General features: G+C 38.3%; 1 protein-coding gene across 5 annotated transcripts; it reads left to right on the top strand.

The window, feature by feature from the left end:
• Positions 1–62,808: 62,808 nt before the first annotated feature.
• On the top strand, positions 62,809–172,483 carry GPBP1 (GC-rich promoter binding protein 1). Of its 5 annotated transcripts, none has more exons than XM_072605581.1 (12): positions 62,809–62,903; positions 103,235–103,354; positions 127,643–127,678; positions 143,493–143,616; positions 143,792–144,015; positions 148,182–148,248; positions 151,833–152,017; positions 153,308–153,448; positions 161,587–161,751; positions 163,668–163,855; positions 169,323–169,425; positions 171,988–172,483. In XM_072605581.1, the coding sequence occupies exons 2-12, from the start codon at positions 103,292–103,294 to the stop codon at positions 172,144–172,146; spliced, it is 1,455 nt and encodes a 484-aa protein (XP_072461682.1). In that variant the 5' UTR covers positions 62,809–62,903; positions 103,235–103,291; the 3' UTR covers positions 172,147–172,483. The 5 variants fall into 5 exon arrangements, with proteins under 5 accessions (XP_072461682.1, XP_072461684.1, XP_072461681.1 ...); XM_072605580.1 differs by lacking the exon at positions 62,809–62,903 and adding an exon at positions 63,348–63,461; XM_072605583.1 differs by lacking the exon at positions 127,643–127,678.
• Positions 172,484–288,358: the final 115,875 nt, after the last annotated feature.

Genomic DNA, 288,358 nt, shown 5'->3' with positions numbered 1-288,358 from the left:
TGTTTGACTTTGTCATCTCTGACATTGTCTCTTTTAGCGTCAAATCCTGTGCTCCTATGGAATAAAATACTATGTGAAAGAAAAAGGAAAAGTATAAAAACCTGGAATAAAGGAAGAAAAAAACAAATAGGAGAAAGAAAAACTGTATTTAAGAAAAAAGGAGAATAGAATGTATGAATTTCACTTGGAATATTATTAAATTCTCTGTTCTTACTCAAGTGGAAATACCAAAGAACCATCAAAATTCCAAATGATGTTTGCTCATTTTTGGACAGAAAATGTGTGGTCCTACTGGGGATATTCTAAAGGTAAAATAGTTCTGATTAGGCAGTCTGAAGGGAAAAATAATGAATGTGTAAAAATGGAATCCTTCTAATTGTTAGATGCCATAATGGGAACTTGGAACATACAAATACACACACACACACACACACACACACACACTTATAAACTTCTTTAAAAAATTAGAACCTAACATTATATAGATACTGATTTGTGTTATGCTCCTTTTAACTCTCTGCATTTTTCATTTTCTACATAAATGTTTCTAAATTTTTTCATTTTAATTCATAAAATTAGTAGTAGCATAAAGAATCCAGTCTCATAAACCCTATTATCTTTTCCTCTGGGTTTGTAGACTGCTAAAGTTTTTTTTTGTAAATTCATTTATCTGCCTAATTTATGAATGAAGGTTAGTTGTTCATTTTTTCATCTACTTAATATCAGAGTGCTGCCAGTGTATTAATGCTTCCTGACTCTGGGAGAACATGTAATTAAAATTTTGGATCTTGCCATGAGGAAGCAATGACCAGAATAGTGACTAGGAACCACAATGCCTGGTTAACTCTACTCTTAATAATATCATGACCTTGGAAGACTCATTCAATACTTTATTTATTTAGGTTCTTCTTAAATTGGAGAGCTTAGATGGATAAGCCCTAGTGAATAGGGGAGGCAGAGTAGGTAACTACCTGTCTCCTCCAGTTTCAGGGGTACCGAATGGTGTCCTTGAACAAATATTGCCCTCACCAAATTTTTTGGAAATAAAATTCAATCTGATTATAGAAGAGGAGGGAAGAAGCATTTATGTAACATCTACTATGAGGCAGATGATGTGCTCAGTTTTTCCAAATATTATCTCATTTGATCCTCACAACAACCGTATGAGGCAAGTGCTGTTATAAATCCCATTTTACAGTTGAGAAAACTAAGGCACACAGATTAAGTGCATAGAGTCACACTACTAGGAGGAATCTGAGTCTGGATTTGAATTCAGGTCCTTCCTAATTCCAGTCCCTATACTCTGTACACTGTACCACCAGCTGCTACTGATTAGGTTAAATTATTATATTATCTGAGAGTTAATTGGCACAGTGGATAAAATGCTAGGCCTGAAGTCAGGAAGATGTGATTTAAATCTGGCCTCAGACACCTACTAGCTGTGTGACTCTGGATTAGTCACTTAACCCTGTTTGCCTCAGTTTCCTCATTTATAAAAAGAGTTAGAGAAGGAAATGGCAAACCACTACAGTATCTTTGCCAAGAAAATCCCAAATAAGTCACAAGAAGTCAGATATGACAATAATAACAACAACAAATTGTATTACCTGGGAAAGGTGAAATGTTAGCCAGTCCAATTTATTATTGGAGATTAGCTAATATGATTAAGTTGTTACCATCCATTATGATATATCAGAGAGTGGGGTCTTGAGGAAAATGGCGAAAGAATCTAGACAGCATAATGGAATCAAAAGGTTGGAAGGCATTTCAGAGGTCCTATAACCTAACCCCTATCCATCTTATTAATGCCATTTATAACAATCCCAACAAGAAGTGTCATTTAGTCAGTAAGCATATTAAGGGCTTGCTATATGCCAGGCACCGTGCTAAGTGCTAACGATACAAAGACAAAAAAGTGAAACAATTTCTGCCCTCAAGCTTCTTACATTCTAATGGGAAGTCAACAGATGCGTTGGTTGTTTTTCAGTTGTGTTCAACTCTTCATGATCCCATTTGGGTTTGTTTGTTTGTTTTTGGCAAGGATACTCAAGTGGGTTGCCATTTCCTTCTCCAGTTTGTTTTATAGGTGGGGAAACTGAGGCAAACAGGGTTAAGTAATTTGCCCAGGGTCACATAATTAAGAAGTGTCTGAGGTCAGCTTTGAACTCACAAAGATAAATCGTCAGTCTGCCTCCAAGCCTAGCACGCTATCCGCTGTGTCACCTAACTGTCAACAACAGGTAGATGTAGAAGTATATATAAAAGGAATACAGAGTGTTTAAGGAAGGAAGGGGGATAGTAGCCAGGGGTAATCAAGAAAGGCCTCCTACAGAAGATGGCATTTGAGCAGAGTCTTGAAGGTAGCCAGGAAAGGTATGAGGTGGAGGTGAGGAGGGAGTGCATCCCAGGCAGCCAGGGACAGCTAGTAGAAAGGCACAGAGGCTCGATTGAATACTGTACATGTGCAGAACACTATAAGCCAGTATGACTATGGGGAGGGCAGTAATGTCTAGGAAGACTGGAAAAATAGAAAGGAGTCAGACTTCACTTGAACATTCCCAGAACTCAGGAAACTCACTGCCACCTGAGGCAGGCCATTCCACTTTTTGACAGTTCTAATTGTAAGAAATATTTCTCTCCTTTGAGATGAAATTTACCTTCTATAGATTTGCATTGCTCCCATTTCTTCCTTCTGCAGCAAAGCCAAACAAGTTAGTCCCTCTTCTTCGTGACAGCCTTCCAAATACTCAAAGATGACCATCATGTACTCCTTAAATATTCTCTTCTCCAGGAAAAATATTCCTGGTTCCTTTGGCTCATCTTCATATGACATAGTGTCCAGTCTCCTCACCATACTGATGGCCATCCTCTGGGTGTGTTACAGTTTGTCAGTCTCCTGGAAATGTGTTGCCCAGAACTAAACATAATCCTCCCAATGTGGAATGTTCAAGACAAAATACCAAGGGGATTTCAGCCTCCCTTTTTGCAGATATACTTCAAGGTAGAAATGGAGGAGGACAAGGTGGAAAAGTCTGAAGAGTCAGGAGCAGACCCAAGAGAGAAGTGAACATGTACGTGCATTTCCTCAAGTGGTGGTCCCAGTTCATAACAGCATTAGAGTGGGATCTGGAAGAGATCTTAAAGATCTCTGGTCTGCCACGCTTATTTTGCCAATGAAACTGAGGCCCATAAAGGTTAAGAAACTTTCCCAAAGTCATGAAAGTTACTATTGTTGTTTGTTTTTAAAGACCAATGATATCACATTGAATGATGTCTTGATGTGCCAAAAGCTGGATTTAAGTGAGGCAGAGTCATCAGCCTCACTGTCTCTTCCAGTAGCAAGACAACAGTCAGGATGACTGACGATGGCCCAGGCTGCAGGCACCTTGGCACCTTCAATATCTTACCTAACTCTAAGTACTCCACAGAGCCTACTTCAGCTGCTTCATGGTCACTGAAAGAAATTATTCTCATCTGCCCATTCCTCTGGGAAAAGTCTTTACTTGCTTGGGGTAGGCATCCCCCTAACTCAATAATGGGCTTAAAACCAGTTGGCTATCCTCAGTCTGGTTTAGCCCATCTCCCAAGGCTATTTACTGAGAAGTGGCCACTGCCCATGCTACAGCTTCTTGGAGCCACAGGTGAGAGCTGGGTGACAGTTAGACATCAGAGGTGGGTGAAGAGGCCTAAAACAGGGCTCAACAAACCACCTTGTTGGAAGTGCTGGTCCTCCCAGAATACTCCATACTTAAGGATGCCCTCCCCTCCACAAGTAGTAAGCAGCATGATTAGAATTTGAACTCAAATCCTTCATGGTCAAGTCATTCATTTCCGTAATACCACACTGACCCGATTCAATTCAGTTTTATCTAATTAAATTCAGAATTTATTAAGTTCTTAATCTTTACACTATTGTTACCTAATTCAACAGTATATTGTCTTCTACTCTGAATTCCTGTCATCATTCCTGCCTTGCCAGATCTGAGCCCTAGATTACTTTCACTATCTACCTCCTCTACTCCTCCTCATATACTTTTGAATGGTTGTCATGGAAAGTCACACAACCATGTTATCTAGGTCCACAGCAAACGTGTGTTACCTAATTTCAATCTGGTCCCCACTGAAACAAAACCATCCTTACTGTCTCCTGTACTTACCATGGTAGCTTTTCTATACCTTTTCTTCACTTCCTAATCTTCCCATGCCACATCTCCTCCACACCCACTATCAAGCCTTGCCTCATATTTTGCTAAGAAAATAGAAGTCATTTTCCAATGAGTAGCTAACTTATTTTTCTCTACTCTATACCTCAGTACTCTTGGCATTATTCCCCATTGAGAGGTCAGGGAAGGCAGGTATATCATCTGAATTTGGCTTTGAAGGAAAGAAAGGAGAATCACAGAATCTCTAAATCAGAAAAAAATTGAGATCATCTAGTCTAAATCACCAATAAACTAAGACTCAGGGTGGTGGGACAGGGTCCATCACATATATAAAGGTAATGATCTGGGAAAGCAAAGAATAAGAATAGGTGATAGAAAGAAGTTCCATTTTGCTAGAATATAAACATCAGAAAGGCAGTTAGACAGAAAAAGTAAGTTAGAGAAAAATTGGGGCAGGTCTTAACTAATTTTCAGGATTAGAAATGTATACTTATAATATATTATATACTAATACTTATAATTCTATACAGTTCAATACATAGTGGGGAGTCACTGAAGGTTTTTGATCAGAGTACTTTGTTAGTGGAAGTACTAGCATAGTTTTACTTCTCCAACAGTATTTTGGCTGCTAGGCAGTAGGGGAGGTTTGGAGGGACTGAAGCTTAGTCAGGACTGTCAGATAGTCAAGGGGCTTTCAGTGGTGGAGAAGGCCAATGAATGGTTAGCTACAGAATCAAAATTTATTAGAAGGGAAATTGAAGCCAGAACAAAACTGAAAGACTGAGAAAATAAACTGAAACTGAAATACTTTGGCAGCATGAGATGATGGAACTCATTGGGAAAGACCCCGATGCTGGGAAAGATTGAAGGTAAAAAGAAAAAGGGGACAGCAGAGGATGAGATGGCTAGATAGCATGGAAACAGTGAAAATGAACTTGGACAGACTTTGAGAGATAGTGGAGGATAGAAGAGCCCTGGTGTGTCATGAAGAGTCTGAAGCAACTGAATGACTGAAGGACAAAAATCTTCCAGGGTTACTATGACTGAACAACAAAAAGGGCCCAAGGTTGAATAGGCAAGGGAAGGAAGGCATTAAGGGAGTAGGAGGGGTTAAAAGAGGAGAGATTATTATTACAAGAGAGGGGAAATTCAGAGTTCCGGATTCTGAAACAGTTTTGAGTAATAGTGAGGGACCTGATATAGACTGGAGATAAAGATTATAGGAATTGAGAACTTGGAGGAACTGTGAAACTAGAATGCTAGATGGGATATCAAAGCCTCAAGGGGAAATGTCATTGGAAAGGCTGACTATGGCTCAGAGGGCAAAGTCATAGAATAAAATGGAAGAGGTCTGAGGGTATCATGACAAGAATCAGGAGACATTGACTGTATATAATATGGTCAATCTATGTTTTCAGTGTTAAGGATTATTAAGGGGTCCTCTGAACTTGTCTTTTTGAGTTGCCATATTTTCCAGAAACACCAGACCCAGAGAATGCAGGAGGTCCTGAATGCATCAAAGATGAAGCCCCTTCCCCTTTCAGCTGACATAGTTTGCTATTTGTACCCCAAGCTGGACTCCCTGTGTGTCCTTGGGAGTCTAGACAAGTACCAGCTAGATTGTGCCAGGCTGGGTAAATGTTTGTGCAGCTGGGGTCCTTTGCAGACAAGTGGACCCTCCTATCTTCGTAGTCTTATCATTTCCCAAGGGAAAAGAATGAGGCTTTTGGATTACCTAGTTCCTCCCCTTCAGGAGGGGTTTTGTCCTTTTTCCTACTTTTACTCATCTGTTCCCTCCCATGCCACTCTTCTTCCTATTTTCTCCTCCTCCTTTTGTGGTACCGTCTTAAATATGCAAACCTGTGTAAGGACTATGAACTCTTGGAATTCCATATGCATGTTCATTTCTCTTGTAATAAACCTGCTTTTCATATAAGGCTCTTGACATTGTGATTGCCTGTTGACAAATGGTGGCAGCGGGAAGGTAAAGTTATTAAGTGATAGTGAGAGAGTAAGATTCTGAAAGTAGTAGCTATGGGGAGACAAATGGGCTGGCTGACTAGACCTCCAGCCTGAGTGAGAAGGAGGTGATAGGGCAGAGGAGAAAAAGGTACATTCAACATGAAGCCTGTGGTCAGAGGAAAAAAAGATAGATTTCTGGTGTTTAGAAAAGGTTGGAGACTTGGAAGAGGAAGAGATCAAGGATGAAGGGAAGTGTATTAAAAATAAGATACTGGTTGCAAAGGACATAGTGAGAAAGGGTAAAGGAGGAGATAAGGAAAGGGTAGGTAAGGCTAGGTGAATAAGAATGAGAAGATAGCAGCAAAATGGGGCTCACACCCAGGTTTAGGGGGATGACATGATAGATTTTTTTTTACATACCACATCATGTTTGTAGGCAAATATACCCAGATACGAAGTTTTATTTTTATCCCTCTCAAAAAAAATTAGATTCAGCTCACTAATCCAGCCTTTAGACTTCCACTTCTGGCATCCAATATATAAGCTGTCCCTAAAAGCTTTCTGTCACCTGCATATTAGATTAGTTTGCTACTCAGCCCTCTATACAAGTAATTGATCAAAATTGTTTTTAATAAAAGAAGAATGTGGAAAGAGCACTCCATTCGAGACCTCATTTCAGATCTACACGAATCGATAAATCACCATCCTTGCATGCCATTACTTATCTATCTCTGGATCCACCATTGTTACCAAAACGAGGGAAGTAGGGCAGTTGAGCTGTGAAAGCAGGAAGACAGCAGTTGCTGCCAATTACACTAAGAATCCCATCCTAAGATTGCTTGAAGGTAAGGGTAAGAATATCCTAAAAAGTTGGACTGGTGTTCCTAAACTGGCTTAATACAGACTGCAGCAGATCTTGTTGGATTGAAGAAAGGTGGGCAAAGGAGTCTTTTGGGATCCTGGAACAGAGCAGTATAGCTCTTGGGGTCCAGCAAGGGCTCCTGGATGGCTTCTTCTACATAGTTGGGTGGCTCTCTGCCCTGGGTCTCTGAAGAAATCTTGTATATCAGCCAGGCTATGCTTCAAGTTACCTGAGGGGACATGCTAGTACCAGATTTGGAGTCAATATTCTTCAGAGTTAAATTCCAATTAAAATCCTGCCTGTCCTCTTCATGGAGGTGAAAAGTCCACAATTGTTGCACGTTGTACATGTTTTCAGACTTTTTCAATGTATTGATCAATTGTGTTTATTCTTCTTCATCTTTTTCTTTAAAAAATGCTATTTGTTATATACAATGGCTCTCTGGAATAGGGTGGTAGAGGAATATTGGGAGAAACTATGATGATATAAAAACAAAAGATCAATAAAAACTTATTTTTTTAAAATTCTGACTGTCACTGTGTGACCTTGGGCAAATCACTTTATCTCTCTAGACCTCTTTTTCCTTATCTGTGGAATAAGGAAGCTAGACTAGATGGTTTTCAGGTTTCCTTTCAGCTCTAAATCTATGATCCCACAAGAAAACACCAAAGGATATGGGCAATAACTCTGAAACAAGGCCAATGACTGCCATGTTCTTGACATTTTCTGACTCCTTATTGTCTTTGGTGTGCTTATGTCAGAAATCATGGGACCCTGATTCTACATTCATGGCGCTTCTCTGATGTACCAGTCATAAAACCCTATCAAAACAAGAAATGAGTTTAGTTTGACTTGACTTGTTTGTGATAATGCCATGATGCTAAGAATATATACGCATATACATACATGCATACAGGTACATGTTGTATATTATGTTATGTAAAACATAGTAATATTGTATATAACATAGTAATATTGTACTATTTATAGTACAGTAGTGTAGTAATATTGTAATATAGTTATATGTATAGTATATACATGGTAATATATAGTATATATTATATTATATATAACATACATTATAATTTGTATTATATTATACATAATATGTATTATATTATAGCATATAATATATAGTAATATAATTGTAATATTGTAATATAGTACTGTAATATAATAATATTATAGCATAAGATTGTATATGTAATGTAGCAACATTATATATAATATATTAAAACACATATATTTACAGATGGATCTTTTATTCCTATAAATAATTTCCATCAGTTATAGTAATGCTAGAGAAGCTAAGTGATATAGTGCCTAGAGTGCTAGGCCTGGAGTCAGGAAGACCTGAGTTCAAATCCAGCTTCAGATACTTACTAGCTTTGTGACCCTGGACAAGTCACTTAACCCTGTCTGTTTCCTCATCTATGAAATGAGCCAGAGAAGGAAATGGTATCTTTGCCAAGAAAATCCCAAATAGGGTTACAAAGAGTCAGACACGACTAAAATGACTGAACTGTAGCAATGGAGTAATATTCATCATGGGATCACTGGGTCAGGGGCTATAAAAAGCTTTATAGATATAATGCCTTTATCTAGCAACCAGGCTGTCATTTGTTGTTAGGGGGAAGTGAATCAAAGCTCTCCAGCTTTTCAGTATTCTTTAAACAACCCAATGCTTGTAGTTTACGTAGAAGAATACAGCATCACGTGAAGAGTTGAAAGCAACTTCCTCAGTACAATTCACTCCATTTCCTTTTCTTTTTAAGAAAGCAGATCCTTTTTCAGAAAAAGCCTGGAAAGACTTACATGAACTGATGCTGAGGGAAATGAACAGAACCAGAAGAACATCGTATACAGTAACAGCAACATTGTTTGATGACTTAGCTCTTTGCAGCAATACAATGATCTAAGACAATTCCAAAAGTGTCATGATGGAAACATTATCACACCCAGAGAGAACTGTGGAGTTTGAATGCAGATCGAAGCACACTGCTTTCTCTCTCTCTCTTTTTTCTTTCTTGTGGCTTTTCCCTTTTGTTCTGATTCTTCTTTTACAACATGACTAATGTGGAAATGTATTTAATATAATTCTACATGCGTAGCCTGTATCAGATTATATACCATCGTGGGGGGAGGAAGGAGGGAAAGGAAGGGGAAAAATTTGGAACTGAAAATCTTATAAAAGTGAATGTTGAAAACTAAAAATAAATAATTTTTTAAAAAAAAAAAAGGAAAGAAAGTAGATCCCTGGGAATATCTGCCTCAGCCTATGATTATGATAAGAACAAAGAACTAGAAAGGCTTTCTAATCAGAAGTCAAATAAGAGTTGAACTGAGGGACTCAGATGAGACAGTAGAGGAGAGGGCAGTTTTAAAAAGCAGATAATCTTAGTGGAAGCATCTGACACCTGTGAGAAGCCTTATAGACATATCAAAAACTGTTAGTCTTAATATTCAAGATCCGTTTGCTTCATTCTCCAATTGGTCTCTTCTGGGCAAGGGTCTAGATCAACGACATCAAACTCAAACTGAAACAGATCACTGCAGGCTGCATACTGACTTAGAAAACCACAAATTAACACATTTGTTATATTGTTATATTGTATTTTTATTGATTTTGTTAAACATTTCTCAATGATGTTATAATCTGGCTACACTGGGGAGTGTTACAGGCTCTCCAGGAGGTACAGTCCTAGTCACTCTGGTCTACTGACTGTTATGTTTAACAAGCAGCTTTCTAGGGGAGGGGAGAAATGTGTGGATGACACACTTTTAAATTTAATCTGCATTATTGACATTTTCTCCATCTCTTTCTTAAGTCTAGAAAATCAACAAAATGACAATATAAGCCCTGGTGGGCTCCAGCACACCATTGAGTCTACCTCATCAAAACTTAGAAGTCCAAAACCCCAAAAAGTGGGTACATTTTGGACATCTCTAGCCCTGCTTTTTGTCCATTGCAAGTGTGTACTCTCCAGGAAAGGGAGATATGTACTCATCCTTTTGGGTGTGTCAGCATCATCAGAAACCACTTTGCTAGTTTTTTGCTTCCAGAATTATCATCACCCTAGGTTCTGGGGGGCGGGGAGGAAGTATTTTAAGAAAATAAGTGGGCAAATTTTGTGCACAAATTACATTCATATAGGTAGGTTTGCTGTACTACCTTATGTGATGTTAAGCCATCAATCTTACAAGGATAAATCAGAGACAAACAGGAAGAACACAGTCACTGCTGCACTGGAAGGATATTATTCGTGTTTTGTTGTAAGGTGGGTGTTCTCCTGTCCCTGTGGATGGTCTTTTGCTCTCTTGGACTGTCCTCAGCTAAAGAATCCCTTCACACCCATACTGCACTCCAGTTTGCCTGTCTCAAGGGACATAATAACTTTGGGATTGGTCAGGCACACCCAGGACATTGAAAGCTGGCTGAATGGCTTCCCTGGGCCACTGTGTAGCTGAATTTTTATAGTTGGACCATGGTTGCTGCAGCAACACCCAATTGGTTTTGTCAACATTGTGGTTTACCCATTTGTTGGCACGGCGCATCCTGTTTTTGTAAAATAACCTTTTTAGGGTAACAGCAGTAAGTCAATTGAGCTGACTCTAACCCGTAGTCCCTGAGTAATCAAGTGGCTGGGAGGGGGAAGGTTGGAAGGCTGTGTGCATTTGTATGGGTGGAATTCTCCCATTGGCTAAATTAAATATTTAAATGATTCAAGTTCCCCAGCAATATAGTATGTATTTGGTGGGCACTGAGTGTATTGCAAACCCATAGCTTAACTATCCGTTACAGAGGTGTAATAGTTGCTAGTTCCAGAGTTGCTAATAAATTTCTTTCTTTTTTATTATTAGAGTTATTAGAGTTTGAATACTTTATTGCATGGTTTACTAATACTTTGAGGGTGGGGGAATGGGAGCCATCTTCATAGATTTTGTAATATGTGGTATGAGATGTGGAGCTAAATCCATTTTTAAAAATCCTGCTGCTTTGCTATTTACCCAAGTGGCTTTTTTTATTGAATAATGAATCCATAAGATTGTAAAATTTAGAGTTACAATGGATATGGGGTTTTATCTAGTCCCAACTCCCTCATTTTATAGATGAAGAAACTGATGTGTAAGTCAAAGTCAAAGGAAGAGTAGTAAATTTCTGAGGGACTTCTATTCTGATTCCAAATCTAGCACTTCTTTGGCTATCTCCCCAAGATATCTCTCATATCTAGATAATAATAATTGCTAACATTTATATAACATCTACCATGTGCCTGGCATTGTGCTAAGAGCTTTATAATTATTATCTTCTTTGGTCCTCATAACCACTCTGGCAGATTTTGTGGTTACTATTGTTCAGTCATGTCGGACTCTTTGTGACCCCATGGACCATGGCACACTAGGCCCTTCTATCATCTACTCTCTCTGGAAGTCTGAGCAAGCTCATGTTCATTGCTTCCATAACACTATCTATCCATCTCATCCTCTGCTGTCCCCTTCTCCCTTTGACTTCAATCTTTCCCAACATCAGGGTCTTTTCCAATGAGTACCATCTTCTCATTATGTGATCAAAGTTCTGAAGTTTCAGCTTGAGTATTTGACCTTTCAATGAAATGCCTAAATTAATTTCATTAAGTACTGACTGATTTGATCTCCATGCTGTCCAAGGAACTCTCAAAAGTGCCTTCCAGCACCACAATTTGAAAATATCAATTCTGCAGGCACTTAGTTTTTTTTTTTTTTTATTGTCCAACTCTCACAGACATATATTGCCACTGGAAAAACACTAGCTTTGACTCTAGAGACCTTGGCAAGGTGACATCTCTGCTTTTTACTGTGCTGTGGCTTGTCACAGCTTTCCTTCCAAGGAGCAAGCATCTTTTAATTTCATAGCTATATTCTCCATCTGCAGTGATCTTTAAACCCAGGAGTATAAAATCAAACACTGTTTCCATTTCTTCTCCCTCTGTTTGCCAAGTCGCCAAAATCTTAGTTTTTTTTGATGTTAAACTTCTAGCTAGTTCTCTACCCTCATCAAGAGACTTCTTAATTTTTCCTCACTTTCTGTCATCAGAGTGCCATCATCTGCATATTTTTGATACTTCTCCTGGCATCCTTAATTCTGGCTTTTGACTCATCCAACCTGGCATTTCACATAATGTGCTCAGCATATAAGTTAAATAAATAAGGTGATAATATACAGCCTTGTACTCCTTTTCCAATCTTAAACCAACCATTTGTTCCATGTTCAATTGTAACTGTTGCTTCTTGGCCTGCCTCCAGCTTCCTCGGGAGACAAGAAGTTGATCTGGTACTCCTGTCTCTTTGAGGACTTGGAATACTTTGTTGAAAAATCCACATGGCCGAAGGTTTTATTGCAGTCAATGAAGCCAAAGTAGATGTTTTTCTAGAATTTCCTTGCTCTTTTCAGTGAATCCAGTGAATGTTGGATATTTGGTCTTTGGTTCCTTCTTCTCTTCTGGTGATTCTTGATTCACATTGCTGAAGCCTAGCTTACACAATCTTAAGCATAAAACCTTATTGTAGTTATTCAGTTGTTTCAGTCTGATTCTTCATGATCCCATTTGGGGTTTTCTTGGCAAAGATACTGGAGTGGTTTGCCATTTTCTTCTCCAGCTCATTTTACAGATGAGGCACTAAGGCAAATTCTATAAAGTGACTTGCCCTGGATCACACAGCTACTAAGTGTCTGAGTCTCAGGATGATGAGTCCTACAGATTCCAGGCTTGGGTGCTCTGTCTGTTGTGCCACCTAGCTACCCTAAAGCATTACTTTGCTGGCATGTGAAGTGAGTGCAATTGTTTGGTAATTTGGACATCCTTTGGCATTGCCTTCTTTAGGATTGGGACATAAACTGATCTTTATCAATCTAGTGGCCATTGTTGGCTATTGAGTGCACTACTTAAATTTCATCATCTGTTAGGGTTTTAATTCTGTCACCTCCTCTAGCCTTATCATTAACAATACTTCCAAAGGCACACTTGACTTCATTCTCCAAGGTGTGTCTCTAGATCAGTAACCACACCATCATAGTGATCAGTGATATTAGGATCTATCTTGTATAGTTCTTCTATATATTCTTGCCCCCTCTTCTGCTTCTAAATCTCTGCCATTTTCTTCACCACGATATCTCTAATTTTCTTATCAAGATCCCTTGTCTTTCGCATTCTATTGTTTTCTTCAATTTTTTTGCATTGCTTATTTTAGAAAACCTTCTTATTTCTCCTTGATGTTCTCTGGAATTCTGCATTCAGTTGGGTATAGCTTTCTCTTTCTCCTTTACCTTTCATTTTTCTTTTTTCTCAGCTATCTGTAAAGCCCCATCAGGTAGCCATTCTTCTTTCTTGTTTTTTTTCCTTGGGAATTTTTTTAAAATAAATTAAAATTTCCCCCCAGTTACATGTTACAACAATTTTTAAAAACATTTTGTTCTTTAGTTTTTAGTTCCAGATTCTATCCCTCCCTCCATTCTTTCGCTCCCTGAGACAGCAAGCAATCAGATATAGCTATGTTATAGATGTGCAATCACATGAAACATTTCCATATTAGTCATTTTGTATAAGAAGACTCAAATAAAAGAAAAAGAATGAAAGAAAGTGAAAATAATATGCTTCATTCTGTCTTCAAACAGTATCTGTTCTTTCTCTGGAGGTAGATAGTGTGATACATTATTAATCCTTTGTGATTATCTTAGATCATTGTATTGCTGATAATACCCAAGAAATTCACAATTCTTCATCAAACAATATTGTTGTTACTGTGTATAACATTCATCTGGTTCTGTTCAATTCATTCTGCATCAGTCATGTAAATATTTTCAGGTTTTTCTGCTTCTCATTTCTTATAGTATGATAATATTCCATTACAATCGAACCATAGCTTATCTAGTCATTCCTCAATTGACAGGCATCCTTTGATTTCCAATTCTTAGCCATCACAAAAAGAACTGCTTTAAATAGTTTTGTACAAATAGGTTCTTTTCCCTTTTCATGGCTGTCTTTAGGATACAGATCTAATAGAGGTATTACTATGCAGAGCTTCATAGACCTTTGGGCATAGTTTCAAATTGCTCTCCAGAATGACTAGATCAGACAACTCCACCAACAGTGCATTAGTGTTTGCAATGCTTTTTGCTGCTGCCCACTGTATGATACTGTGAACCTCTGTCCATTGGCCTTCAGGCACTCCCAGATCTAATCCCTTAAACCCATTCTTCACTTTCACTCCATATTCATAAGGGACATTATTTAGGTCATACCTATCTACACAATATGATCTACATGATCTGATGATTTTCCCAACTTTCGTCAGTTTAAGCCTGAATTTTACAATAAGAAGCTTATGATCTTAGCCATAGTAAGCTCCAAGTCTTGTTTCAACTGACAGTATAGAACTTCTCTACTTTTGGTTGCAAAGTGTATAAGCAATATGATTTCAATATTGATCATCTGGTGATGTCCATATGTAAAGTCACCTTTGGGGTTGTTGAAAAACAGTGTTTGCTATGACGCCCAATTTACCTTGACAAAACTCTTTTAGTCTCTACCCTACTTCATTTTGTATCCCAAGCCCAAACCTGCCTGCTATTTCAATTACCTTTTGATTTCTTGCCTTAGCATTCCATTCCCCTATGAAGAAGGTGACATCTCTTTTTGATGCTATTTCTAGAAGATGTTGTAAGTCTTCATAAAATTCATCAACTTTGGTCTCTTTGGTGTCAGTGGTTGGAGCATAGATTTGTATCACCGTGAGATAAACAATTTGCCTCAGATTCAAACAGATACCATTCTGTCGTTTTTGAGATTATACCCCAGTAGTGCTTTTGTCACTCTCTTATTGACTATCAGGGCTATTCAATTTCTTCTAAGGGATTCTTGCCCACAGTAGAGATAATGATTACCTGAATTAAATTCACTTATTCACATCCATTTAAGTTTACTGACACCCAAGATGTCAGTGCTTAATCTTTCTATCTCCTGTTTGACCAAATCCAGCTTACTTTGGTTCATCGATCTTATATCCCAAGTTCCTATGCAGCATTGATCTTTACAGAATTAGACTGGTTTTTTTTTTCATCACCACTGCTGAGCTCCCTCTCAGCTAGGGTCCAGCTACTTCATTCTTTCTGGAGCTACTTATAGTTGTTCTCCACTCTTCCCCAGTAACATTTTGGACACCTTCTGACATGAGGGGCTCCTCTTCAAGTGTCATGCCTTTTATCATTTTAATACTATCCATGAGACCTTCTTGGCAAAGATACTGGGGTGGTTTGTCATTTCCTTCTCCAGTGGATGACCTTTGGTCAGAACTCTCCACTATGACCTGTCCTTCTTAGGTAACCCTGTACAGCATAGCTCTTAGCTTCACTATGACAAAGCAGTGTTTCAAGAGGTATCTGGGCAATAAGTGCTATTATTATCCTCATTTTACAGATATAGAAACTGAGGCCAAAAGAGGTTAAGTAACTTGCCCAGGGTCATAGAGCTAGTTAGTGAGTGAGCTTGGATTTGAACTTGGGTCTTCCTGACTCCAGGCTTGGTGCTTCAACTACTGCACCACCTAGCTGCCCTAGATACTAATCTATTGTATTTTTTCTTCATTTCATGAGAGTCCTACACAAGTATCAATATCCTTGGTGAAGATATGAGAAAGAAACAGATATTTTCAAAAATATTTGTATAGCAGAACACAGATTAACAAGTACATAATTGACTTGAAAATGCAGAAAATACAATATCTGACTGTGTGGTTTGTTGTTTACCAAAAAGCACTTGATTTAACAGAGTAAAACCCACTCTTGTAGTCTCTCATTTAACAAGGAAACTTTTTCACTTGGGTTAAGATCATATGTAGAGAGGGTCTGGAATGTAATCAGAGGCTTCAAGCCCATTTCTATAAGATTTTCCTCATTGGTGGAGATTGATTAATGAATATTTGATGAAGGCATCTTATGTTAGTCTTTCTGTGTACTCCATTTCCTTGGTCTTCTACCTCTATAAGGTAAAATTAAGGGTAAAATTAAGCAATGATTAATAATTGTTATTGTTAATATAATGATATTATTATATTAATAATTATTATCATTAAAATTTACATGGTACCTACTATGTGCCAGGCACTCTGCAAAAACACTTTATAAATATTATTTCATTTTATCTACATATAATAATATGCCTTAATAAATATTAAGAGGAGTTATCTGGGGAGTCTGATTATTTTGGAAAATTTTCCAGTCACCTTGATAAAATTATAAGGCCTGAGTCTTTGTTTCCAAGCTTCTGAGATGCACCTCCCCATGGAGAGTGTGGATGTACCCACTGGGAATGAACCCTAATCAAAAGAACTGTCCCTATCTACAATTTATAAAAATCAGCTGAAACACTGACTTGCTCTCCCTTTTGAACTTCCTTTTTGCCTTTCTGTCTCAATTCAGAAGGTAGACCATATTGGGGAGTAGAACAGACCTGTGGGGGAGTTGGGCACAGAAAAGGGTCATATTCAGATGCATCGTGTCCCCTACCTCCAGGAATTTGGATTGACTGTCAAAGTGAGAGTTTTATGTGCTTACCCAGGAACTGAGAGGATCATAGCATCACAGATTTAGAGTAGGAAGGGACCTTCTACTCTATCCAATACAACTCCCTCATTTTGCAGATGAGGAAACTAAGGTCCATCATACCATTAGAGATCCTGAGAATAGATTTTCCTGCCTCCAGAAATAGTAGCAGTCAGTGCATAACCATCAAAAGCACATGGAAGAGGTAGATGTGTGCATTCCCATGTTGCCCTAGAGGAGTCCCAACCCTGGAAGTTGCATCCTGCTTAATTCTATGTTCAGGAGTTTTCATGTTCAAAAGTTTAAGGAATTAACCTTCTGGAGAGAGAAGAGTTTTCTCTGGCACCATGTACCCTTGAAGAAAGAACAGGATCCACAACATAGTACTTGAATAATGTTCTACTTGGTTCAGCTGGTGATTTATTTGGGAAATATAGAGTCAATAAGGAGGGACTTAATTGTAGAGCAGAGCCAAAGTGTGTCTGTCTTCTTCTAGGACTCTAAACCATACAATGATACTATGGGTCCAGCAAGAATTGGATAGGACCCCAAAGGAGAACCAGAGATCCACCAGAATATCAGACAGTGGTTCCAATGTCAAGTCAACAAATGTTTATTTACCACTCACTATGTGCCGGTCACTGTGCCAAGCTCTGCGGATATTAATACAAACAAAAATACAATCTCCACCCACAGGGAACTTATTTGTGAGCTGAAAAAGTGGTTGCTGGAGGGGTGAGGTAGGAAAAGAGAAGGAAACTGAGTCATAGTGGTAATACATTGGAGAATGAACTATGGCTAGTCTAATCCTTCCTCAAAAGAGATTCAGAGAACTCACCAACAGGAGAAGGGGCTTAAGGGGTGGAGGAAGAGGACAACTGAAGCATGGTGGAAAACTTCAGAGAGAAAAATATAGATAACTTGGGTATTTCCTCACAATGCAAGTTCTGGGAAAAACTGACCAACTGGAGAAGGGGGCTGCAAGGCAGAGGAATGACAATGTGGAGCTCAATTCCTTTCCAGTAGAATCTTATAGGCTACTCAAAATGACTTGGCCCAAGTGGCAAACATGTATTGTCCATACATAGTATGTTTAGATGTGACTCTAAAGGAGGAATGAATAAATAGATATCTCTGAAGTCTCCTCCTCCCACATTTCTCCAAGGGAGAATTTGGATATTCCCAGAAAGGGAAGACAGGTTGAGGAAGCAGGGAAAAAACATTTATATAGAACTATGTGCCAGGCACTGTGCTAAGTGCTTCACAAATCTTAACTCATTTGATCTTCAAAACAACTCTGTAAGAAAGGTGCTGTGTTATTGTCACTTTATAGTTAAGGAAACTGAGGCAAATAAAATTTAAATCCAGGGTTAAACAGTCTGAGTTAAGAGTTAAAATGTCTGACACCAGATCTGAATACAGCAGGCCTTCTTAGAAGGCCTAGGTTAAGCCCACCAGGGATGGACAGGTGTTCAGCAAAGACTAGTACCTCTGGTGTGAGGGCTGCTGAGCTCTTTTCAGGACTGTGCATCCACCTTTGGTGTCTACCTGATTCACCCAAGTTTCACTTGTAACTCTAAGAAGCTGTAGCATGCACAGTGGCCACATCCTGGTAAAACCATCTCAGCAAATGGGCTAAACCAGTCTGAGGGTAACCAAAGGGTCTCACAGCTTTCAGTGAGTTAGGAGGGGTATCTACCCCAAGTATATGAAGATTTCCCCTCGTGGAACCTGTGGATGAGAACAGTTTATTCTGCCTAGGTTTGTTAGTAGTAAATGTTGATGATTTTCATGGGTTTATCTTATAGCCCACACTTTGCTAAAGTTATATATTTTGATTAATTTTTGGTTCTCCCTCTTTTTTTTTAGTTAATTCATTGTGCACTTTTTATTCAGGGTCTTTATCGCCCACTAATACCCCAATCCATATTGTCTGGTTTCCCTTCCCACTGCTACAGAAAAGACTCTCTCTAAATAAATTCTTACTTACAAATCCACTTGTCCTCATGCCTTTTGACCTTTTCATAGCAGACTAGAGACCATTCTCTCTTTCCTTGATCATTTCTCCATCCTTATCTTGAGTGACACTGTTCTCTCCTGGCTCTCCTCCTAGCGTCTTCTCTGTCTCTTATCATTCACGTTCTTATTCCATCTCCCTAACCATTAGTTTTCCCTAAATCTTTGTCCTGGACAATTTTCAATTCTCAGTTCAAGATAATTTTGTAAAGAAGCCACTCAGAGGAAGGCACTATGCTTGGGACTCCCAGCTCACCCTGATGTCTGTCCATAAAGTGAATAAGTCACTTGAGTTAGGCTCCTGCCTTTGGACCCTATACTTCTGATCAACGATAGGGAAGTTTGAAGGACACAGGTAAGTCACTGACATTATCTGTTGCAAAAGTGAGGATGGTGTAGGTAGGGGTGGGGAACCCTTGATCTTGAGGCCACATGTGGCCCTCTAGTGTTCCCCACTCCTGGTGTAGAGGATGTTCTGCCTATCTCACTGAAAACAGGTAGTTCTCTGACTCTCCTATGCTTTCTCTACCATGTCCCAGAAACCTCTTCACCCTAGAAACTCACTCCATCCCTAGGCTTCTTATAAGAAGTACACCCCCTCATCACCTTTCTCTCCAATTTCCTCTTCCTTTTATGTGTTGTCTTTTCTTATTAGAAGATAAACATCTTGAGGGCCGGACTTTCTTTCTGCTTGTATTTGTATGTCTATGGGCATCTCCCACTGTCTTGATCTATATCTGACCACTGGACCCAGATGGTTCAGGAGGAGAGAGTGAGGATGGTGACTTTGCAGGGCCCTGCTTCACTTAAATCCAATTTACTTGCAAGTCATGATATCTCCTTCCTGATGACATGGTCGTCTTCAAGAATAAAGAACAAAAAAAAAATTTGTATATCCCGCATTTAGCACAGTGTCAGGTACCTAGTAAATGCTTAACAAATGCTTTCTGACTTTATTGATTTGTAATCTAATGGAAGAGACGAGCATAAGGAAAAAATTCACAAAACTCTAAGTTGGCCTAGAACCTCAAGCTTTAAGTTTGAATTATGTTGTGAGAGTAGAGGGGGAAAAGGGTTCTTACTAAAATTATCTTTGTCTCATTTGCTCCCACCCAGGTTTCCCCAGGGTAACCTCAGACACATATCTAGGTCTGGTACAGATGTGAGTGAAAGGACCCTTAGCTTCCATGCAAGCACCCAGCTCACAATAGATTTCAGACAAAGAACAAGCTTTATTTTCCCTCGCATGGAATGTAGAACAGTATAAAGGACTCATAGCCATAAGCAGAGAGTATAATTCTCCCTTCCTTTTTACAGAGTACTATCCCCACCCCAGAAGCTTAGACTCTCTGTGTTTTGGACTTTCTACCAGAATGGAAACTCACTTGGATTTTCTAAAGTATTAACTTGTTAGCCTCTAGTAATTTCTCCAAGTCTCTTAGGGACTGCCATACTTAGAGTACTACCCTAAGGATTTGAGGCTTTCCTGAAAGGTATTTACCCCTTGGGTTTGCTTAAGGAAGAAACTCCTTTCCCAGTGGACCTACATTATTTGGATAGGTCAAGACAGGGTGAGAGAAGGGGAGGGGGAGATAGGCTTTCTTTAATTTCATACTCACTCCCTTATGGCTCCTACAGCTCCACGGCACATATGTGCTCCTCTTCTCTCCAGAAACCTGGATTCTGCCATCTCTTGGGTTTAATTAGGGTTAGAATTAGAAATGCTATCACCTCCAGGACTGATAGGTGATTCATCTGGAGACTATGATAATGCACAGGCTTCACCAAACAGGTGCCAACATATACTCTAAGGTCTCTGGTTTCTGTTCAATTCTCTCCGGATCTCTCTGATTCTGGCAGATATATCTGCCCCCTATTTATTGACCCAAGGTCCCCATTTGTGGTTCAGCTCTACTATGGGGCTAGTGAAATCATGCCCAGTCAATGTCAGAGAGATCTTATATCTCTCAAGAAGGCATAATCTAAGTTCTAAAAAAAAAAAAAGTCTCATCGTTAATGTCATCAAGTTGAACAAGCTCTCCTGTTTACATTTTTTTTTTTTACAAAAATATGACACAAGGTAGAAAATGGTAGAGATAAAGGAGAAGTGCTCTAAGAAAATTTTCATTCATTGTGCGTGGGAGGATGAGAGGGAGTAGTGTGGGGAGAGGGTACAGAGAGGGGGAGAATCATTGAAAGCTTCCTGGAGGAGGTGGCAATAAAGTTGGGAAGCTAGATAAGGACTTGGAAAGTTGACATTTCATGTATAAAGTGGAGAGAATGAAGGACAACAGATAACCATCTAGTATTATTGGAATGCCAGCTGAGGAAAGGTATTGATTGGTATGGAATAATTCTGGGCAGGGAGAGTATTGAGAACATAAAACCATGAAGAGAGGCATACAGATTGGGGTTGTGATTTCACTGGTATAAAGGATTCCTGGATGAGGAAATCTTCTCTACCAATGCAGGTAGGCACTTTCTCTGTAACACAGGGAGTTGCTCTGTCTCTCTCTGATTTTCCCAGGATCACCCAGACAGTATATGTCAGAGGCAGGACTTGAATCCAGGTCTTCCTAGTTCCAAAGCCAACTCTCTATCCATTATGCCGCTTGTTCTCTCTTGCATGGAAAAATGCAAAGCCAAAACAGGGGTGATGAACAGGGAGAACAGAGGAGAATCGAAGCCCAAATGGTCCCAATGAGGCTGAAGAGTGAGGTTGTTGTTGTGTTGTGTTCTATATTGTCCTTCATTCTTGAGGAGGACCTTGACATCAGGGAGATGATCATATGACTTACAGGTGACTTGGATTGGAGGGAGGGAGTGCTGTGCAAGGTCACCAGCCTCACTTTCTCCTCCTGAGCCATCTGGGTCCAGTGACCAGATATTCATCAGGATGACTGGAGACGGCCCCCGAGGTTGGGAGGAGAAAGGCAGGGGCAGAGGTATCATCAGAGAAATGAATTGCTGGGTTTAGGATAATGGAGGTGAAGCAACTGGGGATAATAGTGATATTGAATGTGTGGCTAACCCTATGGATGACTAATGTAGAATGGAGATGAAGGCTAAGACATTAGAAGGGGAATAAATGTTCATTTTGAAGGTGTCCAGAATGAAGTCAAGAGCTGAAGAGGAAGACTGTTAGTGAGGTACTTGTCAATACAGAAAGTAGGACAATAACCTAAAGGTAACTATCAATCAATCAACCTTCAAACATTAATTAAGCACCTACTGTGTGCCAGGAATATGTAAGGTGCTAGGAATACAAAGACAAAGTGAAATTAGTCCTTGTCTTCAAGGAGATTTCAGTCTAGCCAGGAAACACAATATAAATACACACACACATGTCCGTATGAATGTGTGTATGTATCTGGGGCAGCTAGGTAGTACAGTGGATAGAACACCAGTGCAAGAGTCCGGAGGACCTGAGTTCAAATCTCACCTCAGACACTTGACACTCACTAGCTGTGTGATGTTGGGCAAGTCACTTAACCCCAATTGCCTCATCCTGGGTCATCTCCAGTCATCCTGATGAATATCTGGTCACTGGATTCAGATGGCTCTGGAGGAGAAGTGAGGCTGGTGACCTGCACAGCCCTCCCTCACTCAAAACAAAGTCAAGTACAAGTCATTTCACTATTTCTCTGATGGTATGGTCTTCTTCGGCAACAAAGGATGAACACACACACTACATGTAACTATGAGGCAGCTAGGTGGCACAACCTTCTGGTGACAGATCATGCCCCACCTTCTTCTTGTCCCGGCTGTGCCTGGAGTACAAAATCACTACTCATCACACACCCTTCCTACAAATGTTTTTGCCCAAATGAAATTATGGTTTTGTTACTGAGTCATAGTGACAGTGTTGTGAGGGTCTGAAAGTTGCAGTGGTAAGCAAGCAGAATCCTAGGTCCTCCTGATGACCCCCTGTATCCAGAGCTACAGGAGAGTGACCACCCACTGGAGAGCGTAGCAAGGTAGGAAGTTTCAGGTTATGTCATTTGGAAGGATTATAAGAGAAAGATATCTAGGGTGATAGAAAGTTGATTAAAAGTAAACAGAATTTAAGGGAGCACAGTAGAAGGGGTGGGGAGAGAAAGGGCTAAAAGTAATCAAAGACAAAGATATAAGGAGAATTAGTGAGAGAAAAAACTTCGTAGGAAGGCTGTGGTTCTGAATGACAGGAAACAGAAGAGGAGATTGGAATTTTTCTGGCAGTAAAGCACAGGGAGAACCAAGTAGACAGAAGCCTAGAGGATAAATTGGACCCAAGATTCTAATTAGCATTTTGGCTGGATGTTTCCTTTGTCGACACTCAGCCACTGTGTATAGCTGGCATTTACATAGCTTTAAAGTGCTTTGCATTACTTTATTTGGCCCTTACAACAACTCTAAGAGACTAAACACTGCAAATATTATTCATCGAATCATTAGAGTTGGACAAGACCCCAGAAGCCACCAATTCAACCCTTTCAGTTTACAAATGGGGAAACTGAGACCAAGGGAGGTTATTTGATTTGTCCAAGGTCTCCAGGTAATTCCTGTCAGAAGCAGTATAAGAAGTTAGACCCTTTGACTCCAGAACCAAAGATCTTGCCACATGCCTCCATACAGATGAGGAAATACTTTCAGAGTGGTGATGTCACTCACCCATCATCACACAGCCAGGAAGATATCAAAGGCATGATTCTAACCCAAGACTGCTGATTCCAAGCCTAGCTCTCTTTCTATTTCTGTGTTCTATTTCTAGGCTGCTTAGGTGAACACAGTGAGGAGAGTCAAAAATTAAAGCCCTCTTTCTCTCTGTCTCTCTGTGTCTGTGTCTGTCTCTCAGTTTTTTCTCTGGGTAATCTTAGCTTCTTCATGGCTTCAATAAACAGATAACTCTCAAATCTGTATATTTGGTTGGAATCTTTCCCTTTAAATTTTTCCAATGCCCCCCCTAATCTGTATACTTAGATGTCCTACTGATGCCTTCACAAACAAATCAACAAGGAACTCATCAGCTTCCCTCATCAGCTTCCCTTTAAACCTGTCCTTACTCCAAACTTCCCTATTTCTATTGGCAGCTTGATGGCATAAGTAGATAGAGCAGTTGGCCTGGAGTCAAGAAGACCTGAGTCTAAATTCAGCCTCACACACTTACTACTTGTGTGACTGTGGGCAAGCCCCTTAGCCTCTGTCTGCCTCAGTTTCTTTATCTCTAAAATAAGGATGATATTAGCACCTGCCTTCCAGGACTGTTGTGAGGATCAACTGGGATAACCTTTTTACAATGCTTTGCAATCCTTAAAGTGCTATTCAAATGCTAATTCTTTTTATTATTACTGATGATGCAATTATCCTTATGGTACCCAGGCTGGAAACCTTAGATTTAGCTTTGTGGGGAGGGAGGGAGAAGAAGGAATCCACCTGTTGCCAACACCTGTTGATTCTGATTCCACAGTGCTTCTTGTATTTGTGTCCTTTCCAAAGCTGGAACAATCACTACCCTAATTCATGTCTTACTTGAATTGTTGGAGTTTCCTCTTACAAAGCTTTCCCTAACTCCAAGCTCTCCTCTTTCTATTTATTCCTTATACAAATGCTAAAATTGTTTTCTTACTGCAAGATCTAGCCATATCACTTCCTGCCTTAAGAAGCATCAGAAAATTCCTATATCCAAAAGGATAAAACAGCAGCTGTTCAGCAAGAGATTTATTAAGTGAGGTGTGTGGAGTGTTCAGGGAAGACTGACACATCTGATGTGAGGGCTTGCTGAGCCCTTTTCAGGTCTACAAATCCATCTTTAGTATCTACCTGGCACTCAGTTCTCACCCATGGCTCCAAGAAGCTATACCTGTACACAGCCTGTAAAACTGTCTCAGCAGATGGGCTAAAGCAGGTTGAGGGTAGCCAAAAGGATTTTTAATTTTTTTGAGGCAATTAGGGTTAAGTCATTTGCCCTGGGTCACACAGTTAGTAAGTCTCAAGTGTCTGAGGACACATTTGAACTCAAGTCCTCCAGACTCCAGGGCCAGTGCTGTCTCCACTGTGCCAGCTAGCTGCCCACCAATGGATTTTAAACCCATTGGTGAGTTGGCGAATGCCTACTCCAAGCAAGTAAAGACTTCTGACGGAATTTCTTCCAGTGGTCACAAAGGCAGCTGAAGCAGGTGTTGTGGATTAGAGGTAGGTAAGGCATTGAAGACGCTAAAGTCATCTACTGCATTCCAGTCCATTGTCAATGATCTTGACTTTCATCTTGACACTGGACTTCGATGACTCTGGAAGAGAGAATGAGGCCGATGACTTTGTGCACCTCTGCCTCACTCAAATCCAATTCACCCACAAGTCAAAACATTATCCCATTATATAATTAGTCCTCTCTGAAAATGAAAAGTTAACATTTATTAAATGCCTTTGATATGACTGAACTGTCCTAAGGGCTGAGGATACAAAGAAAGGCAAAAGGCAGAGTCCTTACTCTCCAGGAGCTCATGATCTAACAGGGGAGACAACATGGGGAAAAAACCTATATAAGAAATAAGGTATACACACAGGATAAATTGGAGATAATCTCAGAGGAAAGGCAGAGGCATTTAAAGAAGATCAAGAAAGACTTCCTGTAGAAGATGAGGTTTTAGCTGGGACTTGAAGGAAGTCAGGGAAGCCAGGAAATGGAGATGAGGAGGGAGAGCATTCCAGGCATAGGGGTAGCCAGTGAAGATGCCCTGAGTCTGGAGATGGGGTGTTTTGTGAGAAGAACAACAGAGAGACCAGTGTCACTGGATGGAAGAGTATGTGTAGGTGAGGTTGGGGGTGGAAGAGAAGGAAAGGTATTTCATAGATAACACATGGGAGGCACTGGAGATTTGGGACTCCAGCTTCTAACAGGCTTACTCTTGATCTGGTCAGACAAGTAGATAGTTTTGGATAGGGTTAATAATCAGCTTTATTCTAGTCTAGTCTTCTCAAATGGTTGCTGATAATGGGAGCACCAACTCCTATAGCATTCCCTAATGATCCTGTGTCAGTGGGGGTCAATGGAGACAGGCACAGCTTGTTCACTCCCCTAAATCCCCTCACAGCTCAACAAGGCGGCTGAGGCAGGTACATGCATTCCTCTATGCATTGGGTTTCCCTCTGGATTTCCCTCTGAATTCCCCATTCCGCAGCACCCACTTGCTTTCTAGGGCAGTAGACAAAGAAGGCATCTTGCCAACATTAAGTTCACAGGTTAACTTTAGCAATATCATCATTTTGCACAAGCATTAGTAAATGCCACATTATGTCACCCCCATATCTCACGGCACAGCCTCAGTAGTTCTGCCTATCACTGTGATTCTAAGAATTAGTATCTGGGATTCTTGGGGCTATTCTGTGAGTTATTATCTAGCACTTAGAAATTAGACATCGCCATGGTCATGGATCCTGAGAAACCAAATTCTAAAATGGATAACAAAATCCTCCTTACCTACAGAAGGTGTAAGGAGATTGAAGAGGTTGTGAAGGTTGTGAATAAAGATAAAGAATTTAATATTTGATCCTGAAGGCATAAGCTACTGAAGTTGACTGAAGGTGTTTGTGTGGGAGGGAGGTGTGGATAGAGGGGTGTGGAGAGTATGACATGATCAGACTTATGCTTTAGGATGAATTTGACAGCTGAGTGGAGACTGGATTGAGACTTGAAGCAGGGAGACCAACAGGCTATTTCAATGAGGCACTCATGAATTGGGCTCTGATTCTTTTTCCCATTACTCTATCCTTATGCACTCATCATTCCAGCCAGACCAGTTTAATAGCTGCTCCCTAATTTTCTTTGGCACCCTTCCACCTCTTCATTTCTAAGGCCAGTCCCCCAAGCCAAAAATACTCATCCTATGTATCTCTTCTGCCTTCCCCTGCCTTCCAAGGCCCAACTTGTCTACCATCTCTTCTGTAAATACTCCTATGATCATTCCTGTGTCTCCTCTTAAATTCTGATAGCCCTCTACCTGAACTGTTGCTGCCTTTGGAATGGTTACATTCTACCTTGCCCTGTACTTGTTTGGGTACATTTCCCAGCAGCCCTGTTAGACTGAAGAGGTATGGTACATTCAGAGTCAGAGGACCTGGGTTGAAATCTTGGATCAGCTTCTCTTTTTTCTTTAAAAAAATTTTTATTGATGTTTTCTGTTTCTTACATCACCATGGTATCCTATGTATCCTTTCCCTTCCCCTTCCCAAGCCTGGCTCTCCTTCTTAATACCAATGGTAACTTGGGCAAGAACTTAAACTCTGTGGGCCTCAGTTTCCCCCTCTGTAAATGAAAGATTTATACTAGATGATATCTAAGGTGCTGCCTAAAACTCTTCTACGGTGCTTAGATTGTAAGCTTCTAGCTTTTGAATGAGTCCAAGTTTTACAGAACAAATCCTTTTATTAAAGGGATTTGTTCTGTGAAGTTTGGATTCAGACAAAGGGCCACACTTGAGGACCTAGAAGGTCACATGTGGCCTCAAGGCCAAAGATTCCCCACCCTTGTACTACATAGGTAAGATCTGTGAAGCTTGTCATCCCGGGTCTCTTGTACACAGCCAGCAATTTATTTCCTTATCTATAACACGCATTAGACTAAATTATCTATAAGGTCTCTTCAGTTCTAGTATTCTAAGATTCAATATTTGCTGCATTGCCTTGAAAAAGAGTTGATCAGGGATGTCTTCCCTGTGGGCTACTAACTCCCCCTGCTGGTAAAGTCATCCCTAGGTGGTAAAATGGAATTCTGACAATTCACCAAGAGGTGCAGAATAATTAGTAAACTAATCGCTGAGGGAGGAGGCGGAGGAGAAGGGTTTGGTGGAAAATAAAGCTGAGCAGTTTATATTACTACACTAGGGCGTCTTTCTTTCCATCTGTTTTTGCTTTTGTCCTCTTACACCAAAGCTGTTTCCCTTCACACATTTTTCCTCTCCTTTCCCTTTCTCTTTCGAACCTGAAAATAGTTTCACTGAATTTAAACTCAGCAGGAGAAAAAAAAAAAACCTTCCTAGAATTCTCCTCACTTTTTCTTTCCAGCTTCTCCTCAGATGAACAGAACTTGTGATTTTGAAGAAGGGGAGAAACTGAATGAGATAAATAATTTCCTCCTGCATATTATCTCCAAAGGGCATTTGCTCTAACACAAACCGGGATAGGAGAGTGCAAAGTAAATTGGGTTTCTTCTCTGCACAGAGCTCTTTCAGATGTGGGAAGATTATGGGATCGAAACAGACATACCTTCTCAATAGATGGAGAGGGGTGGAGGGAAGGAGAGAATCTGGAACTGAAAATTTAAAAACAAAACACTAGTTGAATAATTGATTATGCATGTTCATCCTTCCCAGTGGTGGGTGGTGGGTGTGGTTTTTTGGGGCAATTGTGCCTTTGCTTTAAACTTAAAAAAGAAAAGAAAATTAAACAGGAGAATAAAAAAGAGAGAACATTTTCGACTTTATCTTGATAACTGTTCCAAGGAATCATTTCATTTAGACTAAACCATAGGCATGTGCAATCCATTTCAACAAGTTACTCAGGATATTTTACTTGTTTTTTAAACTGGTGAACATTTGTTAAATTATCATAAAGGACATTATTTTTACTTATCAAACGAAAAAAACCTAACACTTAAAGAAACTTGATAATTTCAACTTTGTATTCATACTGTTCCAAGCAACCATTTCATTTGGCCTAAACCATAGGCATGTGCAGCCCCGTTTCAACAAGTTACTCAGGATATTTTACTTGGTTTTTTTTTTTACTGGTGAACATTTGTTAAATTATCATATAAGACTTTTTTTACTCATTAAACTTAAAGAAGCTACAATTTAAAGAAACAACATTTTAATTAACAAAACTTTTTAACTGATGTGAGCTATGAAATTTTTGCTATAATGATGATGAAGTATATATGAAGATACAATTAATTTTCATGATCTTTATTTTTAACCAGATAATAAGCTAACCCAATTGCCCCAAACAAATTAAGCTTTCTTCATCTTCCTGTCCTAGAGAATACAGTGCTGATCATTTGGTGTTATAGATTGAAGACCCTCAATTATCTAGTTATAATTAACAAGCCAAGCCATATTTTGAGAGAGTAAACCTATAGATTGGTAGCTGATGTTTTCTTTAATTGCCTTCTGTGAGTATTACTAAGATGTGATATTTTGCTGTTTGCCTTTGTTATTTCCCCCCCTTCAGATAGCTTACATATTGATTCTTAATGCCTTTACAAATGTATCTCCTCTAACAAGGATCTCCTTTATATACACTTGGTCAGGGGTATGCTGGTAAATGTTTAACATCCAGCTCTCAAAAAAGACAATAAATACTTTAAAGTTTAACCCATATTAACATTTTCCCCATCACATTAAGCTGACAATCAACAAAACAGTAAACCCTGTTTCCAAGATGTAAATGCTTACACTGGAAATTTAACAGTCTTTCAATGTAAAAGTAAGTCTGAGCTAGCTCCAATATACCTCTGTACTTGGTCCAATCTGAAGACTTTTACCACTTGAGTCTCCTTAGTGTCATTTCTAACTCTCCCATCAGCACAACTAGGACTATAGTGTTATATTCTAAGTATGGTGATTCCACTGTAAAAAAAACCATTTACCCGATTAATTTCTGCAGATCTTTGCCATTTTTTTCTTTTGTTTTCACCTAATTTTCATTTCATTTCACTTAATCTCATTTGCATGATGTTAAATTGAATACCTTGCCAAGCTTCCTTTAAACTGGCATCCCTGCCCTGCCCCCACTCTGTTGCTCTTTGCTGTATGAGATAATACTCCTGGTAAGCATTCACCTTCTTTTGTAAAAGTTTTACAAATGAGTTCATATTCTAAACCAGTGTAACCTTTGACCATCACCTCTCTTCACTATAAGTCAGATGTTACCTAGCTAAGGCACTTTCTGGGCTCTTGTGGTCTGGTCCTGTGGCAATTGATTTACATTAGTTAATTGTATGTACAAAATAATTGTACTCGGTGTTAACTGAATTTTCTATTGTTTATTTCCCATTTTTTATTTTATTTTTTATTTCTTTTTTTTTCTTTTTGACACAGTTTATATCACATAAAACAATTCCAACTTTTGGTCAGGTGATACTTTTTTTAAAAGCATTTACCACAAACAAATTTTTTTTCAACATTAACCAACTGAGACACAAATAATAACTATGTATGTTAACTTCACAAGCCCTTGACCTAATTGTCTCTACACTATTACTAAGAATTAAAGGACCCAAACTTATTGCTCTTGGTCTAAAGTCCTAAGTCTAATAGCTTCATTTCACACTTAACCTCAGATGTTCCCCTAGCAACAATCTATAATTTAATGGATCTGGTATTAAGCTTACAAACTTTTTGACCATAGGAAATTGCCACTAAGAGTAGGGACATTGCAGGGAAACAACATCTCCCCAACTTCATGTCAATTCCAGGCAGGAGTATATTGTCAACTTGCATTCAGTCAGGTTTAAAGTCTGCCAGGTGTCAGTGGGGAAATTGAGTCAGCAGAATCCTACCTCAGCCCAGGCTGAACAGCCACTCTCCCACCCTTCCCATGAGATCACTTTTTGCAGTTCATACCAGCATCTCACAGGCTTATTGTCATCATGGATCAGAGGCTCAGACCACCTTTCTTGCTATCCATACCTGGAGTTAGACTCAGAAGGACAGTCACTTAATAGTCCCATAGCATCTTTAAATAGCAAGTTCCAGTAACCAGGTTTCAGATATGACTATAATTTCACATTGGCTAAGGAACATCTTCTGAGGCAAGTCTTAAGTGGCTTACATGCCTTTCTATACATGTTCTAGTTCCTGATTAAATAACAATCATAAAATCAAATTTCCCATTAAAACTAAACTTTTCCATCAATGCCAAATTTTAGTCAAGGTTACTTGCCTCTAGGAAACTTAGACTAAAATTCTTTCCCCCAGACTAAAGATGTCTCTGATTTAGTCTCAGTAATTAATTGAGTCAATTGTTTTAATACTAATTGCTTTTACATCACTTTGTAACATGTCCAATTTTTCTCCCCATCTCTCTCCTTCCCCACCCCCTAATGCCTTGCATTCTGATTACCCCTTCCCTCAATGTGCCCTCCCTTCTATCACACCCCACCCTTCCCTTATCCCCATCTTCTCTCTTTTCTTGTAGGGCAAGATAAATTTCTATACCCCATTACCTGTGTTTCTTATTTCCCAATTACATGCAATAATAATTCTCAACATTCATTTCTATTACTTTGAATTCCAACTTCTCTCCCTCCCTCTCTCCCTACCAATCTCCACTGTGAAGATAAGCAATTCAATACAGACTAAATATGTGTCATTTTGCAAAAGACTTCCATAATAATCATGTTGTGTAATATTAACTATATTGCCCTCTATTCTACTCTATCTCAACTTGTTTTTTTATCCCCTCATTTGACCCTGTCCCTTCCCAAAAGTGTTTATGTCTAGTTACTCCCTTCTCCCATTTGCCCTCCCTTCTATCATTCCCCTCACCCCACTTGTCATCTCCTCCCCTACTTTCCTGTAGTGTAAGATAGATTTTCATACCAAATTTAGTGAGCATGTTCTTCCTTCCTTAAGCCATATGTGGAGAGAGTAGCTTCACTTTTCCCCTCTCCTCTTCTCCCTTTTCTCCTCCACTGAACAAGATTTTTCTTATCTCTTTTATGAGTTATAGCCTGCCCTATTTCATTTCTGCCTTTCTCCTCCCAGTATTTTCCTCTCTCACCCCTCAATTTTTATTTTATTTTTGTTTTTTCTGTGGATATCATCTCTTCTGATTTAACACAACCTGTACTCTCTGTCTATATGTGTGTGTGTGTGTGTGTGTGTGTGTGTGTATTTACAATCCCTTCACCTACCCAAATACTGACAAAAGTCTCAAGAGTTACAAATATTTTCTTTCCATGTAGGAATGTAAACAGTTCAGCTTTAGAAAGTCTTTTATGATTTCTCTTTCCTGTTTACCTTTTCATGCTTCTCTTGATTGTTGTGTTTGAAAGTCAAATTTTTTCTTCAGTTCTGATCTTTTCATCATGAATGCTTGAAAGTCCTCTATATCAATGAATGACTATTTATTCCCTTGAAGTATTATATTCAGTTTTGCTGGGTAGGTGATTCTTGGTTTTAATCTCAGTTCCTTTGACTTCTGGAATATCCTATTCTAAGCCCTTCAATCCCTTAATGTTGAAGCTGCCAGATCCTGTGTTATCCTGATTGTATTTCCACAGTACTCAAATTGTTTCTTTCTAGTTGCTTGCAGTATTTTCTCCTTGACCTGGCAACTTTGAAATTTGGCCACAATATTCCTAGGAGTTTCTCTGTCCAGGTTTCTTTCAGGGAGGTGATCAGTGGATTCTTTGAATATTTATTTTGCCCTCTGGTTCTAGAATCTCAGGGCAGTTTTCCTTGATAATTTCATGGAAGATAATATCTAGGCTCTTTTTTTGGTCTTGACTTTCAAGTAGTCCCATAATTTTTTAATTGTCTCTCCTGGATCTATTTTCCAGTTCAGTTGTATTTCCAATGAGATGTTTCACATTATCTTCTATTTTTTCAAACTTTTGGTTTTGTTTTTTAACTGCTTGGTTTATGTCATAGTCATCAGCTTCCCTGAACTCAATTCTCTCTTTTAAAGAACTATTTTGTTCAGTGAGCTTTTGAACCTTCTCCTCCATTTGGCTAATTCTGCTTTTTAAAGCCTCCTTCTCCTCATTGGCTTTTTGAATCTGTTTTTCCAGTTGAGTTAGCCTATTTTTAAAGGTGTTATTTTCCTCAGCATTTTTTTGGTTCTCCTTTAGCAAGCTGCTAACTGGCTTTTTGAGCTCTTCTATTGCCTGAGCCCTATTTAAGTTCTCTTTGGAGGCCCTGGAGGCAGGGGCCTTGACTTCCTGTGACAGTATGCCTTGTTCTTCCTCATCTGAAAGGATAAGAGGAGACACCTGTTCACCAGGAAAGTAACCTTCTATGCTCCTATTTTTTCCCCTTTTTTGGGCATTTCCCAGCCAGTTACTTGACTTCTGAATCCTTTGTCAAGAGGATGGAACTATTGTCCCTTCTCTCCCCAGCATCATGTTCAAAGCTGAGATTGTACTCAGCTGCTCGATTCTCCCAGGGCTTTGGCTAGGGGCAGGGCTGTCACTGAGGGCTGAGGTTTAGATCAGCTGCTCCCTACCACCAGAGGCTTTAAGCTGAACTGCCTGGACAATGGACCCAGGTTGCTTCCTAGCCACCGTAGCTGCTTGCAATCTGCTGCTACTGTTGCTGCCATCAGGAACCTTGTTCCCCTCTCACCCTGCTGGGAAAGCCCTCCCACACTGACCTTTGGAGCTTTCTTTGTCACTTGTGGGTTGAGGTATCTGGGACCCTTCCTGCTGGGAACTCTGCCCTGGAGGTCTGTTCAGGTCCTGTTCCTCCCAGTGCCTTGTGGCCAGGACTGGGCTCTGTTCCACTCAGCGTCCCGAGAGATAGACCTTTCCTGTTGGCCTTCCAGGTTACCTGTGGCTGGAAACCTCTTTCACTCTGTCATTCTGTGGCTACTGATGCTCTAGAATTTGTTGAGAGTCATTTTTTACAGGTATTTTGTGGGCTGTGGGGGAAGCGCTAGAGTATATATGTCTTTCTACTCTGCCATCTTGGCTCCACCCTTCCCATTTTTTGTTTTCAATTACTTGTTTAAACAGTTGAGAATTGAGTTATTTCAGTTGCAGATCAAAATTTCCCCCTTCATTATCATGCTTTCAGTCTATATCATATTTAAACTACACTAGTGAAAAAAGAACTGGACTTGCAGTTAGGAAACCTGTGTTGAAATCATCCCTCCAACATTTACTGACTGTGTGGTCATGGATAAGTCATTTAAGCTCTCTAGGAATTATTTTCTTCATCTATAAAATAGGAATTACAGTATTTGACCACCTACTTCACAGGTGTGCAGTGCTTTGTAAATCTTAAAGTATCATATAATTGCTAGTTACTATTAATTCTCCTAATTATAATCTCATTCTCCTAATCTTATTTGATGAAACTCAGATAAAAAGGGTCCTAGGACAAATCACTATCCATTTATGTTTAATGAACTGTGGGCTGTTATTACAGAATAGCCTAGTATAGAAAAAAGTGCTATGTTAGCACTAAGCAGGGGTTTAACAAAACATATACAGGGCTCCCCTTCCAGCTTCTAGCTGGCCTCACCTATGTGACTTTGGCATTGAAGAACTTTGGTGCTTTGAGATAATGAGGCAATCTTGCTAGCAGGAAGAAGAAATGACTGAGTGGACCTATAAATAAGAAGTTGACTCCATTCCTGGTCTCTTGTTCCTTCAATCTTCCAGGTGACATTATGTAGCTCCGGGACTTCTCATAAGAGACAGGAAGAAGCATAAAGCTCTTCTCACCTTGTACTTCAGTTATCATTCAGTCAGGAATATGTGGCTGATAAAACTTCCATCCTGCCTAGGTTCTGATTTTGAGACTTGGGCTACCTCTTTTATATATCTTTTTTTCTTGATCTTAGAGAACAAATATTGCTAACAAAATGTATATGTTAGTTTTAGAGGCCATTTTTTGATTTTGAGAGATCTGGAGAGCTGCCTGCTTATTAAGAGTGACACTTTAGTAGTTATCTTTGGCATCCTGCTCTGACACTCTTGGATTAGATGACGGATGGTTGAGGACAAGCCCAGTTCCTGGCTTGAGTTTTCAAAAGACACGGACTTTGTAGGACACAGTGTAAAGCTGAAATGAAATGTAAAATGTTTAATCTGCAGTCTGCTACCAGCTGCTTCATCATCAATCTCCCCAAAGAGTATAATAGTAGTTAATACTGTCAACTTTATTTACTTTAGTTGTCTTTCTGCCCGTATATACTTGTGAGTCTTTTGTAGTTGGAAATGAATACCTATCTCATACTTGAGTGGGATAGACTTGGTGAAGACTCCTCAGATTGTGGTTTTCTCCCAAGGGTGAGGTGGGGCCTGGAGGCTCGGGGCTGCAGTGTTTTTGGGATAGAATAGTTCCATATAAGGTATAAAACTGTGTGGTGTACTGGGGTCTCAATGATTGGACAAAACTTGCATAATTCCTTGATGTCTTCATTTCAAAGGGATTGGTTAGATTTCGTGTCTAGAATGTAAGACCATATCCTCAGCTAATGAGGATAATGGTCAGTGGGAGGGAGGAGGGACTTGCGTTAGGGTTTATAAATCACTGTCCTGATTTTTGTCTTCGGCTTTCCTACTCCTACAGGTGAGCCCCGCTTCTCGAGAATCGAATAAATCACTTTTCTGTCATCACTTTGAGAGGCCTCTGAGTAATTGATTTATGTAGGGACCTGAGCCATCCCACACAGTTTGGGGGCACGTACCGGGATCTGTGACCTTTCTGAGAGACGGCTGACAGCTCAGTCCAAGGACTTGGGCGCCCGTGGGGAGATTTCCCCATTGTCCTTGGAAGGAGCTGCCGGGCCTCCCTCTCTGCAAGGTAACGACCTGAAGCAGAGGAACTCAGTGAAGACAGAAAAGAATAGAGATAAGGACTCCAAAGACTCCGAAGCTGTGAAGTGTGTAAAAATGCCAACCGGTTGGTGTTGAAGTTTGCAGTCAGGCAACTTGTACGCGTATACAACCCAGCGGTAAGCGCGGGGGGGGTCTGGGGGTCAATTCGTTGAGTCTTAGACTCGGGGAGAAGGTGACGACTCCCAACCAAATTAGTGGACTGCGGGACCCCAGGGTGAAGGGCCCCCCCAAAAACGTTTGCTGGGTGACTGTTGGTGACGGGCGACCCTCACCTGAGAGCTGGCAGGAGAAGCTAGCAAGGGAGCTAGCATAATTCGTTGAGTCTCAGACTCGGAGGTGTTGGCGACAACCCTCGACCAAAGGAGCCAGCAGGAGAAGCTAGCAAGGGAGCTAGCATAATTCGTTGAGTCTCAGACTCGGAGGTGTTGGCGACAACCCTCGACCAAAATGGGACAAAAGCAGTCCAAGAATATAGCTTCGGAGTGGAGTCAGGAGGAAATACCGGTAAATAGTCCCTTGGGAAACCGATTACAAAATTGGCATAAATTATCAAAATATAGGGGAAAGGACAAGAAAAAGATGATTAAGTATTGTTGTTTCATATGGGGTGAAAGAGACATCGGAGGAGGCACAATTTGGCCCAAATATGGTTCCTCCGAGGATTGGGTATGTCAAAAGCTAAATTTATATGTGAATGGAAAGGACCCTTTGAGTCCAGAGGAGGTTATTTATGCCAGTCTTTGGCTTCCGGGGGCCCAACTATATTTGTCTCAAACAAAGGCAAAGAGGGTGGGTAGGAAAGAACGGGAAACAGTCCCATCTCACCCCTGGGATCCTCTTCTTTCTCTCCCACCACCTTATGCCATAACCCCTCCTCAGGCGGCGGTGGCCCCCCCGTCAGCACCAGAATCACCAACTACTTCTGCACCTGAACCCAGCAGGGGTTTACCAATAGATTTAGAGACCCCCCCCAAACCAACACAGGGGGGCCTCAATAGAGAGTTGAGGCAGTTACAGAGAGACTTGGAGAACCTTCCACTCTCAAAAACCCCTGCTTCAGGGGCTAAAATGTATCCTCTCAGAGAAGTCCCAATGGGGCCAGAACAAATAGGATATGTCAGTGCTCCAGTAAATGGCACTGAGGTTAGAAATTTTAAGAAGGATCTGAAGTCACTTATGGAAGACCCTGCAGGGGTAGCAGAACAACTAGACCAGTTTCTGGGACCTAACCTTTATCCCTGGAGTGAGTTAATGCACATCATGAACATGCTATTTACACAGGAGGAAAAAGCTCTTATCCGACGGGCTGCCATGGTGGAGTGGGAGCGACGCCACCCCCCAGCTCCGGGGGTGGTACCAGCTGAGCAGAAATACCCCACCATGGACCCCGGTTGGGATAACAATAATCAGGTGCATAGACAGCACATGCAAGATCTGAGGGAATTAATCATTACAGGAATTAGGGATGCTGTGCCCAAACCACAGAATTTGGGGAAGGCCTTTGAGATTACACAAAAAAGGGAAGAGACCCCTTCGGAGTTTTTGGAAAGACTGAAGGAGGGGGTTAGGAAATTCTCGGGCCTAAATCCCCGAGATCCTGATATAGAGGCCACATTGAAGGTTCACTTTGTTATTAACTCGTGGCCAGATATTAGTAGAAAACTGCAGAAAATTGAAGGGTGGAACAGGAAACCACTTGGGGAGTTATTAGAAGAAGCCACTAAGGTCTTCGTGAGAAGGGAGGATGAGAAGCAAAAGAGAAAGGCAAAATTGTTTGTGCAATCAGTACAGAAAGCCACTGATGCAGTAAGGAAGCAACAGGAGGGTCAGAAGGAGTGGGATAGGAACCAGGACCTTGAAGGTATAAGACAGAGGGATTCTGGAGTGACCCAGCATGCAAGGCAGAGAGGGCCTCAGAGAGGGCCTCAGAGAGGGCCAATCTGCTGGGCATGTGGAGAGAAGGGGCATTTATCAAGAAATTGCCCTCGACAGAGAGATGAGCGGAGAGTTTACTCTCTCATGGAACTGGAAGACTAGGGGTGCCAAGGGCTCATTGAAAAAGCCCACCCGGAGCCTTTGGTAAATTTAAGGGTGGGGCCTCACAGAGAGGAAATGGTGTTTTTAGTGGATTCTGGGGCAGCTCGGACCTCAATTACTCGATTGCCCCAGGGAGTAGGGTTATCTAAGGAAGTCTTGATAATTTCAGGAGTTAAAGGAGAAAACTTTCCAGTCCCCATGACAAAGATAATTGAACTGGAATATCAGGGGACTAAGGTGCTGGGACAAGCACTTTTGGTCCCAGAAGCTGGGGTAAACCTTTTAGGAAGAGATTTGATAACAAAACTCTCAATTGGTCTTATTCCTCACGATACTTTAATTGTGCCAACTAAAATATATGAAATGAGGGAGGAGGAGGAGGAGCAAGTCGACCCTCAAGTATGGGCCAGCCCAACTAATCCCGGCAGATTGAACATCACACCACTCAGAATTCGTTTGAAAGATCCAAATTTAACAGTCAGGGTGAAGCAGTACCCGGTCTCGTTAGAAGGGAGAAGAGGGCTGAAGCCAGTGATAGAGGGACTCTTGGCAGCAGGCCTCATAGAGACTTGCATTTCCCCTTTTAATACTCCCATTCTCCCCGTAAAAAAAAAAAACGGGAAATACAGAATGGTACAGGACTTAAGAGAAATTAACAAAATTGTCTTATCATCTCACCCAGTGGTGCCAGACCCGTATACTATACTAGGGAGGATACCTGAGAACAGCTCATGGTTTAGTGTAATAGATTTGAAGGATGCTTTCTGGAGTTGCCCTTTAGATCAAGAGAGTAGAGATATTTTTGCCTTTGAATGGGAAGATCCGGATACAGGGAGAAAACAACAATATAGATGGTGTGTCCTACCCCAAGGATATACTGAATCTCCAAATTTATTTGGGCAAATTCTGGAAAGGGTTTTGGAAGGTTTTAACCCAGTGATGGGAGTCAGAATTCTTCAATATGTAGATGATTTGCTCATAGCTGGAGGAAAGCGTGAGATAGTTAGCTTAACAACTATAAGACTCTTGAACTATTTAGGGCTACAAGGGCTGAGGGTCTCACAAGACAAACTGCAATTTGTGGAGAGAGAGGTAAAGTACCTGGGTCACTTGATAAGTAAAGGGAAGAAGAAATTAGATCCCTCTCGGGTAGAGGGAATAATACAGACAGTCAAGCCAGAAAATAAAAGAGCACTTCGAAAATTTCTGGGCTTGGTGGGATATTGCAGAAATTGGATAGACTCATATGCAATCTTAACTAAACCCTTATATGGTCATCTTTTGGAAGGAAAGCCAGAGCATATACAATGGGACTCTGAGAGTGAGCAGAGTTTTGAACGTCTCAAGGACATCCTAATCTCAGCCCCAGTGTTAATGTTACCCTCAATAGAGAAGCCTTTCCATCTTTTTGTGAACATAGACAGAGGGGTGGCCTTGGGAGTCCTGGCACAAATAAGAGGAGGGCAGAGACACCCAGTGGCATTTTTATCAAAATTGTTAGATCCAGTAGCAAAAGGATGGCCAACTTGCATACAGGCTGTGGCAGCCACTGCCCTCCTAGTAGAAGAAAGTAGAAAAATCACTTTTGGAGGCTGTTTGATTGTGAGTGTACCTCATCAGGTGCGATCTATCTTAAATCAGAGAGCTGGGAGATGGCTGACAGATTCAAGAATTTTAAAGTATGAGGCCATATTATTAGAAAAGGATGATTTAATACTGTCCCAAGACCATAACCTTAATCCAGCTAGTTTTCTGTCAGCCTCACCCGAGGAGCCTGTAAATTTGGAACACTGCTGTTTGGATATAATTGATTATCAGACAAAAGTGCGGGAGGATTTACAAGAATCCCCTTTGTTTGAGGGAGTGAATTGGTTTATAGATGGGTCCTCCCGGGTGATAGAAGGAAAGAGACAGAATGGGTATGCCATAATAGATGGAGATAGAAGTTCTCTAGTACAAGCTAGTAGCTTACCTAAGACTTGGTCAGCACAAACTTGTGAACTGTATGCTTTGCATCAAGCTTTAAAATTATTAGAAGGGAAAGAGGGATCTATATATACGGACTCTAAGTATGTTTGGGGAGTAGCACATGTTTTTGGAAAAATTTGGGAAGAAAGAGGAATGGTAAATAGTAAGGGAAAGGAACTAGCTCATACCACCCTACTGATTAAAGTATTGAGTAGTTTACTGTTGCCCAAAGCAATTGCTATTGTGCATGTGAAAGGACATCAAATAGGGAACACCTTTGAGGCTAGAGGTAATCGCCTTGCTGATGAGGAAGCGAGGAAGGCTGGGGAAAAGGAACCTGGACAGACTGCAATGTTGGTATTAATTCCTGCTTTGCCTCCCAATCTCCCCTCCCCATCCTATACTCAGGAAGAGAAGAAAAAGGCTCAAAACTTGGGAGCCAAGGAGACAGAAGGAGGGCGCTGGTTTCTCCCGGATGGCCGTGAGGTACTGACCAAGACAGGGATGAGACGAGTCTTGCAATACCTACATCAAGGTAGTCATTGGGATGTCCAAAACCTGTGTGATGCTGTATTGACCAAGTTTGTGTCACCGGGCTTATACACACTGGCCAGACAATTGGTGGAGGGTTGTCTGATTTGTCGAAGGACGAATAAGACTGCTCAACGCCACCCCCCCAAAGGGGGCAGGCCCCCGGGATACAGACCCTTCCAAAGCATTCAGGTGGACTTCACCGAACTACCATCAGTGGGCAGTCTCAAATACCTGCTAGTCATAGTAGATCACCTGACCTCATGGGTAGAAGCCTTTCCCTTATCACGAGCTACTGCCTCCTCAGTTAGTAAGATAATATTGGAACAGATAATTCCACGGTATGGCATGGTGGAGAGGATAGATTCGGACCAAGGCACTCACTTTACTGCCAAGGTTTTGCAGTCATTAATAAAAGCACTGGAGATTACTTGGGAGTTTCACACTCCCTGGCATCCTCCTTCCTCAGGCAAAGTAGAAAGAATGAATCAGGAAATTAAGAAACAACTAACTAGACTAGCCTTAGAAACACAATTACCATGGACTAAATGCTTACCATTAGCTCTCTTAAGGATTAGAACAAAACCTCGCAGAGATGTAGGCCTATCTCCTTATGAGCTTCTATATGGGCATCCCTACCCGGGAATACAGGAAGGAAACTGGGATCCAATTGTTGATAACAAGGATAGATTTGTAAGGGAATATGTATTTGCTTTGATGAAACATTTGCATGAATTACGACTTAAGGGACTTATTGCTCAGACTCCCCCTCTAGGTTTTGTGGTGCACAAGTTTAACCCTGGCGACTGGGTCCTGATCCGGGTGTGGAAGGAGGAGAAGTTGACTCCGAGCTGGGAAGGTCCCTACCAGGTTCTCCTGACTTCAGACACAGCTGTAAGAACCCAGGAACGAGGTTGGACTCACCATACCAGGGTAAAAGGACCCGTGGATGCCCCGAAGGAGTGGATTGCAGATCCTGACCCATCAAATGAACTAAAGATCCATCTAAAATATAAGTGAACAGGGATAGTTAATGAGGCCTCTGTATAAATTCATTATAAGCTTTGTTATTTGGGGAACTATACTAGGATTACTATTGTTTGTTATTAACAGGATTCTCTGATTCAGCAATCGTCCTGAGGCAACTACCACAATATCTAAACAGGACTCTTTTATTAAGGCTGTGTGGACTCGACAAACCGTGAGAACAATGCAACCAAAGTGTAATACCCTGGGAATGTCCCTTTTAGGCATGATCCTGTTCCCACTGCTGGGACACCAGGCCCCAGTTATCAACCCCCCTCTTGAAAATAGTTTCCTGGCCCTAATTCAGACCATTGCGGACACCTTTGAGGTATCTGACTGTTGGATTTGTGGGGGACCTCAGCGCTTAAGCCAATGGCCATGGGTAGCAGTACCGCTGAGTCCAGTCTGGATCTTAAGTAATAGATCCGTAGTACATGATGGAACAAGATTCTGGACAAGCCAAGAGAAACACCAATGGTCTTTGTCCGAATCAGTTCCAGGTGAACATTGTTTAAACCAAACAGGACCTGAGTTGCAAGAGACATGGTTGGGAGAAAGTAATTGTAAATGGACATTCACACGAAGGCCAGAAACCCTGGCTCGTATTGATTGTGCCCAGTATGCAGATAGATGGGATCAGAACAGTATTACCTGTTCAGATGGTAGTGTGACTCCCTGTACCCATTCATTTTTCCCATCCTCTTCATACGAAGAGAGAACAAAAGGGGAATATCATGAAAGTTGTGGGTATAAGTTTTACAACCCCTCTGATCCCAGAAAACCATGTGAAGGGGGTCACGACCATGACAATTTGTGGAGTTGTATATATATGAATAGTACAAAGAATAACACAGAATATAAAGAATGGGTATGGAAGTGGGAGAATGGAACACATAGGATGATGTTTGATACTTTCTGGAGTGTAATCAATAGAACTGGGGAGAATTATCAACATTGTACATGGAGGAAGAAACAACAACTATGGAGGTGTAAGTCAGAAATCATGAAAGGGGGACCGTTAGGCCCGGATGATGTGAAATACTTTCCGGCTGTGGATTATAGAGTAAGACTGTTTCTAGAGGAAAATCCTGCTTTGAGAGGGCATTATTGGATATGTGGACAGACAGCCTATACTCACCTTCCGCTAAACTGGAGAGGTGTTTGTTACATTGGATTGGTGAGACCTAAATTCTTTTTCTTGCCTGAATCAGGGAAACAGCATCTAGGGGTTCCTCTATATGATGATCTAGCAAAAAGAAAGAGGAACATCGACACCTCCCTCACTCAGACTGGAAATGCAAATGGGTGGGGCGATACTTGGCCTCCTGAGAGGATAATCAGAGAATATGGGCCTGCAACTTGGGCCCAAGATGGAAGCTGGGGTTATAGAACCCCTATATATCTATTAAACAGACTAATCAGACTTCAAGCAGTAGTTGAAATTATAACCAATCAAACAGCAAAGGCTTTGGACTTACTGGCTGATCAAGCCACACAAACTAGGGAAGCAGTACTGCAACATAGATTAATCTTAGATTATTTACTTGCAGAAGAAGGAGGAGTTTGTGGGAAACTCAATTTATCTACATGTTGCTTAAAAATTGATGATAATGGAAGGATAGTGAAAGAGATCACCAAGAATATCAGGAAGGTTGCTCATGTTCCCATACAAACTTGGAGCTCCCCTTTCAATACATCCTGGTGGTCCTGGTTTGAGGGGAGCTGGTGGAAGAGGTTACTGTGGTTTGGCCTTATAGCAATTAGTGGTATTGTATTACTTCCTATTTGTTTACCTTGTCTGATTTCACTAATTACTAAAATAGTTAGAAATTCTTTACTAAAACTTGCTAGAGTAGAAGAAAGGACTGAAGGAGCCATTCGACTGATGGTATTAAAAAAGGAAGGTTGGGTACCTGTGGAGACAAGAGACATGAATGATCCTGATTGGGATGAGGAGATTAATAGACAGTGTGAGATTATGTTACAGAACTTTGGTTGAAACATCCGTGAGAAGTCTTCAGGCTGATAAAATAAGAGGAGGGATTGAGTGGGATAGACTTGGTGAAGACTCCTCAGATTGTGGTTTTCTCCCAAGGGTGAGGTGGGGCCTGGAGGCTCGGGGCTGCAGTGTTTTTGGGATAGAATAGTTCCATATAAGGTATAAAACTGTGTGGTGTACTGGGGTCTCAATGATTGGACAAAACTTGCGTAATTCCTTGATGTCTTCATTTCAAAGGGATTGGTTAGATTTCGTGTCTAGAATGTAAGACCATATCCTCAGCTAATGAGGATAATGGTCAGTGGGAGGGAGGAGGGACTTGCGTTAGGGTTTATAAATCACTGTCCTGATTTTTGTCTTCGGCTTTCCTACTCCTACAGGTGAGCCCCGCTTCTCGAGAATCGAATAAATCACTTTTCTGTCATCACTTTGAGAGGCCTCTGAGTAATTGATTTATGTAGGGACCTGAGCCATCCCACACATACTTGATTCATATTGTGCAACAAGTGCTTTTCTTCTCCCCCTTCGGAGAGACTTTAGACATGAGCCAAAACTAAAGCTTCATGTCAGTCTTCCCCAGGGCAATGGGATTAGAGCAGAAGATTTTGAATAGTTTGAGAAAAGAGACCCCAACCTCTCTTATTATTGGCCATACTTCCCTAGGACTTAACCCACTAGAGGCCACATGCATCAATCCAGAGTTGATGGGCCCCTTGTTGGAAAGGTAATGGGTAGAGTACTCTAGCTCTCTGGACCCCAGAAAGGTTCTTATTAGACCAGGAACAAACAGATCTGACGAGACCAGCCATGAGACCTTGAGTAAATCACCTATAAGATTATAGGATTTAGAAGTAGGAGATTATTCTAAACCTTCCATTTTAAAGATGAGAAAATTGAGGTCAAGAGAGGTTAAATGGTTTTTTCCCAAGGTCATACAGGTAGTAAAAGGACTGGAATCAAGTCCACTGACTCCAAGTCTACTGCTTTTCCTATTTTCCTATTGCATCCTGTTCCCCTTCCCTCAGGCCTAAGCTCTCTTCATATGTAAAATTAGGGTTTGTGCTTTGTGATCTATAAAATCCTTACAATTCTAAAATTCTCTGAAACTCTCCATCCTATTTTTTTAATACCACCAAAGACATTCAAAGAAGAAAATGTTAAAACCTCTGTGAGTTTTTCTACAAGAAATTTCTTCCTGGTATCTAGTCAAAATCATTCACATTACAGTATAAGGTCATTTTCCACTGTCAGAACTTTGAGTGCATTGCATAATAGCTGTTGGTGATGATTCTCTACCCCTCCATTAACATTTTGGGCCTTTCAAAATTATTTTTATAGAAATAGATGTTAGAAAGCAATTAGAAATTTCTTTTTTTTAATTAAATTATTTTATTTGTTTTCAGTGATCTACAATCACTTCCATATATCTTCGATTTTTTTTCCTCTCCTTCCCCCTACTTCTCCCCTCCCTCCCCACTCCCTCCCTCAGACAGCATACAATTTTATATAGGTTCTACACATACATTCCTATTAAATACATTTTTCACCTTAGTCATGTTGCATAGAAGAATTAAAATGAATGGGAGAAATCATAAAACAAAACAAAACATAATACAAAATAAAATAGTCTGCTTCATTCTGCAATGGAATTCCATAATTCTTTCTCTGGATGTGGAAGGCATTTTGCCTCAAGAGCCCATTGGGAATTTTTTAAGTCCTTGAAAGCAATTAGAAGTTTCTTAAAGGAAGAATTGTGTCTTATTTTATCTTTATATCCTCAGAGTTTAGCATGGTGCCCAGCCCCTAAAATGCCTTCTAATTCTGGATCTATGATCTTAGTCAGAAAGACTAACTTGTTAAAATAGGAAAGTATCAGATAGGTTCATTTCTTCCCAGCTCTTCTCTTCTATTATCATAGCAAATTAACGCCTCCTGAGTCAATCTCAGTTGAATCTCTCTTTATAGTGTCTAGTAGGGGTATGTTTGGTGCTGCTTACCCCAGGAGTCATTTTATATTTCTGACCCTGGTATAATGGGCATGGGAAATCTGTCAATAATCGAAACCAATATTTCACTGAAAGTTTTAATTTCTTCTCTGAGGAGTGAAAATACCAGGTTTAAGTGTCATTTCCAGGACTTTTTCCTAACTACTTTCTGACAGAAGGGCTAATAAAAAACAGCATATCTAGAAGCATGACAGCATGCGGAAAGAAAGAGAAGGAAATAACCTCTATCATTCCTCAACCAAATAATCCCTGAATAATCGAGAGTAGACTATAAAAGCTTTAACTAAAATAGTTTAACTACCTGTAATTTATTTGAAATAAAATTAGGTGGTATTATCACTGGAGCCTGCAATTCTTTAACTCAAAGAACGAACAGAATTATAGCTTTTCATTTTCTAATTATCTTTCATTTTTTAAAGCTTGTATCTAGCCCATATCAGACAATGAATCTCTCTTGACAATATGTAATTTTTCACAATTGGACCTGAGAAATGCCTTACTTTGTCAAGATCTAGAAGGCTTAAAATTTTTTCTTCTCATTTTCAATTCTCATGTAAAAATAAAACACTGGCAATATAAATTGGAATTTTTGTCTAACCCCATCATCAGGAATATAAAGGGATTCCATTGTATATGGCAAGCTTAGCATGATTCCTCGGATTTTAAGGTAACAAAATCATATGTGACCAAAATAGTCACATTTTCACTTTGGAAAAAAATCTGTGTGGACACTCTTAACAATGATAATATTTAATAATAGGTAATTTTTGTTGGTCAGCTTGGTGATTAGAATAATAGTCATTTTATTTTACCCTAAATCTTAGGGTTCTTAATTTGGAATCCCTAAACTTGGTTTTGTTGTTATTTTGATAACAGTATTTCAATATAGATTTCTTTGTAATCCTGTGTATTTTATTTTATACATATAAAAAAATTATTCTGAGAAGATGTTCATAGGTTTAACTAGACTGTCATTAGGTGCCATGGCACAAAAAAAGGTATGAACCTTTGTCAAAGGAGAACAGGAAAGGGGCTTCAGTGCTATACCTTCTGTGCTATTTTTTCATGGGAAAGTGGTTTCTGATCCTATCTGCTACCCAATTCAATACCTATTTATGGGTTTAAGTTTTCCACAGGTTTACTCACATTGGATTAGTCACCAGAATTGCACACCTACCTAACTGTACATGAATCGTCTTTGTGCTTCTTACTCAAACACATGTTAGTTTTTGTTTGCATTGGCAACCTCCCAATTTTATGTGCAAGCAAAAGTGGACTAGTTTTCCTAATTTGCCTTCTACCTCTCTATCTTTTCCCTCTGCATTTGGCTATGGGATGGGGAACATCATTACTATCATAATCTCAAATACCACTTAACTACCTTCTGGAACAAGTGATTAAATTTAAAACTCCATTTTACTTCAAGGGCACATAACTTAATCTGTGGTGAGTACTCTTCCCAGCAAAGCCTAGCTACGCAGAAGTAGACGTTCATATTGAGGATGCATAAATGAGAAATATTCCCAAAAATATACAGTTTTAAAGTTTTGTGCTTTGATTTGCTTGTGTTTATGGTGAATCATCTCTAGACATGGGGTGAAGCAAGGACAGATATCTACAGTTGTTCATATGGAGAAAAGAAAAGTTATAGAAATTATTTTACATTATCCTCCTCCTAATGATCTGCCTGGCACAGGTAGCAATGGGAGCCCATTTTGTTCCATTGCTGGTCTCCAGTGTCATTCCATGGCCCTATGCCCAGCAAACATGTGTAAAAGGTGTTTATGAATTCTTTTAAGCAGCATTCTACCAGATGTCACATACCAAAGGAGCCAGAGACATGCTCCTCTTTGTGCTTCTAGCTCAGTTACCCTTGGGGTAAGAATGGCTAGTGTGTTAGTAGTGGTTAGAGATCCAGGAGGGAGGAGCAAATTAAACACCCTAGGAATTTCCTTGCCACTCATCCCCTAGGCAGGCATCCTGGCACAGTGGAAGAATTGCTACCTTTGGAGTAAGATGACTTGGATTTGAGTCCCTTCTATGTTGTTTACCCATGTGACTTCAGGCAAGTTACCTGATCTCTCTGGGCCTCAATTTTCTCATCTGTACAATGAAGGGATGGCCCTTTCAGATGGCCCTTTCTAACTCTGACATTATGATCTCTTTAAGTGTCATCCATATCCATTTTCTAATCTCCCTCCTATTTTTTCTTCAGCTGGCTCTGGCACCTTTTATGGCAGAAGATTATTCATGTCCCTTAGAAACTTGAAAGAATCAAATCACTTCTTGGCTCAAAGAAATACGCAGGTCTGGCAGCTCTATTTGTATGAGTCAGTCCTTCTTCTACTATTGCATTCAACTGGTTCACCTCAAACAGGGATGAAGAAATAGATCAAATACCAAAGGGGTTGGGGATAGGAGCGGTTTTTGGGATTTCAAATTTGGGGTCCACTTCTGGGCCTTAAGATTTCAGAATGAGTTTAGTTCTAGTTAGTGTGGGAGCCTTTGAATTTTTTTGCCCTTAAAAGCAATATTCACATTTATGCTATGATCTTTCTTGAGTTTCTGTGGGAGATTATGTAGTCCCAGTGGATCTCCTTTCTTAGGAAACACATTTGTGTTATATAAATGTCCTCTGATGGTTAGAATTTCTGAACGAGTTAAGTGGGTATATATGTAGACGAGGAGGGATAGGGATAGTGGGAGTAGCGTAGAGAAGGGGGAGACTTTGCTAATGTGTCAGGGGATAAGATTGCCAGAGTTGGAATGAAAAAAAGGTTACCCATGCTGCCACTTCCCTGAATAGAATCATTATCACTAAGGCTACAAAATTATTGCATTCAGGACTTAAAGGTCTTTAGAAATCATCTATTTCAATCCTCCTCATTTTTTCAGATAAGGAATCTGAGGTCCAGAGAGGGAAAGGAACTTTCCTAGAATTACAAAGGCAATAGGTATCTAAACCAGAATTTAAACCCAGTGAATGTGAAAAGTCAGTGAAGACTTCTCAGGGACCTAAGTCTAAAGTAAAGCAGACATAATGCCTGAGTTTCAATTTATCAAAAATCATATGATATGGGGAAACTTGAAGTTGTGAAACTGTCTGTCATCCCTCTCCCCAATTTGGCTAACTCCCATTTCCCTATTTCTGAAATAGAGACTGTTAGCTCAGGCTGCTGAGTCCCATTTCCTTATTTCTGAAAACAAAGACTGTTCACTCAGGCTCTTGACCAAAAGGGTAAGGGGGGTGGGGTGGGTTTGTTGTTTTCTGCTATATAACCTTGCATCTGCTTCTGTAAAATGCTTCTCCTCCTCCAATCTGCTTGGAGGAGGATGAAGTCTGGTTCTTGCAAGAACCAAATAAATGACTTTCTGTTTGTACTTTGAGATGCCTCTGAGTAGTCAATTTGAGTAGGAGTCTCGCCATCCCACACAGTTCTTGGCGGCTTGGCCTGGGATTATATGACTTCCCAGAGAGACGGTCAGTGCTTTGGTTCAAGGGCAGGTGCCCACTGAGAGATTTTCTCCAATGGCCCTTGAAACTGAGCAGAGGAACTACCTCTCTGTGAAGTAATGACCCGAAGCAGAGGAACTCAGTAGAAACAGAATGTATAGGGACTCTGAAATTCTGAAGCTCTGAAGGAATTGAAACTCCAGTCAATGTTTGTGGTTGTCAGTCAGGTAACTTATGCACACATAATCCGCAGGTAAGCACTCATGGATCTGGGGTCAGTTTCAAGAGTCTTAGACTTGGGAAGACTGGTGAGGGCTTCTGACCAAATTAGTGAACTGCAGACCCGAGAGGAAAGGATCCTCTGAAAATACCACTGGTTGACTGTTGGTGGTGGGGTGACCCCCACCATGTTCTAGTTCAAGGAACAGACCAGTGAGTCTTAGATATGAGGTGTCTAGACTCAGAGGTGTCTGCATGGCAGCCTTCATGCAAAACGGGGAAGGAACAGTCTTTAGAACATGCTTCAGAACAGTCAGAGTATACTGGTAAATAATCTCTTGGGAAATAGATTACAAAATTGGAATGAGGTACCAAAATATAAAGGACAAGATAAAAAGAAAATGATTTAGTATTATTGTTTTGTATGAGGTGAAAAAGATACCGGAGGAGGCACAATCTGGCCAAAGCATGGATCCTCTGAGAATTGAGTAGTCTGGAGGAAGTCACCTACGTAGGATTATTTTGAGTTGATAAAGCAGAACAGAAGTCTTGTGGGGGACACCCTACAAGCTCCCCTAACCTCTTTAGGTCGGCACCTGAGAGGATGAGGAAAACAAAATTCAAAATTGGGTGAAAATGATTTGTTAAATGTTTTGTCTGTATGTGTTATGTATGAATGAAAGTCTGTATCTGTGGTTTGTGTCTCTTGTCTTCTCTGACACTTTGTGAGGCAGCCGGCTGGTAAGAGCAGGAAGGTTGAGGGGAGATTATCTCCCCCTCTCAGACTAAAAGAAAGGCAGGCTAACTATCATCTAATTCATTTCCTGTCTTACCCACAATGAGACACGAACTGGAAAGCCTTTCCATTTGTCTGTGAAAGCAGACAAGGCTAGAGGAGGGCAGAAAGTTTTCTTGCAAGTAGCAAAAGTGTTTGATTATAAAAGATGTTTATCATTAGTGATTACAAAATTTAGGTTTGATATGATTTCAAATTAAAATCTGTCCTGAAGGAATAATAAGCAGCATCTGAAAATAATTTTCCTATCAGGATTAGGTAGAAAATGACATTGTTATCTGGCATTTATGATTGTAAAGGGTATTTGTTAGGTGTAATATTAATTGAATGCAATTGCTATATGAATTGGGGTTTTAAAAAGGATATGAGAGAAATTTGATAAGTAAGTGATGAAAACACTGATGTTTGCTACTGTTGACCTGAAAACTTGGTTAAAGAAAGGCAACAGGCTGAATGCATACATTTTATGATTTAATTAATTAATTAATCAATTCCCTGTTAAAGAAAACGGTAACATAATGCATTATGGAGCCAGAAATGTTCTGGCTACCCAGTGCAGAAATCTTCTGGATTATATACATTTTGCCGTGAGAAAGGAACTCTCCTAATTGAGCAAATCATAAATTCAGTAAGACAGGACAATTAACAAAGTAATGTTGGTCAGGCCTTGGGATTCCAAGCTGGGTAAACATATGTCTCGGAAATCCCACCACTAGTAAGTGGCAGGCTTCCTGCCCTAAACAGATAACTGACATAGGAAAGGGTAAACAAAGTTCAATAGAAATTACGACCTAAGATGTCTATATTTTCTTTACCATTAATATGCCATAACATAGTATATGTGTATAAATATTAAGATATGGAAAACATCCCATTATTCAAGATAGTGTCTTAGGTTAAAGGTCTCTTAAGGAATGTAGAGTCAGCTTTGGCTGGCTTTGTTGACATAGGAGAGGCATTCTCTGAGTTTGCTTCAGAGAGAACAAAGAGATTATTCCAAAATTTTATATTAAACATTATCACTACATAATGGTAGAGTTAACTTATTTGCTTTAAGCTAGAAGGGGGATTCTAGTGCATAAAGTTATAGTTAAAGATGTGAAGGAACCAGGCAATCTGAGTAATGGGATTGAGAGATTTGAGAAGAGAGAAAGAAAAATCACTTAACTTGATTTAATATAGTAAATAGCTCAACAAATTTAAGATGACTTTATCTGATCAGGGTAATAAGAGTATGCCCACACTGTAAGGTTATTGTGCAATGTGATGTGGAGATGCATTTAGCTGAATGGGGAATGGTTCATTTAAAGTTTTAAGTAAACTTAAATAGTTTAAATTTTTAAGTAAATCTAAATGTTATTTTAGAAATTGTATTGTTAGTTAAAATTGTTTTTTGCTATGAATCAAGCATATTTTCAAAAGTACGTAAAAAGGAAGCTTATCGCCAAATGTGAAGAGGCCTTGGTTTTAGGTCTTGTAATTGTTGCCAAATAGGTTTATGAGGGTTTTGTGACAAATTGTAAACTGTTCTTAAAAGAAGAAAATTATTTGTTGTATGAATCTTTTATATAATTTTTGAAAGGCCTACCTACCACATTTATGTTTGTAAGCTAATCTGTTATAATAACTTCAGGTTTTATGGGGGGTTTGGAAGATAAGGGACAAGATAATGGAGACCAGGAAGTTTAAGACAAAAAGCCTCCTGGCCCCAACCCACCCCCTTCCTTTTGAAATCCTGTCATTACAGAAGGACTTCTTAAGATCTAATCTGAACTGGAGAGGCTCAGAGAGAGATGTTAACTTTCTATTGTAAAAGGAGAGGAGTTGGCCCCATCCCCACCCAGGGGCAGCTAAAATTTAGGAGAATCTAAAATGATCGCCCAAGTGGTGTGGCTCTTCACTTTGTTAAAGATATAAAACGTAAGCTGTATATGGAGCTCCTAAACCAGGAATTCATTTAGGTGATAATCTCTAGTGATTGACTTTTAGGACAAATTTAAAATTTAAGATGTGAGTCCTGGTAAAATTTTTGATTAGTGAAACCTATTATCTAAGGTACAAACCTCAGGGGACAGTTGTGTCCTCAGCCTAAGATGGAATCCTTCTGGCTCAGTTTCCCCATTGTTTTTCTTTGAAAAGGAACACTCCTTTTAATGTTTCCCACTTGGCTCTTTCTGAGTCTGGCTATAAGGTGGAGATGAAACCACAGTACAAATGTAATGTTGTTTAAAGTTGAATTGTATCTTATCCACAGAGGGACTGAGGAAGGAGCCCTGGGTGGCCTAAGTGGTCTAGGGATTCCCAGCATAGTCTTGATGGAAGCGGCCAGTAACCTGGAGATTTGGATTGATAGGATTAAGAGTGGGAAATAGATCAGAGATTTCAGCGTAGTAATAGAGTGGGCCCCTGGAGAGCCAATTCATGCGGGAAAAACCAAGGAGTTTTCAAGGTGAGGTTTTCCAGGACCTTTTTAGAGAAATGAGACTAAAACCCTTTGGGGATGATGGATAAAGGTCCCAACTTGGGAATAAAGTCTTTATCTGTTACAAAGACCAGTTGGGTAAATACTGTTGACTGAATTAATTACTGAGACCGAGACTAAATCAGAGACATCATTAGTTTGGGGAAAAGAATTCCAGTCCAAGTTTCTTAGAGGCAGGTAACCTCGGGTAAAATTTGGCATTGATGGAAAGATTAAATGTTTCTGTTTGATGTGAATTCATTTTATGAACATAAGTTGAAGTTAGTGTTTGAAATTTTCATATGTGTAGCTCATTCTTTTAGACTGAGCAGGGTTAGGAAGGGACAGAGTAGTTTGGGAAACAGATGTAAAGCTATTAGAGCAATAACCTAAGGCTTTAATGGTAAATTTGATTTTAGGATTATTATTTAATCAGGAACTAGAACATGTATGGAAAGGCATATAAGCCACCTAAGACTTGCTTTAGAAGATGTTCCTTAGCCAAAGTGAAATTATAGTCATATCTGAAACCTGGTTATTGGAACTTGTCATTTTTAGATGCTATGGGACTATTGACTGACTATTCTTCTGAGTCTAACTCCAGGTATGGATAGCAAGAAAGGTGGTCTGAGCCTCTGATCCATGATGCCAGGAGGCCTGTGAGGTGCTGGCATGAACTGCAAAAAGGTGATCTCATGGGAAAGGTGGGAGAGCAGCTGTTCAGTCTGGGCTGAGGTAGGATTCTCCTGACTCAATTTCCCCACTGACACCTGCAGACTTTATGCCTGGCTGAAGGCCAGTTGACAATCTGCTCCTGCCTGGAGTTGACATGAAGTTAGGGAGATGTTTCCCTGCAATGTCCCTACTCTTAGGAACAATCTCCTGTAATCAAAGGTTTTGTAAGCTTAGTACCAGATCTATTAAATTACAGATTGCTGATAGGAGAACATCTGAGGTTAAGTCTGAAATGAAGCTATTAGGATTAGGACTTTAGACCAACGACAATAAATTAGGGTTCCTTAATTCTTAGTAATAGTGTGGAGAAAATTAGGTCAAAGGTTTGTGAGGTTAGTATATATAGTCATTATTATTTTTGTCTTAGTTGGTTAATGTTAAAAGAAAAATGGTTTGTGATCTATATTGTAAATGCTTTAAAAGAAGCATCACATGATCAGAAGTTGGAATTGTTTTATGAAGTGATACATACTGTGTTAAAAATGACTATTTATTATATTTTTGTAAGTACTGGAGCCTGTTATTGACTCCTTTGTGAAATCTCTTCTTCCTGATGGGGGAATGTGAAATGTAAAAAATTGGGTTCTAATGTGAATTTCTTAAATAAGACAACTGGCCAAAGTTCCAGTATTGATTTTGTAAGAGCGATAAGTGTATAAAGCTTAGGAATGGTCATCTAAAATGTTATTAAGGTCAGTTTTGTAGGAGAGTGGACATCTGGATTTCTACAAGAAGATAAAGGAAAGAAGATGCAGAGATGCTGTACTGAAGATGGCCTGAAGGAGCACCTAGATCAGAAAACTGCAACAGATAATGTTCCTCCCCAGAACTCTGTATGAGATGGAACCCCTGAATGGATAATTCATTGATCTACCTTTGTATTTTGAATCTCGGTATCTGTACTTATAATAAGGGGACTGCCCCTTTGTAATTTGTCAGTGCTTTGGTCAATTTTACTCCCTCCCTATATTCATATAAAGGGGGATAGATGAAGGGAAGAATTCATGAGGGAAAGAATATGAGGAGGTATTTATTGATTGGATTTAGGTGTGGAAAAAGGAATTTTAAAGATTGCCCATGTTCCCATCCAGACTTGGTCTTCTCCTTTCAATACATTCTGGTGGTCATGGTTTGGGGATAGCTGGTGGAAACAAATACTGTGGTTTGTGGTCATTGCATTAAGCGGCATTATTCTTTTACCTGTCTGCCTGCCTTGCATGATGCAATTAATTACTAGAATAGTGCAGGATACTATATCACAAATGATTACTATTAAGACTAACATGATGAAGTGAATGAACAAGGGTGGATCCCTGTGAATGTGGAGGAAAGGGATAAGCTAGTGGACAAAGATAATTCCCTGGTTGAGCAAATTACCACAAATGGCGTGAGAAGTCTTCAAAGGAATAAAAAAAATAAAAGGAAGGATTTAATGTGATAAGTCAGGGACCTAAGTCTAAAGTAAAGCAGACATAATGCCTGATCATAAAAATCATAAGATATGGGGAAACTTGAAGTTGTGAAACCATCTGTCATCTCTTTCCCAAGTGTTGCTGAGTCCCATTTCCTTATTTCTGAAAATAATGACTGCTCACTCAGGTTCTTGACCAAAAGGGTAAGGGGTGTGTGTGTGTGTGTGTGTGTGTGTGTGTGTGTGTGTTGGGGTTTTCTGCTATATAACCTTGCATTTGCTTCTGTAAAATGTTTCTCCTCCTCCAGTCTGCTTGGAGGAGGGTGAAGTCTGGTTCTTGCAAGAACCGAATAAAGGACTTTCTGTTTGTACTTTGAGATGCTTCTGAGTAGTCAGTTTGAGTCGGGGTCTTGCCATCCCACACACCAGCCTGACTCCCAAATCTAGCATTCCTTTTACTATATTACAATTATTATTTTTAGGGGTGTGTGGGAGGAGAGTTTAGATTAATCTAATCTGACCATCTTACAAGTATATATTATTGTAGAGAAGGAAGTAGGCTATTCATGTAGAAAGAATAATTGATAGTTTGAGTTTTGCAATGGCATCTGTGAAATAATAGAAGACCTAGAAAAAGACTTCTGACTCATTGAGTATGTTCCTTAGAGAGGATTTATGTGTGGGTAGTGACCAAATACATTGGGTGTCCTATAATGTGGCAGACAGTCTGCATTCCCACGTGACTTGGTGACAGCAGTGAAAAAGAAAGACACATGGGCAGGCAAGAGAAGATAGGGCAATTTCATTTATTGATCTGAGAGTCAGGGTATTTAAAGACAGAAACTGCAAGTCTACATGACAATCTACTCATCCCCTGTTCTAGTAATTTGGCCAGCCTTATTGTCTTAAAGAATGTTAGCCTAGAGGGTTCTATTTTACATGTCCCTTGTGTTCTGTAGTCCTCTTGTTTATCTCACAGAGACAGCAACATGGTAGGGGGGGGGGGGGGGGCCTGAAGAGCCTGGAGAGCCATTCTTGATGATAATGAGCACAGTCTCAGAGAACAGGTTTCCCAAAGTTCTATCCTGAACTTGCCAACAGCACTCCATCCTAGCCCTCAACACCATAAGTCTTACTGAAGTTGTAATTCAAGTTTTAATAGCGTGAAACTGCACTAAGACTTCTGGGATACCCTGCATATTATAACTAACCCTCTAGCTCTGTAGTAATAGTTCTTAGGTATATGACTATATCTAGATTTCAGTGGAGAAAATTTATAAATGGACTTCAGCGAAAGACTGGATAACAGAATTTAGAGCTGGAAGTGATCTTAGAGGTCATCTAGTCAAACTCCTTATTTTACCAATGAGGAAACAGGTCTAGAAGAGTTGAGTGACTTGGGCCAAAGTTACATAAATAGTTTTAAAAATATAGCAAATCCTTGAAAAAGAAGACTGAATATTCCTATTCTATTAAAGAGGTAAGAAAACTTGGAATTGAGTTACAAAGACAGGGTTGGATAACAGATAACAAGTCAACCAGTTTGCTAAAGACTGCCTCAACATGGATTCAATCTTTCAGGTGTATTCAGGCCAGCTATATGTTACTACTCACTGACAAGTTAAAAATTAACATTACCTCTAGTTTCTACAGGGTAGCTAAGTGGAGTTGATAGAGTACCTGGTCTGGAGTCAGGAAGACTTGAGTTTAAATTCATCCTCAGACACTTAACTAGATGTTCTCCCTGGGGAATTTGATTTAACCTTGTTTGCCTCAGTTTCCTAATCTGTAAAATGAGCCAGAGAAGGAAATGGCAAACTACTCCAGTATCTTTGCCAGGAAAACCCCAATGGGGTCGCACAGAATTGGATACAATTGAAAAGACAACTTATTTCTACTGTATTGATTAAACAATGTAACTGATTTTTTGCTGTATTGATTTTATAATTGAATCTGCATCTGCCTAAAGCCACCTTTCTGTATCCTTGAGTTGAGCTCAGGAATTTAGCTTTCTTTCTGAGTTAGCTTAAAGTTAGTTCAAAAGAAAATTTCTCTCTCATGTAGGTAGCCCCTGGGATACTTCCTCGATATCTGTTTGTTAAGCCCTCCACATTACCATCCCCCAAAGAGAGGTAGTCTGTCCTAGCTTTAGGTAGTTAGGGAAGTTTTTATCTTTTCCAAGGAGACAGCAAGTCTGTTAGTTTTGATACCCAAGCAAAGACTAGGAGATGCAGATGGGTCCCCTAAAACAATGAACATTCCTTAACTGTTAGAGAGGGGTATGATTAGTCTCGCCTGAAAGCCAGCCCACCTTTCTTAGTATATCAAATCACAGACAAATCTAAACTCTCCTTCCACACACCCATAATAATGATAATTATAGGATAGTGAAAGGAACACTGGATCTGGGAGTCAGACTGGGTTTAAATTCTGGCTTAGATACTTATTGCCTTTGTAACTCTAGGAAAGTGCCTTCCCTTCTCTGGACCTTAGATTCCTTATCTGAAAAAAAAGAGGCCTAACAAGATGCCTTCTTTATTGTATGTCGGTAAAAACAGTCCTCTCTCTTGGGGTTGCTGGCTTTGTTGAGGTTGCAGTCTGACTCAATTTGTTACAACTCATTGTTAATGAATTGATCTTGCTGGGAGTCTGTACCTCAGTCTACTTTGTTACATTTCCTTGAGACAGATCTCACCACAATGCAGTCCTCTTTAAAAAACAAAAACAAAAAATAAGACTCTGCTGGTTTTTCCATAATTACATATATTTGCATAGGGTCTAAAACAAATCCTCCTGTTACTTCCTAGCTGCATCTCAAGGGCATGGTTAAGTTTGTATGACAAGATAATTTTTGGAGAAATAATAATAATAATGGTAGTTAGTATTTGCACTGTGATTTAAGGTTTGCGAAGCACTTTACAGATGTAATTTCATTTGATCATTTCAAATGTTTAAATACCAGTAATAACTAAAACTCTTTAGGTAAAAAACCTCTCCACACCCATTCTCCAAAGTCTTCTCTTATTATGCTTTCTTCCTTTGGCACAGGGCTACTATATGTATTCATTTTTGGTTTATTTTATAATTTAAAAATAATCTGAACTTAAGAAACATCAAAAACCAACCAAAACCCAAACAATCAAACACCCAAACCCAACCAAACCCATCCAAACCCATGAGCATTTTCATATGCAAAATAGAACATTAAAAAAATAGAATTGTATATGACACCATGAATTTCTATTTCATAGAGCTTCTTTCCATTTTAGGCATATAATGAATTCAACATATTATTCCCAACACTGTCTTGCTTGTCTGTGCTTTCTGGTGAATTTCCTTCTGTTCTCTTCTGTACATTTTATATAAATATTCCAGTTGGTCTCTTTTCTTTTTCCCCCTTTGGCATCACTGTTAACTCCTTTCCCCTAATTTAAAAAGGAGAAGAAAACTAGTGCAACAAATAAGCCTAGTTAAGTAAATCAAATATATATGGTGACTATCACGGATAATTTGTATCTGTGCATCACCTCTGTAGGTTAATACACTTCATTATCAGTCCTCTAGTGTTGTTTTGCTTTGATGAGAGTTTTAAAAGTCTTTTGAAGTTGTTTTCTTTGTAGCATTTTTATTGTATGTGGTCTGGTTCTGCGGTCTGTATTCTGAATCAGTTCATACTGGTCTTCCTGGGACTTTCTGAAACTGTCTCAAGTTGTTTCTTGCATTCCATTTCATTCATGTGCCATAATTTCTTCAGCCATTACCTAACTGATGAGCATTCCCTTAGTTTCCACTTCTTTGCTACAACAGAGAGTGCTTCAAAAAATATTTTGTACAAATGGGTCTTTTTCCTTTTTCTTTTATCTCTTTAGGATATTGCTGAGTCAAAGGATACGAAGACTTTACTAACCTTTTAGGCTATAGTTCCAAATTACTTTCCAGAATGTCTAGACCAATTAACAACTTCCCTAATAATTCATTAATATGCTTTTCCTCCAGGGGTGAGCTGGTAAATGTTCAAGAACTGGCTCTTAAAAACAAAATACTTACAGACAATCTGCATTACTGACATTTTATCTATCACTTTTTTAAGTCTAGACAAACAATAAAGCAACAAATTAAGCTCTGATTTGTAATCTGATTTCTGAAATATAAATGTTCACAACGAAAATCTGACAACCAACTCTTGAGTCAAGTCCAATTTTGCTGGGGGTCACATGGACTATTGTAATAGAAGGCTGGGTTTCTTGAAGTCCTCTAGAAAAAGGAGGAATTTTCCTAACTTTTGAAAAACTTGGAGATGAGCCCATTCTTCTTTTTCTGATGGTTTAAGTAAAAACTGAACTACATGGAGTATCCTGTTGGCCTCTGTGATTTCTGTTAATGGCCCCGTGATACTTCTAGTCTCACAGATTTGCCTCCTTGAGGTCATCTTCTATCTCTTACTTTTCCCTCATATCCAATCAGTTGCTAGTTTTTAAATTAATTCTACTTCCACAACAATTATTTGTTTCTTTCTCTCCACTCACAAAATCATCACACCTTGACTCAAGTCCTTGTAACATCTCTTTTGGGCTATTGCAGTATCCTCCAATTTGGTCTCCTCAACTCAAGTTTTTCTACTTCTTTGGCTGATTCTCCATAATGGCACCAAAGTGATGGTTCTGAACACCATCCTAAATCAGAGTTACTTCCATGCTTAATAAATGCCTGTGGTTCTCTAGTTCCTTTAGGATTAAGTGTGTATATATCCCTCTGTTTGACTTTCATAGTCTTTCACAGTCTGGCTCTAGCTCACTATTTCCATCTTATTATATATTAATAATGTATTAATATTATAATATAGTGATTGTGATATAATTATCATTATTATAAATTACTGGCTTTCCAGAGTCTTTGTTTTAGTCACACTGGTTTTCTTATTGTTTCTCACATATAATACCCTGTCTCTTGTCTGCATTGACTGTCTCCCACACTGAGAATGTTCCTTACTTCTTAGGAGTCCCTAGGTTTTTTCCAAGCTCAGCTCAATGCTACCTCCTACTCAGCCCTTTCCTGGCACAGCTGCTAGTATACTCCCATACCCCCCAAATTATGTTGTGTTTGTTTTGTATAGGATAAGGAAATAGACTTGGTGTAGGTAACTCCCAGGTGAGTGAACTCTCTACCAATGTAGACTGGTATTTATAGAATGGTGAGGGGACGTGCTGAGGGACTAGGACTTGAACCCAGGTTTTCCTGGCCCCCTAAAAACTCTCTTTCCAGTATCCTGTGCTGCCTCTGATTTTCTACATAATTGTTTGTGTACACATTGCTTGCCCAAGTTCTTTGAGAATAGGAATGATTTTATTTTTGCCTTTGTATTCTCAGAGCCAACCATAATTCTTGGCACATAGTAGCTGTTTAGTAAATGCTGTTTGATTGAGTGATGACTCTGACCCTTTTAGGAAGGGAAGGAAGCAAACATTTATTAAGTGCCTATTATGCTTAGGTGCTTTACAAATATTATCTCATTTGATACTCACAATGAATCAATGAACATTTATCAAGCACCTAGTAGGTGCCAGGCACTGTGCTAAGCAATAACTCTGGGAGGTAAGCGCTATTATTATCCCCATTTTTACAGTTAAGGAAACTGAGGCAGACTGCTGTTAAGAGATTCTCCCAGGATCACATTGCTAGTGTTTGAGGCTGAACTTGAACTTTGACTTTTCTGATTTTAGGCCCAGCAATTTATCCACCTGCCACCTAGTTGTATCTTCCTTTTCTGGAAAGACACAAGATCCCATGATGCCTGGAAAACTTGGGGAAGGGATATGATGCAAATAGAATCTGTGAGAGATTCTCCCACAACTGGCTCCGGATCTATATGGAACTTGGATTTATTTCTGGCTTGTTCATATGGTCATGATTGATAACGATGTAATGATTTTCCATAGCAAAAGTGTCTTTGTATTCTGTAGTTCACTATGGTAGAATTTTTACCTATACCTCAGCAGGCAGAGAAAATGGAACATTTTTAACTTTTAAAAATTATATCTTGAGTGAAAGCAATTTTTCTGCTCTGTTATAGGACAACAAAAGTTTCCCATCCTTTTTAAAACTGAGGACCCCCTTTCAATTAAAAAAAAAAACCCTATGCTGATGCCTATGAAATATCAGCTGTTGATTTCAGAAACACTTGCATTTTATTAATTACAACCTCTAAATACCCTGGAGAAATAGTAACGCCTATGTGCCCAGCACATTGGTTACTCTTGCCTATTGGCTGTCCCTTTTACGGCGCTAAGCGTCTCTCCCAATACAGTCCCGGGTACGATCCAGATTCACACCTCCCTGGCTCACGAGGGAGCGCACGCTGGGACTTTCCGCGCGCTCTGTCATGTGACACTCTTATGGATACATTTGTTGCGCCGAATTGGCCACATCGGCGTCTGCCTGGCACGCACGCCGCTGGGCGGCTTTGTTACTTTCCTCGGGCGCAGCGCGGACACCTCCAGAGCTCGGTGGCACAAACAGTACGTGTTACTCAGACATTCTTCGGGAGAAATATCTCTGCAGCGGAGTCCGGCCCCCTGGGGTACACGGCGGCATCCCCACCGATCGTACTGCTGCGGGAGCTGGGGGTGTGGGTTTGTGTAAGCGTTCGGATGCTACCCTGAACACCCCCCAGCTCCTAGGAAACGGCTCCGGAGGCTGGCCCACACCTCCTGCTTCCTCTGCGCGTGTGTGTAGGGGGCGGGGAGGCACACCGCAGTATAATTATCCCAAGTCCGGTCTGGACTCCCAGGGCTGTTCACTTAGCACGCCGCTGATCCCTTATGTACTAGCACCCCCCTTTACTACTACTACTACGACTACTACAATTAAGCACGACAGTGCCGCGAATCTGCACGTGGCAGCTTTACTACGTGCATTTTTTTTCACTCCAGCACCTTCGGAGCCCCAGAGATCCTCCCGTCTCCGGCCCCCAGTTGTGTGTACACACGACCATGTGATCGCTCATTTCCCCAAAGCGCCGCCAGACGACCGGAGTCGAATACGCGTGCGTGGCGGTGGCGAGGTAGAGGGGGCAGTGGCCGCCGCGCGTCTGCAAACCAACGACTGTTTTCTCTTGGCCCGGGGTTCGTTTTACCCAGCTCTCCTTCTCCGCCTCTTTATCCTCCCCTCCCCTTTCTCTCCCCAGTCTTCGGGCCGGGTGCGGGAGGAGGGGAGAGGAGGCAGTGGAGGGAGGAGGGGCTCCTTGGGGAGCGGCGGGGAATTCCCCCTTCCACGGAACGTTCCCGATTGTTCACCATCATCACGTCAGCAGCAGGGGGTAATCCCCGGCTCCAGCTGCTTCTGACGTCACGGCGCGGAGCCACCGCCCCCCGCGCGCCCCTGCCTCGGGGTCCGCCTTCTAAGCCCCGCCCCCGTCCGCCCCGCCTTCTTTCCACTTCCTCCAGTCACCCGCTGAGGAGGGCGGAGCCTCCCGGAGGCTTCGGCGTCGACGGTTGCTTAGGCCCGAACGTTCTCTTTCGAATCGGCTCTTCCCCGCTGCCCCGCCCACTTCGTTCCCTCCTTCGGCTCCTTCCACACCCTTTCTCCCACCTCCTCTTTCCTTCCTCGCCCCGCCCCCCCTCTTTTTCCCCCTTTGCCTTCGCAACCACACTCGTTTCCTCCCTACATCGCCACCTTTCGCGATCTCGCGAGACTTGGCGCAGAACATTGCGGATCGGGCCGGCGCCATTTTGGGACTGAGTCTGGCTGTGGGGGGAGGGAAAAGCGGCAAAAGGGGATTATTCAAAGTACCGAAAACCTCCTCCCGGGACCGAGCGCGGCGACACCCCCGGGCCAGGGGCACGTCCGGTGGGGCGGAAGGTAACGGCCTCCTTCCCGCTCCGCGCCGGGTCCCCTGGGAAGGAGGGGGGTGCCCGTCGGGGCTGGGGTTGCGTTGGGGGGGGGCCGGGAGCGGAGCTGGCGGCGGCGGCGGGCGGGGAGGTGCGAGGTTGTCTGCGGAGGGAGGGGGAGGAGGGGAGCCCGAGGGGGCGGGGGCGGTGGAGGGCCCTGGCGGGCCCGGCTCCCGGTCCGGTTGGGGTGGCCGTGGCTGCTCCGCCGCCGCCGCCGCCGCCGCCCGGGGGGTTGGGCTAGCTTTGGGCCGGAGGGGGGGTGGGTCCGACGGCCTCCCCATCCCCCTTGCCGCCCCCGGGCCCGCGCCCCCCTCCTCCTCTCGGCCCCGGGCCGCCACCGGCTCCCCCGGTCCCGCGGCGGGTCCCCGAGAGGGAGGCTGGGGGCACGGACTTCCCTTCCCCCCCTCTTTCCTGAGCTAATCCCGAGGAAGGAGAACTCGCAGCTCAGGCTCGGGAGGGGGAAGCTTCCTCTCTCCCCGCCCCCCTCCTTTAAGTCCCTTCTCCCCTTATCTCCCCTCGGTCTGAGGGCAGGAGCAGCCCCCCGCCCCCCTTTAAACGCTTCCGTGGAGGCTCGCTGTATCTGTGCCTCCTCCCGCGTGAAGCCCGCGGCATCCTCACCTGCGTCTGCCCGTGGGTCCGTGTCCCCGGGCGTGCGGACGGGGCAGCCCCGGGATGGCGAAGCTGGGGGAGACACCCCCGTGGAGTTGGGACGTGGGCGCCCGGGGTGCAGCGCTCGTCCCCCGCCCCTTGGCGTGAAGTTTTCTGTGGGTGAATCCGGTGCCCTCCGCCAGACCTTCCTGCGCCGAGGTGCTTCGGGTCCGGCCCCCCTCAGTCGTCCTGAAACTTTCACAGGTGACTTCGCGCGCTAAGGTGTAACAACTTCTGTTTCCTCTCCAGGTAATCTGTGTAAACCCCCGGATGTTTGGGGTGGCCATTGTTCGGAATTAGGATGCCTGGATGTTTTTGACCCAGAAGTTTACTAAGACCGGCAAGAAGCGGCTTGGCAGCGGATCGACCAGCGGACAGCTTCGCTGCCTCCCCGCAGGAGCGCGGGGACTTCGGCGTCCGGCTCGGAGCAGCTGTTGGAGGGTTAAAGTCGTTCACCTGGAAGATGGTGCTGATTGTTTTTAGTTAATGTTCTTGAGCCGGGACTGTAAGATATGTTTAATCTGCGTCAGGAATAGTGTAGACAGTTTGAAAACGCTGCTTAAACGTTGCTGGAGTTTCATGGCAGACACTTCTACCATTACTGTAAGTTTTAGGTTTGGGGAAGTCCACCCTTCTCGCTTTGCCGTGCACCGTCTGTTCTAGATGAAGAGATAATAGAATTCCCAAGTGTTCTCCTTTTATTGAAGTGTAAATATATTTTCTAAAATGTTGCCCTTAACCAGCAGCGGGGTGGTATTGAGATAGCTGTTGTCTCTCTGTACGTGCTGGTGCTTAGGAATGTTCTTCGCTTCGGATGTGAAACCTGCTTTTGGTTTTTTGGTTTTCGTGTTATAAAACTGGTATCTCATCCGAGTGGCTGCCTATGACGGTGACATGTACACCAGATCATAAAGAAGAAAGGTTTCAGAAGATTTTACAGTCTTAAATCCAAGGCTGATTCTGGAAATAGCCATATGAATGATTTAAAAGAAAAGGATGGGTAGCTGACTTGAAGTAGCTCTATGTCAAGTAGCCACAGGTCAGATACCTTCAAGGAACTTGGATATCATTTCAGAGGATACAAAGTAAAAAAACAAGCTGAAAAGAGTGAAGATTTCGGAGAGAAAACAAACACCTTCCTGTGCAGTCCTGTTGGATTTTGTAAGTATTTTGTGGTGTGTAAATCAGCATTCCTTTGAGTAAACTATGATGATTGTAAATTTTATCGTGTGGTGTTAGAAGGCTTTCAGTTTCTTGCATTTTTGTTTGTATTTCATTTCCAATACTGTTCTCTAATAACAAAACCACTGTATCTACTTACATCAAGATTCATTTCCCCACCCCAACCTCTGACACCTTCAAAGACTGAAGGAAATTTCTGTCAGGAGATACAGATTTATTAAGGGAACTTTTGAATTGTAAACGGTTTGGAATTCAATCTATGCGGTTAGTGTTTATCTTTTAGTTTCATGCAATGTTTTCCACCAGTCCACTTGTGAAACTTTCTTACTATCTAGTGTATTCTAAAAGAGGAGAAATTGGGTATATATCATACAGCTCAGATTTAGTTGTGTGTCAAAACATAAGTCTGAGTGTCTTGATCTTTCAATTAAGGTTAATTTTTAACAAGTTTTAGCTTAATGAATCTATTAATTTAAACATGAATTTTTTGCTTAGGGAGTTTTATACACACATGTATATGCACATATAAATAAAACTATTATATTTATTTTAGAGGGATAGTTCATATAGATTTCTCTGCATATTTAGCTTTAGAACAAATAACATTACCCTAGAAACTGAGGACCAGTTTCCTTCAAAAGCTTGTATTAACTTTTAGAAAAGATATATACAGTATCTATAAGTATATATAGAGTATATTATTTTCCTCAGAGAGTTTATGCTGACTTAACCTTTTAAACAATATTCTTCCTCCTTTTTAAAGTTGAAATTTAGTTGTAAAAAGAATAAACCCTTTGTCAGTAATTGGAGAAAATTCAGCAATACTTAAATTTTTTATGATTGAATAATGTGAACGAATGTGCCACACACTAAATTAGCATTTGCCCTTCATAGAATTAAATTGAATGATACCAGGAGCCTAGGGGCTTGACATTTCTTGGAGCTTTAAAGAATTCTAATGGACAGTTTTTTGTAATGATTTAGAATTTTCTTGCTTTAAGTCCACATTTTAATGGGCAGATTATCATGTCACTTAATTTTAATTTAGGTTTATTTCATTAAATTTCTTTCCTTCAAAAGGTAATTAGTTTTGAATACCATCAGTTAGTACTGCAGAATGTTAATTATGACATAGAAGATACCTATTCAGATAATTTTCCAAGTATTTGTCCTTAACCTTTATTTATTTTTGTTATTTTTTTCACTCCAACTGGATACCTTATTTTTTTTCAGGAAAATAGAATCCAGGAGAATTTGTGTTTCCGCTCCTCAGAAGTTAAAAAAAAGATTATTTTCCAATTTCTTGCATTCAGAATAGAAATCTTAATATTTTTTTCTTCAGATCTTTTTCAAAAAGTTTTATTACTATCTTTTTGTTTTTTTCATCAGTCATTTCTAGATATAACCTTTTCCCTCTATCCCATCATTGAGCCTTTCCTTGTAATATAGGAAATCACTTAAGCAAAACCAGAGTCCTTAGGACTTGAATCTACCTGTGTATGTAACAATCTACACTCAACAGTTTGCCACCTCCCAAAAAAAAGGAGGGTGATGCATGAGAAACTTGAATTTTCTTCCTTCCTCCTCTGCTATCATAGACTTAGGTAATGTATGTTTTCTTTCTGGAAATAATGTTGAACCTCATTTGGAAGTGTGATCTCCAGTTTTTCTTATTAGGTGGAGAGCGCGCTATCTTTTTCAAGCCAACAAATACCTGTTATTGTAAAGCAATAAGAACTAGATTTGTAGTGAGATATATTGCCTGTTGGATACTGCCACTTAGTTCTAGTCTTTATCATTAAACTTATGTCCACTCCAAATGATACTCTAAATGATTTTAGGTAGGAAATTTGATTTCTTCTGACATGTTTGGTTTTTTGGGGGGTAATTATTTCTGCTGCTTCCATTGTTCTTTGGATGCCTTCAAGCAAAGGCTGATGACCAACAAGAGTTGGGGGATAGTGTAAGGAGTGTTCTCAGACTGCTATAGGTTGGATTACATGGCTTTTGAGGTTTTGACTGAAATTTTGTGATGTTCTAACAGAATAGCCTCTTGGGAAGAGAACTAGGAAAGGGCAATTCTGGAAGACTGCAGTGGGGGGACGGGCAATGTTCAGTAGGGAAGGAGTATCCAACTTTTGGCTGATGGTGCTGGAAGGTCAAGAAAGAATTAGGACTAATTTAATCAAAGGGCATGGGACTTAGTAATGAAATAAGTCAGTGGTGTTCTTTGAGTTTAGGTAGAGTGGCAGAGTGGAAGCCAGATTACCACGAATGAGGAAGTGGAGGTAGCTAAGGTAAATTTTGCTTTGTAAGTTTAGCAATAAGTAAGGGAACAAAGATGATGAAAGTTTATGGAGATGGCAAAATGAACTCTTTTTTTAAAATGTGCATTCTAGAGAGATGTGAATGTTTGTAGACAATCTGAGAAGGAACTATAACAGAGAAGCAGAAACATACTGAGTTAGCCTTGTCAAAAAGGCCACCTTCACCTGGATGTTGAAACCAATTTAGTAGTAGAGTTAAGGAGACTCATTGGAAAGTTTCTATCAGCCAGAGGAATTTAAAACTGTTCCTCTTCGCATCCTCCCAAACATCTTCTAAGTTGAAGGCTTCAGTGATCTTTGGTCCTGAGCTGTTGTTTTTTAATTAATGCCATGAATGAAGGCATTGGTAATATATCTGTCAAATTTGTAGATTGGACATTTGGATGATAGAATTCAGAAATACCTCAACTGAGTAGAATAATGGGATGAATCTAGTAAGATGAAATTTAGAAAGTAATTCTAAATGTAGAATGGAGTGCCTAAGAGGATAGTGAATGTTCTTCCTCACCAGAGGGAGATCTTTAGTGGCTGCCTGGATTACTTGTTGGAAATAGTTTCCACTGGATTCCCCTACAGGTATGGTTTGGACTAGATGGCCTTAGTCCTTTTGTTTTTGTGGGAGTGGTTAGGATTGTTTTTGAGGTCAAAGTTTGTGCTTTTTTTTTTTTCCTCCCTGGATGGAAACTTCTGATGCAGAAACTTGTGCCACTTTGAATTGAGTCTGGGTCACTCGTATGGGTCATTGAGAGGTTCAGTTAACTGGCTCAAGGTTATTGAGCCAGTGTGTGTTAGAGGAAGACTTGAACCTAGGTTCTCAGATTCCTAGGTCATCCCTCTATTCACTGACCTTCCTGGAACTTTAATCCTTGAAGATTCTAGAATTTGAGCCAAATCCCTCCATTTAAATTTATCATGGTTAGTTATTTAAAAATTCTGTATGTGTGTGTACAGGCAATACTTTATTTGCTTCAGGATTAGAAACCTGAGGTTCCAGAAACACTTCAAGTAAGTTGCTGGTGGCCCACAAATACATACACCCTCTGACACTGCTGTTCTTTTTTCTCCACATTTCTTATTCTGTTCTTTTTCTTTGCCTGCAAGCCTAATGGCACTTCTTTTGATAATTGCTTATTGGATGGGCTGTTGACCCCTTTATTTACTCTGTGAGTCACTGATCTAGAGCTAAAAGGTGTCTTAGAGATCCGGGTAATTCTTTGCCCTCATTTTTGTTGTTCAGTCATTTCAATTATGCCTGACTCTTCCCAGACTCCATTTAGGGTTTTCTTGGCTAAGATACTGGAGTGGTTTGCAGTTTTCTTTCTTCATCTCACTTTGTAAATGAGGAAACTGAGGCAAACAGCGTTAAGTGGCTTGCCCAGGGCCACACACTAGTAAGTATCTGAGGCTGGATTTGAACTCAGTTTTCCTGACTCCAGGCTTGGGTGCTCTATCCACTGTGCCACCTAGCTGCCTTCATCTTGCCAAGTAAATAGAAGTGAAGTGACTTGTCCAAAGTCATCCAAGTACGTAAGCAGCAGAGCCAGGATTAAAACTCAGGTTTTGGGATTACAAATTCATTGTTCTTTTTATTGCCGTTACTGCCAAAACCAAAGGAAGAAGGAAAAAGGGAAACTTCATCCCTCATATTAATATTTGTTTGCAGCTGTTTTGGGAGGAGGGGCTAAAAGAAAAGAGGAAAATGAGGGGGGTTTTTGGAGGCTGTTTAATCTATTTTTTACTTTTCACAGATGGAGGGTTGAATATGTGGTTATTAGATTTATGTTTTTTTTTTATCCTGGGGAACTGAAGTAAAATTTAAGAAATTTTGTCTCTATAGGGTATAACATAAATTTGGGGCTGGTAGTAAAGGATAAAAGAATTTAAGGAGGTACACAGAAAGAAGGGTTTGAAAGTATGCAACTTAATAGAAAAAATAGGGGGGAAATGCAGTGGAATTAACATATTATCTGGTATCATAGTGCTTTTGACCACAACTAGTTTTTCTGCCTCAATTACACAGAGACATTAAGACTGTGTAAAAGGCACTATGCTAGGTACTAGGGATAGAGACAGAAAAAAAATTACTTAGTCCCTATCCTCAAAGATGCTTCCATTCTACTGGAGAGAGAGGGAGGAGAAGAAGAAAATGATGCACATAGATAAATATAGTAATACAAAATAGGAGAAAGGTGAGATCCAAACCAAGTATGATAGAAAATTATGAGAATGGGGAGAAGATTTTTCAGCAGCCTAGATTTGGAATCATAGGACCTGGGTTCAATACTGGCCTCCTTTGAAAGATTTGTACTAGATGAGCTTTAAGCTCCCTTCTAGATCTAGAGTTGGCCTAAAGCAGTTCTTAAATTTTTTTTTTTTTTTAAACATGTCACAGACCTTTCTGGCATTCTGGTGAAGTGAACCCTTTCTCATAATGTGTTTTGTTTTTTTTTTTTAAAGGCAGAGGGTTTACAAAGGAAATCAAAGGCAAGAGAAAATAAAAATTAATTTTTTACCCATCCAAGTTCACAGAACCCATGAAATTTATCCACAGACTAACTTATGTACCCCAGATTAAGAACTCCCAAGTGTAAAGGATCTCTCTGGTTAGTTTTAGCTTTAAATTTCCTTCCACTCCAGTTCTAGGGTTTTCTAGACTACTGCAGTAATAAATACCTAACAAGGTATTAAATAAAACCTTATGTATGCTTTGTGGGAAGGGCAGGTTAAACCTACCTTTTTGTTTACTTTATTAAGGCAGTGCTTCTCTAGTAGTCTGATTTTTTTTTTCCCTGCTCGGGAAGGTAATTCTGCTTCCCCATTAGTATATCACTACTAAGCTTTTGTTCTTTGCCTTTTCGACCATAATTTGCTAATAATTGTTTCATATATGGAATATGCATTCTAGATTCTTTGTCCCAAATCGTCTTTCTGTTCATAACAGCTTGGTTACTTTTGGTTTCTCTCCTTTAGTTTTCTGAATTTGTCTTCTCATCAGATTTTTCTTTGTTCAGGTTTCACTGTTTTAAAAAGACTTTAGAAACATAATCTTAGCAAAAGTATAAGTTTTTCTCAATCCCCCTTCAAATAATACTTTACCCTAGAGTGCATTTTCTTTGAAAAGCTCAATTAGAACATACTAGTCCAAGCAGATCTTTCCTCCTGTCTCCTTAGGAACTACACTGATAGCAAATGAATGAATTCTGTACTTTGAGACTATGCCATCCCCCACAGTGTTCACAAGTGCAGTGCTATAGAAATGTACTCTTTTAATGAATGACTATTTACAAAACGGATTAATTCATGGTCATGACCTTCTGTGAAGTGTTTATATGAGAAAAGTAAGACTATTAAAAATCTCCTTAAAGAAATTTGTTCTTTGCGATGAATTTGGAAAGGGCTGGCTCTAATTTATCCAGGAGTGAAATTGTTTTATTTTTTAACTATGACTTGTCCCTCTTGATATCATCAAATCATTGTAACTTCATTAGTGCGTACCAGTCATATGATTTGGTCAGCAATTTCTTACTTTTGTGAGCACCTCATTGAATGTGGCAACTCTCCTTTATGGAGAAGAGGCTCTGACTTTTGTAGAAGAATGTATCCTGAAGGTTTTTTTAATGCACAACAAATTCCCTGTTGGGTAGTAAATGTTACTCAAAGTGAGTTTTCTTGGCATGTCATTGCCAATATTTCTTGAGTTTTTCATAATTGATTCAGTAGTAGACTACAGCATGGTAACTATCCATAGAAATGGCTGCAAAGGAAGGAGAGAAGGGAAGGGAAATTTTATTTATTGATCATCTACTATGTATCAGGAATAGTGCTAAGCATTTTACAAACCTTTACCTCATTTGATTCCCTTAACTCTATTAAGTAGGTGTTCTTATAACTACTGTTATAACTACACTTGAGAAAATTGAGGCATAGAGAAGTTAAGTGACTTTCCTAGGCTTACATGGCTAGTAAGTAACTGAGGCCTGATTTGCATTCACACCTTCTGACTCCAGGCCCAGTGCTATATCCACACTGTTAACATAAACTTGTTTTCTTTTCCTTTTTAAATAATTAATGATTTTTTAGTTTTCAATATTAAGTTCTACAAGATTTTGAGTTCCACATTTTCTCCCCATATCTCCCCTCCCCCCACTCCAAGAAAGCATGCATTCTGATTACCGCTTCCCCCCATTTGCCCTCATTTCTATCATACCCCTCCCTTCTCTTATCCCCTTCCCCCTTACTTTCTTGTAGGGCAAGATAGATTTTTATACCCAATTGCCTGTATGTCTTATTGCCCAGTTGCATGTAAAAACAATTTTAAACATTTATTTTTAAATTTGTTTTAAAACTTTGAGTTCCAAATTCTCTCTCTTTCTCCCTCCCCACCCAACCCCATTGAGAAGTCAAGCAGTTGGATATAGGTTATACTTGTGTAGCCATGCAAAACACTTCCATAACAGTCATGTAAAAGACTATTTCCTTCCATCCTATCCTGCCCTACGTTTATTCTGTTCTCTTTTTTGACCCTGTCTTTCCTCAACATGTTTACTTCTGATTACCCCCTCCTCCCATTTGCCCTCCTTTCTATCATTCCCTCCCTTCCCCCCATGCTCCACTACTTTCCTTTAGGGTAAGATAGATTTTCATACCCAATTGAGTGTGCATGATATTCCCTCCTTAAGCCAAATCCCATGAGAGTAAGGGTCAACTCTTACTTCCCATCTCTTCCCCTCCATTGTAAAAGCTTTTTTCTTGCCTCTTTTATGTGAGATAATTTACCCCATTCTATTTTTTTCCTTCTCCCAATGTATTCCTCTCTCACCCCTTAATTTTATTTTTTAGGTGTATCATCCCTTCATATTCAACTCACCCTGTACCTTCTGTCTTTATATATAAACCCTCCAACTACCCTAATACTGAGAAAACTCTCAAGGGTTACAAATATTATCTTTTTCATGTAGGAATGTGAACAATTTAATTTTAGTAAGACCGCGTTATTGTGTCTTTTTCCTGTTTACATTTTTATGCTTCTCTTAAGTCTTGTATTTGAAAGTCAAATTTTCTATTCAGCTTTGGTCTTTTCATCAAGACTCTTTGAAAGTCCTCTATTTCATTGAATGTCTGTTTTTCCCCTGAAGGATTATACTCAATTTTGCTGGCTAGATGATTCTTGGTTTTAATTCTAGCTCCTTTGAGCTTGGGAATATTATATTCCAAACCCTCTGATCCCTTAATGTAGAAGCTGCTAAATCTTGTTAGTCTGATTATGTTTCCATAGGACATGAATTGTTTCTTTCTGGCTGCTTGTAATATTTTCTCTTTAACCTGAGAATTCTGGAATTTGGCTACAATATTCCTAGGAGTTTTCCTTTTGGGATCTCTTTCAGGAGGTGATCGGTAGATTTTTTTCAATTTTGTTTTACCCTCTGGTTCTAGAATATCATGGCAGTTTTCCTAGATAATTTCTTGAAAGATGGTGTCTAGCCCCCTTTTTTTGATCATGGCTTTCAGATAGTCCAGTAATTTTAAAATGATAACTCCTAGATCTATTTTCTAGGTCAAGTTGTTTTTCCAACAAGATATCTCATAATGTCTTCTATTTTTTCATTCTTTTGGTTCTGTTTCATAATTTCTTGATTTGTCATAGAGTCATGTGTGGGATGGCTCAGGTCCCTACATAAATCAATTACTCAGAGGCCTCTCAAAGTGATGACAGAAAAGTGATTTATTCGATTCTCGAGAAGCGGGGCTTACCTGTAGGAGTAGGAAAGCCGAAGACAAAGAACAGGACAGTGATTTATATAGACCCTAACGCAAGTCCCTCCTCCCCCCACTGACCATTATCCTCATTAGCTGAGAATATGGTCTTACATTCTAGACACGAAATCTAACCAATCCCTTTTGAAATGAAGACATCGAGGAATTATCTAAGTTTTGTCCAATCATTGAGACCCTAATACACTACACAGTTTTATATCCTTATATGGAACTATTCTATTCTAAAAATATTGTAACCTTGAGCCTTTAGGCCTTACCTCACCCCTGGGAGAAAAATTACAATCTGAGGAGTCTTCAATAAGTCTATCCCACTCAGTCATTAGCTTCCTTCTGCTCTATTCTAATTTTTAAGAAATTATTTTCCTGAGTGAACTTTTGGACCTCCTTCTCCATTTGGCCTATTCTGCTTTTTAAGGCATTCTCATCATTGGCTTTTTTGGATCTCTTGCCATTTGGGTTAGTCTATTTTTTAAGGTATTATTTTCTTCAGCATTTTTCCTCTTTAGCAAGTAGTTGACTCTTTTTTCATGATTTTCTTGCATTGCCCTCAATTCTCTTCCCAATTTTTACTCTATTTCTCTTGATTTTCAAAATCCTCCTTGAGTTCTTCCATGGCCTGAGACCAATTCATATTTTTCTTGGAGGCTTTGGATGTAGAAGCTTTGACTTTGTGGTCTTCTTCTGCTTGTATGTTTTGATTTTCTTTGTTACCAAAGTAAGGTTCTATAGTCTGAACTTTTTGGTACTTTTTGCTCATTTTCCCAGCCAAACACTTGACTTTCTAACACTTTATTAAGGTAGGACTCTGCTCCCAGTGTGTAGGGTGTCCTGTCCCAAACTTCAGGGGTTTTGTGCAACTGTTTTCAGAGATACTCCTAGGGGACCTATAAATTTTCACTTCTTCCAAGGTAGTATGATCAAAGGAAAAAAGTTTACTCTTCTTCTGGCCTGTGCTCTGGTCTGTAAGTGACCACGAGTATTCTTTTCTGCTTTGGAACTGTGAGGATTTCCTCTGCACTGCACCACAAGATCCACCACACTAGCGTTCCTCCTTAGCCCAGGACTACCACCCAGTACTGTGACCCAGATCCAAACACGGGCAAAGTAAGAGAATCCTGGCTCAATACTGGCAAAGAGATCCCTGTTATCTCCCTCTGATCAGCCTATTGATCCAGCACCTTGCCTGGGCACAGAGCTTCTGCTGCTGCTACTACTACTATTACTCCACCACCTCCTCTGTCACTGTGGGACTGGGGCTGGACCAACCACTCTACTCTTTTCACACAGGTTTGACAGGCATTTTCTTCTGACCTTCCAAGTTGTCCTCGATGTTTTGAGGTTGAGAAATCTGGAAACTGTCACAGCTGCCAATGATTCAGTCCCTTGAGTCCTGTCTGTGCTGGTGTGGTTCATGCTGGACTGTGCTCCATTCCTAGCCCAGCATGATAGATGCTTCCTGTCGACCTTCCAGGCTGTCTTGGGGTGGAAATTTGCTTCACTCCATCATTCTGTGGGTTCTGTAGCTCCAGAATTTGTATAGAGTCATTTTTTACAGGTATTTGGAGGGGTTTGGGGGAAAGCTGAAGCAAGTCCCTGCTTTTACTTTGCCATCTTGGCTCCACCCCCCCCCCCCCTTTTTTTTGTCAGGGTACAGAGGTTAAAAAGAGAGCTCTAACTAGGATTAGATGCTTTTTGTACTTCATGAAAAATTAAAGGGTCACAGCATTTACTCATTTACCAGTAGACAGGAAGAAAAGAATTGACAGGACCAAGTAGTTTTGCTTAACTTGGTAGGTGAATCATCTGTTTTTACATATATAATACATTTTAAAAGTTCTGTGGCTACTACAATTTGTCTGCTAACATTTTATCCACAGAACTACTAATCAGAAACTCTTTGATCTTCTGTCCAAGACACAGAAGAGTTTTATTGTTCTAATTTGTATTTTCCTTTCTATCTTAAGTTTTAAAAATTGAAGCACTTTGACTTTTTTTTTTGTTTTCCTAAAACTTTTAAATGGAAGATGATGAAATGTGAAGGGAACACTTTGACATGGTAATCTGAAGTAGGAAATGCTACAAAGCATCATCTTGACTTTAAAGTTCTTTGTGAACATTTATTATTCATGTGAAAGGTGATATCTGTAGTTTTTTTTTTTCATTTGCAAGATGTGGCATAGAAGCATAAAGGAATTTATGTACATACATACATATATATTTCCTATAGACATCAATGGTACTCAGTCTAGGACCCATGTTAAGTGATTTCTCTGAAACAGTATACTGCTGTTTTAATCCCTGAAAATGTGGTTTAGGTTACAGATTAGGAAAAAACCAGTAGCTCTTAAATCTGTATTTCTTAGAATCATGGCTTGAGACCTAAGACCTGGAAGTAACTTTATAGATCATCTGGTCCAGCCTCTTCATTTTACAGATTGTCATCCCCTCTCAGTTTCTTTTTGAGGATGAGAGGATTGTGGGAGACACAAAGGGAAGGCAAGGGTGAAAAAGAGGTGGCTGTTAGTTTTTCCTTGGTATGCTTCATTGGTTTAAAAGATTTTAATGACCAACATAGAGAAAACTGAGGTAAGTGGTATTAGTCTTTTTCTTCTCTTCTGCTTTTCATTTAATTTGAATGTCAGTAAATCTCCTGTTCAGATTTGTGGTCTATTGGAAAAAGTACTGGATTTGGAGTAGGAGGATCTAGATTGGAATTACTTGGCTCTGCTACTGCCTGTGATGTCTGGCAAGTCATTTCTTTTTGTTCTTCTAAAACTTCCTCATTTTTTGGGGGAGAGAGCAAGACCAAAAAGAAGTGATGCCCATAATCACAGCACCCCTGAGAGGAATTTATTATAAATTTTCTCCCCACCTGAGAAATGAGGAAAATGAGATGCAAAAGGATGACTTTACCTAAAGTCTCAGAGCTAGTAAGTAGAAGCACTAAGAATTATAAGACTTTTTAAGTAGTCTTTCCATCATGCCATGTCCCTTTTGTGTTCATTTCGCAAATAGTAGATAAGTATTTTTTTAGGTTTGGGATCCTTTAAAAGCCTTGAAAATTATGTTTTCCTGTATTAACTGAGCAAGAGATAAAAAATTCCACCATAATGAACTCCATACAGTTCTCCACCCAAACCAAATAAATATTTCTCTGCCTCTTCTAGACTCATGAGTCATCTTTTGTTTTGTTTTCTGGTGAAGAAGTTACAAGTGGGTTTTCCTAGGTGGTCTTAACTATATTGTAGAAATTCTTTATAGCATGGTTAGCCTGTAAAGGTAGATGGTAGTTCTCTCCCATAACCACCAGCCTTTTAAAGGGGTTCTCCTGTAGTTAGGCAATCTCAAACTATCTTTTCTCCAAGCCATAAATGTAGAATAGAAAAATTTTCTTAATGTCCTGTTAAGAGAGGGTCTTGAAAAATGTTTGAACCTATAAAAATTCTAGGTGTAAATCTCATTAAGAAGTGTCTTCCTATTATTAGCAGGCATTAAGCCCTTTAAAAGTAGCCTAAATAATGTATGTTCAGGGAAGGAAGTACAACATCAAGAATGTACTTTGAGGATAGGATGAGAAGTTTTATGTCTAAAGAATGGATTTTTGGTATTCATCTCTTTCTCCAGAAATGATTGTTACACAGATTTCACTGTGAACTTGAGATAAAACTGTTTTCTAAGAAGTGAAGTAAAATAAAGGCATTTTTCTTGGACTATGCAAGGAGTTGGTAATTACTCAAATACCAAAAAGATCTTGTTTAAAAAAAAGTCCCTGAAGTGTGAAATTTGAGATCAATCTTAAGGTGTGGTCCTAAGTGAATCAGATTGAGATGGCCCTTGGGAAATTGATTGACTACCTGCTGCCACAAACCTGCTTTTTTTCTCCTTTTTTGTTTTAAGCTTTGAATAATTCTTATCCAGTGTTCTTCCTTAACCATTTTTTCAAACATCTTCTGCTTTTACCACCTGTGTAACCTTGGGCTTGTCACTTCACTCCTCTGGCCCTGAGTTGGGGTACATATATTATGAAAAGAAACTTCCAGACTACCAAAGGGCTTCATGACACAAAAAAGGTTAAGAACCCTTGCTCTTGTCTGACACTCCAAATCCCAAAACAAAAGAACCTATCTGTCACTGAATATTCATGATCAAGATAAATATTAGACTGGCAAGGGAAGGAAATTAGCTCATGAATCAAGGTTATTTTTATATTGATATGGATGTTGTTTTTATGTTGGATATTTGTGGTTTTTATATTATATATGTAGCTTGAGGCTATTGCTTTTGACAACTACCCATACCTGTTTTCCATTTTTCATTTGTCACTTCCCAGCATTGGGGCAAAGTGAAGAGCGCTGAAGAGTTGTTCTGAACTTGCTCCAAGAGGAGGCTGAAATTTTTCCATTGAAAAATATCTTTAGTGTAATATAACTAAGTGCAAAAATTAGTTTGTTGCATAAAATGTTTTCTTTAGAGAATTTTTCCTCGTAATGAGACTCTGTTCTATCTCTATACTTTCTAAATGAAGGTCTATAGAGGAAAATGCAGATAACTTGCAAATTTATATATGTTTAGCCCTAATAATAGTTTTCCTGAATTCCAGTGCTGTATCAACTATTTGCTTACTGTACCTCTTCATATGAATGTGCATTGGTAACTGAAACTCACCATGTTCAAAAAAGCATTCTCCCTTCTCTGACCCTCCACATTTGACATTTCTCCAAACTCTTGACACCAGCATCCTTTTGCTCAAATTCCTAATGTTGAAATTAAGATTTTGTTTTGCTTTACCCATCATACTCAAGTTACTTCCCAAATCTTAAGAACTCTTTTATCTCCAAACATCTTTTTCATTCTCTCTATTCTTATGGCCATCATTGTAGCAGAGGCCTTAATCATTTAAAATATTTGTCAGTCACCCAAAATCTGTCTTCTCCCTTTCTCTTCTTTGCTACTCAGAACACAAGAAAAATAAAATTCATTATAAACATATATTGTCATTCAAAACAAACTTTCACATTGGTCACGTTAAAAAAAATTATCTTATTTTGTATTGTCCTTGATCTTAGCTCTCTGGCATCAGGCAGGTGGCATGTTTCATCATTAGTCCTTTGAAATCATGGTTCGTCATTACACTGATAAAGCAGCACAATGCAATTCCATCACGTTTATATACAATAACTTGTTCATCCATCCCCCAATTTATGGACATCTCCTTGGATTTCCCTTTCTTTGCCATCTCAGAACTAAAAATATTTTGTGCACCCTTAGCATTTACTTCGGTTAGGACTAATTCATCCCTCTTATTTCCTCTCCCCCCTTGTTTTCTTTTCCTCTTATTTCCCAGTTGAATGAAGTGTGTTTCTTTTTCTGACTGTGTGTGGGGGTAGTCTTCTTTGTGACTACTTCAGATAAGAGTGAGGTTCAAGTGTTAGCTGCTCCCCTCCATACCCTCTTTGTTGTAGAGTCTATTTACACATGACTATGTGAGATAATTTTATCTAACTTTCTTTTCCCTCCCCTCACTTTCAGTGTATTTTCTTCTTCCCTTGTCTTTCTATTCTTAAGATCACCAAGACATAATAGAATCACTCCTAGGCCTTGTCTAATTATACTGTATGACTTATGATGATAGGGTTCTCAGGAGACACGTGTCATCTTCCCATATTTGAATGTAAGCATTTTATCTTTGTTTAGTCCTTTATCATTGTTCATTTATGTTTACCTTTTTATGTATCTTTTAATTTCCGTTTTTGAACTTCTAAGTTTTGGTGCAACTGTGGTCTTTTCATTGCTTAGAAGTTCTCTTTACATTAAAGTTGCACTTTCCCCCCTGTAGCATTATACTTACTTTGCTTAGGTAAGTTATTCTTTGCTGTAAGCTCATGTCCTTTGCCTTCTGAAATATTGTATTCTAAATTCTCCACTCCTTTATGGTGGTGGTTGCTAAATCATGGGTGATCCTGATTGTAGCTCATCAATACTTAAATTCCCTCTTTGTGGATACTTGCAGTATTTTTAGTTTGACCTGAAAACTCTGGATTTTGGCCAGTTCCTGGGAGTTTTCATTTGGTGGTTTCTTCGCGGAAATGATCAGTGGGTTCTTTTTTGTCTACTTTACCCCTTGATTCTTAAAAGTTCTGGACAGTTTTCTTTGAACATTTCTTGAAATAGGATGCCTGTGGCCTTTTGGGGGTAATGACATTCAGATAGACCAATAATTCTTAATTTTTTTCCCTCTTTCTGTTTTCTAGGTCAGTCTTTTTTGCTGTGAGATATCTTACATTTTCTTACTTTTTTTCCAAGTCTTTTGACTTTGACTTTGTTTTAATATTTCTTGTTTCCTCATGGAATCATTTATTCCTATTCAGCCCATTTAAATTTTCAGGAGTTTGTTGCTTGAGTAAGTTTTTGTACCTCTTATAACAAGCTGTCAATTTCCTTTCAAATTCTTTCTTTGATAGCTCTCATTTCCAATTTTTTTCTCAAGTAGTATCATTCCATTTATAAAAAATTCTTTTGGACTTTTTTCTTTTAAAACTCTTACTTAATTTCTTCTAGGAATTTTGATTGAGTTTGTGCCCATACTATGTTTTTCTCTTAGACTTTGATGGGGTAGGTATTTTGAGATCATTCTCTTCAGGATTTGTGTGTTTAGCTAACTTGCCACTATAATAGCTCTGAGAAGTTTTAATCTTTTTTTTTTTTTTTTTTGCTTGCTTCTCAAGGCTTCTTCCTGACTTTGTACTTGAGGTTAGGGCTAGGCTCTGTGGTACTTTTGGAGGAATGTCTGGACTAGTCTTACTGCTTTCTTAGGTTATTGAGTGTTGCATTATTTCAGGATTTTAGGGACAGTGCCTGGAGTCTGAGCCACACTGCTACTGCTGAGTTTTTAACTTCTTTTCTCATTATACCACCCAGGACCTCCCTACCTGGGAGCACTGTGTCCTCTGCCAGGTCCCCTTTTCAGTTGACACTGTGTCTGAGACCTAAAATTGGATAATGGGCAACAAAGTTGCCATTTTGCACTTGTCTTTGATCCAGTATAGGTCTGGTATTTCCTGGAATTCATAGACTGAACTGGGCATTCCACCTACTACATGCATGTCTTTGTATAAGATCTCTCCTGTGCCTGGAATATTTTACTTCCTCATATTTACCTCTTAAAATCCTTAGCTTCCATGAAGGTTGTTTATGTGTCACTTCTGAAAAGCTTTTCTGATTCCTCTAGTTTCTGAAATTCTCATTTTATCATTGCCTTTTGTTTATGTATCTGCTTATGTGTTTTATCTCTCAGTAGAAAGTAAATTTCTTGAAGTCAGGGAATCTTTGTCACCTTTTTTTCCTGTCTGTATCCTTAGAGCTTAGAACCTTATCTTCAACATTATCATTTGCAAAACCGACCAGTATGTTAACCTATCAGACAATGCAATACTTTGCACTTGTAATCTCTGAATCTACAATAAAGGGGGAAAATGATGTGTCTGATGTGTCAAGACCAAAATTTATCATTAGCATTAATCAAAGATCACCTACACGCCTACCTTTCAGTTCTTTTTTCATTTAGGGTTTTGTGGTCATCCGCTAACTTATTTTGACTTCGTTCTGTATTGGTTCATATGGGTTATCTCATATGTCTCTGAATCTCCTCATTTCTTATGGTGCAGTATTACTGCATTATATTTTTATGTCACAGTTCACTTATTCCTTAATCTTAATTCCTTAATCCACTTTATTTATAGTTTTTTTTGCTGCCACAAGAAAGTGCTGCTGTGAATATTTTGGTATAATGAGACTTTTCTTTTTTGTTTTTGACCACCTGGGAGTATATGACCAGTAGTAGGATTTCTGAGTCAAAGGGTCTGAACAATTAAGTGACCCTTCTTGCCTAATTTCAAATTGTTTTCCTGTAGAGTTGGACAAATTCACAACTTTACCAACAGCATATTAATGTGCCTGTATTTTCATCTTTGACTGCCTCTGCCATTTTCCTGGAAGTGAAGTGAAACCTCAAATTTGCTTTAATTCTTATTTCTCTTAGTGACATGTAGAACATTTTTCATATGGTAGTTATTAGTGTGCAGTTCTTCCTTTGAAAATTGTATCCTTTGACCACTTATTTATTTACCATCATGTTTATGTCAATTTTCTACCTATCTTGCATTTCAGACTCTTTTCAGAGAGATTTTTTAGAGCTTCTTCCTTATCAACATCTTCTCTTATTGTAGCTGTATTGATTATTGCACAGTTTTTTCTTTAAATGTCTTGTAGTTGAAATGATGTGTTTCATCTTTTATAATACCCTCTCTCTAGCTTTGGTTTGGTTGGGAATTTTCCCTTATAGTTTTGAAAATTCCCTTTAGTTTCCTTAAAGTACACTTAACCACCTATAGTATCTGCAACTTGCTTTGTTTGGATGTGACAGTCAATACATTAATCTTTTGATCTTTTCACTTCATTTTTGGCATTTCTTACTGTTTTCAGATTGGAGAGAATTGGTTTTGGCATAAACTTTGTACTTGGCCATCCTCCTGGAAGTTAGATGACTCTCAATTATAGTTGGCATTTTCTTCCCTCAATTATGACAGGTCTGAACAGGTGTATCCTATTGGTGTGCTGGCATTCAGGATGGCTAGGTGGTGGAAAAGCTTGCCACCTCCAGTTCCATCCCATGCCCCTGACATAAGCACATAACTTGAGTTCCTTGACTGCTCACATTTAGGATGAGATGGGAGTCATTAACACCCTGTCTTTTGATCAGAAGGACCACCAGATATTAAAACCATCTGCCCTATCTCTACTTCCTGAAGTCCTTCTGACGTACTTTTGTAACTAGGGAGGTCTGGGTCTTGCTTTCTGGACCTCATATGCTCAGTAATTGTACTTTTCTTTTATGGCTTGTTTCCCCTAATTAGTGTGTGCTGTTGGAGAGTGGGGTCTGTAGTTTTTTCTGTTTGCTCTCAGCATGTAGTATGTCTTTAAATGCTTTTGAATAGATTCCTTATTCATTCTTAGCCTTGTAAAGAAATTTGTAATAGAATTTGTTCACAGCAAATCCTTTTCACTCATTAAAAAGTTTTATACTGTAGAGGCAGTAGGAAGTAAATGTAGTTGATTCATTGGGAGAGTCATACAGTGATATTTGTCTTTAAGGAAAATTGCTTCGACTTCAGTGTATAAGATGGGGATGGTAAGAGATTTGGGGGAGGGAGACCTTTGCAGTAATCTAGGTGAGAGGTTATAAGGGCTTGAACTAAGTTCATGGCAGTCTGAGTGGATGGATGGGGATGGTTTTGAGAGATACTGAAATGGCAACTGATTGGGTATGTGGATGAGGAGTTGAGGATAATGCTAAGATTATGATCCTGGGAGATTGGAAGGAGGGTGGAGCCTTTGACTGAAGTAGATTAATTTGAAAGAGGGGAGAGTTTAGGATGAAAAATATTGGACATAAAGAGTTAATATTTCTCTTGGATATCCAGTGTCAAGTATCCAATAGATAGTTGATAACACAGGATTGAAATCCAGGGGAGAGATTGGAGCTGGATGTATATTTAGATCTGGGGAGGCATTTGTTTAGAGATGAGAGATAAACATGGAAGCTCATGAGGTTATTGAGAGTATAGAAGGAGAAGATAAAGAGGACCTAGGTTTGAACTTTGGGAGAAGGAACTGTCAGACAGGAAGTGTCGTAGGAGAGAATAGTATTGCAAAAATTCACAAAGGAGAATGTATCCAGGATGAGAGAGTGATTAGCAGGGTTAAATGTAGCATATAGGTCGAGAAGGATGAGGGCTGAGAAAAGATCATTAGACTGGGCAAATAAAAGGTCGTTAGTAACTTGGGAGAAAGTAATTTAGTTGAGTTGATGAGGTTGGAAGACAGATTGCAAAAGAATGAGTGAAAAGAGGAGAGGAAGTAGGGGCATTGAATATATAGAGAGCTTTTTAAAGAGTTTGGTTGGGAAAGAGGAATCAGTAAACATTTATCAAGTACCTACTATGTGCCAGGCACTGTGCTAAGTGCTGGGGATAGAAAAAGAGGCAAAACAGTCCTGGCCCACAAGGAGTGAGGAAGAAAATAAGCAAATAAGTACAAACAAAATATATACAAGGTAGATAGGAAATAATTAAGAGAGGGAAGACCGAGTTAAGAGAGATTGGGAAAGGCTTCCTGTAGAAGATAGAATTTTGGTTGGGACTTAAAGGGAAGGGAGTCAGGGAAGTCAGTAGGTAGAGTTGAGGAGGCAGCATTCTAGGTGTGGGGGGACAATCAGAAAATGCAGAAAGATAAAGAGATATAAAATGATAGCTTGAAGGGATGGTAGGATTTATCAAAGGGTTTTGAGGAAGAGGAAAACTTGGGTGAATTTGATATAGTGAAGGAATCATTTGATAGGGGAAGGTTGAATATTCAAGGTGGTGGTGGGGGATGCTTGAAGATGCATTCTGTTGGAGAAGGACAAAGGAGATGAGGTCAAATGTGTATGTAGAAGTGGTATAAGAAAGAAGTGTTTCAAAGACTGGAAATGATCCCAAAGGTTTTGAGGTAAAGAGAGTGAGAGAAGAGTAACTCAAGTCAAATGGTCTCAGTTTTTATAGTCATATAAGAGGCCAAGGTATGCAGTTGCGAAAGGTAGGGGATGGAGAGATTGTCAGAGGCTTGAGAGGTAAGAGAAGGTTTAGAATACCTTGTGTGAAGAGTTAGGTTCAGAATCATCTGTGTAGGTAAAGGGTAAAATATTAGGTCATGTAAAAAAAGGTATAACAATATTTAGTAAGAAATGTTGAGCTAGCTAACCTGAGAAAGTGAATGAGACTGAGTTATTTTAATTTGTTATTGCCTGTCTTGTTTGCTGTGTTTTAGGAGGTACATGTTGGAGAATATTTAGAAAAAGAATCAGAAGTAATAGAGGGAAAGGATTAATGAGAAAGTTAAAGGACAAGTGTGTCCTGTAATAGACATTACGTACATAGTATAATAGCTTGGATATAGGGTTAGTAGAGATACAAAGACTAAGGCAATGCACTTACGCTCATAGGGCTTTCTGTTAAATGATATGTGAGATGTTAATTTACATGCCTCACTGAAAACAAAGTCAGGTGCAAGTCACGTCGTCATTTCTCTGATGTCATGGTCTTCGAAAATGAAGGAAGAATACAACAACAATAAGGAAAGTACGATAAGAGGCACAGAGTGATGCTCAGAATTAATATAACTTCCATTTTAGGGGAATAAGAAAGGAATCAGTAAAGAGATGGTACTGGACTGCTGTTTAAGAACAGTTGCCATTTGCTGATGTGTATTTTTTGTGTTATTTTTCATTGACTTCCTTTTATAAAATTGGAGATATTGTTCCCACAGAGAGAATAAACACTTGTCATGATGACAGAGCTATTATTAATACATTGCTTCCACTGTTACATCTGGATAGCTGGGAGTATGTCTTAAGTCTCTGTTTCAGAGTTGATAGTGTGTGGGTCAGAGACCACCGACTCAAATGAAAATCAGAGACTTTTCAAGGTAGAAGCAAAGCAGCAAGATTTCATTACGATCTCTCAAAAAAGGGCATCTCCTTTCTGATAAGTAATCAGGAGAGTGAGGCGCTTGCAGAAGGCAAGAACAAAGATTATATAGTCCTAACATGGAATTCCCCACACTCCTTGCTGGCCAAAACAACCATTGTGAAGCTAACACAACGCTCATAGCCTTATTTGGCCTGCAGTGTGCTGAGGTGGCACTCTAAGGCGGGGTTAAGTTTCAGGTTTCTTCAAGGTCACATAATTTCTGGGAGATAGAAACTTAGGCCTAACTGCCTACGAGAAGCCTATTGTCAAATACTGAGAAGTCTTCACTGATTCTTTCACTCAATAGAGACTCTTTAACATAGTTCTGATTATCTAGGTTTTGGCCCTGGAGACAGTGATTCCATGACAGTGGCCATAAACATTAATTTTTTTTTCATTCTGCCCTTGATGTTGAAGATTAAGAGACTGGATGATCTTGGTAATCTTGCCATAAAGAAATAGCAACTGAATTTGGTAATGGAAAGATTTAGGTGGGAGTTAGTAGATCTGGGGGCACTTGATGGCTTAGTGGACTTAGAGTTGGACCTGGAGTCAGAAAGACCTGAGTTCAAATCCAAACTCAGATACTGAGTTTCTGTGTGAACCTGAGCAAATCACTTAACCTCTGTTTGCCTTAATCCCCTGGAGAAGAAAATGGAGTGGTTTGCTACCATTCCAGTAATAATCCATAGGGCCACAAAGAGTTGGACATGACTGAACAACACAACAGTAGATCTGGGTTCTGTTCCTAGCTCTGCACTACCTGGCTGATTCATCCTGGATTTGACCTGTGTCTCAGTTCACATCCCTCGTCTCTAAAATGACAGGGTTGAATTGGGTAGTCTTTAAAATATAGTTTTTAATCTTTAGAATATAGTCTTTGTTAGGTGGTCTTGGAGATCATTTTTAAAATAGACTCTTTGATGGTTCTCCCCACTTCCTTTCCCCTCCAAAAAAGGACTGGTCAACATTCTGACCCTGAATCATGATGGATTTATATACATGTACCATCTAAATCTTTTGCCATAACTATCAATTTTAGTTGCTGAAAGGTATGGTCATAAAAAAGAAATCTAGCCTGTAAACCCCTGAGATATCTTGCTCGGTCTCATTGATTGGCCTGCAATAGGTCCCAGCTCAAGCCTCACTAAGTCATTGTTTAGATTCTGATTCAGTCTGAGTGAGTGTAAATAGCAGTTGTTTCTATTTTGGCCAGAAATCTTGAGGGTCTGAGACTGATGTTTTTCTTTTGGACTAGGTAAAAGAGTCCATTCTTTTGCATCTCATTTTTTATTATCTAGCCTTAATCACTGAGTGAGTGATGCCTCAAACAAACTGAGACCTGGGAAAGACCTTAGCTTAAAAAGGCCAACACTTCCCACTATGTCTGTGCCATCTTTAGTCACCCTGATCTATATCTTGCCACTGGACCCAGATGACTTAGGAGGAGAGAGTGAGGTTGCTTTGCCCTCCTTCACTTCAATTCACTTGCAAGTCATGACATCTTCCTGATGTTGTGGTCTTCTTCAAGAACGAAGGAACTTTAAGAATGAAACAAAAAGTTGCTGATAACCTGGAACTATCTCCTTTCCACCTAGGAGAATATAGATTGTATTACTGGACTGTTTCCTAGCAAGAAGTTCTGAATTTTTGTGTTGTATTGTATAGTCAAAAGGAGGAAAAAAAAAAAACATCTCAATTGGAAAAAAAAATTAACCTTACTATTATAAATGATACATACCCTTTTAATTTCCATTATGGCATTCAATTTATTTCGAACAGTAATTGCTCAAAGTGTTTCTCTAATACTGTAAAATAGCTAGTTATAATGTTCAAGAATAATCCTTATCTTTAAGAAATCATATGTTCAGTTGTTATGGGAGTTCACTCATGCAGACCACAACCCTGCTCTGTGACTCTAGCCTTTGTCCTATGTATCCTCTAGAGGGGGTACATCTGACTCATGTTACGAGTCTTCTGAGTGGATAGTAGTACAGCAATATGCTTTCCGTACATTTATTTTCTTGCTGTATGATCTACCCATTGCCTTTTCCAGTCATATTTCCGATATCTTTTACTCTTCTTGCACACATTTTGTTATTGATAATATACTGCCATCTCTGTTTTCTCCATCAGCATTGGGTCACCTGAAATTTCTTTCTCTAGAAACTGAGAATTCATCATTTATCACTATATGGTAGCATTAGAACATTATGCCTTTTTTTTTTTTTTTAACATTTCCCAAGCTTCTGGGCCCAATGTGTTCTCCATCTTTCATTCATGTCTAGATAGATGTGCTCTTAGACCAACTCTAGGCCCAAGATAATCTAGGATTTAGTCATTCTTCATACCCTTGACTTTCTCTATATGGATGTGTAGGTGAATTCTTTTTTAAAATTTACTTATAAACTTAGTATACATCTGTAGAATAGATCTTGCTTTTTAATTTTTTTAATTTCACTTTTCATAATTACTTTCAGGATTTGTTATATATTCACATTGATTTTTTTTTCCTGTTAAGTAGTTGAAGTTTATTATGTATTCTGTTCTTCTGCTTGTGTTTTTGTTTTATATTATTTCATAAGGATCTTTGCAGGTTTCTTTATATAGGAAAACCTTGGAGATATTGTGGATTCGGTTCCAGCTTACTCCAATAAAGCGAGACATGAATTATTTGGTTTCCTAGTGCACATAAAAGTTATGTTTCCACTGTACTGTAGTCAAAGTGTATTATGTCTAAAAAAAAAAAAGCCCAATGTGTATACCTTAATTAAAAAAATACTATATTACTAACAAAAAGTGCTAACCATCGTTTGAGCCTTCAGCAGGTCATAATCTTTCGGCTGATGGAAGGTCTTGTCTCAGTGTTGTTGATTGCTGTTGACTAATTAGGGTGGTGGTTGCTGAAGGTTGGGGTAGCAGTGGCAATTTCTTAAAATCAGACAGCAATGAAGTTTGCCTGAGTCTTAATTCTTAGAGGCCATTGTAGGATTATTAATTGGTCTAAATTCAGTATCAATGTGTTTCATGTATTGGGAAGGCCCAAGGAGGAGAATGACAGAGAGTTGGGGTTGGTGGAGCAATCAGAATGCGGCATTTAAGTTCACCTTCTTATATGGGTGTGGTTTGTGGTGCCCCAAAACAATGTCAGTAGTAACATCTGAGATCACTAATCACCATAACAGCAGCATAGTAACATCAGAGATCAGCGTAACAGATATAATATAGTGAAAAAGTTTGTAATCTTGTGAGAATTACCAAAATGTGACACAGAGACAAAATGTGAGTGCATGCTATTGGAAAAATGGTGCTGACAAACTCTTGATTTGTTAAAAAACAAAAAATGTGGTATCTGAGAAGTACAATAAAATGAAGCACAATAAATAAGGTATACCCTGTATTCCTTTTGTTTACATTAAATTTTATTATCCATTGCAATAATATACCAAAGTTTAATCATTTCCTTATTGTTGAACATTTAGGTTGCTTCCAGTTTTTTTAGGATTGCAAGTAATTCTATGAAGATTTTAAACAGATAGTTTTTTCTGTTTCTTTTTATGCTTTAAGGGTATATTGCTTACAGTAGAATTACTGGGTCAAAAGGAATGTTTTTTTTAAAATTTTTGTTGTGTATTGCCAGATTGTTTAGCAGACTTACAGTTTTACCAGCAACAGATTAGTGCTACCTATGCTTTCATAGCCTTACCATTACTGTTTCCTTGCTTTTTAAATTATTTTTGGCCCCAGAGTGCCCTTTGATATATTTACCTGTGTGTTTTCCAAAATAAATTTCATAATCATATTTGTCAAGTGCTGAACTCACTGAGTAATTGTGGATCTCATTTAGGAGACTCTCTAATGTTTTAGAATTTGATCGATTCAGCACAATGTTATCTACAAACAGGAATATCTGGAGTACTTCATCTGTTAGAGAATTCATCTTCAATTGGATTGTGTACTGGATATGTTCTCCATGACAGAGACAAACATATTTTAAGTTTCCTGATTTATAAACTCAGTTGTTTTTTGTTGATCAAGACTTTTGAAAGTTCACTTTTATGATTGTGAAGGAACTTTTTATGGTTTTAATAGGTATATACCTTGTTGGAAAAGACTCCATTTTGATTTACTAAAGTAAAATGCCTTTTTATGGTGAAACATGATGGAATCTTGTATTTGCTGTACATTTTAGTCATTTGATTTTGAAGATAGGATCTGTGTGTGTAGGTTATGTATAAAATAGTTTGCAAAAACTTTCTTCCTCTTTTCTCATATTTTTGTCCTTGATACACACCTGGATTTTTCTGTCTTTGATAAGAACTACTGACATGTGTATGCCTACTTTTATGTTTTCTTCTTTTTTTCAGCAGTAGGAAGGTATGATTGTTTTCTCCCACATCAATCTCTTTGTTTAGATATATTTAGTCTCTATTTCTCAGTGCTATCAAAATTGTGGTATTTCTATCATGTACCTTTTCTGTATATTTCTGATTTTAGTTTAACTTTTCCTAGTCTTTGTTTTTGGTGCCATTTTTTCCCCTCACATGACATTGGAAATTGGATGGAGGATAGATTTACAGAAGTAAGAAATGTGAGCCAGGGAGACTAATTAAGAGGCTATTTAAATAGGTGAGAGATGATGAAGGGCTGAACTATAAGGTGGCCCTGTGAGTGTGGAGAAAGGGATGGAAGGAAATAAGACATGTTGTGGAAGTCAGATGAATAGGATGTGGCAATTGATTGGATAGGAGGGGTAAGAAGAAAGTGAGGAGGCAGCCATGACAGTTTGGGAGCCTAAATGACTGAAAGGTTGGTAGTACATGTGAGAAAAATGTTTAGAAGAGGTGTGGATTTGGGGAGAAACAGAATTGGTTCTGTTTTGAACATTTAATTAGAGATGCTTATGGTACAACGTTGTTGGAATATCCACTCTAAGGTCTTTAGGGGTTGTAGAACTTGCTCCTGAGTCAGATTAGTTTCTTGATTGTTTAGATCCAAAATTGGAATGAAATGAGCACTCATTTCACGGTTAACAAAACTAAATGTTTACTTGGCCATAACAGGAACAAGAAATGGTCATCCAGGAAAAAGCATTGATTCAGTTGAGTGTTTCTTCCCTGCCTTGTTCATGCTGCTAAAGCTAGTGGACTGAAATGATAGGTTGGGACTGAGTGGGATAGACTTAGTGAAGACTCCTCAGATTGTAGTTTTTCTCCCAGGGGTGAGGTAAGGCCTAAAAGCTCAAGGTTACAATATTTTTAGAATAGAATAGTTCCATATAAGGATATAAAACTGTGTAGTGTATTAGGGTCTCAATGATTGGACAAAACTTACATAATTCCTCGATGTCTTCATTTCAAAAGGGATTGGTTAGATTTCGTGTCTAGAATGTAAGACCATATTCTCAGCTAATGAGGATAATGGTCAGTGGGGGGAGGAGGGACTTGCGTTAGGGTCTATATAAATCACTGTCCTTTTCTTTGTCTTCGGCTTTCCTACTCCTACAGGTGAGCCCCACTTCTCGAGAATTGAATAAATCTCTTTTCTGTCATCACTTTGAGAGGCCTCTGAGTAACTGATTAATGTAGGACCTGAGCCATCCCACACAGGGCTCTAATCACTCATACTGTTTTTTTTGTACCTAAGTGAACAAAAAACTTGCTTCATCAATCAAATCTCAACAGTCATGGAGGAGAAGCAACTGAGGTTTAGGATATTTCTCTTACCACAGCAATAGAGGCACATATCACAGAGAGTAGGGTCTGTAAAGCTTTCTCCATCTGAAAATCTGCTTTCTTAGAGAGGTAGGGGGCCCAAGATCATTTAACCAATATCATTGAAAAATCAGAGAAGAGAATCCAAGAACAGAAATACTCAAAAGCAAAATGGGCAAAGAATCGTTTTTTCCACTTTTAAACGGGAAGAGTATTTACAGCTGTGAGCTGTACAAAAGCAGGTCAGATTTGGCCCTCAGGCCACAGTTTGCTGATTCCCTCCTGGTTCTAGATGTTCAATGCTAAGATAAAAACTAGAAGGATGGGTGTTGAGGGAAAAAAGACATTGGATTTACTAATTAAGGAATCAGTCAGTAGCTTTTCAGAACCCATGGTCACTATCTGGACATATTGAGACACTGGTATCAGACTTTTGATGAAGAAGAATTTAATACTTTTTTATAAATTTCCATCAAAAAATGAGTAAAATTCTTAGATTGAACTGGAAGATGCCCAAGATAGAATATAGCCTTATCTTTTTATTATACAGTTGTGTTGACTCTTAAGGGAAGGGAATTTTCCTAATAAGTGAGTCATATGTGGAACAGCTCAGTTCCCCCCCAATGAAGCTAGATGAGTGAGATGTTACTCTTATTCCTGTTTCTTTACTGTTGTCTTGCTGATAATGAGAAAAGATGATAAGAAGTAGCATAGCATAGATGGAATGCTGGGTGACTCAGGAAGATTGGAATTGGAAGATTCTGCAAAGGAGGTAGCCTTGTTGTGTTTGGTAGTTAGGAATAGGAGCTTTGGGCTTAGCCTCATTTCTGCCACAAACTAGCTATATGACCATGGGCAAGTAATTTAATAGTTTGTGTTTAAATAGCTTTCCTTATAGATATCTTAGTGAAGTAACAAGGTGATAAAAATATTATTTCAGTTTTTACATGTGAGGCAACTTAAGAGTCAGAGAGTCTGTGACTTGTTTAGGATTGTACAGCTACTTAAGGCTGAAACCAGGATTCATCTATAAAATGAAGAGGTTGGATTAAATCTGTCTAATATAACCCAAATCTAACATTCTTAGCCTGTAAAATAGTTGGCACAAATACTCAACAGATATAGTCTTTAAACAGGACAAAGTGGCTCATAATGTAAAAATAAGTAAAAAAAAGCAAATCATAGCATTTTATTAGAATATTGTTGCAATGTGCTTATTTAAAATTAATCTTAAGAATGATTTAACAGTGGAGAAATAAATAACACTCGTTTGAATTTTAAGGAAGCAGTGGAAAACTTCCTTTGTGCTCAGTGTAGCTTAAAGATTGTTAACCAATAGTAGTTGTCTTTGAGTAGTTTTATGAAAATATAATTTTAATAAAATCCCACAAGCTATATTTATAGAGTAAATTTATAGAGTAAATAAAAACAGAACAAAACCTTCTGCCACATGAGTCATTGCTTACAACTGGTTCTAGGATTCATACATACTTTCAAAAGGTTAAACTAATTGAAAACACCGAGTCTTGTGTGAACATGATCAATAAATGTGTTAATCTTGAAATTAACATGTTGGTGTTAACGTCAGTTCTTATTTTACACTGTAACAACAACTCAGTATTTACTCATATGCATTATGATGCTAACTGGAAGTTTAATGCTCTCTCTCTCTCTCTCTATATATATATGTATGACCTTTTCTGTTTCTCTCCTTTCTCATTAAAAAAAGCTCCAACAACTTAGGACCTTAAACTTCAGAGGAATCATGTGTAAAATTAAAACGCTTCATAACTTTTAAATTTTTTTTTGACTGTATGATGGTCAGAAATAGAAAAGAGGGTGTGTGTGTTTATAGTAGCAAGGGAATTGTGTTAATGGATATAATGAAATGCTGTAGTGCTATAAGAAGATAAAGAACACAAAGAAGCAGAGGAAGGGCCTGTATGATCGTATGCAAAATGAAATAAGCAGAACCAAGAAAACAATAAGTACAATACCTACAATACTGTGAATGGAAAGAACAAGAATGACAACATATGGAAGCTCCTGTGCAATTACAGTGATAAAGTTTGGCTCTAGAGAAGCTACATGAGAATATGCTTCTTTCTCTTTTTTTTTTGCATAGGTGACTTCTCAAGAATTCACTGTCAAGTTGGTGTGAGTTTTAAATATTTCCAATGAGGTCAAAACTTGAGTTGAGAAAATTCTACTTTTCTTGGTCCTTCGAAAATCCTACTTTCTATATGAAAAGTCTTTCCTGATCCCCCTTAATGCCTGTGTCTTACCCTCAATATATTGTTTGCATATAGTTTCCCCCATTAGAATATGACCTTGAGAGCTGGGACATACAGATGCATATAGTTGAACGAAGTATATTCTCTCATTGATCATGACCAGTAATGTATGTCTGATTCTTCATTTTAAGTTCATCACTTCTCTTGTCATGCTGTGGGTAGTATATTTCACTTTGTTCTTAGAGTTGTAATTGTGTTGCATTGATCCTAAAATCTCCTAGGATTTTTCTTATAAATTGCCCTCCTGACTCTGCAAACTTCATTCTCTATCAATTCATAAAGGTATTCTGAAAATTGTAAATTTGATATTCATATAACACCACCCTTATTTAAGTGTTTTGGTTTTTTTTTTGTTTGCTACTTAAAGATCAGCTATAAATATTTTTGAGCAAAGGAGTTTTTTCCCCTCTTTGATTTCTTTGGGGTTTGTGCTTTGTACTGGTATCTCTGGGTCAAAGGGCATGCATAATTTCAGTGATGTGTGGAGTAAAATTCCAAATTACTTTCTAGAATGACTAAACCAACATTCAGTTCCACCTGCCTGTTCTTCCACAGTCTTGCCAACATTTTCCTCTTATCATTTTAGCTAATCTGTTGGGTTTCAAGTGGAATCTCCAAGAATTGTTAGTTTGCATTTCTCCATTCACAATTGTGATTTACAACATTTTCATGTTTGTTGATAACTTGGATTTCTTTCCTTTGAACACTACTTATTCATATGTTCATATTAATTTGGGAATGGTTTTTAGTCTGATAATTTAGGATCACTTCTTCATATGTTTTATAAATGAGATTTTAATCAGAAAAACTTACTGCAGTGGTTCTCCCCTCCCCCCAGTTGGATTTTTTTTTCTCTGATTTTAATAGCATTCATTTTGTTTGTGAAAACTTTTACTTCAAATATTCAGAATTGCCCATTTTATCTTCTGTGAACCTCTGTATTCCTTGTTTGGTTGTGAACTGTTCCCCTGTTCATAGATCTGAAAGGAAGTTCCTTCCTTGTTCCTCTAATTAGGTCATTTTATTTCTTTTTTCTAAGTCCTGTATCCATTTGGATGGCATTTATCTCGGTATTTGTTGTGAGATTCAGGTTTAAGCTGAATTTCTCTCAGACTTCTCACTAGTTTTCCCTGTAGTTGTCAAATGAGTGAGTCCTTACCCCAGTAATTGAGGACTTGGGATCTCAAGCATTTTGCTACTTACTATGTTTATTTGCTTCTGTGTGTTGTCTGTTTATACTATGTGCCACTGATAAGACTTTTCTCTATTTTTAATCAGTTTTATTGATGGTTGCTGCTTTATAATATAGATTGAGACCTGGTACTTCATAGATTCCTTTATTCTTTTTTTTATCTCCTTTAGTTCCTTCGAATTTTTGACATTTTGCCCTTCTGTGTGAATTTTTTTTTATTAAGGAACCCTTTGATAGCATGAGTGGTACAACATTGAATATGTAAATTAATTTGGATAGTATTGTAGTTTTTATTTTATTGACACCACCTACCCAACATTTGTTATGGGGATTTTCTTTTTTGTTGTGGAGGGGGGAGAGAAAATAAATGCTTATTAATTAGAAAAAAATAACAAAATTTAAAATATGAGGGATAATTAATTTTTCCAGTTAACTGTATTTTTGTAAAGATTTTTTTTTTGGTACTTGAATTCAGAGTTCTTGGGTATTTCTTGCGAGGTAGATTACCAAATGTTTCATATACAAGGTAGTTCCTCCAAATGGAAATTTTCTTTTGTATCTGAATGGTTTGTGTGGTTTGTTTTTTGGGGTGGTGGTAATGTACAGAAATGCTGATTTTTTTTTTTATATCTTGCAACTTTGCTGAATTTATTAATTTTCAATCAATTTTTCATTGACTCTGGGTTTCTTTTAAGTATTTTTACAGTAAAAAGTGAAAATTGTTTTCCTCTTTGCCTATGTTTATTCTCTATTTCTCTTTCTTGTCTTATTGCTGTATTTTGTATTTCTAGTACTGTTAAATGAAAATGGTGATAATGGACATCCTTATTTTATCCTGATCTGATTGAAAAGGCCCACTAACATTAACAAAAGGCCTGTTAAAAATCCATTGATATGATTATATTGTTTTTATTATTTGTATTTTATTATTTATTGTTCTTTGTATTAAACCAACCCTGTATTCTTTGTGTAAATCCAACCTGGATGTAGTATATAAATTTTCTAATATGTTGTAGCTTATTTACTCATTCTTTTTTACATTTATATCACGTGTTTTTATATCATTCATGTTACCTACTGTAATTCCCCACCACCCCTACAGAACTGTCCTTACAGTACACAATAAAAAAAGAGGCAGAAAAACGTCAGTAAAGCTAACAAACATCTCAAAAGTCTGATGTTATCTGTATTGTTGCACAGCATGTCCTTCCCCACCCCTGCCCTCAATTCTGCAAAGGAGTTCACTTCTATCTTTTGAGGTTAAGCTAGATTATAATTTTTTTTATAGTTGTATTGTATTGTTGCTTCTATTTACATTGTTGTAGTCCTTGTATATATTGCTTTTTTTCATTGGCTTCATTGGGAAGTCATTGGATTCCCTTGATTAGATGGTATGGACATTTTAGTCACCCCTTTCCCGTGATTTAAATCTGCTTCCCTGAATGGTTGGACAGTTTCACCAAAATGCATTAATGTAACCTGTTTTCCATAACTCCATCAACACTGGTTATTCCTGCGTTTTGAATATCAGTTTGCTGTTGCGTGTGTGTTTGTCCTTCATTGCCTAAGAAAACCATGCCATCAGAGAAATGATGAAATGACTTGCACTTGACTTTGTTTTTGACTGAGGGAGGGTCAGCAGCCTCACTTTTCCTCCAGAGCCATCTGAATCCGGTGACCAGATACTCATCAGGACGAGGCAAGTGGGGTTAAGTGACTTGCCCAAAGTCACACAGCTAGTGAGTGTCAAGTGTCTGAGGTGAGATTTGAACTCAGGTCCTCATGACTCCTGCACTGGTGCTCTATCCACTGCACCACCTAGCTGCCCCAAGAGATCGTGGAATGATTCTGGGTTCCTCTCTTTTTTCTACTTCTCTGTCTAATTATATGCATTGGCTACAAAAGATGTCTTGGAAAAGCAAATTTAATTAATATTAAGTTGAAGGAAACGCTTTTTCCCATGTTTGTCTTAGTGAAGGACAGGGATAAAGATTTTGAGATGGCCTGTGATTTCACTGGTATAGGCTACTCCTGAGTGATGTAGTCCCTCTACGATTTGGTACAGTTTGGGCATTTTAGTAAAAGAGAAAAGAAATATATTTGTTATAGTTTTCAGTGACACTTGATTTTAAAGTATGCAGAACATTCTTACTCTTACTCTTAGTATCTATTTTTTACAACTTTTAAGTTGTAGTTGCTACCATTTCAGTTATTTGTGCTAATAAATTTTTCTCTGAAGTTTTCAAATTCCTTAGAAGGTAGACACTTTTGCATGTGTGATATCTGGCTGCAACTGTCTCTAGTTTTTCTTCTAGTGTTTTACTTTCTAGAGAATTTCAGAAACAATTCTGAGATTTAAACATCAGTATTGTGGTAGATGGGGAAGCTAGGTGGCAGAGTGGGATAGAGTGCTGAGCCTGAAGTAAGGAAGCCTCATCCTCCTGAGTTCAAATTCATTCACTACTAGTTGTGTGACCCTGGGCAAGTAATTTAACTTTATTTGCCTCATTTTCCGCATCTGTAGAATGAACTGGAGAGGAAAATACCAAATCACTTTAGTATCTCTACAGAAAACTTCAATTGGGGTCATGAAGAGTCGAGTATGACTGAAAATGACAATGATATTGTACTAGAATGATTAACTAAAGCTTATTTATGATGCTTTTTCTATAATAATACTTGATGTTTTGGATAACATCTTGGTTCCTAAATTGAGTCAATGATTGTAGTAACACTGTTGGGGATGATGAAAATAATATTTATTGGACACTCTATTCCAGAATTGTCTAACAATTAAGTTTCATGATGTTTTCATTAGAAGGGGAAAAACTGTAATAAAGTTGAACAGTTTTTGTTTATTCATGACTTGTAATTGATAACATAGGTACATGTGTGATACTTTTATACTTTTGAATGATTTAGGATTGCTTTTTTAAAAAACTCCAAGGTTTCATTTTTATATGACTAGCATTAGAATACAAATTAATACATCACATATTTAGTAAGCACCAACTATATGCCAGGCACTGTAAATTTAGTCTTTACTCCTCTTAAAACTGGTGAAACTAAATTCTCCTTGAGTTTATGTTATTAGCAAATAGATGGGTTTAATTAAACATCACTATAAAGTTATTTAGGGTGTAGACCCGGTCTAGCACTAGTTGCACAACATAGTAATTTATACATTATAAATCTTATATGTTTAACTTTCTGGTGTCTAATACTGTTTTAGAAAGTTTTGCATTACTTAGCTGTGTTCCAGGTACTTAGATCTTTTGCTTTTTCAGTTGGATACGAAGTCTTTTGATAGTTTTAAAGACAAACCAATATTCACATTAAACCCAGTTGCCCCATTTTAGAGATGCATAGTATGGTGTCTTTATTCTGGTCATAATTAGTAAAGAATTTCAGCATTGGTTGCTTCTGGTATTCTTTTCTTTCTTCTCTCTTTCTTTTCTCTTTCTCTTTGCTCCTCCCTGTCTTCCCTCCCTCCCCCTTCCTCTTTCTTTCTTCCCTTCTCTCCTTGTCTTCCTGTCTTCCTATCGGCCACATATCATTTTACTCCTCAGGACTCCTGTTCTGTCATCTTTGAAATGATCAAGGGAGCAGGCTTGTTTTGCTTGGTCCTAGAAGGCTGATCGAGGATCAGAGAGTTAAAGTTTCAGAGAGAGGCAGATTTTAGCTTGATGGTAGATAGCATTCGTGTGTCAGTATTAGCTCAAGGCAAAGAACATTGGGGCCTTGCCTAAGAACGTTTGAGCCTCATTCTTCTGTTCTGGCCTGGTGACTTTTTTTGTCAGATCCTGTCATCCCAACTGTTAACTTTAACTCCCAGCTTTGTGTGTTATCTGCACGTTTTGACAGGTGTGCTCTTACTCTGAGTCACTGATTTAAAATGCCCTATTGATGTTCTTCTCTTGCTGAAGCCGAGTTTTCTCCACCATCCACCTCCTTTGCTGCTACTCAGAAATGACTGAATGAAGCAGAAGGAAGCCTCACAACCATAATGACTGGGTGGTTGTATCACGTTATCTAACCTCACATGTGCTCTTACTGCAACAAGGCAGTCTTTTTATTCTTTCTTAATTACCTTATTCCCCACAAAACTATTCCAGACTTGCTTTTCCTTCTCACTTCCCTTCTCTCTCAGCTGAGGATGTTGACTTTTACTTTGCTCAAAAAATTGAGACAATTGTATGTGAACTACATTTTCTTCCATTCTCATATCAGACTTTCTTTATATCATCTTCTACTCTCCTCCCCCATCTCTGGCAGAGGTGGCCTATTTAGTGAGTGGTGTGCCAAGTATTATAATTAAGTGGTAATTAGGCCAGCTCAGTCTTCTCCCTTCACATCATCTCTAGCATATTGTATCCTCAATCATGCCCACCCTCAACCCAAATCTTCTCTCATATCCTTGAAAATCTTGTACTAGACTCTATCATCCCCTCAGATAATCATCCTATATCCTCCATCCTTTGTCAGCCAAGCTTTTTGAAAAATTGTCTAAGCTTTTTGTGCCTCCACTTCCTTACTTCTTTCTCCCATTCTTTAAAATTGCTTTTGCAGAAACAGAGCCATATATTTCAAATAATATCAGTCATTGGAGTAATCACATTAAAGATTGCTACTTAAATGTGATTTCAATCCAATAAATTGATATTGAGCATTGGTTTTTATTTTCTGAAGAAAGATGACAGAAAATAAATTACCAACTTGTGTATGTTAATTCATGTTGTCCCTTCCACCTAAAATGCCTTTTCCATCTCTTTCAAAGCAGTCATGGTGTTTACTCTGACCATTCTAGCTAACTTGCATCGTTCTTTCCCCTTTTCTTCTGAAATACTTTAGCCCTTATAGTTTCTACTTTATAGTAAAATAATCTATTTTCTAAATCTTTCTTGCATTGTTTGCTTCTTTTTTCAGCTATGTTAATCTTATCTATTATTTATGGGATGCAGAAGTCCTTCTCCAGGGACTCATTGCTATCTGGAAGAGACTGTTCTTGAAGACAATCCCAGTAGAATGTTAGCTCTTTTAGGCTTTTATCATGATGGAAAGATTTGAATATGATAGATAAACAGGATTATTACTACTAGACTACTTGATTGTGAATTCTTTGACTATGTCAACCCATGAGGAAAAATACAAAATGGCCCCTAGTCTTGTGTGACTCCTTTCTACTTCTTCATTGAGGGTGTAAAGTTGGTATTTGAAAAGGGGGCAGAAAGTGATCATGATCACAGAGCTCTTAGATCATTTATAAATATTTAAATTGTGGTTACTTTAAATGTGAGACCCTTGTGCAGTGACCAACTGGACATATTATTTAGAAGGAACTGAATTGTATCAAACTTGACATTATTGTCTTAAAGTAATGAGACAGAAATTGGAGCTGGATGGAGGGATGATTTTTTTTTTTTTTTTAAGAATCTCCTTGAAAAGGCATTGAATTAGTTGGTGGAGTTGAACTTACTGTGTGGACAAAAAATGAATTTCATGGGTGAGTTCATATTTATGTGCTCATGATAAGTTTCACAACAAAGACTACCATGAAGTAATTGTAGCTTATGACCAACATGTGAGCAGGTTGAAGAGATAAAGAGAAATTTGATCAAAAAAAAAAACTTGATAAAGGTCCTCCAAATTGAATCACCATACACTATGATGCTTGGGAGGCTGAAGTGCAAGAATGGGAATACAGTAGGTGAAGATAGTGGAAAAAAATGATGAAAGAGGCCAAAAACTTATAGGCTCCATGTAAGCCTCATGATTATATATCATGTTTATTCTTAGAAAAAAGTATTGGAGAAAGTATTGGAGCATTGAATAAACTTGACAAAAAGTGAAATTAATTATATTTCAATGGACAGGATATAACTTGTTACGGATGAGGGAGCCATTCCTGAACACTGATTTGTTGAAGCCAAGATCAAAATTTAACAAAAGCCAGAAGAATAAAAATGAGAAAAAGATAGGGGGTGCAATTAAAACAGCACTAACTTGACTTATTTAAATAAGTTATTAATGCTGAAAAAATGGGGTATGTCTAGAGGAAAAGACATTGAAACATTTACAGTAATTTCATACAAAAGTTTTGCTGTTAGGTTATTTGCTCTTATGAAGAGACCAGAGTCTGTGTTTGCTTTTTTTTTTAATGATTTGTAAAATATTATGGAGAAGGTTGCTGGAAGATTATGACAATATTTCCTAAAATATTGGAAAACAGAGAAGAGCAGTATGAACTGATTAATCATCCAAGACAGCATATCTGGAATACTTGGATCTAATAGTTAATTCCCTCTGTACTAATAGAGGAAGGTAGGAATGGCATTGAGAAGAGCAAAGATGTGAAAGTAGCTGGACTAGAAAACCCAAGTAAACTCAGGAGAGAAAGTCTGTGCTAGAGTGACACATTTATGAGGGTATTGAGGGAGGGAATCAGAAAATATTTTAAGGAGGGGAAGATACCATAAATGTGGATAAAAATTTAATTGTCAGCTTGTATATTCCTACTTTCCCAGATATGTAAAACTTCTATGAGAATAATACCAACGTATAAAAGTTCCTTTTAAGGGTATTATTAAGATTTTTGTAAGTAACGTTCTGAAGTAGACAAAATTTTTCTATTGTGTGATTACTTAGAAGGTGTAGAGACTGTAAGAACCTACCATGTGCCTGTTGCTGATTATGAAGAATTTGGGAGTTCAGTTTCCTTTTAGTGATCTTTTAATTTACATTGTGGTAATCATTGTTTGTATTGTTTTACTTGTTTTTCTCTGTATCACTTTATATAAACTTAACGTGTTTCTCTGAATCTCACTTACTGTTTCTTAATGGCACAATAATTAGATTCATATGTCATAGTTTTTTCCCCCACCTGCTTCCCAATTATTTGACTTGGTTTCTAGTTCTTTGCTGACAGTCTTGCTTTAAATACTCTACAGTAAACCTTTTTTTTCCCCTTGTGTTTTTGACTTCTTGGAGTATATAGTAGTGGAAGTTGCTAGGTGAAAGAATTTGAACACTTTTTGCATAATTCCAAGTTGACATTCACAGCTCCAGCATTGTGTGTCATTGTGTTTCCCTTCATATAATTCCCTTCAACACTGACTATTCCCATTTTCCCCATCTTTGACAATTTCCTAAGTAGGAGAAGAAACTTCACAGTTGTTTTAAATTTGCATTTTTTCTGTATTATTGGTGATTTGGGCATGTTTTGATGTCATTTATATTTTGTGATTTTTCTTTTGAGAACTGACTATATCTTTGACCAGTTATCTGGGGGGAAAGGGATACAAATATTGCAGATGGTGAATTGGACACTGGATGGAATTGAGCAATCTACGGAATTACTGGAAATTGCATAGATCTTTCAGTTGATTCCCTAGACTAGAAATCAGGGCCTTATTTTTTTAACGTATTTTTTTTTTTTTAACATATTTTATGTTGTCATATGACTGTAAGGAGCACCCAAAAGACACTGGAAAAGTGTGAATTAGGTCTCAGCTCCTCAAAAGCAAGGGATTATTTATTCTTTTAGAAACTGAAGAGAGGAGGCTCTAATCAAAGAAATAGATAAATGATAAAGAAGTGTGGAGAGAGTGTGCTCCATTGGTATTGTTGTGATACAAAGAGAAGAGTAAGATCTCCAGGTCCTTCTGGGTGGTCCTTTTTATGGTGCATTTAGGGGAAACCACCATCAAAATAGAGAGTTGGCTGAGTTGTGATCTGCATTGTTGGGATAAATATCCTCTCACGTGAGATGGAGTTCATTTGACTTTTTGAATCTTGTCTCCATTACTGGTAAGCTTTTTGAGGGAAGGGATAATTTTTTTAATTTAAAAGTTTAATGATTTCTGAAGTGTGTATATTTAGATTTTTAAAAATAAGTTATGTAAGTTGATCACTATTATGTTCATGCAGTCCTTTTTAGAAGGATTTTGTTTTCTATAAAAAAGTTTTATTGTTGCCTCTTTTTGCATATTAATTCATTTTTAACCCTTTACTACCTTTCAGCCTCCAACTTGTTGTTATAATAAAGAAAAACATTTAAGCAGAGCTAAGTGAACATCTAGTGTTGTATCCCACCAAATTCCACATTTTCAGCCCTTTGCTTTTATACTGAGAAGAGGGAGATTTATTTCTCTATAAAATTCTGGCATTTTAAAGGAAGCAAATCAGTAAAGATTTATTAAGTGCTTCTTATGTGCCAGGCTGCACTGTGATAAGAGCTGGAGATAGAAAGATGCAGAAGAAGACACTCCCTTCTCTCCAGGAGCTCACAGTGTAATGGGAAGGCAACATGAAAACAAGTATATACAATTAGGCTATACACAAGACTATTTTGAAATAAGAGCAAGAGAGCACTCGAATTTAGGGGGATTGGGAAAGGCTTCCTATAGATATAGATTCTATAGGAACTTATGAGTGTATACACACACACACACACACACACACACACACACACACACACACGAACTTGAAGGAAACCAATAAGTCGAATATAGCATTCCACGTATGGAATAATCAGTGAAAATGCTCAGAATCTGCAGATGAGATGTCTTGCTTGAGAAATAGCAAGGAGGCCAGTGTCACTGGATTGTACTGTACATGAAAGGGAGTAAAATGTAGAAAGCTTGAAAAGATTTGTAGGGGGCAGGTTATGAGGGGCTTTGAATGACAAACAGGATTTTATATTTGATCTTGGAGATCATGTGGATCCCCAGAAGGTATTGAATAAGGAATTGAGATGGTTGGACCTGTGCTTTAGGAAGAATGTTTAGACAGCAGAGTAGAGGGGGTGGACTGAATTAAAGTGGGGAGAGACTTGTGGCAGGGAGACCAATCAGTAGGCTACTGCAATGATGTAGGGAGGGCCTGCACTTTTTGTGGAGGTACCAGTGTAAGAGGAGAGAAAGTGTTGTATGTGAGAGAAATTCTTATTGTTTGCTTGTCTCTATCACATTATGAGTACATTTGAGGGCAAGGTCTTTGGTCTTTCTTTGTATCCCCAGCACTTAGCATTAGCATAGTGCCTGCCACTAACTGATTAAAGAGCAGCTGTGGTAAGTGGAGTTAATTAGGGAGGTGTAAAAAGATTGTCTTGTAGCAGTGAGGGCCTCATTGGAGGTTGTGAAACATAAATTTGTAATGAACCCAGTCAGTATGGTTTCATGTTTTCTCCATCTATTTCTTAGCAGGGGTATAGGAATGAAGGCAGCTGATGGTGGAAATGATCAAGGTTGAGGCTTGGTAGGGCAAGATTGTTAGGGAAAGAGGGCAAGGAACCGGAGGACAGAATAGAGTTGAAGTTGTTTCCTAAGGAGTCAAGATGAGGAAAGGAGAAAACTGTGGGGTTGGAGAGATCTCTGTATATACAAAGAATAGCTTTTGGGGTTGTAAAGTTGAGAGTCTAAATGACAGTAGATTGTGATCAGATAAGATGGAAGTGGTGCATTTATAGGACAGAATCAAAGGTGTGGCTATTCCTGTGTGTAGCTGTGGAGAAGTAGGTTATATGAAATAAGTGATTTGCAGAACTGTGAAATTAAAGTGTAGGAGGGTCTGTCAATAGGCATTTAGAAGTCCTTTAGGATAACATAGGGAGTAACGCTGCCTGTGGTGCCTGCTGTGTTGGGTAGTTGTGAGATGCAGATTTGAACAATATACGTGTTGTGCAAACGTTAAAGTATTGCATAAACGTCATTTAAGGTCTATAGGAGGCAGTGAACGGATGGCAGACGTTGGCGTAAGGAAGGAGGGCCTAGGTTTGACTCTGTCCTGTCTGCCACCACCAGGCCCTTTCCTCTTTGCCCACTTTTGGCTCCTCTGTCAGACCTTCTGAGACATGTGGTGTGGAAGATAGGGGCAAGAAAGACTTGGAGTGGAGTTTTCTTCTACTCCCTTGCCTTCCTGTTTTGCCTTCCTCTTCCTACTCTTCTCTTTCCCCCCTCTCTCCCCCAGTTGCCTAGAGTTCACCTAATTGCCACTTGTTTACAATATTTGGATGGGAAGAAGGCAGTCTTTTACTAGGTTTCGTTCTGGTAAGACCAACAGACTTTATAATTTGCCTTATATCACTTCTTATGGTCTTCCATCCAGCTTCTATGTTCTGAAGACCTCCCTAAGGTAAAATGTCTCCGTTCTCCCTCCCCTCCTCCCCCAACTTGCTCCGGATTGTCTATTTGTCCTTCATCTGATGAAAATTTATTTCATTTTATTTTATTTTGTGTTATTGGAAGGGAACTTTTTGGAGAGTAAACTGTCCAGGTTGTTTTTCCTTTTTGTATGCCCAGCCCTGACTGAGTGCTTAGCACTTAATAAAGTGCTTGGTGTTCCTAGTACTTAGTAAAGTACTTAGTAAATACTTTTTCATTCATTCATTAAACTCGGGCAAGTCATTTAACCTTTGGGTAGCTCTCTTTACCTGAGTGGAATTGCTGATTTGCTTTTGTGGAAGGAGTTTCTGTATTTCCAGTTCCCCACACCAGTGAATTTAAGGACTCACTTCCCCAAAAGTAGGTTACTAAAGTTCATCACCAGTACTTCTCTATCTCTATCTCCCTAGAACACAGACATATATATTTAATCAGTTGTCCTGGGGAAAAAGTATATTTACTTTTAGAATAGTTTTTACTTTAAAAAAAAATCCATAATTTTCTTTAAACAGCAAACAGATTTTTGGGATAACCAATTAATATTGTCACTTGTTAATTCTGTAAATCCTGAGACTTTATATTACTCAATAAATATTTTGATGCTATTTCTGAAATACTTCCAAGAGGTACTTTAAGTATGACTTGGGTGTAAAGGAGATGTAAAAGTATAATTGCGACTAAAATCTATGAAGCTAAAGCATAATTTTTTCCTTTTCTAAATGGCAGGGGCTTGCCATGAGGTGTTGAAACCTTGTTTCACTGAGTCGGAGAGACTGGACCTAAATGGCGCAGCATGACTTTGCTCCAGCCTGGCTTAATTTTCCTACTCCACCATCATCAACAAAGGTATTCTTTCCTTTATCCCATCTGTAGGCATATATGTGTGTGTGTGTGTGTATATATGTATATAACGTATACATATATACACACACATACATATTTAAAAAAGATGACTGCCAGAAGGTTTAAACAGTCCTTTATGAGAAAATCTTAAGTATCATATCCAAATTGTTATAAATTTAATCTGTTGGTTTCTTTATTACAAAGTCAGCTTTTTAGCTGTCTTAAAATATTTAATCTTTGTAATCCAATTTCTTTTCCCCACTGATAACCAAAGTTATTAGATTTGTTTGTTTTGAAATACAAATTTTATATAAAAATCAGGTTATTCAGCTCTAGTAGGATATGTCTCTGCTAAAATATTTGAGCCAAAATCCAAATGCTTAAAATTCACAAGTTTGGATTTTAAACACCTTGATTGTAGGAACTATTTCAATTTTGTTTTTGTATCCCTAGTGCCTAGCACAGTGTGGCACATGGTAGACGCTTAAATGCTTATGTATTGATTGAATTACCCCTAGTCTTGATCATATATGGGTAGATTCTTAACATAGTCTTTAAAATTTAGTATAGATCTATGAAAGACAAATGACCAGTTTTGGGGAGTTAGGAAGATAAGGGAGGTCATTGGGAGCCACTGGAATTTATTGAGCAAAGATTAATGGTGACATGATCAAACCTATACTTCAGGAAGATGAATGAAAGCTGAATAGAGGGTGGAATGACATGGGAAGAAACTTGAGGCAGGGAGACCCACTAGCGGGCTATTGCAACAGTCCAACAGTGAGGTAATGGAGGCCCATACTAAGGTGGTGGTAATATCAGAGGGGAGAAGGAAACATATATTAGAGATATTACAGTGATAGAATTGATAGGATTTGGTAACAGTTGGGACATGAAGAGAGATTAAGAAGACCAGATCACACCTTGGTTGTAAGCCTAGTTGACTGGGAGGTTTGGTGGGAAGTTAGGTGGAGAGGGCAATTTGGAGGGGCATGGGTAATAACAGTTCAATTGAACTTAAGAAGTCTATGAGGCATCCTTAGAAGCTGATGAGATCATAAAGTAAACTAGTATAGAAGGAGAAAAGACTTATACAGTGTCTGAGGATGTAGAGAGGTCAAGAAAGATGAAGATTGAGAAAAATGTCATTAGAATCTAGCAATCAAGAAATCATTGGTCACTTTGGAGAGAAGAGTTTCAGTTTTTAGATCTTAACATCATTGCTTGAGAAATTTAAAAGGCCTGAAAGTCTGACTCCCATTACTAAAATTTGACATTGTCTCTATGTTCTAGACTGTGGAACAATTTTCACAATGTGATCATTTTGTAATCTCAAGAATCAAATCTAACTTAATAGGCTACCAGTCAAATGCGGGAGACCTGCAACCTTAAGGCTACATATGACCTTGAGGTCTTTGAGTATGGCCTTTTGACTGAGTCCAGGTTTTACAGGACAAAGTTTTTATTAAGGGGATTTGTTCTGTGAAGTTTGGATTTGGTAAATGGGCTGCACTAAAGGACTTAGGAGGCCACAGGTAACCTTAAGGCCACAAGTTCCCCTGAGAATAGTAGATACAAATATATTAGTCTGTGGGTGAGAGCATGGATAAATTATCTTTCTCTCATCCCCTTTAGTTTCAGTTTGGATATTTACTCTGGATTGAATCAGTCCTTCAGCCCTTCATCCGATCCATACATCCAGTCTATTCCTTTCAGTTATATAATAATTTAGGTATATAATAACTAATATAATAAAGTCTTGTCTAAAAAATTTGATAACAATAATTTTTTTCTTTTGACTGCTTCCCCTATACTAGATGTTTTATGTTTGTGTGGAAACTCTCAGTTTCACGTCATCATCTTGCCATTACATATTTTTGTAATTACCTCTATTTCTTGTTTGGTTAAGAATACATCTTCTATCCATTGTTGTGAAGAGTACTTATTCCGCTTATTTAAAACTTTTTTTTTTTTTTTGGATATTAAATATTCAGATGGGATTTCCATTTTGAATTTATTGTGGAGTATGGTGTTGCTCTAAGCCAGGGGTAGGGAACATGTGGCCTTCTAAGTCCTTGGGTACAGGGCTTTTAGAATGAGTTCTTTTGACTGACTTTATTAAAGGGATTTGTTCTGTGAAGTCTGGATTTGATCAAAGGGCTACACTTGAGGACCCAGAAGGCCACAGGTTCCCCACCCTTGAATTCTAAGCCTAGTTTGTGGCATATTTCTTTTCAGTTTTCTTTCTTAGTAGTTCTTATCCTAAGTAGCTTATTAATCACTGGGTTATTGAGTTTGGTCTCATTTTTATATCTCCATTGGCTAACCTATGCCAAATGTGACTTACAACTTTGGGAAACATACCTCTTCTTGAATACTGTATAGAGAGCTAATACTTTGTGTACTGATGACAAGGCCTGTCTTTTAATTTGTCTTAAGTGCAAAACTTTGTGTATGCATCCATAAGTTTTCATAAATAAGGATACACTAGGGTAGAGGGAGTGACTGGGAATGAGTAAGGTAACGGTGAAAGCTTGATAAGGGGAGTTTTGAGCCAATCTTTGAAAGAAAAGATATGACAAAAGCTAGAGAAGTGAATAGGAGATAATATTAAACAAGGGAAAGAAATAGATTTCAGACTAAATGAGCAGTAGATACAACTGATATCAAAATTCATTCAGTTTTTTGTAGCTCGCCATTTAGCTCAGACCTTGATTTTAGTAGTAGATGCCTGTACTGTTAGCTCATTATATATAACTTTCCTTTGCTGCATCATTTGCAGCTATTCTCCTGAGGAAAATATTGGTTTTAAAAGTGAACGTTTGTAGCAGCATGCAGTTTAGTCAGTAATCAATAAACATTTATTACATGCTACTATATACCAGGCACTGTGCCAACCTCTGGGGATGCAAATATGAAAAACGATAGTCCCCTACCTTTCAAGTGGCTTGCAATCTAAAGGGAGAAGACAATACACAAAAGAAAGCTGAAGGGGGGAGGGGAGGGAATGGACTCTGAAGGTACCCAATGTAAGATTGTGGTGGTGAAGAAAGAAAATTTCCAGAATAGTGGAAGTAGAGGTAGAGAAGTAGAGGAATGAGGAGATTTTCTGAACTGAGTTGCCTCCTTAAATGTTGGAGTTCGTGGCACAATGTGGTAAAGAAATAGAGAACTCAAAGCAGATGAGATCTTGCAGGATAATGAAGTATTCTCAGTAATTGGGATGGGGGGGGCAGGGGTGGGGATTGAGAGGGGGGGTGGTGTGGAAGTCACAGGAAGTCCCAAAGTAGGATAGCCAGGTGAGAAATGAGGAGCGTCATTGAAAGCCCTGCACGTTTCCCAGATGCAGTCCAGCTAATTTCTACTTTCTATACAACTTTGGTCTCTGAAATAATTACATATATTTCTTTAGAGAGAAAAGCACTAATACTAGATGCATTTAGTATGCTATTTAAATTGTCTAATTGTAGAAACTAACTATTAAATTGGGAATCTTTCAGATTTAGGTATGGGCTGTGAAGCACAAAAACAGATTCTTTCTCAAACCCAAACCTCAGTATGGCACCAAGATCAGAGTCATACTTTGACTCCTAATTTTCAGCTGTGTAACAGCTATAGATCTGATATAGTTGATTATCTTTTGAGAAATTATTTATTTATAATCCTTATCTTCTCAAGGTTTAAAATAGTCTGATCCTTTTTCTAGTTGCTTTTTGGCATGGAATAGGACTGACTTCTGGCTTTATCCTTAGTTAATCACACAACCACCCAGATTTTTATAACTGCTTAAGACCAGAATAGATTACATCAAGGCCATTGTCTACAGGTAAAATTTCCTGATAAGAATTCTATCTTTAGCAGCCTTCATTGTTAAATTTAGTGTTTTATTTTCCGCCAATTACATGTTAAAAACAATTTTCTACATTAGTTTTTAAAATTGAGTTCTAAATTCTCTCCCACTCTTCCCACATCTCTCATTGAGAAGGCAAGAAATTTGATATAGGTTATATACATGTGTAGTCATGCAAAACATTTCCATATTAGTCATATTATAAAAGAAAACATAGACCAAAATAAAAATCCAAGAAAAATTAAGAAAGTAAAAAGGGTGTGCTTAGATCTGTATTCAAATTTTATTAATTCTTTCTCTGGAGATGGATAGCATTTTTCATCATAAGTTCTTATGAGTTCTTATGAGTTGCAAGTACCACCTTCTCATGTAAGAATGTAAACAGCTTAACCTTATTGAGTCCCTTGTGATTTCCCTTTCCTGTTTACCTTTTCTTTCTTTTTTTTTTTTTTTAATTAAATTTTTAATTTTGGTTTACAAATTTTCTCCCCTTTTTCCCCCCTCCCCCCCCCCAGACCCAAGTTTTCTAATTGCCCCTGTGACCTATCTGCTCTCTCCTCTATCCTCCCTCCCTGCCCTTGTCTCCGTCTTCTCTTTTGTCCTGTAGGGCCGGATAGCTTTCTTGACCCTTTAACCTGTGTTTCTTGTTACCCAGTGGTAAGAACATTACATTTGATCCTAACACTTTGAGTTCCAACTTCTTTAGCTCCCTCCCTCTCTACCCCTTCCCCTTGGAAGACAGGCAGTTCAATATAGGCCATATCTGTTTAGTTTTGCAAATGATTTCCATACTAGTTGAGTTGTATAAGACTAACTATATTTCCCTCCATCCTGTCCTGTCCCCCATTACTTCTATTTTCTTATGGTCCTTTCCCTCCCCGTGAGTGTCAACCTCGTATTGCATTCTCCTCCCCATGCCCTCCCCTCTATCCTCCCCCCCTTCCTGCTTGTGCCCCTGTCCCCCACTCTCCTGTATTATGAGATAGGTTTTCCTATCAGAATGAGTGTGCATTATATTCTTTCCTTTAGTGGAATGTGATGAGAGTAGATCTCATGTTTTTCTCTTGCCTCCCCTCTTTATCCCACCACTAATAAGTCTTTTGCTTGCCTCTTTTATGAGAGATAATTTGCCCCATATAACTTCTCCCTTTCTCCTCCCAATATTTCTCTCTCACTGCTTGATTTCATTTTTTTTTTTTTAGTGTATGATCCCATCCTCTTCAATTCACTCTGTGCACTCTGTCTCTATGTATGTGTACGTGTGTGCATGTGTGTGTGTGTGTACTCCTACCCAGTGCTCAGATACTGAAATGTTTCAAGAGTTATAAATATTGTCTTTCCATGTAGGAATGTAAACAGTTCAACTTTAGTAAGTCCCTTATGATTTCTCTCCGCTGTTCGCCTTCCTATGGTTCTCTTCATTCTTGTGTTAGAAAGTCAAATTTTCTTTCCAGCTCTGGTCTTTTCATCAGGAAAATTTGAAAGTCTTCTATTTCATTGAAGGACCATTTTTTCTCCTGAAGTATTATACTCAGTTTTGCTGGGTAGGTGATTCTTGGCTTCAGTCCTAGTTCCTTTGACCTCTGGAATATCCTATTCCATTCCCTTCTATCCCTCAATGTAGAAGGTGCCAGATCCTGTACTATCCTGATTTTATTTCCACAATACTTGAATTGTTTCTTTCTAGCTGCTTGCAATATCTTCTCCTTCACCTGGGAACTCTGGAATTTGGCCACAATGCTCCTAGGAGTTTCTCTTTTTGGATCTCTTTCATGCGGTGTTCTGCGGATTCCTTGAATATTTATTTTGCCTTCTGGTTCTAGAATCTCAGGGCAGTTTTCCTTGATAATTTCGTGGAGGATGATGTCTAGGCTCTTCTTTTGATCATGGTTTTCAGGTAGACCCAGAATTTTTACATTGTCTCTCCTGATTCTATTTTCCAGGTCAGTTGCTTTTCCAATAAGATATTTCACATTATCTTCCATTTTTTCGAATCTGCGCGGTATGTTCTGAGATATCTGTCTTTCTCGAAAAGTCCTTAGCGTCCATCTGTACCATTCCAGATTTGAAAGATCTATTTTCTTCAGTGAGCTTTTGAATCTCCTTTTCCATTTGGTTAATTCTGCTTTTGACAACATTCTTCTCCTCATTGGCCTCTTGCACCTCCCTTGCCAGCTGAGTTAGGCTAGTTCTCAAGGTGCCAATTTCTTCAAGATTTTTTTGGTTCTCCTTTAGCAGGGAGCTGATCTGCTTTTCATGATTCTCCCTCATCCCTCTCATTTCCCTTCCCAGTCTTTCCTCCACCTCTCTAACTTGATTTTCAAAATTCCTCTTGAGCTCTTCCATGGCCCGAGCCCATTGGGTGGGCTGGGACACAGAATCCTCGATTTCTGTGTCTTTGCCTGATGGCAAGCCTTGTTCCTCCCCATCAGAAAGGAGGGGAGGAAGTGTTTTTTTCTCTCCGATAAAGTACCCTTCAATAGTTTTATTTCTTTTCCCTTTTCTTGGCATTCTCCCCCACCAGTGGCCTGACCTCTGAATGTTCTCCTCACACCCACCTCGCCTCCTGGTCCTCCCAGCCAGAGTTTGGGGACTGAGATTCAAATGCTGCTTCCGCCTTAGGGTTTTTGGCGCGGGCAGGGCTGCTATTCAGTGTGAGAATTAAGTCCAGGTGGTCAGGGGCAGGGCTGCCTCTCTGGCTCAGTTCCCTGGGGGGGGGGGGGGGGGGTTATGCACAGACCTTCCACAATGGATCCAGGCTCCCGCTGGTTTGGGGAGCCCCCGTCCGCAGCCGCCTCTCGGGGCCCGAGCCTTGGGGGCACCCCACTCCCCTCTCGACCCGCCAAAGAGACTCACCCACCCCCGTCAGTCACCTGTTGGTGGGGGGGCTTGTGCCGCCGCTGAAGAGCCCGCCTCCGGAGCCCTCCCAGATCCATGTCTCTCGGAGCCGCGTCTGCAGCGCGACGGACCTTTTGCGAGAGGTTTGCAGGTCCCTCTGTGGGTGGGGGGACCCGCGTGGCCGCTGGATCTCTTTCCCATGGTGTCGCTGCCGCGGCAGGGCTGCTCTCCTCTTCCCGCCCCGGCGCCCAGTCCGCAGCACGAAGGACCCCCCGCGAGAGGTCCGCAGGTCTCTCCGGAACAGAAATCTCCCTCCCTCCAATATTCCGTGGTCTCTGGGTGCAGAATTCGCCCTGGGTTGGTCCCCTCTGCCGTTCTGTGGTTTGTGGGTTCGGAGCTATGTGTATGTGCGTCTTTCTACTTCGCCATCTTGGCTCTGCCCCCCCTCCTGTTTACCTTTTCATGCTTTTCTTGAATCCTGTATTTGGAAGTCAGATTTTTTTATTCAGCTCTGGTCTTTTCATCAAGAATGCTGGAAAGTCTTCTATTACATTGAATATCCATTCTTCTCTGAAGGATTTTTTATGGGTAGGTGATTCTTGATTGTAATGCCAGCTCCTTTGCCCTCCAGAATATCATATTTCCAAGCCCACTTATCCTTTAATATAGAAGTTTCTAAATCTTGTGTTATCCTGGGTGGCTCCACCATACTTGAATTGTTTCTTTCTGGCTGCTTGCTGTATATTCCCCTTGATCAGGGAGATGTGCAATTTGACTATAATGTTCCTGGGAGTTTTCATTTTGGGATTGATTTCAGAATCAGATGGATTCTTTAAATTTCTGTTTCACCCTCTGGTTTTAGAATAATATCAGGGCAGTTTTTCTTGATAATTTCTTGAAAGATGATGTCGAGACTCTTCATAATTATGACTTCCAGGTAGTCCAATAATTTTAAAATTATCTCTTCTGGATCTTATTTCCAGGTCAGTTGCTTTTCTAATGAGATATTTCACATTGTCTTTTTATTTTTTCATTCTTTTAGTTTTTATTGTTCTTGCTATCTCAGAGTCATTAGCTTCCATTTGCTTAGTTCAGATTTTTAAGGAATTATTTTCTTCATTGAGGTTTTTTTTTTTAAACCTCCTTTTCCATTTGGCCAATTCTATTTTTAAGGAGTTCATTTCTTCAGTGAATTTTTGTACTTTTTCCATTTGGCCAATTCTGTTTTTCAAGGCATTTTTTTCCTTATTGAATTTTTGTATCTCTTTTCCCATTTGTTTTTTAAGATGTTATTTCCTTCAGTATTTTTTTGTGCCCATTAGCAAGTTGTTTACTCATTTTTCATGACTTTCTTGCATCATCCTAATTTCTCTTCCCAAATTTTCTTCTATCTACCTCTCTTACTTGATTTTTAAAATCCTTTTTGAGCTCTTTCATGACCTGAGAACGATTCATATTGTTCTTTGAGGCTTTTGATATAGGAGTTTTGACTTTATTGTCTTTTTCTGAGTGTTTTGATCTTCTTCGTCACTTTAGTAACTTTCTATAGTCACAATTTTTTTCTGTTGTTTGCTCATTTTTCTAGTCTGTTTCTTGACTTTTAACTGTTTGCCAAAATGGAGCTCTGCCTCCAGGGTGGAAGGTGCACTGTTCCAAAGTGGAAGGATTTTGTGCAGCTGTTTTCAGAGCTAGTTCTGGGGATCTGTTAAGTTTTCAGTTCTTCCAAGGTAGTATGGTCTAATGAGAAGTATGTTTACCACTCTTCTAGCCTGTGCTTTGGTCTGTGAGAGACCACAAGCACTCTTTTCTTAGCACTCTTTTCTTCCCTGGAATTGTGATGAGGGTCCTCCTCCCCTGTGGCCACAAGCTCTGCTGTACTAGTGTTCCTCCTCACCCTGGGCCTGCCACCCATGGCTGTGACCTGATGTATCACATTGGCAGTATTCACAGCACCTGAGGGTAACTATGAATATGCTGGCATAGTTCTGAATTACAAAGTATAACAGACTCTCCATATAGATGGCAGAAGAAAAACATTTATTCAGACCACCAGAAAGCCAAATCTGTCATAGTAACCAAGAAGTCAGTACACATTATCACTGCAGGGGACAAAGCCATTGCCAAGCCTTTCCTTCCCACAAGCAAGTACTTATGAACCTAGTTCTGCCTACCTGCATCCTTTCTCCTCTGCTTCTAACTTCTTTTACCAACTTCGTTCTAGTTCTGTTCTACCCTTCCTGTTCCACCCATTCAGCAAGCTCCTCCCACCACATGTGACTTAGGCTTCCATGTAATTTAAGCAGTTCACATGGGCCTATTAATGAATGGGAAAGATCTTCCCATTTAAATTACTGTTACATTTGGCTCCAAGATCTTTGTATTCATTATGTAGGTCAGTGGGGCAACTAGTATCAACAGAGTTGTAACAGGAATAACAGAAAATAGCATATAAAATGATAACTTAGGCAATTGGTGTCAGCAGAACAACAATATAACGGACCACACAATAAGCACATAAAACAACATCTTAGGATGGGAACTAAGTACCCTACCATTTCTCCTTTGAATGAATGGGGCCTAAAATCTTGGGGTAAGGGGTAAAGGTTTCTTCTTCTGTAGCTACTTCCTGCTGAGATTGGACATAGAGCTGTTCCTGCTTCAAGGGTCCCAATCAAGAAGTCAGTTCTTTAGCTAGCATCTGGAGCTGGGTCGATGCCCGGTTCAGGGGTGACACATCATACTTGTGACCAGGGTGACTTCCAGCTCAAGCAACCAGGCATTTGCAGGTGAAGGGTACCAAGCCCATAGGAAACAAATCTAGCAAACAAGTTTAACAGACAAAAAGGCAAAAAAAAGCAAGGAGACAGTAAACAGGAGCAGGGTGGGTAGGGTTAGCTGTCCTTCTGGAGTTCATTCACTGTAGAATATAGAAGTTAAGGGTACGATTTGGTAATCTTCTTCTGAATTAACAATGGTTACAGTATTATCTTTCCCATGTGCTATAATTTCTGCAGCTCTTGGAACATCATCTGGCTTTGGTTTTACCCATATTTTAGTTCCCAATTTTATTCTATCAGTAGAACACAACTCTTCAGTTCTGCTAGTTATTTTGAAAGGAGGGTCAGTTTTCACAAGGGGTATTGTTTCACAAGGAATAATAATCACTTGAACTATTCTATCAGTTCCTCACCTAAATTTTGGAATGTTGCAGTAATATCTCCTTGATATTAGTAATCTGTCACTCCAGGCAATAGATGTATTCCTTGAGCTGATAATCCTGATTTAGGTAATACCCATCCAAAATGATTTTTAGGGATTCTCATACATATTCCAGTAGAGATTTTTCTTATTTCTTTTCTATTCAACCTAAAGTCCTCTAAACAATATAAATTATATCCTGCCAAAACAGGTGTCTCTGGGTGCGGAGCTGGGACACCTGGCCTCATAGTCCAATACTCAATATTTGGGAACTTACGTGTTTGTTGTTTTCTAATTTGTAGATTTGGGGGTCGTCATTCTGACTACAAGTGTACTTCCTCCCAAGGTCCATTATCCAAATTAGGTCAAGCAGTGAACAAATTATCTTTCCAATGTTGATAAGAATTATTAGAATTTAGCTTCCTTAACTGTTCTTTCAGTAATCCATTCTTTCAATTAACCCAGACGCTGTGGATAATATGAAAAATGATATATCCATTCTATATTGTTTAATACATAATATCTCTTTATTTTATTACCTTTGAAATGTGACCCAGTGTCACTTTGAATCTACATTGAGGTTCCATAAAACAGACTTATGATTCTAGAGTTTTACAGGTGTTTTCTGGGTAGCATTCTTATAGGGGCAAGCCACTAGTACTCCTGAATAGGTGTTAACACAAGTACATATAAATTTGCATCCTTTATCTTAGGGTAGGGGTCTAATATAATCTATTTACCAAATTTGGGTCGGAACTTTTCCCCTTACTATCTCTCCAGTCACTCTCCGAGGAACAGTTTGTTCCTTTCCCAGTTGACATCCGTAACATTCTTCTGCTACTTGTTTTAACAATGAATGAGAGATACTAGTACCTTGATCTTGTGCCCACTGATGTGCGGCCTGGACCCCTAAGTGGCGGGTTGTATGATGGACTCATTTTGCCAGTAGTGGATCATCATCAGTTGGTGTCAGAGTAGGGAAAATATGTTGAGTGGCAATCTTTGCTAGCTGTTCAGCTTGTGCATTGTACTCACATTCTGGTGTGGTGAAGGCCATGTGAACATCTGCATGAAAAACTAACAAATTAGTAACCAAAGACCTGTCCCATATATCTTCCCATAATTCTTTGCCCCAGGCTTGTTTGCCATGACTTTCCCAATTTTGATTTTTTCACATGGGCATCCCTGTAGCTAACCCATTAGGTACCGTCCGTGAATCAGTGACTATATGACACTGTCCTCCTTGTTCTGTTTTGATAGCTTGATCTACTACCATAAGTTCAGCATATTGACTACTTCTACCTATCCCAGTACTTTCCAAAGTCCGCCTAGTGTTAAAGGCTATCACTTTCCAATGTCATTTGTGGCCCAAATGTTTTGCTGTCCCATCAGTAAACCATGCATGTCTCTTTTGTTCTTCAGTTAATCCATCATATCCCTCCTTCCATTTTACCAAGGACTGTACCAACTGTTGCTTTGGTTCAGGGGGTGTATCATTTTCCTCAGTATCTATGTTTGATATAGATTCATGTAAAGCAGAAACTTCACTTTTGCCTGCTTTAAATCTATTTTGAATATACTATTTCCATTTAATTATGCTATCTTCTTGCACATGTCCAATTCTGTGAGAAGCTGGGGTACTCATTACCCTGGTCATAATCGAGATTCCGGGCCTTAATATTACTTCATGGACTAAAGTCAGTTGTTCAGTCTCTACCAAAGCCCAGTATGCAACTAACAACTGCTTTTTCAAAAGGGGTATATTGAACTCCAGATGAAGGGTGTTTCCTAGACCAAAGTGCTAAAGGTATATTTTGGCTTTGTTGTTTTTGCCATAAACTCCAGTTTGGATATTCATCCTGTACAGTGACTTGTAATTCCACCAGGCCACTTTGCATAGGCCATAAATCTAGGGCCAGTTGTGTAGTGGCCTTTGCTTCTTCATAAGCTTTACTTTGCTCAAGTCCCTAATCAGATTCATCATTTTTTCCTAGAAATTTTATAGAAGGGTTTTAAAATTTGTCCTAGATGGAGTATCCAAATAATCCTGTAAATTTTGGGGCCTCTTTCTTATTGGTGGGGATAGGAAAGTCCTGAATCTTTTGTCAGGCTTGTGGGAGAATCTTTTGCAGCACCTTATTCCATTCCCTCAAAATTTTATGGTTTGAGCTAGCCCTTGAATCTTTGCAGGCTTATTTCCCACCCTTTGCTTTTCATATGCTTGTTTAAAAACATCAAACTCTTCTCCACTCTTTTTGCATTTTTTTTCCTGTATCATGTATGTAGTGGGTAAGCTGTACATCAGGTAGCTCTAATTCATCTAAATGTTCAGTCACAATCCTATGACAAATAATGTGACTATGCAGCTATTCTTGTGGTGAGTGTGTAAAAGTATATTGTCAGCTCTGCCAAGTGAAAGATAGAATCTTTTGGGATAGTAAAGAAAATACTGGCTAAATCAATAGCTGGTACCAAAATCCATCATATTTCTGGAACCTTTCTATTAAGGTAACGGTGTCTGGGACAGTGGCATACAAGGTAAGAGTCACCTTATTCAGTTGTCTATAATCCACTGTGATCCTCCATGTCCCATCTGACTTTTGTCCTGGCCAGACAGGATTATTCCGTGAAGTGGTTGTAGGGAGTAACACTCCTGCCTCAGCATATTCCTTTATAGTATTGGTAATTTCATCTTGCCGACCTGGCATACAATACTGCTTTAAAGTAATTACTTCAGAAGGTTCAGGTAAAGTGATTGGGTCCATTTTTATTTTACCCATTAAAACTATTAATTCCTATCTTCTTTACTACAAATTGGTATCTACCCTAAGGTAAATTTAAAGCCATACCTCTCAATATATCTGTTCCAGTGATGTATTCAGGAATGGGTACAATTATCATGGTTCATTCTTTCTTAGGTAGTTGTTCAATTTTCAACATTAGTTTGACCTGTCTGGCTGATATTTCAGCTCCTTCTAGTCCTGTGATAGTGACAGGAGTTCCATGTTTAAACTTACCAGGGTTTCCAAATATAAGGGAGGCTTCTGCACCATATCTATTAATGCCCTAATTATAGTATTTGATCCATTTTTCCAGTATATGCTCAGATTGATATGGGGTCTGTAATCCCATCTGTGAATTTCTTTAATCTGAGTTGTCACTCACCTGCTTTCCTGTTCTCCCTGAAGGTGTAACAAACTTGGATTCAGGGGTTCAGGAGGATCTGTAGGGGCAGTTCTTAACTTCTCTATTCCTTCTAGTATCAAGACCCCTTTTTTGATACATATTGTATAATTCATTAGTTGGAATACCATACATGCTGCCAAAATCTACCCCTGCTCTCAGTAGAGCAGTAAATAATTCTTTTCTTGTCAATCTATTCTGACTTTGAATCCACTGGCTATTTACTCTTCTATCTTGAGGAAATTTGTCTTTTCCCCAGTCCCTAAGTCACTTAACTGTGAAATCTAGTCCAGCACCTCCAAAATAGACTGCTGTATTTCCCCAGTTATTAAAGTCAAAACCAGGTGCTTGTAAGCAGGAGGAACTGTCTTCACTATTATAATATTCCTATGGGAAACTGCAAAGAGGGTATAATAGTATAGCATGTGCCTTTCCAATCATTATGGCAGTCTTCATTACCTCCTCCTTCAACTTTCCCAGACAGTCACTAAGTGAATATCAGGGTCTATCTCCACAAGACCACATAGTCAGGAGGATATTGCTTGTTACACCCATCTGCTGCCAAAGGTAACAGGATTAGTCATATCTTCCTCAAGTCACCTCCTTGCATATTGTAATTTCTAAAAGCTTGCTGTGCAAAAGGATTCTGAGTAATACCTAGGAATTTCAAGCAGTTTACACCATTTATAGATACTTCTCAGACCCCTTCATCACTGATTCTCACCATCCAAGATATTAACGATTCTCCCATCCTTTGGGTGAACTGACTCAAAATATCTGTGACTTCCTGCTGAGTAAAATCCTCAATTACCTCCCTAAACACTGAGCACATAGATTGTAATAAACATATTCTGTTAACACAAGCTAAGAATTATCACTGGACTTGCATTCTTCTCTCTCTTGCTTAAGTATCATCCCCAACAGTCATAGCCCATCTGGTAGACAAAGACAATGCCCAAATAAACTAAAAACCCCACTGATCTAACATGAGATGGGAGTTTTGAGTGAGGATGAATTTGTCTTGTAACATCATGCTTTCTGTGTCTTTGGAAGAGTTTTGTTGCTAAAAGTTGCATTATTTCGTTGTTCTTTGTTTTTCTTGTTTCATTAATATGACTTTCATTTAAAGTCTTATCAAGACATATTTTTAAAATACTTTCTATTTAACCTTAAATTCTTTTATATTTAGCATTATGGAAAGATTGGGTGGAAACTTGGCATTGAGAACTGGGTTTAGATTAAACCTCTCACACATACTGGCTACGTGATCCAGGGCAAGTCAATTTAATTCCTTAGTGCTCTAGTCAACACTCTTAAGATTACAAGTTGTGAAGAAAATACCAACTTGTATTTGCAGAACATTTCCTCACTTGGAGGTGGTAACACAGCTCTAGTTCTTTTCTTTACCCCTTTGGAAAGATTATTAATAGGTGTCTATATAATGGGCGCTTGTTCTTTACTAGGTAAGGATGGAGTCTAGTGCTGTGTATTGAGAGTAAATAAAATTACATAAGTAGAAATTGATTTGTGACTTTTTGCAACTTAGGTTCAGGTCATTCATAATTCTTTCTGTCCTTAAAGTAGATAATGTGGTCATTGATAATGACCAGCTTCCCAGATCTGTTTTCTTGCATGTAAAGTTTGTAGAATAATGCTTGTTTAACCCCAATTCATAGGACTTTTTTTTGAAGGTTACATTAGATATATATGGAAAGCACTCTCAACTGTACTACATAAAGTACTACATACACGTTAGCCATTATAATTATGTTAATGTGTTTACTATTAACAAATATTATTAATAATGAACTTTGTGAGACTCACTTTAATATGGTTTGATAGACTTCTTGTTATAAAGATGTTATCTTTAAGCTTTCACATAATTTTAAAAGGTAAAACTTCTCTGATAGGTATTTTTTTAAAAGACGTTTTTGGGGGTAAGTTTTTAAATTTTAAACTTGCAAACAAAATAAGAAAAAAAAGAAATAAACTTAAATACAACATGTTAGGAATAAAATTTTCAAAGGAAAAACAAAGACTCCCCAGGTAGGTGAGGCAGGCTCATTTATTTTTTCATCCTTGCAAGAAGTGGATGTATTTGCAGCCTAGCTGCGCACACACACACACGCACGCATGCAGAAGTGAGAGCAAGTCAATATATCTCTTTCCCAAAACACAGAATTCCTCCCTCATTTCCTCTTTGGCTTAGTATTCTTAGGTGTACAACTTCCTGATACACCTACTTCATGTTACCCCCTTCATATGTTGCCCCTCCCTTCACATACATTGCATGTGCATGTAAATGCATTTTAGCTCCTCCTAGAGAGGAGAAGTTATTATTCATGAAATAGTTAAGCGTGTGTGCTTGAAGCTTAACTGGCCTACTTATCCAGTCCTAACCTCAGACCTGGTTAAAACAGGTTTCTAGTAATTGGTTTTCTGTTTTTCTCCTTATTCAGAGAATTGTTTTTGCAAAGAAGTGTGAAAGTTCCTTTCCTTTATCTGTTTAGAAACATAATTTTTTATATTTTACAATACCAAAATTAAAATAATACAAAATAAGAAAAGAAACAAAAGGCATTGCCATGCACACAGCAGAGCATGAGAGGTGATTGAAAATATATAGCAAAAAAATTTCCATTTCAAGAAAGCCTATATAATAAGTACTATGCATTGTTTGAGAACTGTCCATCCTTGCTTTCTTGTAAGTTTTCTTTTGTTCTCTACTGTGTACTTTTTATTTTGCTCTCAAGGCTACAATTAAACATGGATGTATGTATGCATGTATTCATACACATGTGTATATGTGTACATGTATGTACACGTGTACCTCTAGACACACATTCACACACATACTCATAGAATATACACACAAAATATACATATATACATATTCATTTGTATGCCTTTATGTACATGCACTTAGACATATACTTAGATATCTATAATCATACTCCTGTAAAGGTATGTACATTCATATGCATCTGTGTAAGGCAATGCTGTCCTTATTTGTTCTGTTTCTCTGAGAGTGGATAACCTCTTTCTTTATAAGTATAATAAGTCTTTCCATATTTTTCCAAGTCCACCAACTTGTCATTTCCTATACCACAGCAATATTCCAACCTTACACTGTCTAGTTGTTTTAAATAGTACAAAACAGCATTGATGAATATGGCTGACACAGTGTAGTTTCCCAATTTTTTACTTTAGATTAAATCTATTTTAGCCTTAACTTTGTCCAAGCTCATGAGTACTACCTCTGCTCCTTTTTCCCTAACAAATTCTGCTCCTGATCTTTATTTTATCTTTGTGCATATCTCTTATTTCCTATCCCTCCTGACTCTTCTACTTTACTTCTACCTGCTACCTAGCCCTCTTATTTTATTTAACCGATCCTTCCTTTATTCTCCCATTCCCATTAATCTAAACAACCTTCTATATTCCCCTTTAACCTATTCTCCCACCCTCTCCTCTAAAGATCCCTCCTTTATCTTCTCCCTCCTCCCTATCCCCTTGGCAGTTTTTTCTTTCTGAATTTAGAAGACTTTTATACTCGTGTGTGTGTGTGTGTGTGTGTGTATGTATGTGTGTGTGTGTGTGTATTCTTCCCTTTTGAACCCATTCTTGATGAAAATAGGTTTCCAGAATTACCACCCTCCTCCCCCATCTCATTCTTCTGTGTTGATTCTTCTTCTCACATACCATTTGTATAAGATAATTATCTTTTTAGCTGTTCCGAAACAGTTTTACTTTTTAAAATCTTATCATACTCAGGTCTACCCCAGTCTTTCTTATGAACTACCCGATTATCAATAACAATCTTACATGTTTTGCATTTCCTCATAAAAAAAGGTAAATATTTTGTCCTTATTGAGTCCCTTTTAATTAGTCTTTGGTATGTATCTTATATTTCTCTTTGCTCTTGTATGTCATATCTGCTATTGTTTTTTTTTTTTAGCAGAATCTTGAAAGTATTGATAATCCATTTTTTTCCCTCAATCAAGATTATGCTTAGCTTTGGTGGGTATGATATTTTCGTCTGGAACCCCAGTTTATAGTGTTCCAAGACCTGTGATCTTTTAGTGTCACTATTGCTAGGTCTTGTGTGATTCTAATTGTGGCACTGCCATATATTTTCTTCTTGCTTGTAATAGTTTATCCTTGAGCTGGAGGTTTCAGAATTTGACATTTTAAGACATTTTAGTATTTTTATTTTAAGTTTTTAAGATGAATTTTAAAAATCATCTTTTTGGAAAGATGGTTTTGTGCCATCATTTTTTTTTCCAACCTGGGAAGCACCCAAAGATGGAAGGAAATCTAAAAAGAGCCCAAATTCAAACTTTCCTAGTGTGTTTTTCTCCCTGCTGTCATTAAGGTTCATTTCAGTTTATGAGATGAACAAGCAGTGTGTTGTAATGAAAAGAATAATGTATTTGGTCAGAGAAGACCACCACAGGTCTTAGTTTTTATGAGTTGTGAGTTTAGATGCTTCATGATGGAGAGGTAGGGTGTAATGAAGGGGGATGATTTTTTATGCTTCTTTGCATAATAATAGATACTTAATGATGTTGAATTTAAAATACATATTTTTAATGACAGAAAATTCTGTACTCTGGTGATAGGGGAGGTAAGTTATTATGCAGGGAAAGGGAGGGATTCACCTTAGTGTTAGCTAATACCATATATTCTAGGTAGCTTTAGGTAGAAAGCAGATTGCAGGGATTGAGGAAACCAGGTCTGTATTACAAGTCTTCATAACTGGTCTTCCTGCTTCAGGTCTTTCTCTACTCTGATCTTTCCTCACCATAGCCTCCAAACTGATCTTTCGAACCCCATACCCATTCAGTTTCCTGGTTCTACACTCACATGTTCTTTGTCAATCTCACCATCAGTTCTATTTCCAACCCATTGCTTGTACCCTGTCATCTGCTACATTGCTAACTTGACTGTAACTAGGATCCTAAATGAAGTCTGTTGTGTTGGTTACTTGTTTGCAAGGTATAACCTGGTTTCCCCAATCTTTGCAACCTACTTTATACCCAAAGCTCATTATTTTATGATAGTCATCCCTAATTATAGGTGTATTTGGGCTCCGCATTAAACAAGTCCAGTGTGGAAGTTCACACTTACATAAGATAAAATAGTCTGTTCTTTATTTGTTTTACTAAAGGATTTCTTAACTTTTGTAAGGATTTGATAGTGTCCCTTTGAATGTCAAGTTCTTATCTGACATTTGGCTAATGAAAACTGTTTACATAAAGCGTTCATTGTCACATCAGCTATATAAAACGAGTTACAACTGTGAAATATAATATTTTACCTACTTTGTGCTCTTAATTTTTGTTGATATCTTTTGTTTTTAATATCACCTATATTCGTGCATGTGCGTGTGTGTATATGTTATCATCACTTCATATTCCAAAACAGTATCTGTTGCAGCAAAGAATATAAAAGGAGTCATGAGGAAGTGGTAGGAAGTAAGCAGTTCATTAAATTAACCATTACATCTATTATATGTGACAATATATATTAGGGTTCATAACCTTTTTTGGGTGGTTTGGCAGACTGGTGAAACCTATTGGACCCCTTCTCAGAATGTTTTTAAATGCATAAAATGCAGTATGTAGGAGTACAAAGGAAATCAATCATATTGCAATACACATAAAAATATTTTTAAAAACAAGCATCTTCCTCCCTTTTTAATTGCCACCTTACTCTCTGATAGATTCTTTCTGAGAATATATCAATCACCTTTCTCTTCATTGCTAGCCTTTGATTTGACCCTGGGTACACTCATTCCTCTCTATCCCCCTACTCCTCACTTTTCATGTACCTTCCCAAGTTGTAATGTAGTCCCACAAAAAAAGCATTCACCTTCTGTCCAGAATACACCCTGTGAGAAATGAGCCCAACCAACAAGCCCCCAACTGTGAGAAACATGCTCACCTTAAATACAAAGAACAGTACTTGTTGTGAAATCAGCAAAGCTTTCATTAATCTTTATATTTATTCCCCCTGAATGAATGGGTTCCTTTCGAATAAGGCTTCAAGAAGACTCTCTAAGCTTTGCTTGTATTTTGCTCTTGATGGAGTTAAATGCTGCCTTCTTAGAGATGGATGAACTATCCTGTTGGTATAGCCAGTGCAGTTCTCGTTTTTCATTTAGCAGCCTCTGAGTTTTCCCATCATTTTCATCAAATCGGTCTTGGTGTTTGTGACCCAGATGAGCAAATGCAGTGCTGTACACCAAATCTCTGAAAGCTGCCCACTCCTTTTCTGTTCCACTATTGCCAACTATGTGTTGGCTCAACTTTTCCTCCAAGTTATCAACAAATTGTTCATGCTCAGAGAAGAGCTCTAATTTGTTGACATTGATTCTTCTGGTAGTCATTTTGCCTTGGGGGCAGCACTTTTGATGAATGTAAATATTTAACTTGGAAAGGATAAGTCTGTGATCAGTCCAGCACTCTGCACTACACATTGCCTTTGTCACTCTCACGTCTTGTCTGTCTCTTCTCTTTACAATCACATAGTCTATTAGATGCCAGGATTCCTGGCTCAGTAAGAAGGCAGATGAAATTCATTTTCATGCTGATAGTAACAATCCAAAGAGCTGTTATGATTCTCTGAAGGCTATTTATGGACCAAAAACCTATGGTGCATCACAACTACTTAGTGCTGATGAAACCACATTGATTAGTGATAAGGACATGATCCTAGACAGATGATTTGAACATTTCCATAGTGTTCTCAACCAGACCATCATCAGTCAGTGCTGAGACCACTGACCATTTACCTCAGATTGAAGTCAATCCCTCCTTAGCTAAACTTCCAGCTGAAGAAGAGGTTTTGAGGGCCATTAGGCTCCTTTCATGTGGCAAAGCACCTGGTGCTGATTCTATTCCAGCTGAGACTTACAAGGGGGTGGGAGGGCAGCTAGGTGGTGTAGTGGATAGAGCACCAGTGCAGGAGTCAGGAAGACCTGAGTTCAAATCTTACCTCAGACACTTGACACTCACTAGCTATGTGACCTTGGGCAAGTCACTTAACCCCAATTGCCTCATCCTGATGAATATCTGGTCACTGGATTCAGATGGCTCTGGAGGAGAAGTGAGGCTGGTGACCTGCACAGCCCTCCCTCACTGAAAACAAAGTCAAGTGCAAGTCATGTCATTATTTCTCTGATGGCATGATCTTCTTCAGCAGTGAAGGATGAACAGACACACACAAGGTAGGGGGACCATTGCTCATACAAAAGTTGACTGAAATTTTCCAGGTTATTTGGCAAGAGGAAGTTATACCACAGGAATTCAAGGATGCCTCCATTTGTCCATCTCTATAAAGGTAAAGCGAATAGGGGGACTCTCTCTTAGTCATTGCTGGCAAAATTCTTGCTAGAGTCTTCCTTAATAGTCTGATCCTTCACATAGAAGATGTTTATATACCTGAGAGCCAGCGTGTCTTCAGAAAGGGCCGAGGAATAGTCGATATGGTGTTTGCTCCCCAACGACTCCAGGAGAAATTCCAGGAGCAAAACAGAGGTCTGTCCACAACATTTGTAGATTTGACCAATGCCTTTGATTCTGTTAGTTGTGAGGGCTTATGGAAAATTACGTCAAAATTTGGTTGCACAGGGAAGTTCATCAATATTGTATGTTCAATTTCATGATGGCATGTTTGCCTGGGTTTTGAATAATGGACAATGCTCTCGTGCCTTCCCAATCACCAGTGGAGTGAAACAGGGCTGTGTGCTTGCTCCCACGCTTTTTAGCATGATGTTTTCAGCCATGTTGTCATGCTGTCAATAAGGATGAACACGGCATCAAGGTCAGCTACCATACTGATGGTAAATTTTTCAATTTGAAAAGGCTGCAAGCCAAGACCAAAGTGGAGGGAGTGTTGGTGCATGATTTCTGTTTGCAGATCATTGTGCACTCAGTGCAGCCTCTGAAGCTGAGATACAACAAAGTGTGGATCAATTCTCTGCTGTCTGTGCTAATTTTGGCTTGATAATACCAAGAAAACACAGGTGCTCCATCAGCCACCATCACACCATCCATACATGGAACCATCGATTACAACAAATGGAGGAGTTTTGAATGCTGTGGATAAGTTCACTTATCTTGGTAATGTACTTTCCAGGGAGGTACACATTGACAATGAGGTTGATGCATGCATTGCCAGAGCTAGCTCAGCGTTTGGGAGGCTCCAAAGAAAGGTTTGGGAGAGGAGGTATTAGACTGAACCAAACTGAAGGTCTACGAAGCCGTTGTGCTGACCTCATTGTTATATGCCTGTGAAACATGGACAGTCTACCAGCGCCATTCCAGGAAACTGAATCGTTTCCTTTTGAACTGTCTTAGGAAGATTCTGAGGATCACCTGGCAGGATAAGGTACCAGACACTGAAGTCCTTGCTTGAGCTGAACTGCCAAGCATTCAAACTTCAGAGAGCTCAACTCCGATTCAAAATGTACACTTGGCCAAAAGACTGTTTTATGAAGAACTCCCATGGGGCAGGCGATCACATGGTGGTCAGAAGAAGCGATACAAGGACACTCTCAAGAACTTTGGATTTGACTGTTCAATATGGGAGACACTGGCACAGGATTGCTCAGCATGGCGTGCCCACATCAGAAAGGGTGCTGTACTGTGTGAGCAAAGCAGAATTGAGATAGCACAAAGTAAATGTAGGATGCACAAATTTAGAGTATCCACCCCAAAAATTCATACGGATTATCTATGCCCAACCTGTGGTAGAGCATTCCGAGCTCATATTGGTCTGATCAACCACAGTTGGACACACTGAAACTTCACTTTATCATGGTGATGTCATTTTGGTCCTCTTCAGAAATGGACAACCACCAACCAAGCAACAGGAAGACTAAAATTCATTCAGGCCAATGTAAGCTCTGTATACTGTCCCAAATTGGACTTCCTGCCTCATCATCTATTGGCTTTGTAATTTTATGTTCTCTCTGATAGGCTTCCCCTCAAATAGCTTGTCAAGCCTGTTCACAATTTTCTGACCTTTTTTACCTGACCATGCTAAGCTGGGAGGAGTCTTAACCATGTGGAAACAGAACTCCTATTGATGTTAATGTCCTTGTCTTCTGCATTTATTCATTCCTCTTACATTTTGGTTATTTGGAGTATTTGAGAGGCAAGTGATCTCTTCAGTTCTGATTTTCTTTCTAAAAATGTTTCAGATCCTTTTTACTATTAGATTTCCATCTTTTCTCCTGGTTAAGCTCAGATTTGCAGGATAGGTCTCCTGAGGCTTCATCCTCGGTTCTATTGCACTTTGGAATACATCATTCCAATCCATCCTTTTTACTAGTAAGTATAGAATAGTCTTGTATTATTCAAATGTCTCTTACTCTGTATTTTTGAACGCCTTTCTCCTGATGGCTAGCAGAACTTGTTTCTGGGTTGAATTGTTAAATGTAACCACAGTGTGTCTTGGAGTTTAACGGCCTGCCTCCTTTCCTCCCCCCACACACCCATCTGTATTTTTTTCGATTGGTATTTAATTTCCTTTGTTCAGAAGTTCTAGGCAGTTCTTTTCTATTACTTCCTTCATTAAGGTGTTAAGGTTCTTCCCCCCCACCTCCACCCCTCCCATGTTCTTCTGGGAGACTTATGATTTTTAGGTTGTTGTTGTTCATCCTGTCACATTATGTTTTCCATGCATGGTGAACATACTTCCTTTTTGCTTTTCTTTTTTTTAGATTGTTCTTCAGGTCTTTATTTTTACATTTCCTGAATCTACTGTTCTGTCTTTTGTTTTTTTTTGTAAGGTTTGCCATTGTATTTTTTTTCCACCCATTGCTTTAATTTGCTGGATATAAATCCCATTCTTTTATAAGCTCATTTCTTGTTTAAACCACTCAGGAACAGCCTACTGTGATTCCATTCCATTGTTTCCTCAAATTTCACAAGGTCCTTTGTCTCATCAGATATTGGATCATTTTCCTTTTTTTCTAAAGTATTTATTATAGCTTTCTGAACTCATTACTAGATTGGAGGCCATATGTCCTTCCTTGTAATTGTTTTTCCTGTTGATTTATCAGTTTTCAAGGTCTTTTAATTTTCTTCCTGAAATCTTGGGTACTTTCAGCCTTTTTCTCCCCCTTCCTCCCATATTTTCCCTTTGTGGTTTTCTTGGGAGCTAGATCTGAAGGTGTCTCAGCCTCCTTCAACAATGGGAAGGTCACAGCTCAGCATCCTAGGTCTATGTCCCAACTGACTTTTGGGTGGTCAGAACTGCCCCTAGCTGGATACTGTGCACTTTTCTAAAGGTTTGTTGGGGTGAGGTGCAGCACAGCTCCCCACATACAATAGTGTGTTGTTCTTGTTACCTGTCCCTCTGTTGCTTAGTTTTTTTGGCTTGGCACCAAAGTTCAGAGCCCGGCTTTCTCCGTTGTAGACCCTTGCAGACTTTTGTTGCAGAAGGGCTGTCACCAAGGTCGCTATGAAGGCTGAGGCCCATCCACAGCCTGGATATGGGATTTGTATTATGGCCTTGGAAAAAGAGAGGTGGAGTGTGGTGCATGGGTGGATTTGGCTGTAAGCCTGTGTTGTAGGCTAGGGTTGGGCTAGGTTGGGCTAGTTGTTGATAGTATTAGAGGTGGGGAGGGGAAGAGTGTGTGTGTGTGTGTGTGTGTGTGTGTGTGTGTGTCTGTGTCTGTGTCTGTGTGTGTCTGTGTGTGTGTGTGTCTGTGTGTGTGTGTGTGTACGTGCGCGCGCGTGCTGGGGGACACACAGATTCCTTTGAAATGGGGCTTATTGAGCTCAGGGTGAATGAACATCACTTACTGGGTTTGGGGTTCAGACCATTATTTTTGATGCATAATTTGTGTTATGGAGAGCTTTGAGAGGTCATGGATTGGACAAAACTTCTCCTCTGCCACCTTGTTACAATCCTATCATTTGCTTTTATTTCCCCCATTTACTTCATTGTAGTCATTGTGTATATTATTTTTCTGGTTTTTCTTATTTCATTCTGCATCAGATCAGATGAGTCTGTCCATGTTTCTCTTTCTGTGATATGAATTGCTTATTATGCAGTAGTAAAAGTTCATTATATGTATGTGACACGTTTTGTTTAGCTGTTCCAGTTAGTGGGTATCTACTTTGTTTCTAGTTATTTTGCTACCCCCAAAAAGCTTCATGTATAATTTGGTGTGTATAATATCTTTTTTTCTGTCTTTTACCTTGTAGGGTAGAAATTCCAGTGGGATTTCTGGAACACAAAGGGTATGGACTTTTAAGAATTATCCAACTGACTCATAGTTCCATCAAGTTAAGAGTGCTTGTGTTTCTATATCTCCAGCATTTTCTCAGCTTTGCCAATTTAATGACTTTGAGGTGAAATCTCAGAATTGTCTGAATTTGCTTTTCTTAATTGTTGAAAATTTGGTGTAGTCTTTCATATAATTGTTAATAGTTAGCAGTTCTTTTGGGAACTATTTGTTTATGTCCTTTCATTATTTTCCCATTGCATTATGTTTCCTGGTCTGGTTTCATATCCACATAGCCACATTCACATACATATCTCTACCCCTCCCAAATTCCACATTAGATGCTTGTCAGAGATCGTTGATACAAAGATTTTTTTTTCCCCCGCACATTTGACAGCTTCCCCAGTAATCCTAGTTGTATTGATTTTGTTTACTCCCAAGTTTTTCAAACATAATAGAAATTATTTCTACTGTATACTCTTAAAACTCAAACATGTTGAAGCTGAATAAATCCCATACCACTCTGAGACTCATGGTCTTTGCTGTATTTTGTCTTTCTGTATAGTATATGTACAGGTATGTATGTGTACATATGTTCTTTTGGTCTCTTCTAAAGTTAAATAGAATATGTTTTTTATTAATTTTAATGTCAGCAGTAACTAAACCACAGTAGTTTGAGAAAAGCATAAAGTAATTATAGTCTTTTAGTTACTTGTTTTATTTAACTTCTTCCTATCTAGGGTTGCTTTCCTACTCCTTTTAAATATGCCCAGCTTTCTCTATATTAAACAACCCTTCACTAGACAGACCCTGTCATCCTATGTCTCTACTTTTCTCAGTCAGACTCCTTGATGTATTTTTGTATTTGCTGTCTCTACTTCTTTTTCCTCTCATTCAGTCCTCAACTGTCTTTTAACCTGAAATCACCCTTTCTGTTTTTCAGTGATTTCTTATTTGCCAAAGCTAATAGGTTGATCATTCTTCTTTACCTATATATTTACTGCATTTTGACACTATTGACCATCTTTTCTCTATATATTATGTGTGTTGTATATATATAAACACCTATGTATTTACTGCATTTTAACCTATATATTTACTGCATTTTGACACCATTGACCATCTTTTCTCTTGGTTTACCTAACAGTAATACTGCTATTCAGTCAGTCTTTACTGGGCCATCATCTACTAAATGCTCTAGGTGTTCTTCAGAGCGCTGTCTCTGGCTTTCTACTTTTCTTCCTCTATAGTCTGTTTTGGTAACCTCATCAACTCCATTTAACTGTCATCTTTATGTGTGATTTCCCAGATCTCTTACCTGCTTCAGTCCTGTATCAATTTTCTGTGGACATTTTAAATGGATGTTCCAATGACATCTGAACTCACTATATTCCACACCGAACTCATTATTCTTCTCAATTCAGGCATTCTCAGTCTTTCTGGTGTCATGGATTCCTTTGATAGTCTTGTTGAAGCCTATAGACTCCTCAGAATAGTGACTTGTATTTTTATTTTTATATTCTTCTCTGCCCACCATGGCTACCTTTAGACAAATATGTAAAATGATAATATACATACTTTTATTTGTCAGTTCTTTCTGTGGATGCAGATAGTAGGGTCTTCCTTCATGTGTCCCTTGTAATTAATTTGGGTATTTATAATAGTCAAAACAACTTGGTTGCACAGAGTTGTTCTTAAAACAGTATTGCTGTTACCATATACAACATTGTCTTGTTTCTGCTCATTTTGCTCATCATTATGTTGCACAAGTTTTTCCCTATTATTCTAAAATCATTGAGCTCATCATTTCTTATAGCACAGTAGTATTCCATCACAATTATTCCTCAGTTGGTGGAGATCCCTCCAACTTCCATTTCTTTGCCACTTCAAAGAGAGCTGCTACAAACATTTTAGAGCATAAAGATTCTTTTCCTTTTTCTTTAATTATCTTTGAAAATGTACTGAGTATTGCTGGGTCAAAGGGCATAGGTGGTTTAATAACTCTGGGCATAGTTCCACATTGCTTTCCAAAATGGTTGGATCAGTTCACAATTCCACCAGCAAGGAATTAGTTTCCCAATTTTTCTGTGTCTATTCCTAGCATTTGTTGCTTTCTCCTATCATTTTAGCCAATCTGATAAGTGATGTCTAAAGGTTGCTTTAATTCACATTTCTCTAATCAATAATGATTTGGAACATTTTTTTCATGTCTTTCAATTGTTTTGATTTATTTCTTCATTGGAAAACTGCCTATATCTTTTGACTATTTGTCAATTAGGGAATGATTTGTATTCTTATCGATTTGACAAAGTTCTTTATATGTTTGAGATATGAGACTTATCAGAGAAAAACTGTCTACAAGATTTTCCCCTCAATTTTCTACTTCCCTTCTCATCTTGGCTACATTTATTTGTACAAAGCCTTTTTAATGTAATGTAATCAAAATTATCCATTTTATACCTTACAGTGTTTGTTCTTTTGTTTATTCATAAATTACTTACCTGTCTATAAGTCTGATAAGTAAAATATTTCATGTTCTTCAAATTTTCTTGTACTATCATTATATTTAGGTCATGTATCCATTTTGATCATATCTTGGTAAATGGTGTAATATATTGGTCTATACCCTCTTTCTACCATATTGCTTTCTAGTTTTTCCAACAGTTTTTTACCAAATAATGAATTCTTATCTCCCAACATTTTAAGTCTTTACAGTTGTCTAATACAAGGGTACTATATTTATTTGCTGCTGAAAATTGTATATCTACCCTGTTACGTTGACATACCTTCCTGTTTCTTAGCCAGTACTAGATAGTTTTGATAATCACTGCTTTATGAGATCTGATACTACTAGACCTCCTTCCTTTACATTTTTTTCATTAATTTCTTTAGCATTTTTGACTTTTGTATTCTTTCAAATGAATTTTATTATCTTCTAGTTTAGTTTTCTAGTTTCTAGTTCAATAAAAATTTTTTTTGGTAATTAAATTGGCATGGCATTGAATATATAAATTAATTTAGGGGAAATTGTTATTTTTATTATATTGGCCCTACCTTCCTATGAACAATTAATATAACAACTAATGATAATGAGCTTCCTAAGAAAAAAGCACCGGGACCAGACAGATTTACAAGTGAATTCTGTTAATCATTTAAAGATCAACTAATTCCAATATTAAATACATTATTTGGCATAATAGGCAAAAAAGGGATCCTACCAATCTCCTTTTACGAAACAGATATGGTACTGATACCTAAACCAGGAAGAGTAAAAATAGAGAAAGAAAATTATAGACCAATTTCATTAATGAATATGGATGTAAAAATCCTAAATAAAATAGTAGCTAAAAGATTACAAACTATATATTAAAAGGTGTACAATGACAAATTGGAATTTATAGCAGGAATGCAGGGATGGTGAAGCATAAGGAAAGCTATTTACATAATTGATTATAATAATAAAAGCAAAAAAAAAATCATGATTCTATCAATAGATGGAGAAAAGCTTTTGATAAAAGTAAAATACTAATTTCTATTAAACACGTGAAAGTATAGATATAAATGGATTTTTCCTTAAATTGATAAGCTTTTATCTGAATTCATCAGCAAGCATTATTTGTAATGAGGATAAGCTAGATGCCTTCCCAGTGAGATCAGGTGTGAAACAAGGATGTCACCAATAATATTCAGTATTGTATTGGAAATCCTAACAATAGCAATAAGAGAAGAAAAAGAAATAGGAGGAATCAGACTAGGGAATGAGTTAATAAAACTATCTCTTTGCAGGTGATATGATGATACATACTTGGAAAATCCCAAAGACTCAACTACAAAGTTAGTTGAAGCAATCATTTTAGCAGGGTCGAAAGTAAATCTTTCTCTTTTTCTCTCTCTCTTTCCTTTTTTCCCCTTCCTTCTTTTCTTCCTTCTGTCTGTCTGTCTGTCTGTCTGTCAGTCCGTCCGTCCTTCTGTCCTTTCTTCATAAAACTTTAAACCAAGTTTATTCTGAAGTCCATAGATTGGACCGCAATAGGTCCCTGCCTAAGCTCCACTTAATGGCTGTATTTTGGGTCCTTATGACTTAGGGTGAATGCCATTGGTAACTGTTTCTCTTTGGAACAGCAACAGTGAGGGTCTTCCCCTCCCAGCTTGATTTTTTTTAATTTTTCTAATTAAAAGGGCCATCCCTTGACTCACTTCTTAAAGAAGAATGGGTGTTATCTCATTCAAAGTGGGAACCTAAAAGGGCCGGGGTGTCCCATTGCATCCTGGGCCATCTCCAGTCATCCTGATGAATATTTGGTCACTGAATCCAGATGACTCTGGAGGAGGAAGTGAGGCTGGTGACCTTGCACTCCCTCACTCAAAATCAACATCAACTGCAAGTCATGCCATCATTTCTCTGATGTCATGGCCCTTCTCAAAAACGAGGGACAAACCCAACCTGTATATATTTATAATCACTTTGTATTTATGTTATACACCTTAGTATACATACTTGTCTTACCCCTTAGAATATGTGCTCCTTGTTAGTAGCGATTGTTTCATTCTTTGTACTTCACTATCTCCAGTTTCTACTATGGTGCCTGGCACATGAGTTCTTTAATTAATACTTACTGTATTCCAACACTTAGCACAGTGCACAGCCTGTAGTAGGGATTATTGATTCTAAAGGCTCTTGTTCCTTGTTGAGTCTTCATTGGAAAGTCCCTAGTCTTACTGATGTACCTCTCCCCCTCCCCAAGGGAACAGGGTTGCGAGGACTTAATGTCAAGGGTGGAGCTTAGTGATCATCATTTTACAGACCAGGAACAGTGTCTCTAGTTATTCAACTTGTAAACAGTGGAGCTGGGACTCACATCCTGTTTTTCTTATGCATTATCAGGTATTCCTTTTACCATGTGATATTATCTATATTCCTGACCTGAGATCAGTACCCAGTTCTCCGAAGTTGGAGAATTACTACTAGCTCTAGCTGGTAGACATAGTGGGCTGTTTGGTAAGGGCAGTTTAACTTTTTCTTTCTTTTTTCCTCATGGGGGAATATTCTCTGAATGAAATAGACCTGAGAAAAGAAAAAGAATACTTTTCTGCCATTTCAACAGTATAGGATTTGAATAGAGCACTAGAATTTGGTTCTTTCTAAATATGACCTTAGATTCTATTTCTTTCATTAGAATTATTTCTGCTCTCTAAAGCCACATCCTCTAATTGTTTGTATTCTAAAGAAATAAAAAGTGTATATATTTTTATTCTCTTTAGTTGTCATCGATATCCCATTGCATCTCCCTCCTCTTCCACAAAGCCATTTCTTCTAATAAAAGAATTTTTAAAAGAACAAAAATAAATTCACATACATATCAAAAAGGTCTGACATTACATGCAGTGTTCCATACATACTTACACAAAGAAGACATGAAGCTGCTTTCTCATCTCTTCTTTGGGGCCAAGCTTGGTCATTGATTATATTTTCACAGCTTTCACTTTTGATGATTGCTTTGGTTTTTTTGCATTTGCATTGTTGTGGTCATTGTTTGTGCTTTCCTGATACTGCTTATTTCACTTGGTAATTATATTTCTTATAATTCTTCCATATTCCTCTGAATTTAGTCATATTCATTGTTTCTTCTTAGTAGCTGTTGGTGAGCATCTACTTTGTTTCAAATTCAATTCTACAGAAAATGCACTTTGTAAACATTTTGTATATATGGGATGTTTCTTTTTGTCATTGGTCTTCTTAGGGCATATATAGTGAGTAGTAGAATCTCTTGGTCAAAGGTCACTTTCTTTGAATAATCATGTTATACTAGCATCTCACATCAAGTTAATTGTCCAAGACCTGTCTATTAATTTCACCTTCTGAAATTCCCATCAGGAGACCAGAGTTCATAATTCTGTCTCTTGACACTTGTTAGTTGTTTGACAGTGGGTAAATCACATAAACTTTGTGGGCCTCAGCTTTCTCATTTGTGATATGGGGACAGTAATTCTTGTTCTGTGTGTCACAGAGTTGTGAGGACAAGTGCTTTGTAAATATAAGGTAAATAGTAGTTTTTTTCTTAATCTTTATAGGTCTATTGCAGCCTGCCCACCTCTAGGCTCTTCCTCTTCTATAATCTTCCTAACATGTAATTCTGATACTTTAAATTTCTTTTTGGAAGCCAATAGTGTTTTTCCATTGCCTGAATCCATAATGGAATTTCATCCAGATATGCTTAAGTTACATGAATTCAGCTATGTGGTTGACGAAAAAAGAGTGAGAAAACATTTCAGTAAATGTATGCCTCAGAAATTGAAATCTGCTTTCTCAGTTGGTCTCAGTTTCCCCATGCTCTAGGTGTCTTTGTGTGCTGACTGTAATTCTAGAATTACAATTCTAGAATTGTACATTTTACTTTTTTAGTCCTTGATTTTGTCATCGGTGAAAGGATGGAGTTGGATTCAATAGTTTCTGACCTTCCTTCTAGGTATAGAGGTAGATAGTGATCCTACGAGCCTCTGCATCGTACTCACAGTCTCATTCATTTTGCTGAAAAAGTAAAGTTGAAACTAATAATTAGGTGAACAACTTTAGTTGATGTTCCTGTTGTCCTGATCAGCTAGAAGGTTGCTGCTTTGTATCTTCTCTACCTTCCTATTTCTTCTTCCCTCCGAACTCCTCTTCCTTTTGCACCTTACATTATTTTGGGCAATTTCCTGGGTGTGAGGCAAAAACTTGAGCAGTTTTTATTTAAATTTAGAGTTAATGATTGGGAACATTTTTTCATGTGTTAGTTGATAAGCTTTTTTGAAAACTTCTGATTGATCAGTTATTTATTGATCTTCCTCATATTTTTTTTTTCAGTTCTCTACCTTTCTTGGATATCAGGCATTAATTTAGTGCAGTTTTTTTCCTTCCCAAATGAGTTTCTCTACTTATATTCATTTTGTTTATGCAAAAACTTTTCAATTTATATAATTACAGTTGTGTATTTTTGTGATCTTTCCTGACCCTTGTTTATTATATATTTACCTGAATTGGTAGATCTGAAAAGTATGTCTGGTTTTTCCCTTAGGAGTTTACTTTGGTATTTACTATATGATGGTGGTCTAAAGATGACTTCTTCTAAGCTACTTTTTAGTTTCCCTGAAGTTCTTATTGAAATGGGAATAGTTTGTGTTATAGTTTATTGAATAATGGATTTCTGTTTTTGATTGTTTTTTATGTGTTTCACTGATCTACTTATTCTTTTTTAAACTAGTAACAAATAGCTGCATTATTTTATATATTAAGAAGAAAAGTTACATGAAATGCCCAAGATCACAGTTAGTGATAGAGCTTGGCTTTGAACCCAAATCTTTTGCCTCTGAACATAATACTTTCTAGTGCACCAGATTGCCTACCTTATTTGAAGCTGAAATTTCAATCATTCAATAAACATTTTTCAAATTCCTGCTGTGTATCAGACACTGTCGTAGATCCTATCTGGGTGCTAAATGCTAGACAAAAAAACCAAACCAAACCAAACCAAAACAAAACCAAGCATTCTCTGCTGTCATAGAAGCTTATATTTTATTGGGTGAGAAAATATGCCCACATGTAAATAGCTACAAAAATAAAAAGTCTGGTTAGGGAAGGGACAATACTAGCAACTAGAACCAGGAAGGGCTTTGAAGCTAAGATAGTGCTTGAGCTAAATTTGACTTGCCCTTTCTCCCCTTATCGTTTTCCTCTTCCCCTTTTGCTCCAGCTGTCCCAGAACCATCCTCATGGTTGGGGGCACCCTTCTGTCCTTCCCTTTCCTTCTTGATCCCTGGGGAAGGGCCCACTCCCTCCCACCTTTATCGTCCCAGAACCAATACAGGACAACTCACTTAACCTAAGGACCCTTGGGTTTTGCCATCTATCCTTAGTACTTTGTGCCTTTTCATCCAGATGAAGATGAACTTTTTGCCATTGAATTTTCTTTTATGCATTGAATTGTTTATACTAGTTAGAGCCTGAGCTCCGTGAGAACCCAGATTATCTCCTTTTTTCTATTTGTGTTACTAATGCTTGGCACATAATGTTTATTAATTCATAGAAGGAAACTTCTACTGTATGAGGTAGAAGTGAGGAGAAGAGAGTACATTCTAGGTATGAGGGATGGCCAATGCAAAGGCATGGCATGTTGAGTGTGAGAAATATTGAGAAAACCAGTTTGTTTGGGTCTTATATTTCAGGGAGTAGCAATATATTCCCTTAAAAGTGATCTTTTCCTTCCTCAAATTTTCCCAGAACCCTTCTACTGAAGCTCTTCTTAATCAATCTCACTTGATCTTTTTATATATTTTTATTGATTTTCCTTGCCCTGTGTCTTAATAGAATGGAAGCCTCTTGAAGTTAAGGTTGTGCCATTTTTATTGCACATCATAGGAACTCAGTATTTGTTGAGTTCAGATGAAATAATAGCACAGGTATATTGTGTTTTATTGTGTAGCACTTTTCTCTTGAAATTCAGCAGGTATTTGCAGTAATAAAGTTTTTAATTAAGTGAATGAATTAAAGTGCAAATTTGGAAATTATATCTGGATGTTAGCCCTTCCCCTTCCTTCCCCTCCCTTTACTCTTCTCTCCTCTTCTCTCCCCCTCCTTCTCCCTTCCCCTTCCCTTTCCCCCCCTCCTCTCTTCTTTCTCTGTCTCTCTGCAGCTCAGAATGACTATTTCTCAAAATGTCTTTTCTTTTCTTCTTCCCCTGCAGCTTTTCATTTATCACATTACCAAACTGGCCTCTGTCTTGGTGCATCTTATTTTATTGTGTACTTTCTGCATTTCTTTTTTGTCCTTTACCTACCCCCAAACAGATGCTGCAGCAGAAAGATATCATTACTGACTTATTGACTTTCCCCATTCCAACAGAATTAACATTTTTCAGTTCTTGTTTTTTACTTGTTTGGCATAATGTAAACCCAGCAGGATTAAGTGAAAAAAAAATTTTTTTTTTTAATCATTAATGATTTTGGAAGAAAAAAATAGAGCTTTGGCTCCATCTTGTGGTAAAATTTAAAATTACACTTCAGGAGATAAGGGTGGGTTTCAGAGAGTTCTGTATTACAGTTTTTATTTTAGGAATATTGGGCTAGACTGCCCTCTGATATATGAAAGACTTCTATAACCAGGGAATCATCTTTTGATCTTGCTGCTTCTCTAATTTATTCTCCCTGTTTTTTGTTTTTGCTTAGCATGGCAAGATAAACTTTGTTAACAGGATGTATTTTCATGAATATTTTCTCATTGAGACATCTTTCCAAGACGGAAATGGAATCCTAATAATAGTAGCTGATATTTATATATCACTGTAAAGTTTGCAAAGTATCTCACATAGATTCTCATTTGAGTTTCACAAAAACTGTATGATAATTAGATGAAATGAAGTGAATGAGCATTTTATTAAGCACTTCACTGTGTTCTTGGTTACTTACAAGAAGCTTACATTCTAATGAGGGAGATAGCTTTATTACTAAAAAGGCATATAGAAGATCCATGCAGAATAGATGGAACGTAACTTTTGCCACTGAGGGAACTAGAAGTGGCCTGCAGAAAGTAGCATTTGAATTGAGTCCTGAAGGAAGACTAGGGATTCTAACGGAACTGCAGAGAGAGACTATTTCCCAGGGAATGGTCAACTACTTGACACTGGAGATGGATAATGGAATGTCATGTGTGAAGAAAAGCAAATAAGTCAATATAAAAAAACTGACAAGGTAAAAAGGGGCCAGATTGAGAAGAGATTTACATGCAAAACCAAAAACTTGATATATGGTTTGATAGGCAATAGGGAACCCCTGGATTTTACTGATGTGGGGAGGGTGAAAGGTGATGGGACATGGAGTCTGACCAAAGCTTTAGGAAAACACTTTGGCAGCTGTTTGGAGGATGTAGTGAAGTAGGGAGAGACTTGAGGTAGTAAGAGAAATTAGAAGGTTGTTTAATGAAAGAAGAAAATGCCTTCTATCAGTGCAAATCAGCACCTACCCTACAACTTCTAGTCTCAGAGACATCTACAGGTTGAATGCCTTTTTAATTAGTCAGAATAGAAACTTGAGGTAAGGTTTTCCTGACTCTTATCCTCTCCCTTACACTGTCTCTATAAGTTAGATACTACAGATATTATTAGTATTCCCATTTTTTAAATGAAGAGAACTGAGGCTTAGGGAGCTGTGATTTACCCTGGGTCTCTCAGCCTGTAAATTATCAGAATCATTATTTGAACCCACATCCTCTTGACTTCCAGCCTAGTATTTTATCAATTTTCCTACTTCGGAGCAATTTATGTCAAAAAAGTACTTGAATGGAAAGTAATTTGAAAAATATTTGTATGGAGTTTGATCAGGAAAGGAATGAGATACAGTGGGTAAGAAGGGGAAAGAGAGAAGTACAGAAAAAGAATGGAACAACTTTTAAGACAGGAAGGGTCTATCTAACTTAATTCAATCGAAGTATTGATTTTACTATGGACTTTTCAGAGATGGTTTTGCCAAGGTTTCATTTATTCACTGTCTTTTTGGCCGAGGCAGTTGCTTCAGGACGGTGTAGGATGCCATGCCAGTAGCATGACAGAACTCATTAGGAGAAGTATAGCTGTATTTTCTGTACCAAAAATCTGGACAAGTAGTCTAACAAAAGATAACTCTTACAAAGTTTTGTTAAAAAATGCTCCCTCTTGAATTAGGAACTATCCCAGTAGGTTCTGAACATGGTCACTATAGACATAGTGAGATATAATCTTTTAAGCGGTCATAAGATTGAGAAATTTTGGAAATATAGTGGGTAGTATTTGGTCACTGTGGGATTTTTGGCAGGCAAAGGAGAAAAAGAAAATAAAGGTAATAACAACATAGTTTGTTACTGTATTATAAACTTTGAGGACACAGATTTCCTTTATTTTTGTAGTTCCAAGCTGTATATCATGGTTGAGTTTAATCAGCTTGAAATTTTTTTTATCTTTACCTCCTTTTTAACCAAGAAGTTCACTTCCTTGATGGGGAAATGACTAGGAGATCCTTGGATGAACTTGAGAGATGACACTGGGCAAAATTGTGGGAAGATAAAATTTGCAGCATTCCAGACTGATCCTGCTATTTATTTAAACTTGTCTGCCAAGGAATAAAGTACATGGAACCAGCTTAGCATGAAGATATCCCCTCATTTAGCAATAATTCCTTAACTCCTAGTCTCCCTCCCACCACCAACCAAAAGAACCCACTTCCCTAACCCCCCCTAAAAAGGAGAAAGAAACCACTAGCAATAGTTTTCCAGACTGACTCAGTGAAAACTGTCCTGCTGATCAAGGGAATTGGCTGTTAGGATGTGATTGCCTTTGAGGGTTTATTTCTCAATTATTACTAACTTGTAGTTTCTGAGATTTCCCAGCAAAGAGATGAGTGAAGCTCCCTATTAGCCTATCTATTATTTGGTAATTGTCACTAGTTTAGCAGCTTGTAACATTCCCCACAGCTTTGCTTTTCTATTTGTATAAACATGGCTGGCAGCCAAAAGTTGCTGCTGTAGATTTATAATGCAAACATTGCTTTAATTGTGATAATTTTCCTTTAGGCTATATTCATACAATGAACTGGATATTTTAGACAGCTACTCTTCAAGATTATTAATCTTTGTTGATCTTCACTGATTTTGTTTGCTGTGGTGAACTTGATTGACTCCCTGTTGGCATCTGAGAGCTTCCTATTAATTTTAAACCCTGGGTAGCATTTTGCTTTATTTTTCTTCCCCAAGTCCTGGATTGGCTGTCAGCCACACTATACACATTCTTATAACTTTCCTTTTCCAAGTCTGCTTATGGATTAAACTGTCATTTCAAAAAGTTTTTAGACTTTTATGGACCAGAGGACACATTCAAAGTGTTTTATTGTTGGAAATAACAGCAAAAATGTTTTATCATGTAAGTTTAAGACTTTATTATTTTTTTTAATAGTTATCATTTGTCTTCATTGCTGTAACTAAAAGTATGCCAGACTCTCATGGTTCCTAGTCTTGACATTCTAATTGCTTTTTTGGTTTGGAAGATCAGTCCTACCCAACTTCTCCTTCTCTTTCCACCCTTAATCTCTGTTGTGTTATTTTCTCATTTTCCCCTTTTACAAGGTGGACAAATATAAACATTTAGCTTGTACAAATGTGGTAAGATTAAAGACTTCAGTTTCTTTCCTGCTTCATACAAGTTTATTTTAGGTAATTATAAGAATAAAAGATTAAGAAGTTCTTAAAACTTAGGCTTAATTTAGGGAAATGTGGAGAAAGGCAACATGATGTTAGTGAGTAGGGCTTCACGAAGCCCTTAATTCATTTGTACTAGCTTGTGTGATCCCAGGCAAGTCCCTTAAACCTCTCCAGGCCTCAGTTTCTTCATCTTTAAAACCAGAATTTTGGACTGTGGTCCCTTTTAACTCCTGTCATCCTGTAAGAGTGTTTTAATCACAGACTTTAAAACTTCTGAATGAAAATACTTTTTTGATAGATCAGTTCAAACATTTAGGACAGGTACAAGTGCAAACCTAAATGTTAAGGATGCAAAGACAAACCTAGTCTCTGCCTTCTGTAAGTTTACATTCTTCTCAGGGCCTGAGGAGGAAGATATTACATGTGTACATACATAAATACAAAATAATTTTAGAAGAAAGGGAGCAACTTTAGGAGAAGGTGAGAATCTGGAAAGATGTCATATAATGTAGGAGAGGTGTGTAATAATAATAGTGCTGTGTAAGCACTCAACAAATACTACTTCATTTATTCCTCACAACAGCCCTGCCAAGCAGGTATTGTTATCCCTGTTTTACAATTGAGTAAACTGAGGCAGACAAGTTAAGTGACTTGGCCCAGGGTTACACAGCTATTAAGTATTTGAGATCTGATTTGAGGTCAAGGTCATTCTGACTCCAGTCTCAGCACTCTTAACCATTCTCTCACCCACCTGCCTCTAATGTAATAAGGAACACTTGAGCTGAGTCTGGAAGGAAGGTAGGGATTAAAAGAGCTGGACCTGAAGAGGGAATACATTTCATGCATGGGAGGAAACCTGTTTAAAGAAGTAGGAATTGGTGAGTCAGGTTTAGGAAAAAGCTAGTATTGCCACTTTAGCTGAAATGTATGGTATATGAAGGTGGTCTGGGAAAGTAGGAGCTAAAGTCCTATGGAAGGCTTTAAATACTAGGTTGAAGAGTTTATATTTTATCTAGAGGCACTATTCATGGAAATGGCATGATCAGATGTATACTTTAGGAGTATTTCACAGGAGGTGGGATTAGAGAGTGGAGGAGACCAGAAATAGGGAAATCATTAAATAGGTTATTCTTATGGCTGCAGGTATTGATGAATGAATGGTTAAACAGATGGATGTGAAAAGTTGAGGTTGAGTCTTCAGAGAATTTAGGAACTGATTGACTTGGGGGATAAAAAGGTTGAAAAACATCAAGTTTTCAAACATGGGTAACTAGTAGAATGGTGGTACACTCATAACAGTACGGAAACTGGAAAGATGAGTTGATGGTAAAAATTAGTTTTTTTTGTATATGTTGACTTAGAGATTGTCATGAAAAATCTAGGTGAAGATATTTACAGGCCATTGGGGACTGAATATTTGGAAGGAAATAAGACAGAGTGTAATAAAATTCAGGGGAGCTGTAGAGATTTACAAGGTAGTATATATAGAGCAAACAAGGACCCATGAAAGAAGTTTGGAGAATACCTGGGTTTAATGGATGGGGGATGGATGAAGATCCAGCAGAAGTTGAGGAGAAGAGTTCAAATATATAGGATGAGAGACCAATGTCATAGAAGCCCAGAGGACCGAATCTTCATGAGAATGGGACAAAAACAAAACTTACAAAAAGTCTTTGGATTTAGTAGTTAAAGTGTTTTGTTGGTAACTCAAATAATAGTCTTAATCAGGAGGGTTTAGAAAGCCAGATTGAAGAAATTGAGAGGTGAGGGGGATGTTAGGAAATGAAGGCAACTAATGCAATTGATCTAGGAGCTGGCTGTAAAATGAAGAAACAGATGGCAGGGTCAAGGAAGTGTTTTTGGACCCAGGACATAATGAGAGAGGAAGTGGAGGGAGAGAGGCAAAAGGAGATGAAAGGAAGGAAAGATATTGTAAGCACAAGGGTTGTTGGTCTTGACAAAGACTACAGGGCCACCTTTTGCTTAGATATTGAAGGCAAAGAAACAAATGAGGAATTATATAGAGGTGTTTTAAGCTGTGTTAAAAGAAAGAGGTGACAGCTTCTCAGTAAAGAAGGAGCTAAGAGGAAGCTGGTGTTGGTAGAATAGGGAGCATGAATAGAGAAGAGTTTTGAAAAGTGAAGGTATTGGGAGTGTGGTAGTAAGGGAAAAATATGGGATTGCCATGCAGAGTGAGGGCCCATGGGAGAGTGGATAAAATGAATGTGTAGTAGATTCAGTTGCAAGACTGTAGCTATACCTAACAATGGGTGAACATCACTAGATTTAGGTGTTTGTCAGGAATTAACTGTAGATAGTATAAAGGGACAAAGGATTCAAAGATAGATCGTAATTGAACTGGTCAACCATAGGGTCAAAAAAGGGGAAAGTGAGTCCAGAAGAGCACATGATGTAAACTGGGAGACCAGGAAAGGCTGGAGGAATTTCATCATGATAAGAATAAATTTAAGGTGAAGGATAATGTCTTTCAGGACAGAATAAAAGAATTGCCTAGTGAGAATCCAGCTGAGATTAGGTAAGATAAATATGTAGTGTATTCAGTTGCATTCTTGGAGAAGTATATGTCTGTGAATGTATATAATTACTAAAATCAAGATTTTTTTGTGTAAGGAAATACTCTTTTAAGGAGACTGCTGTCTTTTAAGTATTTGTAGGACTTTTCAGCAGGTAAGAGGGTTACAAGACAGCAATGAGTAGAAGCATCAGAGGCAAATTTAGGTCTAATGGGAGGAAAACTTTTTGCTGACTTTCAAGAGCCAAGATAGCATGGTATTGTGGAAAGAGTTCTGGGTTTGGAGTCTCAGGACCTGGATTTGAAACCTCTCTCTGCTGTGTATTACGTGACCTTGAGCAAGCCAAATAACCTGTTCTATGTTTCCAGTTTCTTCATTTGTAAAATCAGAGGGTTAAACTAGATGACAACCCTCTAAATTTGCGATCTAATGACCTCCAACTGTAATTGAGACTGTGTGCATGTTGTCTGTACTTTAGAAATTAAAAGTTTTTTGAGTATAGTTATAGTGGTGGAGACTATTGGTATTTATCTGTTTTGGATACTCTGGATTTTTTTTTTTTAAGAGAAGTGGGGCTATTAGCATCTGGGAGAAGCTTTAAGTTTGATATAATGTGTGGAATTGTGTGGAAAATTACCAATTTTTGTTAAGTTTTTAAAAGTTTTTGGAATTGTACTTAAGTAAAGGCACTTTGAAAAAAAGTTTTAAAAAAATGCATCAAATTGTCCATTGCTTTCTTAATGACAGTATTACTCTTATTTTTTGGTATAATTTGACAGCTTTATGATTAGGCAATGAAGTTTTAAGAACTTAATCTAAATTCCCTCCTTTAGGGAATTAAAAAAATTAACATTTTGGTTAAAAAAATGGATAGGATAAAAAATGGTAAATATTGATGTAAAATAACTGCTGTAATTTAATCCTAATTTTTAAAATACCTGGAATATGGTAAGTAATAAAATGTTCCTGATTGTATTCTCAAAAATACTTTTAGAAGTTGAAATGCCTATAAGGAGTAAGCATTCAGTCTAATAAAATTATGTAGAGTCAAAGTAGAATGTTTCTTGTATTTATGCTTAAAATCTTCGTTCTTTCAGTCATCACTGAATTTTGAGAAACATTCTGAAAACTTCCAGTGGACAGAGAATCGTTATGATGTAAATCGTAGACGACACAACTCTTCAGATGGCTTTGATTCTGGTATTGGACGTTCTAATGGAGGTAAAGTTTTTCTAAGGATTTTTGTTACATTTTTAAAATTGGTTTGATATTTTTAATTCTTTTCTTCTTTTAAACATTTTATTTGTTTGGCAATATTGTCATACATATATGAGTTTTTGCTTTGTCTTTGAGCAAAGTCTTTGTTGCTGCATTTATTTTGTTTTTGCCAATATAGGAAACTTTGGAAGGAAAGAAAAAAATGGATGGCGTGCACATGGAAGAAATGGTACTGAAAACATAAATCATCGAGGGGGATACCATGGTGGAAGTTCCCGTTCTCGAAGCAGTGCTTTCCACTCTGGAAAAAGCCAAGGACTGCATGAAAACAATGTCCCTGACAATGAAACTGGGAAAAAAGAAGACAAGGAAGAACGCAAACAATTTGAAGCTGAGGATTTTGTAAGTTTCTTGTAATTATAATACAAAACGAGGTTTCATTGTTTCTTCAAGTGCCATTTTATCCATTATGCAAGCTACTTCATGAGATTTCACCAGTACAGCTCATCTTATACAGGGATCACCCTTTCCATACATAGGTAAGAGGTATTAGTCATTTGACCACTTCTTAAAAATTTTATTTTAAAAATCCTTTGTTTAGTGGGTAGTTTTTTTTTTAAACTATGTACACCTCAACTTTTGACTATTGATCTAACAAATATTAAATTTACTTCACCATAAAGCTTTGCAGCTACTAGGGAGTTTGCTAGTATTGTGTAATAAAATCACATTGTATGCAGTCTGTGTCATTTATGCCAAGAGAACAAAAAGATATGGTGGAAGGGGAGGAGGAAAAGAGGGAGATACAGATTTGTTTTTGCTTTTAAAAACCTTTTTATTAATTCACATTGTTTTATAGTTTATCTGTATCGTGGGACTTGGCAAGTGAGCATTATACTTTTAAAGTATTTGAGGAACCATTTTCAGATTGATTTTAAACTTGTGTTGATTCAGAAATTTTTTTCTAACTGCAACAAACTGTCTTCCCTTTTTACTTGAACAATATGTAGCTTTGTTTTAGGAATACTCACTTTTACTGACTTTAAACACATTGTTGTCCACTCAAATAAGAGAATGGTCTCTAGCATCCCTAATAGATTCTAAAACTAGGGGAGGAGGAGACCTGAACTCTTTATTTTATTTTTGACCACTTATCAGATAACAGGTGGAGTAGTGGAGATTTATTTTAAAAGGAAAGTGATAGAAAATCATTTTTTTTTAACCACCTAGAACAGGGAACTGTATTTACATTTTAAAATAGAATAAAACTTTATTTAAAAGTGTAAATATTGTTCTTAGTTCACGGACCTTGCAAAAGCAGGCAGCCCAGACTTCTAGTCTAGAAGGACTACTCATGGCAAAGTTGTAACAAGGTTCTCTAAGGATCTTACCATATTGGGACCCAGGTCAGGTCAGGACTATTCAGGTCAGGACCATTCTGCCATCATAGGATTTCCTAACATTTCTGAGTTATACTTTAGGTAGTGCTTCCTAGTTGTTTTAAAACCACTGTGGAACAACTGAATTGACTCTGACATGGTGGGAAGATCCCTGATCTTCAATAGTAGCTGCTACCACTATTTGATTTCTCTATATTTGAGCCTCTGCTGGTAACCTGACTTAGTCTTATGCTCATCCACCTATCCACATACTTTCAACTGTCCTTTCATTTCACCCACTGACATAGCAGGTTGGATTTGGACTTTTCACCTCCATTTGTTCGGTTTTGTTTGACATGCTATGCTGTAGCAGCAGTTTGTATGGCTGCATATTATCATAATTTTCATTAATCTGAAATAGAATTTCACATGATTGGAGATAAATTAAATAGGACGTTCGTCCTATATTTATGCCCTCATTAACTATATTCTAACAAAATATAACTGTATGAGTAGGAGTTACACATCGTTAAAATAATTATTAAATGTCATTATGTCCATAATGCAACACTGGTAAATAGAAAGCACTGCATGGCCCTTCGTTTTCCAGTAGTTATCAGTTTCTCCAAACTGCAAGCATGAAATGGGATGAATTAAAATTACATTTGTAGGAGAAAGTGACTTCCATTGTTATAATCTTATTGATTCAAAATATCATTATAGATTTTTGCCATTGCAAGTTTTTTTAGCTATGGCTTTTAATGGTTTTTGTAGGAACTCTTTCTTATTTAATTTGATATGGAAGTTGACTTGTATAATTATTTAAATATTACTGAAAATAATTATTAAACTAGCCTTAATGTACTTTTTGGTAACAGTTCTAAAAAGTTTTTCAGTTATTTTTCCTTAGTCTTACCCAAATAATATCAATTCTCAATTATTTTTAGGTTATTCTTGGGGGAAAATAGTTAATTCCCGACTAGGTTTTCCTTGCTAGTTTACAGTGCTTATAGGTTATCCTTCCTGAAAGTTGATAGGGAAATCCAAAAATGTATGGCAAAAGAAAAATCTGGCACAAAAAAAAAATTATATTCAAAAACTAAAAGTCTTGATCTGTGTGTCCATTTGAAATCCCACTTAATATTTAATATTTAGTGTATTACATTGCTTGATGTTGCTAAATTTGTAGATTAAACTTTTTGCCAGAGAGGCTACAAATAGTTAACATACAAGCTATTATGTGAAGATGCTAGACATCAAATTGTTTTGGTTCTGGTATAGGAACTGATCTGTAGATCTTACTACGTTAGTCATTGTTGTGTAAGATCAGCAAGCCCTAAACCCCAACCTTTTCAAGAGAAAGCAGGCCTAGTTTGTTTTGCAGTGATTCAGGTTTGGCTGAAGATAGTTGAAATTGTTCTCTTATTAAAGCACAGGATATAAGTCCTTGTCTCAGACCTTACTGTGGGATTCTAAGTTCCATCAAGATTTGTATAGAACTGAAATCCCAATATATTAAGATATGGTCAAAATAGCATATGATGGCCCATCTCATATAACTACTGCTTTATTCGTGAGTTTATACTAATTTCTGTGTAATGAAAAACCCAGTACAAGAAGTGTTTTTTCCTCCCTTTTATCCACATAATAGCTGTTCTCTGTGATGGAAAATCTTTGATTTTGTGCTGTTTTTATTGTAGGTTTGGAGAGCTGGCTGTAGCTGATGTTGTTTTTTGTCCTGTCATCAAGTAGCAGTTGTGTTTCATCTCCCCATCCTTGCCACCTCAAGTGTCTTAATCCCCTAATTAAAAGCAACAAAGCATACTAAAATATATAAGAGTTAGGGGAAACACAGAGTTCATAGGACAGTACATTCAGACCTTGAAAGGACCTCAAAGGTTGTATAGTGTCATAGAACTACAGCTAGACGAGACCACAGAGACCATCTATTCTAACCCCCCCATTATATGAATGAAAGGAAACTTAAGTCCCAGGGGAAATTAAGTGACTTGTGCAATGTTTCATAATTAGCAAATGACAGAGTTTAAATTTGAACACAGGTCTTTTGGGTCCAAAGGCAGCATTCTGGACACTGCAGTGTGCATAATTCTTCTGTCATCTTATACTGCATTTAGGCTTTTCACTTTCTAATTAGTTATATAAAGGTCAGCTTCCAGCTTCTAGACTGGTTATAATTTGCAGCAGTGTGCTCATTTAAATTATTGTGATGTTTCATTCAATTTTTAATAAAAGCACTTTTTACCTTTATTCACTAATGATTTTTTATACCAGTGGGAACAGCAACTTGAATAATCTAGAATTGATGATGAAAAAAATTATTTGTAGGCTTTCTTCATTCACTCATTTAACAAATATTTGTTGAATCCCTATGAACAGGACACTGTGGGAGAGTCAGACATTAAACACAGTCCTTGGTCTCAGCTTAAAATCTGAAAGTGGGAGGTGTATGTGCATATGTACATAAATGGCATAAGGAAGCAAATGATAACTAATGGTATTAAAGCTATAATTAGTATGTCAGACATATTTAAAGCTAGTTGATTTTATTATGTTTATATTTGAATATTCTGGTAATTTAGTGTTAAGACAGTATAATGAGGCTACATCTGAAGACCTGACTTGAGTTACATGCTAGTCGAGTTTTTGAGTTTTAGCTCTTCCCTATACTCCATTCCATGCTAAAGATGGGCAGATAACATTTTAAAATTAAGGTAAAACAGTAGTCTTGAAAGGTTACTTCTCTCTAAACTTCCCATCTTTTTTTATTCATACATTTTCTCTGTTGGGGAAATAAATGTCAAAGGCCTTCTATCTTCTGACCCCAGTGAAAGGGCATAGTGATAATGTTAACTAAATAGATGGTACTTTCAGACTTCTGTTGATACTGATATCATGAGATAAAAGGTCATTGTAGAAGGGACTTCAGAGGCATTTAGTTTTATTCCCTCATTTTATAGATGAGGAAAGTCTAGGAAAATCAAGTTATTTGCCCAAGCCAGTATGCTGTACTACGCTCTACTGTGTATAATTGACTTTTGGCTATTTGGAGTTGCTTGTATCATAGCCTATCAGCAATTTATTGCATTTTAATAATTTTCAACTGGGTTTTTGCTTATTTATGTCTTGAGGTTGAGCAATATTTATTAAATCCACAAACTTTTCTTTCAGCCATCTTTAAATCCTGAATATGAGAGAGAGCCAAATCAAAATAAATCTTTAGCTGCAGGTGTATGGGGTAAGTATTTTTTTGGAACATATGTGGAATATAAAATAGTGTTTTTAAATTTGACTGTGTTTAACAAATTGTAACAAATGGGAAATTTGGTAACAAGATGGTTATGAAGGGAAAAGCACTAGCAATAATTGGAATCATGTGGAAGTTGGTACTTGAAAGAAATGAGAGATTCTGATGCTAAAATGGTGAGGGAGTGGACTTGTAAGCATGACATCAAGAGACTGCCAGTAAAAAGGCAAGGAGATGGAATTGGAGTACCATGAAGAGAAGACTGAAAGTCCAGACTAAGAGTACCCAGGAAGCAAAGAATTGTATAACGAAACTGAGAAGATGTAATACAAGTTATGATGAATCAGAAATGAGAGGTTGTAAACCTGGAATGCTGATTTTGCCTTCAGCAGAAATCAAGGAATCTAGAAGACAATGCATAATCTTTATTTGTGAGAAAGCCATTATATCTACTATTCGTTTTCCCCCTTGCTTCAACTCTTAAGGTTTACAAGTACCAATTAGTTAAATGGTTGTATACATTGGCTGGCCTTGTATTCAAGAAATAGAAACATAAACTTCTCTGTGGAGAAGCTTGGTGTGCTTTATACATGATTTCTATAATGTTTATGTTTTTTAATTAAGCAGTGTAAGGCTAAAGTGGAATTGAAGATTGAAGTTCTAGATTTACAAAAAAACCAAAAAGAATTTGGAGAAAATATATCAAAAGATCATAAGTACCAAAATATTCAGTATGGAGATCGAAACTGAAAATGTAGGAGGGGCAGTTTAATGGAGAAGAGTGAAGAGAAGTGAGAGGGCACTCAATTATATACTATGCGTTTGATCTGCTTTAGTTTAATTTTGACAGAATTTTAATTGTCAGCTGATTACCAGCCAACTTTGGCGTTGTTTCCCTCTACTATTAGTTGATACTACTTAAGAAATGATGATTGATTTTAATATTTATTATTGAGGCAGCTATCAACAGTGGATAATTACCTCCCAGGGTGGTTGTAGAGAAAAAATGAGGTAATATTTGTACAGCACTTTCCAAAACCTTAAAGTGCTATGTAAGTACTATTACATTAGTCATGAAGAAAGCATAATTAGGAAGGTAAAATATAAAATGCGATTTAAAAAAAAAGCAAAGAGAATATAATAAATTTTCAGTTATTTACACTAATAGAGAAATGAGGGCTAGATAATCCAAAAATTAGTTATAGGCTTTGGAGGGGAGAGTGCATTCTTAAACACTTTATATATAGTTGTTTCTTGATTTTCTGGGAATTCGTTTCAAGCAAAGTAACAGAAGCTGTGTTTCAAAGATATAAAACTGAGAAGCTATTCAGGTTCCCATTTATCAACTTCTTCCCCTTCCTCCATTCTGGGAATAAGTTGTACTTGAAAATTGATGCACATTTTCCTAAGATACTCTAGAGTAGATTTGAAATTACTTACTGGTGTGTAAAGTAAATAGGATTTGGATGTCAAGAAAACAGTCATTAGTGGATTAGATGCTACCTATTAATGCCTGAATTGTTAACCTAAGTAAATCAGTTAGCTTTCAGTTTTAATAGCTACATTTATTTATGGAACTATCTTAACTTTCCTACTAAAATGATAAGCTTTTTCAGGACACTGGACTACCTTCTTGTTCATTTTTATATTCCCAGAACAGTATCTTGCACATAGTAGGGTATCATTAAAGGTTTGTTGACCAAGTAAATGAATAATTGTGTGAGAGAGATTTATTGAAGATAATATAACCTGCCTGAAGGTTGATTTGCCTGTGAGTAATAGAGAATTGATCATAAGTGGTTTTTGGATTTTCCATTGTTACAAGACAGAGGTGGGGGGACCTGTGGCCTCAGAAGGTCTTTGGGTGAGTGAAGCCTTTTGACTGAGTCAAAGTTTTATAGAACGAATCCTTTTATTTAGGGAATTTGTTCTGAAAAGTTTGGATTCAGTCAAAGGGCTGAACTTGAGGACCTAGAGGGCCACATGTGGCCTCAAGCCCAGAAGATCCCTGCCCCTGGTTTAAGCTATATCCCCTTCCATCGATTGCTGCAGGTAATTTGGTAGCTCACAGCAAGGCAGTGTGAGTAGTAGAGAGAGGGAGGAAGTTCCAGAGATGATGTGGAAATAGAAGGAATAGGACTTGGGAAACTATTTGATATATGTTGTAAGGGAGAAGTAATAGTTGAAGGTGATTGAGGTTTTGAGCTTTGGTGACGCAGGGTGCCATTATAGAAATAGGGAAGTTGGGAGGCTGTGTAGGTCAGGTGAGGTGAAGGGAAGGGAATGGTTCATGTTGGAATTCATGCTTTCTTGTTAGCCATATAGAAATATCCAACAAGTAGTTGGAGGTGGAAGATTGGAAGAGCACTGATTAGCAGAATACATATATTTGGGAATCATCTGTGTAGAGCTCTTATTGTAATTGTTGGAAGTGGTAGTGGTTTTTATCAAGAAACATTTTTTGGTAGCATATTCTTTGTTGCCCACTATCTTAAGCATTGTTTCATAATGCTTTTTAACCTTGCTTATCTGTTTTCCCTTGTGTTAACCAGTCACCTCTGTATAAAATAGCAGAATTTAAAATCTAGATCCTCCTTATATTTCCTTTCTCATGCTTAACACTCTTAACCAGACTACTCTGTGAGCTTCATTTGCAGGATTTATTTAGAGAGAGGTGTTTCCCTCCATAATGAACTATAGTAATTATGTCTCCCTGTGAGGATTGTGACAGCTATACTGTGGTTCTTTTGAATTTTAGAAACAGTTTTTTCTCTCGGATTTAAAGCTACTGGTAGCTTTAGCAGCCTTTAAGAAAGCTTTCTTCAGAGCTTGAAGCAACAGTTACTGGTAACCATAATCATCTTTTTTTTTCCTTAAAATTAGAAGAGATGTTTGCTGGTGACAACTTCATGACAGGAGTTATCAAAAGAAATGGTGCAAAGGAGGAATTAATGGGGGAAAATGTTTAATTTCTTCTCAAAATAGGTTGAGGGAGAAGAATGTGAGTAATGTATAATGCAAGAGTTCATTGCAATTTAAAAATGAAAACATTTTTCAACATAATGACTAAAACATAAAGAATGAAATTAACATTTACACTTGGTTAATTTTTTTTAATTAAAAATTTTCAATTAAGCATTTATTTTCTCTCCTACTTAACAACACAAAATCCCCGTAACAAATATTCATAGTCATACAAAATTCCTATATTAGCAATGTCCAAAAATACATCTCATTCTTTATATTTAGTCCGTCCTTTCTGTGTCACTTGTCTGGAAACAGAGTTGATTATTGTGTTTATCAGAGTTTATTTCTTAACCACACTAAACATTGTATAGTTAACAGGATACAAAATTAGTCGACGTTAAATAATTCTTATTCATTTGCAATGTTAATTTTTAAGCATCCGTTGAATATGTGGTTTAATTTATTCCAAAAACAAAGTTTGTGAGAATTTAGATAGTTATGATCATAAAGATAATATTATGTGATTGGGCTAAGTTATTCTCTTTTATTGTTGATTTATTTTAAGATCTAAGGAAAGATAACTGTAATTCGTGTTTTTGTTTATGCAGAATATCCTCTGAATCCTAAATCTAGAGCTCCAAGAATGCTGGTCATTAAAAAAGGTAGTACAAAAGATTTACAGATATCTGGATTCCCTGCAGCAGGAAATCTTCATTCTCAGCCAGTTAAAAATGGAACTGGTCCAAGTGTTTATAAAGGATTAGTCCCTAAACCTGCTGCTCCACCTGCAAAGGTAAGGATTTTGTTTCCTGTTTTGTTTTGTCTTTTTAAAGCTTTTTTCCCCCAAAAGTATTTGAAATTGACATACAGTAATAGTAACTTAAAATATGAGTGTTCTGAAAAACTGCGCAAACTTCTACCAGTTTTGCTCATTTCTCAATGACTGGAACTGACCCATTGTGTCTTCCTAAAATGTAATAATTTCTATTGCATTTTAAAACTACTTCTCAACTCTTTGGGCATCTATCAAAGTGAGACATTAGGGATAGGGACAGGACATCTTTAGTATATGATTTCTTTAGTATAGGGAACTCCTAGGTGAGGAAACTCCCTCTGTCAATTCAAGTTGGCCCCTTTTTTGCAATCTGTAGTCTTTAGAGAGTTGAAAATCATTGAGAGGTTAAGTGACTTGCTCAGGTCATTTACTCTATGTCACAGGCAGGACTTCCACTACTTCCTGGTTTTAAGACTGATTCTTTGTAACTTTACTGAATTTTGAAATATTGCAATTGCAGTCACTAAAGCCTGTTACATGAAGGACTGTGGGAAATACCACCCTTAAATAAAACTGTTATCTATAGTAGTGGGCTAATGACACATTCAGTAATTGGTAGAATTCAAAGTAAGAGTTTGAAAAGTCCTTTGAGAGGTAAGAGGTGTCAGTTGTGGAAATCTTAGTAGGAGATTTAGTAGTGATGGAGGGAAAGAGTATGTATTTTGTCTTATTAGCACCTCTGACATAAAACACTTGGAAGGTTTACAAAATCCTCTCCTCAGAATAAGCCTAAGGCAGGTAGTACAAATTGAATTCAGCATAAACTTACTAGGCATCTACTGTGATCAAGCAACATTGTCCCTACTTCACAGATAACAAAACAGAAACATCTGTTGTGAAAAATGCCATATATCCCTGGTCCAGAGACCTGGATTTCTTCTAAGTTAACACTTAAAGAGCTTAGTGACTTGCCCACATAGTTGTTATAATCTAGAGCATTATTTACTCCATTGTGCTATTTACTTGGTGGATGAGAAAATGCAGTTTATAAAAAGCTTATTATGATTTCAGGAAATTCTTCAGTATATTGCAAGTGGAGGGAAAATATATTGACTAAATCAGTTTCTACTTCCATGGTTTTTCTTAAACCTTTGACCTGGTTAGCATATATTTTTCCCTCTTTTTAAAACAGTAGAAAGAGACCTGTGTAGCAGTAATTAGAAAGTCTTGTAAAAGTGTTTTTTAAAGTGTGATATTTTATTTTATATGTATATATGATATATTTATTATTTTTCCCCTTTTTTTTAGCCTACACAATGGAAAAGCCAAACTAAAGAGAATAAAGTCGGAACTCCTTATCCTCATGAGTCTACATACGGGATTGGCAACTTTAATGCCTTCAAATCAACTGCCAAGAATTTTAGTGTATCAACAAATTCAGTTAAAGAGGTATAGTAATATTTTATATCATTTATCAGATATTTAAATCCTAGTAATTTAATAAACATGGAGTGGAAATAAAATTAAGTGAATGGTATATATAAATATGTCATATGGTTATGAAACATATTAAGGTACTTTGAACCCCCTCTGAAAAGTAGAGTGAATACTGGATGATTTTATTATTTTGCTTTTTGTTTAGAAAGAGGGTAGTATTTTAGAGTATAGTTATTTTTTTCCTCCTTGTCTTATTTAATTAAAATTTTTAATTATTTAAAATTTGTTTTGTTTAATTTGAGTCAGCTAGGTGGAACAGCGTGTATAGAGAATGGTCCTGGAGTCAAACCTAGTGGATCATCATGGGTCAGAACTCTTGTGATCTTCCAGTGCTTCTGAATTATTCTGGGTCAAAGAACTGTAGTCTTCAGGCCCATTTTTGTGCGCAAGGGCCCCTTCTCTCCCCCCACCCCCCGAACAGTCTGGGTTTCTGTTACCTAGAACCAAAGTGTTTCAGTCTTTAAGTACCCGTCACTCGTTCCTGGTCAGAGCACTGACAGGCTTCTAATCTGATGCTGACCTGCCTGGCAATATCATTCTCCAAATGCTTGCTGTCTCCTGGAGTCTTTTTGGGCGTGCTCCTCCCCACACCTGCTCTTCACCTGCTCTCCTTTTCTTTTTAATATTTATTTTTTCCAGTTACATGTGTAAATAATTTTTAACCTTCTTTTAGAATTTTGAGTTCCACATTCTCTCTACCCTCTCTTCCCTCCCCCATCTTTGAGAAAGCAAGCAGTTTGATAAAGATTAAAAATATTCAGTCATGCAAAAGATACTTCCGTATTAATCATGTTGTGAAAGAAAATAGACGAAAAATAAAACTTAAAAAACTGTATGCTTTGATCTGCATTTAGATTGCATCAGTTCTTTCTGTGGAAGTTAGTAGCATTTTTCATCTGTTCCCTCAGTATCGTCTTGGGGCTTTGTATTGCTGGGAATATCTAAGTCATTCACTGTTGATCATTGTACGGTATTTCTGATACTATGTACATTATTCTCCTGGTTCTGTTCACTTTGCATCAATTGATGTAAATCTTTCCAGGTTTTTCTGAAAGCATCCGGCTCATTATATCTTATGTCACAATTGTATTCCATTGCAGTCATGTACCATGACTTGTTCATCCATTCCCCAGTTGGTAGACATCCCTTCAATTTCCAATTCTTGACCACCATCAAAAGAGTTGTTATAAATATTTTTGTATATAGAAGTTCTTTCCCTTTTTTTTTTCTTTTGATCTCTTTGAGATACAGACAATAATAATGGCATTGCTTTTGGTCAAAGGGTATATGCAGTTTGTTTGCTCTTTGGGCATAGTTCCAAATTGCTCTCCAGAATGATTACATCAGTTCACAGCTCTACCAACAGTGCATTAGTGTCCCAATTTTCCCACATTGCCGCAAACATTTACCATTTTCTTTTCCGTCATGTTAGCCAATCTGATGGTATGAGGTGGCATCTTAAAGTTGTTTTAATTTGCATTCCTCTAATCAGTAGTGATTTAGGATATTTTTTCATGTCACCATAAATAACTTTGATTTCTTCATCAGAAAACTGCCTGTTCACATTCTGTGATTATTTATTTATTGGGGAATGAGTTGTGTTCTTTTTATAAAATTGACCCAGTTTTCTGTATATTTGAGAAATGAGGCCTTTATCAGAGAAACTTGCTGTTAAAGGTTTTCCAGCTTTCTGCCTCTAATCTTGCTGCATTAGTTTTGTTTTTGCAAATTTTTTTAATTCAATGTAACAAAAAATTATCCATTTTACATCCTGATATGTTCTCTGGCTTCTGCTTGGTAATAAATTATTTTCTCATTCATAGATCTGACAGGTGAACTATTCCATGCTCTCCTAATTTTCTTATGCTGTACTTGTGCTTTATACCTTTATGTCTAAATTATGTACCCATTTTGACCTTTTCTTGGTATGTAGTGGGAAGCCTTGATCTGGATCTAGTTTCTGCCTAGCTGCTTTCCAGTTTTACTAGCAGTTTTTGTTAAGTAGTGAGTCCTTGTACCAAAAATCTGCATATTTGCATTTAAAAACACAGGATTAGTATGGTAGTTTCCTACTGTGTATTGGTACCTAATCTCTTTCACTGATCCACCACTCTATTTCTTAGCCAGTGCAGTTTTTGACAATTGCCGCTTTATAATATAGTTTGAAATCTGATATTTCTAGGCCACCTTCCTTCACATTTTTTTTTCATTAGCTCCCTTGATATTCTTGACCTTTTGTTCCTCCAGATGAATTTTTATTACCTTTTCTAGTTATATAAAGTCATTTTTTGGTTGTTTGATGTAGCTCTAAGTTAGTATATTAATTTAGGTAGAATTGTCATTTTATTATATTAGCTCAATCTACCCACAAGCAATTAATATTTTTCCACTTGTTTAGATCTGACTTTGTGTGAAAAGTATTTTGTAATGTTGTCATATAGTTGTGTTTGCTTGGTAAGTAGACTCTCAGGTATCTTATTGTCTACTTTTTAAAAATTGGAATTTCTCTTTCTATCTTTGCTGTTGGACTTTCGTAATACTAATGAGATTAAAGATCTTCCCCACCCATTAATGGGCCTGTCCATTAAGGGGAGTTTGATTAGGGGAGATTTGTAGGGAAGGCCCAGACCTTTTGTTAATGAGGCACTAGTTCTCAAGGGTTGTGATGCCCTCTGGCTCTGAAAAGTGTATTAATACTCCGAAGTAAGGTTTTACTTCGGGGCTTACTCTTTGAAAATGTTTGCAGCTGCTAAGAATCTCCTTCACTCCCCCACCCCCACCCCACCCAAAAAAACCCCAGATGTTGGTGCTTCTCTCTGGTAACTATGTATGTATGGTCAGACATTTATCTGTCTATTGATCTGTCAGACAGTTGGAAGCCCTGTCTGTTGATTTTGATTTCTGTATATTCTCTGAAGTTCAGGGTGCTGACTTTTCCACCGTGAACTAAGTCAGTGGTACATGTGCTTGATTAAAGTGATTGTTGACCTCTTAACTTGCTTTCCTTTTAAAAAAGCAGATCAAAGAATCTGTGATAGCAGGCCCTCCTGTGTGTGTTGGGGTGCTTGCTTTTACAACTTTGTTGGTAATAGATGGAAATTCTAATGATTGAGGTATGGTTCTTAAAAAAAAAAACAAACCGGTTTCATTGTACTGTTTGTCAAATCCATTTTGTAATTTGTCTGAAAAGGTTACCACCTTTTACTCTATTCTCTTAGGTAATGGATATTTTAACAATGTTTATTTACTGTGTTGAAATGCTACCATTTATTTACGTAGTCATCCTTTTCACATAGTGCTGCAACAGGTTAAAGTAAGAAGGAAAGAAAATTAAGTGAACCTGTTCCAGTGGTTGAAGCATCCATCCCCGTACTTGGAAAGCTGCATGTATCTTATCTATGAAGAGGTTGCATTGCCTTGACCAGTGAAAATTTCAGGAGACACTAATATAATTACATCATATTATATTTGAAACTGTTTAGTATGATCAGTTTCCTTGGGATCCTCTATGCCATCAAACAAGAGAATTTAGAGAAAAACCAAGGAAAAGGTTAAATATTCTCAACTCTTGTTTTATGTAAGGAAACTGATAGCTCAAAGAAGTGACTTGAGTATACACAACTAATCCTTGGAAGATCTGAGCATGAGAACCTGTCTCAGCTCCCAGTGAAGGGTTTTTTCACTGTACCATACTGAGACTGTATGTAGAAGTTACAATATGGATGATTATGCATGCTGATAACAACTAAAGAGACTGAGGAGGGGAAAACATGAGGAGAAAGACAGTTCCTTTATCCTAGAAACCCAGATAGGAGAACCTATATAAGAGACTATTTGTGTATATAAAGAAATAAATGCATTAAAAATGTGGTTAATAGTGTCAGCTTGCTGCAGTACTAATATAGTTAAATAATTTCACCTATTCATTTTTGTGAGTTTTGTCAGTTAATAGAAACTGCTTATTGTTCGAAAAAAATTGTTCTTTTGTGATGAGAGGTCCTGAGAGATAGAGGTACTGCTTTACTTAGCCACTTAGCCACTCCCGCTCATAATAAATCAATTGATTCCACAAGTATTTCTTAAGCACTACTGTAAGTCCAACCCTAAACTAGGCACTAGATTGTTGGTTTGCTTGTTTGTTTTGTCTAGATCTGTAATTTCATTTGAGTTTTAGGGAATTCACAGTGTGGAAATTTTCTCCACTGATGAAGTTCTGTCACACACATCAATAAAAGAAAGTCTTAGAATTTCCTGAAGCAGTGACAACTTGTGATTTGCCTAGTGTTGCACAGCCAATAAGTTTAAGCAGCAGGGCTTTAATTTAGGTTTTTCTGACAAGAACCAGTACTCTAACCAATATGCTGCATCTCTATGTATTGTACTAGGGATATAATAAGATAAAAAATCACTGACAGCAAGGATCTCAGATTATAATGGGACAGAGAAAATATGTATACAAAGAGATAATAAATTGATTAAAAATACAATGTAATTTCGAGGGAGGAAGGGATAACAGTTGAGTAAATCAGAAAAGGTATTTTGTAGGAGGTGGCACTTGCACTAAATCTTTTTTTTTTTAATTAATTTATTTATTTTTAGATTTCGACATTCATTTCCACAAAGTTTTGAGTTCTAATTTTTCTCCCCATCTCTCCCCCCTACCCCATAATTCCTTGCATTCTGATTACCCCTTCCCTCAATGTGCCCTCCCTTCTATTGCACTCCACCCTTCCCTTATCCCCATCTTCTCTCCTTTTTTGTAGGGCAAGATAAATTTCTATACCCCATTACCTGTGTTTCTTATTTCCCAGTTATATGCGATAATAATTCTCAACATTCGTTTCTAATACTTTGAATTCCAACTTCTCTCCCTCTCTCCCTACCCATCCCCACTGAGAAGGTAAGCAATTCAATATAGGCTATACATGTATAGTTTTGCAAAAGATTTCCATAATAGTCATGTTGTGTAAGACTAATTATATTACCCTCTATCCTACTCTGTCTCCCCTTTCTTCTGTTCTCTCATTTGACCTTGTCCCTTCCCAAAAGTGTTTTACTTCTAGTTACTCCCTTTCCCCATTTGCCCTCCCTTTATCATCCACCTCATTCCACTTGTCCCCCTCTCCCCTACTTTCCTGTAGTGTAAGATAGATTTTCATACCAAATTGAATGAGCATATTATTCCCTCCTTAAGCCATATGTGAAGAGGGTAAGCTTCACTTCCCCTCTCACCTCCTCCCTTTTCTCCTCCATTGAAAAAGATTTTTTTATCTCTTTTATGAGTGATAGCTTGCCCCATTCCATTTCTCCCTTTCTCCTCCCAATATTTTCCTCTCTCACTCCTTAATTTCATTTTATTTTTTTTATGGATATCATCTGTGTGTGTGTGTGTGTGTGTGTGTGTGTGTGTGTGTATGTGTATGTACATGTACATGTACATGTATACTGCCTCCACCTACCCAAATACTGAGAAAAGTCTCTGGAGTTACAAATATTATCTTTTCATGTAGAAATGTAAACAGTTCAGCTTTAGAAAGTCCTTTATGATTTCTCTTTCCATTTACCTTTTCATGCTTCTCTTGATTCTTATGTTTGAAAGTCAGATTTTCTCTTCAGTTTTAGTCCTTTCATCAAGAATGCTTGAAACTCCTCTGTATCATTAAATGACCATTTTTTTCCCTTGATGTATTATACTCAGTTTTGCTGGGTAGGTGATTCTTGGTTTTAATCTTAGTTCCTTTGACTTCTGGAATATCCTATTCTAAGCCCTTCAATCCCTTAATGTTGAAGCTGCACAGATCCTGTGTTATCCTGATTGTATTTCCATGATACTCAAATTGTTTCTTTCTAGCCACTTGCAGTATTTTCTCCTTGACCTGGGAACTCTGAAATTTGGCCACAATATTCCTAGGAGTTTCTCTTTTTGGGTCTCTTTGAGGAGATGATCTGTGCATTCTTTGAATATTTATTTTGCCTTCTGGTTCTATAATATCAGGGCAGTTTTCCTTGATAATTTCATGAAAGATAATGCCTGGGCTCCTTTTTTTGATTGTGGCTTTCAGGTAGTCCCATAATTTTTCAATTGTCTCTCCTGGATCTATTTTCCAGGTCAGTTGTTTTTCCAATGAGATATTTTACATTATCTTCTCTTTTTTCAGACTTTTGGTTTTGTTTTTCAACTTCTTGGTTTTTCTCAGTCATTAGCTTCCCTGAACTCCACTCTGTCTTTTAAAGAACTATTTTGTTCACTGAGCTTTTGAACCTTCTTTTCCATTTGGCTAATTCTGCTTTTTAAAGCCTCCTTCTCCTCATTGGCTTTTTGAATCTGTTTTTCCAATTGAGTTAGCCTATTTTTAAAGGTGTTATTTTCCTCAGCATTTTTTTGATTCTCCTTTAGCAAGCTGCTGACTCCCTTTTCAAACTGTTCTATGGCCTGAGCCCATTTCATATTCGTTTTGGAGGTACTGGAGGCAGAAGCCTTAACTTCCTCTGGCAGTATGCCTTGTTTTTCCTCATGAAAGGATAGAAGGAGACACCTGTTCACCAAGAAAGTAACCTTCTGTACTCTTACTTTTTTTCCTTTCTTTGGGCATTTTCCCAGCCAGTTACTTGAGTTCTGAATCCTTTGTCAAAAGGAGGGTCCTAGTGCTCCTCTCCCCAGTACCATGCTCAAGGCTGAGGTTTGGATCCCCTGCTCATTTCCCCCAGATGCTTTAAGCTGAGCTGCCTGGACAATGGACCCAGGCTGCTTTGCCTGCTGCAGCCACCTGGGACCAATGCTGGGGGCACCCCGCCCCGCTCCCCTCTCACCCAGCTGGGAACGTCCTCCTGCACTGACCTTTGGAGCTTTCTTTGTGGCTTGTGGGTTGAGGGATCTGGGACCCTCCCTGCTGGGAATTCTGCCCCGGAGGTCTGTTCTGGTCCTCTTCCTCCCTGTGCTGCGTGGCCCGGGCTACACTCTGCTCTGCTCAGTGTCTCTGTGAGATAGACCTTTACCATCAGCCTTCCAGGTTACATTTGGCTGGAAACCTCTTTCACTGTGTTGTTCTGTGGCTTCTGCTGGTCTAGAATTTGTTAAGAGTCATTTTTTACAGGTATTTTGTGGGCTGTGGGGGAAGCGCTAGAGTGTTTGTGTCTTTGTACTCTGCCATCTTGGCCCCACCCCCCTTTACTAAATCTTAAAGGAACATCCAAATAGAGAAAATGAGGAGTCATGGTGGGAAGGTGTTAGAGGTGTGGCATCCAGAGGTAGTATTTCAAGCAGAGTCACAACAGCAAGTAGGGTCAGTTTGTTTGGAACATAAGAGTATGTGAAGGAAGTGAGCAGTGTTTAATCAACCTGGAAATACAGGAGGTAAAGTATTTTAAATGTCAAACAAAGGAGTTTGTGTTTTATTCTAGACTCTAGGAACTGGGGCGTAAGAGAGAGGCACAAAAACTTCTTAAACAATTTTAGGAGATATATTTGGCAACTTTGGACCATGTTTTGGAGAGGGAAGAGACTGGAGGCAGGGAGACCAATTAGCAACCCCAAAGCAGGAGTGGATGAAACCTTCAAAGGTGGTTATGATGGTGTTAGTGGTTGTAAAAAATATTCTGGAGGCTTAGGAACTAACATTAATCAAGAGGGGAGAGGGCAGTGATTGAAAGGGGGAGATTTAAGAAGGGTAGTAGCGGTGTGCTCATCAGAAATAGGGAAGCTAGGGAGAAGAGTATATTTCAGGGGAAAGATAATGAATTTTAGTTATCTCTAGTAAATGAAGTGTTTAAGTATTGCCACAATGAGTTGTATGAAGTGCCAAAAAAATCTTAGTTTTAAACCAAAACCACTAATGGCAACCCATCCATCAGAAGTTTCCTGCTTTTGTTGATAAAAGGAAATTTGTGCTTCAAGAAAAGAATTTTTTTTTTTTTCAAATTTGAATGTACAGGAAATGTGGGGAACTGTTGTTATTCTAATATTAATACAGGTAATAAAACCATATTAATTGTGAATTTAGGTACTCTTTATGAAAACAACTCATTATGTTGTCTAGTTAATTGTTATTTCTGTCTCAGGAATTTGTCATTATTTGTATTTTTCCCATTAGTGTAATCGCTCAAATTCCTCTTCTCCTGTGGACAAACTCAATCAGCCTCGTCTAACCAAACTGACTCGGATGCGCACTGATAAGAAGAGTGAATTCTTAAAAGCTTTGAAAAGGGACAGAGTGGAGGAAGAACATGAAGATGGAAGTCATATTGGACCAGAAAAGGTAACTGAGTTTATAAAACCTTTGATTGACATAGTTTAATTGCAGGCATATTTATTCATCAGTTGAATTGTTAATACAAATCAAGCTTAGCTAGATAAGTCATTGTGCTCAGAATAATTTTAATACATGAAATTAATGATCACAACAGGTGACTTGGTACATAAGATGACTTGACAATCACACTTAAGAAATTGTGGTTGAACAAAGTATATTTGTGTGATAGATTGTTATACCACAAGAAATAACATAAAAAAATAAAAACATGAAGAGAGAATAAAGAAAAATCAAAAGAACTACGTGGGATTGGACATATGATTACACTGGTGTAGGCACTTCTAGAGTACTTCTGTCTCCTATCTCCAAGGCTTTCTTCTCTGTATGCCATATTGCCTCTGATTATAAATTTAAATATTAATAGTGCTCTAGTGATTGTGTGATTACATTGATTTGGGGTACTCTTTCCAGTAATTTAGATCTCAGCCAGTCCTTGCCTATCTGTGCTGTCGGAACTCTTGTTCATGAATAACAATACTGTGAATAACAATACCAGTAATGAACAGGGGAAAACGAGCTTGAACAAATAAGATCTTTGATAAATTGACTAAGCCAGGTACATTTTGTCAAGCTAATGATCGATACTTGATTTTATGTGCTTGAGCTTTTATGTGTGATAGAAATATCTCATGGTTAGAATAAAAGCTTTTTTATCTATCATAGTGATAGCTAACATTTACATGGTATTTAGGGCAGCTGGTGTAGGTTAGAGTCTAGGTCTTGGATAGAGTGCTGGGCTTGGAGTCAGGAAGGCTCATCTTGCCGAGTTCAAATCTGGTCTTACACACTTAACTCTGTGACCCTGGGCAAGTCACTTAACCCTTTTTACCTCCATTTCTTCATATGTCATATGAACTGGAAAAGGAAATGGCAAACCACTTCTGTGTCTTTGCAAAGAAAATCCCAGATGGAATCATGAAGAATTGGACTTGACTGACTAACAACAACATGCAGTACTAAAGCACTAGACACAGGCTTTACCTTCTTTGATCCTCACAACAGCCAGATTTGAGGAAACTGAAGCAAACAGTTTAAGTAACTGGCCCAGAGTCACATCAGTCTGAGGCTGGGTTCAAACTCCAGTCTTTAATGATTCCAGTCTCAGTGGAGGGGGGGTGGGGATGAGGAAATGAGGGAGGGAGAAAAAATGCGCTTTATCTTTTTTCTACTAAAGTAAACTGCCTTGATATCATCTAATGTATGCCATCCTCTTTGGTGAGGAACAGAAGACATAAAATAGCCATTGCCACTTGCAACAATCATGAACCTGTCTTCCTGTCAGGGGCAAGTTATTCATTCTTATGAAAAGAGCTATTACCCCTAAGTAATATATCCTGCAGTTCTGACAAGAAAGCCTCATGTTGGCAGAGATCCTTGACTGGAATATTGTCTTTACCCCATTATTCTTTAAGAAACAGTATACCTTGAGGGTCATTGCAGGCATGCAGTATTGCCTTGCTACTGAAGTATTTTCAGCAGTATATAGAATCTATGAAGAAATGTAAAATAGTTAAAGGAAACTACAGTATGAGAAAAATAATTATTTGAAGCACCTGAAATTTTAAATTTGGAGACACATCTTTGAGATTATTCTAAAGGAAGTCAAAAGGAAACATGATTTATGAAAAATAAATTTGAGTGATATGTTTATTTTGTACCAGTGGTATACCTCTAGTTTAGATAACTCCCAGGGAATAGATGGGATTTATGATAGTTTCATTAGTAAATTTTACGTGTTGAATCACAAATTTGTGAATAATTCTTTTAAGCTATGTATCAAGAATTTTTAGAAAGTATTTTATAATCCTCTTCAGGACTTCTGTGATGTGTAATTGTAATTTTTTACTCTCTGAAATTATTAGGATGATGACTCATTTAATTTGCATAATAGCAACAACACTCACCATGAAAGGGACATAAACCGAAATTTTGATGAAAATGAAATTTCTCAAGAGAATGGCAATGCCTCCATGATTTCCCAACAGATCATTCGGTCTTCTACCTTTCCACAAGCTGATGTCCTTTCAAGTTCACTTGAGGCAGAACACAGGTTAGTATTAAATTCATTTTCTTTTACTTTGTCAAATATTATTATTTCTTGTAGCTATTACCTGTATTGAATGGTAAAGATTATTTCAAAGAGTGAACCTAATGATTCTTGTTTGATTTTTGTAGCCTTCAGAAACGTTTTTAAATTAGTGCAAATTTGCTGCCAGTCTCCACTAATTTGAAATTTATGGTAATTTAAACTAAAACTTTGTCTTTGGATTGTCTGCAGAGAGTTTGCATGGTAATGAGTGGTGTAATAAAATCACTGGCACAGTGTTTAATGAATTACCTTCACGCATATGATATTTACATGTAATCATGCAAATATTATGGGTAACTGTTAAGAACTGTGTGATTATATCTCGTTAGTTACCAATTTGTGTAACTGTATTCTTGAAAACAATAAAAATATCTTTAGATATTTTAGATTTTTACTGACCACATATGAATCATTCTGAAATAGCTCATAATTTTTTTCCTGTTTTTTTTTCTGACTTGAAATAATCTTGATTTTTATCATCATTGAAATACACATAGAGACCAACCATGATTTCAGAGGAACTATGTCATCACATAGACTTCCCTTCTCTTGACAAAGAAATGAAGGAGAAGTGCAGAATGAAACACATTTTGAGACATGGCTAATTTGTCAGTTTGTTTTATTTGAGTAGGCTTATTAATGAAAAAGGAAAATTTTAGGTGATATCTCTGCCTCTTTTGTGGGACAGTGAAGGAGCAGGGCAAATGTAGGAATAGTGGTCCAAAAAAATAAGGATGAGTTTCAGTGAAGCACCAAAAAGATACACAGGGGAGAGGACATGGGAGGTTTGGACAAGTGGGATAGTTTGGGAACTAATGCTAAATTTATTGTATGCTTTGAAGGAACAAAAAGGGAGATAAGCATTATATAGTAGAATCAGTTTCATGTTTAGGTCCCCCCCCCCTTTTTTTTGTTCTATGTGAAAATCTTCATGTTTGCTGATACTCAGATTACCAAATGATTAATGTTTTCAAAATGCACATCATTTTAGCATGTACTGTCATTAGGGGAAATCTCAGTGACTGTAAGCTTTAAATCTTTGACTGTAATAATAGCTAATCTTTCTGTAGAACTTTAAGATTTAAAAGCACTTTATAGATGATCTCATTTAATTTTCACAACAACCATGTGAAGTAATGGCTCTTCTATGTCCATTTTATAGATGAGGAAAGTGAGGCTAAAAGAGGTTAAGGAAATTTGCTTGGAATCTCATGGCTAGTTAGTGTCTGAAGGATGAATTTGCACTCCAGTCCTTCTGACTCCAAGCCTGACACCTTTATCTCCTCTACCATCCACAAACTCTGTAGTATTAGTTGTTGAATTTTACAGGTAATAGGATAAATTTCATTGATTTTTGCAGTCTTAAGATAGCAAACTATGTGACCTAGTAGACCCTATCAGTAAATAGTTACTGAACCTATGCTTTATTTTGGGTTTTTTTTTGACCTGTGTCCATTATTAGCAGGAATGTAAAAATTGAAAGATTTGAGTTAAGGTTGATAATAATTAACTCCACCTTTCAGTTATCTTGATTGAGGGTATGGTTTTGCTTAAGGCTAATTCTGTGCCTTCTTTCCAATGATACATAGAATTTTATTTAATTATCCCACTAGACCTCTTTTTAATAATTAAAAGGACATGACTTACTAGAGCAAAAAAATGATGCTAGAATAGTAATTAGAATACTTTTTAAAGTAGGAAAGGAAGTATTTCATTTGTAACTTGTCATATCACTTAGGCAGTTAAGTGCTAATGAGTTATTTTCTTGAATTATTCTCATACGTGTTTTTTACCTATTAAATTTTAAGCTCCTTGAAGTCAGGAACTGAGTCTTATGAGTACATAAAGAAGTTACTCAAAAAGTTACTTATTGGTTGACCTATCATTAGGAACATGGAGTTGATTTTATTATAATTAATGAGGGATAAACCTCCTTTTCAACCAAGTTATATAGTTAGCTTTTGTAACGTCTTAGGGGAACAAATGTTATTCATGTCCATTTTTAGTCTTTTTCTTCCTAGATTGATTGATGCATCCCATATATAGTTGCTCTAACTAGTGATGTTTTGCAGTTACATAACTAGCTTGAGATTCATATCTCTTTAGTCTTCCTGATTTGTAACTCATCTGAGTTTTTATTAATTGATTTGATTGGAAAAGTTACTAGGCAGGCTCATTGGAAACGTGATACAAATGAATCACAGTGAGTACCAATGCACACTTATCTTCCTATTACGTTTTTCCAGTCCAATATGATATTAATCCATATTGGGTAGGTTTTCCTTATTGATGACTTTTTCTGAGGGGTTAAGGGGAGGTGACTGGGAGTCAGGAGTTATTACCAACCATAGGAAGGAAGTGAAGGGGAGCGTGTGTAGAACTTTTTTTCCCCAAGCTTCCCATTGTATAAGAAATAGTATCTGAGGAAAAGGGAGGCTAGTCAATATTATACATAGACACATATATTATGCACATGTACATAGATATATGTATACAAATACATATATATAAAACTATATAATCATATATAGTTATACATACAAAATCATGTATAGTTTTTTATATATAACCGTACATATAGTGTGGGGTGTGTGTGTGTGTGTGTGTGTGTGTGTGTGTGTATAATTATAGTCTTTGAAGACCTAATTTTTTAATAGTCTTTATTTTTGGCTGCTATGAAGTAACATTTATAATCTAGTTTTCTGTGATGTGTCTCATAATATAATCCTTTTGTTAAATAATGACATCAGCTAGGATAACCCTATAATTTTGTATAGAGGTGCTTGCATTGCAATCATTTTAGCTTCTTTTTTCTAGTCTTGTGTCAGGCTTTGTAATGCTATGTGTTTCCACATGCATTATCGAACAGTTATTATGGAACATAACCTTCTATAGGCAGAGTATGCTTAAAAGTAGACGGTAAGATTATACGATCATGTCATGTAATAGATTATAAGAAACTGAGTTATAGCTATTGCCAACTTGACTGAAAATTGATTATGACTTTTGTTAATTTCTGATGTTTTTTCTGGACTCACAGCTTAGATTCTATGGTGAAGAATCTGTCAGCTATTTCTAACCATTTCACACTCCTGTCCTCCTGCTCTTTTTGAATTGAACATTTTTTGTGTGTGTGACAAAACTTTGGCTTTGGTCTCCCTGGAGTCACTTGGTTACTAACTGGTGCTACTATCACTTTGTCTGATTCCTGATAGCACTCTTTTTTTTTTTTTTTTTTGAGGAATGGAAGGGCATAGTTGTGCTTTAGGCTAATTTTATGTCTTTTGATTTTATAAGTCTCTTAATAACTCTGTTAACCATACACAACATTTTGTTTGATTGTAGCAGTAGATTAAGCTGATTTCTCTTGTCAGTATTTTATAGCAGGCTCTAAAAAACTGGGTTTTAGAGTCACAATTGATAGTAGTTCAATACTCCTAAAGATCTAGGATTTCATTGTTATGAGATCTCCCACTAACATTGCAAGATCTGAATCCCCCCCCCCCCCCAACACCTCCACTCTCCTTTATAACTGGTGTACATGAGTTGCTGTGAGCAAACAACAGTTGTCTGATAAGCAGTTATTCTATAGATAACTCTGACCTTGGTTAGGCAAGATTTTAACCTAATAGAATGACAAGCATACAGGTGTATCACTGGTCCCAAATTCCAGAGCCTGTCCAGCTTAGTTAGAAACTGAATGTTCCTTCAAAAACTCCAGTTATGTCTGTACCATGAAGCCTTGGATAAGACTACTTGTAGCACCATCCTTTGGAAATCCTTCTTTAAAAACTTCTCTCTTCTGCATGTGGACTTTTCTTCATGTTGTTGCTTTGATTGAAGACCATTTTATTCTTTTTAAGAAATATAGTCCATGTATTTTAGTTTTGAATTAAGGTAATCAGTTCCCTACCTATGGATTTATATGGTAGTGGGAAAAAATTAATATTTTATCCCTTGATTCATACCATAACTCCCTATTTTGCTTCTCACACACTCTCTCTCCCCAATTTTTTCTCACTTATTTTCTGGTGTCTTCTTGCTTACCTTTTTTGTATCAATGATGACAGAGGTCTTTTCCATTAGACTGGAGTCTTGCCTTCCTTGTTGATATCTTGAAAATTGATTCTTGAGTTTTTTTGAAATTGTTCCCTCCAGCATGCATTTCCTTAGTATGTATTTAGTCAGTTTTAGCTTGCCCAACTTTCCCAACTTCATTGAGTACAATTTCTTTTTCCTCATTATTGGATACAGAAATGTTAGTATCTTGATGTGATGACACTTCTGCCCATAATGAGACTAGTTTACTGTATTGTGTATATTAAAAATTTCATTGAAATTCCCGCCATGGCTTCTAATTTTTTCTCTATAACAGTATAATTTTATACCTTCAATATGATATATTTTAAATTTTACTAAGCAAAATAATAATTACTTATACCATAATTGTTTATAAGTGTTAATGATCATGATGTTTTACATAATCAGGTAGATAGATGCCACATAGCATAGTGTATGATAAGCTAGTCTTAGAGCCAGGAAGACCAAGGTTCAAGTTTCAGCTCTGGTAATACTAGCCCCTGTGATGCCTGGGTAAATCACTTAACTGCCAGTGACTCATGCAACTCTGTATCGCATGAGTTGTAAGTTGCAGAACAATGACCAGTGCGCTCTGGTAGGAGTTTCCTCATTGGTGAGCTCCTTAGATTAGTTAAATCAAAGGTCCAGACCTCCTACTCCCCTCACTCCAGTCAGCCAGATAATTACATTTAAGACATTGCATCAAGTCTTGCAGATTGTAAAGTGAGACAAGTTAAATAAGGGTGTGGTTATTGCACGTTTGTTGAGGGCCAATCCTGTCCAAAACATCAAGCTAAGTACTGGCAGTTTATATACTTGGAGGTCACATTGCCTCTCTGTTAGCGTGTTCACTTATATTGGCTCATATCGATGGTTTTTTACCATAAGTGTCCTTTTGAGATTAAAAAATACAACTGTGTATACACACTTTGAGAAGTCTATTATCTTTTCCAAATATTTTCTTTTCTGAAGGTTATTTTAATTCATAGATTGTATTTCACATTGTCATGACAACTGAAATAGCTGTTTCAGGATTGCTTTAGAAGTAGAAAAATCTATGAGGTATATGACAAGCTCAGTCAAAGAAGAGTAATCCTACTGCTCCCTGTGATCTGTGGCAAACTGTTTTAGCTATCTTAATTCAAAAGTTTTAGTGATGGGTAGTTTTCATACCTGATGTGAGACAAAGCAATTTTATTTCCATTTAGACTTACTTTAGGATTCTTTTTGCCAGTAGAGCACTGACAGATGTTGGCTCCATATCTGTTAAGTACATTATAAATGTTTTCCTACCTAAGGCAAAGTGTTTTTATCATATTTTATTTCAAATCTTTTTTTTTTTTTTAAGGTTGTTAAAGGAAATGGGTTGGCAGGAAGACAGTGAAAATGATGAAACATGTGCTCCCTTAACAGAGGATGAGATGAGGGAATTCCAAGTTATTAGTGAACAGGTAATAACTGTAATTTATTATAAGAGACAAGTGTTCCTTATAATTTTATTTATTTTTTTCTAAGTGGCATAAGTAAAGATAAGTAGTTTTATTTGGGATCATAAATGGGTAAAATTATGCTTTATATTCAGAGGTATGCACAGCTTTAGTTGGAAGAATTGTGGATATATTTTGCTTTAAAAACAACAGTTCTCATAAGCTTTTTAGCCTAGTTGCTGTAATAATACTGTTATTTTACTTTCTTATAACTCAGAAAGAAATCTTTGTGGAATGAAGCACATCATTATGAAATTCCCCCCCAGTGATATAATGTAATAATATTTAATACCATTTTAACTTCATCACATCTATAAAGGAAAAATAAATAAAAAAGTGAAATAGGGCCTTGCATAATTTCTGCAAAAAATGTATTTGGAGGCTCTAGTATTCACCTATATAATTTTCCCAGCATAATATTTTAACTTTTAGATCTTTTTTTTTTTTTTAAAGAAAAACAATTTTCATTCTAAAACTTCATGTTTTGTTATCCTGTGTCTTCTCAGTATTGCATTGAATTTGGTGATGGCATGGTATATGTGCCCAATTCTATCTCAATTTTTACTATTTCTTTTGGGGTGCTTATCTTTCTCCCTCATCCTCTCTTCCCCCTCTCCTATCCATGTGTCTGTCTCTTTATTTGTGTATCTCTTTCTCTCATCTATAAAATTAATTGTGATGGTAGTTTTCTTTAGATCGTAGGATCATAAATCTGATCCAACCCTCTTATTTTACTAGTTATCTGTAAATCATCTTGAGCTTGTTTGAAGGAAATTAATACAGTAGCCAGCTCTATTATTTTACTCCATTGATTTAACTGCTTCAGTCATATCTCTTTCAAAATAAAAAAAATTCATAGGAAACCACATTGGTCTTTTTAAAGAGGTAGCTGTCAGAATGACAGTGGAATATTTAGGGATCAGTTTTTAATCAGAAAGGAGAAATTGATTGCCCTACATTTTACTCACACATAGGTTTTTGTTTTTATTAATGAAAGAAAAACGCTGATGACCCAAGATATTTGAGATCAGAAACTTAACCTAAAAGTCAGCTTGTCATGGCACAGGTAGATAGTGAGCTGTTAATAATTGTGTTAGAAAAACAGTTTTATCCACCAAGATGATTTGTAATTTTACCTAAAAGAAACTATATAAACTATATAAATGGGCAATTTCTAGAGATCATAGTATGTAGTGCAGCCCATTCTACTACATATAGCTTGTGAACTTCAGGTATGAGATCTACATCCAATGCAGTTGGAATTACAGTGGTGTTAAGAACACACTTTTAACTTCATTAACAGGATTGCAACTTACAATCCATTTCCTCTCTGAGACATTGCTTAATAAATATATCTGGATTTAAATATAGACTCTAATTAGACCTAGTACTAGGTAAGGAGTTGGAGTTTTCATTAAAACAATGAAACTTAAAATATGACTTAAAATAGAAACAGAGTATGAGAGTGTAAGTCTTTGACATCATAAGATACCATTTAATGGACTGGCAGAGAGATCACAGAATTTCAAAGATGTAAGTGCTCAGCAGCCTAGTCTAGTCTTTACCTAAGGGAAAATCTCCTTTACAGCATACCTGAAAGTATTTGTTAGTTTTTGCTTAAAGACTAAGGCAAGGCAAGCCATTCTACTTTTGTATGACTAATAGGAATTTTTGTCTCATATCCAATCTTAATTTACCCCTTATTTCTACCTGTTATAATGACTCCTAGTTCTGTCCATATGATTTGAATATACTGGTCATGCCCCTTCTGAGTCTATTCTCCACAAGGCTTTAAACGTCTGCATTTGAGTCAACTAATTTTCATGTGCCATGAACTTAAAACCCTTCATATTTCAGATAACCCTCCTCTGAATGTTCTCTAGCTTATCAGTAGGGTGGCTGACCTAGAACTTCACACTTTACTCCTGATGTTGCCAATCCAATAGTACTATGGGACTGACTTTTATGTGGACTCATGAGTTTTCATTTCACTAAAAATCTCAGATTTTTCTAAACTGCTGCCTACCATGCTTTTTCAAACATTTTTTACTTGTGGTGATATAAGTTGGTTCTTCCAAAAGTACCTGACTTAGACCTAGAAAGTAGTTTATTTAGCCAGTAGGATCAGACCTTGTGTTTTCCTTACATAGGATTTTTTCATTAGATTCTTAGACCATTAGAGCTGAAAGATACTCCCAGGGTCTAGTCCAAGCACCTTATATTACAAGTGAAAAAACTGAAGTCCAGAGGACTAAAAAGCATAATGTCAACAGCTAGGACAAAAACACACGTTTTTATTAGACTTGTAGTCTAGTGCTTTTTCCTTTGTAGCATGATGTTTCCTAGTTTGCTCTCTTATTTTAGTGTGCAGAGTTTTAGAGCAGAGATAGATAGTTTTATAGATTATATATGCTATTGATGCCTTTGTGTAGGTATGGATTATTATGTATTGATACATAGTTATATTTTATTGTAGCAGTTCTTTCATTTGCTAAAACATGGACATTTTGTATTTTTATATTACAGTTACAGAAGAATGGTCTTAGAAAAAATGGTATTTTGAAAAATGGCCTGATCTGTGACTTCAAGTTTGGACCCTGGAAAAACAGCACTTTCAAACCCACTTTTGAGAATGATGACACAGAGACAAGCAGCAGTGACACATCAGATGATGATGATGTGTGAAGGATTCTCTAACAGCTTTAGAAGTTTTAGTGTGATACATCTCATACAGTTTGGGGTGAATTGTAAAAATGAAGAACTATAATTTATGTAGTAAAATACCCCATTAGAAGAAAATATTGGGGGGACTTCTTTATGAAGAAAACCAAGAATGTTGTGTTGGGCTGTGTTGAACATTACTATAATTTCTTTGTAAATGAATGTTGTAGAAATGAGGACTTTGGTTGATCCAACATTGACTTTCTTCATCACTGCAGCGTTTCTCTGACTAGCAATGTGACGATGTAACAAATGAGATTGTTTCTCATTTAATAAAAAAAAATGTGTAATGTTTTGCAAAGCTTCTGTCTTAAAATGTCCAGATCTTTAAGAAAAAAGGGCAATTTAACACTGTTTCACTTGCAGTGTCTTCTTTCTTTCTTACAATGGAAATCTCAAGTCCACTTTGTACGCAAAAAAACCCAAACAAACAAAAATGGGGCAATGTAGCATGTTGGCTAAAACTGGAGCAAAGTGCACTAAAACTTTTATTTCCTGAACTGAGCTGTCATAGTGTTCACTTTTTGAAGCATAATTGCTCTTTAACTATTTGTAGTGCAGTGAATGTTACGGAAAAGACTCACCACACTTCTTCCAAATTTATGGAAATGATCTAAATTCGAGCTTTATTTGGGTGTGCTGCAAAATCCAAGATTTTCAGAGTGGACAATAAGGAAGAATCTTGTGGATTAACCCCCCCCCTCCCCACCACCATATTTTGATAAGTTATTACACATGGAAAAAAATTGCTCACATTTACTGAATCTGTCCACTACATGAAAAATAAATTGGATTTTCATAACATTGTCTTACTGCATAGTGTCAAAGGTATTGGTCTTGTAAACACAAATGTGCTTTACTCGCCTTTATTAAAAACAAAATGTACCATATTTATTTAAGATGGTTATTGGTTTTTGAGTTTAGAAAAAGCTTTTGAAAAGCAGTCATTTCCCATTGTTTGACAAGTATATTATATGGATTACTGTTAGATAATAACAAACTTTATTTTTAATTCCGTAGTTAATCCCAGAACCATTTGTAGTATTTTAGCAACACATAAGTTTACATTTTTACAGGTTTGTTTTGTTCCAATTTTTTAGCTTCTTTGTTCTTGTGGATGAAATATATTCTCATTTCATTTTGTAGCATAATTGTTCTATGAGCAAAAAATGCTTTAAATTATGTGTCCTTAGGCCTGTATTTCTTCTAAAATATTATGTCTAACATTTCAGTTCTTTTAACTGGTTTTCCCTCTCTATTTTTTTCCTCTTGCAATGTCCTCCTCCTGAACCCCCTTTCCCTCCAACCCTTGGGAGAAAAGGAAGAAAAAAGGGGACAGGTAGTGTTGGAGAAATAACACATCCCCAATCTTGGACTGTAGGCATAATAGAAGGTGGTATTAAAATACTTTTGGTTCTAATTCTGGTTAGGTTGTCTTTATTAAGTAGGCTTTAGATATACAATGAGTTGCCATAAGCAGTCTAGTTATCTCAACGTATTCTTAGCTGTAGTCAGTAATATGATAATGTTCACTGACAACCACATCACTGGAGCTCTTGAATTAGACTTAGAGTCACCATTGAGGTTCATTAGTTAACTCGATCCAGACATAAAAGTTTAGAATATGTTTAAGATGGTTAGCTGCAAGACTAAAGAGGGTGCTGGGAAGCCAACTGGTTTGTTATTCTAGTTATCCCAGAAACTTTTTAAATAACTTCACCAAAAAGGTTTCATAATTTGAGCAATGTGTTACAATGTCTTGATCCTCACAGCCAGGAAATTCTTGTTTCTTAAATTCCATTTCCTAGTAGTCAAGAGAATGTTCTCTGGTGTCTTCAACTTCTAAACACGAAGATTGAAGTAATCAAGCTATAATTCATTAAGTGAGTACTTTGAAAGACATTTTAAAGTAGCATTGCTAGGGTATTTAAATGGCATTAATAAATATTACTTGAATTATTTGCAAATCAAAATAATGATTAATTTGAAAGTTAGGGTTTTATAGCTTTATTGATTTTAAAAGGAGGAATGCTGAGGATTAGGTTGAAATAGCTTTGATGGAAAAATGACCTGATTTCAGAATTAGTCAAAAGGCTTGGAGCCTTTAGGCAGAGGCAGTATAGTTCTGGCAACTTCAAACTCTGCTGACGTATCACCTCTGCAGTAATTTTGTAAGTATAATGGAGGATAAAATTACTCAGGTATGGACCAAATTGTCCTCTGTGCTTAAAAAACTGTCAGCAGTTAACTTCCTGCTGTCATTATTAGAGAAGAATACAGTGATGTTTCATGTAATGTGAATCAAGACCTTTCATAATTGGTATATATAAAGCTTTTGGGAAAGTTTGGAATTGGGTTTGTTCATTCCATTTTTTGAGCAGGTAGGTTGCCATCTCAACTACTGAACTTGTCATTTTTACATTACTGTCCACACAAAATCATTTTAATGCTCCTTTAAAGGGAGGTAAAGGGTTTTGCTAAACAGATTTTTAAGTAAAACATATATTTGGACCTGTTTGAAACTAGTTGTTGGTGAAGAATTTGAGTGGAGAAAAGAAACGGTGGTGGTGGTCACTTTTTTCCCCCCAAAAGCACTGATAATGGCCATGGGTCTCTACTGCTTATTGAATTTATGTTGGAACCTGGTTAGAAAACGTAACTTTATTCATCCTTGGAGGGACTGTAATCTAGAACAGAGGTTATCAAAATCATCCTGGTCACATATCCTTGGGAGTGTAGCCTGAACTAGATTAAAATTTAATTGAGAAATTTTTAACAAAACATATACACTACAACATAGACAGTTCATGGTTTTCTAAGTCAATGTGTAGCCTTCAAGGATCCAGTTTCTATCAGTGTTGTGTTTTGTGATACCATTGATCTTAGAGGGATAGTCAGTCACCAGATGGATTAAGTTTGAGCAGCTCTTCTGTAAAATGATGGACAAAATTGTTTGGAACAGCTTAATGGAAACAGTTATGAATCATGTGATCACTTTTGTGACTTCATGGCTACAAGACTAAAAAGATGTTAGTTTCTGGAAAATGAATTTCAGTTCAAATTGGGAGATAAAAGTGGTCAGCTTAAAAAGAGGTAATGGCTTATTTTATTACAATGCTTCCCCCCCCCCCCCCCCCCCCATTGGACCTAATGTGTTGATTTCAGTATATCTGAAAGACTTAATATTTGACCCAATAGGTTTAGTCCTTAAGAGTATATCATACGTAAAAATGAATTTCGCTTCAAATTGTTGCCTATTCATGTTTTGTGCAAATTATCTTTAAATTCCTTACACACTGTCATAAATGAATATTGTCATCGTTGTAGGAAACCTAAATACTACTCTCTATTTGCCTACTTAACTTTTATCATTTGGTAGTTTTGGTCTTATATTTAAAATGTGAAAGTATGTTTGATGAAGTCTTAAGTTTGCATACCACCCTAAATTACAATTTTTTTGGCTTTAATTCACATTTTTTTTGCCCTTAAATATTTCAATTATTCCTGCATTCAGACAGTTTTAGTTTTTCACACTTCCACCTTTAAACTTCAAAATATTAGAAGTTTTTAGTCAGGGTATGCTTTTATTAGACAGCGAGTGTGCAAACTATCTACCAAGTATTCCATGCTTACAAAATAGATGCATTTTGTTTTCTATTATACACACACACACACACACACACACACACACACACACACACACACGTACTTTTTAATTTTTTTTCCTTTTCACTATATTTCCATAGGGAAAAATTCCCCAATGGTTATAAGGATACATTTCCTTTATTACCAGTTGCTGACAATGTCCATAAATTCAACCTGTACTTTCTTAAGAGAAACCTATTTTGTGAGCAAGGATTTTAATATTTTGAAATTTGCTAATTCTAGAAAGATTGTCATGAATGTTTGATCATTGGTATTACTCTTAAGAATATAGAAGGGCAGCATATGTGTATATGTATATACACATATGCTGTGTGTGTGTGTGTGTAAAACTTTATAAATACCCATAGACTGCTTCAGCTTTTTTGGTTGATTTTTCAGTGACCTCACTGCGAGCTACTCTGATTTCTATATACTAGAATATATGCTATTCTTATTAGTGGAATCAAATGTGTGATAATAGAACTCTTAGCTTGATATTTGCTTTGTGTTCACTCACCAGCTACAATGTCCACCCTCATACTGATGCAGAGGGATTTACAGCATGGCACAGTACAGGCCTTCAGTGCCTGTGTAGTGGATTTCAGCATCAGCTTTATGACATGAGACATAAAATATAGTCAAGCACGTCTTTGATCAGAAGAAGTTGTAATGAAAGTGAGAAATGGCTAGCCAGAATCTAGCATTGGTGTCTGTAATGCAAAAAGAACTGAAGAACAACCTTCGGGGCATGGGGTAAATGAATTCTCAAATGAGGTTGGACTAGAATTCAAGAAAATTCTTGAATGTGTTGTGATTTGAACCCATAGGGGGAGTACCCACATTGATAACAGATTCAAATGTAATAGCATATGAACCTTTGTAGAAACAAGGACAGGGTAACAAGTTTAAGCCAATGCCCGATTCTAATAGTCACCCTATGTTTTTTTTTCCTTTTTAAAGTTATGTTCTTGTATGCTAAAGAGAAAGCGAGCTTATGATTTAAAAGGGGATGACTACTTCATCTTTTTTTCTACTTCATTTATTTTTAGTGTTCAACATTCACTTTTATAAGATTTTGAGTCCTAAATTTTTCCTCCTCCCTCTTTTCCTTCCTGTTCAAGACAACATGCAATCTGATATAGGCTATAAATGTGGAATCATTAAATATATTTCCACATTAGTCGTGTTGTGAAAGAAGAGTCAGAACAAAAGGGAAAAACCAGGATAAAGAAAAAAAATGGTGTGCTTGAATCTGCTTTCAAACTCCATAGTTATTGCTCTGGATGTGGATCGCACTTTCCAACATGAGCCTTGGAATACTCTGATCGTTGCTGAGAAGAGTTAAGTCTATCAGAGTTGGTTATCTCACAAAGTTTCTGTTACTGTGTGCAAAGTTCTGGTTCTGCTCATTTCATGTAAGTATTTAGGAGGGAACTTTGTTAAGTTCTCTTCCTACGTTCCCCTTTGTACTGCTCCCAGAATAAAGGGCTAATAGAATTTTCTCACCCACATAAACAGTAAGACCATAGCATAGGTGTAGGGTTTTTTTCTAAGAGAGACAGCTGCTTCTTTCCAATTGGGAATGTTTTTGTTATAGTCTTAAATTTTCTTTTAAAGTAATTTTCTTTCACTTTTGCTTCTAGCTTGCTGTGCTCCAAAAATACAGGAACTAGAAAAGGATAAACTAGCTGTTGAATCCTGTGAAAGTAGTTTCCTTAGTTAAGATATAATTTAAAGTTATAAATTTACCTCAACACTTTCTTGAAACTGCTACTTTTGTTACATGTCCTTGAGATTGAGCAAAATTAGACATGAATTGACAGGCAAATGTGTTTTTACTGTAGTATGAATGAGAAGTGTAACAAAGGTCTCTACCTCAAAAATCCATAAACTGTCAGCACTGTGCATAAAAGGAGAAACTAGTTTTGTGAGGAGGCTCAGTAGATATTCTGACCCTAGAGTCAGGAAGACTCCTCCTCCTGAGTTCAAGCTGTCCCTCAGATACAGCTGTATGACCTGGACAAGTCATTTAACCCTCATTGCCTCAGTTTCTTCATCTGTAAAATGAGCTGGAGGAGGAAATGGCAAACCACTACAGAATCTTTGTTAAAAAAAAAAACCCCAAATGGACACAACTGAACAACAGAAGAACCTCTTGGCCGGTTTTCTGCGAAGTGGAACTTGGTAATCCTTGCTTCTCAATAGGTGTATTATCAGATTGATGAGTGTCAGTTATAGCATCGGCTGAAAGGCCATCGCTTCACACCCTCATTTTGCAGATGAGGAAACTTGACCCTGAACAGCAGAGACAAACTCAAGAACAAGGCGTCTGATCCGTATGTACTTAAGTTTTAGAGATGTGATGTTACTTAGGCTTTATTGCGTTTTTGTTAAGTATTTCTCAAGGATTGTTCTGTTGCACTTGGGAGTGTTGTGAGTTCACGTCTGATGCTTCTGTGGTAGAGTTGGTGGTGTCCACTAGGCGTTGCTGGGAGGAAGGTCACTGTTTCCTTTCTGTGGGTCACCCAGCGAGTGTTCCTTATGTGCCTTCCTCTGTGCCATGCATTGTGCTGCAAAGAATACAAAGAAAAAGTCATGTGTAAGCTGTGGAGATGATGCCCTCTTCCACACTGGCATATTTGAATGAATAATCTAATGGCCGAGTATTTACAGTGTAAATTTTAAATTGTAAAAAATCTACATCAAACCAATACAGCACAGCATAGACTACTACAAACTTGGTTTCTGTAGTTTTTAATCTTCGTGGGGACCAGTCGGTCCTGAGTTATTAAAGCTATCTTCAGGTTTACTTTTCCATTTAAAATTATTTACTTAACCTTTGTGAGCAAGACCCATTTTTTATTTCAGAAGAAAATACATACATACACACATATGTATGTGTGTATATATGCATATGTATGTATATATGGAACTTTGTATCCTCAGAACTGGATAATGTTGACACATTGCTGATTCAGGAAGGATTTTATGCATGTGTATACATATATGTATATGGGAATGCATGTATGTATATTTGTATATATATACATATATATACAAATAAGACATTTGTTAAGTGCTGAATATGCAACCCTTACCCGCAGGGTCAGTGAGGTAGAGGTGGGTTTCCTGCTTTCCAGGAGTTTAGTAGATAGTTGGACGTGACCGTAAGAACAGTACTGTGCTATATACTCTGGAAAATAAAGGTATGTTCTTTGAACCACCTAGCTGCAAACTCTAAGATTGTCTTTTGTTAATCATCTCAAATTGCAGCCTCCCCTCATTTTAAAAAAAATATAACTTAGAAAAGTATATAATTTTCATCATAGGTTAGATGTGGGAAGATAAGAGAGAAGCTGTCTCAACTCTGTAAAATGCAGTTTTGCTGCCTCTGAAGACATAGAAAAGAATTCTGCAGCTAGTTCCGAAAAGTAAAATATATAGACAGGATGGCAACTGCATTTCACCAAGCATTTGCTGGGCATCTAGATAAATGGCAAACATAAAACTATGTAATTTCCCAGATAAAAACACAAGCATCTGGAGATTGGAGGGGAAATAGAGATGAGGATGGACTTCCTGTCGACATTGAAATTTGAGCTGGAACTTGAATGAAGCCAGGAATTCTGTGAAGAAAAAAAGGACTGTATTACAAGCATGGAGACCATCAGTCATAATAACAACTAGCTTTTATAACAGATGCTGTGTGCCTGCCACCGTGCTAAAAGCTACAAATATTTAATCCTCACAATAACCCTGGAAGGTAGGTACCTATTATCTCTATTTTACAGTGAAGGAAACAGGTTGTAACATGCCTAAGGGTTATGCAGTGTCTGAGGTTGGATTTGAACTCGTCTTCTTGGCTGCAAGCCCAGCACTCTACTCCCTTCCCCCCCACCCCCATGCTACTCACCTGCCTATTGAATACCTGTTATGTATCAGGCCCTGTGCTAAGTGTGGTAATACAAAGAAATGCAGAAAAAAAAGTTCTTTATTCTCAGGGAGGTCACAGTTTAATGGGTGAGATAACATGTAAACAACTGTGCAATCATGTCCAGCATTTGAATCTCACTGTTTAGCCTCACAACAACCCAGGAAGTAGGTGCTTTTCTTACCCTCATTTTACAGATAAACAAGGTATATACAGGATACTTTGAGGATAGGCTTAGAGGGAAGGGTCTAACATTAAGTAAGATCAAGAAAAGCTGCTTGCAAAAGGTAGAATTTTAGCTGTGATTTGCCAGAAGCCAGTAAGCAGAGATGAGGAAAACAGTTCAAATGTGACAGACAGGTGGTGAAAACAGTCTGGTGATGGAGTGTCTTGTGCAAGGCACAAGGAAGCCAGTTATGACTACATCATAATATTTTGGAGAGTGAGATATAAGAAGATTGGAAAGGCAGAAGGGGGACAAGTTATGAAGAACTTTGAAAGCTTAACAGGATTTTAGATTTGATCCTGGAAGTGACAGCGACTCATTGCAGTTTATTGATTGGTGGGAATGGAAAAGAGCTGTGGTCAAAACTATATTTTAGGAAGGTCAGTTTGACAGTTAAGTAGAGAATGGACTAGAGTGGAGAAAGTTACAGGGACATCAGCTAGTAGGCTATTGCAATAATCTGTTATTCAATACACATTTATTATTGTTATTATTATACACAATACACATATACACATCTACTATGTGCCGCGCACTATGCTAAGCACTGGAGGTATGAAGAAAGGTAAGAGAACGAGAAATTATTAGCTTATTATATATGTTATATATTAGTAACCAATGATTAAATTAGGATTAAGGTTTTCCCTTCTGTTTCCTCATTCAGGGACCATCTCCTGTAGACCTGTTAGTCAGGCTCTGAAGGACATTGCTAATAGAAGAAATTGCCCAAATCCTCTGTGTGCGTACTCTGGGATCGTGGGCAGGACTCCCCCCAACTAGAAGACCTGACTTCTGTTTAGAGCATAAACAGAATATAATCTAGGCGAATTCTTGCCTTTAGGCAATAAGCCCATATCATTATAGAAAAACCAATCAGAGAGGTCTAGGTAGAGATGGATTCCTTTGTCCATACTGCTGGAGGCAGCTGGATCTCACAATCAAGCTATATTCTTAGAAGGATGAGATAAAAACTTTTACCCACATCTTCATTAATATATCCACACCCTCATTAAATGTTCAGGGATGTAGGGTGCGTTCAGGGAGGACCCGTACCTTTGGTGAGATGGCTACTGAGCCCTTTCCAGGGCTGCTTTCTATGTTTGGTGTCCACCTGTTCCACCCAACTCTCACCTGTGGCTTCAAGAAATTGTAGCATGCACAGCAGATGGACCAAACCAGTTTGAGGGGTAACCAAGTGGTCTCAAACCCACTGGTGAGTTAGCATGTGAAGACTTCCCCTGGTAGAATGGGCGGATGAGAACAATTTGTTCCAATGGCCATGAAGGCAGCTGAAGCAGGCAATGTGGAGCACTTAGAGCTTGGTTAGATACCAAAGATGCCAAGGTCGTTGACTGCATCCTGAGCCATCGCCAGTCCTCTTGATTCTGTCCTGCCACTGGACTATAATGACTCTGGAGGAGAGAGTGAGGCTGATGACTTTGTGCAACTCTGCCTCACTTAAATCCAATTTACACTTGAATAAAACAACATCATCCATACTATTTTACTATTATAAAAAATTAATTGGTCACCACTCAAGGTTGATTTTCACCTGTTTCACCTGTTAAATACCTTTTCCAAAGGTATTTAAGCATTCAGTAATTACCATGATTTTGTCTTTGGTTACCAAGAAGTTGACCATTAATTTATTATCAGCTAGCCTAATTAGTAAATTGATTATTAATTACCCAGAAATTCTGTCTCTTGGCTTTTCATTCATCTCAAGACAATCCTTGTTCTCAAGGAGTTCACAGTTTAATAGAGGAGACTATCTATCTATCTATCTATCTAGCTAGCTATCTATCTAGCTATCTAGCTATCTAGCTATCTAGCTATCTATCTAGCTATATATGAATAAATTGGAAATAATCATCAGAGGGAAGAAAGAACCAAGATTAAGAAAGATTAGGAAATCCTTCCTGTAGAATGTGGGATTTTAACTGGAAATCTGAAAAACTGAAAAAAAAAAAAGCCAGGGAAAGCAGGAGGCAGAGATAAGAAAGGAGAACATTCTAAGAATGGGGAGATGGTTGAGTCGAGATAGACAGTCAAGGAGCAGCAAGTACACCAATGTAATTGAATCACAGTGTATGAAAAAAGTGTACGAAGACTGGAAAGGGGTGTGTGTGTGTGTGTGTGTGTGTGTGTGTGTGTGTGTGTGTGTGTGTGTGTGTGTGTGTGTGTGTGTAGGAAAAGAGTATGAAGACCAGAGGAACACCAGAGGATTTTATATTTTCCTGGAGATGCTAGGAAGCCACTGGAGTTTATTGCATAGGTGATGAACTGGTCAGACTTGCACTTTAGGAAGATCACTTTGACAACTAAGTGGAGGATGTGCTAGAATGGAAAGAAATGTGTCAGAGAGACCAACCCACAAGCTGTTGAAAGAATGATGGTACACTCAACCACAACAGGGAAATTAAGAATAGGAAAGAATTTTGAAGGAAAGATAATGGGTTCAGTTTTGGACAAGCTGAGCTGAAGATGTCTATTGGAATCCACTTTGAGATGCCTAAATGGCAGTTGGAGATGTGAGGTTGGAGATTGAGAGAGACATGAGGACTGGACAAGCAGATCTGAGAGTTACTTGCACAGAAATGATACTTGAAACCATGGGAGGTGATAAGGTCATCAACTAAAATATTGCAGAAGAAGAAGAGGTCTCAGTAAAGAACTCTGGGAAATTTTCGTAGTTATTGAGCATAACATGAATGAAGATCCAGCAAAGGAGATAGAGAAAGATCAGAGGAATAGAAGGTGAACCAATGAGGAGGAAGTATCACAAAAACCTAAAGAGACTATTAAGGAGGAGAGGGTGATCAGTAGGCAAAGACTGCAGAAAGTTCAAAAAGGAGAAAGACTGAGAAAGGCCATTAGATTTGGCAATTAAGAGATTGGTAATTTTAGTAAATTAGTAATTTTGGAGAGAGCAGTTTTAATGGAGTGATACAAAGAATTAAGAAAAGAGTAACAAGAAAGGTAATGGAGGCATCTCTAGGAATTGACCTCAAGTTTAACCATAAAAGGGAGGAGTGATATATGATTTATTTGTCATTGATGGATGCATCAACACTAAAATGAATGGGGGGCTTTTGAGGATGGGAGAGATATGGGCATGTTTGGAGATGATGGGAAGCAGCAGGAAGACAGGGAGTGGCTGAAGATGAGTCAGAAAGTAGGAATAATGGAGATGGTCGGCTTGAGAATTTGGGGTAGACTTGTATGTGCAGAGGTGATAGCCTTGGCAAGGATAAAGGTTACTTCTCCATCTGAAATAGAGGTGAAGAAGAAATAGTGGCAGAAGGCGTCTCAGTGATATGAGAAAGGGAAGAAGGGAGAAGAGGCAGCTCTCTGTGAATGGCCGCCATTTTTTCTTCAGTGACATGAGTCAAGGTGCTTTCGTGTAGAGATCATGCATTGATATTATTAATGGAATGCTGTGTACAGGAAACAACAAATAATCAATTTTGGCTAAAATTTAGAGTATGTAAAAGAGTAAATTACTATTAACCTGAAGAGGTTCCCTGAAGTGAGGTTGTGGAGGACTTTAAAATTGAAGGGCCCGTGGAAGCCAGTGGAATTTCTTGAGCAGGGTAGTGACAATGAATGACATGGAGGATTGGGAGTTTATTGTCAAGTGAAAAGATAAGAGGGTGTAAAGCCAATTACAATTACCTTGTAAATGGTCCAGGTGAGAGCTGATAAGGGTCTGAATTGAATTGGTGGCCAGGTGAGTGGAGAGAAGGTAATAGATATGACAAATGTGGAGGCAGAATAAGATTTCACAGTTGATTGGATATGGACAATGGCAGCATTGTTGAGATTAATATATAGCTTCCTAAGATTATTACTTAAGACCATAGGACCTTAGGATTTAGAGCTGGAAGGTAATTAGCCCAACCTTCTCATTTTACAGATAAGAAAACCAAAGCCTAGGGAAGTTGTGTCTGACCCAAGATCATAGAGGTATTAAGGGATGATGCTGAGATTTGAATTCAATCCTCATCTCTCTTTAAATTCAGTATTGCTGCTTTTACATACCTGATAAGCTACTACATACATACCAGAGTTCCCCTCTCCACACACGCGCAACATGAATTAGGCTAGGGATTGTTGTTTTGTTTTCTCCTGAGAGGTGACAAATTGGAATTGATTGGCCCATGGGATCAAGGCTCAAGATATGCTTCCTAAGGCAGCTTCGTGGTAGCCTCTAGACTATTGTTGTGTCTTCCTGGGTATCTAAGGACATAAAAAGGTCATGCCATATGGAGTTAGGCCCTCCAGATCTGGCAGGTGTTGCAAGACAAAATCACCATACCTTGCCCTACTGACGAGATGCATTTTAATTTGGATATGGGGGGCACTGCATCTACCCAGGTTAAGTGCTAGAGCATCCTTGTTGAACATCCATTCTATGGTTCAATAAAAATTTTGTGGCTTTCTAGAAAGAACTTCAAGTGCCCATCCCATTTTGTTGCAGTATTGAACTTCCACTACTAACAGGGTACTGATCTCAGACAAGCCTGTTACAACGTACTTTGAAGGCGACAATAAATGCTTATTAGTATGAGTAAATGTCATTATAATTTTTGGAAAAACAAAGCCATCTTCTCATATTATAGTCATTTCTACCTAATAATACCATATAGAAGTGCAGTAGGAATCCTGGTCACTTTTTTATTTTTTAATTTTTTTCTTTTATTTATTTATTTAACTTTTAACATTCATTTTAACAAAATTTTGGGTTCCAAATTTTCTCCCCTTTTGTCCCCTCCCCCTACCCCAAAACACCGAGCATTCTAACTGCCCCTATCACCAATCTGCTCTCTCTTCTATCATCCTTCTCTGCCCTTGTCTCCATCTTCTCTTTTGTCCTGTAGGGCCAAATGACTTTCTATACCCCTTTACCTGTATTTCTTATTTCCTAGTGGCAAGAACAGTACTCGACAGTTGTTCCTAAAACTTTGAGTTCCAACTTCTTTACCTCCCTCCCTCCCCACCCCTTCCCTTTGGAAGGCAAGCAATTCAATATAGGCCAAATCTGTGTAGTTTTGCAAATGACTTCCATAATAGTCGTGTTGTGTAAGACTAACTATATTTCCCTCCATCCTATCCTGACCCCCATTACTTCTATTCTCTCTTTTGATGCTGTCCCTCCCCATGAGTGTTGACCTCAGATTGCTCGCTCCTCCCCATGTCCTCCCTTCCATCATCCCCCCCACCCTGCTTATCCCCTTATCCCCCACTTTCCTGTATTGTAAGATAGGTTTTCATACCAAAATGAGTGTGCATTGTATTCCTTCCTTTAGTGGAATGTGATGAGAGTAAACTTCATGTTTTTCTCTCACCTCCCCTCTTTATCTCTCCACTAATAAGTCTTTTGCTTGCCTCTTTTATGAGAGATAATTTGCCCCATTCCATTTCTCCCTTTCTCCTCCCAATATATTTCTCTCTCACTGCTTGATTTCATTTTTTTAAGATATGATCCCATCCTCTTCAATTCACTCTGTGCACTCTGTCTCTATGTGTGTGTGTGCGTGTGCATGTGTGTGTGTGTAATCCCACCCAGTACCCAGATACTGAAAAGTTTCAAGAGTTACAAATATTGTTTTTCCATGTAGGAATGTAAACAGTTCAACTTTAGTAAGTCCCTTATGACTTCTCTTTGCTGTTCACCTTTTCATGCTTCTCTTCATTCTTTTGTTTGAAAGTCACATTTTCTTTTCAGCTCTGGTCTTTTCATCAAGAATGCTTGAAAGTCCTCTATTTCATTGAAAAACCAATATTTCCCCTGAAGTATTATACTCAGTTTTGCTGGGTAGGTGATTCTTGGTTTTAGTCCTAGTTCATTTGACTTCTGGAATATCCTATTCCACGCCCTTCGACCCCTTAATGTAGAAGCTGCTAGGTCTTGTGCTATCCTGATTGTATTTCCACAATACTTGAATTGTTTCTTTCTAGCTGCTTGCAGTATTTTCTCCTTGACCTGGGAACTCTGGAATTCGGCCACAATGTTCCTAGGAGTTTCTCTTTTTGGATCTCTTTCAGGCGGTGTTCTGTGGATTCCTTGAATATTTATTTTGCCCTCTGGTTCTAGAATCTCAGGGCAGTTTTCCTTGATAATTTCATGAAAGATGATGTCTAGGCTCTTTTTTTTGATCATGGCTTTCAGGTAGGCCCATAATTTTTAAATTGTCTCTCCTGGATCTATTTTCCAGGTCAGTTGTTTTTCCAATGAGATATTTCACATTATCTTCCATTTTTCCATTCTTTTGGTTTTGTTTTGTGATTTCTTGGTTTCTCATAAAGTCATTGGCCTCCATCTGTTCCATTCTAATTTTGAAAGAGCTATTTTCTTCAGTGAGCTTTTGAACCTCCTTTTCCATTTGGCTAATTCTGCTTTTGAAAGCATTCTTCTCCTCATTGGCTTTTTGAACCTCTTTTGCCAATTGAGTTAGCCTATTTTCTAAGGTGTTATTTTCTTCAGCATTTTTTTGGGTCTCCTTTAGCAGGGTGCTAACCTGCTGTTCATGCTTTACCTGCATGTCTCTCATTTCTCTTCCCAGTTTTTCCTCCACCTCCCTAACTTGATTTTCAAAATCCTTTTTGAGCTCTTTCATGGCCTGAGCCCATTGAGTGGACTGGGATACAGAAGCCTTGACTTCTGTGTCTTTGCTTGATGGTAAGCATTGTTCTTCCTCATCAGAAAGGAAGGGAGGAAATGCCTGTTCACCAAGAAAGTAACCTTCTATAGTCTTATTTCTTTTCCCTTTTCTGGGCATTTTCCCAGCTAGTGACTTGAATTCTGAGTGTCCTGTCCACACCCCCCTCGCCTCCGGATCCTCCCAGCCAGTGCTTGGGGTCTGAGATTCAAATGCTGCTTCCCAGCCTTAGGGCTTTGGGCGGGGGCAGGGCTGCTATTCAGTGTGAGATTAAGTTCAGCTGCTCAGGTGGGGGCAGGGCCCCCACACAGGCTCAGTTCCCTCAGGGGGTTTATGCAGAGACCTTCAACAATAGATCCTGGCTCCTGCCTGCTTGGGGAGCACAGGTCTGCTCCCGCCTACGCTGCTGCCTCCCAAGGGGGCCTGAGTTATGGGGGTACCCCACACCCCTCTCGACCCGCCAAAGAGACTCTCTCACTGACCCCCGTCACCTGTGGGTGGAGGGACCCACATGGCCGCTGGAGAATCTGTCCCTGAAGCCTGCTCGGATCCGCTCCTCTTGGCACTGCACCACGGCAGGGCTGGGCTCTGCTCCGCATCCATAGTGCAACGGACCTTTTGCGAGAGGTTTGCAGGGCTCTCTGGAACAGAAATCTCGTCCACTCTGCTGTTCTGTGGCTTCTGCTGCTCCAGAATTTGCCGGGCATTCTTTTTTTACAGATATTCTATGAGTTGTGGGTTCGGAGCTAGCGTATGTGCATCTATCCACTCCGCCATCTTGGCTCTGCCTCTCACTTTTTTCTTGAGTTTCAGCTATATTGTGTGTGTGTGTGTGTGTGTGTGTGTGTGTGTGTGTGTGTGTGTGGGAGGGAGTGAGGAAAGAAGGGAAGGATGTGTCTGTTGAAATGGCCAGGTGGTGCCAGCTTTGATAATGACACTTTCTCCAGCTGTGCTTTTTGATCCATAGACACTTTTGAAGACGGGCTAGATTATCTTAGTCTCTGAGGGCAGGCTCAGCTATTCCTTCACCCACTCTATTCTGTCAGGCCTGATTAGAAAGGAGCCCTCAGTTAGCCAAAGCAGGTCCAAGGCATAGCTGTCCTTGCTAGTTGATGCCAGGGATGACACCATGCTGATACAGAAGAGCTATTTGGAATATATTGGAATATCAATTCCAATATTTCCAATTTCCCAAAGTTGTTTCTCACCTCTGCCCCACCCCCACCACCCCCGACTCTCAAGTACCTTCATCATCTTTCCCAGCTAACAGTTGTCATCCTCCGTGGACAGTTGTGGTTCACTTGCCTTTTTGTGTTGGTCTGACTGCTCAGCATAAGCATTCAGTAAATCTTAAGGTTTTCAATCCCTTCCGCCTGGAAACGGTTACTTGAATTTTGCTGTTGTGTTTCTGCCTCCTCCTCCTCCCGCCTTCCTTCCCAGGGGATAACAGGCCTAGACAACAATAAATTGTCACGCATGTTCTCCAAAATAGGAGACCAAACCTGGGTTAAAAAGTAGAAAGTTGGATGGGAGTTTTCCCTTGGACCCTAATACTTTGTACTGTATGGCGTAACTGTTTCAGAACTTGAAAATTAGAGATATGTAAAACACCCACTGCTAGCAAATAATCCTAAATACTTATTTACTGACCTTTATATCATGATCAACTTTTTATTCATTCTGGAAAAAAAACAAAACAAAGCAAAACCCTGCAATTTCTAATTCTAGAGTTTTAGTGCCACCTACTGGCAGAGTGCAATGCCACAAGAAGAGAGTGACATTTTGAAAGCAGCTTGGATATCCTGGGGTCAGAGTTGAGGCTGGCACCAGGGGGGCAGCTGCCACCATGGGGTTGGGGTGAGAAGGAGACTGTTGGAAGTATTTCTCCATTCTGCCATGGAATATTTGGTACCCAACAGTACTCTTCCTTCCCCCATCCCCAAGGGTACCATGACCTTCACCAAAGGGAAAGATCCATTGAATTGCCCCACCAAGGGATCCTTAGTCCCCTCAAGATGCCCAGGTTCAGTATGGGAACAAGTGTGGGGAGGAGGTTGAGTGTCTCAGTGCTATTGCTAATGCTTCCCTTAAATTCTTATTTATTTGGAAAATGAGATAATACATTCTTTGAGGGCAGGGGCTTTTTATTTGTGTCTCTCCCCAATCTTTTTTTTAGTACTTTGTCCAATGCCTGGCATATAACAAGTGATTAATAAATATCTATTGATTGATTGATTGTAGCACCTACTGTTTGGTAACAAAACTGGTTGGTATAAGACTATAAATAACTGTGATGTTAGAGTGTCATCCTTTCATGGAGTTGGGAAGTAGGGTTGAGGGGAGATAACCGACTCAGAGAAATGAAGAGATGGCTGACCCAGGCACCTTCCTTAAATGACAGTTCTGAGAGGAGCCATCCAATGAGAGGGAGAGGCTTTCTGGGTATGAATTCCAGGTCTGAGGGGATCTTCCAGAATAAAGATGTTTCCAGGGGCAGGGGGACATGTGGAACAGTGTAGCGTGCAGCTTGATGCTAAATTATGTAGCATTTGTGTTTGATCTTTCATTTTTTTTTTTTTTTTTTTACCATATTTAAAATTGTGTTCGTTAAAACCTAAGGACATGGAAACAGAAAATTCTGCTAGTGAATAACAGGAAGTGATGATGTCTCAGAAGAATCAAAGTATTTGATTCAATACTTTAAGGATCTGTGATTTCACTGATGAGGGCACTCCTTCCATCAACCCTGAAACCTCCCCACAGTCATCAAAATCCTCAGAAACTCTATCAGCCACTTTGGGAGCCTCTGCAGAGTCTTATCCAATCACGTACCAAGTCTTGTGGATTCTGCTCCTACACTATATCTCCTATCTGCCATCTCCTTTTCACTCCCGCAACCACAACCCTACTTTGGGTCCTGGATTAAGAAGCAAAAGCCTCCAAATTACTCTTACTATCTCCAGTCTCTCCCCTCTTCAACAGTTACCTGGTTGATACTCCTAAATCTGACAATCTTATTCCCTAGCTCAGAAAATCTTAGGACCCCATTTTGCCTTTGACCACTTATAATATGGCTCTAGCCTACCTTTCCAGGTTTGTAGTATCTTCCTTTCTTTCACACCCATTATATTCCAAACATCCTGGTACACCTGTGTCTAACATGCCATCTCTGGTGTCCAGGTCTTTGCACAATCTTTTCCTCGTGTTGAATGTGTGCCCTTAGGAAAGACCAGGTCTCTAAAAGCATTTCATATTCGTTAAGTTATCATTTATAAAGTTGGGTTGGAAGGGCAGGTGGAGATAAAGGGGGAGGAAAAGAATGCCTATTGTCTAATGTGAAATAATCATGTATTGTAAATAGAATTTACAGAAATTCATTAAAAAACCTCATTGACTCTCTAACTTCCTTCAACACAGCTCAAATGCCACCTCCCCCCAGTTGCTAATGCCCTCCCCTTGAAATTAGGTATATTTTGTGTTTAATTTTCGGAGTCCCTGTCCATTTCATTCTCTCCTTCCCCAATGAAATGTATGCTCTTTGAGCCCAGGAACTATTTTGTTTGCAACAAGACAGATTTGGAGATGAAGGGAATGTATGAGACCTGACATCTTTTGCAATGCTTGCTTATGCTGTTTGACTCATTCTGCCTCACCCCAAATGAAAAGAGGGGGAGGCAGGGCTCTTAAGGTGGAAAATGGAGTAACACCCAGGAAGGAGAGAAGAAATAGTTTGAAACGATATCAAAGAGTAACATCAAAGAATGTGTCATACATAATTGGTGGACCAGTGGGAGATGGCAGTATCAGACGTAACATACTGATATAGAGAATGGAGTTACTATCTATTGAGCAAAAAGTTTTGGATTGATCTGGGTTCTGAAGCAATTCCACTAGGAGCCATTGCTACAGCTACCCATCATGAAATCCCTCATACGGTTGCCTCCCTATTAGAGAGGTCAACCCCCTGCTGTGAGCAGGAATTCTTGTCACAGTATCATAGATTCAGGGTTGGAAAGGACCTTGAAAGTCATTGAATGCGTTTTTTTGTTTTGTTTTGTTTTTTTTACAGAGGAGAAAATTAAGGTTGGGAGATTAATTATAAAAATAATAATGATAGCTAACATTGTAAAATGTCTACTATGTGCTAGGCACCGTGCTAAGTGCTTTACAAGTAGCCTCTCATTTGTTCCTCACCACAAACTTGAGAGGTAGGTGCTATTATTCTCCCCATTTTACAGGTAAGGAAACTGAGGCAAACAGAAGTTAAATGAGTTACCCACAGTCACAGAACTGTGTGTGAACCACGATTGAACTCAGGTTTTCCTGACTCCAGACCTAGCAGTTTTCTATCCACTTTGGTACCTATCTTCATTCACTTGTTTGTTTTTTTAGTATGGGTGCTAAAGGCTGTGCTTTTTTTCTTCAAAATGAAAGGCAACTTATTAAAATTATGATCTAGAGGCATAGGATAGGGTGCTTGACTTGGAATTAAGAAGGTCTGACTTGGAATCCTATCTCAGATACTTTTACTAGCTATGTGACCCTGGATAAATCATTTAGCCTCTTTTAGTATCAGTTTTCTCATCTGTAAAATGGGCTGATAATAGAACCTACCTTGTAGGCTTGTAGGAGGATCAAATGAGATAGGATAAGTAAAGTAGTTTGTGAACTTTAAAACATGATACAGTATGCCTCAAAAGCCAGTGAAATTTTAGGTAGCCCAAAATTTTTTGAGACACTTTGTGAAAATTCTACCTATCATTACTAACCTTAATCACAAACAAACATTTCAAGATAAAAAGAAGAGGATTGCTTAAGAAACTCTTAATGCATTATAGTTTAAGAAACATGTTTTATATTATAAAGTTTAACATGGTAGAAATAAACTTGCTCTGTATTCCTTCTGCACCTTTTGTTTTTTTAAATAATTTGTTGTTGCTCTTTTTTCCCATGTCTGTCACTACCTGCTAACTCCCCTTTTACCTAGAGGTAACTCTTCCTTATGAACTGCATTTTCTTTAATTTGGGATTCCATGAGGAAAGTGTTTTATAAACAGCAAAACACCGTATATATAATGTGAGTTGTTATTAGCCACAAATGGTTTCCACCTTCTCAGAAGCAAGTTCATTTCCACAATTGTACCCTCCTGCCCTTCCCATTCTGGTCAATAAATGTAAACCTTTCAGACTTTGACAGACTTCCTTTGGGTAGGGAAGGATAGAGAGATTAGAAATTGAGTTGGATAGTTAAGAGATTAGTTAAGGAATTAAGGTGGAATAGCCAGATTACATATTCATCGGTTGTGGTCATTAAGCAGAAGGAGGAAGCTGGATAGGGGTCTGCGTCAATCTAAACTCTTGGAATAGTCATAAATTCTTTAGGGTATAGAGTGATCTTCACACAGATTTCCAAGGCTTTTATTTAGAGTAAACCTAGTCCTAATACTCAATGGTGGAATGATTACATGCATAACAATCCCAGACATTATTGCAGTGGGATAATTCTGGGTGCATTACCACGCGTCCAGTACCTTGCAGTTTTCAAAAGCAGTTTCCCATCCATTCTTTCATCTGATCCCTAGGTCTCCCAGTGCATCCTGGGTCATCTCCAGTCATCCTGATGAATATCTGGTCACTGGATTCAGATGGCTCTGGAGGAGAAGTGAGGCTGGTAACCTGCACAGCCCTCCCTCACTCAAAACAAAGTCAAGTGCAAGTCATGTCATCATTTCTCTGATGGCCTGGTCTTCTTCAGCAACGAAGGACGAACACAACTAGGTGGATAGAACAATGGGTCTGGAATTTGGAAAACTGAGTTCAAATCTGAACTCAGATATTTACTAAGTGTGTGACCTTGGGCAAGTCACTTAACCTCTGTTTGCCTCAGTTTCCTCAGCTGTAAAATGAGTATAATAACAGGACCTACTTCCCAGAGTTATTGTGAGGATCAAAGGAGATGATATTTGTACAGCACTTAGCAGAGTTTCTGGCACGTAGGAAGTACCATATAAATAAGTGCTTACTTTCTTCCCTACCTCATCATCTGTATTTTGAAATCATGATTGGTCATGAGTTTGGGCAGAGTTCTGAGACCTTTCAGAATTGTTTCCCCTCCCATTATTACTGCGGTTATCTTATAAGGTGCTCTTCTGATTGTGCTTATTTCACTCCTCATGAGGGTTCAGATATGCCTTTTCATATTTCTCATGATATTTCATCTTATATTTCATGTGATGTAATAAATAATAGCTATTAAAACTTATTTCATTTTTTCATATGATGCAATAAAATTTCATTTCAGCCATGTTCCACAATTTGTTCAACTCTTTCCTAATTAATGAGCACCTAATTTGATCTCTAGGGATTTTTTTTTTTTTTTTTGCTAAGGCAAAAAAGTGCTGCAATAAATATTCTTCTACATATGAATCCTTGACCTGTTGTGGAACAGGGAGTCCTTACTCCAGTAGTTGTGTCCTTGGGTTTATTCAAGTAGTATTTTCATTGATTTCCTAAGGTTTTTTTTTATATCAGTAATTTGACTTTTCTCTTTTTAAATACTTTGGCAGGTTTATCTATTTGAATGTTTTTTTTTCTTTTTTAAAAAAGCTTCTGGTTTTATTTATGAATCATTTTTTAAAATTTGTAGATCATTTCCATGATTTTCAGGATTTCTATTTTGGGGTTTAGTTGGAGTTTTAAAATTTGTTGATTTTCTAGTTTTATTTTTTTGGTTGCACATGTAATTTATTGAGCTGCCCTTTCTGCTTTTTGTTAAAGTGTTTAGGAAAATACTTTTCTTCCTTAAGGAATATTGTGTCCATATCCCCCAAATTTCAGTATATTGTCTCATTGTTGTCATCATCTTTAACAAAATTATCTGTCATTTCTGTAATTTGCTTTTTGGTTCACTAGTTTTTAGGATTTTGTTATTTAATTTTCATTTGATTGTTAATACATTTTAGGATTTCCTTGAGGCTTAATGGATTCTACTCCAATCCTTCATCTCAACTCTAGGTGGATTTTGTTTCTGATGTATTTCTTATAAACACCTTATTGTTGGATCCTTCTTTCTAATCCATTCTTCCATGGAGTTTATCCCATTCACATTCACAGCTATAATTATTACTTAGGTGTGATTTTTCTTTCATCATATCCATTTTATATTTCCTCTCTTTGCTCCACCTCCCACTTTTTCTTCTTTGTGAAGAAAAAGATGGTGAAAGAAAGGAAATGGGATCAATTATTTATTTTTAATTATAGTGGTCGGCTACTTTGCCCTTTTTCTCTTCATTGACCCCATATGCAAGTTGCTGAATCTAAATCTTTTTTTTTCCTCTCCTTTTAATTTCCACTTTATAAGTACTTCTTGAATTGAAGTTTGTTTTGCTTTGGATTATCTTCTCTCCAATTCTACCTTTTTCTCAAACTCCACTACTTTCTGTCCCTGTTTCCCTATTTATTTTAATATCTGTTTACACTAAGTAAGCTCTGTGTACATGTGTTCTACCTTCCTTCTCCTGATTCAGGTAGGAATGAGGTTCATGAGATCCTTGCTTTTCCTTCTGTCTCCATATTTGTATACTTCTGACATGCTTCCATTATGAGAAATAATACATTCTTCCCTTTTCCTAATTTCTTTCCTATTAAAAAAACTTTATTAAATAAAACAAAATAAATTACTAAGCACCCTCCTGGAAATCTACTTTCTTTAACTCTTTCAAAGTTTTTTTTTGAAATTTGCATCATTTCAAAAAAATATAAATTAAAAATTACACATCTTAAATTTAATAATTGATTGTAAATTTGTGGGGTTTTTTCCTGCATTTTTGAAGATGAAAAATTGCATCGTGTAACCATATAGTAAAAAAGTATCCTATATGTAACCATATAGTATCATATCGTAAACAAATCATTACACGCACATATTCCTGCCGATGCATGCTGGACTTTCCAGTAATGGACAGCACAGTCACCTGCCAATACTTGCTTGTTATGACCTATTGGCGGACTTGACCACTGATTGGTTATACCTTGCATTTTGTGTGTTTATTTGGAAAATAATGTAATCACGATGACTTTAACTGTTACACAACAGATGAAACCTGCGTGAATAGTTTTTCAAAACATTCTTCTCTTCTTTTTTTATGCTTCCAAAGCCCCTTATTTTTACTCAACATCTCACAAATTGCACTGAGGCTACTACCACACCCCTGGATCATTCCAGTGCCCCCCAGAGGGTGGTTTCTCCCACTTTGGGAACCTGTGGACTACAGTTTCCTTTTTCTGCTTTAACCCTCCCTGATGTAGGTAATGGATCTATATTTATCTCATAAAAGGAGTTTGGGAGGGCATTTTCTTTCTTGATTATCGAAAATACATTCTGTTACATAGGTATTAATTGTTCTTTAAAATTCACCTGTTAGTTGTTGTCCTTTGAGTTCAAAGTGGATCAAAATGACATCTCTGTGTTAAGGCCAAGGTACTGTGTGTCCAACTGTGGCTAATCAGACCAATACAAACTTGGAATGCTTTACCAGGTTGGGCACAAATACTCCAGGTGAACATTTGGAGTGGAGATATCTCTAAATTTGCATGTTTCACATTTCTTTTGAGTACTGCAATTCTGCTTGGTTCACAGAAGAGCACAGCATATTCTCTGATGTGGACATGCTATGCTGGGCTGTCCTGTGCCTGTGTCTCCCATATCAGTGGGATCATTTCTGCAAAAGCTTTTGCACAATTTTTGTGTTTTGCTCACAGGGTAGGAACCTTGCCTGCTGCAGGAAGCAGGCCAGGGTTAGGCTAAGTGAGGCAGACATTTTTAAGGCATCTTTTCTAGTCTCTTCTTCATGCCTGGAGGTGAGCATCGCAGTCCTTAAAAAAGATTCCTCAGACTCCTAGGGGACTGCTGAATCTCACTGCTGCTTTAGTGCAATGAGAAGATCCTATGGCCTAGGCCACGTGTGTGCAGATTTGTGACTATAGCTCCCTGTGTATCCACACCTGCTTCTTCATCCCTTGTGTGCCACCATAGGACTTTGAAGTAGGTAAAGTGGTATGGGTGAAGTCTTTTGATTCTCACATAAATTGGATTTAAGTGAGGCAGAGTTGTGTGAAGTCATCAGCCTCACTTGCTCTTCCAGAGTTGTAGAAGTTCAGTGTCATGATAACTGATGATGGCTCAGATGGGATATAGTGGATGACTTTAGTGTCTTCAATGTTTAACCAAGCTCTAAACTCTTCACAGAGCCTGCTCCAGCTGCCTTCGTGGCCATTGGAGGAAATTGTTCTTATCTGTCCCATCAGGGGAAGTCTTTACATGCTTGGGGTAGACAACCCTCCCCTCCCAGCACCAATGGATTTGACACCCCTTAGTTACCCTCAACCCGGTTTAGCCTATTGAACGAAACAGTTTACCAGTGTGTGGCTGCTGCACATGCTACAGCTTCTTGGGGCCACAGGTGAAAGTTGTGTGAATCACCAAACATGAATGAGCAGCCCTGAAAAAACTCAACAAACCATCATATCAGAGGTACTAGTCCTCCCTGAAGACTCATGCACCCCAATTTACCTGGAGGCCCATAATCAAAAAAGTTTTTTCCTCTTTTTGTAATTTTTTTTGTGTCCTATTCAATTTTATCTTTTGAAATTGGATTTTTTGGTATCTCTATTACATATTCCATTACTTTTGTTTTTAAATATTTTTGTAGGTAATTAATCCATTTTTAAAATTTCTCAATTTTGCTAACATAATGTTTTTCTTATGAATTTTTCTTATTCATTTTTGTATTTTTGCTATTTGATTTCTCTTTCTTTTTTGACCAACGTTTGTCAGTTTTATAACTTGTCAAAGATTTAACTTCTAGTTTTGCTCATTATTTCTATAGTCTCTGTGTTTCATTTTATTTCTCTTCTAATTTTCAACATTCTTTTTAGATTGTTTAGGTGTTTAAAATATTTAGTTCTTTCTCATTTTTATTATTGTATTTTGTTTATATTTTTGTGTATGTTTTGTAATGTTTTTTGCATATTTTTCAGAGATATTTTTCCTCTGAATACTGCTTTGACTGTATCCGCCAAATTTTGACATCTTGTTTTTATAATCACTCTTTTTTCTCACACATTTCTTAATTGTTTCTATGATTTGTGCTTTGATCCAATTGATATTCAGAAGAATATCACTATTAAATGTTCACCTGGGTTTCTATTTTTTTTTGTATTCTCTTCACTAATTGCTATTTTATTATTTTATGATCTGTAAAGGATGGGTTGAATATTTCTGACTTTTTATATTTATTTATAATTCTCTGTGCCCTAACACATAGTCTGCTTTTTTCAAAAAATGCTATGTGAAGCCGGGAGGTATGTATTCTTTAGTGATCCCAATTAGAAGACATCGTAGGTTTTTCAAATATAACTTCAATAGTATGTTCAATTCTATAATTTCCTTTTTGTTTACCTCTCTATCAAGCTCTGACAGAAATATTAACATCTCCTATGAGATACTTTCTGTTTTTGGGGGGTTTTTTTGGTATTTCAGTTGGCTGCTACTTTTTGAACTTAGATGCTGTGTCATTGGGTTCATATATTTTAGTACTGTTTTTGTATCCTTGCTTGTGGTCCTTTGAAGTATAGTAGTTTTCCTGTTTAACTTTCTTAAAATTTTGATTGCAACTTCTGCATTTTTTGGACTCACTTGATGTAGTATTTTCCCCCCAGTCTCTCATCTTTATTGTCTTGATTTTTAGATTCATTTCTTCTCTGTAGTAAATTCCTAAGTTTTTTTTGTGGTCATTTTCTGCTACTTTTTCACTTTGCTGGATTTCTTTTACTCCAGTCACATTGAAGGGTTTGATTGTTAGATTTGTATTTCCCTTCATTTATTACTTTTCTTCCAATCATTCACCTTCTCCATTATCCCAGTCATGAGCCTTCCCCCTTTCCCATGTGGATGTTCCTGAATGATACACTTTTATCCCCCTTTTCACCAGTGGAAAAAAACAAAACAAGCATCTTCAAATATCACCATTCCTGTTAATCTCCCCTCTAGCTTTTTTTTCTTTTCCCCCAGAGGCCACCAGTTTTACTGAGAGATGAAAGATATTATTATTCTCTCTCTACTCACTTTTGGGATGAGGGGGAATAAATCGTTAGCTTACCTACTGTCTTTCTACTAGAGTGACTCCCCATATCTCAACCATAAAGATGCTTTTGAAAGGCCATGAGATTTAGATCATGGAGTCAGTGCTTCCTCCTTTTCTCCTTCTGATTTTTAAAGATCCCCTTAGGTCTTTTTTTTGTTCCTTAATGATTGCTCTTGGTTCTGTTTTTTCCCTACTCCTTAGTCCAAAATCTTTCTTTCAATAGCCTATAAACTCTCTACCAAAGTCCTACTTGAACATCTCACCTGGGTTTGTGAAGAATATGCCAACAGAATTCAAGCTCAGGTAGGTTTTTACCATGATGGAACAGGTTCAAGTATTGCCCTGGGGAACAATCTGAGCCTCTTTTCCACAAATTAGCCGAGGTAATTTTATAGGAGCACATCATTGGTAGGATGACCACCTGGTAATATAGCCTTTTTGTCCAAAGAAAAAGTAAATATAGCTCTCAGTCCCTCCTGTTTCTGTAGTGATGATAGCAGAATGGAGAAGGTATGAGGAATCACACAGTTTTCACACCTTCAAGCACTAACTTTTATTACTCTAAATATGAGATACATGGACAATGACAACCAGGTGTACGTATTGCTGGGAGAGTTGAATAAGCTCAGACTTGAAATTCTTGCTATAAATGAAACCAGAGAAAGAAGGAAGTATCAGCTAAATGGAAAGATAGTTCACAGATACTCCTGGGTGAGGCAAAAGAAAATAGAAGAAGGAGTTTTGGTAGAGCGGTTTTGGTAGAGTGAGTTTTATCTTACTTTCCAAAGCCACAGGAAATATTATTTCATGGAATAGGACCATGAGTTCTTGCAGTACTAATGATAAGTTTTTACAAAAAGACCACCATGAAAATAATTGAAAGGTTATACTAACATCAGTTGCTAATGATAAAGTAGCAGAGAAATTCTTTGAAGAACTAAATAAGTCACTTAAAATCAAAATACATTCTGATACTTTGTGATTTCAGTGCAAGGGTGAGAAAAAAAGAGGATGGGAAAAAATATGGTTCAAAAGGAAAAATGGGAGGGGCCAAAGACTTGTAGATTGTCTGGAAGCTTTATGCCTCTGTATCAAGAACATTTTCTCTAAATAGTACATGGGTGTATTTTGGACATGAGCACCAAATAACATCACAAAGAATGAAAGTGACCACATTTTGTTAGACAGGAAAGGACTTATTTTTTAAAACAGAATTATAGTTTTTCCAATAACATGTAAAGATAATTTTCAATATTTGCTTAAAAAATGTTGAGTTCCACATTTTCTCTCATCCTCCCTCCCCTGAAAAGACTCATTTTGGACATGGCAATTATCCCTGGGTCAGCTATCTATATTGTCAGACTATGTCCGCATTAGAGTTAAGATCAAAATTTATAATAAATAAAAAGAAATGAGTGGTGGGGAAAATATATGGTACACAATGAGGGAGATTTCACCAAGAATTATTTAAACAAGTTTTGAAAATGAAAAAAATGAGAAATGGACAACAGAAATGACATCAGTTCTGCTTAATAATCGCAATAAGTTAACTGATTTAAATTATTTGCTACAACAAGGAGACCAAAAGAACTCAGAAAATGCTATATTTAACAAATATTTGACTTACCAAATGGAGAGAGATGGCTGCCAAAGGCAATGCTGGGTTAGAATATAATATCATATGTAAAATTTTACAAGGAAGGATGATGGGTGATTATAAACTGTAGCATCTCAAAAAAGAGAGAAGATGTGGAGGGTAAGGCTTGCTTAAAGAAAGTCTGGCAGGATATCTAATGAAGCAAAGCCATCCCAAGGATATTCAAAGATGAAAACGTTAAGATGACAAATGGAACACAAATGGAAAAGATCTGTAAAAATCTAGTTACTGAAACAAAATATTTTCTCTTCCAAGAATGTTGAAACAACCACATTTAAGACCCCAACATCACAATCCCTAAGTGCTTCCAAAGTAAGTAGAAATGGTACTAAAGAGAATAAAGGAAGGAAAGGCAGTTAGATTGGCTCAGATATATAGAGAAGGAAACAATTCTAGAGGCAATGTCATTGTGGAGACCTTGAAGGACTAGCATATAAGGTATCTAGGTGGTGTGATGGGTAGAAGACCTAAGTTTAAATCTGAATCTGATATCTACTAGTTGTGTGACCCTGAACAAGTCACTTAGGTTTGCCTCAGTTTCTTCCACTATAAAATGGGGATAATAGCACTTAACCTTCCAGGGATGTTGTGAGGGTCATATAAAATAATATTTATGAAGTACTTAGCATAGTGCCTGACACAGAGTAGGAGCTTTATTAATGTAATTATTGTTGTGGTTCACTCATCCAAACATGTCCAACTCTTTGTGCCCCCTTGGACCATAGCACACTAGGCTCTTCTGTCCTCCACTATCTCTTGAAGGCTGTCCAAGCTCATTTTTGTTACATCCATGACACTATCCATCTCATTGTCTGCCATCCTTAACCTTTGACTTTTAATCTTTCCCAGCATCAAGGTCTTTTCCACTGAGTTCTGCCTTCTCATTATGTGACCGATGTATTTAAGCTTCAGCTTCAGTGTTTGAACTTTCAACGAACAGTGTGAATTAATTTCTTTAATTTTGACTGATTTGTTTTCTAGGGGATTCTCAAAAGTCTTTTCTAGCACCACAATTCAAAAACATTGATTCTGTGGTGCTCAGCTTTCCTTGTAGGCCAGTTCTCACAACCATAGATTGCAACTGGAAAAACTACAGTTTTGACTATCTGAACCTTTGTCAGCAAGGTGATGTCTCTGCTTTTTAAGATGCTGTCCAGATTTTTCATAACCTTCTTTCCAAAGAGCAAGCATCTTTTCATTTCATGGCTCTGGTCACTGCAGTGATCTTTGAGTCCAAGAATATAAGTTCTGACACTGCTTCCATTTTTTCTTTTATTTGCCAGGAAGTGATGGGACCAGTTTCCATTATCTTAGGTTTTTTTTTTAATGTTGAGCTTCAGGCCAGCTTTGACCCTCTCCTCCTTCATCCTCATCAAGAGGCTTCTTAATTCTTCTTCACTTTCTGTCATCAGAGTGGAATCATTTGCATATCTGAGCTTGTTGATGTTTCTCATGGCAACATTAATTCTGGCTTTTAATTTGTCCAACCTGGCATTTTGCATGAAGTACTTTGCACATAAGTACCATTACTAATATTATTATTTCCAGAGATGTGGAAAAAAATTTCAGACTCCTCCCACCCTATACTAAAAAATCTCAGATACAATAAAAAAAGAGAGATGACTGATATGACATCAACAAATGACTGACCAATATGTCAATTTTCTTATCCATACAAAAACTTTATGAAGCTCATTTATACCTTTTGAGGTATGACATGGTTTGAGAGATTTAATTTCTGGATAATTTAATCATTTTATTAATAATGCCAGCATTTTAATAAAAGGATGGTCATTTGGCCATTGCTCTTTGACAAATGACCCTTCCTGGCAGTGGGATCACAGTTTGTCCTTTTGAGAGGGTGGCAATCAACTCTGATTGGTTAATAATTAATGAGAAATGAAAACAGGAATAAGAGGATGGGCTATATTATAATGAGGATCTTGGAATATGTGACTTGGGTCACCCAAATCTCACTCAAAGATATTTATCAATTTCCATATCATTTGTTTGACAAAATGGAAAATCAACACTTCCCAGACTTGTCTGAGCAAACACATGAGCAGGAATGCAGCCATTAGCCCAAACTTAGAATTTCTTTTATTGCCTGATTAGATCTTGACCTGGGTAAATCTTTAAGAGAGATTTTCTACCTTGGTTGAAGTTCTGGATGAAGAAATAGAAAAGGGGAAAAACTTTTGTCCTAATACAATAATTCGTTATTAAATACAAGAGGGAAATAATCATTTTTTACAGAGAATATTTCTTGATAAGGGTGTTTATAGGAAACAAGCAAGCCTTTGCACCTAATATTAAGCAACAGATCACATCTTCACCATCTTATATTTGATTGAAAGATCCACTTCATTTCCTCCATATGACAGGGTAGAATCAGTGCCTTCTTTTCCTTGTATGGTATTGAGGGGCTATGTGGGAATTGAGGAAGGCACCCCACAGTTAGAGCCTAAAGCACAAACCTTTAAGATTGCTTTCCTGAGCTGTGCCCAGGCAGATGTGCTGAGAGTCAGGACCTCAGATTTGGGGCTGCTGAGTAGGGCCTATAACTAATTAAGTTCTCTGGTATTATGCCATGAAACTTTTATACAGTATGGTATTTTTGTCTTCTTAACTTGTGGGTTCAGCTTTAATGACTCTAGGTCATGTCATTTATTTTCTCTTTTAAGGTTGTTTAGTTTGGAGCAGTACTCCAAACTAATCAGTGACCACTATTCAGTCATCTTGAGACTAGGTAATTTTAACTGTTATTCCATTAGATAGATCAACTATATTTTATTTTATTATTTTTAATTTTAGTTTTATTTTTAACATTTGTTTATAATTTTTTTGAGTTTTGAATTCTCTCTCCCTCTCTTCCCTACCCACTGAGAAGGCAAGAAATGTGCTATCAATTATACATGTGAAATCATGCAAAACATATTTCCAAATTAGTCATGTTGTTAAAAAAAAAGCAAGAAAAAAAGTAAAAAAAATTATGCTTCAATCTGCACTCAGATTTCATCAGTTTCTGGAGATAAATAATATAAGTTCTTTGGAATTGTCTTGGATCACTGTATTGCTCAGAACAGCTAAGTCATTCACAGTTGATCACAGTTACAATGTTGCTATTACTGTGTACAATGTTCTCCTGGTTCTGCTCACTTCACTTTGTATCAGTTCATGTAAGACTTTCCAGGTTTTTCTGAAATCATCCTGATCATCATTTCTTGTAGTATAGTAGTATTTCATCACAATCGTGTACCACAGTTTCTTCAGCCATTTCCCAGTAGTTGGGTGTCCCCTCGATTTCCAATTTTTTGCCACCACAAAAAAGTTGCTATGAATATTTTTTGTACAAATATGTCTTTCTCTATTTTTTTCTTTTTTAAAAGTCACTTTGGGATACAGACCTAGTAGTAATATCACTGGGTCAAAATGTTCTCATGATTTTATAGTCCTTTGGGTATGGTTCCAAATTGCTCCCCAGAATGGATGGATTAGTTCACAACTCCACCAACAATTCTGTAGTTATTTTAAATGGAATTTCTCTTTCTATTTCTATCTGCTGGATGGTAGGTCTGCTGTAGATATCAACATCTCTATTTTACAAATGAGGAATTTTCATAGTCAAGAAAGGAGAGGAAACAACCCAGAATTTATCTGCAAAATTTTAGCAGCAATTTAGTTCACTGAAAAGCCCACAAATAAGAATGGTCTGGAGTTCTTCATCCCTGGGGTAGGAGTACCTAATCCTACTTCTGAGATTCAGAAGGGATTTTCTGAAAGTCCTTTCCATGATTAAACAATTGATTGGGGAAGAAAAATAACTCTCTCTTAATAGCAAAATGTGAACCAAATTGTGTGGCATTTCTTTAATTTTCCTTGGACTACCAACTAGTAGTCCTGAAATTTTGTTCCTTCAATAGGCTGAAAGCAAAAGGCCAGTGATTTCCTTCCTTAACAAATTCCTACTTTTACAAATGGGGAAAAATGATTAATGTTAACAAAAACAAGTCAAGTCACGTCTGGGTTGGTTGCAGTTACTCAGGTAAACTTTTGTGCTCTTGTGGTGGCTCCAAAGTAGTTGAACCTTACTTATTTTTGAAAGTTTAGTGAATCCAGAGGGGGAAAAATTTCTAAAAGAAACTGTACCTAAGTAGGGCAGAAACAAATGTTCCTAAAGCATATTTTCTGTTCATGATAACTAGAGTCCCGAATGTACTCCCTGATAATATTTAATATACATTTTGGACTTTTTGGACATTAATGGACATTTTGGACAAAGGGCCAAAGCTTGAATTAAGAAGAGTCTGGACCTAATTGTCTCTTTTGTTGTCATAAGTAAACTCAGAGAATGCCTTTTGGAGTCAACAAAGCAAATGGGGCTGACTTAGTAACCCAGACCCTTCTCCTGGCATCTTAGTGATAAAGAAGAACACAGATGTCCTGGGTTGTAATTTCAATTGAAATTTTGTTAAAGATATCCTTTCTTGTGTCAGCAACTTCAAAGACCTATTTATGACAGGAAGCCTACCATCAGAGTGGTGAGATCTTCTCCTTATCTTATGTCACAGAGATATATGCTACAGAGAGGAAATTCACACAGTTTGGGATCATAAAACTCAATTGATACTATTTTGTTAATTGTTTTGTCTTACTAAACCTATGATTTGTTCAACTAAGAGAGTTCCTTTCTCACAGCAAACTGTATTTAAACCAGAAGATTTCTGTTCCAGACAGTCAGATAATCTATGGCTCCATAACATTATGTTACTGTTTCTTTATAGGGAATTGTTTAGTTAATTAAATCATAAAATGTATGCATTTAGCCTGTTGCCTTTTCTTTAACAAAGTTTTCAGGTCAACATCCCCTAGCGAAGGATAACCATCTACTTAGTGCAAGATAAAACTTGTTTCACTTAGAAATCCAGGAGTGTGAAAATATTGGCTTAACAGAAACTCCTTTGATTTTTGTATTAACTTTTAAGATGAGAATGCTATTGCTGACTCTCGGCTACTAATTACTGAACTGAAGGTAAAAGGGAGTTTAAAAAATGATCAGAGTAGAACATGGGGGTAAACAGGACCCTCAAACTATGGAATTGTTAATTTCTTATTGGGACCTTAGTCTAAGGTAGATTTTTAGGGGTTTTGTGTATTAAAAAATACAAAAAAAAACCCTAACCTAAACTAAACTAAAAAGTTTGTTTCAAATAGTGCTTCCATGCACCAGCAGAGGGGGCCAAAGACCTTTGCAGACTGAACAACTAGGAAACCTTCAGCCTTACTGTAGATAAGCCTATTCAGTGGGCTCAACGGCTTATCCTGTTCTGTTTAGAAAACAAATTGAGGATACAGCTTAATGGGAAGCTGTGGCCAGGATCTTTCTAAACATCATTATCATTTAGTTCGTAGCAAGTGCTGTCCCTCTCAGCTCCACTCCTAAAATAGAATGTTTTCTAAATACTGCCAGCAGAACCATGTATATAATACATTCAAAATGTGACATTGCAAGCATATGTTTTGGAAAGACTTCTGTCCACTTATAACCTGCACTTATGACCTTTTGGTCTGGTCTATGGAGATGGGGAGGGAGAATCACCAGCCCCTTGAAATCACTGAGACAGAATGGATGGCACTTGGTGATAAATGAGCACGTGTTGTACCGGGCTGGGAAGGATCAAAGACCATTCCACATCTCTGAGCCTGGGGGCCAGGGTTGATTCTAGGCAGGGAAGTTTGGCTTCAGTGCTGAAGAGGATTTAAAAAAACCCACAAAGCTCTTCCTTAAAATCAAGGCTTGCCATCTCTGTTTCCAGTTTCTTGTGGGTTTTCCTTGCCCTTTAAAAAGTTTTAATTAGCTAAATTATTCCCTTTCAAATCTGTTAGTTCTCTATGGTCTTAATTCAGTTAAAATGTACACAAGGGCCTAAACCAGAGATGCTAATGGTACCCCTTACATCATAAATGACAGTGATTGCCCACACCGCCTGTACTTAATATAATGCCAGGGCCGGGTGGCTTGTTGTCTTTGAAGTGGTCACTTAACCTTCCTAGGCCTCAATTTCCTCATCTATAACGGACTTGGACTAGGTGGTCTCTGAGGTCCCTTTCAGTTCTAAATTCTTAATGCTATCGACTCTTTCCTTAGGCTGTCTGCAAGATTTCCAATGACCAGCAGAGAGCATCAAAGAGCTATGCAAGTTTTGAAAAGCTAGGCAACTCCGACCATTTTAATGCCATAATGTTTTAATTTAGTTTAGGATCATGGGAACTATATATGTGTACCCTTTGGAAATTTTCCAGACCTCGTGTCCATCCTTGTCCCACTCAAAGGAGGGTGAGGTATCTGATAAGCATCGGCATGTACTCATAAGTGCCCACCTCGTTTCTCTGGGTGAGGGCAGAGAGGAGGCTAGATTCTACCTCCCAAGTTGGCAATGATTAATGCTAATGTTAATCAGCTTCCCCATTGTTAAATGGAATAAGAATAGCGCCTACTTCCAATGGTTGTTGTGAAGATCAAAGGAGATAATAATTGCCTGGAATATAGCAGTCACTATATAAATGCTAACTATTATTTTTATTATTAAACGTTGTTTCCACTGAAAAAGATGGTTCTATTTATGTGGGAGCTAGACTTTCAAATATCCAATAATTTTAGCCATGGCACTGTGTGTGTATGTGTGTGTGTGTGTGTGTGTGTGTGTGTGTGTGTGTGTGTGTGTGTGTGTGTGTATGTGTGGAGGACTTCATGTGTTACAGTTTGGAAACACAGGTGAAGGGAATTCCTGGTGTGGAAACGTCTCACACCATTTCCCATCTTACAGAGTTGCCAGGGGCACGGAGACAGTAAGTGACTTGCCCACAGTTATGTAGGTAGAAGGTATTAAAAGCGATATTAGAACATGGGTCCTCTTGGTTCCAGGGCCAGCTCTCTATCCCCTTACTCCATACTGTTTCTCATAATATATTTTTCTATTACATAGAATGTTAGATTAGCCGCTCTTTGACTGTACCAGGGACAGGAGTGAATTATGTTCAACTTCTAAAAAAGCAGCCACAAGATAATGTGATAGCACACATTGTTTGGGTCTTATGATGCAGAGTGTTTTTTATCTTTGCTGCTCTTTACACTGTGTCTCTGTGAGAAGATGCTAAAGGAAACACACTTCATTTCTCATTTCATGAATGAGAATGTGCACAATATAATCCCAGCCAAGTGGATGCCCAGGAACCTTAAACCTAATAAGGGTGTGGGCAAAGCCCTATTCAGGCTTGTGGCATGTAAGTATGAAGGGAACACAGGTAGCATTAACAATGGCCTTGCTCTCTGGGCTTGGCTTGCCTGTGCACTTTTTATTTGTTTAACTATATGTTCACATAGTAGAGACTTAGGCATAAAACTTGGTGAGGCTCCAGGCCTTGCAGAGATGTTAGGTAATCATTTGATAAATAGTCATTACCTGGCTTATAGCCTAGCCTGCAGAGATGAAAATTTGGGTTTCAATAAGCATCATAAATTAGGATAAGATCTCTGACTGAGGGAAGCAAGTTACAGACCTGAAAGAAAGGTAAAAATAAAAGACCAGATGGCTGGGATCATCCTGATCCCAAGACAAGCTCTAAAGAGTTTGTCACCCAGAGCTGAGAATCTCCTGCTTGAAAGATTGTTAGGTTCAGAGCGCGTACTGTAAGGGAATAATACAGGGGAGGCATGTGCTGGTACTAGAACAGGGGTTTCTACTTTTTCTAAAGGATCTGTCAAAAAAAGGCTTGTCAACACTACAGTCAAGAATTTCAGCTGAGCCAAAGGTTGGAGGTGGTAGAGATGAGAGTCAAGCAGTGTCTAGGAGGGGTCTGTCACAGAGACAATGAGACCAATGTCATTGGGATGAGTGTGATGATATCAACAGAAGACATCGGTGGCCCCCTGGCATCAGAAGCCTGAGGTGCCTCTCTACATGTGTGTCTACATGTATAGCCTGTATATGTGTTCTTCACATGTGTTACCCATATGTGTCTACTCTTTCAACTGATGCTATGTGTATTCATTGGAGAATTTATCCCAGACTTATAGGGAATAATATTTTGTTGCTACTTTTTTATTATGTATTTTCAGTAAATGACTTTGCTTTCAATAAATTGTGTCCTCTGACCATGAAAGGAAAACACATTGATGGGGGTTGGAGAACTATCATTTTATGGGTATAAATCCTTAAACCAAAAGTGGTATTGTTGAAGTCATGTCTGACTTTGTGACCTTATTGGGAGTTTTCTTGACAGAGATACTGGAGTGGTTCACCATTTTCTTCTCCAGTTCATTTTACAGATGAGAAACTGAGGCAAACAGGGTTAAATGACTTGCCTGGGGTCACACAGCTAATAAAGTATCTGTGGTTGGACTTGAACTCAGGTCCTCCTGACTCCAGTGCTTTTTCTCCAGTGCTCACTTAGCTGCTCATGCTCTCCCAGGTGGATTCGTTTGTGAAAGCAAACTAGGCCATCTTTTGAATCACTTGCTACCTAACCTTTAAATATTGAATGGGTGTTGCCTCAGACAAACTGGACTCTGGGAAAGACCTTAGCTTAAAAGGGCCTAGGTCTCCCACTGCATCCTGGACCATCATCTCCAGTTGTACTGACCAATGTCTTGCCAGTGGACTCAGATGAATCTGGAGGAGAGAGTGAGGCTGATGACTTTGCATAGCCCTGCCTCCCTTAAATCCAATTCACTTGCAAGACAAGACATCACCTTCCTTGTGTCACTGGCTCTCTGAGAATGAAGGATGAACACCAACTGCCCATACACCTAGGTTTTATTTTCATTCCCTGTCCTTCCCCCTCCTCAATTAATGATGGTTTGAATTGTTTTCTAGTCACTGAGAGGCAGCAGAAAGAATGCTACCTTGGAGTCAGGAGAGACTTGGTTCCAAATCTTTTGAATCTCTCAACTCTTTCTAGCTATGTGACAATCTCTGAGCCTCTCTTAGAATATTTATTAAGCACCTACTATGCGTGGTGCTAGCATTTTGTAAACGTTATATCATTTCTTCCTCACAACTACATTGGGAGGTGGGTGCTATTATTATCATCTCCATTTTACAGATGAGGAAACTGAGGCAACCAGAGGACAAGTGACTTGCCCAGGGTCACATAACTAGTTAAATGTTTAAGGTTAGATTTGAACTCAGATCTTCTTGACTTGAAGCCTGGTGCTCCATCCACTAAGCTGTCTAACTTCATGGAACTTAACATATAAATGTTGTAAAAATCAAATGAGATAATAACTAATAAGTATTCTGTAAACTTTGAAGTGCTATGTACATGTTAGCTATTATTACTTCAGTAGAATGTAGGGTTCTTGAGGGCAGGGACTATTCTAGTTTTGTCTCTCTATCTCTGATGCTTAGCACAGTCCTTTGAATATAGTGAGAAGTCAATCAATATTAAAAAAAGAATTATTACTGTTAGTCTAAACTAAACCGTTGTATTGAGTGAAGTAAGCTGAACCAGGAAAATAAAATATACAATAACTCAAATAATAGAAATGAAAAGTCAAAACTAAAACAAAGCCAGACCCTGAGCAAAAGTATTGAATCTATCATGGTCCTGGAAAAGACATAAGGGAGCACCTCTCTCCTTTTGGTTGAAAGATAGCACACCATAGGTACAGAATATTGCATATGCTGCCAGACTTGGTCACTGTGTTGGTTTTGCTTGATTGCTTTTCTTTGTTACAAGGAAGGGCTTATTTGCGGGGAAGTATTGTTAGAAAGGACCATGATGTAAAAACAGGAAACATCAAAAAAACTTATTTTAAAAAATAAAATAAAATGTATTGCATCGTTTTTCTTATCTTTTCATGCCTTCCTATCTCATGTGCCAGTGTTGTCTCAGAGTTTCTGACATGAGAAGAGCTAACTTTAGCAAAACTTCTTCAATGGTCTTTGTATAACTTGAATCTTTTCACCAAGAAGGTCAAGGGCTCCCCAGCTGAGGTAATCTCCAGGGTGACTATATACTGACTGAATAAATGTTAGGCTAAATGGTGGACTACATCTGGGATACAAAAGCTGAAAAGACTTCACTTCCATGGCCTTGGCTTTCCAGGAATAGAAAGTTGAGGGAATGATGAAAAATGCTGATTCAACTTGTGTCCTTGTGTTGCCTACTTATTTTTATCCAAGATGTCAGCAATGGTCTTGAGTTTTGAGCATCTGTTGTCCCAGGGTTCAAGCTTAATTTTTTCCTGTTTGTTTCAGAGAGTTGAAGGTCTCTCTGTGCTTCTCTTTCCATTTCAAGAATAATTCCATTGTTGGAGAAATCTGTATTCCTGCTTTTCAAGGAGCTGGGAATAAAGCAACATACTTATGTAAAGAATTAGTGAGATCAAAGTGAACTTTGTTGCTGTGTCCTATTATTTGTTACTGATGTTTCCCCTTATTGGTCAAATTAATTCAGCAAGCATTAAACATTTTTTTTAATGTTTATTTATTTATTTTTAGTTTTCAACATTCTTTTCCACAAAATTTTGAGTTCCAAATTTTCTCCCTACCTCTCCTCTCCCCCACCCCAAAATGGTGTGCATTCGGATTAAACCTTCCTCCAATCTGCCCCCCCTTCTATCACACCTCTCCCTTCCCTTATCCTCATCATCCCTCTTTTCTTGTAGGGCAAGATAGATTTCTATACCCCATTACCTGTATTTCTTATTTCCCAGTTACATGCAAAAAGAATTCTCAACATTAGTTCCTAAAACTTTGAGTTCCAACTTCTCTTCCTTCCTCCCTCCCCACCCATCCCCACTGAGAAGGAAAGCAATTCAATATAGCCTATATATATGTAGTTTTGCAAAAGACTTCCTTAATAGTCATGTTGTGTAAGACTAACTATATTTCCCTCCATCCTATCTTGCCCTCCATTTATTCTATTCTCTCTTTTGACCTTGTCCCTCCCCAAAAGTGTTTATTTCTAATTACTCCCCCCTTCCATTTGTCCCCCCTTCTCTCATCTCCCCCACCCCACTTCTCCCCTTCTCCCCTACTTTCTTGTAGTGTAAGATAGATTTTCATACCAAATTGAGTGTGCATGCTATTCCTTCCTTAAGGCAAATGTGATGACAGTAAGTTTCACTTTTCCCCTCTCACCTCCCCTCTCTGCCCCTCCATTGAAAAATCTTTTTCTTGCCTTTTATGAAAGATAATTTGCCCCATTCTATTTCTCCCTTTCTCCTCTCAATATACTACTCTCTCACCCCTTAATTTTATTTTTTAGATATCATCCTTTCCTATTCAACTCACCCTGTGTTCTCTGTCTATATGTGTGTGTGTGAGTGTGTGTGTGAGCGCATGTGTGTGTGTGCATGTGCATGTGTGTAATCCCTCCAACTACCCAAATACTGAAAAAATTTCATGAGCTACAAATATTATCTTTCCATGTAGGAATATAAACAGTTCAACTTTAGTAATTCTCTTATGATTTCTCTTTCCTATTTACCTTTTCATGCTTCTCTTGCTTCTTGTATTTGAAAGTCATATTTTCTATTCAACTCTGACCTTTGCATCAGGAATGCTTAAAAGTCCTCTGTTTCATTGAATGACCATTTTTTCCCCTGAAGTATTATACTCAGTTTTGCTGGGTAGGTGATTCTTGGTTTTAATCCTAGTTCCTTTGACTTCTGGAATATCATATTCCAAATCCTTCAGTCTCTTAATGTAGAAGCTGCAAGATCTTGTGTTATCCTGATTGTATTTCCACAACACTCCAATTGTTTCTTCCTAGCTGTTTGCAATATTTTCTCCTTGACCTGGGAACTATGCAATTTGGGTGCAATATTCCTAGGAGTTTCTCTTTTCAGTCTCTTTCAGGAGGTGACCAGTGGATTCTTTTAATATTTATTTTGACCTCAGTTCTAGAATATCAGGGCAGTTTTCCTTGATAATTTCATGAAAGATGATGTCTAGGCTCTTTTTTTGGATCATGGCTTTCAGGTAGACCAATAATTTTTAAATTGTCTCTCCTGGATCTATTTTCCAAGTCAGTTGTTTTTCTAATGAAATATTTCACATTGTCTTTTATTTTTTCATTCTTTTGGTTTTGTTTTTTAATTTCTTAGTTTCTCATAAAGTCATTAACTTCCATCTGCTCTATTCTAATTTTTAAAGAACTATTTTCTTCAGTGAGCTTTTGAACCTCCCTTTCCATTTGGCTAATTCTGCTTTTTAAAGCATTCTTCTCCTCATTGGGTTTTTGGGTCTCTTTTGTCAATTGAGTTAGCCTATTTTTAAAGGTGTTATTTTCTTCATTGTTTTTTTGAATCTCCTTTAGCAAGCTGTTGACTCACTTTTCATGATTTTCTTGCATTGCTCTCATTTCTCTTCCCAATTTTTCTTACACCTCTCTTGCCTGAGACCATTGCAAATTTATTTTGGAGATTTTGGATGCAGAAGCTTTGACTTTTATGTCTTCCTCTAATGGTATGCAATGCTCTTCTTCATCTGAAAGGATGGAAAAAATACCTGTTCACCAAGAAAGTAACCTTCTATAGTCATGTTTTTCCCTTTTTTGGGCATTTTCCCAGCCAGTTACTTGACTTTTGAATCCTTTGTCAACAGGAGAGTATACTCTGGGGACCTGTAAGTTCTCAGTTCCTCCAAGGTGGTACAATCAAGGGATAGCCATTTACTCCTCTCCTGGCCTGCACTCTGGTCTGAGAGTAACCACAAACACTCTTCTGTCCAGGATCTGTGAGTAGGATTCCCTCTCTAGAGTCTCCACCAGCTCCACCAGCCAGCGTTCCTCCTCACCCCAGGACCGTCACTCAGGGCTGAGACCTAGATCAGCCACTCAATTCCCCCAGAGTCTTTAAGCTGAGGGTTCCAAAAATGGATGCTGCCACTGCAGTGGCTGCTGCCATTGGGCCAAACCACGTTCCTTTCTCACCCAGGTGAAAGAGCTTTCTCACTGACCTTTGAAGCTGTCTTTGGTGTTTGTGGGTTGAGCAATCTGGGAATTGCAGCTGCTGGTGGTGGTGCCCTGAAGCCTGCTGTGGTCCTGTCCCTGCCACTCCATACAACCCACACTGGGCTGTGCTGTGCTCCAAGCCTCGTGTGATAGACCTTTCCTGTTGGCCTTCCAGGTTGTCTTGTTCTGGAAATCTCTTTAACTCTGTCGTTTTCTGGCTTCTGCTGCTCTACAATTTGTTTAGAGTTATTTTTTTAAGGGTATTTTATGGACTATGGGGGGGAGCTTCTATAGGTCCATCTTTGTACTCTGCCATCTTGGCTCCACCCCAGCAAGCATTTTTAAAGCACCTCCTATATATGATGCTATGCTAAGTTTCTCAGTGTGGAGATGGTCCATTGACACATTTGTTGTCTCCACGGGAATCAGTATCTGGAAAATTAGGGGGTTGGACAAAAGGATCTCTTAGGACCCTTAAAGCTCTGAGATTTTGTGATCAGTTACTAATTAGAATTGGGAACTTAGGCTACTTTCCTCCAATATTAAACTAGGGAATTCTCTGAGTTTCTGTAGAAACTCAGAGATGTTCAGGAAGGACACATGGGGGAGTAGTAAGAGTGCTGAACTGGGAATTAAAGACCTGGACTCTGATCTCCGATCTACATTGATTAGCTGTGTGATCAAGAGTTAGTCACTTCTGCGTAGGTACCAAAATGATAGTGACTAACATAATGTCTTCCAGAGGAAATAAACCTTAGCCCATTGCCCATTCCATCAAACTAAGTGCTACATTAGAGATTTTTATTCAATTTTGACCATTCAGTGATGCCATGATTCAATTTAATTCAATAAACATTTATTAAATGCCTACTATGTTCTGGGAACTGTTCTTGGGTGTTGAGAGTAACAAAGGGAACAATGAAATAGTCCTTCCCCACAAGGCATTTTCATTTTACTGGGTGAAGATAATGTATGTACTTTGATTGTATGTATATAGCTGTGTATGACTTGTACACACAAAAGTGAGCTGGTAGATGTTTAACAACTGACTCTCTGGGAAGGGGGAAATATAAATGATTCATTATTAAATATAATTTGAATTTTTAACATTTTCTCCATCACTTTAAGTCTAGATAATCAATAAAAATGTAAATCAAGTCTGATTTTGTAGCATTTGCTTGTTTTCAAGGTGTTAATACGCACACTTAGCAACTGGTTCTTCTTGTTTTGACCCAGCTCCATCATATTCTTATTACATGGCTAGGTCCAATGAATAAAATACAAAGTGGAGAATGATGAGATGGAATAAGAAGGATCTAGACAAGATCCTCTAGGGATATATAAGGATGGAGAGAAGGTGGCCTTGAGCCAAATCCTGGAAGAAGATGCTGAAAGGTCTTGATGAGGAGGGAATTCATCCTGACTTGGGGGATGATCTATGTGAATGCATAGTGGTGAGATAAGGAATGCTGAATCTGGGGAAAACCTAGTGGAGAAATTTGACAGGAATCCAGAATGTATGAAAGGAGATAATGTGATATAAGTTCAGAAACATAGGTTTGTGCCTAAGAACTTGTATTTTATTTTGGAGGAAATAGTGAGTCATTGAAGATTTTTATGAGGAATAAAATAAAATTATATGGTGGTTCTCTATGTAACCTTAGTTGGAGATTCCTCTCCCTCCTCTCCCCCATCACTTTATTATCATAGAGACTTTGGAGGACTTTTCCAGGATCAAAGAGAACTGCTGGATTTCAGGATGTACAAATATAAAGGAGAGCTCAGATTTTTGTAGTTCCAGAGGCCTTGAAGAAAATTTTTCCCTTAGGAACCACGTAGGTGGCAAGACTGAAATGGAGGAGGAAGACTGTTTACTGCACTGATCTTCATGCATCCCCTGCCAAGCCCAACAAGGAGTTTAGAATGCTTGCACTGCCTCTTTGTAGGCAAAAACAAAGGATGCACGGAATGAGAGGAGATCTCTTTGTGGAACATACATGGATGCCAGGAAAGGCAAGATGTGCATGAAGGAAGCCCCATGGGAGTGGCCTGGGGCTAACCAGAGGTTGAGAGAGTAGATCAAGTCCAAGGAGCAGACACAAATTTGGTGAGATGAATGAAGTCCAGTCCACTGCTCTTTTTTCCCCCAGAGCTGGGAAAATTTCCATCCTGGGTTTAAATCTCAATCCTTTTCTGCAACAACTCTTCATATGATTGGAAGAGGTAGGGAGGAAAGAGTTAATCCTGACTGCAATCCTATCACAACTTTATACACATTGGGTTAGATGTTTATATGTGATTTGTATGCTGTTTAATATTGTTAATAAAGTACTTGTCCATTAACAATGATTCTTTTAAGATTGCAAATGCAGGGGTGTAAGTATAAAAACAAGACCAGATGGAGAGAGGGGGAGAAAGAGATAGAGGAAGAGAGAACAAAAGAGAGGGAGAGAAGAAGAGAGAGAGAGGATGGAGAGGGAGAGGGAAAGGGGGAGGGATGGAAGGAGAAATGGAAAATGAGAGAGAGAGAGAGAGAGAGAGAGAGAGAGAGAGAGAGAGAGAGAGAGAGAGAGAGAGAGAGAGAGAGAGAGAGAGAAACAGAGAGACAGAGAGACAGAGAGACAGAGACAGAGACAGAGAGAGACAGAGACAGCGAGAGACAGAGAGAGAACAGAAGAAGAGAGAGAGGTAATACATAAGAAATTCCCATGTTGCAGGGCTGGTTTCTGAAATATTCCAAGAGTGTACTCACTAGACTACCTGGAACCCAGGGAACTTGTACTTGTGAGCAGGGCAGAGTGGCATTCTAGGGCATTGTTTTGGCACTGCATTTAACTAGCCCAGCATCAAGTCTTTCTCCAGCATGCTCACATCGCCATTTCACACAGCACTTTTCTTCCGAAGTATAAAGCACTGGATCTTAAAACTGGAAGGGACTTTAGAGATCAGTCTGTTAAAGGAATCCTGCTCTGGTCTCCCCAGGTCCCCCGACCCCATTTTATGGGTGAGGAAATAGAGCTCCCAAGAGGTAAAGTGGCTTGTCTGTTAATCTGATTGTAAGTCCATCTATTATCAGGTAATTAACATTTATTAAGCACCTACTGTATTTTAGGCACTATGCTAAGTACTTGGGATTCAAAGAAAGGAAAAAGACCTTTGAAGAACTCAGTATAAAGAGGGAAATAAGATGCAAATAATTATGTACAGACAAGCTAATACAGGATAAATTGCAAATAGTCACAAGAGGGAAGGCATGAGCATTAAGGAGGATTGGGAAAGGCTTCTTGTAGAAGGTGGAATTTTAGCTGAGACCCAGAGGAAACCAGAAGGCAGAGATGAGGAGGAAGAACGTTCAGGGCAAGAGCACAACCAGTAAAAATGCCCTGAGCCAAGAGATGGAGAGTATGGTTGGAGGAGCAGACAGGAGGCCAGTGTCATTGGATGGAAGAGTACCTGGGAGGAGGGGTGGAGTGTGAGGCGTGTAATGTGGTCTTCAATATCCCTACAGGAGAAGGGAGAGTAGAGTTAGCCTCATATCACAGATGAAACTTCTGAGACAAAATGGTTATTTGGCTTTCTCTGTGACAAAAGACAGAAGGCACAGTGGATAGAGCACTGGGTTTGCAGTCAGCACTGGGTTTGATCTTCCTGAGTTCAAATCTGACCTCAGATACTTCCTAGCTGTGTGACCGTGGGCAAGTCACTTCACCCTGTTGGCCTCAGTTTCCTCATGTGTAAAATGAACTGGAGAAGGAAATGGCAAATCCCTCCAGTGTCTTAGCCAAGAAAAGCCTAACTGGAGTCACAAAGAGTTGAAATGACAGAATAAAAAGTGGCAAAGCCAGACCTGGAGGACACATCTTCCATTACCACCCTAGTACTCCTTCAGTAAGATAGCTGTTATTTCCTTCTCAAAGCTGGGGATTTGGGTAGAGCAAAACTGTGGTTATGATTGTTAAAAGATGTAAATTGTTTTGTTTTCGTATCCTTCTCCTGCTTCACATCTCTGCGTCACAAGTTCAATTTCATTCCACCAACATTTAAAAAGTTATTCTCTGTGCAGGACACTGTTCTAGGCACAGGAGGTGAAGCAGGATGTCAAGAAGGCAGATATCTACCCAGTTTTCCTCCTGCACTGCTTGTTGGTTTCATTTTCTAGCTAAATATACAGAAATACTTTAATTCACAACACAAGAAGGGGATGTTTAGATCCAAAATAAACTATTTTTGTTGGAATGAAAGAACCCCCACAAGTACTTATTCTTTTCAGGTTGCTTTTCCTTTAGAAGCAAGTCACTGCATTTCAGCTCTTTAGCAAGGATCTACATTTATTTCAAATAGTTTAGATGAGCATGGTTGGGGTAGCATTTCAGTTTTTTTGACAGTGATCTAGAGTTGGAACATAATATTTGGGAGAGGCTTTAAACAACCTAACCATTTGGATCAATCACTATCGCCTGATGGTGAAATCTGCCAAGCAAAAACGACCTTAGAAAAAGACATTTAATTGCATCCAATAGAGGGAGGCCTCACTTTGAGCATTAACTATGGCCTGAAAATGATGTGAAGTCTTGAAATTTGTGTATTTGTCCACTGACTTCTTTGTTAATCTAGGGCTGCATTCTTATGAGAACTATTTCAACTCAAACAACAAAAAAATTTTTTTTAATTGCCTGTTCATTTCAGGGAGCACTCAGTTTCAATTAGTGGAGTCAAATTCAAGTAGAAATCGAGTTCCTGAACATACATAAGGCTCCCTGCTGCTGCAAAGGTTTAGAAAACTACATATTAACATTATCTATGTCTTTTGTATTTTTATTTATTAATTAAGGATTTCAAGACAAACGTCAATGATAGTTTCCTCACTAAAATATTAACTATGATAAGTTATGTGGATAAAATAATATCATCAATATTTTGGTATAACAAATAGATTTAATTTTCTCTACTTTATTCCAGAATATCTCCAAATTCCCTTTAATTGAGGATGCTCCATTCCCCCATGCCTCTCAGGTCAGCTCTTATGGATTCAATATATATACTCAATATTCAATATATTCAATATATACATAGGTGGGAAGTATGGCAGGGAAGCTAATAGTCTGAATTGTCAATCATCCATTAAGTTGGTGTACGTATTAAGCAAATTGGTACAACTGCTCCCCCTCCCATTGACTAAATGGAACTTCACTCCTCTTAGCTCACTCCTCTTTTCTTTGAGAGGTGAGACTTGCTTTTTAAAGTCTGGTGCAGCAGATGGTCATGGCTGAGAAAATGGAAAATGAATGGAAAATGCCCACAGTTTGCTCCCTTAACAGCCACCTCTTATGGGCTTGAAATTTTATTTCTAGAAACGTAGTAATCCTGATTCTGGTGCCAGGCTTGTGACAGTTCAATACTACTCTGCTGCTTTGCCCAACAGTTTCAAAGTAGCATTCAAGCCCCCAGCTTCAGCTGGAATCAACATCCATCTCTTTGTTCTCTGTCTCTCTTTGTCTCTCTGTCTCTACCTCTGTCGGTCTCTCTCAGTTTCTATCTCTCTCCCCCTTCCTATTTCTAAGCATTAAACAGAAAAAACATGCAGCTTAAAATTTCTGTGGATCAACAGCTTTATCACATTTGCTGGCTTAAGGAAAAAGTAATCTTTTAAAACAAACGTAAGCACCTTCCAAACCCAGAGGATAACAGGGGAGGTCAAAGTGAGTAAAGGGTACAATCAACCCTTCGGATGGAAGAAAGGGAAGCAGAAGGAGATTCACCATTCACCAGTGAGACATTTTTTCATGCCAGTTTCATTTTTACTGTTCTGGTTCAGGACCCCCTGAATCTTCCCTCAACCTTCCATCCCACTCTCCAAGTCACCCTACCTTCTCTTTCCTGTTTGCTTCTCCCACCTCTCCTTTTCTTAGCTTTTACATCTCTCCTCAGAGGCATTCTCTCTTCCTGTCAGGTTCAGTTGCAGTATTTCACCCTCATGGCAAGTTCTTGGAGCAAAGAGAGTCTTTGAGCAGAGAGCCCCCTGACACCTGGATGACTGGCGGAGCTGATTGGCCCATGTATCTTTTTATGCTTTTTGTATGACATACATTCTAGAAGACAGTGATTCTTCACCCATCTAGAGAAACAGATAAGTAGACATAAAGAGCTACAACAGGTCCCCAGGTGCAGTCCTGCTACCGCAAGGGAACTCCATGAGCCCCTGGGTACATCCTTTCATATTCTTAGATTGTGCAGGGTTTTTTGATGACATACAAACATGTCAGTGGTACATGCAACTTCAGAGACTCTTACAGTCTAGGTCGTATATCTCTTTGTATCCCCTGATGCTTAGTACAATGCTGAGCCCACTAAATATTTGTTGAGTGAGTAAAGGCATGAATCCAGATTTTCACATCCTGGGTTGCTTAAATCAGAGTATCACAATTACTTCATGTCATGTCATGGATGTCTTTCTTCCCTCTGTTTGATGATAAATTATGCTCTAGTCATTAATCTGTCTTCCTTATTAGGATTTCAGTTCCAGAGAGAGATGGCTTCAGGACCAATAATTGCTCATAAAAGAGTCATCTTCTGAGGAAATGTCTGTGCTTTTCCATTGTAGAGTTGCCTTGCCATAGTTGCCTCCCAAAGGCTGGAATTAGAGGACTGTTTCTGCTCATTGCTATCAATCAGTGCTGCTTAAAGTTAATCTATGTGAAATAATGAAGAGTGAAATGAGCAGAACTGAGAGAACCTTGTATACAGTAAAAGCAATATTGTTCTATGAATAGCTTTGACTGACTAAGAGTTTTTGAATGTTATAAATACTCAAATCAATTACAAAAGACCTGTGAAGGAAGATGCTATCCACCTCCAGAGAAAGGATTGATAAACAGAAGTATGTATAGTGTGGTTTTATACATATACTTATATTGGTGTCTAATGGTAGCCTTCTCTAGGGCAGGGTGGGGAGGGAGAGAGAAAAAATGCACAGCAGAGAACAAAAGAAAACTTAGAAGGAAGTACAGAACAGTAGGGTAGCTCTGAAAATGATGTGTAATATTTATTACATAGATTTTCAAAAAAGTAAACATTCTGAAATAGAAATGGATATTTTATATTGAATCCTTTTATTTTGTGCTGTGCACATGGAACTTTTTTTGTCTTTTTGTATTTAAGTTAAAAATGAATAAAAATTTAATTAAAAACAACTTAATTTAATCATTGCCAAGGAGTATTTCAGGAGCTGCTAGGTGGTGCGGTGGCCTCCAGTCAGGAAGACTCATCTCTCTGAGTTCTAATCTGCCCTCAGACACTTTCTAGTTGTGTGATCCTGCACAAGTTATTTAACCAACCCTATTTGCTTCAGTTTCTCATCTGTCAAATCATCTGGAGAAGAAAATGCCAAACCACCCCAGTATCTTTGCTAAGAAAACCCCAAATAGGATCACGAAGAGTTGGGTATGACTGAAACAATTGAACAACATCAAAGGAGTGTGAAACTGGGGAGGCAAGTGGGATAAACTAGAATATGAATTGACTATAAAAAGGCAAGAGGACAAAAGCACCTGTTAGAGTCAGTAGCAGACCAATACATCTACATTCAGGGTCTTTGGCATCTCATTTGTGGAGATAAAAATGATTTTTTGTAAATATACACTTAAATGTATTGGAGTGATATAGCTGTAACTTTGGAACATGGTGGAAGTTGAGGAGTATGGTCAGACCTGTGGACCACTTTCTTTGTCAGTCCTCCTGCTCTTCCCTCTACCTCCAAGGTACTGAGGACATTTATTTGGTCTTAGGCCCCTTCATGTTGTCTAGGAAGCTAAATTATGCTGAAATGTTAGCAGTTTCACGAGGAAACTCTCCTGAAAGAGTTTTTAAAGAAGACTCCAGGGGAAGGAATTGTTATCCCAAGAGAATCCACTAGTGCTTAAGGTTGACCTTCCTAGGGAGCCATGGTTTGTGTATGTGGAAAGGACATAAGGTCAGTTGGTTCTTTGTGCTTCTTTTCATCCTTTTTGTGTTTTATCGGGAAAATATAAAGTCAATCCATCCAGAGATTTCCGAAGCAGAAACTAGCATCCATAATGTGGTCTGGCGAGACTTGTTTCTTCACTCATACAGAGAAGAGGATAAGTAAAGATAAAGAGCTAGAATGATTGATAGGTCCGTAGGTGCAGTCCTGCTACCCCAAGTGAACTCCATGAGCTCCTGAGTGCATCCTTATCTAGCCTACTGATGTTTGTTGCATTTCCAAGGTTTCTAGGGTCTTTCAGTACCTTGGAAAAGAGTTCCAGTAGCTTTAGCCTCTGGGTATAAAACATTGCTACTTCTAACTGCTGTTGGCCTACAGTTCTGGATAGGGCACAATTTTTCCTGGTGCTGTCATGATATGTGATTTTGCCTTTCAGAAACCAGAATAGACCCCGGAAAAATCGGGATACTGGTGGACCTGATTGGCATACATCCTTGTTTGCTTTTTATATGTACCACTGACATGTTTGTATGTCATCAAAAAACCCTATACAGTTAGCTTTAACTGTTTCCTGAGACACAGAAGTGAACTAATTTATTCCTTTCAATCCAAAGGATCCCTGGCTTCCTTTAAGACTCAGTTCAAATAACACTTTCTGTGGAAGGCCCTTACTCTCCCTTCCCTCTCTCTCAACTCAAGCTGTCAGTCTTACCCTCCAACATTACCTTCTATCTATTCTAAATTTATCTTCTATCTATGATTATATCTATCTATCTATCTATCTATCTATCTATCTATCTATCTATCTATCTATCATCTACCTATTATCTCTATTATCTATCTTTCTTTCTGTCATCTATCTTTGAACTACTGTTTTTCCCCCAGTTAATAAACCTTTGTATTTTAATTTATAAGTAGTTTCCCCTATTAGAATTTATATTCCTTTAGGGCAAGCACTGTAGCTGCCTTTCTTTGTATCATAAGTACTTAGCACAGTCCCTGCCTTATGGTAAGCTTAATAAATGTTTGTTAATTGATTGGCTCAGTCTAAAGATGGGTAAAGTTGGCTCTTAGGTACCTAATTGTCAACACTTGCAAAATACCTACCTCAGGTCAGGCACAGCCCGAAGAAGGATGACTGAACTCATTTTGTAATTGGAGCCATTTAGGCAAAAGCTAGAGTCAAATGATGGGTCATTCCCCTTCATCCCCCAGTAGATATCCAAGCTTCTCTTCATTGCTCGTTTAATTCCTAATTACCTGGGCTAGGTTCATTTTCACACTTACTGAGACCACTTCCCCCACAGTAGCATAATTGCCTAACTGGGGACTCCCAGTGTGCTCCTAATGAGCTCAGGGCCTGCTGCAAATAAGGGCATTTACAATCCCCAGGAGATGCTGAAACAGTTCCTTTTATTGCAGAAGCCCTGATTCTATGCCTGATTAGCTCCTGCTTATTAAAACATATGGTTTAAGTACTGGGTTGCCAATTTAATGTTTCCATGAAACATAATGCTTTGTGTAATGAGGAAAATAATCGAATGCTGGTATTTATGGAACAGTAAAACTGGGGTGTTTTGAAACATGAATTATAACTTAGAGATTAGGGTTAATACAATCCTTTTGCATTATGCATTGCCCACAGTTTCTATACACCTCAGGCAATGGTTGTATTTATAACTCCATGTCTTTAGACCAGAGTATTGCCTTTTGTTCTTTAGCCAGAAACCCCTCCCCATTTTAAAAATCAAATGAAATAATGGATGCAAAGCTCTTTGAAAGCCTTAAAATATATATAATATATATGCACATATATTCACATATATGTACACATGTAAATGGTTATTATTTTGTTTTGCATTTTATTCATTTTACTGGTTCTTATATCACCTTCCAAATATATCCCTCATACTTACTACAAAGAATAAAAAAGAAATTAAAAAGTTGAATAAAACTAACCAACAAATTAGCTAAGTTCTATAGTATATGCAACACTCCATGTCAATAACGCCACACCTCTGCAAAGAAGGGAAGAAATCTAATTCACTCATTTCTTTTCTGGAGTCAAATTTGTTCATTATGTAATAACTCTCTCTTGATTCATGATTCTATGGAAAAGAATATTCTAGATCCGCACCTGTATCCCCTAGTCACTGCTTAAGCTCTATATGATGAACCAATAACTTGATTAGTCCTAGTCTCATCTGGTTGCTTCCATCTTTAGTAGGGCCATCTCCAGTCCTCCTGATCTATATCTGGCCCCTGGACCCCGATGGTTCTGGAGGAGAAAGAGAGGCTGGTCACTTTGCACAGCCTTGTATCACTTAAATCCAATTCACTTGCATGTCATGGCATCCCCTTTCTGAGATCATGGTCCTTTTCAAGAACAAAGGACAAATAATAGTAGCAAGCAGGGCTACAGGTGCTCAGAGAGGACATCTTGTTGTGGTGGGAGACCCCAGTAACTAACTTTGTGACCCTGTGTAAGTCTCTTTACTTCTCTGGGCCTTCATTCCCCAAATATAAAATGAGGGGGTTGGAGTAGGTCAGGGCTCCTTAACCTCTTAGGTTTCATGAACCCTTTTTGGCAGTTCTGATGAAGCCCAAAGTCTTCTTAGAATAATGTTTTTAAAGGCATATCTATTCATCCATCCATCCATCTATTCATCTACCCACCCATTCATCATCTATCTATCTATCTATCTATCTATCTATCTATCTATCTATCTATCTATCTATCTATCTATCTATCCATCCATCCACCCATCCATCCATCCATCCATCCATCCATCCATCCATCCATCCATCCATCCATCCATCTATCTATCTATCTATCTATCTATCTATCTATCTATCTATCTATCTATCATCTATCTATTATCTCTATCATCTATCTTTGAACTTCTACTTCTCCTCTAGTTAATAAGCCTTTGTATTTTTATTTACAAGTAGTTTACAAAGGGAACCAACTAAATGGAGATACAAATATCAAAATGGATTTAAAAATCAAGTTCATGGACTCCAGGAAGAATCCCATCCAACTTTAATATTCTGTGTTTTTATTATGAAAATGAAGGGATGTCAATGCAACCAAGATTAGGAGGGAAGTAGAAAACTGGGAAAGAATTTTTCCAACTAGTGTCTGTGATAAAGGCCTCATTTCTAAAATATATATAGAGAGAACTGAGTCAATTTTACAAGAATACAAGTCATTCCCCAATTAATAAATGGTCAGAGGATATGAACAGGCAGTTTTCAGAGGAAGAAATTAAAGCTATCTATAGTCATATAAAAAATGCTCTAAATCACTATTGATTAGAGAGATGCAAATCAAAGCAACTCTGAGGTACCATATCACACCTATCAGATTGGCTAACATGACAAATAGGAAGATGATAAATGTTGGAGAAGGTGTGGGAGAGTTGGAACACTAATTCATAGTTGGTGGAGCTGTGAGCTGATCCAACCATCTGGAGAGCAGTTTGGAACTATGTCCAAAGGGCTACAAAAATGTGCATATCCTTTGACCCAGCAATATCTCTTCTAGGATTGTATCCCAAAGAGGTCATAAAAATGGGAAAGAGTCTCACATGTACAAAAATATTTATAGCAGCTCTCTTTGTAGTGGCCAAGAACTGGAAATCAAGGGGATATCCATTCATTGGGGAATGACCAAACAAGTTGTGGTATATGAATGTAATGGAATACTATTATGCTCTAAGAAATGATGAACAGGAAAACTTCAGAGAGGCATGGAAGGACTTATATGAACTGATACTGAGTGAAAGGAGCAGAACACTGTACATAATAACAACCACAGTGTGCAAGGGATTTTTCTGGTAGATTTAGCCCTTCACGGCAATGCAATAACCTAAAGTATTCCCAATGTACTTGCGGCAAAATGCCATCGACATGCAGAAAAAGAATTATGGAATTGCAACACAGAAAGAAGCAAAATATTTACTCTTGTGGTATGCTTTGTTTTGCTTTTTCTCATGGTTTCTGCCATTCATTTAAATTCTTCTATGCAACCTGACCAAGATGAAAATATGTTTAATAAGAATGTATGTGTAGAACCCATATAAGACTGCACACCATCTCGGGGAGTGAGAGAAGGGAAAGGGAGAAAATCTAAGACCTATAGAAGTGATTGTAGAAAACTGAAAACAAATAAATTAATAAAAAAATTTAAAAAAAGAAAAAAGAAAATGAAGGGGTATATGTGTGTGTAGGGGGAGGACTTAGAACTGGGCCTCGGAGATTGTTTAATCCAATTTCCTCATTTTACAGAGGATGATGCAATAGTTAATGTAATAGTTACTAGTTAAAAACAGTAGATAATCTATTTGTGGAACCCAAATTACTAGGTGAGTGATGCTATTTTCCTCCAGTCATTCCTCTAGAGCTGCCGAGGTGTCCCTGAATACTAGCTTGGTTGCTATGGATAATTAGAGATCATCCTAAAACTTAGCTGAGAACCCTACTGTTTGGGAGGAGCAATGACTGGGGGAAGGGCTTCCAGGAAAAGAAGAGAAGACCTTGTCCAGGACTGGGGAACCTGTAGCCTCAAGGTCACATGTGGCCCCTCTAGGTTCTCAAGTGTGGTCCCTTTGACTGAGTCCAAACATCCCAGAACAAATCCCCTTAATAAAAGGATTTGTTCAGTAAAATTAGGACTCAGTCAAAAGACCACATATGAGGACCTAGAAGACCACATGTGGTCTCAAGATTATAGGTTCCCAACCTCTGGTCCTAGTCATAAATTCCATGGATAATTTCCAGAATTTCAATGCAGATAATCAAGAGTTATCTTTATGTATAATGTACCTGCAGCTATCATGGTGGCCCCTGTTAGCCCACTGCAGCTCAGCACTCTTGGATTTTGATCTGGGATCCCTCAGCTCAGATGGACTGACTCTTGCCTCATCTTGATGGAGACCATGGCCCTAAGCCATTGTCTGTTTTCTCCAGTCATGCTGCCTCCCTGGTAGGAGGATTTACAAGAGTGTGCCACTGAGGTTGGCAAGATATTTTCTTTAAAGAGAGGAAATGAAGCAATCTACTTATCCTAAATGTGAATAGTCTGAATTTCCTTATTTTTATTCAAGGATAACACATAGAGGGATTTTCATTTTATATTCACATTTGTCAACATCAGTCACAGTAGTAGGACTGTCAGAAAACTATACATGAACCTCTTATAAAGTGATAGGGGAGCTTTTTTTCCTTAACATTTTTCTTACTCATACCTTTTGTTTGTTTCACTATCTGCAATGTATTTTCCAACATATTACTTCCCCCTTCCCCTTCCAGAGAGCCTTCCTATATAACAAAAGATAAAATAGATGGAGAAAAAGCAAGTTAGTGAAACTGAACAGCACATCAACTAGGTCAGACAATACATGAAGGGTTGTATACCCATAGTCCTCCTTTTTTTCTTTTTTTAAAATTAATTTATCTTTAGTTTTCAACATTCCATAAGATTTTGAGTTTTAAATTCCCCTCCCCTCCTCCTTTCCCAAGATAGCATGCAATCTGATATAGGCTCTACTTATTCATTCATATTAAACATATTTTCCCATTAGTCATGATATAAAAAAGAATTAGAACTAACGGAAGGAACCATGAGAAAGAAGAAACAAAACAAAACAACAGAAGAAAAGGAGAGCAAATTAGTAGGCTTCCATCTGCATTAGACTCCACAGTTCTTTTTCTAGAGATGGACAGTATTTTCTATCATGAGTCTTTTGGAGTTGTCTTAGATACTTGCATTGCTAAGAAGAGCTAAGTCTATCATCATCTTCTGCAAAGAAGGGAAGGGGCTCCTTCTCATATTTCTTTTTTGAGGCCAACGTTTGTTATTAAAATTTGACAGCATGTGCTTTTCATGGTTGCCACTCTTTCCAATTACATTGCTGTCATCACTGGGTATACTGTTTTTACTTTTTCTTTTTCCTTCTCTTTGCATAAGTTATATGTCTTCCCATGTGTCTCCATGGTCATAATAATTATTGTTTCTTACAGCTCAGTATGTAATGGCATATAAGGAAAAACGGGGAGCCTCAAGCTATTGACTGTGGACTCAGGAGACCCCAGGGAAGTGGATGGTTTGGCAAAAATTTGACTCTGAGCCGTGACATCCAGTTCCCTGCCACTCAAGAACCGTTCTTTTGGCCCAAGCTGATTTAGCACAACTGTTCATCTGCGTCAGAGCTCCAACCCATGGGGAAGAGATCATGTCAACAAAGTCCTTTAACCCAAACACCATCAGTCTGAACACAAAAGCCCAAGAAGGGACTAACATTTCTGGAATGGGTGGGAGTTCCAAACTCAATATATTTTGCTGTAGCATAAACAGGATGAAGTCCTTTCAGCTGGAGCGCTTGTTTACCAGGACCCTGTGTGAATGAACTGTATGCTAAGTCATGAAAATGAAATTAGGAATGCTAGCAGCAGCAGCAGCAGCAGCAGCAGCAGCAGCAGCAGCAGCAGCAGCAGCTAACACTGTCCTTCTCAAAAACACAAAAGTAATCCTTTGCACTGGGAAGACTTGCTGCAGAGAAAATTAGGCCTTACTGAAGACAGAAGAGAGGTTGAGTATGTTCTCTATAGCAAAGCTGAGCGGGGTGGAAGACCCAGTTTTGAAGATTATCTCTGAAAAGGGAAAATAACTTATTTAATAAAAGCAAGAATAATTTATTTTGAGACAAAAGGGACCTCAGAGGCATTCCATTCCAATCTCCTCATTTTACAGATGAGGAAAATGAGGCCCAGAGAGGTTAAATGATTTGCCCTAGGTGGCATGGCTATTCAGTATCAGTGGAAGGGTGGGAACTCACATCCTCTCACTCAAGAGTTGAGGTTCTCTCTACTGTGCCATGTAACCTGGGAAAAGGAGCATGTCTTATTGGATTTTCTGCTTGGAAGCAGGAGCCTGGACATATAAACCCTAGAGATCTATTTCAAAGTCATGGGTTTCTTTTTTAGGGTAGAATTGGAGACCTGAGAATCCACAGTTGAGAGTAACCTCTCTTTTTCTCTCCATGTGCTAAAAAAATGTAATTTTAACATCTTGCCTTCTATGTATCCTTTTTTTCTTTGTCAAATTAGAATTCCAGTCTAGGATAGTGCTGGAAATGCTTTAAAAAGTCTCAGTGGGGGGAATTAAAAAAAAAGAATAGTTAAGCTTCCCTGAAAGATTTTGGTACCTGTCCTCATTTGGTGCACTTACCTAGCTTTACCTTTGTACCAAATTTAATTGGATTTGGCTAATGTTCTTTGTGATTTTACCAATATGGTTTAGATGGGTATATTTACCAAAGGGTAAATTAAAAAAATAATCAAGTATATTATTTAAGTATTTATCGTTTGTAAAGGTATTGTTGTTGTTCAGTCACTATGACCCCATTTGGGATTTCCTTGGCAAAGACACTGGGGTGGTTTGCATTTCCTTCTCCAGCTCATTTGACAGATAGGCAAACAGAGTTAAGTGACTTGCTCAGGGTCACAGTAGTATGTTAAGTGTCTAAGGCCAGATTTGAATTCAGCAAGATGAGTCTTCCTGCCTACCTAGGCACTGTTCTAAGATTGAAGGAGATATAACATCTTTGACAAGATACAGTCTGGGCTTTGACAGAGTTAATAGTCTAGTAAGCTCTTGTGTTTAATAAATATAATTTAGGGATTCTTATTTCACTCTTATCAATCTCACCCTTTCTTTACACACTAATTATATGAACCCAAGCCTCAATTCCTGGCATCTTGTACCTGAATTTTGTACCTCGCTTTGTATATATTTCTTTGCATGTTTTTTCTCACATTAGCCTGTATGCCCTTTGAGGGCACAGACTGCCTCTTTTGCCACTTCTTGTATCCCAAGTGTTTAGCATACTGCCCAGCACATAGTAATGCTTAATAAATGTTTATCGATTGATTGAATATAGCAATTTGTTCATGGGTGGAAATATAAATCAGCAGACAAGCACGGAAGATAAACATGGAAGCATGTTATTAGAGTCTTGAAGTTTTGTGAGTAGTAAAATGATCCCTAGATTTAGAATCAGAGATCGTGGGTTCAAATCTTGGCACTGCCTTCTGCATGGCTTTGGGCAAATCACTTTACTTCTCTGGACCTCAGTCTCCTCATCTGTAAAATGATGGAATTGAATCACAGGACATCTAATGATCTATTGGTCTAATTGGTGAGCCTAGAGCAGATTTTTGTGCAGAGGAAAGGGATGACCACCTAGACTTATGTATAAGGAAGATTAATTTGGCAATGGTATGAATAGGGGAGAGAATACAGTTAGAAAGATATACCAAGAGGCTCTTGGAAGTCCAGTGGGTAACAATGAGAGCCTATTCTAGAATGATGACATGGGAAATGAAATGATGGGATGCATGCAAGAGGTGTTATGACTGTAGGTGAGAAACGACTTGGTAAATGATCGAATATTAGAGGTGAGGGAGACACCAACATTTCAAACCTGAGTTAATGTCAGTATCATGGACAGAATACTAAAGTTAAAAAAGAAATAAAGTTAGGGAAGAAAATAGTAAGTTTGGTTTAGACATAACGAACTTGAGGTGCCAATTTAACACAGAGATGGGATGTTGGCAGTTAGAAATGCAGGTTTGGAACTTAGAAGAGAAATAAATGGAAATACAGATTTGGACTGGAGGGGGTAGATGAAGGTGGTAGAGTAAATGGGATTGCCATGTGAGAGTATGAAGAAAGAAGAGAACCCAAGGAAAGGGATAGGATGTTGGGGAATATCCACTTTCAAGGATTTGAGAAGGGAGGATGTCAGGCTAGAGAAACATGAAATGGGAGAGTCTAGTGCATCTGAAGCAGAAGGAAGGAAAGAAGAGGAGTTGGTGACCAATGATATTAAAAGCTACAGAGGGCTCCAGGATTATGAGGAATGAATAGCTATCATTGGACTTGATGATTCAGAGCTAGATTGTATGTGACTGAGGAAAGAGAGAGTAGTGAGGAAGGGGAAATTTGGGTCTATAAGTAAGATCTACACTCTTCAAATGTCTATAGGAAATAGAGGTGCATATCTATGGGCTTATATTCTTTTAAGTAATGCATGTAGAATCCCATTCTTACAAATATAAGAGGGTATCAGAATTGTTGTTATTTTTGCATTTTATTTATAAGGGCACTTGCTCCAGTTCGAGTGCAAGAATATGCAGTTTCATGGCTGTGTTTGGTAGTTAAGTTTTAAAAACAAGCATCAGAATAATTCTGACTGGATGTCAGAATACCCCTTTAAAAAGAGTTTAGCTTGGGAAAGACTTTCATTTAGAAAGGCCAAAGTCCACTGCATCCAGGGCCATCGACAGTAGATATGACTTTTGTCTTGCCACTGGACATTGGACTTTGATGACTCTGGAAGAGAGAGGCCAATGATTTTGCACAGTTCTGCCTCATCTAAATCCAGTTCACGAGGAAGTCTAGACATTACCCCATGATGTCACTGGTTCCCTTTGAGAATGAAGGATAAACAACAAGAGAGAGTAAACTTTTAATCAACCTCAGAACTTACTTTCCTCAACTGTAAAATGACAGTTTTGGACTAAAGCAGAGATTCTTAACTGGGGATCTAGGAACCTCCAAGAGGTCTGTAGCTAGATTTCAGGGCGGGGGGGGGGGGGGGGGCGGGGATTCTGTGAACTTGGATGGGAAAATAATTATGTCTTTATTTGTACTATAGTTGGTTAACCTTGTAATCCCAAGTATTTTATTTCATATATTTAAAAACATTATTTTGAAAAAAAATTCCATGGGTTCCCCCAGATTGCCAAAAGAATCCAGGACAAAAAAAAAAAAAAAGAAAGGTTAAGAATTCCTGGACAAGATTTCTAAGGTCCCTTCCAAACTTGAATTCTATGGCTTCAGGAAGTTGTGTACTGATACTCAATGGTGGTTCATCACCAAATTCTTCCTTTTTCTTCAGAGTTTTCTAGCAGAGCTAGCAGACTATAGACTATGGAGGAAAATGTGCTGAACTGAGATCCTGGAAGTTCTTTGAATCCCAACTCCATCACCTACCAGTTGTGTGACCCTCTGCAAATCATTGAGACTTCCCGAGACTCAGTGTCCTCAGTTAGTCAGTCAACAAGCATTTATGAAGTGACTTCTATGTGCCAGGCTCTGTGCCACAAACTGAGGAGACAAAGAAAGGCAAAAGACAGCCCCTGCGCTAGAGGAACTCCCAGTCTAGTGAGGGTAAACAAGACACAAACAACTATGTGCAAACAAGCCAAGTACTGGATAAATTGGAGCATTTCAATAGAGGGAGAGCACCAGAAGGAAGGGGGAGGGAGAAAGGCTTCTTGTAGAAGTGGAATTTTAGCTGAGACTTGAAGGACACCAGGGAAGTGGAATGGGATATGGAGTTAGCAATGCTCACTGTGTTTACCTCTCAGCTGTTGTAAGGATCCAGTGAGAAAATGTTTGGAAAGCCCTTTGCAAACCCTAGTGCACCTTCTACATGCCAGCTATTATCACTTTTTTTATCTTTGGCCTGTATCTCCATAGGTGCATAGATGGGAGGGACCTTCAGTCAGCAAAAGTAAGAAGAAAAACATTCCCACAGCAGCAGCGAGCCCTGAGGCCAGTCATTAAATGAGAAAGTCAGCCCTGTTCCTCCTTACCTTTCACTGACATCTCAAGACCAACGGAATGAATTAAATATCAGCTACAAGGAAGCAAGTGACGGGGATATTGGATAATAGACAGGTGCAGACCTGAAGTGCCACAGGGACACTTCTCCGGTAAATAAACCAGCGTCTATTATTTATTTAATATACGTGATATCAGAGGCAATCAGAATATAGAACGACCATGAGAACTGGTTCCCCAGTTTGGACACCAAGAGCAAATGAGATTTTACACACATTTACGTACACACGCACACATAATTTCTCTCAATATGTTATGTGTGTATGTATACATGCACATCTACACACACATATGTAGTTGCTTTTGTTCAGTTGTGTCCAACCCTTTGTGACTCCATTTGGGGTTTTCTTGGTAGAGATACTAGAGTGTGGTTCACCATTTCCTTCTCCAGCTTATTTTATAGATGAGAAAACTAAGGCAAACAGGGTTCAGTGACTTGTTCAGGGTCAGATAGCTAGTAAGTGTGTGAGGTCAGATTTAAACTCAGGAAGATGAGTCTTCCTGACTCCATTTAGGCCTGGCACTGTATTCACTGTAGCTGCTCTACATAGATACATATGTATATGTATAATATAATATATACACACATACACACATCTATATTATGTGCAAGTGTGTTTGTATATGTATGTATGTATGTGTATATATGTGGCTATTCAGTCATTTCAGTCCTTTCCAACTCTTTGTGACCTTATTCAGGGATTTTTGGCAAAGAAAATGGAGTGGTTTGCCATTTCCATATATATATACATGTATATATACATACATGCATATATTCACATATATACATATTCATTATATATACATAAAGAGAGAGAGAGTTTTGCAAACATTTGAACACTGTTTAAATGTATTTAGCATTATTACTACTAACCACATAAGCTAGAAGGGAACTTAAAAATCATCTACTTGCCCCTTCTCATTTTACAGATGTGGAAATTGAGGCCCAGAGAAGTTAACACGTTGTCTGGGGTCATGAAACTAGTTAGTAGCTTGTACCAACCTCTAGTATTTTTGTGATTACTGCTTTTTTTTTAATTGGAATTTTTTTATTTAAATAAAAATTTGAACTCTGTTTTGGAGTCAAAGATAATTCTTCTTGTCTGCTTTGATATCTGATATAACACTTAAAACCTGTAAAAACAAAAATTTCCTTAACTAAAATATTCTGTTGAAAATTCTGGCAGCAACAGAAGACTCTAGGGCATCTGATTAAAAGTCACAGAATTTGATTTTTCTCCATCAAGTCCTAGAATTGTTTCCAATGGGAACTCACTTGAGAATTTTCCTTTAATGACTATCCTAACATTTGAAATTCGTAACTGCATTCCCATAATCATAATTCCTCCCCAACCTTGGTTTTTTAGACACTGGCCCCCACAATTCCATGATAATTCAAGTGTTTCATCCACATTAAAGTTGTGTCTGTTAAAATATTTCTCTTTCTTCAAGGATCAGTTCAGGTGTTCCTTCTTCAGTGAAGCCTTCATTGATTTCTTCAATAGAGCATGATAGTTTATTCCTAATATTTCTTCTAATTACTCCCTCCTCCCATTTGCTCTCCCTTCTATCATCCCCCCACCCCACTTATCGCCTTTTCTCTTACTTTCCTGTGGTGTAAGATAGATTTTCATACCACACTGAGCCTGCATGTTATTCCCTCCTTAAGCCAAATATGATGAGAGTAAGCATCATTTTTCCCCTCTCACCTTCCCCCTTTTCTCCTCCATTGAAAAAGGTTTTTCTTGTCTCTTTTATGACAGATAATTTGCCCCATTCCATTTCTCTTTTTCTCCTCCCAATATATTCCTCTCTCACCCCTTAATTTCATTTTTTTAGATATCATCCCTTCCGATTCAACTCACCCTGTGCCCTTTGTTTATATGTGTGTGTGTGTGTGTGTGTGTGTGTGTGTGTGTGTGTGTGTGTGTGTAATCCCTCCAACTACCCAAACACCGAGAAAAATTTCATGAGTTACAAATACTATCTTTCTATGTAGGAATGTAAACACTTCAACTTTAGTAAGTCCCTTATGATTCCTTTTTCCTGTTTACCTTTTCATGCTTTTCTTGATTCTTGTGTTTGAAAGTCAACTTTTCTATTCAACTCTGGTCTTTTCATCAAGAATACTTGAAAGTCCTCTATTTCATTGAATGACCATTTTTTCCCCTGAAGTATTATACTCAGTTTTGCTGGGTAAATGATTCTTGGTTTTAATCCTAGTTCCTTTGACTTCTGGAATATCATATTCCAAGTGCTTCAGTCCCTTAATGTAGAAGCTGCTAGATCTTGTGTTATCTTGATTGTGTTTTAACAATACTTGAATTATTTTTTTCTGTCTGCTTGCAATATTTCCTCCTGGACCTGGGAACTCTGGAATTTGGCTACAATATTCCTAGGAGTTGTTCTTTTTATATCTTTTTCAGGAGGTGCTCAGTGGATTCTTTCAATATTTATTTTACCTCTGGTTCTAGAATATCAGAGCAGTTTTCCTTGATAATTTCATGAAAGATGATGTCTAGGCTCTTTTTTTAATCATGACTTTCAGGTAGTCCCACAATTTTTAAATTTTCTCTCCTGGATCTGTTTTCCAGGTCAATTGTTTTTCCAATGAGATATTTCACATTATCTTCTACTTTTTCATTCTTTTGGTTTTGTTTTATAATTTCTTGGTTTCTTATAAAGTCATAAGCTTCCATCTGCTCCATTCTAATTTTTAAAGAATTATTTTCTTCAGTGAGCTTTTGAGCCTCCTTTTCCACTTGGCTAATTCTGCTTTTTAAAGTATTCTTCTCCTCATTGGCTTTTTGGGCCTCTTTTGTCAGTTGAGTTAGCCTCTTTTTAAAGATGTTATTTTCTTCAGCATTTTTTGAGTCTCCTTTAGAAAGCTGTTGATTTGCTTTTCATGATTTCCTTTCATTGCTCTCATTTCTCTTCCCAATTTTTCTTCTGCCTCTCTTACTTGATTTTCAAAATCCTTTATGAGCTCTTCCATGACCTGAGACCATTGTATGTGTATTTTGAAGATTTTAGATGCAGAAGCCTTGACTTTTAAGTCTTTCTCTGATGGTATGCATTGTTCTTCCTCATCCAAAAGGATGGAAGAAAATATCTGTTCACCAAGAAAGTAACCTTCTATAGTCATATTTCCCCCTTTTTTGGGCATTTTCCCAACCAGTTTGAATCATTTTGAATCCTTTGTCAACAGGAGGGTATACTCTGGGGATCTGTAAGTTCCCAGTTCCTCCAAGGTGGGACAATCAAGGGAGAGGAGTTTACTTCTGTCCTGGGCTACACTCTGGTCTAGAAGCTACTGCAAGATTTTCTGCCCATGATCTGTGAGTAGAATTCCCTCTCCAGAGCCTCCACCAGCTCCACCAGGCCAGCGCTCCTCCTCACCCCAGGGCTGCTACTCAGGGCTGAGACCCAGATCAGCAGCTTCATTTCCCCAGGGGTTTTAGGCTGAGGGCTCCCAAAATGGACACTGCTGCTGTCTGGGGACACCTGGGGCTGGGGCTTGGGCAGGAGGACTCTGCTCCCTTCTTACTCTGGTGAAAGAGCTTTCTCACTGAACTTTGAAGCTGACTCTGGTGTTTGCAGGTTGAGGAATCTGCGAAATGCAGCTGCTGCCAGTGGCACCCTGAAGCCTGCTCTGGTCCTGTCCCTGGTATGCTGCATGGCCAAGGCAGGGCTGTGCTCTATTCCAAGACCAGTACCATAGACTTTTCCTACCAGCCTTCCAGGCTGCCTTGGGCTGCAAATCTTTCACTCTGTCATTTTGTGGCTTTTGCTGTTCTAGAATTTGTCTAGAGAAATTTTCTACAGGTATTTTATGAACTGTTGGGGGAGAGCTCTTATAGGTGGTCCTTCTACTCTGCCATCTTGGCTCTGCCCTCTCATGATTACTGTTTTAAGAACAACATTTAACTTCCAAATACAAGTAAGAAGCCGAACATTCTCAAAGTATCAACTGCATTTAAATTGAAATCTTAGGTCCAGTGAGATCATTCAACATAATTAAAATGCAGATAAAGAGCTCTGTTGCCTTGTGGAATGTCTGGAAACCTGCTTTTGAAACTCAAAGCAAAGAAAATTAGTGAGCTGGTATTTAGGGTAGAGATTTTAATGCTCATTATAAACATCAGAGACAAAACCATAAACTTTTCTGTCTCTTCTTCCTTAGGGAATCACAGATGAGGCACTGAGAGGGTATTCAATTTCACCTAGTCCAACACCTTTGTGAAATATGGATTTTATTCCCTCCATATTTTCCCTGAAAAGTAATCATCTGGATCAATGCTTCTAGTAATGGGGAACTCAATACCTACAAAAATTTCCCATTCCATTTTTTGAAAAGTTTTGTTAGGAAGTTATTCCTTGTATCACCCTGAAATCTGCCCTCCTTTAAAAGATTCCCATGTATTATTTCTAGTCCTTCCCACTGACATCATATAAAATGTATGTAATCTGACTTCAACATGCCACCTCTCTTCTATATCTTCTTTTGGAAAGGGTATTCATCTGTAAGTCCTTCAACTCTTCCTCATGACATATAAGATTTTGAACCCTCTTATGACCCTAGCTGCCTTCCTCTGGGAGTTTTCCAATTAGTCATTGTTTTTTAGAATCACCTTTGTAGAGCTAGAAAGAACCCCAAGGGTCAGCCTTCATATATGCTTACAAACATATTCATTTCCCAAGTCCTCAGAAAGCCTTCCCTAAACCCTTAGTCAATTACTTAGTCAATTACTGTTCCAGTTCTAGACATCCCATTCATTGATAAATTTCTCAAAATAGTGGTCTATAGGTGATGTGTCCCTTTTCACACTAGTCCCTCCATCCTCAATCACATAGAATCTAGCTTTCACTGGCCTGCTTAAGGTAGTTTCTCAAAGGTCTCTAATGAGTTCCAAATTATACACAGAGTAAAGGAAGACAAGGTCATTGTCTTGTAGGTATTTTCAATCTATGAGAGAACGTGCAGACAAAACAGAAAAAGACTTTTTGCTCAAAGGCTTTGAATGTCCAGGTTTGTTAATGTAGCCAGCAGATATGAGTGTGGACTTCCCAACAGAAAGGAACAGGGTTGAATCTACTGGGCTTCAGCAGTCTTGGCCTGTGGGGCAGGGCTTTGGACATGAGCTTCTTTCTGGTCATACCCCTAATGCCTCTCTTCTGCAGAGGCGGGGGACTCTAGCCTCAGGCATACATGTTCAAAGTGATCCAGTCTCTGTGGTTTTATCCTAGAGCAATGGTGGAAGATTCACATGGTTGTCCTTTCCCTCTGCTACTTCAGAATCTTATTAATGTCAATTATTAATATGATAATAGTAAAAGCTCTGAGTCCTCAGGCAGCCTTTGGTCCCTAGATGTCTTCTTTTCCCTATTCCTGAGATGAGGAGCTCCAGTAGATTAAAATTCATTTTTTTTCAAATAGCTACCCCCCCAATCCTTATTTTCTACTCTCTGGACATGACCAACATACTGATAATAAAGTACACAAAGTACACAACTTTCACAATCAAATGTTTTAGATTTTATGTAAAAAGAAAGCAATTGAAAAGGAATTCAAAAATATATACGTAATACATGATATGTACATTATATATGTGTATGTTTTCCCTTTAAATTATTTTCTTTTTTATTTAAAAGGAAGGTAAGAATATAGATACATAGTATATAAGATGTTATGTATGATTTGTGTTATATTATTATGATATGTAATATAGATGATATATGATATATAATATATGGTATATGATCCTTGTACATATGTGAATATGTATATAGGTATGTGTGTGTATAATCTATTAGCATAGAAGGCACAGGGAAAAAAAACTGAAGAAGATTTAAACCTTTTGCTCTATTTCTACCTCTGTATGGTAACCTCTCAGGTGCTCCCTTGTCCCTCTGCCCTCCTCTGGCCAACTCTTCTCTCTACGCAGATCTCTATCTGTCTCTGTCTGTCTCATAACCCCACTCAGTCTAATTCAAACTATAAGAGAGATGCAGTCTTTTCCTGAGAAGAGGTCGCTATCCATTTGAGATGCTATACTATATTTTGCAGTGTATAGAGTGCCAGGCCTGGAGTCAGGAAGACTCATCTTCCTGAGTTCAAGTCTGGCCTCAGACACTTACTAGCTGTGTGACCCAAAGCAAATCACTTAAATCTGTTTGCCTCAGTTTCCTCATCTGTCAAATGAGCTTGAGAAGAAAATGGCAAACCACTCTAGTATCTTTGTTTAGAAGACCCAGATGGGGTCATGAAGTGTTGGACACAACTGGAAAACAACCCAACAACAAAATTACATTTCTCAGGGGCCCACATAGTCCTTGGAGACTTACTCTGTCTGCAGAGATCTATTTCAAAAATACACATTTTCTTTCCTTCCTCCCTTCCTCTCTTCCTTCCTTCCTTCCTTCCTTCCTTCCTTCCTTCCTTCCTTCCTTCCTTCCTTCCTTCCTTCCTTCCTCCCTCCCTCCCTTCCTCTCTTCCTTCCTTCCTTCCTTCCTTCCTTCCTTCCTTCCTTCCTTCCTTCCTTCTTATTTTCCTTTACAAATTTCCTTAAAGGGTTCTTTTGGGCAGCTATTAAATGAGAGATAATGAAGGGTAGAGGCAAGAAGAAATACTTTGAGGAGGCATGGGAGTTGGTTGAAAAGGGCTGGGTTTGTGAGTTTTTTCCCCTTAGTTTCTTTTTCCTTTATTCTTTCTGGTATACTGGAAATAGCCCAGGTCTTAGAGTTAGGAGAGCCAGGGTTTGTGTCTATTCTAAGGTTTCCCCAAGACACTTCCATTACAAGTAATCATACCTCTGCAGGAAGCAGTCTCCTTGGCCTCTTCCAAGGAGGAAGTAGCATCAGAGGCATTCTGCATTCTCTGTTACTTATCTAAATCAACATAATGAATTGTATTGCAATAGGGTTCAACATACATAATAATAATACTTAGTATGCTTCAGTTTCCTAAGTGATGGAAAAAAATCAAACGGAACAACCAAGAATCAGATAATTCACTATTCATAATTGTGCTTTAAAAGACTCTTGGAAAGAGTCTTTTAAAGATTTTTTTGTCCTTGAAAATTATTCCCATGTCCAAGAATTTGCTTTTAAATCCCATAAGAACAAGATTTAATTTTACAAATGCTAGATACTGCTGTCCTGGACAGGGGATCTTTATCTTCATCATTGCTGTGATTAGGTTCTCAAGAGGGTCCTACCTTTGAATGATGATCATTCCTGAGTGGGGCAGCTAGGTGGTGCAATGGATACAGCACCAGTGCAGGAGTCAAGAGGACCTGAGTTCAAATCTCACCTCAGATGCTTGACACTCACTAGCTGTGTGACCTTGGGCAAGTCACTTAACCCCAGCTGCCTCATCCTGAGTCTTCTCCAGTCATCCTGATGAATATCTGGTCACTGGATTCAGATGGCTCTGGAGGAGAAGAGAGGCTGGTGACCTGCACAGCCCTCCCTCACTCAAAACAAAGTCAAGTGCAAGTCATGTCATTATTTCTCCAATGGCATGGTCTTCTTCAGCAGTGAAGTATGAACACACACTCCTGAGCAGACCTGTTTTGCTTCAAAGCTAATCCTTTATAAACTATTAATATGAACTTTATATTTGACATCCACTAGTATGTGCCAATAAAGATCTCATTGCAAGGGTCCCAATTTCCATTCACACTCTGGAGTCTAACATCTCCTCCCAGTGGAAAGTTTCTTTTGGTTCCTGTGAGCCAAGTAGGGATATGGAAAGGAAGATGTGAACTCTTTGTTTAGAGTTTGCATGGTGTTCTATGGGTTGGTGCTCTGACCAGAGGCAATTCAAGATTATGAAAGGAAAGAGAAGCCTCATTTAGGAAGAACATTTCCTATTCAAATTCATTAAGTGCTTCCCTACAACCACCCTGGTCTCTTCCTTCCCACCCTCAAAATATGAGAGGCCTTTTTGGAGGGCACAAGCATAATGAATGACCCTGGGGGAAAAAGACACTCCTATGAAAATTCCTTCTGCCTCTAAATGTTTTCTATACTGTTCATACAAGCAGTTGCCTTAAAAAAAATAAAAACCAGTTGTTTTCTTTGAGGTAGTGACATGCAGAATTTCCAAGTTAAAGTTCTATATGGAAGCTTTTTATGTAAGCAGTTTGAATTCTATGCTCTTTTAGGATTCAAATGTATGTGTGTATATCTGTGTCTATATATGTGTATGTGTATATATGTGTGTATACATACATACACACATATGTATGCATGTGTATACATATACACATGTATATGTAAAAGTTTTCATTTTGAATAGTTGGTCTTCTTTAAACCAGTCTGTCTTTTTTAACAATTAAATTTTACTTTTAGATATATACTCTTTACATATTCTCCCATCCCCCCAAATCACTCTCTCCAACCCCCAGTGAAAAAGCAGGAAAATCAAACCCCCTGTTACAAACATGTATTGTGAAACAAAACAAACTCCTGCAATGATTATGTAAAAAAAAAGGTCCCAGTAACTCCATCAGCTCCCTATGGGTATGGATATGAATAGCATGCTTCCTGATGAGTCTTCTGGAATTGTGGTCAATCACTGTGTTGATTAGATTTCTTAAGTCTTTCAAAGTTGCTTGTGTTTACAACATTGTGATTACAGTATAAATAGTTCTTCTCACTTCACTCTATCATTTCATACAATTCTTCTCATGTTTCTCTGAAACTATCATCTTCATCATTTCTTATTCTACAATGATATTACATCACATACATATTCTACAACTTGTTCAGTCATTCCCCAGTTCATGGGTATTTATTTCTGTTAATACCCCCAAGTTGTTCTGTTAAGAATAACCTGAGATAAAGGAGGATTTTGTTATTTTTTTCTTAGAGTTTAGTTCTCAGGACCCATGGCCATAGCAATCTCTAGTTCCCAGATGTTCCCTGGTTTATGACTTGTAACATCCCCACCATTCTTGCCAGTGGGATATGGGGATGTCATAAATAATATTTACTATGCTTGCGCCAAATGACTAGATTGCCAAAGTTAACCTGTGCAGCTTTGCTGGCAAAATATCTGTTGGCCTATAAATCAAGTGAGCATGGTCAGTGAGTGGGAATTTGGGATTTGAGTAATGTATAAAGGATTGCATGTACCTGCCTCAACTGGCCCCCATTGAAGCTTGTGGGCATTTAGAGGAATGCACAAGCTAGGATGCTGTGCCTGTCTCAGCTGACTCCATTAAAATGTAGGGGTAGTTGCCCTACCCTTCTGGCATGCCCCTACAAGAAGGGTGATTAGGGGATTCTGTAGGAGTTGGTGCTCCTGTTATCTGGAACCCATTGAGAAGACTAGACTAGAATAAAGTAAGCTAGCTTCTTTAATCCCTTATTATGACTCAGTTCCTGTTTTCCTTTCTGTCCAGATCAAGAGTGAACCTGTGCTAGTGTCTCCACCTGTCTTCTTTGGCATAGTCAGTGTTACCTGTGTAGAGGCTGGAGTCCAAAAACTAGTGCCTCCTGTGAAACACTTGAATTTTGTACCTCTAGACCAGATAGATATTTGAGGTGAGCCTGATAGATATAATTCTAGCCCCCAAACCTTCTCAGAAACTGGAGAAAAGAATGCCCCAGGCTTGGTACTATTTCTGAGATTTCCTGCCCTTTTTTCACTTTCTCTCCACTCCCTGTTAGTAGGTTGTTGGTGATGCCAGATGTACTCCTCAGTGGAGGCTAAGATCATATCTATCTGTGCCATTTATGTATGACCTCTATACATTTTGAAAACCTATATGGACATAACTGTCTGACATATAGATGAGGAAACTAAAGCCCATAGAGGTTATAGTATAATATAAGAAGTGGCACATTATAGTGGAAAAGGAGATAGAATCAGATCTGGATTCTTTGCAATTCTGGTTCTGACTGCTTATTAGCTCTGAGGGCTGTAAGAATCATTACCTATTTTATGAGTTTATGTCTGGTCTCCCCAGTTAGATTCCCAGTAACTTTAGGACAAGAATTCCATCTTACATTTCTTTATATCCCTTATAGTACTTAGCAAAGACCTGTGGTTTTATTGGAACAGGGAAGTCAAGTGAAAAAATTCTTGGTGCCAGTGTAGGATGGGATCTTGTCTGAATCTTATATTCTTATAGAGATGTCTAGATCAGAGGTTGGCAAACAATATCCTACTGGTCAAATCTGACTCATTGCCTGTTTTCCTATAGCCTGAAAGCTGAGAATGGTTTTAATGGCACGCTAGGTTTGATAGTTTGCAGAATATCCCAAGAGATTAAGTGACTTGCCCAACATCAAACAGTCATTATAGGTGTAAAGCCTTCCTGGCTTCAAGGTCAATTCTCTATCCACTCTGATGTACTGACTCATGTGGAATACATAGCTTAAAAATGAGGCTGTCAGCAGCTATCTGAAATCATGAATCTACACAAATAGTAATAGGAAAGTCAACACAGAGATTTAGTTTCCATCTGTTTATTTAAGACATACTTTATCTGAGTAACAATTCATTCTTTTATCAGAAGGGGGTAGAAGGATATGTATGGGTGTGTATGTATGTGTGTGGGGAGTATGGGCTATTATATATATGAAAGGAAGGTGGTTTTTTCCACCACCTAAGTCAAATGGTTGGCATTACTCATTGATGAAAGATACCAACCCCCCAAATTGATCTGGCCCTGGAATAATTGTCCTGAAGCTTAAAAAGATTGGTTTTAGAGGCACTCACTCAGGCATTAGGCAAATGGCTCAATAAACAATAGCTTTTGGGATGGTTGGTTTCCTTCCCTAGCTTAGCCTTCTACCAAATAGGCACTCAATAAATGGTTTGAAATGAATGGTGGAATTTAATAATAGGATGCTGTAGGGGGCAGCAGTGAGCAGCTGCTTTCTGTTTTCATTAAAAATACATCAAGAGGGAGCTGGAGTGAAATGGAGGCAAGCTTTACTCTGTGAGTTTATGGAATGTCTTATGGAGTTGTTCAAGATAAGAAGTTCAAGTGCAGTCCTACTTGGAGGTGAGGAGGTCAGTTCAACGACCCATCTGCAGCCTCTTCCTCTCCAACATACTCTGGGACACACTGATATCTATGAACATATATACCAAAAAATAGAACAAAATCTTACTAGAGTAACATGCCTTTTCATCTGTAGTTAATGCACTTTGAGGGTACAACTGCCACTTGGGGAGACAAGTATCATAAATTATGAAATACTGGAAGAAGCTAAAATAACCATGGGAACCAATGATGGCAGGGTCTTGCATCCTCAACATGGCCCTCACCATTCATTAACACAATAATTAACATTTATAGAGCCTTTACCATACGCCAAGTGTTCAATGTTTTACAATTATTGTCTCACTTGATCCTCAAAACAACTCTGGGAAGTAGGTGCTATTATTATCCTTGTTTTGTAGATGAGGAAACTGAGGCAAATAGGCTTCAGTGACTTGCCCAGGGTCACACAGCTAATAAGTGTCTGAGGCCAGATTTGGACTCAGGTCTTCCTGATTCCAGGCCTGGTGTTCTATCCTGTCAAATGCCTCCCTTCCACCCCTTATTTGCTCTGAGGGACCCTAAGAAGGCTGTTTGTTCTAGATTGTTCCGCATCACCAGAGAACATTGGGAGAAACTTCATTAATTCTAAGTATTCTCCAGAAAAGTCTTGGGGGAAGTCCATCCTGCAGTAGGCTCCCTAAATCTATCCTATTCCATACTAATGGCCATTGAAGTAAGAAAGCCTAAAGTTCCACCAGCTCCTCATGCATTAGAGAAACCTTCCTTTCCTCTTATAATCATTGACCAAAGCCTTCCTGATTCTTTCTCGTGTTTTCATCAAGAATGCCTTTGACTCATTCACGTAAACTATATTCTGATAAAGATTTTAGAGAAGTGACAAAGCAAGAATATGGAAAACAATTACTGATTGTTACTTAAAAATATAATCTGTGATATTTTCTTTTTAAAAAATTTATATTGTATTTTTAAAATTACATGTAAGATCAAGTTTTAAAGCTCACTAAAATTTTTTTGTTTCAAATTTTTTCCCACCCTCCCTCTCTTCTCCCCTCATTGAAAAGGCAAGTAATTTGATACAGATTATACAAGTACAGTCATGCAAAACATATTTTTATATTAACCACATTGCAAAAAAACTCAAAAACCAAAAAAGAAAGACAAGAAAAATAAAGAAAGTTTGAAAAAGTGTGCTTTGATATGCATTCAGATTACATCAGCTGTTTCTCTGGAGGTGGCTAGCACTTTTCATGTCCTTCAGAGTTGTCTTAGATCATTGCATTGCTGAGAATAGCTAAGTCATTCACTGTTGATTATGATACAATGTTGCTGTTACTGTGTACAATGTTCTCTTGTTTCTGCTCACATCACTTTGTATCAGTTCATGTAAATCTTCTCAGGTTTTTCAGAGAGCATCCTGCTCCTCATTTCTTAAAGCACAGTAGTATTCCATCACAATCATATACTACAACTTGTTTAGCCATTCCCCAATTGATGGGCATCCCCTCAATTTCCAGTTTTTGCCACTACAACAAGAGCTGCTATAAATATTATTGTATATATAGGTCTTTTTTGATGAGATGGAAAGCAGTGCTCGAGGCAGATGGAGCAAGCAGGATGCAAGATGTGACATATGAGATAAGATGCAGGATGTGATCATGTGATCAGTCATAGACTATGCATTGATGCCGCTACAGTAGACTTATCCATGTACTTTCACACAGTACCCCCAAGTTTCTAGACATTTCAGAGTAATGCTCCCCCACTCTTTCCTGTTCCCTTTCTTTATCTGTATGACAAAGATATCTCCAGACTACTTGATATCCCAGGCATTCCAGAGTGATTCTGACCTCTCCTCCACTTCTGCTTCCCTTTCCCCTATCCCATTAAACTATAGACTAGACACCTAATCTGGCTAATTTCTCTGGCCTCCTATAAGATACTGAGCCTACATTACCCCAATAAATGCCTTCCTTTAACTTGGAGACTGTCCAAGTGAATTCTTTCAGGACACTGGGATCCACCCATCTCTTCATCGTTTTCCTTTTCCTTGTTTAAAAATCTCTTTGGGATACAGACCTATTAGTGATCTTGCTGGGCCAAAGGTTTTCTAATATTTTCCATTCTATGGAAATATCCCTTGATCAGAGATCTAGGGCTGGAAAAGAATTTAGAAGCCATTGAATTCAGCCCACTCATCTGCAGATGAAGAAACTGAGGCATGGTTAGGTTGCATTCTTCTGTCTGATCTATCCTGACCTAGCTCCACTTACGGATTCATGATCCAGTTTCAATGCTACCTCTTCCATAAAAACTCTGATCTTCTCTTTCAGAACTAACAGTTCACATTACAAGCTACAAAGGACTTTCTCCCTTACAAGAATCCTTTCAGGTAAATAGTGAAAAGATGACTAACTACCATTTTACTGATAAGGAAACTGAAGATTCTGAGAGGTGAAGTAACTTACCTAAAGTCATGATACCAAGACCAATGCCCTCTGCATTGCAGCTGCTGCCAGTCAATTGAGATGGATCTCTCCCTCTTCTGAATGCCCTTGGCAATTGATTCTCCTCACTGGGCATCAGTTCTTCAGTGCCTTGTATCTCATGTACCTAATCATCTGACCATACTGTGAGCATGTCAATGACAAGAGACTTCACCTAGCTCATCTTTGTACCTTCTAAGACTAACACAGTGTCTCAGATAAAGGAAGCATTCAATTCACCAACAATGGAAACCAAGTAAACTAGCATTTATTAAGTACCTATTGTATGTAAGGCACTTTAGGGGTTACAAAAGAAAAAAACAATATAATCCCTACCTATACCAAGTTTGCAATCAAATTGAAGAGATGATAAATGTGAAAGAATAAATATGATAAAAGGTAGAATGTGAAAGGAAAAAAGAAGATATCCAGAGAAAATGTTTTGAGAAATTCAAGGAGGGAGAAATCACTTTCAGCTGGGGGGGAGGTAATCAGGGAAGGAAGGGAAGCATTTCATAGATAAGAAGTAAATGTGGAAGGAGCCCATCCAGGAGAGAAGACAGGCAGCACAAATGCATGTAAATGGGGTTGGAGATGACAAGACAGGGAAAAAAGAAGTCCAGCTTGGTTAATATGTAAGGTGGGCAAAGAGGAGCAGTATTAAAGTTAGACTTAAAAGAAAAGTTAAAAGGCAATCAGCCTATCACAGAGGATTGGAAATCTGTTTTGTAGTCAGGAAGACCTAGGTTCAAGTTTTGCTTCAGAGACCTAAAAGTTGTAAGATCCCAGTCAAATCCCCTAACCTCTCAGTGCCCCAGGCAACGTTAAACCAATAAACCCCAAAACAATTGATGATCCCTATTGGGAACCCATGAAATCACAGGTCCAGATAAAAAAGTTGGAGCTAGATTGGCATTCCAGGATAAGGAGTTTGTGTTTTATTCTATAGGCAAGAGCAAACCATTGAAAGTCTTTTGAGCACGGGCAGGATATGACAAGATCTGTACATCAGAAAAGTCACTTTCAGAGTGGTGTAAATGGAGAGGGGGAGAAACTGAAAACATACAGGATAGCAATATGATGGTCTACAGTAACAGTGGCCTAAGTGGGAGAGGACAGAAAGGATATTTACTGATTGACAATGATATACAAATATTTAAACCTAATTCATTTCCCAAATTTTGTAGAGAACTTTGTGTTGTAACAGTAAGAGTCCTGGCCCAAGAGATTTGAATTTTTTTGGTCTAGTTTTGCCATTAGTGACCTTAAACCAGTCATTTCCCCACTCTGGGCCTCAGTTTCCCTTGGATAAATGAGAGCATTGGGCCATTTCTAAATTCTTTTAGCTCTAAAACTCTATAAATTTCTTTCTTTGGGTCTGTGGAGGGTCATAATTGGAACATGAGATGTGGTATTCTGTTGTTCTAGCTACATTATTAAATTGCCATGAACTGTGGAGAAGCCAGCCCTATGACATTCAATCTACAGTCTAACTTGGGGCAGGCTAGGGCTTTTAGAATTCAGTTTCGTGCTTGACATATTTCAGGGAGATCTTGACATTTCCTGGTAGCTTCGGTTCTTGGCCTGATTTGTATTTTTTATATTGAATTACAGGTAATCAACTTTTCACCTTATTCCAAAGAAAGGCAGCATGGCATGGTAAAAAGAATGCTTATCAAAGGACTTTGGTTCCATTTCAGACTCTGGTACTTAGTACTTGTTTGATCTTGATCAAACCAATTCACTCTAGGATCCAACATTTCCTCATCTGTAAAATGAGATATTTGGACCAGGTGCTTCTCACCCCATGTACATCTTTTATGTGCATTGTTATGTATGCGGAAGGTATGCATTTTGAAGGCAGAGACTATTTTTCACCTTTCTTTGTATCATCAGTACTTAGTATCGTTCTTGGCACATAGTAATTAGTTTAGTTGTGTCTGACTCTCTGTGACCATTTTTGAAGTTTTCTTGGCAAAGATACCAGAGTGGTTTGCCATCTCCTTCTCCAGCTCATTTGACAGATGAGGAAACTGAGGAGGACCTGATCTTTAGATCTCATCATGTCCCTCCTCTGCTCAAAGACTTTTAATGACTCCCTGTTGCCTATAGAATAAAACATAGACTCCTTATCCTGGAATGCCAATCTAGCTCCAACTTTTTTATCTGGACCTGTGATTTCATGGATCCCCAACAGGGATTATCACTGTTCTGGGATTTAACCCAGAGTTATACAGCTATTAAGTGTATGAAGCTGGATTTGAACTCGGATCCTCTTGATTCTAGGGCTGGTGCTCTAGCCACTGCATCACCTAGCTGCCCTTTCTTTTCCTCTTGCCACCTTTAATTTCATCATAACCTACTTTCCTCCTCTAGAGATAACCTCTGTTGTCTCAGTTCAGGGTAGGGAGGGCGATGACCCTGACTTCCCTAGTATTTGGGCAGATATGTTAAGCTAGAGAACTGGATTAGTCACAGACTGTGTGGAATGGGCAAGCAGCTCAGCTGAGGTGCAAATCGCTACCAGAGGCTGCCTCATATAATGGACAAGAATACAAAATGGCCCCAGGTTTGATGCCATCTCCTTCTTCCTCTGCAATGATGGTGATGGAATGGCTTGAAAAGAGACAGAAGGTATGGAGAACCACATGGGTCTGCAATAATTCCCAAATGTTCACGTGATTTGTTGATGCTTTTAACATGTGGTCTTTGTCCACTGGAGTAACTATATCGGATGAAAGTCAGAGGATTTCAGGGAATTCCAAATTAATTAATTTTAGGAGCTTAGTAGACTCTAGTGCAACCAAATACCTGAAAAAAGACTCTTCCTTGAAATACACCCAACAAACAGTCATCACACTTCTTCCTGTATAGCTCCAGGAAGGGGAAACCATTCCATTCTTTTTCATCCCATTCCATTTTTTGGATACTTCCAATTGTTAGGAAGGTTTTCCTGACATTGTTTGCTTTTTTTTAGTTTCTAGCCATTGTTCCAAGTTCTAAAGTGAAACAGAACAAATCTAATCCCTCTTCCATATAACAGCCCTTCTTATACTTGAAGACAACTCTCAATACATCCCTTCTCCATGCTCTCTCTCTCTTTCCCTCCTCTCCCAGCCTTCTTTTCTGGAGAATTTCCATCTATTTTCTCAAAGTATACTTATTAGGCACTAGGGCACAAAGAAGGAAGCTAGGTGGCACAGTGGATAGAGTACCACCTCTGGAATCAGGAGGACTTGAGCTCAAATCTGGCCTCAGACACTAGCTGTATGTCCCTGGGCAAGTGACTTAATCCTGTTTACCTCAGTTTCATCATCTGTCAAAAGAAATGGAGAAGGAAATGGCAAACCACTCCAGTATCTTTGCCAAGAAAACCCCAAATGGGGTCATGAAGAATTGCATATAACCAAAAAATAGTTGCAGAAGACTTGACTTCAATGTATACTCAATTGTGGGTTATCACCAACATCTGATTCAGAGAGAAATATTTAACAAAATCCTAAGCCAACATATTCCTTGATGCTCCATGATCTCAAGATGGAGTTCTCCACCCCCCCTCCCAGGTCACTCTGGAGACACTAACATAGACACTGTTTACACTGCACTCATGGCTTAGCCTCTCCCCAAACCTCCAGAATCTACAGGAGCCATGATGAAGGCACTGGGGAAACTGGAAGAATATTCTCTCCTAGCCTGGCACTTTATTTAATCACTGTTTAAACCTTGTCAAATAGGACAGTGAATCAATATAAAGGGAGAACATATCATGACATTTCAATGTATGGTATAGTAGAAAGAGCCCTATCTGGGCTTGATGACTCTGGGTTTAGAGTCAGCAGAGCACTGGGTTTGAATCCTGCCTTTGACACCCACTACTCTGCATGACCGTGGCAAGTCAATTTTTTTGAGACTCAGTTTCCTCAGCTGTAGAGAGACAGGATTTGAATCTATGATTTCATTGGTATAAGGAACTCCCCGGTAAGAAAACTCTTTCTGCCAATGCAAATCACCACCTACTCTGCAACTTACTCCTAGTCAGCACTCCAAGTTCTAAGATAAAATAGAACAAATCTAATCCCTCTTACATATAACAGAATCCTGAGTCGATCAATAAACATTTATTAGACATTAAGCAGTTAAATATTATTAAGTTTCTATTATGTGCCAGGCACTTTGCTAAGCACCAGGGATTAAAAGAAAGGCTTGCTCCCAAAGAATTCCAGGTCTGGCGGGGGAGACAACATGAATGATACATAAGGGATAAATTGGAGCTGGTGGAGAGAAGGTACTAAGTATTAATTAACTGGAAAGTTATATGACTTCCCAAGGGTCACAGCCATCAGGTGTTTGAAGCAAGATTGGAACCAAGAACTCTAGTCTTTGAGGCCAGCTCCCTACCCATTATACATACTGCTTCTTGTCTATAAAATGAGAATTATAATACTTATAGTGTTCACCTCCTGTGATTGCAATGAGGATCAAATGATATCTTGTGTATAAGTACTGCACCAACCTGAGGGCATTACATAAATGTAATTTATCACATATTAATTAATATACAGTATTGATATGTAATACTATTTCAACATATATTAATATGTTCTAGGTATTATGCTAAGAACTAGAATACAAACTCAAACAAGCTAGATGGTTTCTCTGGAAAACTGGTAGAGGGTACAGCATGGTGTGCAGATATCTGGGAAGGGTTTAGATCTGGTTCCAGGAAAATTAAAGTGAAAACTCACCTATCAGAATCAGGAGCCCCAGAGCTAGAATCCAGGGTTCTGTTGGGGGAGTGGGCAAAAGGAGTGATGAGCTGGAGTGGCTCAGGTGTGCAAGTGAGAATAAGCTAGGTGGGAATAAGCTAGGTTGGAGATGAATTCCACTATCAAATCCTGATGACTTCATGGAGAGCCACTGACTGACTCTTTAGAGGTCCAAGTGGTTTGACGCTGGGACAAAGACCCCATTTCCTTCGCACTTACATAGTTCTGAGTGTGTGTGGAAAAGAAACATAATTTTTTAGTTGATGCTTAGTGGGGATGCCCCTTCTCTCCCAAAAATGTGCAGCCACTCAAAACAAGCCAGTTACTTTTTGGGATTTGAGATTTGGTGGGTAATGGGGGAATGAAGAGACATCTTTGTATTTGCTCACAGAGATATACAAATACTACCTCATAAAGCATTTACTCCTAGAACAGAGAGTACTCTCAATCCCCCCTCCTCCTCCTCTTTTCTCCCCCAACTTCTCATTCAATATGGTTATTTAGAAGCTTTAGTCTCTGGCCTACAGTCAATTTCTGCATTGTTTATCTCTGTGAACCAAATCAATGAAGTACCACATGACACAGCATGCTAAGGGCCTCTCACACATGGCTCCAGTTCCCTCCATTAGGGAATTTTCCACCCCATATGATCTATTGGAGCTTTTATATTTTTCCTTCCTCTGGTGCCTTTTTCTGCTTTTCCTCCCCTTTGAACCTTTCTCTGTCTTGCTTTGTGCCAGAGACTCAGTTCTGTGGGAGGATGGATGGGCACGTGCCCTTTAAAGTCCAACTCTTGGCTGAGTGCCCAGCAGAGGAGGGGGAAGTCTTTATGGCATAGCTAAAAGAGTTTTAATTATTCATGGAACATTTATTAGTTGGGGAGACAGCCATGAAACCACCATTTGTTATTAGGCCACAAGCTATTAGGGAAATAAATTAGCTTCCCATCACCACAGAAGTGATTTTCTCCTCTGTAGAGAGAATTGACTAGCTGAAGTTGGCAGTCAAGTGGGTTCAAACTCCAACAAACAGACCCCCAGAAGTATCACATCCACAGGAGAATGACAGGGAATGAGATGATTCTGGGACTTGCCACTGACCTTCAAGAGTTTTTTCTGTTCCTAGAGGAGACTCCTTCAGCTTAGGAGCCAGAGAGAAGGCTGATAGCAGAAGAGGAGGAGTTTTCTTATATAGTATTAACATCATAATGACCCCGTATGGTTGGTTGTACAAGTGATATTATCATCAATTTATTGATAAAGAAATGGAGAGTAGGAAAAGTTAAAAAACTTGCTAACAAGTATAGACTGGGAATTGGAACGCAAGTCTCCTGACTTCAGGCCCAGAGCACAGTCTAGTGCTGCCTCTTTCCCATCAGAAGTCATGATTATGGGAATCATTTTTGTTAGCTAAAGGCTCAAAGGCTTGACACCTTAATTAGATAAGGCACTGATGAGGATGAATTTGATAAAAATGAGAAATTCTGAGCCACAAAATTGCTAATGTGCTCTTTCTGGCTCACAATGGCCAAGGCTACTAGACACTTCATAGCTATGTCATTGAGAAGCACGCTGGTGAAAACAATCAGTAATTGGGGTGGATCAACAAGACTGACTGCTAGACCACCCATGAGTACATACATATGCATGTATATATTTATCTAGATTTTCTGAACCAAAAGTGTAGAGTATAGTCTGATGAAGAATTAATCTTTATAACCACAGCACATCATACATAGTAGGTATTTGAAATATGATCTTTGATTTGAATGTTGTTGAATTATTGGCACAATGGTTAGGACATTTAACAGTTCTCAGAAAATCAAGAAGGCATGAATTTCATACCTTTAAATATAGTCACAGAGCAGCTAGGTGATACAGTGAAGAGAGTCCTGTCTCTGGAGTAAAGAGGATCTGAATTCAAATTCAGCCACAGACACTTGCCAGTTGTATAATCCTGGGCAAGTTACTTAACTCTGTTGGCCTCAGTTTCGTCATCTGTAAAATAAGTTGGAGAAGGAAATGGCAAACCACTCCAGTATCTCTACTAAGAAAACCCCAAAAGGGGTCATGAAGAGTTGGACACAATCAACAACAAAAAGAGTATTTTATTCACAGATCTTGTATTTTTTTTAAAGAGTCGAATGTACTTCAAAGACATGCCATTCCAAAATGGAAGAGATTTCTCACAATTAATATGCAATTACAGGATGTCTCAAAAGTCTTAGTGCAGTCGTAAGCTACAAAGGCTTAATACACTAAGACTTTTGGGACATCCTCTGTGTGTGTGTGTATACATACATGCATATATATGTATATATATATACATGCATATACTCATACATATACACATACATACACACACAACTATATGATGTGTTACCTGTCACCTCCATGTACACATGCAACTACCCCAAACAAACCAGCTATTACAGGTAGAAGTAATATTAGAAATTGAATTAAAAGTAAAACTAGAAAGCATTCACTGCTTTTTGAGATCAAGAATTGGGGGAATGTGGGAGGCATTAGCACCTGGGGAGATCAGGAAAGTTCTCATGCTTGTACTTGACCTGACATTTAAAAGAAAGTAGGGATTGTAAGAGGTGGAAGTAAGAAGGGTTCAGAACATTCCAGACCTGGGCTGCAGCCAGGACAAGGCAGAGATCAGAGGGAGAGATCAACTCTCCCTCTTATGAGGAACTCTAAAAAGGCCAGTTTGGATTGTGATGTATATGAAGGGGATAAATGTATAAGAATGCTCGGTAGGTGGGAGCCAGACTATGAAAAACAGTAGTTTTTATTTGATCCTTGAATTCATAGGGAGTCACTGGAATTTATTGAATAAGTGAGTGACATAGTTACACCTGTGTTTTAAGAATATCATTCTGGCAGCTGTAAGATCAATGGAATAGAAAGGAGAGAGTCAAGACCAAGAGGCTAATGAAAAGACTTCTTCAATAGTTCAGGCAAGAGAAAAAGAAGGCTCAAATTAGGGTGCTGGCCAAGTAATGTCTAATGGACAGACAGGACTAAAGCTCAGGAGACAGACTGGGGCTGGATATAGACATTTGTGATCTATCTATCTAAAGATAATATTAAGCTCAGAGAAACAAATGTGGTCACAAATGAATAAATGAGTGAATAAATAAGTAACATTTCCCGAATTCACCAAGTACTGTCCATCAAGTAAGAATATAGGAAGAGAAGAAGATGGTCAAGGATAGCACCCTGGAGAACACCCAAAGTTAGGGGCCATGAAGTAGGTAATGATCTAGCAAAGGAGCTGTGATAGATGGAGACAGAAGAGCCACTTTAACAAATACAGCTATTCAAAGTATAGTTTGGCAGAAAGATCAGTGTTACAAAAACCCAGAGAAGCAATATTATCTAGGAGGAATTCAACACTGTCCAATGCAGCAAAGCAATCAAGAAGGATGAGGATTTGGAAAAAGCCACCCAATTTAGCAATCAGGAGATCAGTGCTAACTTTAGATAGAAGAGTTTCAGTTGAGTGAAGGGGGCAGGAAACCAGATTGCAGAAGGCTGAGAGACGTATGAATGAAAAGAGAGGAAATGGCAGCAAGAGAAGATAATTTCTTCCAGGAGTGTGGCTGTGAAAGGGAGAAGAAATATAGGATGATAGAGTTAGAAGATGCTAGAGTCAAGCGAGGATTGATTTTTTTTTTTAAGACGAAGGGACATACAGCCATGTTTAAAAGTGGCATGGAAGTAATTAGTAGGTAGATGATGCAATGGATAGAGTGCTGAGTTTGGATTTAGGAAGACTCATCTTCCTTAGTTCAAATCTGGCCTCAGGCACTTTCTAGCTGTGTGACTGGACAAGTCACTCAACACTATTTGCCTCAGTTTTCTCATCTATAAAATTAGCTAGAGAAGGAAATGACAAACCATTCTAGCATCTTTGCCAAGAATACTCCAAAGCGGGGTTATGAAGAATTGGCACAACAACTGAACAACGACAACAACCATTAAAGATATGTGTGTGAGAGAGAGGATGATTGTTGGGGCAGAAGGAGATCAAGGGTACTTTTAAATGGATTGTATCTGGTGAAAAGGGCTATCTCTTTGTCAGTGATTGGAATAAAGGAGGGAAATCAGAGGGGATGTTGTCAAGGGGGTTTGAAATATACTAGGAGTTTTTGCCAAATGATCTCTTTACTTAGAAATGAAAGTGCTGAGATCTTTAGTTATGAGGATGTGGAGAGGGGATGGTATGGGATTTCTGAAGAGAGAGGAGAGCTTTAGGATAGTAACTGTAGGGGAATGCAAAAGAGAATCAATTAGGGAGGAACAAAAAGATTGCCTTGCTGAAATGAGGGACCAGTTGAGATTAGGGAACAAATCTGTCCTGGACATAGTTAGCACTGCTGTTGTAACTCTCTCTGGTCATGCTAAGCAGATCCCATGGACAGGAATAGTGGAGGTAGGTGTTGGAACAGTGTTGGGGTTGGCAAGGCATGAATGGTAGTAGGACAAGGGGGTGAAAGATTAGAGAGCGGAGGACAGTGTTATATTGAACTGTTCAAGAAGGAGAAAGGAGGAAAGTCCAGAGCACATATGATGACTGAAGAAAACTGAGGGGAAACCAACCTGAAAATGACAGTGAGGAGGAAGAGCAGATTTAATGAGGGGAGGAAGCATAGGGAAAAATGGAATGACCACAGGTGATCAAATAAAGAATTTTGGATTTCTTGATCAAGGAAGTGTAATATATGGATAATGGTGAAATGCTAATGAGAGTTAAAGATCTTTCTCACCCATTAATGGACCTGCCCATTAAAGGAAACTTGATTAAGGGAGGCACATGCCTTTTGTTAATTTTCTAATAAGGCACTAGTTCTCCAGGGTTGTGATGCCCTCTGCCTGTGAAAAGTGTATAAATACACTACTTTGGAGCTTACTCATTGGAAGTGCTTGGCCAGACAAGACTCTGGATAGCTGCTAAGGAGCCCCCTGAGTCTGAAAAACAGATGTTGGTGCTTTTCTCTCTGGTCAGACAGCTGGATCTGTCTGTTGATTTGTGATGCATGTACTGCTTATGGTCAGACAGTTGGAAGCCCTGTCTGCTGATTAATATTTATATTTTCTCTGAAGTTCAGGGTGCTGACTTTCCCCCCTATACTAGGTGAATGTGCTTGATTAAAATGATTCTTGACCCCCAAAAGTTGCTTTCCTTTTAGAAATGCAGATCTAAGAACCTGTATAACAGGCCATCCTGTGTATGTCAGGGTGCTTTCTTTTACAAATAGCAAGATCATAAATTTCTGCAGAGCAATAAAACCATAGAAAATGTTCAGGCTGAAATCAGTGCTAAAACTTGTCATATACTGTGTTTTCTCATCAGGCTTCTGGGATCATAGTAACACCCTGAATGGATCTGCTGGTTTGTCTCTCCAAAAGGGATTCTAGCTGAGTGCTCTGTGCTGTGAACTACAGGTGATATTGGAGATTGGATAGTTATCTGAGGTAGCAACATTATTGAGTGGCAAATGACTTTTACTCTAGAAGATACAGACCTGAAATCACCCAAAGGGAAACTTTTTGGTCAATAAAAAAACTGCTGGATCGGACTGACAATGGGAAGAGGGAAGGGTGTGGAGTGATAGGTGACTGGAGGCTGGGAGCTGTCCAGCTGGGGCATGGTGTGGAAGGAGCAGCTGGTTCCTGGGATGTGGGGAGCATTAGAGAAACAGGATGTACTGCAAACAAAAGATGAATGGGCTCTGTCTGCAGAAGCGGATCAGTCCCTGAGCTTCAGCCCTTTCAGACTTCAGTTAGGGCAGATAACTGGTTGTGCTGTCATCCTGTAACCTAGATAGGCAAATTTGCTGTGACTAGCAGCAGCCTCTCTCTGAGGGAGTGAGACTGGGTGACATCCTGACAATAAATCTCAGTGCTACTCTGGGACAGCGCTCCTGCTGTTTTTGCGAGCTGCTGTTGCTACTATCTTTTATTGTTATTTAATTTTGGAGTGTGTACCTTGTCTTCAAAACTAAATTAGAAGCTTGTTGGGTCCAAGGATTTCCATGTCACACTTGAGTTTTGCAAGCACCTAGAAAAATGACTTTAATAGTGGCTTTATAAATATTTGATTGGATTTGTACCTTTGTGTTCTTCAGCAAGAAGGTTTTTAAAGCCAGATGTGGTAACACATGCCAATGATCTCAGCTACTGGGGAAGCTGAGGCTTGTGGGTTTCTTGAGATCAGGAATCAGGAGCTTCAGGGACAATGCCAATCAGGTATCTGCACTTGCTGGCATCAATATGTTAAGGCCCTAGGATGAGGGCATCCCCACCCCCCATCCCTGGCTGCTTAATGAGGGACAAACCAGACCAAATTAGAAATGAGCAAGTCAAGGCTTTTGTGCTATTCAATAGTGGAGTCAAGCCAGGGTATGGCTTCTGTACTTCCAGATGGGACTAGATAGGAAGACCTAGTTTGCTTTTTTTTAAGAAAGTTGTAAAGTGCTTACTATGTATTCAACAATGTGCTAAGTACTAAGGGATGGTGGCTGAGAGAAGCATAAGAGAAGTAGTTGTCAGAATCCTTGCCTTCAAGAAGTTTACAATCTAGTTTTGTAGGTAACATGAGAAGTCATGGAAAAAATATGGATGAGACAGTTGACATGCTCTCTAAGGACCCTTCCAGTGCTAATGTTGTAGAGGTTATGATTTTAAGTAGGAAAACAATAGAAAGTAAAACAAATTATCCAGAGACTGATGGCAGAACTTAGAAGTTGAAGAATTATTGGGGTGCTGGGGAGAGAGGGAAGGAGAGGAGGATCCCAAAGGGAACCTTTATTCTACAGAAATGAGGCTATGGGGAGCTATCTTCTTTCCAGACCCACTTCCTGGGAAATCTCATTTACTTTCCTCTAAGTCAAAGATTTTAAATTGATGTCTTTAGCACACATGTGTCTTCTATGACTGAGATATTTCCAGTGACAGAAGGATATCCTCATTTTGATAGTATACAGGTACCTCAAGCTCAACATGTCTAAAAATGAAACAATCATCTTCACTTGCAAAACCCCTCCTCTTCTTGATTTCTTTGCCTTTGTCAATGGCACCATTTTTCCCCCTATGTTTCTGTGTTTATCAACTCAGAGCCATTGTTGACTCCTTCCTTTGACTCCTTCTCATTGTCCCACATTATCCAATTAGCCGCCAGGTCTTATCAATTCTAGTAATCACATTATTTTTATTGCCCTACTTCTGGCCCTCATTACTTCTCATCCCAAATATTGTGTTTCAAGCAGTCTTCCTGTCCTTACCCTGTACTACTTTAATCCATAATATGCTGTAAACTGAGGTGCATTCTTCAAGCAAAATCAGCTTATTAACAGTGACACTTATAGCTATTAACAAAGCAGGTCAGTAAAGCCAGTGACCCCCATAAGAAAAGGGATGTTCCTTTGTTGACAGGCAAGAAAGTAGAGGGTCTAGATGGTTGGCGAACATTACAATTGGCTGTACTTGGGGAAATGCATTGGCATTCAGATGTGGCTAATCATTCCCCTTTCTGACAATTAAATGTTAATTGTTTTATCGGACTCATCTCCCTCTTGTAATCTTGGCTAGGAGAGCAGAACCACTTGGTTTGATCTCCACCTAGGGGAGATCAGATTTCTCCTAATTGCTATAAGGAGAAGCAAAGATAGAAAATTTGTCTTTCATGGAGAGCAGCACCAGATGAAGCTGGTTGGGGATTTCAGACAATAAGCAAATGTCTCAGGGGCCAACTACATGAGTGACGACAACATTCCCTTTCAAACACTCTTTTACACTAGCTAGAAGGGATAACTACGTTCTTGAGTTTTACTCCAGAACTGAGAAATATGGCTTGACAAAATAGGGAATAAGGTCAATTACAGAATGGAATCAATAAAGTAGAAATTAGAGCCAATATCAATTTTTATCTTTTCACATAACACACAATTCTAAAGCCATTTAAAAGCCTTTAGTGAATCCATATTGCCTTCTGAATTATGGAGAAGATCATTAGCCATTCAAAGCCCTCCACAATCTGCCTCCCACTTATCTTTTCACACCTATTTCACCTTATACTCCTGTGCCCTCAAGGTACCCTATGTTCCCATCAAATTGGGTTACTCACTATTTCTTGAATTCCCCCTGTTTTTTCCTGCCTTTGTCTGCAGTATTCACTATTCCAGTGGATGCCTTTGTCATCTCTACTTGTTCAGACATAGCTGGTCCTTCAAGGCCCAGCTCACTTGCCTATTCTTCCTCAAAGTCTTCCCTGAACTCCTTGTTGTTGTTAGTAACTCTTCTCAATCTGAAGTTATACCATTTTGATTATACATTCTCATTTATCATATTCAGATTAGTTTTGCATTTATCTCTGTGCATATCTTACTACTCCTAGTAGATTATAAGTTCCTAACTGGTCAGAGATGCTGTCTTATTTATCTTTCTATCCCTCCAAGGCTTAGCATAGTGTCTCTATATGTAGTCCCCCCCACCTCCTCTTTTCTCTCTCTTTTCTCCTCTCTCTGTCTTTCTTTTTGTCTCTCTGTCTGTCTGTTTCTCTGTCTCTGTCTCTCTGTCTTTCTCTGTCTCTTCCCCCTCCATCCCACTTGTGCTCCAGTGGACCAATTCTTCCCTTCTCCATAAATCTGATATAGACACTATTCCTTGTTCCTCCAGTTTATTCATGGTATCAATCTTTATACCTAATCATGTACCCATTTGGACTTTATTCTTGTGTAAGGTGTCAGGCATGGGTCTATGCTTAATTTCTGCCACACTGTTATCTGCTGTAAATAATTTTGTACTTATAGGTTCCTTTCCTTTTTCTCTGATCTCCTTGGGATATAGACCTTGTAGTGGTATTACTAGTGGTCTTACTATTGATTGGAGAAATGCAAAGTAAGCAGCTCTGAGGTACCACCTCAGAAGCAGGTTGCAGCAGAACCTGCACAAGTATGCACAGGTTTTTTTTTTAGCTCTTTGTCCATAGTTCCAAACTGTTATCCAGAATGGTTGAACTAGATCACAGTTCTACCAAAAAGCAGATTAATTGTGCCTATTTTCCACATCCCTTTCAGCATCTGTCATTTTCCTTTTCTGTCTTGCTAACCAATCTGATAGGTGTGAAGTGGTACCTCAGAGCTGTTTAATTTGCATTTCCCCAGTCAATAGTGATTTAGGACATTTTAAAATGTATTGATAGCTTGGATTTCTTCTTCTGAAAACTGTTTATATCCTTTGACCATTTGTTAGTTGGGGAATGCCTCTTATTTTTAGATATTTGACCCAGTTCTCTGTATATTTTGCTGTCATGACCATTAAAAAGCCCTGGATTTGGAGTTTGAAAACTTGATTCCATCTCTTTGAATCTCAACTCTGCCATGTCTTATTTTTAAAATTGTTTTATTTGTTTTCAGTGTTCTACAATCACTTCCGGTCCTATTTTTTTTAACCCTGAAAAAGTAATTTCATTTCATTTTACTCACTTATAAAATGAAGAGTTGGGACTAAATAATCTGCAAAGTTCTTTTCAGGTCTATGAACTCCTGCAGCAACGTTATTTGGCTTTCTTCCCCTGATTCTTTTCAGCAAATTCAGCTGTGGAGTCAGAGAGTATTGAAGTCAATTTAGGAACATCAGCCCACAAGGTCTGGATCTCCCTGGTTTTATCTACAGCCTGTAGGCAGCTTCAGGGTCAGAGAGAGGCAGGTCTTCTTGCTACAATTATTGGAGACAGCTGTTGCCCTCCTGCCTTGATTATGCTAACAACTTCCTTGAAGCATTTATAATCTTCCTAAAGTCAATAACCTAAAAGCCAATCTAGTACTCCTTACTCCTGTCTTCCTATCTTCTCCTTCAAGTGCTAGTGTTTAATATGTATCTACAGCAAAAATTTACATAAACAGGAAATAATGTGGCTTGTATATAGGAGCATCTGGCTTATAGTTCGCCTTTTTTCCATTTGTCCTTCTCCATATTGAAGCATTGCCCCTGGCTGAGGAATGAAAAGGAATGAGGAAATAAATAAGATTCTGTGATTGGTTCTGAGGCTCCGCATCCACTCAGGCTGCAACCCCAATTGCCTCATCCTGGGCCATCTCCAGTCATCCTGAGGAATATCTGGTCACTGGATTCAGATGGCCCTGGGGCAGAAGTGAGGCTGGTGACTTGCACAGCCCTCCCTCACTCAAAACAAAGTCAAGTGCAAGTCATGTCATCATTTCTTTGATGGCATGGTCTTTTTTGGCAATGAAGGATGAACACACACCCAATGGGATGGAAGCTGATCTGTCAGGGATTGGAAGGGCTGAAGGCTGTGACACACCCAAGAGATGTGTATATCTGTTACTTCTGTGTGGGCAATCTTGACATGTGAACAGACTGGAATACAGCCATCATTCATTCTCAATAGCTTAGACTTCTATCCACTCTGGAGAGAACTCTTCATTTCTTTGAAATCTTGAAAATCAGTTCCTGGGTACTTAAGGTCCAGGTTCATTCACTGATAACTTTAAAAGAAATCTAAATTGAAACTCCCCTCAAGCCAGACTAAATATTATTCTCCACCGGTGTTGATCATTTCAGGGAGTTATTGAGGATTTCATTGATTCTGGAGACTGTTTTGTTATATAGAAAAGAAGAGGGGAGAAGAGCTCCTTTAGTATTTTTACTAGAAAATGCAGATATATGAACTTTTTTGTTCTTTGGGCCATTTAGGTGATGAACTACCTATTGACTCTGGTCCCTGAAAATTCTCCATCAATAAAAAAATAAAAACAAAAACAAAATAACTCTAGAGGCAACTAGATTTTCCTCTATTCACTTTGTTAGTTTGTTTCTAACAAAGTATTTGTAATTAACATTAACACACACTCTGCTGACATGAAGTGCCTTTTCATTTTTATCATACACATATTAACAGATGACACTCCCTGTACTGACTCCTCAATATCAAACATTCTGCATTTAACAATTTTAAATCGCTTTTCCTTAATTATTTTTGTTTGATTTGTTTAGGATTATTGTTCCTAATAAAGATGAAGGTTCGGTGACCTTTGTTTCCCATACCTTTTGGTCAAAAAATTAAGGTGTTGGTAATTAAAAATGACATCAGAGATTAGCTCCATATATCAAAAAAAATAAAAAGTAGAAAATTCCTAACCAGAGCTATAACTAGCTAGTCTACTACCTGGACAAGTATCAGAAAATAGGGGAGCATGGGAGACAGTGGCTAGGTGGGGATGCTGCTACTGGGAAAGGGAGCAGCTCACTGGGACCTAACTGGGTAGCAAAAAGGTCTCTGGACTCCTTTTTAGTCAATCAATGCACACTTACCTTCACCCTCATGGTGGCATGGGTGACTTTTGTGCAAACCCTTGATTTACATAGTTTGTGTTGGTCAAGAGTTTGGCTTACGTCCTAAACTGAATCTGATGATTCTCAACTCCCATTAATTAGGAGGTAAATAGGGGTGAGGTAGCAGATGAGGGGGGTGGGGATTAATAGAGTGTTCCCAGGTAAGATTAGGTCTTCTGACTGGCTGTGTTTAATGCTGATTCAACCTGTGATTCTACCAACCATGATTCAAAAGGACAAGTGATGAAACATGATACCAACCTCCTAATAAACATATGATGAACTCAGCGTGAATAATGAGACAGATTTTAGACATTGCTAGTGACTTTTCTTTCTTATAATTTTGGAAGAAAGGGTTTGCCTGGTCCATTCCTCCCAGAACTACTATTTTAAAGAAAATGCTAAGACCAACTATGTTTGCTCTTTCACTTCTGACTTTCTGGACTTTCTCCACCACACCTCAGCAACCTTTTGACCCTGGAAGATCACTTAATTCTTGTAGTCCCTTCCTCTGACTAGTCAGTGCCTCCCAGAAACTACCTTTTAAGGAAAGTGGCCACACCATGCATTTCTAATTCTTCCTTGCTCTCTGAACTTTGCTCCTGGCTCTCTCAATACTTTCTCTACCGAGCCCATGGGGGGTTCCTTCTCTCCTTTGCAATTTTCAGCCTTTTAGCTTATCTTTCCTGTTAGGCTGTAAGCTCCTTGTGGGAAGCACCTGTTCTTTTTGCCTTTATTTGTATTCCTAGTGCTTAGAACAGCACTTCAACAGAAGCTAATGCTTCATAGATGTTTGTTGACTTACAATGGGGTTACCAAAAAAGTCACCGAAGCATTTAAAAAATGTATAAAAGAGAACAAATTGAAGGTCAGCAGGAAACACAAGCAAGATGGCTTTGAAATAACATTGAATTGATCATATACCTAATAAGAAAAATCAACTATTCATAATACAGATTCATAGCTTCACTTACAGACCTCTTTTTCTGATCTACTGTATAGCTGGAAATGCTCATCTTATTTGGTGTTGCTTCACTATAGATTTTAAAAAAAGAAAGAATTAAACAACAATGACAAAGCAAAATCTGTGGAACCAGACAACTATCTGACTTAAGGTTAGACATTCCTTATGACTTCAATTTAACCCCTCATGGGATCCCTTCTCTACATGTTGGAATTGTGTGGTAGCCATGTCTACAAAGCCAATTTGACTCCCAAGATATTCAAATGAAAATGACTAGAAACAAAAGCTAAGTGAAGAGTGCAAGTCCATTGCCATCCCATCATCTCTCTTATGCATTTTCTCTCTATTTATACAGACACCATCTGAATTCAAGCCCTCATTACCTCTTTCCTGAATTATTGCAATAATTTCTTGGTTTTCTTTTTTTTTTGCCTCAAGTCCTCCACATAGATGCAAAGTAATTTTCTTAAAGTGTAGTGTTGGCCATGGTATCACTCTACTCAATAAACTCTCTGTTATCTGTAAGGTCAAATATTAACTCCCCTGTCTGGCATGTAAAGCTCTTCACAACCTGACCCATTCTTATCTTCCCCATATTTTTATACATTAATCTGCTCAATGATGCACATTGACAGATGAGGAAACCAAGAGCTGGAGAATTAAAATGACTTGATCAAGATGACACAGGTAAGCAAATAGTAGAGTCAAATCTACATTCTCTAACTCCAAACCAGTGCTTTTCAAAAAAATAATCATCTTCGTTGTACCAAGTTGGGAAGCAACTTGTACCAAGTTCCTTATCCAAGAAAGGGTGATCACAATGGTTGAGTCATACTGTCTTGCGGTCACAAGTTTCCAGAGAGGAGAGATCCTAGGAATCAGTCTAGGCCAGGGGTAGGGAATCTGCAACCTTGAGGCCACACATAGCTTTCTAAGTCCTCAGATACAGCCTTTTGGCTGAGTCCAAATTTTACAGAACAAATTCTTTTATTAAGGGGATTTGTTCTGTGAAATCTGGACTCAGTCATAGGGCTGCACTTGAGGAACTAGAGGGCCACAAGTTCCCTATCCCTGGTCTAGGCTAATAGGCTAGAGAAGCCAACTTTATTCTGAAGGACAGAATTAGCTGTTCCATCAAACTAGAGAATTTCCTTCAAACAGGACAAAAGAGACAGATTCAAGGAAAGAGTGAGTGTCCAGAGACCATAGTTATTGACATGCCCCTTAAGAAGAATAATGTGACTGTTGAAAGTCAGTTTCAAAAACCTGAAGTCTTGGGGAGGGGATCTTTATGATCACCTGTGGATATGTCTTTTTCGTCGGGGGGAACAAAGGGCAGGCATTCTGTAGTTTTGTGGTTTGCTAGATCATGAATTCCAGGAGGGCAGGAATAATGCTTCATCTAAACTTTATATTTCTGGTATTATGTAGAACAATTCTTTGTGCATAGTAGGTGCTTAATAAGTGTGGTGTGAATAAATTAATGTCTAGGGTAAAACAGTAAGCTTTTTGAAATCTTGAAACTTTGAAAAAGGACAGGAGTGGTGGGGTGAGCGTGTTTGCCACAGGCCTAGTTGTTGTTATTGTTCAATATTTCATCCTGGAAGAGGACTGATGACGTCATGATAGTAATGCCTTGATTTGCTAACAGATTGGGTTTAAGTGAGGCAGAGCTGTGCAAAGTCATTAGCCTCCCTCTCTCCTCCAGCTATCAGAATCCAGTATGGCAAGACAAAAGTCAAGATGACTGGCTATGGCCCAGGCTGCTGTGGAGGACCTTGGCCCTAGTAAGCTAAAGTCTTTCCCAGGTCTCGGTTTATCTGAGGCAACTCCCATTCAGTGATTAAGGGCTAGGTAAGAATTGAGGCAAAAAATGACCTAGTTAATCATCATAAAAGAATAAATCTGGGAAGGAAAGACCCTCAGAGTTTTTAGCCAGAACAGAAAACAATTGCTATTTACGTACAAGTTAGGAAAGAAAACTCTTGAAGGACTGAGGTATCAAAAAAGAATCAAAAATCAAAAACAAAGAGCTTGATCCTTATCATCCAACCCTGAAACATTGTAGCCAGCTGACTTTTAGGACAAGACTGGGGTCATGGTTGGAAGTAATCATTAAAGATCATGACCTAGGTCCATGTCTGTTGGACTTTGATTAACTCTTAAGACTTGTAAAAATTGTGAAAACTTCTCTTGCGATTTGTTTTTACAATTTTCTCTACGTTTCCCTATAGTGCTTAGCAGTAAAGTTATTTAACATATATGAAGAACAGCTGTTCCCTGCATCCCCTCTACCCCCTCAGGCAAGAAAAAAGAGAAGGGAAGGACCTACATTTTCTTCTCCAGGCAAATCTGGGATCCTAGTTAAGTTGCATTTGGTAGAAACCAAAAGGGAAGCTCCAGTAGGAAGGATAATTATTCTGCCATATACATATTGGAACCAATAGCCTGTGAAGATTATGGGGTGAGATATTATGAACTTGGTAGGATTCTATGATGGCCTAAGTCCCTATTCAGGGTTTAAGACCTTCTCACATTTTTCCCCCTCTGAAATGTCTACATTCATTATAATGTAAGGAACTTGCATTTATTTCTCCTTCCAGTCTCTCTTTCAATGAAGTATTCCCACATGTATGGTGGTTATTGATGTTGGGTTGCCACTTCCTGCCTCTCATAGGATGGATGGAACACTTTAGCAATGTGCAGGCTTTACTACATCCTGAAGGATCACTCTTTACTAAGGCTGAGCAGATGACCTTTTATAAAACCAGACAGATCTCTGTGGAGTATCTGCCTCACAAAATCTCATTGAGGAACCTCATTTATTTTCCTTTTCCCCTGTTGTATTTATTATGGAATGTACTGCAAGACTGTACGAGTGTGATCTGAAAAATCTGAGAAAACTCCAGTTACTGACTTTAGGGAAGCCATTATTAGAATAAAGAAAGTTATGGAAAACCCAGATGACTTTTTAAGGGCAGTTCAGATAAACATTAACCAGAAAGTGGTGCTTGGAGTGGGGGTAGAGGGAACCCTCCACCATTTTAAGTTAATTCCTGCTGAGGAATTTCTCCTGACTGAGATGAATGGGACATCTTCAGAGAGGTATCAGTCAACAGAGATCTGATTACTGTGGGTCAAAGATAGGAGGCCAAATGGAAAACAAAGGAATTTTTAGCTTGCTAAAGAAGACTTCACTCAAAGTAGCTTCAGCTTTCTAGGGTGCAGATTTAGTTTTTATAACTTTTCAGATCCACTTAGAATATACAACCAATCAGAAGTGTCCTGTGGAAATTTAAGATTGATGAGTAAAAGGAGAGGTAGAGAAAGAAGGAATAGGTCAAGGGATAAAGATGGGGAGATCCTGGGGAAATATTTTCCATGCATTTGTCAGGGGTTGTTTTTGGAATAAGAAACTATTCAGGAGACAAGGGGAAGTAACCAAATATTTCTACAATTACTAAAGAAATTCATTTAGATAAAACTGCAGGATTGTTTTAAAAACAAGGACAACAAATAGTTGTCATGACAGTAGATGGAATTATCTACATTTCTATATCCTTGCACAGTTTGTTTATACATATACATATATTTTTCTTTTTTTCTCTTTTTCTTTCAATAGCAGTTGGGGATTTTCTAATATTAGGCCACCAGATAATTGAGGAATTTCTACCTTGTTAAACCATCAATGATTGTGCTCTTTATTTTTCTCCTACATGCCTTTCACCTAACTAAGACTATTGGATGAGTACCACATTTGGAACTCAGGACTTATAGTAGTCTACTTATAGTAGGACTTATAGCACAGTCTCTGAGAGTTATGTCTAAACCTTGAAAGTAGTTGTAGCTGACCTCTGAGGGCTCAACCTGCCAATTCAAGCAGAAGTTGGGGAGTCTTCTTGTTCTTCTCTCCTCCTCCTCTTCCTCTTCCTTCTCCTCCTTCTCCTCATTCTCTTCCTCCTCCTTCTCCTTCTCCTCCTTCTCCTTCTTCTTCTTCTTCTTCTTCTTCTTCTTCTTCCTCTTCTCCTCCTCCTCCTTCTTCTCTTTCTTCTTCTTCTTCTTCTTCTTCTTCTTCTTCTTCCTCTTCTCCTCCTCCTCCTTCTTCTCTTTCTTCTTCTTCTTCTTCTTCTTCTTCTTCTTCTTCTTCTTCTTCTTCCTCTTCTCCTCCTCCTCCTTCTTCTCTTTCTTCTTCTTCTTCTTCTTCTTCTTCTTCTTCCTCTTCTCCTCCTCCTCCTTCTTCTCTTTCTTCTTCTTCTTCTTCTTCTTCTTCTTCTTCTTCTTCTTCTTCTTCTTCTTCTTCTTCTTCTCTTCCTCCTCCTCTTCCTTCTCTTCCTCCCCCTGCTCCTCCTCTTTTTCCTCCTTGACTTTCTTCCCTCACTACATGTGTTATCTCTCTCAGCTTGGAGCATCATATTCTTAATATGGTTGCTCACTCTATAGGAATATAATTTTTGGTTGCTTTTTTTTTGCAATATATTTTGGGATTTAAGGTCTAGATTTTTAAAAATTTCATCTGTTATTAATATTAATTATTATAAATATTTTCTAAAAAGCTGGAACAATTTACTTTTTGTATTGTTCAGTTTTTATTTATGATATCTTGAAATATAACTCTGAAAAACCAGGCTTTAAAAAAGCCCATTGTGTTTCAAATGGAGCTACTTGACTGTGTCTTTAAACCTAAATCACACTGGCTTTCACTGAATAGCCAATAATAGTCAACTGTGGCTCATTGTTTAAGTTTTGAGGGCTTAGAATGAGTAGTTTTTGTTTTTTATTCTGACCAAAAACTTTGAGTCTTCACTTCCAGATTGATATTCCTGTGAGGATAAATTAGTCCATCTTTTTGCCTCAATTCTTACCTAGCCCTTCGTCATTGAATGGTCATTGCCGCCTACAAACTGAGACCTGGGAAAGATTCTAATTTAGGAAGGTCAAGGTCACCCACTGAATCCTTTTGTCTTGTCACTGGACTACAATGATTCTGGAGGAGAGAGTGAGGCTGATGATTTTGCACAGCTCTGCCTCACTTAAATCCAATTCAAATGACTTGTCAAGACCATCCTTGTGATGTCATTGGTCCTCTTCTAGAATGAAGGATGCACAAAACAGTATCAAGGTCACTAAGATGCACAGGAAGGGAAAGCATCATGAAAACTCAATAATGGGGTTGCAGAAGGAAGAACAGCAGATGGGAGCATACAGTGGTCAAATGCTATTTGAGAATTGACTGGGATGCTTCTTCCAGCAGACATACAATCAAGCTGGTTGGGATTTAGCAAAAAAAATTATTTTTGGTTCTTCTAAAAATCTTAAGGCAAATTTTGAGTTGATTCCCCAAGGAGAGGCACACATAGAAATCTAGGGTCTCTGAGCAGTTATTTGAGAAAGTACTTTCCTGTTCCTATCCCTGCTGAGGCTTGCACTCACCTCCGGACTCACTCACTTCCTGCTGATACCATTGCAATGTCAAGAAGGGTCATATTCCAGCTTATTCCCTGATACCTCTAGGTCCTGAGCAGAACTGCGTTAGTATCTTTGCTAGGAGAAGGTTGAAAGCAGGATTTATAGCCTCATATAATCAGATTTTCTTCTTCTCAACAACTAACCTATAGCCAGTCTGATATTTCAATATATAGCACCCCTTTAGCCTCCACCTCTTATCTTGGGGAATGCTCAGTGGTCATTCCAGTCAAATGCATGGACATTTGGGACTGGCCTGCTCCTAGAGACGAGTATTGGGGGGACCTTTTCAGAGCAGACACAGATGGCCTTCAACTATTTCCTTTTCACTGTGATGTCTTAGGGTATATTATTGTGTGGTAACAAAAAAGTATTTAACTGGCATACTGGTCCATGGATATATTACAGGGGTGTTCCCTGCTTCTTAAGTTTTTTTTTGCTGGCCTCAAAGCATAATTCTCTAAGATGTCTAGCAGGTCAGGTGGAGGGTGTAATTCTTCTTCACATTTGGCCAAAAGTGATGAACCAATGGTCTCCTAGGCATGCCTGTGTCTGAGATGAGGCGTCCTCTCATTTACGTTTTCTTTCCTTTGGTATGGTGAGATCTCACATAGCAGCAGGGTCTTCCCTTTCCAGGTACTCAAGCAGGAAGATATAGGTTACCAGAGGAGCAAGTGTGGTGGCAGCAACATCAGAGATACATTGCCTCAAGGGGAAAGAATCCCCTGAAGAGGGAGAGGGAGGGACCACAAGACATAAAACTCCTGCTTGACATTGATCATGTTATACACAAGGGAGGTGAAATGTAAAAGGCTAATTAGCATTCCTCAGAAAGAAACTGTTTGCAAATGTTCCAATGAGGTTTTCATATTAGACTGTTTATAATCTCTCTGTCTCTCTGTCTGTCTCTTTCTGTCTCTGTCTCTGTCTCCTCTCCTCCTCTTTTTCCTCCTCCAACTACTCTAATACTAAGCAAGGTCTTGTGAGTTACAAATATCATCTTTCCATGTAGGAATGTAAACAGTTCAACTTTAATAAGTCCCTTATGATTTCTTTTTCCTGTTTACCCTTTCATGCTTCTCTTGATTCTTTTGTTTGAAAGTCAAATTTTCTATTCAGCTCTGGTCTTTTCATCAAGAATGCTTGAAAGTCCTCTATTTCACTGAATGACCATTTTTTCCCTGAAGTATTACACTCAGTTTTGCTGGATAGGTGATTTTTGGTTTTAATCCTAGCTCCTCTGATCTCCAGAATATCATATTCCAAGTCTTTCAATCCCTCAGTGTAGAAGCTGCTAGATCTTGTGTTATCCTGATTATATTTCCACAATATCCAAATTGTTCCTTCCTGACTGGTTGCAATATTTTCTCCTTGATCTGGGAACTCTGGAATTTGGTTACAATAGTCCTAGGAGTTTTCCTTTTCAGGTCTTTTTTGAGAGGCAATCAGTGGGTGGATTCTTTCCATTTCTATTTTACCCTGTGGTTTTAGAATATCAGGGCAGTCTTCCTTGACAATTTCTTGAAAAATATTGTCTAGGCTGTTTTTTGATCATGGCTTTCTGGTAGTCCAATAATTTTAAGATTACCTCTCCTGGATCTATTTTCCAGGTCAGTGGTTTTTCCAATGAGATACTCCACATTATCCTCTATTTTTCATTCTTCTGGTTCTGTTTTATAATTTCTTGGTTTCTCATAAAGTCATTAGCTTTCATTTGCTCCATTCTAATTTTGAAGGAATCATTTTCTTCAGTGAGCTTTTGAACTTCCTTTTCCATTTGGCCAACTTTGCTTTTTAAGTCATTGTCCTCATTGGCTTTCTGGACCTTCAGTATCATTTGGGTTAGTCTATTTTTTAAGGTGTTACTTTCCTCTAAATGATATGGAGAAAACACCAGGTTCTTCCTGTAAATGTCAGAAGATCCTAAGCTCTGAAGATCCTAACAAGCTGCTAGAAAAACTTAGTGTAAGAATACCACGGGTTGATTATACATCTTTTTCATTTGATATCTTTTATTTTTATTGATATACTTCAATATAAAACAAGATGATAAAATCCATTTTGTTGATATCTTCTGTTTTTAATACTTCCCTTCCTTTCCTTTTCCTTTCCTTTCCTTTCCTTTCCTTTCCTTTCCTTTCCTTTCCTTTCCTTTCCTTTTCCTTTCCTTTCCTTTCCTTTCCTTTCCTTTCCTTTCCTTTCCTTTCCTTTCCTTTCCTTTCCTTTCCTTTCCTTTCCTTTCCTTTCCTTTCCTTTCCTTTCCTTTCCTTTCCTTTCCTTTCCTCAGAGAAAAATACCTTGTAACAAAGAATAAATTAAAAGGGAGAAAATGTAACAAAGCCATTGATTGGGTTTGATAGCATCTTCAACCTTCCACAGTTATGTTCCCCTACCTCTGCAAAGAAGGAAAGGGGGTACATTTTCTCATCTCTCCTTTGGTGTTGAGCTTGGTAATAATAACTATACAGTATTCAGTTTCATTAGTATTATTTTTTGGTCTTTCCATTTAAATTACTGTCACCATTGTGTGTATTGTTTTCCTAGTCCTGCTTGCTTTGCTCTGTTCATATAATTCTTTCCATGGGTTTCTATACACTTCATATTCTTCATTTCTTATAGCACAGTGATATTTTATTATACTTATGTATAATAATTCTATTATACTTACATTCTATTATACTGATATACTATGTCTTGTCTAGACATTTTCCAATTGATGAGTTTCTACTCTTTTTTCCATTTATTCATTATTATAAGAAAATGCTGCTATAAAATACTTTGGAACATATGAGTCCTTTCTTCCTACCATTGATCTTCCTGGGTTGTAAATCACATGCATAGGTTTTGTCTGAAGACTCACTTAATCTGGAGAGACATGTTAACAAAAAGTGACAAAAACAAAATTATATTAAGGGTAGCTAGGAGGAAGAGTGGAGAGAGCCCTGGATTTGGAGTCAGGAAGACCTGAATTCAAATCTTGCCCTAGGTACTTACCAACTGTGTGACCTTGAGCAAGTCACTTAACCTCTCTCTGCCTCAGGTTCCTCAACTATAAAATGCAGATAATAATAGTACCTATTTCTCAGGGTTGTTGTGAGTATAAAATGAGATATATTTATAAAGTTTATGCATAGTGCCTGGCACAAAGTAGGCACTGAATAAATGCTTATTTGTTTGCTTTTTTAATGATTATGTTTGAGGCATGGAAGAGTTGTGATTTGCATTAAAGGTCAGTGTATCCATAATCTGAAATCAAAGATGCTTGATGATTAGAGGAGGAAACAGGTATGGAGGACTTTGCTCACAATGACTTTGTGAAATATAAGTGCAAGTGTTACTAATGCCATTTTACTGAGGAGGAAACCTTCTGCCTCATCAAAGCTACCTACAATCCAAGAAAGGGTCTTCTTGGTAGTCCCACCATGGTGTCCTGTGATTCCTTCCAAAGCTAACGATAACTTTCCTCCTCTGCATTTCCTTAGGATTTTAATGGCTGGCTCAAGTTAATGATCCTTGAGTTTGGCATGGGCAATCATCCCTCCAGAACAGTCATTAATCCCCAGGAAATGACATGTGTCCTGATAAATTTTGCTTTAAAGACTGTGGGTGAGTTCTGGCTAGTTCACACCCAGGAGTGTGGTGATTGTTACCTTTCTGGTCAGTCCATTAATGCATGGAACTATGAAACTCTTTATTTTTATTTATTTATTTTTTCTCAATTACATGTAAAAACTATTTTTAACATTAAAACAATTTTGAGTTCCAAATTTTCTCTTTTTTCCTCCGCTTTCCTCTCCTTGAGCAGGTGAGCAATTTGGTAGAGATTATACACATACAGACATGCAAAACATATTTTCATATTAACCATGTTGTGTAAGAAAAATAAACTACAAAAAGTTTGCTTTGATCTGCCTTCAGACTCCACTGGTTCTTTGTAATAGTCTTAGAACATTGTACTGTTGAGAACAGCTAAGTCATTCACAGTAGATCATCATACATTATTGCTGTTATGTCTTCAGTCATGCCATCCTATATTTAAGGCAGGGATGAACTTTAGAGGTCATTTAGTTCCATCACCTGATTATAATCATGATTAAAGTGAGGCCTAGGTGAAGGTCTTGCTAAAGTCTCATAGATAGTAAATGAAACACTTTTGAAGCCTAACCTTATGACTTCAAATCCAGCATTCTTTTCAATGTGCTGGCCCATCTCCAGTTGTCCTGGTCTACATCTTGCCACTGGACCCAGATGGCTGCAGAGGAAAAAATGAGGCTGGTGGCTTTGCACAGTGTCCCTCACATCAATCCTATTCACTTTCAAGTTGTGGCATCATCTTCCTGATGTCATGGTCCTTTTCAAGAAGGAAGCCACAAAATCTTTTCAATATATCATGTTGTCAGAGAAGTTCTGCACTTGTAGAGAGGCAGCTACGTGGTACAGTGGATAGAACTCTAGGTCTAGAGTCGGGACACCCTGAGTTCAAATCTGGTCTCATGTACTTCCTAATGGTCCAAGTGAGGTTAAATAAAATGTGCTCTAAAATAACTTTTACATATTATTTAACCTCACTTTCCCATCTGTATAATGGGGATAATAAATCTTTTGTGATTTCTCCCTCCCTCCAGAGTCTTCTTTGCCACACAAATTTATCTGTTTTTACTTTGTGGCAGTAAGGTGGATAGAGTGCTGAGCCTGGAGTCGAGAAGATTTGAGTTCAAATCCAGCCTCAGATGCTAACTAGCTCTGGGTAAGTCTGCCTTACTTTCGTCATCTGTAAAATGAGATAATAATAGCACCTACCTTCCATGGCTGTTGTGAGGATAAAATGAGATAATAAAGTGTTTTGAAGACCTTAAAACATTGTATGCTAGCTATTTCATTGTTATTAAATAGTAGTTTACTATCAATAAGTAAACAGGAAATAGTCAAATTAGTAATAGCCTATACCCTGAAACAGACTGGTTTCTCTTAAAGTCCCTGGGATGTGTATGATGATAATGATTTAAATTTACTTGTTACTTTAAGATGATTTAAAAGCTCTATATTCAGAGCCATCCCATGAAGTAGGAAAAAGAATATCAATCTCATCATAAAAAGAGCAAACCAAGACTCAGGGTTGAATTATATATTGATATACACAGTTAGTTCTTGCTTTCAGTAAATTTGCATTACACAAACTCAACTTTACATAAAAAAAATTCTGAAAGAAATCTATGTTAAAAAGACACACCTATATTGACTTTATCAATTCAATATTGTACTCTCCCTCTACTCGTACTCCCTAGCTGGGGATCAAAGATCTTCCCCCACCAAAAAAAAAATCCCTAAAAAAACCCCTCCAAGTGAGTAGAAAAAATGTAGAGAAAATGCGGTTAGCGCTGGTTATCATGTGTCTGTGCTTTCCTCAGCCAGCGTGTTTCTCCTCCTGCTTTTGTTTCTGTGTTCCTGGCCCCTGACTGTACTTGAATTGTGTGCCAGCCCCCTCCCTCTGCAGGCCAGCAATCCCCCTTCCTGCCTCTCTCCCTCTCTTTCCCATATCCAGAGCAAATTTGCATTATGTAAAAATCACTTTATGTAGAGATCTGCAGAATGGTCCACTTAGGTAAAGTGAGAACTGTCTGTATTTGGGTATGAAGTGCTATGCCCTGAGTTTCATACTTTCCTAAGTGTGAGTTGATATTCAAGCTCAGTTCCTTTCTGATTCTAAATCTAGTGACCTTTTAGATATCTTACACTGCTTGTCTGTATTGGGATAGGCTGAGGTGTCCACTTGAGTTTAAGTAATCTTGAGAGGTCAACTTTGTCCATAGCTCATTCCAACTCAAGGAGACTGTTAAGATATAGGTCTTCACACTTTTCTTGTGATGTACTACTAGCAGTAAAAAAACAGTATGAAACATATGCAAAATTAGAAATTTAAAAAAAATAAGATGAAATAATATCTGATCCTAGAGTTGATAGGGAAACACCAGAGTTTATTTATTGGGAGAGGGGTAGAGGATGTGAATAGATGCGTATTTTTAGGAAAATCACTTTGACAGCTGTGAGGAGGATTGACTGGAGAAGGAAGAAATTGGAAGCAGGGAACCTAATTAAGCCACTGCTAGAGACAGTGAGGGCTCAAGCTATACAATTGTGAGGGCAGAGAGAAAGCAGGTAGATATGAGAGATATGGAGGTAGAAATGACAAATTTTGGCAATTGATTGAATATGCAGATAATAGAGTAAGGGGAAGTGAGAAGCTGAAGATGACAGTAGGGTCAGTGAGAACCTGGCTGACTGGAAGATGGTGGTACCCTCAATGGTCATGGGGAAGTTTGGAAGATTCAGGAATTGGGGATAGAGATAATGTAGATGTGATACAGACATCACAACCTATCTATGCCTATTCATTCCGTGACTCTGTTTGTCCTTTCCGAAAGGAAAAAGAGTAGGAAAGGCTCTTATATAACAATCACTGACCCCAAGTATAGACCTATTCTCTTTCAGAAATCAGGTTAAGTGACTTGCCTAGTGTCACCTAGGTGGCGAGGGTCTGAGGCCAGATCTGAACTCAAGTCCTCCTGACTCCAGGGCTGGTGCTCTATCCATTGTGCTGCCCACCAGAGCTGTTTTCTAATGAACACCTGCTGTAGTCACTAGGTGGTCTGAGAAACATGAATGGGAGGTAGAATTTTCTCAGTGATATCTGCACAGCTGCTGTGGATAGTGGTTAGTTTATGTGATAACTTTCCTGAGAATAAACACCCAGTTTGGAAGAAGGAATGAATGAATAAAGCACTTACTATATGTAAAACCACTGAGGACACAAATAGAAAGGTATGACTGTCCATCCCTGCTCTCAAGGAGCTCACAATCTAAAGGGGGAAACAACATATGTAGAAGAGAAGGTGGGAATTTACGTAGAGGAAGGACTAGGCAGAGTGGGAAAGTAGTGAAGGATTAGGGTTGGAGTAGTTGCATTGGTCAATAAGTCTCACAATTAATTGACTGCCACATCCATAGGGCAACTAGGTGGTACAGTGGATAGAATGCTGGGCCTGCAATCAGGAAGACCTGACTTCAAATCCAGCCTCAGACACTTTCTAGCTGTGTGACTCTGAGTAAGTCACTTAACTCTGCGTGCCTCAGTTTCCTTATCTGTAAAATAGCTGGAAATGGTAAACCACTCCAGTATCTTTGCCAAGAAAACTCTAAACGGTGTCACAAAGAATAGGGCATGGCGAAAATGATTGAACAACAATAATAGGTAGTGGGTGGGAAGTGACCTGTGTTCCCACTTCCTACTAGGTTGCTCACCCACCCTTGGGATTAGGCCACTTCACCCAGGTAGACTTGGACTCTGCTTTAGAGACCATTGCTCTAAAAGGCCCAGTTTAATAGCATTGTAGAGTAGTACTCACTGTCCTCTACTAAACCAGCTAGACTGGGCCTTCTCAGGTTCATTCTCTAGTAAGCTAAAACTCTGGAACCAAAGCCAACCTTGAAGAATGTGGGTTTGGGGCCCTTTCCCTAGGGAAACTTGGCAGTTGAAAGAACTGTGCCAACTCCGCACCTGGCCTGGCTTTCTATCTCAGGGATAACTGACCTCTTGGGATTTGGAGGGAGTTTGCCTTTCACCTGGTTATTTGCTTCCTCGTCGTTTCTTTGATCCTAGTCCATGCGTAAGATGATAGGATGATGGATTGAGAGCTGGAAGGGACCTTGGAGAATGTTTAACTCAGTTCCCTTATTTCATAAATGAGGATAGTGATGTCCAAGGAAGTTAAGGTAGGCACCATTACCTGCAGCCAGACCCTCTGAATCCAAAGACATCACTGCTTCACTTGTTAAAGCTGTATCTTCGTTACATGACCAAATTAGACATGCCATCCTTGTTTGACCTGTTGTTAAGTCATTTTTCAGTTGTGTCTGACTCTTTGTGACCCCATTTAGGGTTTTCTTGGTAAAGATATTGGAAAGGTTTGCCATTTCCTTCTACAGTTCATTTTACAGATAAGGAAACTGAGGCAAACAGGATTAAGTGACTTGTCCAGGGTCTACCAGCTAGTAAGTGTCTGAGATTGAATTATGAACTCAGGTCTTCCTGATTCTAGACCCCTAGCTCTATCCACTGTGCAACCTAAGCTGTGTCTGTTTGACCTCTTACTTTTGACTATTTCTAAGTTTGGTTCTACAGTTATCATTCCCACTGTGATCAGGTTCATCTATTAGGATAACCTGATATACCCTGCTCCATTCTGATTATGTGTCTTATTTACATGAGTATTTACTCTAAATTGACTGTGCTACTTCATGGAAAAGGAACATTGACTCATATCCTAACTATTTAGTACCTGATCTTTTTGTAAGCCAAACATAATTAGGGAGATAGCATCACTTAGATCTAACTAGGGGACAACAAATTCTCCAGGATCTTGCAGACAGTGAAGTCTTAAATTTAACTTTTTATTTTTGTATTTTGTCTTGGCTGTTTTTCAAGGCAAACACTAAGATTATGTCTTTCTCCAGGGAAGAGTTATCTTTTTTAGATTCTTGAACTTAATTAAATTAATCCTAACCAGCAGGAACACATTTAGTAATCAGAGTCCCCAAAGACTCAGTTTAAACATTCTTCTTTTTCTTAAAGTAATGATAAGGATATGCCTTTAGCTAGTTTGGAAAATGGTTTGAAAGACTTTAATTATAAGAAGAAGGATTTGAACTGTTGTCTCACTCTGGTTCTAGGTCTCTGTCAGGGATGTATATGCTGGTAAATGTTTAACAACTGAATCTCATGGGGAAAAAAAGTATATAAGACACTTTTTAAAGTTTAATCTGCACGAACATTTCCTCCATCACTTTCTTAAGTCCAGTCAATCAACAAAATAAGAAATCATGCCCTGATTTGTAGCATTTGTTGATTTCCATCTAGGGGGAGCAGTGGATAGAGCACCAGGGCTGAAGTCAGGAAGACTCATCTTCACAAGTTCAGATCTGACCTCAGATTCTTACCAGTTGTATGACTCTGGGCAAGTCACTTAGCCCTGTTTGCTTCAGTTTTCCCATCTGTAAAATGAGCTGGAGAGGGAAACGGCAAACCAATCTAATTTCTTTGCTAAGAAAACCCCAAATGGGGTCACAAAGACTCATACATGACTGAAATGACTAAATAGAAACAAAATGTTCATATTAAAAACTTTATGATTGGCTCTTGTAAGCTGGTTTTTGCTGGTGGATTGGTGAGATTAAACTGTTTTTAATGGTTATATATTTCTTCCAGGAGGCTCTGAAATATTTTAGAGCTTCATACAACCAGTACAATATCATTACCAAATAACAAGAGCACAAAGAACTTTTCATCCACAGGAAACCTTTCCAGTTAGGACTTTGCATTAGATCTCCTCCAACATGGTGGTAGACATCTTTGTTGAGGATACATCTTGGTTTGTATTTCACCTGATATTAATGATTATTATCAAATGTGGTTATGTTTGTTGTTACATCTTTCAAGAAATTCTGAATAATTTTGATGTATGTATGGGATGCATCCTGTGGGAAAAGAACCTTTAAGGTATATTTTTGCTCTATTGAATCAATTTTTAAAAATCAGTCTAACAATGAGCACAGTGGGATCTTACGTTCTAGTCAATTGGTAAAGATGTGCTCCCTTGAGAAATATCATTTGTGAAAGCCTGTCTGATGTTGAATAATGTCCTCAACAAGGATGCCTTCAACGGATGTGTAGATAATTCTCATAAAAACTCTACATACAACAGAAAGGGAGTATTTAGCTCAGTAGTTGCTGGTTTTCTTTCAGTTGCTTTTTTAGGTCTTAAAAACCAAAGAGCTTTCCCCCTCCCCTCATGCTTTTGATGTCTCTCCTTAAGATACTTAGTGAATAGATCCTGGAGTGCCTTCACTATTTTCTTGCCTCCTGCATGGACTTTCCTTATGAATCCTTGTACTAATATAGCTGTTTTCCCTCAGCCTTATTTGTTCTAATCATGACACTGTTCTGCTCGATAAACTCCAGCAGCTTCTTATTCTTTCTAGAACTAAATTCAGGCCTGTCCATTTGTTTTTTAATGCTCTGTACATTGTGATTCCAACCTACCCTTCCAGTCTTCTTACACAGGGCTTCCCTTCACACACTCTTCAGTCCAGCCAAACTGACCTTGCTTGGTTTCATTCCTTCTCCCATGTCTGTGCACAAACCATCCTTCTTGCCTAATAAATACTCTCTCCCTTCCTTCTTATCTCCACCGCTTAGAATTCCTAATTTCCTTCAAAGCTCAGATCAAATGCCATATCCTACGCAAAGCCTATCTCGATTCCCCCATTTACTAGTGCCTACCCCTAAATTACCTTGAATTTATTCTGTATATATTTTATTATTCAATGCTGTTATATGTTATAGATAATATATTCTATATTATTTATTATAGGAAAGATATTGTTATATAAATTATATCATGTATCACAGGTTATTCTATTTTTTTCACATATTATTCTATGAATTATATTCCATATTATGCATTATGCATTACCATATTCAATATATTATATTATTCTAGATATTATATTCTACATGTTATATATAGCATATATTATTCTATGTCACATTTCATATTATATGTTATGCAATACATTGTTATACACAATATATTATTCTAGATTATAATATTCTTTATTATATTCGCATATATAACATATACTGATCTATATGTTAAATTCCATATTGTATGTTATACATAGGGTGATGTCTACTCCAAGCATGTGAAAACTTTGCCTGATGGAATGGGTGGATGAAAAAGATTTGGTCCAATGACCATGAAGGAGATTGAAGCAGATGCTTACAGCTTGGTTAGAAATCAAAGTCTCCAATGTCATACACTGCATCCTGGGTCGTAGCCAGTCTTGCCACTGGACTTTGATTATTCTGGAAGAGATAATGGGGCTGATGGCTTTGTGAAACTGAGTCTCACTTAAATCCAGTTCATGTGTGAGTCAAGACGTCACCCTGTGATGTCACTGATACCCTTCAAAAATGAAGGACAAGAGCAACATGTGATATAATACATTATGTTATATAAAACATATTATTCTGCAAATTATATTCTGTTACATATAATTACATTATGTTACATATACTATATTAAGTCATATACAATATATTATATTATTCTATAGATTACATTCTATTACTTAGATTACACAATGTCTTTACAAATAAAATATAAGCTCCTTCAGGACAGCCACTGTTTTATTTTTGTTCTATCCCTAGAACCTAGTACAGAGCTGGACCTATAATGAGTCTTCAATGAATACTTGTTGATTTGATTGCCATTTCTACCTCTTCTATAAGCAGATACCAGATTATGGTATTTTGTGGTTCCATTGCTATTAATGGAGGAAATGGTTATAAATTTCTTGGTTGATCTTTCTCCTTTTTCGTTGGTTTTGCTTTTTCCTCTTGCTTTGTTTTCCCCTTTAATGCCCTCAGGATGATTTGATTTCATTGTGTTTCTCACCAGGCTTTTTTTAAACTGGTTTTAGCCTCCATTCCTTCTCTCTATTTAATGGAGTGATACTGTTCCTAATATGTCTTCTCTGTAAGACCTTTTCCAAACTAAGCTATCACTTGACTATCATCTTTCCCCACTTGGCTAAGTGTTTGTTGAATAAGGCACTTTTCAGGTTTTTTTGGTCTCCATATTATCACAACTGATTCATGTCTGTTAATCTTCTTCATGATATTACTGTGGTTTGCATCTTTATCCTTCCTTCTGTCTACATTCTGTTTTTCATTATCAACAACTAATTTAAATAGATTCAGATGAAATTTTAACTGCACAATGTACATTTTTTCCTCACTTTAATTTTTCTAATTTCATTCCAATTTTATTCTTTTCTCTAGCAAATTAATGGTCTGACAGTTGATTCTGGGTGTTGTTTCTGGTGATGAACTTCTCCACAATTAAGTTAGTCCTTGATAAACAGATTCAGCCTGTTGCTAGGATCATACTCAGAATATTTTCAGAATGGTGGTATAGCACCTAGGCTGTATTTACTTTTTGGTTGCTCCAGCATTATAGCCTTGCATTGGTACATTTGGAAAGTTCTACTGAAAAGTTGGAGATGAACTCACACTTCAAGACAACTCCAAATGGATACATGATCTAGATATAAAGGGACTCATTATTAACAAATTAAAGAAACAAGGAAGAAATTACCTTTTGCGTCTATAAATAGAAGAAGAGTTCATGATAAAAGAAGGGATGAAAAAGATGATAGAAGGTAAAATGGACAATTTTTATTACACAAATTAAAAGGTTTTTGCACAGAAAAATCCAATACAGCTAAGGTTAGAAGAAAAATAGTTAACTGAAAGTCTATCCATGCTTTTCTAAAATCCACAAGCTCATCATTTCTTACAGCACAGATCATATACCATCACGATCATATACCATAAGTTGTTCAGCATTCCCCAATTAACTTGAATGAAATAATGAAGAGTGAAATCCAAGAGCAGATCCAAGAGAATGTTGTATCCAATAATAATGACAATGTTTTAAGAATAACTTTGAGTGCCTAAGACTATTGTAAATACTGAAATTAACTACAAAGGACCTATGAAGGATGATACAATCTGCCTCCAGAGAAAGAGCTGATAAATACAATGGTTTTATACATACATACATACACACACACACACACACACACACACACATTTGTGTCTAATGGTTGCTATCTCCAGGGCAGCATGTGGGGGGGAACAAAGGAATAAAAAAAGATAAAAAGAAAGTTACATGATAACTTTATTACATATTTAAAAGGCATGCAAGTTGTGCATAATGGACTTGCAGTTTCATATGCAATCTTTTTCATTCTACTATGCTATAGAAATGCTTATTTTATTTAATAAATTAAAAACTAAATAAATAAAATTTTTTAAAAATTAAGAAATAGTTAACTGGAAAAAAAATCTTTGCAGCAAGTTTCTCTGATAAAGGTATGATTTCCAAAATATATAAGAAACTGATTTAAATTTACAAGAAAAAGAGCCAGTCTCTAATTGATGAAAGATCTAAGAATGTGAACAAACAGCTCTAAAGAAGAAACTCAGCCTCTCTGTAGCCATATTAGAAATGTTCCCGATCACCAGTAATTAAAGAAATACAAATTAAAATAATTCTGAGGTTCTACAACATATTCTTCTGATTGGCAAAGGTGACAAAGATGTTACCTATTGGAAGGACTGTGGAAAAGTAGGCTCATTGATACACTGTTTTTGGAATCCAGCCTTTGTGGAAAGCAAAAACCATGCAAAGAAATTCATGCCTTTTGATCAGAGGCCTATTGGAGACAGCTCTTGCCAGTTCTAGAGAGACAATTCTCAGATTCTCAGTGTGAGCGTTTACATCTCAGAAATAATGTTTAATTTATTGTTTTTATTTTGTTGTCTAGACTTAAAAATGATGGGGAAAATATCAGCAATAAATATAAGACTTAAACTTAAAACTATGTTATAGATAAATGCTTTTTTCCTCTTGAGATCTAGTTGTTAAACATTTATCAACACATCACTATACTAACTTTGGCCCAATGACACCACTGCTGGTCCAATATCCAAAAAAGATCAAAGAAAGGACAAGGTCCTATATTTACCAAAATATTTATAGTAACTCTTTTTGTGATTGCAAAAAAAAAAAAAAAAAAAAAAAGGAAACTAAGGGGGAGGAGAAGACTCATTAATTGGGGAATGATGGAACCAGTTGGGGTATGTGAATGTAATGGAATCCCTCTACACTATTTCACTTGGTCATGTCATCAGCTCCCACGGTTTCATCATCTCTATGCAGATGCTTCTCGTTATTCACTTGTCCAACCCATTTTTTTCCCAGGTCTTCCTACTCTCATCTCCAACTGCCTTTTAGATATCCTGAACTGGATGTCCTATGGACACCTTGAACCAGCACATCCCAAATTTAACTTATGTTCTTTTCTCTCCTGCCCTCTCCCCTGTTCTACCTTTCCTATTATTGTTGTGGATACTACCATCCTCCCGGTCACCCTGACTTGTATCTGAGAAAATTAAATTGATTGTGTCATTTTTATTGATTTTATGTACAATTAATTGGTTTTGTTCTTTAACTGCCTAAATCATCTCTGAAATTCAGTTGACCTGTAATGAGTTAAGTTTAGAAATCCAGTTCTCTTGCTAATCTTCCCTCAAGGAAATCTGTTATCCTTGAGGGATGTGGATGAGCATCAGGGATTCTGGTTTGGTATCTTTATATCACCAAATTATCCTTCAAGGATGTCTGGTTTGTTATCCAAAGAAGTCTGGTCCACTTCTTAAAATACATTACCCCTCCCAATTTGATAAACTCTAGCCACTCCCTATTACTTTCATGGTCAAAAGAAAGAAACACCCTATTTGGATTTTAAAAGGATGGAGAAGTGAGATGTGATTCAGCTTTGGTCTAGGGTAATTGTGGTGAGAGTAGAGAGAAAGGGATGGATGGGAGAGATGTTGAGGAGATGAAACTGACTAGACTTGGCAACTGAGCAGATATGGACAGTTGAGTGAGGGTCACTTCTAGACTTTGAACATAGGTGACCAGAATAATGTTGGTGCCTTCTAGAGAAAAAAAGATATTGGGAAGAAAATTGATTTTAGAGGGATATATGCTAAAGAATTAAGTTTTGGGCATGTTGACTTTGAGACACCATTGGGACATTCAGATGGAGATATATATATATATATATGTATATTATAAAATATATTATGTCTATATAATATATATCTATATAAGATATAATTATATAGTTATATGATATCATATGTGATTCTATATCATACCTATGTAATATATAACATAATATTGTATTACATGCTTATTATATTTCTCTATCTACTACATATGGCATAGAAAAAATAAGGGAAAAAACCTAGACCATTGTATCAATTGATAAAACATCTGGCTGTAAGGAGTGGGTTATTTTTAAAGGTGATATGGAATTTCTCTCCTTTATGAGGGCTATGGGGTTGAGAAAGGAATGCAATTCTAGTTGTGAGAGTGCTTATTAGAACCAATTAGAACTCGACAGGGCTGATTCAGCATTGCCCCATCTAGTCAGACTGGATCAAGTTGCTTTTGCCAAGAGGAACTTGGCTTCTAGACACCAGACTTAATTAGGAAAATTTGGTGTTTTATGAATCTGGATACAATGATTAAAATGAGTGTATCCAATGAACCTTGAACACTAGCATTCTACAGGTACAGTACCTCCACTGGAAACTTGTCTCTCCTTTTACCTACAGTATGTGTTGTGTGTGGATAGGTAGAAATAGCATTATTAGCTCTTTTTTGGCAGATGTGGAAACTGAGCATTAAAGAAATGAAGTGATATGACTTCAACAAACATTTATTAACAATAAAGACTTGTATCCAATGTTCTTTTCTTAGTCTTCATTCTACTTGACTTTTAAACAGCTTTTAACAACATTAGCGACCTTCTCCCCTGGACACTTTTCCTCCCTTGTTTTATTTAACTTTTTTTCTTGGTTCTCCTACATTACTGACTATCCCTTTTATAGTCTCTTTTGCTAGCTCCTCTTCCTTTCATCCATTTGAATCCCTCAAAGCTGTATTAAATTCTCTTCTTTTCTTGTCTCACACTTTTTCCCTCAGTGATCTTGTCGACTCTCGAAGATTCAATGATCATTTCTATGCTGATGGCTTCTGTATTTATATATCTGGTCTCAATCTCTTCTTAAATTCTAACATGTATTGGGCATTTCTGGTAGACATCTCCCTTTGGATATCCCTCAGCTATCACAAATTCAACACGTTTAAAACAACTTAGTATTTTTCCTACCAAATCTATCCCTTTTTAAAATTCCTCTCTTTCAATTCCTCTATTTCTATTGATGACATCATGATCTTTCCATCCCCCTTTATATATTTGAAGTCATCTGAGACTCTTCTTTCTCCTTCATCCCCAATAACCAATCAGTTTGCTAAGTCTTCTTCCCCCTCTTACCACCTCTCTCCTATCTGCCCCTTTCTTCTAAGTCCCATAGTATTTACTTTAAGATTTCAGGATCATAGATTTGGAGCTGAAAGGAACTGAGAAACCATCAATGAATTTAGGCTAAGAGAAGTCAATTGGCTTGCTAGTGATAATACAGGTAATAAGTAGTACAATTTAAATCTAGCCTCTCTGACTCCAAAGCAGTGCTCCTTCAATTATACCTTGCCACCTCAGTTTAAAGCCCCCATCACTTCTCACCTAGATCAATGCAAAAGTTTCCAAATTGATCTCCCTGTTTCTAGCCTCTCCCTATTCTAGCTCATCCTTCACACATATGCCTAAAATGACCTTTTCATCCTCACACCCACTCCTATTTCACTGAAAAATCTTTGAGAGTTCCCTGAGGTCTCTAGGATGAAATTAAAACAAAACAAAGCAAAACATCTTCAGCCTGGCATCTAGAGTCCTTTGCAATCTGGGTCTTTTTCATTCTAATTTCATATTATTGCTCTCAATAGACTCTCTAATCCAGCCAGATTGACCTGTTAGATGTTTTCCAGTCAGGGCATGGCACTTGCCATCCCTGTGCTTTGTACAAGAGGCTCTCCAGTATCTCAACTCCCTCAGAGAATGCCCAACTTCATTCAAAGGAAAATACTTTCCTGGTCCCCCAATTACAAAGCTTTTCCCCTATTGAAAAGACTTCGTATATGTCTTGTATTTATATGCTAGGTACATGATCACTCTTTCAGTGAACGTGAGGATAGGGACTGGTTTTTGTTTTTGTCTCTATATGCTCAGTGTTTCTCATGATGGCTTATGCATGGTAGGGTTAATGTTTGTTGAATAAAGTTATGTGTAGGACAAAATGCAAGATTCTGGAGAGGACTAAGCCTTCATGGAGTTTTGTTGATGAGTTGTTTCAGGCATGTCCTACTCTTAGTGACCTTATTTGGGGTTTTCTTGGCAGAGATACTAGAATGGTTTGTCATTTCCCTCCAGTTCATTTTACAGATGAAGAAACTGAGGCAAACAAGTGACTTGCCCAGGGTCAGCTAGCTAGTAAGTGTCTGAAGCTGGATTTGAATTCAGGATGATAAGTCTTCCTGTCTCTAAGTCTAGTACTCTATCTACTGTGTTACCTAGCTGTCCCTCATGGAGCTTACAGGCCAGTATGGAAAGACCATTGAGGTCCAATAAGGAAGAAAAGACACAAACTATAATACACAATACAATATTATAGTCACACAACTCTTAAGTGGTAGAGAACCGAGACTTGAATCTGTGTCTTATGATTCTAAATTGAATGCTCTTCGTACCATACCCAGCCACCTCCAACTCATTTTCTTGTCTGTATTCAGATGATAAAACTGTTGATTTTCCAAAGGGGACCTTAACTTCATTCCTCAAACTTCTCTGCCCTCCCCAGTGTTTCAGGAAGTATTTACACATTTGTTAAAGCACAAACAGGCAACTGCCAGGCCTGAAAGCTTCCCAGAGGACAAAGAGCCACAAATGGGAAAGCGCTACTGATTGGCAGGGCTGGTAGCTCTGTGAACCTTGGTAAATTTGCTGTTTTCATTCATGTGAGGATTTGGTTAACACCTCATTAATTTATTAAAACCAGAGAACAAAACTTGAATAAAATAATGGCTGCATTCCCAGAATAATTAGCCACAGATGGCTAAGTGGGCCTAGTAAATCAGATAAAACAAAACAAACAAACAACAAAAAAGCCCAGGGTATCATTTATACTGTCTGCTGGTAGCATCCTCTCCACTCTCATATTTTGTCTTTAATGCCTTGCTGAGGAGGTGAATAACTAGTTCTGGACCCTGATGCAATTAGCATTTGTTTTCGACAGCTGTTTAATGTTGCCATTTTTGGATGATGAAGAGCTGATTTTCATCTCAGGAAGCATTGGTGTGACTGGGGTTTCTCTCAGAAAGCTCAGTTCTGACATGGGAGAACAGACAACCAGAGAGCAAGCAGGAGCTGAAGCTTAGGTCCACAGGACCATCGTGAGCATTGTTCTTAATGGTGAGGTCCTGCCCAAAGATATTCCTCTTACTGTTGGTTGAATTTACCTACATAATTGCTTTATGTGGAAATCATTTTTCTATGATAAAGTTGTAATGACAGTATTCTAGGGGGCCATTCTAATGCTGGAGGGAATGCTTCCATTCACCAACTATTTATTAAACATATATTGGGTGCTAGGTGGTACAGTGGATAGAGTGTCAGGTTTGGAGTCAGGAAGACTCATTTTCCTGAGTTCAAATCTGGTCTCAGACACTTATTAGCTGTGTGACTGAGGGCAAGTCCCTTAATCATGTTTACATCAGTTTCCCCAGCTATAAAATGAGCTGGAGAAGGAAATTAGCCTCTCCAGTATCTTTGCCAAGAAAATCCCAAAATGGGGTTGTGAAGGTTAGGACTGAATGACTAAACAAATTGTGTATAAGGCTCTATGCTAGGCACTGGGGAGACAAACATGGAAACAAGAGTGCCAATCCTTGAGTCAGAGGACTTCAATTTGTATCCTATGTCTGATGTTTACTCCCTACGTAATCTAAAGCAGCAAGGCTTTTAACTTCCCTAGGATTCATTTGTAAAATGACAGCATTGGACTGGTTGGCCTCTGATGTCTCTTTCATCTCTACATCTATGATTCTGGGGTCAATAGTCCTTTCCCTCAAGGAACTTATGTTTTACTGAGGATGAGCCATCATGGACAATGAGAAGATGTATATATACTTGGCAGAGTCATAACTTGGTGAGGGTTCCTGAGATTTCAACCTAGGGTATTATATAGGAGGAAGCAGGCCTCCTTTCTATGGTGGTTAATGAGTCCATTGCCTCTGAACTTCATGGTCTTATACTGATTTGTGCTACATGGTATACCTGATCCCACTCCTTATCCACCTAAATCTGGGCTGCCTTCGTCAGGCTTCTTTTGTTCCCAGATCCTTTTTTCCCTGTTACTATGCCCCAGTGCCTTCACCTGTTGGAAGGAACATTAGGGGCTGGAGATCATCAATTATGCCTCAGGGACTCAGGGATTTTCTAGGGGACATCTCATCTCTTTTTTGGTATGACTGCCATTAGAATGCAGTGTTTTCTTTGTAGCCTGACTTTCCCCCTAAAGAATTGTCCCCAGAACAAGCATACCTAGCTAGTACTCCGAGAGTTGGTAACCCAAGTCAGGACAACTTAATCTGTCATTAAGTTCAGGACATGTCTATCATTTCAGCTCTGTAAATGAACTCAGAGCCAGCTGGAGTTGACCCTCATACTCATCCCATTAGTGGGATGCTCAATATGGCCCATAAATTTTGAAACTGTAAGAGAAGACAGTTTGCTCTAGGCTCTTGGAAGGAGTAACCATGAAAGAGATGAATTCCAGAGGATGATGACATCTACCATTAAGAGCGTATGGACAACTGGAGGATAATTTTCATGTATGTCTTCAAGGTTTTCAAAATCTGAGAAACCAAGCTTCACCTAAACTATCGGTATTGAATAAACTTAAGACCAATGAGTGAAGCAAGGCCAATTTCTGGAACTGTCCAGACTCCTTTACATAACCTCCCTCCTGCCAACCCCAACCCCAGTCGTGTAAGGCTGAAAAACCAAACTGAAAGATATGGGAAGAGTCTTTGGTTACAGATAGGGAAGGGTGTTCTTCAGGCAGGTGGTACTCCATATCTAGAGATAAGATGAGGAAGTAGGTTTTTTTTAAAGGGCCAAGAATCCCAGTAGCTTTGTCAACCTGGATCTGCTTCTACCTAGGAACCCAGAGGCTGATGAATTATCACCACCCACACAGATTTGGGAATGGGTTGATTTCAGGAAATAGATATTTACAAGAATGAGAGGTTGGTTTGAACCAAGAGAGAAAGACCAAAGCTAGCTCTATCTACATTTCCTTTGAAAGTCAGGGATATCTATTTAAAAAATTTTAAATACTTACAACTTTATAGGCAGCTAGGTGGTTCATTGGAAAACATGCTGTGTCTGGAGCCAGGAAGACCTGAATTCAAATCTGACCTCAGACACTTACTAGCTGGGTGACCCTGAACAAATCACTTAACCCTATTTGCCTCAGTTTCCTCATCTGTAAATTGAACCCTAGAAGAAAATGGAAAACTACTCCACTATCTTTGCCAATAAAACCCCAAATAGGGTCATTAAAAGTAAGACACAATTGAAAATGACTGAACAACATTCATAGAAGATCTTGGACTTTTAAAGCTGGAAGAGACCCTAGAGATAACTTGGTCTACCCTCCTTTTTTGATAGATGGGAAATGGCTTGTCCAAGGTCATAAAGCTGGTAGGCCAGGACTTGAACCTAGGGCTTCTGACCGCATGTTCAATAATCTTTTCAGTAGACCACTCTGCCATTCTTGGAGGTAAATAGAAGAGGGATGGTGGTATAGAGAGCAGTTCAGGGAATAGAGATCTAGACTGGGAACCAGGCTCAGAAATGAGAACTGATTATGTCACTCACTTCTGACTTCGGATAAGTCATATCTTCCCTTACCTTGTGGGAATAATAATGGTGATGATGATAGAAGCTACCTTTTTTATAGAGCTTACTATGCGCTAGACATTGTGCTAAGTTCTTTAGAATTATAATTTCATTTAATCCTCACAACAATCCTGAGAGTCAGGTGCTATTATCCTTATTTTACAGATGAGGAAACTGAGGCAAACAGAATTAAGTGACTTGCTCAGGTCACACAGGTAGTAAGTATCTGAGCCTGGATTTGAACTCAGGTCTTCCTGACTTCAAGTAGAGCTCTATCCACTGTGCCTTACCTCAGAAGAAATGATGAATTATGAAAAGTATAAATCACATCTGTGAAAGTACCTTGAGCTCAATGGAAGGTAAGTACTTTGTAAATTTGAGATATTTCTCAATTGTCTCTAGAAACGTATTTTCCCAACCTTCTTCACTTCATCTCTATTAATATTTCAGTTAGCAGGATATCTCAAGTCTGAGTATTCTTAACCAGTTGAATCAATCTCATTTGCAGGATTAAATGCCTGCAATTCCATCATATGGAATGAAAATGATGGTGTTAGTACAGGATTAGCCTTCCAATGCTAACAAAACCTAGGAAAACCTCCTTGGGCCATTGGGTAAATTGCTTAATCTTTGTATGGGTCTCGTTTCTCTCACCTGTAAAAAGGTTTGGATG

Source organism: Notamacropus eugenii, chromosome 4, assembly GCF_028372415.1.
Source record: "Notamacropus eugenii isolate mMacEug1 chromosome 4, mMacEug1.pri_v2, whole genome shotgun sequence".
In the NCBI taxonomy this organism is placed as follows: Eukaryota; Metazoa; Chordata; class Mammalia; order Diprotodontia; family Macropodidae; genus Notamacropus; species Notamacropus eugenii.
Note: the sequence above shows the minus strand (reverse complement) of the source record. Positions and strands in the feature narration are given on the sequence as shown.

What these genes read in the sequence shown, in the direction of transcription:
- GPBP1 (XM_072605581.1), top strand. Translation starts at nt 103,292, where the DNA reads ATGGCGCAGCATGACTTTGCTCCAGCCTGGCTTAATTTTCCTACTCCA. An exon ending in TTTAGCTGCAGGTGTATGGG is followed by an intron (nt 148,249 to 151,832) that starts GTAAGTATTTTT and finishes TTGTTTATGCAG; the next exon opens with AATATCCTCTGAATCCTAAA. An exon ending in TCCAAGTTATTAGTGAACAG is followed by an intron (nt 169,426 to 171,987) that starts GTAATAACTGTA and finishes TTTATATTACAG; the next exon opens with TTACAGAAGAATGGTCTTAG.